The sequence below is a fragment of the Neolamprologus multifasciatus genome, chromosome 1, assembly GCF_963576455.1.
Source record: "Neolamprologus multifasciatus chromosome 1, fNeoMul1.2, whole genome shotgun sequence".
Lineage (NCBI taxonomy): Eukaryota > Metazoa > Chordata > Actinopteri > Cichliformes > Cichlidae > Neolamprologus > Neolamprologus multifasciatus.
The window spans coordinates 22,799,318-23,026,292 of NC_140439.1; the positions used below are offsets into that span (position 1 = coordinate 22,799,318).

Here is a 226,975-nt window from a genome sequence, read left to right on the forward strand (position 1 = left end):
TCTACATACTAAATATTTATGATGTTGGGTCTATAATTATTCTTTTTAACTAATGGCTTGTACTTGTAGTCTGTGTTTATGTTTATGATTGCAATTATTGCTTATTTGTTAAAACTTGCTTTTTGGTCTATTTACACCTATTTGTTCTTTCTCTATTCCTGTAAATTCCACTCTGAACTACTTTTTCTTTTACTTTAGGTTCTTAACTTAATGAAAACAACATATGTGCACAATATGGTGTAGTGAGTGAGTACAATACAATGACTACCATAGAAACCAATGCTTTTCGTATTAGGGAACCGAAAATACATACACACACAAACTGTGTGTGTACTAATAATTTCTATGTCACAGGGACCCATCAACATTCCTGAAAATGGATGTGATTAAATGCAGTGATCTGGAATTAAATTTAACCTGATATTTGATTTTCTTTGGAAGTACAAAACAGCAGAGCTGAAGCTGAAATTTTGTTTGTTTTGGAAACTATAAACACTGGTCACTATATTAGATACACTTTGCCTTTTGCCTTCAGAAGTGCTTCATGCAATATACTCAACAAGGTGCTGGAAACATTCCTCAGAGATTTCGGTCCATCCTGACATGACGGCATCACACAGTCATCACACAGTTGCTGCATATCCATGCTAATCTCCCTTTTTGCACAACATCCTAAAGCCTCAATTTCCTGTCCTTAGCTGACCTAAGTGGCCTCTAGCATGGTCTTCTGTTTCAAGTTGTGCATTCAGAAATGTTCTTCTGCTTATCTTGGTTGTAATGAGTGGTGTTTTTACTTACTGTTGCTTTCCTAACAGCTTAAAGCAATCTGGCCATTCACCTCTGACCTGTGAGGCATTTTCGCAAACAGATCTGCTGCTATATTTTCTCCTTTTTTTCTGTCTTTCTTTTTTTTTGCCCATTATTTGTAACCCCTAGAGATGGTTGTGTGGGAAAATCCCAGTACATAAGCAGGTTCTGAAATACTCAGACTAGCCCATCTGGCATCAACAACCATGTCGCATCCAAAGTCACTTAAATTACCTTTCTTCCCTATTCTGATGGTGTGTTTCAGCTGCTGAAGTTCAGTCACTTCTTTGTTATACCTGCATGCCTAAACGCACTGACTTGCTGCCATATGGTCGACTGATTTCATTTTTGCATTAACAAGCAATTGAATAGGTGTACCTAATGAAGAGGCTCAATAGTGTACATGCTTATTTTGAATTTTAATTCAATAATGATGAAATTGACTGGTTATTTAACATCAAAATAACATAATCACAAGAGATCTCTTGGATGACACTGTGTTAAAAACAGACATGATTCTCTGATAGAAATCACTGCAGATGCTCTACACAAGCCCCCCTGAAAACCACTATCACTCTATCCAAGATGCTTTAATTTAATCATACTGTACACACTTCCCTACCAATAATGACACCATATACCCAGTTTAACGCCTTGTCTGATACAATCATGGCCCACAGTGACCGACTGTGTGAAACACAGAACAAGAAGTAGATGAAGAAGAAGAATGAATGTCATTTCTTATTGGGAATCATTTGCTCATTTAATGGTAGCAGTTAATCCCTTCTCTTCCTGTCTTTTGTCATCATTAGTCACTGGGAAGATGTTTGCGTGTGTGGGGAAGGAGCAGTTGAGAGATTCCCTGACATATGTTGTCTAGATCCCTCTTTTAGTTTCAGATTGTGTCTTAGTTTCATCATTTCTAAGCCAGAGCCATAAACATTGTGTGTTCATAGTAAATGACCATTTTAGTAGTGGAGGTGTTCCCTCTGCTGTCACTGTGACAAAGTAAGTGGCAAGATTCATAGGTAGTTGCTTTTATAATGATTCAACAATTTTCAAACTCAATAACATGGTTAAGTGTTGTTTCACAAGAAGTGTATATGGATCCTTATGTCCTCATATGTTATTTGTTTTTAACCACTTCATCTTCACAATCATTTGCGGTTACTGTAGGTAAGCATTTTAAAATATATACATTCCTATTTCTTTTTCAGTTTCCAAAAAGAAATCATTATTTATACTAAATAATGACCAAGATTATTGTTTGTTGTTTGTTATTTCCCAACTGACATGCACTAGAGGTCAACTTATGTTTCAGTACAGTTTAGAGGCCTGGAAACTTACATGAGGTGGGTAATTCATCACAAACAGTAATTTTGCTTTTTTTTCTGGTATCAGATTGTGATACCAGAAACAAATGTCTGGTATCAGTTTACCATTTGTGTGTAGAATCAAGTCATAAACTGTACATAAAAGATGGAAGCGGCCTAGTCGGTTACTGGTTTGTGAATTCCCATTGGAAGTTTCAACTTTAGTGTTATTTCCTCCAGCATGTTGTTCTTTGGAGCCAGAAATAACCCTATTTAGATGACAGGGTGAAATGCTAAGTTATTAGCTAATACTAACAAGCTTGGTTAGCAAGCTGCATCCATAGACTGTTGAGGCATTCCTACAAATAAGTATGCACCAAAATTAAAACAACACAAAAAAATCCCCCAATGATATTATTTCTAAGATTATAATATTAAAAATAATCCAAAAGACACCAACAGTATAAACATATGGAAGAAGAAGAACTCCAGTTAGCAGAACTGAACAGCCACACGCTCCAAACTTGTAGCTTTGGCATAGTTAAGGTCATGAGGCTCATTACTTTGACCTTAGGATAAAGTTGCTGTTTTTTAATTTGTTCTTTTGTTTTTGTTTTTTATTGCAAGTAACCTACATTAATACAGAAACCCAACAATCATATGACTCCCTATGAGCAAGTGCTTTGGCAACAGTGGAAAGGAAAAACTCAGTTTTAACAGGAAGAGAGAACAAAGACATTCTTTGGAAAAGAGTCATAGATTCATAATAATTAATAATTAAATGCAGAGTGGTTTATAAATAGATAGTGAGTAAAAAAGGTGAGCGAAGAAGAAATACTCAGTGCCTCATGGGAAGCCCCCAGCAATCTAGACTTATTGCGGCATAACTAAGGGAGGGTTCAGTGTCACCTGATCCACCCCTAACCACATGCTTTGTCATAAAGGAAAGTTTTAAGTCTAATCTTAAAAGTAGAGAGGGTGACTGTCTCCAGTGATACTGTACTACGAGGTCTTCAACAGACGTTGTATGTGACAAGAACAATTTTAAATTCAATTCTGAATTTAACAAAGAGCTCGTGAAGAGAAGCTAGTATACTCTGCTCATAACAAACTACAGTAGTCTAGCCTTGAAGTAATAAATGCATGAACTAGTTTTTCAGTATCACTCTAACACAGGATGTTTCTAGTTTTAGAGATATTGCGCAAATGGAAGAAAGCAATCCTACATATTTGTTCAATATGCAGACTGAAGGAAATATCCTGGTCAAAAATTACTCCAAGATTCCTCACAGTGTTGCTGAAGGCCAAAATAAAGCGATTTAAAGCATCTGGTTAGAAACCATATTTCTAAGATTTTTAAGGCCCGAGTACAATAACCTCAGTTTTATCTTAATTTAGAAGCCAAAAATTAGAAGCCATCCAGGTCTTTAAGATATTCAAGCAGTTTGACTAATTGGTATGTGTCATCTGGCTTTAAGAATAGATAAAGCTGGGTTGAATAGAGGTGGAAATGTATGCTATCACTGCTAATAATACTGCCTAAGGGAAGCATGTATAATATAAACAGAACTGGTCCTGGCAAAGAACCCTGTGGAGCTCTTAACCTTAGCGTGGAATATTTGTTTTAAGTGAGCACAAGAGTTTTGGTAAACCACTTAACAAAGTTTACAGCAAACTGATTTAAAGCTTTAGTCACACAGGCAACCTGTCGGCAACCATCTAGTAACCACTAGTTGCTGGGCGAAAGTGTGGCCGTAACCAATTGATAAGTGGCTGCTGGAGGCTGGTAGAAGCTGTTTGCATGAAATTGGTTGCAAAGACATAAATGGTGCTGCACCGAAAACCTCCTTGTGATTGCTTTGATTCATAGCAGGTTGCTGCAGTTACTAATAGACCTTTTGCTTTCAAAGTAAAAGCTATGTCTCACTATTACAACCAAAGCATTTCAAAAGCTGCACTTTTTAAAATTTAACTATAGCTTGAAGAGTGACTAGCAAGTATTTGCAGACAAGTTAGTGTTTCCATGCAAACTTTGAGTGAATCACAAGGTAGCTTTTTGGCACAGCACCCTCTGTGGAGCTGATTTCAATTGGTGACAGCCAGGAACCTCCAGCTAATCAACTGGTCAGGGAAACTCATTTTCAGGGAAACCATTGTTACAGTGTTCCAGACCAGTCTCTAGGCCTGTGTGAGTAGGGCTTGAGTTCATACTAGTTATAAACTGTGAGTAGTTTGGACTACGTTTTTGTTCTCTACACTGGTAAGATTACCTCTCTTTCTATTTTCTCCATTTTGACAAACTGTCACTGAAATAGTGCTCCAAAAAATTAAGGAAATTCATTAAGTGCTTAGATTGTGCGTACTTTAGCTTGCAATACCAACCATTCCTGGACTACCAAGCATAGGGTAATAAAATGGAATCCCTGGTTTCATTACAGTATGCTTTGGGAATATGCTGGCATCATTTTAATACATATATCATTATTTCATGTAATTTCCTTGATCTGAACAACAGTACTTTCTCTACAGGTCATTTTTGTCAAAATAGAATAGTCCTTTTTAAACAACACATAAGTATGATTGTACACAAATGAATACAAATGTAGTTCAGTAAAAAAGGTTTTATTTGAAACACGGTCTACAAAAGGTTGAACTAAAGATCTATCATTTAAAAAGTCTGATAGTAAAACCTATCTTTCATTAAATGCCACTTTGCATCTAAAACTTTATGCAACTTTTATCAACTCAACACTTGATAAAATTTGGTTGTTTATTCAGCTGGTTGTCAAACAAGAAAGAAACTCAAAAAGTAAGAAAAAGATAGAATATCAAAAATAAAATTCAGTTTTGCAAACTAAATTGCTTTTATATATCAAACTGCTGCCATTTTGCAAAAAGACTTTGAATAGAAATCTTTATAGATACGAAAGATTTGTATCTATAAAGACTTGAGTTGTAGGAAATACAGTATTTGAACATGCATGAATATGCTACCTGTTCTCTTGAGTTGGATAATAAAAACATCTTACAAAAATGAATCAGACGTTAGGCAGAGTTATGCCCTGTATTTACACAAAAGTAAACATTACTTGTATAGAAAAATTTGTCAACTTTCTAATATGGAGCTTCAGCTTTAAAGTCTTACAGTCAAAGAAGAAATGTGCTCTTTCACGTTTGGCTCGCCAGCGTGTGTTAGAAAAGCAAAGAATGTTCTTCTTAAGTTCTGTATTCAGTTTAGAGCAAGCTGAAGAGCTCTTGTCAGGTATTACTGCTCACATCTTAGGCAGTGATTGGCATGTTGTCCCTGTAAGTTGTCCTTTGAGGAGCACTGTAGCTGCACAGATCCTGGTAGATGCGAGCCATCTGGTCAGTGGCCGCATCATCAGACATCTCTAGGTTTGGGTTGTTGCAATAAGGCTGGGCACGACGCATGTTCATTGTCTCAAGCACGTGCTGGCAGTTCACTGAAGTGATCTGCCATGAGGAGAAAAAAAACCCCAAAATATGATGTTTTTTGTTTTTTCTCAGAATAAAACCATAACTAGCTCTTGTTTAAAAACTATCGAGGCTCAAAAATAAAGTGATATTTCTAATGCTTTACTAGTCAGCACTCTGAGTGAGACATGTTATCATTTCACACGTCTTACCTGGACGATGATCAGTTTGTTTTTGGCACTGTTGTGATCATGCAACTCTTCTCCAAAACACAGAGTCACTGTTGGATCAGGAGCAGGAATCTGACCCTCCTGGTACAGCTGTAGAGCTGGAGCATATAAAACAAACGAACGGCTGTTTAGATAATCTTCGCAAATTATCAGTATCTAGTCTTACTTCCTTTAAGCGAAAGAAATAGAAAACAAAGCTGTATTTTTCTGTAAATCCAAAATATGGAACCAATATAGAGCCTCACCTTGAAGAAACCTTGCTGTATCAAAGATCTTGACAACAGCATCCCTGTCGAGTTTGCCAGGCATTGAGCCATATTGCGAGCCCACATCTCCCAATCCGCTCCAGAAGACACGGCTCTGGCACAGCCTTTTGATGTAGATGCCGTCTTGGTTTGCACGGACCAATACACCTCTCTCCAGGTGGCCCAGAAGCTTGCGCGTGACATAGCGCTGCCGTTCAAACTCAATGAGTTCAGCAGGAGGGAAATAAACACTCTGCATGCTGTCTGAACTGTAGAGGGCACCCCGACCCAGGGGATGTTGCGGAGAGATTCGGCATCCTTCAGGATGAGTCACCAGTGTGGAGTGCATCAGCTTTCCTCCATAGTAAAAACTGATCATCATTTGGCAGAGGGCTATAGAAGAAAACATTTGGTCAGATTCAGAAATGAAAACAAATACGTACAAATGTAACAAAAATATGGAAGCTGAAAGCTTGTTTACAAGTAGATGATATAAGGTCATGGATAACAATAAGCAAATACCTGAACTGAGACTGCTTGATGGCAAAGGTTCCTGATGCAGTGGGAAAGCTGTGAATTAGAGGAGGAAGAGGTGGGTTAAGGCCTTTTTTCAAGGCAGTGGACACAACCACAGTGTCATGTCTTTACTTTGCTGCGTCATCAGAAATGCCATTTCTCTATTACAATCTCACGAAGAAATAATCACAAGAGTCAGCAAAGTTTTACAGGATGTTAGTCAATTCTTCCATTGCAGAATTCAACAGTCAAGTAAATAACCTCCATTTAGCACCCACAAATGCAGAGACACTGAGTTTTCCGCTGGGGTTATTTTGTGAATAAATTCAAGCTTATGTCTCTCAAAAGTGGTGTCACAACAACAGTGTGATATATGAAGGCTGAGACAAAAGACCAAGTGACAAATTGCTGTGAATAGCTTCATTTAATCTAGCTGTGTGTTGCATTGTAAACTGGGTACAAAGTATAATCTTACCATTGACACTGCCCTGGGACCAATATTCTGGACTGGCTTGGATGCTACAACTTTCTTCCTGTAAAAGGACAATAATATAATAAGATGTTATCAAAAGCACCTTTGTACACAGCTGTGAAGAAGTGGGACGGTTTTCATGCTGAGTGTAACAAGCGTGAACCCCGTGAAGTGTGCGAAGTACTGCAGGAGACGGCACAGTGTGGTAAGAGGGAAAAAAAGTGACAAGAAAGCTAAGTGCATCTAAATATATGTGGGGGTGGGGTGGAATGAAAAAAAGATTTTAAAGTTAGACATCATCTCACCTCTTTAATGAGCTCTTCTAGCTCGGGGTTGCAGTCCATATCTGTGATCTCACCAGAGCTGGTGGTAGCTGTCACAGCCATCACTGAACTTTTGCCGTCTGTGGGTGAAAGAATAGTACACAATGAGTCGGTTCAAAGTGCATATACACTCTTTTAATTATTCACTGCTATAGGAACTACAGTCTATAATAAATATTTTGCTCTCAGTTCTAATCACAAATGAAAAAGTGATTTTGCTAACTGCTAGAGATAACAGAGTGTATTGTGAGATATGCCGTGTACTGTGAGATAACACAAACTCACGTTTTTGCTCTTCTTCTGGAACAATGCGGTACACTTTATAAGGCTCAGAAATATCAAGCTGTGACCTCTCAGTCACCTCCTCAAAGTCAGGGCTTTTATTCAGGGCGCAGCGAAGTCTGGTCTTCCATGTTGCAGGCTCAGCCTTGTCCCCCTCCTTATACTTGCCTTTAAACACAGCCCAGGCCTTGAGGATACAAAGAAAAGTATATGATTGTACTGGATTAAATCGTAAGACATGTACATCATTTTTGTAAACTCTTCTTGAGAAAGAAAGAAAAAAGAATAAATGAAAGAAAATCTAAGTTATATAGCTACACCACAATGCATTAAAATGTATCGACACTTCATAAGACAATAATTCTAAGTTAAAAATGCACAAAAAGGACAAAAAGAAAAAAAAGTGAAAAATTATTTTAATAGTCTAAATCACACAAAAGAATCAGACTTACAGTAAGAGGAGAAGTGTTGGACAGCTTTAAGAATCACACCAGTTCTGGTTTTAGCGCGCAAAAAAACAAAACAAAAAACAAAACAATCTTTAAATGGGGCAAAATGATACGAACCTTAAAAATGGATGCGTCTATTTCTTGGTTGTAATCCTGTTTTCCTGCGTGTTTCCATGGAATTCGGAACATAGTGCGGCTTTCATCCTCCCACAGGAGTCCAGAATACTGCGCACTTTGGATCTGCTCCATCAGCCACTGCTTCAGTCGCCGACCTCCCGTGTTTGACATCTTGATGGTGGAAACTCTCTTTTTAGATGGCGCGCTTATATCTATATGTGTAAAATGTCGCGTAAAGTTCGTTAAATAGTATACGTTAACTTTCTTTAAGATATTATGAAAATGTCTTATTCGAGCCGAAGCGTATAAAGCGCTATCGTCTTTTTAAAAAAGAGAGATTAAAATCAAAGGCACTTACAAATTGACAGGTAGATAAGCTCTTGGCACGGGGTTGTGATCTTGATAGAATGCGCACTGTCAGATTTAATCAAGTGAGCTCTCCGAAACGCATGCCTTTAAACTTTTTTGTGCCCCGTGTCATGAATGAATAAATCTGTGGTAGGATTTGACAACGCTGCCACACTCTGACCAATGACGAGTACTGACGCTTCAGTAAGACTGCCCATACCGGAAGACTTTTTCTTCTAACCGTGGGCATTTACAAGAAATGGCCTGACACAGACGATGGTTATAAAGTTACTGCCTACGCTAAAAGCTGCGTGGACGCGGCGCTATGAATAAACCCGTAAAGTCACAAGTTACCTTGTGCTTTGAGGGGATTTCTACTCTCCAGACCAAGGTACTATATCCCTTCTGCGCCCACTCATCCTCCGATGAGAAAGTTTAGAAGGTTGTGCAGGTAAAAGTGGTCAGCTGTCAGTGCGATGGTGAGGTGGACTGATTCCATGTGTCAGAGACACCTGGGAGATGTTACACTGTTAGCGTTATTTAAAATGATCGTGATTATATGTGAAATATTAAGCTCAAAACGGGGGACCGCAGCGTATTATTAAGACAAAACATTAACTATTATTTTTCCCAGTAAAAACATTTTCTGTTATTCTCTGTCCATCATGAAATCCCTGTGACATCATTTAGGGACTAGGGTGCCTGTTTATTACAGAAACTGACACTTACTGTCATATTTGAGCTAAGATTTCAAACAGAAACGTCAATCTGTTTCTCACTTTTATATGAACATAGGCTTATATGAATTTGTGTACACCAAAAATGTAGAATACAAAAAATAAAGTAGCAAGCTAATTAAATACTCGGTTCTTTGTGCACATGTAGAGTGATTTAAATAATTTCATCATCTGATAAAAAACAAGACTTGGGAGATGTAGTTGGGATTCAGTTATGGTAAAATGGTAAATGGCCGGTATTTGTATAGCGCTTTACACATCCAGTCATCCACCCATTCACACACACATTCACACACTGGTGATGGCAAGCTACATTGTAGCCACAGCCACCCTGGGGTGCACGGACAGTTCAATTCATTATACATGTCCTAACAGAAGGCTTCCAGTTAGCATTTTAATATTTTGCTGAACTGTAAGGTAGGTCTCTGGAAATCCTGTCAACAGTTAACCTGTCTGGACATGCCTATGTGATTACAAAAATCCCCCACCCTACTTGGTGTGTAAAGGAATATTAAGTAAATACACACTTTCAATGAGATACTGGTGTTTAGAGGAGGAAACTGGAAGCAACCCCACTGGCCCAGCAGGAACGAATTCCAAGGAAAGACTTACGCTTCACTTCTTGGAAGGCTGGCTTCATAATGTAATCCTTATTTTAGACTGATATTTGTTTCATTATGTAAAACAATGAAAACCTTAAGGAAAAAAATGAAACTCATTTCATTATTTTAACCATTCTAACGTTTTATCCTCAAATATCTCAAGCTAAATCTGCTTTTTATGCTTTACTATAAAGACAAAGACACACCGTTATCTTCATAGGGTGGATTTATTAACAATTGCATTTTTTCTCCATCACTGCATTTCATTATAAAACAAAACACCATAAATACACAATTAGGACAACAAACATTATCCACAAAACTATAAACAGAAATTCTTTAAAAATCTGTTTTGACACAGTAAAAAGATAACATCAGAGCTTCGGTAAAATCAGGAAGACTTTAACATTTGGACTACAGACATCCTGAATATGTAGTTATACTTTAAATTCAAATTCCCAAATTTAACCTGCTGTTAATAAACTTAAAGGAACATTTTGCCTTGTTTCCCATGTATTTTTAGGTGTCACTCATAGTGGTTTATTTGTAATGTCCACAGTGCGGTCTCCGTGTGTCAACCTACTTAAAAAGGTTTGGCTCTTCTTTAATCCTGTGTGCCTGGTGAGGGATAACTTAGTACCAGTCCTCTCAGCCCTGCAATGAATGCAATGAAGAAATAATTGCTGGGAACTGATAACAGTTTTCTTTTTAGCCTCACAATATTCTACTAGTTTATATAAAGATTTGTTTTGTTGTTTTGGTGTGGATTTCTGACACTAGATTTTGTAACAAATATTGGTACAAGTGGTGTGTACACAGCTTGGAATTTTCTCTACGATGAACCAAATGAAAGTGAAAGTGCTAACTATACTGAAAGAGCAGTATCCAACTATGTCAACATGAATACTGTAAATTACATAGGCAGTGATAAACTCATTGTTTTGTGATCTTTGTAGGTGGCTAGTACAATGATGTATGTTGCAGCTATTTATAGGTAGGATGAATGTAACAACAAATTTCATGCTGTCAAACCTACAAACACAAAAAGCAGTGCTGATTTGCAAACTTGTACGTATCAAATCAACCATCAGTTTAGTTTTAGATTTAACAGACTAGATATTTATATAACTATAGGCAAAATGTTCATTTAAGATGCCGTTAGTTGATTATGGCATTAAGGCTGCTGAGCTGAACATTGCAGGAGTCCATGTAGAAACAAAGGTCATCACTCATCATGGCTAAGGTGCTGAGGTGTTTAGAGTAAGGCGTCTGTGAGCACCAATACCCCTGTTTTGGTTGTAAGGGACTGTGGCAGGTACTGGTAGTGGTTATAGGTCTGTAGCACAATTCTAAATCAACCTCCATCTCTTCTTAAAAAACAGACGTGAATAAAGTAAAAGGTGCTCGATATTATCTTATGCTTTTAGAGTTGTATGAATACATGTAGGTTAGATATGACTGAGGGTTGATTTGGAAATGAGTACAGAATAGTGGGTACTGCCTATTTCCAGGCAGCAATGGGCACAAGTTTGGCATGACCAGACTTGTGTTTCAGCCGCTTCCTTCATCATCACCATCAGCATCAGCATTGGATCGCATAGATGGGTAGCCACTGACAGTTATCCAGCTGTGATCACCTCCCCTCTTCTGGCTCTGCTGTTGCTCTGTGTACTGGCTCAGCAGGGCAGCCACCTGCTCCTGGTCATTGAATGGACTGGGACGGAAACTTGACCGTAACCATACTCTGTACTGAAGATGAGAGGGGAAAGGAAAACAGTTAATTAAAATAACATTTTTTATGGTTAAGATCAAACTACATAATACAATTTTACATAACTCACTGCCATATATTTTATATACATGAAACAGGCAAATATTTCAAGCCTTATTTGTTTTATTTTTTTAATGACAATAATTCATAGCTTATAAAAATCAGAAATCCAGTATCTCAAATTAATAAAATTTTTCAAATTAAAAAAGAATTTACCATAAGAAATATCCAACTTCTGACAAGTACGTTCATTAATACACAAGACTTTACCACTAAATACTGCATCAGTGGAGTGTGGCATCGAAGCAATTAGCTTGTGGCACTGCTGAGGTGTTACTGAACACTTCGGCAGCGCCGCAAGCACGGCTTTAGCCTGTCTTTATTTTTGGTTCAGGTGTTTCTTGTCTTCCTCATAGTTTATCTGTGGGGTTAAGGTCAGACGTAATAGAGTTGGCTGGCCAGTCAAACATGGTAATGCCATGGTTACCAAACCATTTGGTAGCAGAGTCTTGATGCATGCTCAATCATCCATGTTCATCTGGAGCATTCGTCACTTAGATGAGTGACAAAATGTTTCTCCCACTAAAAACACTACATCTAGATGAATAGAATCAACTTTCTGGCATTTGGCATGAGACACTGTGGGCAGGTGATGAGTTCTGCTGGAAAAGGAAACCAGCATCACCATAAAGCTTGTCAGCAGATGTGTGCATGGAGTACTCTAAAAATCTGGTAGACAGCTGCACTGACTTTGACTGGACTAAGCACAAAAAGCACCAAAAGATAAAATGGCACCCCAAATCATCAGACTGTGGAAACTTCCCACTGGACTTCCAACACCTTGGATTCAGTGCCTCTGTGGTTTTTCTTCAGATTCTAGAACTTAAGTTCCCAAATAAACTTCTACTTTCACTTGAAAAGAGGATTTTGTCCCCCTGAGCAAAAGTCCAGTTCTTTTTCTCCTCAGCCACATAAGTCTCCTTTGATACTGTCTCTGATTCAGGATATGACTGATATTATGAATGTGACAGTTGTAGCTCCTTTGCCAAAGACTGTGCTTTGTTGGATCCTGATGCACTAACACCAGCCTCTGTCCACTCCTTGTGAAATTCACCCAATTTCTTGGCTCAACTTTACTCTCAAGGCTGTGGTCATCCCAGTTACTTTTCCTACCGCATTTTTCCCCCCCTCAGTCAGCTTACCATTAACATGCTTTCATGTAACACTCTGGGAACAGCAAGTTTTTTTTTTAACCAATGATTTCCTGTGGCTTGCCCTCCTTGGGGAGGGCGTTGATGATCATCTGGACAACTGTCAACTCAGCAGTCTTTCCCATGATTGTGGTTGCATGTATTGAACTAGACTGAGACATGCACAATATTTACACTGACTGAATAGTAATCTTCTGATTTTCATGAGCTTAAATCCATATCAACACAATTAAAACAGAAAAATTGCGATGTTTCACCATGTAATGAATTCAGGATATAGTAAACTTTACATTTTAAAATTAAGTTATTTGAAATAAAAAAAAAAAAACCCTTTTATAATATTACATTTTTTTTTTTAGATTTGCTAGTAGTGACTTTTTAGTATAACTGTATTCATACTGTAAGTTACAATAACAAATATATAACATAAATTGTCCTCCCCAAAATTCACAGATCTCCTTTAAACATAGTTGCCTCACACCACATCTACAGTGTCTTCAAACAGTACATTAGTCTGCTTAACATTGAGAAACAGGTGGATTATAAGCTATAAATACATATCCACCCAAGTTTCATTAGAGAACATGTCAAAAGAATAGTTTGAGTATTCATACCAAAAAGTTAAATTTACAGAAAGTAGTGCAAGTGCACTTGTTTCGTTTTTTTCATGGAAAATGCAACTCTCTTGTTCCTCTTTTTCTAAACCTACATGCAATTTGTGCAGCTTTGTGATCACATATATCTATATATAGATATATATCTATGTCACCAGAGATAAGAGTGTATTTTGAACCTTCTATGAAATATTTATATTATTTATATTTAAAGTATATTTTCATTTAATTTAAACTGTCTTATGTGTTTAAAAGGGAAGTGTGTGTGCTTGTGTGTGTATGTAAGTGAGAGCGCAAGAGAGAGTTGAATGAAAATTTGTGGCTGCACATTGATTAAAAAAAGTTTGTCGTTTCCTGATCCAATAACACTGAAGTGAACTCCTTCAAATGATTCTAGTTAGGGGTGGGCGATATATAGACTATATTCGATATATTGCAAGTTTTCCCATGTACGACGGTTAGAGTGGCTTTATCATAACCATCGAGTATAAATTTCCATGGCAATATTGAACTGTCTGCATGTAATTCACTGTGAGGTTTATTTTTCCCCCACATGCTGCAAATGCATCATTAATCAGCTCCTCCCAACCAAAAAATGTTCTACCTGGTACACATGCTCACCGCATGTGTGTTTATATACTACCAGGTAGCGAAAAATATGGCAACAGTGGGAATTTCAGAGGAGCGAGGGGATGAGACTCACTGTCATTTGTATTTCACAAGGAGGACGTTAAACAAAATGCAGTAATTTGCAAAATGTGCTGTAAAACTATTGCCGCAAAAGGTAGCGGTACCCCAAATTTTTCCCACCAGCTGAAAAGTCATTAATTGCAAAATGAACAATGTTTTAAAACTCTGCATGTCAATGTCTCCCTACACACCAAAGAAAATGTTAAATAAACCAGCTACGATACCTATGAATGTTCTTGGTCTAGGGTTGACCACAGAAAGAGTCTTACTGTGACAGTACTATCATATGTGAAAAACCTCTGTGATGGTTAAAAAATGGTTAAAATAAAACATTTCAATTCATCCAGATGTTTTTTGTATTCAAAGTTGGAAAAAAATATTGAATGGTTGATTTGAATGAGTATACCAGTGCAATTTCAGGCACTACATCCTTGAAAATAACACTTGTTTTTGGAGGTTATTTAAACATATCGTGATATATATATTGTGTATCGTGATATAACTTTAAAAAAAAAAAAAATCGCATTAGATTTTCCTCACATTGCCAAGGCCGAACTGTAGTACAGTTTATTGACTTTTCAGAGCTAGATATAAACACTAGAAGTCGCTAGAAGGGGTAGTTATCAATAAGTGTATTATATGCAGCAGAATTACTTTGCAGTAAACATTTAAACGTTTGTTTAATAAAAGGTCAAAAAGGGAGGTGCTGTAATGATGTCCAGGAATTATTCAATTATTTTGTGCAATACCTTACTCTTTAATGAAGTGAAAGTCTCCATCTTCCTAAAATTAGTACTGTCACACTCACCCTAAAAACCAAACAGAGCATGACTGACTCATAATGTTAACAGAACTGTAAAAAATAATAACAAATCACAGCAAAGATTTAAGATAAGCCATCAATAAACTCAGTCATATCCGAATCCTATGCAACACCTGCTCTTATCTGTCATTATACCATCTTGATAAAGAATATGAATCATGTCAGAAGTGTTTCACGTGGTGCACAAACTGAAAGTAGAAACTCATAAAATTGGTAGAAGCTCACCCAGTGAGGAATTGGTTCAAGTCATAACATTAGTAAATTCTGACAAGGTTCCAGTTTATTGCCCAACTTCACAATGAAGGCAACATGAAAGATCTGCACCTTTTTAAATTCATCATGCTACTCATAAGCAGATCGAACACCCACACAAACACGCTTTCCAATTGTCAGATTGTTCTTTTTGTAAATGGCAACTCAGTGATCCAGTTACAAGCGAGCATTTAGCTGGGTTACAATATTATGATCTGTAGCAAATTTATAGATAAATTTAAGGCTTTTTAGAGAAATTGAAATTTAAAAAGCCTGGAGCTTTTTTGCTTCATTCAGTTTCAGGAACTTGCTTTTCTAACCTTTGTTGAACTTTTACAGAATGTCTGCAGACTACAAAGCTTTAGTCCCTATGTATATTACACTGTATCTCACATGCACTGCAACCATGACCATTGATACACAATGTTGCTAGAGCTGTATTGAAGACATTGCTGAATTCAGATTCTTCACTTTCTATCTGAGACACATGTGGGAAAATCACAAATACACAAAACCTATTTCCCTTTAAATCCTCGAAGTCAATGCAAAGTCTACAAATAATGACCATTTTTTTCCAGTCATGTTATTTTGCAAGATGCTGACAGTAATGGTTAAACACGTGATGAGCAGTACCGAGCTAATGCAATCCCAGCAAACCCCCTACAGTTCCCCTTCTGTGTGCAACGACTACTTAAGTGCCAATGGAATGGAATCACACAGTTAGAGCTATCGCTAAATAAATTAAGTAAAATTATGCAAAATGTTTAAGCCAGTGTTTGAAATATTATATATAATTATATATATAATATATAAAATATTATATTATATTATTAATATATATAATAAATAAATTATTATTAAAACACTTTACAGTAACATTACCAATAAATTAGAAATGTATGGTTAATTAAACAAATTAGTTTTTACTATTAAACTAATGGTAGAAAGTTTGGGAACAACTGAAGTAATCTAAACTTATCTGGTTAATAACTGTTGTTTGAAACATGTTTTGGATAGTTATAATGTAAACATGCAACTGATACTTGGAATACTTGTTTTAAAGAATATACTGGCGGGTAGGGTGGCAGTGGTTTAAATCACAAAACTGTGAACCTGGAGACCACAGTTTGTGTCCTGTTTCATGAACTGTTTAATTTCATTTTCACTTTTGTTTACTTGGGCTTTGTCTTGCTTTTGGTTAGGCGTAGGCACCAAGATAAGTCAGGTTTACAAAAAGATGAGATTTTCTGTTAAATTCAAGTTAGGAGAAGGACCACTCTTAATGTTGCCAACAAGCATCCACCACATGGCTGAAGCTAAAGGAAACCATGGATATATTTGAGACTTGCTTTAAATACACGACCATACTTACCTGGAAATATTTTCTAGAACAGACCATACAATAGGAAGTTAAAATTCAGATTTAAAGGGGACCTATTATGGTAGTTTCCATTGCCATGTTTTTATTTCTGGACTATGTGGACTTTATCTGATTTTTTAAAAATGATTATCTTCTTCTAAACTTTGGTGCAGTTTCTTAGTTCCCACTGTATTTGGACAGTTGACTCAAAGGCTGGCGAAACAAGCCATCCTTAAGCTGCGAAAACAGAAAAAACCCATCTGAGAAATTGCTACAATATTAGGAGTGGCCAAATCTACAGTTTGGTAAATCCTGAAAAAGAAAGAAAGCACTAGTGAACTCAGACATCCACAGAAGACAACAGTAGTGGATGATCGCAGAATCATTTTCATGGTGAAGAGCAAACCAAGTGAACAACACTCTCCAGGAGGTAGGCGACATTCAAGTCCACCATAAAAAAATAAAAAAAGACTGCATGAAATTAAATACAGAGGGTTCACAGCAAGGTGCTAGCCACTCATAAGCCTCAAGAATAGAAAGGCTAGATTGAGAAAAAAAAAACCATCTAAAAAAGCCAGCGCAGTTCTGAAAAAAACATTCTTTGGACACATGAAACCAAGATCAACCTCTACTGGAATGATGGCAAGAAAAAAAAGGTATAGAGAACATTATAAGAACAGCTCATGATCCAAAGTATACCACATCATCTGTAAAACACGGCGGAAGCAGCATGATGGCTTGGGCATGCATAGCTGCCAGTGGCACTGGGACACTAGTGTTTACTGATGATGTCTGTGAAGGTTCTCAGTCATCCAGGTCATCATAATCTAAGGAGCTTGGAAAGAAAAGCGTCTGGACTTGTTGCTTGAAGATGTTTCACCTCTCATCTGAGAAGCTTCTTCAGTTCTAGGGTCAAAATGTGGAGAGTTCCAGATTTAAGCCCTACGGGAGTGTCCCCCCAAGAGGGACCTCTACCTAATCACACGACCCAAGGTGTGAAAATGAGTGTAGGTCATAATCAGCCAAGGTTTCGGGTGAGCTCATTGTGAAACCTAGCCCCACCCTATCATGTGATTTCCTGAGGTCAAATGGCCCAGGATGTGAGTGGGCATTAAGGTGTCTTATTGATGATGTGACACAGTACAGAAGCAGCTGAATTAATTTTGGGGGTGTTCAGTGACGTACTGTCTGCTCAAATCCAGCTAAATGCAGCCAAATTGATTGGGCGGCATTTCATAATACAATGACAAAGGACAATGACGCAAAACATACAGCCAAAGCAACCCAGGAGTTTATTAAAGCAAAGAAGTGGAATATTTTTGAATGGCCAAGTCAGTCACCTGATCTTAAGCACAATAAACATGCATTTCACTTGTTGTAGACTAAACTTTAGACAGAAAGGCCCACAAACAAACAGCAACTAAAAGACGCTGCAGTAAAGGCCTGGCAGAGCATTAAAAAGGAAGAAATCCAGCATCTGATGATGTCCATGAGTTCGAGACTTCAGGCTATCATTGCCAGCAAAGGGTTTTCAACCAAGTATTTGAAATGAACATTTCAATTTTAGTTTTTCAATTTCTCCAATTGCCCTTGAAATGAAGGGAGTGTGTTAAAAATGCTTTAGTTCCTCTTTTTTTTTTGTTCAAACCACCAAATTAAAGCTGAAAGTTTGCACTTCGACTGCATCTGAGTTGTTTTATTTAAAATTTATAGTGGTAAGTCCTTTAGTTGGTTACGAGAGGTGTAGAAGTGTGTCATGGGAATTAGGTCCTGGATCAATTTCAAGTTGTCCATAGAATCTACCAAACAAAGGCTCACAGCTCTGGACAGGGGCCATGGGAATAAATGGCATTTTCTCCCAAAACCTATCCAGGGTACACTCTCAGCTGCAAGTACAATAGTATGAGGGCAAATCCAGGCAGAGCTTAAAAGGAGCAATAGTGAAAGAACATCTTAGAGAGAAAGGTGTCACACAACACCAGCCTAAGAGCAGACCAAAGCAACCTTTCAGAACAAAAAACATTCAATAACAAGTCTCCAGAATGAAGACCTGAATAGGATCAGGACCTTACATCCAAACGTACTGGGTAAAGAAGCTAACTGCACTTCACAAAAGCCTGGCAAAAAACAAATAAGTGGGATGCTAACAGCAGGTGTTCATCCAGGTGTTCAGACTGGCTAAGACCAGGTAATCAAAGCACCATCTACTGGTTGATAGAGCAAAACATCAAGACTCTAAGAACAGTAGTCCAACCTGAGTATGGCTTGGAATGATGAGAAGAAAGTCTAAAACTCAGTAATCTACACATTGGAAGTACCTCCATGAAGTAAAAAAAAAAAAAGATGATCAGAAGCCAGCTCAATAGAGGGAATAAGATGTAAGATATTATAATACACATGCTTTATTGGTCATCAGCTACCCATCTGGAAGAATAAGCTGGCCACAGAAGGACATGGATGCCACTCATGATCGATGTGCAACTTGTTAAGAAACATTTAACTAAATATTAGTCTGGGTGTATGTATATATTTGAGCATGTATTTTTACTTTTGATCCTGTATGAATTAGACAAAATCTAAAATAACTTCAAACTTGTGCACCCACTTCTTGTTTTTTTAAAGTTACTGAAGATGTATGCTGCATAATGATTCCACCCAATTAAAACCCAAAATTATAATGACATTTATGCCCATGATGAGTGGATGTAAACTCAACAACAAACTTATGCATATATGTATTTATATATAAGAAAAAAGCAAGGTAATATCTGTAAGTGCATGAATCAAAACTAAAAACATTACAGGAATGTTTTTTTTAAATGTGTGATCACAGATTAGGTATTCTAAAAGTTAAAACAGCTATGCAAACCTGTGAAGCTGCTGGTGGCAAAAACAAAACAAAACACAAGCAACTTTTTAGAAAGGTGAGAAATGCAGAGATGATCCTCCTTGATGTGCAGCAGAGGAGCATTAGAAACCCTTGCTGTGAGTTCTGAACATAAGTTAGTACTAAGATGTGTTAGTGATCGAATCCAATATTAAGAACTTATGTACTATTTTAAAGACTGGATTACTCATTGACAAAATGAGTAATTGGCTTGTGTGTACAAAAGACCATTATTCCATTGTGATATTAAAATATTTGAGGGTTTGTAAACCATTGCATATAACAGAAGATGATCGTGTGTGCTGGTTTAGTTTTCCAGTTGTAAATCTCAGATCTGTCATTTCAAACGAATACTTCTTGTCCTCAACAAGAATTACAAGCAATTTTAAAAAAAAAGAAAGAATATAAATAGGTATGCATCAGTTGAACAGATTAACAGTTGCCAGACTCACCACAGACTGCCTGTGCTGTGTAATGGTGTATGTATCATATCCTGTGTGCATGTACGTGTGTGGGTCTGTATCACAAATAACAGAGCACAAGAGTTTCTACAGAATGCCAGTATACCACAAAGCTACTGCTAGAAAAAGCACTTTAAAATTTGACTTTAAGCTGAAACACTGAAGTAGTAAAAGGGAATTGGATGCATTCTGTAGGTAGTGTACAGTGTGTGTGCATTCATGTCTTCTCTGTTTCTTTGCATGTTTACCTCTGAGACTTGTGTAGTCTGGTACTCCTGCAGCTGCTGCTGGAAGCCATAGTTTGGCCCAACAAAGGAACGAACAGCTTTGACAGCAGACAGACACTCCTCCCAGCTATAGTGGGTGACAGTCATCAGGTAGGCCACTACCATGGTAGTGCTCCTTGATACACCTGCAAGGCTGCAAGAACACAAAGGACATTTGGCTTATTTGGTTCTTTTCATTACGCAGCTGGATGTTTAATACCTTACTTCCTACGGTTAACTGGTAAAAAAAATGGGACAGGCCACAAACCATCAGGAAAAAATGTCATGTTGACTGTGAAAGTACCTAAAAAAGACGGCTGATCTTTTCTGGTTTTGAGTAGGAAGCTGGCTGGATGTAAATACCTACCAGTGAACTAGACAAGATCCACCATTCAAGCGACATTCATGGATGAAGCTAATGCACTCTTTAAAATGCTGCAGTCTGGAAAGACATAAAAAAGCACAGTAAAGTTTTCTGAGTCAATATAGTATTGCTCATCAAACAGAAAACAACAGTTCACTTTTACTAAGGTCATAGTAACATTTAAGGAGTGTAAAGCTAAAAATGGAATACACATTATAGGATATGAAAAAGGCCACCTTGAACTGAAACTGTGTTAAAGGCCCAAACATTGTGGTTCCATACAGGTTGTTAAAACCATAATAATATACTAAGATTAGCTGTAGAAACTACAGATTACTCTCAGATTTAGAGATAAGTTCATAAATATGTGAGGTAGTTTTGACAGATTTATGTTATATCTCAGAAACAGGAGAACATACTGTGGTGTGTTTTTTTCCCCCTTCAGCTACTCCAAGCTGTCATGTGAGAAAGAGGTTGGGTATGCTCAAACAGAGAGTCTGTGGTCGACCAGAGCACAGACAGTAGGGACAGACAAGGGAAGTAAATGCCGTCATTTTGTCTTAACTGCAAAATTTGGTCTTTTTCCAGCGCTGGGTTACTCAGTGCGAACAGAATAACACCAAAAATACAGCAAATGCCATTTCATGGGTAAATTTAGAAAATAAATCACCACTAATTGTAAGATCGCAAAAAATCCACACAAAACATCTTCCAATATAAACCAGCATAATGCAATGCTATTGCTCCTTAAATATCCTCCTTATACACTGTCAGGAAACACTGCTGGTGTTTTGCATAATCAAGAATTGCATGGCTGATAGCGCTGTCTCCTGAGGAGCAGATGCTGGTTACTCAATAGCAGACAGGGTAACAGACTGGGGCTAAAATAGACTGTCACTTTACTTTTTTCCTCCTTCCTGAGATCCAAACTCTTCTTTAAAAGATGTCTCCTCAGCACTTTGTTCTGTCATCCTAGCACAGAAGTTTCCGGCAGTCTTGTTTAATATGCAGAAAACTAAGTTGTGACAAACAGTTACGGTTAAGTAGAACTGAATAGAAAATGACTGTGAGGAGAACACTGGAACAAAAATAGTCCTCTAGCAACAAAAAGCTGTTAGATTACTGTATGTTTAACATGCAAAATGAGCTTCTGCATTTCTATGGTGATTTTTAAAAATATAATTATATTAATATGCCTAAAACAACAACAACAACAACAACAACAAAAAATCATTTTTTTAAAAAGAGCTTCAAAGCACATCACGTTGATGCAAATGCAAAAGTTTACACCTTCATGCTCTATGCACACTAACAGACTTTCTCAGAGAAGGTTCAAAAAAAAGGGGAACCCCTGGCTCTCTACAAATATCTACATACATTGTTAGCAACTATATAAATAACATTTAATGCCATTTCAATTAAGCACTTGCTGTCTTGGGTGTGAATTCCTCATAGCATTCTCTGTCTTCAGTGTGAATTTCACAAAACACTGACATCACAAAATGCACAGAAGCTTAAATAGGTTTAATCTGCTTGCTAGCTGCTAGATACATTTATTGTTTTATGCTCCTTGTTGTCTGCTGCACGAATAACAATAAAAAGGGCTGTTTCTGCAGTCTGACCACAGTTTTGCTGTATTAGTATTATTTCTGTGATTTAGGACATAGGTCTAAGATTTGCTGTCACTTTAGTTTTCTTTTGTATAGTATGTGATGATTCCTAGCGAGGAAGTATCTAAACACATCAACCTTAATCCTTTTCTGCTGAACTGAAGCAATCATAGAGGTGAAGGTTTTTCAGAAAGCTTTAAACTTTTACAAAATCCATGTGAGACAGTTTCTGCTGTGTACCATCACCATGTAACAGAGGCCATCACATGTAATGACAGGGGCCCCTAGATCATGGCATGCATGGTGGGGCGGCAGTTGGCCTCACCCTCCCATCACTCAGACCAGTGATTGTGACAGAGGGGGTTTATTAAAGCCCTGGGTGGTCGATGCAAACAGCCAGATGTCACACTTAGGTTTCCTTCCTCTGCTGCCTGAGGGAAGGACGCTTGATTGCGACAGTGGAGGTCAGACATCTCCAGCCCAACAATCATCAACTTCCAACCAGCCACTAAACCTCAGTTCTCACTAAGTTACATTTGACTCAGTTCTACTTTTTTTACAAACTAAAGCAAATAAAGTTCCCTTCAAATCAAGGAGAGGTTGAATAACTGTGGAGCTCAAAGTAACGCTGAGATTTTTTGACCCAACAAGGTAAAGTCTTTGACATAATGTACTAGAGATTTATCAAATTCCTACTAATGTCCCACTTGTACCTATGCATGAACCCTGACTAACCACGTAGGGCACTAGTGCAGACATAACAACGTAATTCCTCTCCAACGCCAATAAAGACCTTAAAGTAAGCCATCAACCAGGGTCATATGACACTAAAGTTTAATGCTTAAACTCCAACTGAATAATGGCTCTTTACTGTCCCCTCAGTCCATGCTTCAAACTTAAAGCAACAAGGGATGTGTGAGGTCAAAGACTGCTATGACTAATGTGTCGTGTTAGCGGCAGCTCCCAGAGCAGCAACAAGTCAGACTCTGGATGAACAGTGACACATTAAACATACTTACTCATCTGTTATTTTTTCACTTAACCTTTCTCTCACAAGCACGTGAAAAAATAAAAACCCTCTTTTGCTCAGTCTTTAGGAACAGGATGAAATGAAGTGAATATTAAATAACTTTAACCTATCATTAGATGGCTGTAACTCCTATGTATGACTACTGTTTGAGTTACTGCTCTTCTCCTCTCCTATAAATAGTCTACTGCATACATTTTGAAATTTGCAAAGGAACCAAGACACACTAGAGGGTGAAAAAGAATCCACCAATGTTTTTAAACCTTCATGTACGCGTTTACTCACAGGTTCTGGCTGGAAGCATCAGCTGCATGAATGCAAAGGTATGTCATGTCCTGCAAAACATTAGTGAAAAATGTTAGGAGACAGGCAACTAAATATTGGACAAGTTGTGTAATACTAATAAAAAGACACTCAAGTGAATTAGTGACATGATGTGGTAGCATCTCAAAAACAAAGTGTCTTCAAAAGAAATTCAGCGCTTTGTGAAAGACTAAGAATAGTTTCCCAGATTACAATTTTAAGTATTTGAGATTTCATCACATATGGTGTATAATATTATTTAAAAAATGACATTATTATAAATTAAAAAGAAATTACTGGATGCAAAAACAAGCTTAAAACCAGTTAAAACCACAGTTGGCATGGAGCCCCAACAAGTTTGTTGTACATGTACAATGACAGCAAAGAGCTATTGCAATCTACTTTATTCTATGAAGAGGAGACAAGAGGGACTTTGTTGTTTATTATCACAGCACGTTTCAAACCCCAATGACCTTTGATGTCATAGGCAACATAGTAATGCTGAACAATATAAATTGTGTATTAACATAAGCTGCCAAAGCTTTCTGCATTTAAAATAAGCATGTCTTGAGTAGTACAAGCGTCTCTGTGTTCAACTGACTTTGATATTTTTGTGGCAGATTACAAAAAAATCTGCCATAACAATACAACAAAGGGGGCTCCAAACTGACAGAAGCTAAATTTATACGTAAAAAGAAATTATAGCAATGGGTGTCCTTAGTTTCTAAACGTTTACAGGTTTGTATTAAAATAGGAAGCAGCACGCACGGTAGTAAACACGTCCCTTTTCTGGAAGATATTGCTGGAATCAATTTCAAAATAAGCATACATTTATTTTTAATATTTCTTCTGTTTTATTTGTACAATTTTCAGTTAATATATATGAGGTATGGGGTTTTATTGAATTTTGTTTTTGTTTAGAAAACATTGTAACCTTTTGTCAGTCTGGTTGTACATCAATATCTAATGTGTTCCCCTGGTCTTGGTCAGTGTCCAACACTCAAAACAATGCATTTACAGTAAGCAGTGTGTGAAACCAGAGACAATGTGAAACTTACAGAGATATACTGCGGTGGTGAATATCGGTGTTCTAAATCATATTTCTCACACTTAACCTTTTTCTTTACCAGAGTAAAAAAAAGTTCACAGTTTTACACATCATAAGATTCTGTCTTTTAATACACATGAACCTCATAATTTATCTGTCAATCTCAGTCTCAAAACTTCAAAGCAATCCAACCATAACTCATCACCACCCCCAGATGGCTGAAAGCACAAATTACATTATTAACATTGCATGCATGACCTTAAAAAAAAAAAAAAAACCACCAGGTAAGATTTTCCACAGAAAGTAGCAGTTTTTAATCATAATACATCCAGAAATACTAACCATGATTTCCCACTAACCTCAAACACCGGTTTTGCATTGTTGTACACAGACAGGATGTGTGTGATGCCATTCTTAGATAAACTTTCTCTGTTTTCTGAATCTGTGACAAGGAGAGAGGGAAACATATCTCAACAGGTCCTTTGGTATGAATCTTACACAAACAATCATGACTTTGACCAGTTACAAGCAGCTACAGAAGCAGGTCTGTGAGTAGTTTGTTATTCTGCAACATTACTTAGTACAGATGGGCAAATGGTCACTTGTCCCTGTCATTTTAGCTATATTTAGCCATTATACTCTTACCGTCATCAAGGCAGCTAAAGTTAGAATGTTCCAAATGCCATATTAACTTGAGGAGGTTGCATCGGACTAGAGTGAAACACAAGGCTCTGGATTGTTATTTTAGTTTTTATGCCACACATTGTAGCAGTTTAATTTTCTTGTGGGCGACACTTTACAATATTACATTATTTTACTCTTTAAGCTACAAATATATGTGCTTAAAAGGGAGGGCTTATGTTAAAAATATGCTTTCACCTTTTCATATAGAAGATTAAGTTATGTTGAGTTAAAATTCCACTAATTAAACATTATTTGAGAATTAATGATAATATGTAAAGTGTGCTCAGAGCAAAATATTGTACTCTAATGCTACACCGAACACCTGGCCCAACTGGGCTTTCTATACTGTATGTAATTAAAGCAACAAATCTACATACATGTTTGTCTTACCTCTTATATTCCCAAGGTAGAGTCCATCAACAACCTGTGAAGGAGCAGTCACAGACATGTTGCACTTAGATGTTCATTACAATTCAGCTTCAAGAACCTCGCATGAAAAGAACAAATGTTCTGGTTCGAGCCAGATTGGATTTAAAGCTTAAGGCTTAAGATCCTACTGGAGCTACGAGCAAAGGAAACGTTCCTTATGGCCATACAAGGCTTGAAGCAATGATGCATGGTTATCTGAATGATGTGATGGATGGCAAACGGCCACTGAGTGTTACTGTACAGCTTTGGTACTATACCTATGGAACAATAGCTGTATGAAGGTAATGAAGTGCTGGATTGATTCTAATGAAGTATCTCACTACAGTACCTGAACACTGTTGTGGCAGTTCAAAATAGACGCAAATGACAATTTCAGTTTTAGGAAGAAATCAATATAAACAATCTTACTTTTTAATAAAAGCAACATGAGTTAGAGTTTTCTTTTTAGGAGGACCCTTTTAACTGTCAATTAACAATGACAGTGCAATATCACAGCATCAAAACATGACATGCAGACACAGACATTTAACATAAGGTTGTCAAACAACAGTATTATAGGTTAGAGTCTAGCACAGGAGCCCTGGCTTGGATTCAAATTTTGGTTTTTTTGACAGGGCAGAGCGTGTCACGTGATTGACTAGCGACCAGTGATTGGCGCCTGCGTTTACCAGAATCGCTTTGGACTTTTAACCATCAAAAACACCCCCAAACAGCATAATGACATGACATAAACAACAACAGCAAACCTACCTTATTCATTCCGTTGCCCATGGTATCCCTGGAACAGTCTGCGGTTAGCTAAAAGGCTTTAATGCGTTGAAGAGCTAGGATATGGACTTTGAATCCAAAATGCGAGGTTAGCCTGTGTGACTGGACTGACTCTTTAAGCGGTTAAATAACCTTCGCTTCAGACGCTACTTTTGCATATTTAACAGCATTATTAGATTAAACTGCTATAAAAACCACTTGTAATTGTGTTAGCTTTGACCTCGTTTCAGCCCCAACAACAGTTCCATCATGCTGTGTCGTCTTCCGGATTGTTTTGACGTGAAGTGGGTGCAGCTGCGGGTTCATCCGGCGTGTGACATCACAGCATGTTGCAGGCGACACAACAACTGTGCTTTCTCATCTTACACCTTCAGGGGGAAGCTAGAGATAAAGTCACAATCAGACCTAGTATACAGTATAAGATTTAAACGTAATTTTATGAGGAACACAGAAAACCCATAGTTATCCCTGCAATTTCGCCTCAGCCCCAGCTGGATTTGAACATTTTTCGTAATCTAACCCTGTGTGGTTGTTTAGTCTTTAATGTTAACCCTCTATGGTATGCTGATGCCTTAAGTCAGCAAATAACATTTTTGGTGATTATTATTATTTTTGTGACACAAGACACCTCCGTGTTTAGCTAATTAACGAGTAGATGAGGTTTTGATCTTTGATCTGGGGGTGGAGCAATCCTTTCCGGGGCCAAGACACAGCTTATAGTGCTAGCTGCTGCTAAGTATAATTTCATTTTTATGCATGTTTAAATTGAAATAAGTTTTTATGGCAGATTCTGATTTAATTTATTTACTAAAACACCATTTTTGGTCTGTTGCCTCAGAGCAGTATTGCGCAGTTAGGCCATTTTTCTTCGGGTAATAATGGTAAAACATTGGTTTTAAATTCTGGTCCTTGGGGCTACTTGTCCTCCAATAAAAGCACAGGATGTTTTCCGATTTTTTCTGTCAATGTGATGTTTGTAAAGATATGACACACATTTCCCTTACCTCACAAAAGTAATGAATATCCCATATTTCAACCAACCAAGACATACATCTTGTAAAAATTTTCATGCAAATTCCTCCACAACTTTTTCTGATTCTGATCAACTCCATCACAGCTCAGGCAGTAGAGCAGGCCACTTAGTTATTGGAAGGTTGGTGGTTTGACTCCAGTTTGCAATTCAAATATCCTTGGGCAACTAACCCCAAGCTGCTGTAAACGCGAGTGAATGTTGGAAAGCAGTTACATCGAACGATTGTGCTTGTGCAAATGGGTGAACAGAGTTGTCTAAAGCACTTGCTCAGATAGAGTAGAAAAGGGCTATGTAAGAACCAGTTCATTACACCCTTCGGTAGAAAAAGAAACAGCCAAATAGTTGCATCTTTTTTTCCTCAGAGGTACTGGAACAATATTCAGCAGTCCATAGACCAAAATGTACTTAAAATTCAGGATTATGGTTACAGAAAATAATGAACAAACATATATATATATATATATATATTAGATATATTTCAACCTTAAGAATAATTTTATATCTAGCTGCCATAGTTTGTACCTGATATGTAAAATCAGTGTTAATGAAGGAGTCATACAGTTGACACAGTTAATCAGAGGTTTTAAACAGTTTAACAATTTTTATTTTTATTATACACAACGACCTTAAGAGGAAGTGGTCTTCCAAAAATCACTGGTAAGGTGAGGTAATGTGGACATCTGATAAATACAGAAATATATGTATTTTTGTATCTTTGAGTTGGTCTGCCTGTATATAGAACTGTTATAGTCCTCTTGGTCTTTTACTTTTTCCACTGCTTGTTTTCGTAGTCCCAGTGGGCTGAGAAACCCTGCACTGGGCCTATTCTCATGTCCAGCATTCTCTGCAGCTCCTTCTCCTTGTACTCTGCCTCAAACGTATGTGGAACAGGTCCATACACTGGAAAGAAACAATAACAAATGAGTCAAGTGATGAGCCAGATTATACCGCAAAAAAATGTGTTCAATACTGCATTCTTTACTTAACCAACATGAAAACCTGAGGCAGCTGAACATCAGATATTACACAGGTTTCCTTGCATATAAGCAATATTTTTCATAATTACCATATTTCCTCTGCCAAAGCACAACCAGCCCAGTGAAGCCAATGAAGAAGAAGATTCCTCCAACCACAGACTTCCACTCTCCTGATCCCTGGTTCATCTCAGCGAAGCTCTGCTTGAAGCTGATGCGGTACACTGTAAAGTAGAAAAACAACTCTAGATTACATTTTTTAAGAATTTGGAAACACAAATACTCTTGGAATTTAACATTACACCACTCCCATTATTTAGCATGAATTTAAACAATTTAGTACTCCCTATCCTACATAATAGGAGTGGTGCAGTTATACATTACATCAGTATAAATGGGTGAACAAAACTATAGCGTTATTGAGTCCTACATGCAATCTTCTCCTCATTAGAGAGTGCAACCCAGGAGCCCTTCTCCTTCTCCTTCAGAGACTTCTGCTCTGCACTCAGGTTCTGCACATAACTGACGTCGGGGAGAGGGCTGTCACGCCTGTCAAAGTAGGCAGGGAGGGCATAGTCCTCAACCTTAGCAACACCTGCAGGGGAGACCACAGTAACTCATCAAATTACTTTCACACATAATCCCTCACTTCATGTCAATGCTTTTTTAAAAACATAACCTTATTTTAGTTACCGGGCTTATTCCAAGACCAGATTTGTTTTAATTTTGTTTTTACATTTCTGCTCTCAAACCCTGGATCTAGTTCACTGTAGTATTGTTTATCACTGTTTAGATGTACTGCCACTTGAAACTGCAGACAAAAACAAAACCCACACACACAAGATTGTGTGTGTGGGTTTCTGATTGTGAGCAGCGTTTAGTTTCTCATTTGACCTATAATAAAGTGCAACATTGCAGCAGCAACAGCACTCCTGAAAAGCCTGTTTTTTGTTAATAAAGTAAAACCCATTGTAATCTGTACTTAAAAAAATCATTTTATCTCTGTGTAATTTTGGCTGTAAAACTGGTGCATCTTCTTTAATCTATTGCCATAAACTTAAGGTGTCAGTTACCAGAGACAAGTTTTTTTTCTTCACACCAGCCAAGCTCCCATTACATATTAGAAATGTAGTATTACGGGAAGAACATGGATTCATTTTACAACACAAACAGCTTCATTTATTTTAAATGGTCAACTGAGGGTACATTTTAAACGTTTAGGTGTATATGAACAGAGATTTCAAAAGGTCAGTGGCACAAGCGGAGTCTATTGTTATACTGCCAGTCATAAATAGAACACATTCAATGCATTTCGTCTTATACCTACCATGTCCTCCACGGACACAGACAGATGTGGAAATGGCACGTTTGCCAATAAGGCTTAGGGCTCTGGTTGCCAGCATTCTGTGGAAAACGTCATATAAGAAAAATTAAGAAACCGTATTAAGCACTAATAAAGGTTAAATGACTTTACAATTGTTTCTGTCTTTTAATTTTTAAAGTAAACCCCGTTTCAATAGGAGATCGTGTACATACATAACAAAGAGTAGGCTGCACAGGGTCCATATTTACATCACAATCTTTTATAAGCTATTTATATACATAAAATCCTGACTCATTTTAAAATAAGTCAGTTACCATCCATATGGAAAATTTCCCTACATGAAATAATCGTCCAGGTTGATGGGCTTATTGTTAAGATTGCAAAATATTTGGTTTTACTACGACCGTCCGGCTAACCTGATGTTAGCATTAGCAACAAACACAAGGTCATAGCACCAGGGGATAAATATTCGTAGAAATACCAGATTCTCTGATGCGACCATGCAATATTCATCATTCTTCTATTGACTGAAACTACATTAATGCGTAATAACGGCAGATGACTGAAACATGTACTATCTTCACATCAAACCCGCCTTCAAAAATCTGATGCTACATGCTAATGACAGCTACCCGGAACATTAGTCAGTCCTCGCTCCTATCTGCTCCGACAAAGTCACTACTTATTTTGGTTAAAATAGGCGATTCTTCGCAAGCCGTTACTTTTTCCTAGGATGCACATGTCGCGGATGCTAAAATTATGTATATCTACGAAGGATAAGTAATTTATTATTGAGTTTAAAAAAATAAAATAGAACCATACCTCTTGTCTCTTTCTTGCTCCCGTCCGCCTACAGTCTGAAGGGAAGTGTGACTGGGAACGGAAAAACGTAAATTGTGCGTTTGACCGGATGGACTCTGATCTCGTTTTACGACAGTTCTGATTTACGGCACCACCGGTGCTACAGCAACGAGTGGAAGGTGGAAGTAAGATTAGCTTCTGTGACTGCACGCCGACTAATTTATCCAGCATAAAAGGACTGCTGTCATTTCGGATAATTGTAGAGCTTAATGAACTCACCACAAACTGTACTTCCGACATCATATCGTGGCAGTAAGTTAACTCCTGAGGTGTACATCTACTTTTCTCCGGGCATGTTAAGTAACGATAGCTAACGGTAGCAGGCAGCTGTCCCCCCTCCTTATTGTCTAACTTAGCCACTCTGGCAGCTTTAGTCTTTACTGAAATTCTGCCGACTTTCTTATAAAAATGCCCATTCAGCTGACAAGTCAGGCGTACTGTAAAATGCTTTTACATGCTGCCAAATATCCACACTGCGCCGTGAATGGATTGCTGGTGGCAGAAAAGAAGAAGGACAAAAAGAAAGACAGCCACAGTGAGCCAGTTCTGTGCGTGGACTGTGTGCCTCTGTTTCACGGTACTCTAGCTCTGGCACCAATGCTGGAAGTAGCCTTAACGCTGGTAAGTATTTGCATATAGAGTTGTGTAAAGAAAAAATTGCCCCAATTAAATAGAAAATGTAGGTTTTAATGTGATGATTTCATTTATTGAAGTAAACAAATCACTGAATTTCACTATCCACACCCAGGCCTGATTACTGTAGATCTGTTACAGCAAGAAATCACTTCACTTTTGTCTGTCATGTCTGTCTAAAAACAACTCAAAGTATTACATCTTTCTATGATCTAAAGGCACTCAGAAGAAAAAAAAAGTCACTAGTATATGCTGGCGTGGAAAGGTTGCACAGCAATTCTTATTGTCATTAGAATGATGAGAGCCATTATCAACCACTGGAGAAATCTTGGAACAGTGGTGAACCCTCTCAGGCTTGCTTCAGATAAGGTCAGAGTTCATGATTCACTGGCTGAAAATGGCATCCACTGGAGAGCTCTAAAGCAAAAACCATGAACCTGTTTACAACTGGCATGAAACTACCACAGAATTTCATAAGATGAACATCCTAACAACAATCAAACATGGTGGTAGTGTGATGGTCTGGGGTTGCTTTCGCTGTTTCAGGCCCCGGACAACTGGCTGCACTTGTAATTAGAACCATGAATTCTGCTGTACCAGAAAGTGCACTTGGGTTATACAGCAGGACAATAATGTGGAAAAAAAGGAGGAAGTCCAGCTCTTGAGTGATTTAAAAAAAAGTACATTCACAGAATGATAGTTTTGAGGTTACCTAGTCAAAATCTGCACTTACATTTTTAAGGGATGCTTTGGCATTCCTCCAGTTATCACTTGACTTAAGGTCTTGCTGCCAAGGGTGGCACAAGTAGTTATTGGGTTTAGGGGACAATAAATTTTTCACAGAGCCAGATAGGTTTGGGTAGCTTCATTTTACCCTGACTAATTATTGTATTTTGTATATACTCAGGGCATCTTTGTTTAATATTGTCTTTTGTTTGATGGCAATTTCTGGTTTAGACACTTGCCATCTAGTATGCCTTCTAAAAGGATTTTTTCTTTTGTTTTAAATGTTTTATTGTAGCAATCTGTTAGGTTGTGGTGCTTTTGAAGTATCCTGCTTTACTCTAAAATCCATTACTAATGTTGCGTCACTTTTATTTATGGTAGTGAGACTGGAAATAATATCAAATTAATGTCTGCAGCTCTGAAATAGTTATAAAGTTTCAGTCTAGCTCTATATCCATTTTCCTATGTTTAAAATAAATATACCTGACCTAAACTATGTTTCTGTTCTTATATGTCAACCTGATGGGCCCCTGCTCCAACTCCAGATTGACACTTGGTGTAAAGAAAATAATTATGTCATTGTCGGATATTATCAAGCCAACGAACGCACAAAGGATTCAAGGTAGAAACACTGGCGCCGTGCTGTTCCAGGGAAAAACAACCACTGAGAAACCATGCTGCATCCTGCTTTGGACCTCACTTTAATATATGCTTGATCTTTTCTCCTGCAGGCCCAACCAAGTTGCAGAGAAAGTGGCAGCCAGAATTTCTGAGAACTTCAGTGAAGCAGCAATTGTTATGGTAACTGTAAATTATTAAGGCTGATGCAACTGGGTTACACGTTATGTTTTTTTTCTTCTTTCTCCAAAGCAATTGCTACATCCATTGTTATAAATGCATCCTCTTCGGGTAGCAGCTGAGTTTTAGTTTAGTAAAAATGAACCAAAATCCTTAAATACACTTGTCAGCACAAGCCTCTATTTATGTCTCTATACAGTAATATATAATATTGTATAAATAGAGTGACTGATGTGGCTCTACAGGTTGAAAATAAAGCCTCAAAATTCTATCAGATATTTCAGTGAAATTCGCTATAATGACATTTATGATGATGTAGGAAAAAAAATGCTAAGCCCTTTATAGGTGATTGCAACTCACAGACAGCAGGATTTAATCCATGCAAACAAAGTGTAGCACATCTTTCATCCTTCTTTTCCAATGAGTTGCTATCACTGATGACGCACTGCCCAATTTGAAGTGCGAATCTATCGTCACAAGGTGCCAGCAGCAGCAGCGGCATTGTAAGGCAATAGCAGTGACACAGCAAATGTAAGCACAATGTCCTCGCATTTAATAAATGACAATGTTTCGGTCCTGTTGACCTTCAGCAAGAGTTGGGTTGTAATTTTATAGTTTAAAACGTATTAGCTGTAAGTGGGAGAGCGTGCGATGAGTTAGAATTGTTTCTGTGGAATTTTGTCACACATTTGGTTGTGCAAAGATTTTGAATTAGTACTTTACTTAAAAACTTAAAACAAAATACTTTCTACCCAGTGTGCTGCATCTTGAGTCGAGATTTTTTAACCAGCTGCTTAAAGCCAGCTGCTTTTCCACCATGTAACCATTTCTAGCCACTGTTTGCTCTACCTGTCATATGTAGTCCAACTGGCAAGTACTCCAGCAAGACTCTGTTGAGTCACCTTTAGCAGGAACAGTTTTCTTCCATATTTTGCAAAGCATTGTTTTGTTGGAGGTCATTGAAGTAGCTGCCTTTTTACTGAATCATTCAGTGTGACATGCAGCTCTCAGTCTCAGACGTGTCTGGGCGAAATAATTAGATGCATTATAAAATATATAACACTGTTTCTGAAAGACATTTTTCCTGGTCTGTTGCAGTTGTTGTTATTACCTAAAAGTTGCACCTAAATTCACAGTAAATTTTGCGTGTTTTCCTGCAGGTGGACAGCAGTAAGTTAACAATGAGCTGTTCCGAACCCATCGTCTTGATCTATGATCACCACGAAAACAAGTGGAAAAGCAGAGAAGTAACGGCGTAAGTGTTAAGAGCTATTTTAGTGTGAGATTTTAATCTTCCTCTGCAGACTATTTGTGCAGCTAACTCAGAGCTTCCAGCATACTTACAACTCCAAGTGTTCTCTCATTTACTTGGATTATTTAGACAAAGTACATTACACTGTAATTACATTGTAATTACCCTGTATTTTCAGTATTAATAGCTTGAATATGTAATTTTTCAAAAAACTGTTTTCCAGTGACTCCTTTGAGGACTGGAGCGAAGCACAGAAAATCACATCTGCCCTGCTGGTGGGTCGTTCCTATGAGAACTTGATTGATTTTGACAGTCACTTGGATGATCTGAGGAACGACTGGACCAACCCTGTTATTAACAAGTCTGTCCTGGATCTGTGCTAAGACCTTCAGTCGGGAGTACCCATGACACACACATGCACACATACACACACACATATGAACAACTATATTGCTGCCAATTCAGCATGCACACTGCTACTTGTGTAGCACAGGAGAATGAAAAAGCTGAACCTATAGTCTGCGTTCCATAAAAAGTCTCTCTCGCTGATGGGAACTTGTGGGGCGCTGGCCAGTTAGGCCAAATGTTTTAAGGGAAAGCACCATATGTGCGCTGTTGGCCCGTGTCTACCTTTTACAGGTTGATGCTGCAGTGATGAAAGCTTTTATGGGTTTTTATTTTTATGCAACTTTGGGTTTTTTTCCCCCTGCAATGGGTTTTGATATCCTGTTTTGTGTAAAAGTTTAGATTCTAGAGGTTTAAACCTATACATTTGCTTTTAGCCATACAGAGATCAAGTTCTAAATAAGTTCTAAATTATTAATTTTTAGGTAATGATTTTACAACTGATAGGATAAATGTGTGTTCTTTATTAAGTTTCTTGTTTATAAAAGATCTGAAGGAAAATTCACATATATAAGTGAAGTCTGAAAGTTTTAGATGACGCTGAACCAGAGATTTGGCCCATTCAAAAGCCCCAACTTTAATCTTTCCGTAGATGCATTTCTAGCGTGCATGCTTCTCGGTACTGCCACTAATGCGATGGAGAATGTCAGTCTGGATGATGCACATGTGCATTTTGGCTCTTGATTTATGATCTGGAAGACCGGCTCTATACTGAATCAGATCACAGGAATGTGTGAATTTTGTTTTGTGTGGATATCCATTCTAAGAACTAGATAAATTCTATGTTAACACTTAACTGATTATTCTAAAACCAAATATTAAAAAGTTAATATTTATTGTGAGCCTACAGAAACACCTTTTGTAATTGAGGTTAGAATTAATCAGTTAATTGTGTGGATAAAACATTTTCTACTGCAATTGTTTTGAGCTGAATGTTCAATGAAACTGATTTTTGAAAACATCTACATGTTTCTACAGGTCTCTTATTGCCTCTTATGTGTTAAACCTATTTAGCTGTGTCTTATACAGTTATTTGCAAAAGGACTGTTCAGCCATGCTAAGGTAAAGTGAAGCCTTACTGCTTCTATAGGCTTACAGAGTTGCATTTGAACAGACTACAAGTCTTCTGGAACAAAGTTCACTGGACACAAACACAGAAGACAAACTGAAAACACAAACAGCATATAAGCACAAACACCTCATACCAACAGTTGCGTAATGGAAGAGGGGTGATGATTTAGGCTTGTTTTGCAGCCACAGGACCTGGGCACCTTGGCAGTTACTGAACTGACCATGAAACCCTCTGTATCTGAGGCCATCTGTCTGAGAGCTTGATCAAAACTGGGTCAAGGAACAGGACAATAATCCAGCACAACAGCAAATCTGCAAGAAAACATCTGAAAAAGAAAAGAATCAAGATGTTGCAGTGGTCCAGTTAAAGTCCAGACCTCAACCTCATTGAAATGCTGTGGCTGGACCTTAGGAGAACTGTGCATAAACAAATATCCACAAACCTCAATGAACTGAAACAGCGTTACAAAAAACAATGGATCAAAGTTCCTCCACGCTGTGAGCAACTGATAAACTCATACACAAAGCAACCACTTCAAGTTATTGCTCTTAAGGTGATTCTACAAGCAGAGTCATGTGAAAGCTTTGTTTTTCACATGACTGCATCTCTGCCTTGACAATTAAAAAAAAAGAAGAAGCCTAAAATCACTTTTAGAATAATCACTGCCCAGCTTTGGGGGGTTTTGTATGGTTTAGCAGCAGCCTGTTGAATTAAGTTTTTTTAAATAGTTTTGTTCAAGAACAAAATACACAGAGTGCTTTACAGCACAGAATAAGATGCAAATAAAATGGTATATTAAAAAACAAAATAAAAGCAATCCTGGATATATGGGTCTTAAGTTTATTTTTAAAGATATCAATCAGTCCACAGACTTTAGATCCAGTGGAAGCGATTTCCATAACTTGGGAGCCACAATCACCTTTTGTCTTTAACCTGGACCAAGGTACAGCCAATAAACACTGTCGGCTAACCTCAGTGCTAGAGGTCATGAATGGTTGTAGTAGCTGCGGTTTTCCAATAATTTAGTGGTGCAAAGTTCATATTCGCACGTGTCTACAGATTATTTCATGCTTTGTGACCATTCTAATCTATAGCTTCAGTCTCCCATACTCTGCATAATGTAATTCTTGTAAAATGAAAACTAAATGACAGTGTGGCCGTATCTGTGAAGAACTCATGGAAGTTTTTAAACAAATGACACTGTATATTTTCCTAATATCCATATTCATTTTATGCTACTTTCTACTCCAGCATGTTAAGTGAGACAACAGAAATCTGACAGCAACTTACATTATTTTTAAATGTATAAAAAGCTAATAAAGTGGTCCCTACATTGACTAGTTACACCTTACATGCTACTTACACGCTGCCATATCAGCAAAAATAAATAAACAATAGTAATAAACAAAATAAAAAATGGAATTAAAACAGATGTTAGAGAGGTGAAAGTGGTTTAAATTGTGAATGTAGTATTCTAGTTTCAGTAAAGATAAGTACTTCTTCTATCAGTGCACGATAAATGAACTGAAACTAATTCTGTCTAACTACAGCATGGGTGCATTTCTGCAGAAATGCCTCAAGCACAGTCCACTGACAGGAAATATTTGAAGTGGATTTGAGAGCAGATGTTATTAAAATAAATGGTTTGGATTTATGAAGAAGTTTCATTGCTGTTTTAAATAATAGATTGTGGTGTCTTCTGTCACTTTTCTTTGTTCGTTTTATCTTGGCAAATTTATTTGAGATGTATGGTGTGAATGTTGTGAGACCGTTTGTACAACCCAGGAAGAATTCTTTGGATGGAGTTATTGATCCCGAAAGGGAAATTACTTCAGCAGCAGAAGGAATAAAAAGAAAAACAGTATAACAGACAAGAGAAACATTTTTAAAAACTACTACAGGAAAACACCAAAGGCCGTAAAACGTAAGACAGTGAAAAATTGCATGTAAAACTGTGATAAAAAATGAAATATGAATGAAATAGAAAACATAATAAGACTGAGGTTATGTAAAACAGAACTCTACAGAGTGGTAATGCAAAAATGGTTCTTTATGGCAACAAGGTTGAATAAGTCTGAAGGAGAATGAGCTCTAGTGTAGAAAGGAGCAGGTGTGATGGGTTGTCCATGATGTTCAGTGACCTCCTGTCTCTCACTGACCCAAATGCCTCCAGATATACTGATGATCCTAACGTCATCGCTGGCCTGGATGCTGGCACAGACCGGCAGAAGTTCTTCAACATCTTGCTGAACACACTGAAGGATCTGGACCTCAGAAAGTAATCAATTGATCCCCTTCTTGTACACAGCATCGCTGTAGGTTCTTCAGTACAGTCTGTCACTGAACACCAAGTATCTGTTGTTAGCTGTCCATTGATTCAGCCTCCTCACCCACGATTCTAATGGGTTCAGACCCAGTCACTGACAAAAACATCTAACTTTGTTCTCACATGTAAAAGCTCACTGCCACCTTTCTTGTTATTGCCTGGTGAATGCTGCCGTCTGGTGGAGTTTAGTTGTAACTGTTGTCATTGTCACATGACCCACTTCCTTCTTCCGGGCCAGACAAAGCTAAATTAAAATGTAAGGTATGGTCAGCTTCGTCACGGCCAGGCCCGCACCTTACACGTAAATTAACAATTTTAAAAATGCAATTAACACCGAGATTCGAGAAATTATACAGAAAAATAAAACAATAAAAATGTGACGTGCCGTAACACGGCACACAATAATGTTCACTTTTGCGATACTGCGCTTCCTGTTGATGACGTAGTTGTCTTTTTCTTGTCTTCATTGTCGGTTAATGCTGCCTTCAGCGCGGGAACGGTTTGTAGTGCAGTTCGAGTGGGACGGAAGTTTTTGAACACACACAAAAACCAAACAGATATGGATGCTTCGGAGGTCGAGTTCCTTGCGGAGAAAGAGATGGTGAAGATAATACCAAATTTCAGCCTAGATAAAGTCTTTTTAATCGGGGTAAGTGAGCTGTGTCTGTATTTAAGTAGCTGGTTTTTGACCAGATACTGAGACGTTGACAGTTACTGTAGCAATATTAGCTAAACCTTGGGCTAAGACCTTGTATTATATCACGACACACTCAGTTTAACCTCCTGAGACCCAGTAATTCATTTTTGTGCACTGTAGTACACATTTAGTTTTTGCTTGTACCTCTCATACTCTACTTGCCACTCTTCTAAGTCCTGATGTTTCTTAGAGAGGACAACAGTACCTTTAAAATGATATCACATGTGTGGGGGTGTGGCCTTGCCAATTGTCTTTTTCCCACCTTTTCAAAATGGCTGGCATGCCCACAAGCACATTTTATGGGAGAAAGAAAGGTAAGCATGATATTTACATTTAAAAAAAATTTTAAAATCAGATTTTGATTAATTTTCAAAAATAAGCATCTAGTAAATAATTTGAGGGTTTTTTAAGAATTAAGCTTATTTAGTTTCACAGAGGAAATGACTAATTTATTAATGTGTACTCTAGTGCACGTCGGGACTTTGTACTTATATTTATTTCACTTTTTCCTAGTAGACAACTCTTTGACAAAGGCAGAGAGAATTCTTAACAGAATAATTGAGGGAGATTCAAACGTAGATTTTTCAGAAGATGAGAGTCATGTGAGCCAGATAGGAGAGGGTGAGAACCCAGGAGGAGCCACACAAAGATTATCGAGATGCAGTGGCAGATGTAATAGAGAAAAACACAGAGCCACCTGAAATCTGTCGTCCTATCTGGTCCAAAACCAACATGTAGGAGAATCTGGAATTTTTGATTTTGAGTTAAAAATAAAATATGGGTAAAATGCAGAAATGTTTTCCAGTAAAGTAAAAAAAAACAAGAGTCGCAATTATAGCTGAATCCATGACACCTGATTGTTTCTACAAGATCACGTCTTTGCTGAAAGTTGTCAATGATCTCAATGTGCCAAAAGAACTCACAGTATCTGGAGTTCAAGCTCCTCTTGGCTGAGAAACCAGGGACAAACATGTGAACAAGACCTGAATAATACCAGTAATGAAGAGTTCTCTCCAAAAATCAAGAAAAGGAAGCCCCAACCAGATGAGAGTGTAACAAAATATGGTTCACTCCACTTGCCTGAAATGGTTAACAGTCCAAGGCATTTCAGTTGTAGAATGGTTGGGTGCAACAGTAAAACATATGTGAGATGTGGGAAGTGCCAAATGTTCCTTTGTGTCTCCAAATAAAAACATTACAGTACTTCCTCAGATATCATAAATGAATTGACTTTTGTGAAATAGAAAGCCCAGTGCAATCACTTGTTCCTGAACCAATGGCTTACAGCTAATGAAGTGTCAGTGACTTCTAAGTTGACCCATGATCTACATTTTTATGATATTGTTATATAAATAAGTTTTAATATCCTGCTTACAAAAATTTCAGTGGAGCATTTAATTTTCTTAAATAGCTCTTGAATTTTGTTAGTTTCACATTCGTGATCAATGAAGTCCCCTTGTGCACTGAAGTGCACATGTTGTAAAATTTAAATAAAATTAGTTAAAAACAATTTTGTTTTTGTAATGTGTTTTTTACCATCCCAACACTTGATTTATCTGAAAAAAATCAAAATCAAAGTACTTTTTTTCCCCTGGGTCTCAGGAGGTTAAAGCTGTATGGATGTATGGATGGATGGATGGATGGATGGATGGATGTAAGGATGTATGTATGTAAAGATGTATAGATGTAAAGATGTAAAGATGTTTCTGTTTGAGTGGATCACTTCACTCAGTAACTGATTAAAACACGCACAAAAAAGCCTCATCTCTCAAACTCCAGACTTTAACGAACTACCATCCAGTAAGATAAATAAGTCGCTCCAGCTAAAATAAAATATGTCTAAATATATTTCGAAAAAACTAAAGCTCCAATAATATTCGATACCGTATCTTTGGCCTTTCAAAAAGTACCCCGAACTATTACTGCTATATTGTACTGCAGTTTTTATTATCGATCAAGTAAATACAGGCTCTTTTTGTATTTTGTATTTTGTTTGATTGTTTGTTTGTTTGTTTGTTTGTTTTGGATTATTTTATTTTTTGGGAGACTTGGAATGTAACTGTGCCTGTATGTAAAACACTTTGGGTCAAATGTGTTATATAAACAAAGCAGACCTGACAGTCAACACATGAATGCGCGATTTTTGGAGCCACCATGAGAGTGTATGAGATTTTAGAGAGTTATTGTTCAATAATTCTCTAAAATCTCATACACTCTTATGGTGTTTTCCATTTTCCAAACCCCCCTTTTTTTTCTTTTTAAAAATTAAAAAAAAATAACAGCTAACAAGATCCCCCGCAGCATGATGTGAATTTAATGACAGTACACTGTACTGTCTCAAGCTCCCTTTGAGCGGACTCAGTGGTCTTTGAAAAAATAAATAAATAAATAAAAAAACAGCTTAAAAACTCATCTTTTAAACTTGCTTTTGGTTGATTTTTGTTTTTATGTTTTAACTTTCGCGAAGCACTTTGTGATTTTATCTTGAAAGGTGCTATATAAATAAACTTGTACTTACTTACTTTACTTACTAAAGTCATGGAATATTTTTTGGTATTTTTTACATAGCTGGCTGCACAAGAGAGCCTGTGTTATTCATCAAGCTCTCAGGATGGCTCGTTTGATGTAAATCAGACTGTAACTTGTAGTTGCTGCTGTTGGAAAGAGACATTGTTTATCTTCTAGCAATGTTTTTTATTAATCATGAAAGTGCACATGTGTATCTTTCCAACTTCACTGAAGTGGAGAATGCATTGTGCTGCATGATAAAATATATGTATTTGTGTTCTCAGGGAGATCTGGGTCCCTTCAACCCTGGACTACCTATTGATGTTCCCGTGTGGCTGGCTCTAAACCTAAAACAGAGACAGAAGTGTAGAATTATTCCTCCTGAGTGGATGGATGTTGGTAAAGTTCAAAGTTTTTCCTGATGCGGTCTTTGCAGGTGTTTGTTTCCAGGCATGAACTGACAGGATTACTTAAAAATGTTTCAGATCAGTTTCTTTCAGTATTTTGAGTATTTTTTCCTTCACATTATGAAATATGTAATCATTACTGGCCTACCATGTTAAGCCTAGACCTGCATTGCAATAACTTTGACATGTAAGTAGTGCTAAAATATTTACCTCCTACAACTATTTTTCCAAATTTGTATTAGATAAGTAAAAAAAAAAAAAAATGGGCACAAGAAATGCAGTAAGATTGTTCCCTTAGTTGTAAGAGGCAAATTATTCAGATTTTGTGTTATTACAAATGAAAAATGTGTAAAATATGTGTATGTCATTGTTGGTCTGTATGCTGTAAGAAATGCTGAAAAGAGTAAATTCATTGGTGGTTTTATTTGGAATATCTGTTTTACTTCTCCTACAAAAGTCAGCAGAAAAGAGAGGAATCTTGAAAATCTTTCAGCACTTTTGTGTGTCGCTGCAGTTTGCTGCTGTTGACATTTTTGCTTCACTGTGCAGAGAAACTGGAGGAGATGCGAGACCTTGAGAGAAAAGAGGATATGTTTACACCTGTTCCCAGTCCTTACTACATGGAGCTTACCAAGCTGCTACTAAACCAGTGAGTCATATACAATTAAGTAATCCACAGAAATACAGCCCTCAGTACTGTTGTGTGCTTGGTGTATGTGCCCCCTCCCCTTAAAAGAGAGGTTTCTGTGTTTCTGCAGCGCGTCTGACAACATTCCTAAAGCAGATGAGATCCGTACACTGGTCAAAGACATCTGGGATACTCGCATTGCCAAGCTCCGCTTGTCTGCTGACAGTTTCATCAGTCAGCAGGAAGCTTATGCCAAGGTAAAACTGATCACATGTAGAGTGTGTAGTATTCTCTGCTGTCACTTAACCATTGAGTTTTGAACATTTAATTGAGTTGAAAACAGATGCAAAGTAAGTAAAAATTCAACAGCATAATAACAGAATTACCAGTTCCACATAAAAGGACAGTGTGACATTTATTCATTATCCCTTCAAGTTGTGGACCCATTGCATATTGAGATCCTTTAGAAAAAGTGGCATCACCTTAAGTTCCCCCAGTTTAATTGGCTGTATATAAGCATTCAGTAAATGTTATCTATAGGTAATGTAGAATCTGATTTAAGTGTTCCATGATGTGTTTTCTTAACAGCTACACTCCCACTTTAGGTGTTTCAAAGTGCAAGTTTGTGTATCACACTGTCTTAAAAGTAAAGCTAATGTGGAAATGTCTTACACTTGCATTCTTTCTGATGACCTGCAGGGGGTGATTCATGTGGTTGAGGGCTGACAGTATAGAAGAAAAACCTTTTGGCTCCCTATGACCTCATGAAACACTTTACTGATGTGTTTATGGTCTCAAACACAAGTTTTAAGCCTTATAGGAACAGCATGATGGCTATTTTGATTCAACAGAAAGGACTGCCCCATCTGAAGACAGACGCTGTCTGCAGGCAGACTTGTAGTCTGTAGTAGCTTTTCATGTCCGGTTTCGCCATTATTAAGACGGCAACGGGGAAAACATTTGGCTTGAGGTTTCACATAGGGACTTCACAAATCAATGGGTGATGTCAGTTGAGAAAGTGCCCATCTTTTCTATACAGTCTATGGTATTACAGCAAATCAGTGATATGTAACTGTCAACATAAAAAAAAACAGTAATAAAAGATTCATTGGTTATGTTGCAATTGCTGACAATCCCATACCGCATATTAACAGTGACAAGTCACAATGAACTTTCACCTGTTCATTTGAGAATAACACTGTTACTCTGTGACACAGTAGGTAAGTGTCACAGAGTAACAGTGTTATTTTAAATCTTTGAATATACCTAATTCCTCTATCTGTCCACAGCTGGACAACCTTACTCTGATGGAGATCAACACCATACGAGCGTTTCTTCTTGATACTCTCAACTGTATGTACAAGCTACGGTCCAACTTGCAGTGAGGGGCAGCTCATAGACTACTGGTAAAAAAGCTCAAACACACACAAGGCTTGCTAAAAAGGGTTGGATTTAGCAAGACTGGGGTTAAACCTAACATTAAAGACAGTTTTCTGGAAAAGTGAAGAGATTTACTCAGCTATTTAAGTTATCATGTTGCTCTCCGGTCTGATTTGTGTGTATCTGCTGTTTGCAGTGAGTGTATCATTTGTGAATGTTGTCATTAGGTTTGAAAATGTATGTATGTGCATGTAAACAGTATATACATGTATACTTTTTTCCTCACAATTTTTAATCAGTCTTATTCTGATTTTTGATCTTGTTGTTGTGTTAGTGATTAAAAAAGATGTTTTCTGGTTTACTAGAATGAATGTGGTTTCTGTCAAACATTGGTAAACTAAACAATTCCTTCCTAAAATGTATTTAGGTGGGGAAAAAACCCACATTAAAAGGAATTCCACTCAACTCTTGTTGCATTTTATTCTAAAGATGGATAATATTGGTTGATATTGTTCTCACGATTGCACCGAAAATGAATCCGTTTCCTAATCTCCAGTGCAAAATGTCCAGCTGTTAAACCAGAACCCACAAAGAGACAAAGGTTGATATTTAACATTTTTGAAATATTTTATTTTCTTTTTTGTCTGAAATCACAGCCATATATTCATAAATACCTAATTACTACATTCAACAAAGAATATATTACATTACAATGAATTCAAACAAGTACATTTTAAAAACAGGATTTCACAGCATCTAGACATCCTCCACTGAGTAATGGGGCTATTGCATGAGCGTGCGTGGGTTGGAGACACGGGGAGGCTGAGCAAGAGAGGCTTACCACACTGCACCTTCCTCCCCAGCTCAATGGCAGCTTACCTCAGCATGCATGCTCCTTCACTTACAGATAGGTTACGCTGTTGGCTTTCTTCTTTGTAAAAAAAAAAAAAAAAAAAAAAATTGACTACACTCTGTATTCCTCTAAACTGGCTTACGTCTCATTTATATAAAAACAAAAATTGTCTTGTGACTCATTTGGATGAAAGAAACTTGGTATCTGTTTGTGACTTGTACATATTTGAAAGGTATGACATACAGTAGACACTTGGATGTAATATGCAAAGTCCCTGATCACTGATGTTATGTCATGTAATGTCTGTCCTGTAGACGGAAACTCATTCACATGCTCCCAAATTCTTGAGGCACTTGTAATAAAGTGTATGTAAGGGGGTAAGTTGTGCTTCAGTACTTTTTTTTAAAAAATAAATTAAATATTGGTACATTTTTAAAGTTTTTATTTGCAAATACTGAAATCCTTAACCCACTCACATCAAACATCCCACCACCACACCTTAACAAGTCAAACGATGACCTAGACACCTCATTTCACTGTGTCTGAGGTCTCCAAGTGCACATAGAACCATAAGGTGGAGACAAGATGAATTACAGGGTAGAAAGTCACTGTAATACGAGCCAAATCTCATTAGGAAGATGGGGGGCAGATGGAGGTTGTAAACAGATATCCAAGGTAAAGCAAACCTTTCTGATTTTACATGTACCAGGAGCTGCTCAGTTAAGCGTCCTGCCTGGTTTCTAGGACATCTTGGCAACTTTGTGGGGATGGAGAGCGTCCTAAAAATAGAGAAATGCAAAGAGTAGATGTTATGTCAAACATATTCAGCAGTATAAGATGGCCATTCTGGTTTGTATGTTTGGCTACCCAACTGCAACTAATAATTTACTATGCTATAGTTTTATCATTATTTTGGCACAATTTCGTCTCATGGCTGCTGACAGGGGCTTGATCTTGTAAGGCATACCGCAAACCGTCATATCGTGTGTTTGAGTTCAATGCTATGCGTCATACAAAGTAAAGTGAAGGTCCAAAAACAGGATAAAGCAAGATTTATCTGCTGGCTGTGTAAGAAAATGTCTTACAATAATCAAGAAAATCAAGTTTAAAAAAAAAAGTGGCTGTGGATCTGGTTTCTGCATGAGTACTTCACTAACTGGTCATGCCAGCAACAGTAAAGCTGACTGGGAGGAGCTGATGAAATGGGCATTAAAACAGAGACACACTGCTGTGAATGAAGGGGGAGTGGAGGGCATGAGCCACATCTCAGGACCTCTAAGTAAGCTTTGCTGAGCTCAGAGGCCAGATAAGGTGGCTGTGGCTGGGGTCTCAGCTGCGCAGTGCCGGGACAGAATAAGAGGAGTGCATCCTGCTTCCTCTCACTCTGCTAAATGTCTCAAAACAAGCTGTTCTAGCCAGCAGCAGTACAAACACTAAAAGCAAGGCTTTCTTTTTTTTTCAACCCAAAAAGCATAAACATATAAAATGGCAGGCTTTTTCTTTTAAAAGAACAATGATTAAAGTAATAAAAACATACAAAATTCTTTTTAAGTCTTCATATTATATACAATACAAGGCTTAAGCACCTTTTAAAATTCTTATTTTGAAATTTTCTATTTCGAAATAAAACATTTACTTAATTCTTTCCAAAAATGTGCATTTTCTAAGTTCTTCCCTAATTTGAACAGTTCTTTGTTGTAACACAGTACCACCAGGTAGTTCTTCAGCTTTTATTAAGTGCATTTCCAGTTCAAAAGCTCATGTGGCCACAAAATAAAAGGAAAAAAAAAGAAATCAGTCCCAAATGACCAAAGGTCTTCATTTGGAGATCTGGAGCTTTCAAGTCTTGTAACGACACCCCCCTCTGGGGGTAGCTGCTCCCTCATTGGCAGGATTGTCTGTGTAGCTGTGACGGTGAGGGATGCAGGGACTGAACAATAGCGCAGCAGGGACTGAAGAATGAAAAGCAGGTGTCATCTTGATCTTCAGGTTTTTCTGCCCCATACACTCACTGATCTTGGAGTTGGCTACATTGGCACACATTAGTGGCTTGTGGTGCAGTCCCTGTTGACCCATAATCCAAAGACTGCCTGTACTTCACTGAATGGTCCGGTCTCCTCTGCATTCTCCTATCTATCTATCCATCCATTCACTCCATTCATTCATTCATCGTATCTAGCCAGCCGTATTATCCTCCATGGAGCTATGAGGACCAGGCCATTAAAAATAAACTCTGGGTGTCAGTCTGAAAGGGGAGGAGGCTGGGGCCCAAGGGCTATCAAAATCAGCGTCATGGTCACCTCGGAGGGTAACCTTTATAATGGCCGGCTCTTGGCCAGTGTGTCTGTGGCAGCGTCAAACACTTCCTGAAGTGTTCCATTTCTGCTTGTAGCTTCTCTCTTTCCACTGCCAGCTTCTGTCTTTGGGACATCAGCTCCTAGGTAACCAAGGACATAAGAATATATATATATATTTTTTCTTTTTTTAATTCACAGTGATCTTCATGAGAAGGCAAACCTGTGCTATATATAACAATATTTACAAAGATAAGTGAAAAACAGAAAAGCAATAATATGAGTGTAATAAAGAAAAGCTGTCTGGATTCCAGTGATTAATCAGAAGAGGCCAATAGTGTAAAGTATAAGTTTTTACTTTGCTCTGCTATTTATGAAACCACTGATCTACGAAAATAAGTAAAGTTGTGCACCCACTCCTATTATACATGCTCATAATTTCTTAGCAGAGCGCCGCTGCTAAGTCACTTGCAGTTATGTAGTAAATATTTTGACTTCCTGGCCTCAGCTTAAGTGGCTCCGTATGCTTGTCTTACCCCCATGGTATGAGACAGCTGCTCAGCAGTTAGACTAAGGTTGTAGTTCTGAGCTTCTAGTCTTCGACACTGGCTCTGCAGTACTTGTCGCTCCAAAGTTTGCTCTGGATCAGAAAATGGAATAAGAGAAAATGAAGAAAAACAGGATTAGCAGAATTTGGACCATCTAAATAGATGCAGGATAATCTGCTGCAAATGCCTTCAGGCTCCTGCCTTCATTGTTAAAGGTCTTAAAATACACTAGTGGCAGGCTGTGAATGTGAGACTGGGAGTAATTAAAGATCAACTCAACCATTTTTCACTAATTTTCTTGCACAAATACTAAATACAAATTGAATTGTGTAAAATGAACAATGACTACTACCCTCTAGTGGTGACAGAATGCTACAACAACTTAAAATAGGATATACATTATACTCATAAGGAAGTGACACGGAAACACAGAACATTACAGAAATAATGTGACAACTCTTTCAAACTTCATAAATCATTATTTCATTATTATCACCTGTTTTATTTACTTTCCCCAAGCATATGCAGTGGCAATAAACCAGAAATGTGTGGTTGGCTTTAATATTCTTTATTTCTACTGTAGTTTTTCATCCAGAAATGCATTTATATGACATAATTTATTTATAGAGACTACAGATGTTGACTACAGTTAGTTACCTTACTTTCAGTGTTTTATTTTTGATATAAGTGATTGATTACCCAATGTGTTGTGGGTGTTTTTAAGCTTTTTGTGACTTTTTTTCATGACCTGCTGGAACAGCTGTCTGTGTTCCAGACATTCAGATTTACAAGTTTAAGCACTGTGTTTTTCTTTTTCTTCATTGAATATTAGCACTGTGTCTCTTTACATCTAGCAGGAGAATGCATAGTTGAGTGGGGTTCACAGAAGTGAATAGGAAAGTAGGGCCTCGCTGCAGGCAAATAGCTAAAAGGTGAAGGCAGAGCCAATTTGCATATTTGTAGATCACGCTCAATGTTGGAAAAAATGTATAGTTGGATCTAAGCCAAGTAATTCTGATTTAGGGGATAAATCAATGACGCATGCAAAATAATATGTATTTGTGCACAATCAGTAATCTCAGTATATATTCCAAAGAATAAAGAAAACCCCTAATCCCTCATAAAATTATACAATGATAATAACAGAGGGACTGTTAAAGCTGTTTATGTATGTAAAGTGATCTAATATCAGTCCATGTAATACAAATGGGCAGAGTTGTGAGATTTTCAAGCAGTAGTAAAACTGCTGCACAGGCACCTCAGCTACTTACCTTCCACATATTCCTGATAAGCTTCAAATATAGATTCAATCCCCTGCCACTTGAAAACTGAAGCCTCTTCTTCCTCCTCCTCGTCTTCCTCTTCAGAGTCCTCTGGACCAGACATGTCCTCCCTCATCCCCGATGCCTCCCTGTGCTGAGGCATCGAGAGGTGCTGCCCGTTGGGCTGAGGGTGAGAGTGCAAAAGTGGATGTGGAAATGACTGTGGAGTTGAGTGGGACTGTGAATGTGGCTGTGGTGGTCGGCCAGGAGGGCCCTGAAGCTCGGGAATGTTGTAGTGAACAGAGGACTCCTGGAGGTGGGATGACTCTGACACCCCTGCGGCTCCACCTAATGGACAAATGTTGAGGAGAAGAAAGAGATGTCACATTTCATCAATTTCATATTTTACACATAGGGATATTTTCCATCATTTCTTCATATTTGAAAAATTATGTTGGCCTGCTCTCCATGTATTCACCTTTCCAAAGATGCCTATTAGACCTTATTTTGAGCTGTTTACCTTTATGTTTCTGCAGAGTGGACTGTAGCACAGATTCGTGGAACTGCTGGGCAAATTCCTCTGGGGCGAAGTCCCGTGGTTGTGTGCGTCCATTGATGCTGTGATGACCTTCTTTAGCCTGCAGGGGGAGTGGGGGCCTCAAGCTGTTAAGCAGGCTGGAGCTCCTCTTTGAGATCGGTCCCTCACTGGGCCCCCGGGCCTTGTCTGGGTAGACAGCTGGAGAAGGGGGTGCCTTTGGTCTTAATGTGTCCCCAAGGGGTTTTGGATGCCCATTGGGGGATGTTGGGCAATGCGAGGAGGGGCTGCGTGGTCTGACACTGTGGTGCTCCTCTGGTTCAGAGGGAGGCTGGGAGAATGCAGGATCTGCAATCATTTAAACATATGTTAGTGCTGATGAGGTCAAGATCCACAATATTACAATGCAATGAGAAACTGTTGTTACTTTACATCTTCACATTCACGGCCCCAATTATAACCCCTCTTCATTTGCATTACACAGATTAGCACCACTTTAACATTACTTCAGGGATGACAAGTTGTGTGTGTTTATGTTCATTAGCACGTAACTTACTAGAGATCTGAGTTGGAGGACTTTTACACAGTGGATGTGGAGCATGTCTGATGGTATCCAAGGTCACAGTCTTTTCTTTAATTGCCTGTAGCAACTCCACTACCCTTTCATTATCTAAAACAGGAAAAAAAAACACATTTTGCATCAGTCCTAGTCTTATTTCCAATTTCACTCAGTAGCACTCATTTTGCCAAGTGTGATGTGTGTGTGTGTGTGTGTGTGTGTGTAAAAGGAGGTGGCCTGACAGTGTGGGAGGCATGGCATCTGTGATTAGGAAACAGTAAATGAAGAATAAATGAAGAGTATTAGACTAAGATCATTGTAAGCCTACTGCCGCCCCTCCCAATTCAGTCAGTGCATGGGTGTCTAATTTTGAAATTTAGGCACATTTTGGCCATGTAATAAGAACCCTGACATAAGTCAATTTCTGGAATGCATTGTTAAATATAATATATATGTTATGTTAAAAAATATGTTCAATACGATGCATTTAATATAGGTATATGGCACTGACAAGATCATTTCAACCCCTTATTTCCTTTGAGGCTTAAGTCAGCAAGCTACCTTGAGAGAAGGTAATGGAAGTAAAGCATTAATGAGATCAGGATGAACTGAAAATGACTAGTACTCTCTATTAGCTAAATGAGCATGCAATCAGTCTTCTTCACACTGCTGAAATGAGATGTCAAAGAGAAAAGATATGAATAATTGATGGAGGTGTTTGGTATGGTGCGTTAAAGGCACTGGGGGAGTTCTGTGCTGTACGAGTTACTAGCTAGATTGCCAAAGCATACAGATGTGTGCCCTGTTATTCCTTGATATAATGTTCAAACATTTGTCAGTGTCAGGGAAAAGTAGTCTGTATCTCCAATTTATGAAATTTTCTCATTGCAGGCAACAAGCATGGCCTCTTTCATACAGGAGATCTTTCCTTTTGCAATGAGGAAGCCACTCATGCACTGATGGGCAAGGTTAGCTCTTCCACCAACCACAAAAAAGCAAAACTAAAAGATGCACATTTAAAATAACCGCAGAACAGACTATATATATATATATATATATATATATATATATATATTTATATATATATATATATATATATATATATATATATATATATATATATATATATATATATATATATATATATATATATATATATATATATACACACACACACACACACACACCTGGAGGGTTAAAGCAAAAATGAGTAAGCGAATCAAAAGTGTAGAATGCTCTAATCTCTTTCTCACTAAAAATTGCCTTACCTTTTCTCTGCTGTACAGTCACATGGGACAGTCTAAACATGGTGAGGAATCGCTTCTTATCCTCCAACTCTGGCGCTCGGTCCATCTCCTCAGGGGTAAAACGTGTGCTGAGCTGAGGTGGAGGAGTGCGTTTTGATTGTGAGGCAGGTGGGGAGGGACTGTGCTCTCTGAGCATCCTCCTTCTCTTCCTTCTCTTCTGCTGCACCAGCTCATCTCGTCGGCCCATTGTGGTCAGGCCAAACACTCCCAGAAAGTCCAGTTTCTGTACAGAGATGAGAAAAACAATCATCTTACTGTGATGTTTCATCATGAGCGCTTGTGTGTTCTTCAATCATGCAAAGGTACAGAAAGCACATGTGTTGGAAAATCTTTTTACCTCTGTAGAGTCATCCAGTTTCAGTGGAGGCTGCTCAGCTACTCTCCTGAGGTGGGCTCTCACCTCTTCTTCATCACTCTCATCGTATGAGTCATCCAGCTCATAATAGTACCCTGCAGCAAACACAGAGGTCACCCCTGACACTCAACTCTTTAAATTCTCTAATAAGGATGTCAGTTCTATATCTATAAAAAAACAGAACTGATCTTTGATTTTCCAAGCAAGTTATACATCCCATCATAGTATCTGGGTAAGTACCTTTCTCCCTGGCTTCCTTTCTCCTCTTCTCCTCCAGGTCCAGCTTGCTGACAGGCCTCCGATGCTGCTGAAGAAACTCGTCATAGATCAGCTTCGCGTCTGGGACCATGCCCAATGAGGCTACCTGTCCCAGTCCCATTGTTGGCCCAGAAACCACTGCTTGTCCATGTCTACTATACCCTGGGTGACCCTGGAGGCTCTTTATTCCAGCATTGGTTTTCAGGCTTCCCTCCAGTTCATACTGGCTGGAGAGAGACATGGAAGCCCTCTGCTGGCTCAAAAATGAATGGGCGGATTTCTCTAAATCAGCAAGGTATGTGCTGGGCTCAGGCAGACCTGGGGGACCTCTCAAAGGAGGATATTTCTCCATTGCACCACCGTCTCTTCTTCGGGCTCCGTCTTCATATCTGGAGGGTCCTGGGGGCAGCCGACTGAGCTCATAGTGTCCCATCCCTGAGGGCTCATGGTTACGTCTCGACTCTGAGGCTGTGTCTATAAGAGATGCAGGGTTCCACAGGGTGGTAGGAGGCGGAGGGTGATGTTCACGCGGTGGCTGTGGAGGTTTGGGGGAGATGAGAGGTGGAGGGGCACCTAAGAGAGGGTTGAGTTCCCTGTTTCCTGGTTCATGATGATTAGGTATTGGTCTGCAGAGATACAACGGAACAGCAATTATTAATCTGTTATACATGCAGGGTAACACCCATATCTCTTCTAAAATTGAGAAATAGTGTTTCTGAATCATGCATGCTATGCAGGGACGCACAACATTTGCCCATATGCCCTGCCTACTTCCTTTCATCCATGTCAGTATGTCTGTGGATCTGCGTGTCTGTGCAAAGCAGTGTTATCAAGCCCAGACAGAGTAGCCCAGAGCAGAGTGAGAATGTGGCCAAGGCACACACACTGTCCTCCAGATATAGAGAGCTGTTTTTGATCTGGTAGGCCCTTGTAGTGAGGCATGCACACACAGGAAGAGAGCAGTATACTGAGGAAGAGGCCGGAGCAATGTTCTCCTAACAGGCTTCTGGAGAAGAGAAGAACTGACAGAGAGAGCTTAAGAAGAACAATGAATTATTAGAATAGGGGGGAGGAAATGGTAATGGCAGACGACTGATGGACACTGTCTCAAACTTCATTCCAAATCAAACCTGGCAGGAGCAGGCACTGCATGACCAGTCAAATTGTCTATGCCTCCTGTTTGTGTTTTCTTTTCTGTGTGTTTGTGTGTGTGTGTCACTGAGTAAATGTGTCTTATCTGCAATCTGCAGCCTGTCAGCTGTGATTCTGCGATTATACTGTAGGTAAGTTACCGATAGCAGACGTGTGTATCTTTCCGGTCCTACCAGCATGAACCACAACCTCACTTCTGAATCAAACACAATAACACACACAGAGGCACAGTAACAAATAAGGTCTGGGGCTTATGCTATGCAAGAGTGAGAGGATTAAAAAGTATTAGCCCTTGTGTATCTTAGCAGTTCCACTTGCTGGCTATTTGAACCCCCTACCCATTTCAACTCATGAAACAGCAGTCATCAGGATTCCTCTTCATAACCTACAACAATGCCTAAACAGTGCCTATTATTTTTCTACATGTCAGGCCTGGAAGGGAGCTTGGACAGATATAGAGTAGATGTGAAGCTTCTTACTCTTTTACAGTCCTGCCTGAAAACCAACTTCTAAGGCCTGCCAGCCTCCAAGACTTCAAAACCACAGGCACAACTGTCCCTATCAGACTAGCAGAGCCATCCAAAACCCCCCAGAAATAGTGAGCACATTGAAAGCATGCATTAATTTTGCTGTCAATCCCCCCCTCTCTCTATCAGATAACAGGAGAAAATAAATACTGCAACTACATGCTATGTTGTATGACATTTTTGCACAAATTGGCTGGACTGAAACAAGTTAAGCGTGCAGTCTCACCTGTGCGACTCCGTCCTGTGATCTGGAGTGTCACCTGGCCGACCCAAGTCCAGGTGCTGCTCCAGAACCTGCTGGCGGAATTCAGACACCTGGCACTGACGATCTTCTTTCTCCTGACGCAGCTTGCGTTGCCGTGCCATCCACCTCTCCTCCTCGTCTTTCCTCTGAGCAATCATTGAGGCTGCAAGCCCTGTTCCTGCAGTGCCAGGCCCCATGTAGATGCTGTGGCCTGAGATTAGACCATGATGTGATTGGACTATAGATGGATGGATTCCTGGTGGGACTGGTTTGGGAGCTGGAAGAGCGGGCTCTTTGGTTTTGTCTGTAGAGAAAGATTGGTATAAAAGAATTTAACATTTATGTTATAACAGATAATTACGTTCATGAAACAATTACTTCAAAAATTTATTTTGTGTATTTATTTGGTCTATAAAACAGCTTTGAAGAGTCAGAAATATCAGAGAGATATCCACTTTAAAGGTAAAAAGACTGTAGCTAATAGAGGCTAGGTGGGATGCACGGACACATACCAGCCCGATTAGGGGTTAGTCTTTCAGGCTTGGTTCGGTCCTCCTGTCCTCTCATGGCATGGAGCTCAGCCAGATAGTGGTTCTCCATGGCCTTGGATGCCTGCAGCTCTTTTTCCCTCAGTGCCCTCTCCTTCTGCCTCTCGAGTTCCTTCTCTCTTTCTCTCTCCTTCTCCCGTTCTCTCTCGCGCTCCCTCTCCCTTTCCCTTTCTCGTTGCCTCTCCCTCTCCGCCTCTTCCCGTTCCCTCTCCCTTTCTCGTTCTCTCTCCCGTTCCTTCTCTCTCTCAGCCTCTCGTTCCCTCTCTTTTTCACGCTCGCGTTCTCGTTCGCGTTCCCTCTCTCGTTGCCGCAGCTCATCCTCTAGCTGAAGCCTAAAAAAACAGAATGGAGAGAGAAACAAAAGAGGAAAGATGATGTGAGTGAAGACAACCCATGACCACAGCACACCACTTTGATATACCTCATATAAATAAATGTGACTGTATACAGCACTCATCAATTAAGCAGGCTTTACCTGTCAGACTGCAATGCCGACAATGAGGGGTGCGTGAAATCTCCAGGGTAGCGGATGCCTGGTAGATGCATGTGAACAGCAGAGGGGTGGATAGGAGGTAAAGCTCCCCCTGTTGGCAGTGGGTAGAAAGGTGACCTCAAAGCAGAGAGGCAGAACGGGTCATCCATCCTGAGAGATAAAAAGTGAGAGAGAGAGAGAAGAGAGGAAAAGAGGGAGTCAGTCAGTCTCCCTGTGTGATAGTGCAGTGTTCACTTTCATTAACCTGTGTGCCTCCATCTTCCAAAGAAGGAACATCACAGGCTTTTCCATCTTCCAAGGAAGTAACAGTATCTGTCAGATAACCTCAATCACAACACAGCATCCAGGAAGACAGTGTGATGTATGTTGATGCTGTGTGTTTGTGTATGTGTGTGGCATCCGCTGCTCAAGCCCTCATTAAATCCATTACAGCACAGTGTGTGATGGGTGCTGCAGTCCTGTGATCTGGCTTGGTTGACAGACCAGGAGCACACAGCCCAAAGCAAGCCTGGCTCTTTTCAACATACACACAGAGTGCACATGATCATACACAGTGTCCATGAAAAATTCAATTAATTTAACAAATATTCCACACTATATCTCTGACTGTTTTTGTTTCGTTAATAATCGTGCTGTTGCTTTTGTAAAGGATGCCGAAAAAAATCAATCAATAAAAATTTCAGAACAAGACCCTTTTCCAGATATATAAACAGGATTCTTTAATAATTTCTCACAAACCCACAGATGCTCTAGACATGAAGTAAAAAATTTAAAACCAAGCTGTTGCTCTCCTCCTCTCATAGCCTAGCTTGGGTAAAGACATGGAAAATGGGTTGTGCTCTTAACTGGTTGGCCTTGCACAGCTTCAAAACAGAAACATAAGAATGCTGTTTTTATTTTATTTTTATTTTTTTAACTTTCATTAGAACACTTCTAAAGTATGCAAATAATATTACTACAGCCTTTGGAGCAGTCATGTATATCTATTTTTAAATCAGCCTGTTAACCATTTTCTGATACAGCTGAGCCAGATATTTTCTAAGAGGGTTCTTAGCAACAGCCTGTCAGAAAATACAACCTGCACTCATATAGCTTTCATTTAAGACTGATCTGATCTTTTGCAAAGACTCCCAGTGCCCCCAGTGCTCAGTAGTAGAATGTACTTTTTAACAGACAATCTTATCTCGCTTCTGTTTGCAGACTTCCTTCCTTCTGTTGTGCTAGTCTTTTATCTGGAACTTCATTTTAATTTGTGCTCCCTGTCTTTTTTGCATCTCCCTTTAACTTCTTCACGCTTCATAAAAATCTTACTTCTAGTTAAATAAATACACACAAAAAAAACTAACAAAAAAACATAATTTTAACTCTGAGAGCTTGAAATCAAGGTCATTTATGCACTACTGCATTTACTGCTGAGCGGAACGAGCAGAACAAATATCTGCTTCAGTTGTATGTGCTGGTTTTGCACAGTTCACTCTCGGAGGAAATGGATGCCAAGTCAACAAATGCAGAGGCCTACCTGTATGAAGTGAAGGTTGAAGGGTGGGGCAGGTAGCTGTGGGAGTAGTAGGCAGCTGCAGTGGCAGGGTCTAGGCCCAAGGGCAAAGAGGGCATCCGGAGGGCATCCTCGGCTGTAGCATAAGGCCGAAAACCCCGGAGATACTCCTCTGGTACAGGACCAGGTGGCACTGCGTTAGGCAACTGTCTGGGCAGGCTGAAGGTAACAGAGGGAGTACAAGCACAAAACAAGAAAAATAAATATTGTGACTTCGATTTGTATGTGTTCGGTGTTGTGGAAATTCATTACATTTTTACCAAGAAACTATACAAATTCAAATTGCTTCCCAGCACCCATGTCAACAAGGCATGTGTGTTGCTGCTGTATTTTTAATACAGCCTTGAATGAACATGTACACTTTGCAAATCCATAAAAAATGTTAAAGCAGGGATCGACTCACTTAAGAGGTTGAAACCGTGACTCCTGCATGACAGCTCCCGGAGTGAGACCAAAGGCATAGGGGTTTCCCAGGAGGTGTGCAGGGACTGAGGGGCCACCCTTTTCCTGGGAGAGGGCTCCTTCTGCGCCCAGACGTTCCCTGCTGGCCCCATGAGGCCCTGCGTCAGCCTGCAGAGAGATACAGAGAGAATCTTAGTCATTGTTTGTGAGGACCTGTGACTGTTACGGTTGTCACTGCTCATGGAGCCCATCTTACGAGAAGACAGAACAGGGAAATAATAGGCCTGCTTGTGGTGAAGCAGCCTCCTCACTCTTGCTTCCTACCTCAGGCACTTTTGTACATTTTCTCACACATACCACCTCCCTGTAAAAATAGACAGCTCAACAAATCTCCAAGGAGGATATTTGGTAAAATGGATGAAGCAGGTAGACAGGGGTAACAAAAAAGCCTCACTGTTTTTGTCTCTAATTGTAAACAAGAGATGTCATCCTTATGATCGATGAGGATGTGGTAATGGTAGACAACAGCCGTGCTTCTAGAGATCTTAACTTTGATCTCAGCAAAGTGCGTGTATGCGCATCAGCGTGCGTGCAGAGCAACATCTACAGGGAAGACAACAAAGTCCAAAAAGCAACATCCCTCTGCCTCTGTTTCTCTTTCTTCTTTCTCGTTCACCTCCCTCCCTCCCTCTGGCAGCAAGCCTGGTCTCACTTATCCAATCCCACAACAAACACACACAGACACTCAGCAGGCACATACACCGTTTCAGAGCTACAAAGACATCCTGCTGTGGGAGTGGGAGTGCATTTTCAGAAGCTACAGTTTCCCTCTGACTACAAATGCAATTGGAGAAGTGAAAAACGCTACAACCCTTGTAAGTTGAACAAGAAAGGTGCTTATATATGAATATACAGGTAAGGAGGGTTTTCGTAGGACTGGTGGAACATTTATCTCTTGTTTCGCAAAATGGTACTAGAAGTTGGCAAGGGAACAACTAGAAAGAAGAAAAAGAGGGGAGAAAGCAAAGAGATTAAGCCATAAAGAAGGTGAACAAGAGGGGAAGGCAGTTCCTGCCCCACTAAATTAACCTCTGGGCTCCCTGGGATTAGAGAGAAACCTTACAGCAGTATGACCCTCTCTCTCACCACTGCCTCTGATAAAACAAATCCCATTTAGTGAGCCATTACCTCCACATCCTGTTCCACAACCACTGACCCAGACTGACACTGATGCGCTAACATCCAGTATTAAATGCCTCTAATGTTTAGACTCCCCACATAACCCTGTTTCTTAACCCCCACCCCCACTCCCCACAAAATCTTACTGTTTACTCCTTGTTATTTGTTGTGCTTCGCTAAACAGTGTGGCACTTGATTCTCTCAAAGCACCCATCTCTATAATCCCCCCCACTGCCATCGCCATGCTTTTCAAGCCTTATGAACACAGGGAGAGCTGGATGTTCCCCGCTGCTCCCAGCAGTCACCTGAAAAAGCACTTCACATATGTTAAAACTCTATCAGATAGTGACTTTGAAAGAAAATGCAGTTTCTGTTTGCTCTTTGCTCCACCTCATTCCTTTTCGCACAGCCTTGCTGTCCAACACTGCTGATTTGGGGCTGTCCCGAAAGCCCTTGTAACTCTTTCTCTTCTGAACCCACATTAACTTTAAGGTGCAATGTGTGTGTATTTCATCAACCCATCCGCTCTTCATTGTCATGAGCTCGAACTATCAGTGAGCAATAATTGTGAAAGAAAACCGTACATTGACAGTTAATTGATTTCTATCACTTGATTGATTGATGACAAGCGATCGGAATAGGATAAAACAGCCCAATCACTTTGAGTGACTGCATGAATATACTGGGCATTTATTTACGCATGCTCGTTACATGGTGTGGAGAGTCAGCAACCGTCTGAATCAGACAGTTGCTGCACCTTTCCTTCACTGTGTGTCCCCAGTACACAACCAGTACATTTTTGATGGCATACAATAAAAAAAGAAAAAGAACGCGCACACACACACACACACAGAATGAATTTAATTTATTTTCAAGACCTGACCAACGACTATCTGGTATTTTTCTGGTGATCAGTAGTTGATATTCTGCATTACACACAACTTGTGTGTCATGAGGCAATCACGGTTTTATAACCATGACTATGACTTAATAACTGTCAATTGGTGCAAGTCCCAGACATAGATTAACACAGAAATTGAATTAAGTGTTCCTTTCCAACAAAATTGTCTCATAAGACTATCAGACAAAGAAGCCTATAAAACAACAAATGCTGGTGCTGGACTGGTTTCAGCTTCTTCCTTTCACCATTTTCACTGTCACTGAAGGGCAACCAGTTATGCCAACAAGAGATGCTCGTGATTTTCACATTTTCAGATAGTCATTAAATAGATTTTAAATAATGATAATAATAGTGTACACTAGTGTTTTTTGTATTAAAATGTAAATTCTCCTTTATTTTACCAGTGTCTGATAGTATGTATTGCACTACTACCATCAGAAGGAAACACAACAACAACAACAACAACAATGCATTACGAATGCTAACATAACTAATACTAATATACCAGGATTGGTATAATGTATGGTGTTGAGAGATTAGTAGGCAAAGGGCAAACTTTGCCAGGTTAAGTTAGCATGCCAAAAAATTACTAAAACTATGCACAAAGATTCGTGACCGATGTGTATATGTAATATGTTTTTCTTGAAACGTCCATCTCAGCCACTTACATTTAAACTGATCAAAGCAATTTGGAAACCTGCATTCAGCCTATATCTGTCATGTACACACATTTTGAGATTGATATCTATTTGACTGTATATACATGTACACATGTATGGATTAATGTACGGATGCATGCCCACCTAAAAACATGTAGCTTCTACATATATCAGGGCCATGAAAAAAAACATGAACAACAAAGAGAAAACCTTCCATCCTATGAGAAAGGCACCTTATAGTCAACTCAGGCACCTACACATTCAAGCAGCCATCCCATTTTGACCTTTCACCTGCTAAAATACATGGCCTTCTATTCCTGCACTATTCTCCAGTAGCCTGTCATATACACACACCACTGTGCACAAATACAAGCACTCAAACTCAAAGACACATCCATTAACAGCCATCTTCCTCTGTGTGAGCCAGGCCCCTGTAACCCTCAGTGAGGGTGGGAGACCCCGCGCATTGTAGAGTGCTCGTTTACGCCTCTCAGATGGAGCCATGAATCCAAATTGCCAATTATAAAGCAATTACAGGCAGCAGCGGGAGCAGACTCCTGCAGTCATTAAAGCAAAATGCCAACGCACCAAGCCCTCCCTTCTTCACTGCCTTGCCTGTTACCCCCCTCTGAAAGACAGACTCATCTCTCAGCCTGAGAGACACTAAAATGCTCTTTTAAAGCAGTGAAAGCAGGACACATTAATTTGTACACACAGCAACAGACAAGTTTTCCCGGACATGCTGCATGGGTTTTCGGAACTTGATTGCTCCTTCTGTCTGTAACCGTTTGCGTGTGCGATTCAGTAACAGAAAGTTCCATTAAAGTCATCTTTGTTTTACAGGAAGATTTTGATAATATGTGTGTGTGTATCCTTAAGGATTCTCTGGCTCTGTGTGAGTTATGCGTGCTGGGTGAAGCGGCACCCTAACAATGACGGAGTGTCGCTTCACCCTGTTGCTGTCCCATAGCCAGTCACCCCTACCTCTTGTTCACATTACTTCCCTTAAATTGTGAGCAACAGGGAATTCTTACCGGTTTTCTTTTTCGTCTGTCCTTTTTAAAGTTTCTGTGCTAACAAAATTACAAAAATGGTGGCATCTCTACAAGGTCTTCCTGTGTGTCTGTCCCTTGCAGCTCTAACTGACCCTGTACTGCAAAAGGTTCATTTCATAAAAGCTATAGCTAGAGAGGGGGGAGGGTCAGGAGGGGTTTGCAAAAGAGAGGACAATGGTCTGAATGCTACCACACACTGCTGCCTGGCTGACCTCCTTATTCCCTCTTCACTATCCCCCTTCTGTTTGTCTCCAGGGAACTGTCAGCCGCTCAGAGAGTTTCCGCATGTTGCCGAGTGCTGTTCATAACCGTGCACTTGGCCTGAACTATTAGCCCTAAGCTGAGATAAGGCGGCTTAAAGTAAGGCCATAATCCATAATCCACTCCTTATCAAAGCAAGCAGCTCTCCCTCTTTCTCTCTTCCCCACTATGAGTGGGTGCCAGGTTGACAAGGAAGACGACGCACTTGACTGCTTAGGTGAAAGGGGTGAGGCCGGTGGAGAGGTTGAATGGTTATGGGAGGCTCAAGCCTGGGACTGTGGTTGGGCTGGTCTAAGGGCCAAGTTGGAGAGGGGGCGAAGGGGCACAGATGTTATCGGCCATTGAGGCTGTCACCTCGATGTCCCAGTGGCAGCTGGCAATGCTTAACGCACAAATCTATTAGTTGGTAGTGGGTGATGAGACGTTTATAGACAGGCCATCTATGTTACCCATGTACATATACAAAATACAAACGGCCACACTGAAGAAATATTTACCTGGCGCCCCTCGCTTCTCCATAGGCCGTTACTGGTTTTTGTTGGAGCAATGGTGACTACAGGTGGAGTGTTTGGCACAGTGTGGCCTGCTGGGGGTACCAGGACAGGACCAGGACCAAGAGGACCCCTCTTGGGTGTACTGACTGGAGAGCTGTGATTGGTGGCCGGTGAAGACACTGGTGGTGACTCACTGCTGATGGAGGATGCAGCTGGAGAAACAAAAAAAAAAGTAGGATCAGTCAAAGTCTGTAAGAAATAAGATGACACACTCCAGTTTTCCTCTATTGGTAAAAGATAAAATTAACATGATTCTGTAGCTCTTTCACAAGGGAATGAAAAAAGGGTTTGGAACGTTACAAAAGCAATGGATAACACACACACGTAAACACACACATATACACACCGAGGGCCAGATGGATAGCCCAAGGCCCCTATTATGAAGTGACAGTGATCAGGATGAGCAGCCTTGTGAGAGTCACACAGCCTTCACGTGCAGAACACACATTCACACACACTACAAGAATACAGCTTCAACAGCCATACTGTATGTATGTGGCGCTTGTAGCCAAAGACTGAAATCCCCCCGCCACACATATACATATAAACACACACACACACACATACACACACACGCACAGCAGGTGGTGAAAAGCTGGCCCAATGAGCTTCTCTGCTCCACTGTAGCTGTGCCACATTAACAAAGCCCTCCAGGGAAACCCTGTAGCGCAGGGTCACGGTCTGGTCACATGCCTTGCTTTCTACACATTTTGCTTTTTCTCCCTCAAGTTGCAAATCTTTCCTATGATACGGTCACATTTTTCTATATCCCTCCAACTCTACCTCCTCACCAGCAGGCTACAGCCTTTGTTGGGTCTTCCTTTTCTTTTCTTTTTTTGTTTTAAATGATACTCATGTTTTGCCCATTTAATCTTAATTTCTTCCCCTTTTCTACCAACATCCTCTTTCTCTTTGACAGGACAGTATTGCTGTATGTCTCTGCATTACGGAGTCAAAGTGGGTCAAAACCTCTCTATGGGACACACACTTTGGTGGTGTAAAAAAAGGAAAAAAAAGACTGCAACGATGAGCGCTCATGCCCGAGTGTTTTTGTGCATTAGACTGTTTACGTGCAGACATTTAAAATAAAAAGCAGCTGAAACCTCAGGCCAGTTTCAGGGCTGCTTCCTGTAACAAAAAAAAAAAAAAAAGCACATCTTTACTCAGCAGCCATTTCTTCCCTGCGTTGGTTTCCATGGCAACAAAACCTAACAGACAGCATCAGCTTACGGTAGGTGTGGTCAGGACACTGAGTGATTTTAAGTACTTAACTCTGACTAATACTAAATAATGGAAAGAATCGATAAATGCAGCGAGGTGACGTCAAGAGAAAAATCAGAGAATCTGATAAATCAAATCTGTGTGTGAGGGGAAGTGGTGGTAAGACTGGCAGTGTTGGGGTTTTTTGGGGGGAGGTAAAAAACAAACAAACAAGGTATGTAAGACCAGAAGATGGTTGACGATACGAGACGATGAAGTGAGACACGAAAGTGAAAAATTGATAGAAGATGGGGAGCGTTTGGGGGGAGAGAAAATAAAGTGAGTGTGCAAAAGGAGCGTGAGGTGAGGCGAGAAATAGTAGCAGAAAGGAAAGCAGAGAGATAAGGGGTGCAGATGGGTGTGTGGGTGGTGGGGCGGCTGCTGGGGGGGGGGCAGTCATATCTTGTCTGCACAATGGCAATTAGTGGCCTAATCCTCCCCCCTCACCTCGGAGAGCCATTACTCTACCCTGCAAGACAAGGCCAATCAATAGCAGCCCACTCAGCCAGGGGAACGGAGGTACACTTAATACAGCTCTAGTGTCACAGCCTATTCACTCATCACACGCTCACAACATGCATACACAAGGATGGGGAACAAATAAGGCTGGAGGAATGGAAGAGGTGAATGTGTGTGTGCGCGTGCACACGCACGGAAGGGGGAAGTTGGGGATGCTAAGCAACAGACCTATACTCCATCTATTTCGCTCACCCCCCCCATCTCCTCTTCCTCCTCCTTTTCCATGTAGAGGCAGAGCAGACCAGAGAAGAGGAGGGCAGACTAAATAAGAGAGCAGGAAGAGAGGCGCGTGAGGGTGAGGAGGAAATAAAAGAGACAAGTGCCTTCTACCAAACGGCTTCATTCTCTTCTTACAGCTTGCAGAATTGATGTGCTCTTCTAAGCGTCCTTCCGCGATGCATACGCACACTCGTATACAAAGACCACAAACAGCTATTATTCCTCTATCGTTCCCCCCTCCTTCTCTCTAACAACACCCCATGCAACCACCACCCACCTACCAACTTTTCGTACACCCTCCTTCGTTTTCCTTCTGTTCGTCAAACACAGTGCTTGCCAAGCAGACGTAAATCTGTCAGGCTCGATGCACAATTTTTATAAACACACAGTACTTGCAGTAAGCAATAGCAACTGGGGATGTCTACGAGAGGGGCTGCATGTTTAAATGTGTACCATTTTTAACCTCCCTCCTTCAATGTCCATATCAATGTGTGTGTGTGTGTGTGTGTGTGGGGGGGGGGGGGGTGTTCCCCACACCTTTTCCCCACATTACTATGGCCATATGATAGGAGGAAAAAAAAAATCAATATATGAGGTGTGTGACTGGCACTAACCTGGTTGTCATTCTACCTATACCGAGAGAAGATGGCCATACATGGTGACCCTGTAGGAAGCGAGAAGAGGCAGAGGGAGTAGGAGGAATAAAGCACAAGCTGTTTTCCCCAGGGTCTAAAACAGGCTCATCAGCTCTCAACCTTCACTTCATTAGCAGTACTGATTGTCACTTGCTCAGTGTATCGTGGTGTGTGTGGTGTGATGACGGGGTTGAATGGAGGGGGTTGCAGAAAAAGAAAAAGAGAAGCCGTAGGAGACGGTAGAGAAAGAAAGAGCAAGGAAAAGACAGAAAGGGAGAGAAAGCTGTCTTAGTCCCAAGCTGCCTGTGATTAATGTGAGGCTCCTTTCTCTATCGCCTCTTCTATTAACAGTCCCACTCTCCCAGACTGCCTCCACACTTGACCGCTCAAGCTGAGCTGCACTATCATGCACACACATACGATGCACCCAACAGAAGCAATGAACAAACGAAGTCGTAGTCAGAGGTGTTCCTGGGCAGACCAATGACCCAGTGAAAAAGTGCAGAAGTTTACTCCTCAGTATTCAACACAACACAAAAATCTTTCAGTGTTGCCAAAAGGCACCTACCAACCCTCTGCCGCCACCATCACCAGCAACACCCCTGTCAAGACAGCCAAACAGAATCTGCTCTCTTCCACCCACCCACACCTCATCCTCCACCCTCCTTCCTCCCAGCATGCATTACAACAACATCAGCACTTAATTAAACAGTCCATTTCACACCTGGTGTGCATAGCAGTGCCCAGCCAACCCTGCATCCATATGCCGCCTCACCAGCATGCACTAGCGCAAGCCTCAACACGTGCACTCTCACACACAAACACACGCATACACAAAAACATTGCACACACCTGCTACTACAGTCTTGGCCATGCACTGACAACACAACACAAAGCCTGTAATCTGCATCGCTGTGTTGGGGGAGGGGAGAGGCACACAGTGTGTATTGCTGTGCCAGGGAGAGAAAGGAAGACGGTACAAGATGGCGGATGGAAAAAAGAGGAGCTATCCTCTGTCCCTTCGGCTGACGGTGCAAACGGTACATTACGTTTAAATGCTGCTCCAAAATCAGGAGAGGTGTAAGGCTGCTGTGTATAGATAGAGTTATGAAGAAGGGGGACGCAAATAAGCTTGTTTGTAAGCGTTTCAGGGACAGTCACGGCCTGCAGTGTTTTGCCTTTGAGAAACACACACACACACACACTGAGCACAGCGAGGCTGAGCGAGCTCCAGGCAGGCTCCAGATGGAGAGGTCATAGACACACTGCCCCGCTGTCCCAGCATGCTCTGGGCTCCCAGAAACAAGGGAAGCCTCAGGCCACACACGCACACACACAGACGCACACACACATACAGATATACACAATATGACCGACACCCCAGGTTCTTCACAAATCTACTAATTACTTCCTATCCCTCTTTTATCCAGCCAGCTCATTCCAACTATCTTGTATACCTTTATTTTCCCTCTCTTCATGTTCTCTCCAGGCAGTGCACTACGGTTGGTATGGACACAGCCATGAAACTCTTGTGGTGTTTATGTGTCTATGAGTGAGTAAGAAGAAACAACAGAGAAGATTAAACCCAGGGCTGCCTAATTAATCAGATATCAGCAGGTCTGCCTCTTTGAGGCAGTGTGTTAACTGTGTCTGTGTGCATTTGTGAGCATATGTGTGTGTTTTCAAGCAAGTGTGCACTGGATGAGAGTGTGTCCTTTATGCTGCTCCGATACTCATTATCCATCACCTCCCCTCTTCAACGCAGCACTCAGTACACAGAGCTATTCATTATACTCGCCACAGACAAGTGACAATGTATGTGTCTGTGTGTGCGCGTGAATGGGTGTGTGGGTTTGTATATAAACAGCAGTCGTGCTCAGGGTCTTAAATCAGTTCAGCAGCCGGTGGCAGTGATACTTGTACTCAAATCTAACTAATTCCTTCAGACCCGAGGACACTGAGTCATGGCACCTTGTATATACTGCACTATTTACCTCACAGCATCAACAGAGGGTGAGTGAGAAAGAGAGGCTGAGTCAAAAGGTAATGAGAGGACAGCAGGCTGCAGCATGCAAAGAAATCACGAGGCTTGCACAGTTGAAAAGGCAACTGTTTGTATGTGTGGGGTGACTGGGTGTGTGCTCTGTATAAATACAGGCTCTGCAGACAGAGAAGGGGCTTGAGCTTCAGGGGGACTCGTGTCTCTCTGCCCACCCTGGAGATGGTGCTCCTAACACAGGCAGTCAGCCCTTATGCCTGATGGCTGACTCACTGACACGTCACATCCTACTTCAACGAGGAAACAGTCAGCAGGACTCAAAATAATAAAGGGGATTTCTTTTTTGTTCTTTTAATAAAAAGGTGGTGAAGAAGTTTTTATCAGACAGGATCTAGTATTTGTATGACATAGACAGAAGCTCTCTGTCTTGGCAGATTGTGAATTACAGATTGAAGTAGACACACTTTTTTTCACCTTTTAACACAACAAAAAAATAGAAACACACAAGAACTTGTATTTTTGCTTTCCCTGTGTACTCTACCAACTAAGAAAAGGGGGCCATGTGACAAAGATAAGGAGAAAGCTGCATTTATAAAAAGGAGTCCACAAAAAAAAATGAAAAGGCAGTGTTTGACAGAGCGAGAGAGAAAACTGTGACAAAGTAAAGGGGCTGGCATGCAGGGTGGAGGGAGTGAAGAGAGTTGATGGGAAAGAAGTACTGAGGGGGAGGTGAGGAGAGGTTGGGTCTGAGTGCTCTCTATGAGTGTAATAAATCGTCAGCAGGGCTCTGGGTCCCATACTGTAGTGGGCTGGGGAGCAAGGTGTCCAGGGACAGCCAGAAAGGAGGGGACCATCTGATTTAGGAGCCAGAGCAAGGGTGGACAGCTGGGGTAGCTGAGCCTCTCTGGAGCCAAGGCACAGAGCCACATATACACACACACACACACACACACACACACACACACACACACACACACACACACACACACACAAATAATGTCGTCCTATTGAGGTTCTCTTGTGTAGAATGTGGTTTATAACCTTATTTGTATGTTTACGTATGCACCGGTGACAATCGGGTACACATATTTAAGACATATTTGCATGGGTCTACGTAGTGGAGAGACTGGTTTTGCATAAAATGAAAAAACAAAACAAAGCCAGAAATCTACAAGCAAAAATCCACAAAAACATTTAAAATGAAACATCTGAAGAGTGAATTCTGGTTGGTTTACAGTTATTAACAAGCAACTAAACCACTTAGTGGTTATTTCACATTCATACAGCTCCAACAGAGCAATTCTAGTGAAGTTTCATGTGTAACCACTGACAAGGAAGTATGTATGACAGTGAGTTGGAGAGTCAAGACACACACAGTGACAAGCAGGCCCAAGTGTAGATGGATTCACATACAGCACATTAAGTGGGTCAGCTAGAGTGGGTCCCTTCATACCAGCCTCTGTGGGGACACCAACTAATTTAACCCTATGTGGATATCCTTACATTGCTAATAACAGTTGAACACAGCTATGCTGGTCTTGGAGTATACATGCATGCACAAATATGAGCACTTCTATAAACACACACACACACATATATATCTATATGTATATATGTGGACACAAAAAGGCTAAATATACAACCCACAGACAGCTTACAGTAGGTGCACAACACCAAGTCTAACAAGTATGGCTATGTGAAGCAAGATTAAGATATAAGACACTCCTGGGAACAGGGTTTGGTATTATCAAATTTTTTTCTGCTTATTTTCACTTTACAGTCTGACCTTAATACCCAAATTAGAAACTCTAACCTTAACGTTGTATGGGGACCTATTATGTAATTTCCTGAAATACTAGAGTTGATTTGCATGAATCATTGTTCAAAATGACCTGTAGTTTACTCACACTGGCTCTTGCTTCTGCCCCTCAGTTCACCTTCTGTCTGAGAAAAGCTCCTTTAGCTTCATGTCCTTTAAAAGCACCGTTTGTCTGATATGACCATATCGAGGCTACTCCAGCTCTAACAGTTAAACATCATTTTTCAAGTGAAAAACACAACAGGAAATGCTCACATTTAAATAAACACTATATATTGGTCTGTAAATTTACACTACTCAGATAGTGCATACAAAACTATTAAGATCTCCGTCAATAAAAATAATAATAATTCATTCTTTATGTGAAAGGAACTCTTCCTACAGCACTACAGATCAGATTTTAGATGAGAATTCAAAGTAACTGTCCAAATTTCAGTTCTGTGTAACATCCCTGTCATATGGGCCGGCTGGCTTTACCTCGCGGTTCTTCTGCCTGTTTTGCCAGTTTACGGAGGGCTGCAGCAAATCCCGAATGAGTTGACTGGGCAGCTGGGCTTCCATTGGCTACGATAGAGCCATTGAGAGGTGACGGGGTAAGAGGGCTGACCGTCGCCGTGGTACGGGTCGCCGTGGAGATCATTCCTAATGATGGTGACTTTGGCTCATGGCTCATGCCTACAAATGAAGAACAAAGGAAGAGAATGGAAAAGTATTAGGGACCAATACTGCATTTCCATTAAAGAATGAGAAAAAATTCAAGGCATGAGGATCTGTGTAAATAAAAATACAGCGTGTGGTGCTGGGTTTCTGTTTGTGACAGCTGGAGAGGATGGGGGATCGGTGGTGTGAGGGGTTGAGGAGCAGAGGGGCTTTGGCTGTATGGCATAGGGTCAGAGGTGAGAGGTTAGGAGGGCAGGTCACTCTTTGTTTTGCTCAAAGAGCTGCAGTTGACTGCATGTGTGCCAGAGGTCCACAGTCATAGAGTTTACATAGCTCCTCTACTGAGCATGCTCCAACATTACTACCTTTAAATAGAAATATCATATTTGTTTTTAAAAAAAAATCAGCACGAAAATATTCAGAGTGCCTTTTGGTTCCCTCACATAACCATCACTTAAGAAAATGTTTCTCACACTGACACTGAGCTTAATTGAAAAAAAACAAAACAAAACAAAAAAAACCCCTACTACCAATAAAAGAAAATGCTGCGTCGCAAAGAGAAACAGACTTAATATAAAAGTGAAATTGATGGCAGTCTGGGCTAGAAGAAGCTCTGATGGCTGAAGGGGTTAGAAAGGGTGAGGAGGGTTGAGAGGGTCTGTCCTTTCCTTCCTTCCTGTGTATGTGTGTGTTGAAAAGTGACACCATGTTGACAGCCCCACGGTCAGTGGAATCCCTAAATGCCAGAGCGGTGTCTGATACCCCTACGTGCTCAAGCAAAACACACATACACGCACGCACGGACACACAAAGGAAGGCTCGGAGGACAGTTTAGCTTCAGACTCGAATATCTTCTGTTACGCAAACAATAACATACACACAGTTGTTCTGAATTCTCCCTTAAAAACAACATTTAAAATGAACTTTCAATGAACATGATGACTAAGATCTGCTTACTAAAAAGTAGCAGTTTGGCAAGCAAGTTCAGATCTCAGTTTTCCGCAGAAGCCTAGCAGAGCCACAAAGGTACATTTTCACTTTTAAGTACTTTTTCTATATTTAAGCCTAGCATCCCCACTACTCGGGTAATTTTGGCCTCTGAAAACAAAAAAACGTTCTTGGAACAGTCCTGCGTTTAGTATAAAAAATCCAGGATTTGGTTGGGCAGAAACAGAAAAATTTGTAAACAATGGTGCAAATGCCCACGTTTGTTTACCGATTAGATCTTATCAGTCACAAAAATTCTGATTTTACAGCTCGCATTCATTTTAGGATTATATTTTACTCGTGTGGGTACTCCTGTCACTCTAAAATCAATTTACGCTCTTATACTTTTTTTGTTATTTTCAGTGGCTTTTATGCGTTTCATGTTTGCATCACACACACCTGTCCAGTGAATGGTCAATGTGATTTGCGGTTAGGTTAGTAAAGCTGAAGACCATTTCTGAAAGTGTGCACAACGGAGATTGTTTTCATTTTAAAAACACTGCTTTAAGTGAAAATGTATTATTGTGGATGTAGCCTGAGAGGGCTATAAAAAGATAATTTTCCCTTCTGAGAAGAGAGCAGAAGCAGAGCACCGTGTGTGTCTGCGTGTGTGTGTGTGTTTTCAAGTGGATACACACACAGTGGCAAGTCAGGCATGAGAGAGTGAATAGCATTCCCAACACCTCTCAAGTTGTCCTGCCTGTAACCTCCCAGTTACCCAGTGCACTTTCAATGAACCCAGCAAACAATTAATAATGGAATCACTAAAGTAACACACACAGAGCCTGGTGACAGACTGGCAAACAAGCAAAAGCACACACCAAGTTCAACTCCATTCCAGTAACGTGACTTAAGACAATAGCGTGCTACTCTTCCCTCCTTATTTAGGGAAAGTCCGACAAAGTCAGGAGGACATATTCAAGGAACTTTTTCTAAATGAGTAACTACAGAGACAGCAGCTTATGGTTGACTGTATCAACCACACATATAAACCACAGCACAAACAGAAACAAATGTGAGTAGCAGTGAAAGAAGAGACGAACAAGCACGCAGCCTGACAAATACACGCAGAGGCGCACATCCGGAGTTCTCGCAGCGGTTCAAGAACCCCCCTCACAGATAAAAAGTGTGATCGAAGCTTCTTACTGCACAAAGGAGTGGAGCCGCCTGGATCTCCCATGCCTGCATCTTCTCATTGAGCCCAGCCCAGTGCGCGCCGGTAACGAGCGCCAGGACACACACCATCTTACTGCTCCTTTCTCTCTCACTCACTCCTCGCTTATCTCTCTCGTCCTGCCCGTCCACTCGCTCCCTGCCTGCCCGGCTGCCTTCCTGTCTCACAAAGACCATGTAGAGCTTATCTAACAAAGCAACACACTACACACGCCGCCTCTCTCTCCCCTCCGTGCTCTCGCTCGTTCTCTCTCTCTCTAACTGAGAAAACAGAAATTCTTAGGCTAGCAGCTGCTGCGATGTCACATGACCTCACCCCCTCCCCACAGTCTCCCTCACTCCTCCTCCTCCACCCTTCTCAACCTATAATTCCTCAGCCATTTGTAGATAACAGACACAGGCATGCATGCCCTGCAAAGGCGAATTGGAGGAGGGGGAGGGGAGGGACGGAGGAGACAGAGGAGGAGGAGAAACAGGGAAGGGTGCTCAGCCGGTCATCACATCTGACCCTATTGCTGGCAAGCGTCATGAAGCGTGTGCGTGTGGGGTCGTGTATGCATATGCATGAATGGAGGGGGAGCAGGTAGGTGAAATATGCGAGGCTCCCTTTTTTTTTCTTAAGACAAATACAAAGAAGTTAGGAGAAAGAAAGAAAGAACATGCCCTGGCCTGTGTCAAGCCCTACAGCACAACACAGAAACTCTTTTGTAAATTATTAGCCTCAATTCAACTCAGTTCAATTTGCTTTATTCACACATTTCCACAACTGAAAATTCTGAAATTAAAGTGAAACTAAGACTATTTCAAAGCAAATACAAAAAGAAAATCATTCTTCTCCTTTTTACACGAATCTGTAACATTTCGCACAAATGAGGATGTCATGCCAAAAAAAAAAAAATGTATGCGCAATTTAACCTTTACCACACACACACACACACACACACACACACACACACACACACACACACACACACACACACACACACACACACACAGGGGTTCCTTTGAGTAAACACACAGTATGCCACAATTAAAAAGAGCTGTTATCAGGGTGGGGGAGCCTAATGTGTAATAGTGGTTGGGGTGGAGGACTCAGGAAAAGGGTAAAAGTGTGGGTTTGACTTCCCCTCTCTCTGTCCTGCTGTCATAGCAGGGGTGTGAATGACTTGTTTTAGTCATTTCCTCCTTCCGCCACTCGCTACTTTTCTCAGAACAGCAAAGGAGCAAGTGAGCGAGAGATACAATCTTTGGGTTAAAACAACATAGTGGCCAGCACTTCGCCAAATGCCACCTCCCAGAAATCCTCTCTGTTCCTCCAGAGAAGTTTGTCCCTTGTGAACACAGGACCACCACAGTCATCGCTGTTTCCGGCCTTCTCTTCCATTTTTTGTCTAAAACCACGAAGATCAACCAGCTGGTTCTGAACAACACATCCTATCAAAGATTGGTGGTGTGTGAGTGTGTGTGTGTGTGTGCTTATGCTTCTATGTTCTGAGTAATCTACCAGCAGTCATGAGTAGCATAACTCACAAGGAATCCTTTTCTCATGGTTTAAGTCTTGCTTTGTTGCATACACACACACACAATCTATCCCCCTATCAGTCTGCCCTCATTTCCTGTCACCACCATCTCTCATCCAGTAAAGTAAATACCCAGAAATGGAAAACAAACAGTGGCATTTTCTCAGTTAGCTTTCAACAACAAAACAGATGAACACCTATTACTTTAACGTACTAATGATTACAAATCATGCAAAAATCAGCGACAGTGTGATTATATTTCTTTCTAAACTGGGAAAACACAAGCCATGCACAAGCCGTGTAGGCTCTATTTTCAGACTAAGTGAAGATGAAGACTATGATCTAAGGAAAGCATGAGTAATGTCTCTTGAATTTCCAGATAAGTGGGCCTGCTGTCATTTCTTAACATCACTCAGTTACAACACACTTGCTCAGGGTGTGCAGTGTCAGGCCTTTCATTCTTCAAACAACCAGCAGATGGCATTGTCTAACAGTCAATCAGGGGAATCCTCTGTCAGTAAAACAGCGTATGTCACAGTCCTTTAATCCAGTAATACACAAAAGAAAATGGATACATTTTAATGATATCGTTGTGGATTAAGAGAAGGACAAACCAAGGTTACGGATGTTAACGCAACATTTACAGAGATATGAATAAATTAGATCTATTGACACTGGAGCAAACGCTGAGCATTTTTTCTGACAACCCAAGGGTTAAAGGAGTCTATTACACACCAAGCTTACTGATGCAATTAACCCTTTCTGTTACGCCCTAAGGGAAAACAAATGCAAAGCCCTGAAAAAGAATGTAGACTACAACAGGCTACATACAAACATGATTCTACGCACCCACAAAAACACACACACAGAACAGATTGACTGCTAAATGGCATACAGTAAACGCACTGTTTTAACACCCAGCTGGGAGAGAAGCAGATCACTAACTCCCATAGTCAAACAAACACACTGACACACACAGTTCCACCCTTTTGCTGGTTGGAATGCAGATTAGGCTTTCATGCGCACGCTCGCACACACGCGCACACACACAGGGAACGTAAATCCTCTTGGCTACTGTATGCCCTGGCCAGTGGAGAGATAATGCAGTGGCAGCTCTAGCGAGTGGTTAATCTTTAACCAGGAAGGGATTTGCCTATCAGCTTGTTAAAACTAGCAGTGCCGTGCTGCTGGCCCATCTATTTGATCCAGTCACCAACCTGTCTTGGCCAAGTCCAATACAGCACGGACTGAAACTGTACTGCCAACTGACACATGACAACTAGTGCGTTTCCACACTTTACTTCACTCAGGCAGCAGATGCCTCTTTTCTAGAGGCATGGTAAAGCACACTTCAGTCGTGCCACAATATTGTGGCTCTGTTTAGGAACAGAGCCAAACCGGTCAGTGTCTCTCTTAAAATGAGCAATAAAAATGTCATTACAATAAACCAGTTGGCTCAATGCATGTGGTCAGGCAGGCGACTGAAGCAGTTTCTAAAAGCCTTGCTGTGCTCAGCTTTGAATACTTCTGTAGCTCTAATGTAATATAGCTGTGTGGTCTGCTGTTGTGTTCCACTTCAACATTCCAGTTCTTATTTTTGTCTACAGCATGAACGCCGGTTTCTCATAATCTGTTCTTTGATGAACTACGATGTAGTATCAGAGCTATATTTGTCAATACAACGCAAACATTTACTCCCACTACTTCAAGGCTAAATGAATTCTAGCACAGTTTGTTCCCTGATTAGCAAAGGACATTTGATATTTGTTTGTTTTTTTTATCAACAGGCCAGTATTAAATATTTGAATAAGGAACAGTGAACAAGATGTTAATGGAATGCTTGAACTCCAAGTGACGTGCGTCTAGTTCAGTTTTTGCAGACGTGCCTCAATCATGTCATCAGCTAAGCGTCTCGCCCAAAAGTAAGAGGAAAATTGTTTTTTTCTCACATTACGGGCTCTAATCAGAGTTGCTCAGCAGAGTTAAAAACTGATGGCAATTCCCAGAGGGAAAGCATATATCAGCTAGACTGTCACACCTAAACTTCAGACAAAGTCGAGAAAATCAAGTTTCGACTTTGCCCAAAGATGGCCTCTTTCACAAACAGACAACAGGAAATAGTCTGCATCACTAGTGGAAATATATAGGTTTAGATAAGAGGTGGCGCCTGGGTAGAGACAAGGAGACAGGACACAGCGTGCCCACTCACTCATTGCGAGTTCTCCAAACAGTTACTTACTTGATTCTGTACTAGGAAGCTGGAAGAATTAAGTCCATGTAATACTTGACCCAAATTATTTGGAAAATTGTGTAACATATGTAACTCTTCTGGGTTATTACTACAAAGGTTCAGGGCTGCAGTGCACATGTGACCAAACCTTTAGCCTTAGCAGCTCAGACACTGACAGAGGAAGGATTTAGAGTCAATTTGATGAGTACATGTCATCGTGACTGGTTGACAGAAGCTCAAGGTAGCACAAGATGTGCTGACAGGAGGATGAAATAGATGACAGGAAGCTATGTAAGAAGTTTAACATGAAAGAAACTTCAGATTAAAGAGACAACGGAGACAAACTAGGGTTCACAAAACAGCAGCTAAGTAAGCTGCAATTAAGGTTAAACCAGCCTAGCTAAACAGGATGTAATATGAGCATAATATCTGCTACCACTGCAAAGTTATCATGTGCCTAAAGCTGGCCAAAAAAGACTGCATAGCAACAGGAAACATAACTCTATGGCTAACTAAATCTAAACTTTGAGTGATATACTGTTTATAAATGGTACTCATGTATCCATAAACAGCTAAGGTTGACCAACAAAAAGATGATCTTTAAGGTGCACAGGCAGCTATTCCAAAACGAAGAAAAGCCACTTGACCAAGGGCATAATATCAAAGGTAAATGCTCACAGATATTAGTCTGGATATTAACAGTGCAAACAGATGTATGTTTCATTCTCACTCGTGAACACACATTCACACATACACAGATTATCCAGGAGCACAGCAGGATAAACCTGCTCTGGTAGTTCCAAGTTTGTTTGACTTCTTAGATGAGATGTCATAGTCTACCCTCAGGCACGATACAGCGGACGTGTACGTGTGTTTCCATAGACACACACACCTACGAGTGCCATCTCTTTCACTCCATACCAAAGACAAAAACCTAATATCAGAGAAATCCTGAAACAGAAGCACTGTGGCTGCAGAGAAGCTGAATCAAAGGCGACAGTTCCACTGGAGAAAGATGGAAGAAGAAAAGGAAGACCAAGACAGAGGAAGAAAAAAATCACAGTGGTGGTGTAGGAGGAGGGGGGTGAGGTGAGGGTGGGGGGCTGAGCGAGAGATCAGTCAAGAAGCCGAAAGAGAGGGAGACAGCATTGCCTGTGTCTGAGCTGTCATTATACAGCAGGCCTCCATTATGGAGCTACAGCAGAGAACAGAGTACATCTCTCTCTGACCTGGCTTGCTCACATTGTCCTACACACACACACACACCTAAACACACAAGCACGCAGACACCACTGTGCAACAAGCAAAGAGAGCAGTCTTTCTGTCTTCTACGTTGTGTGGCTTTAAATGATACAGCTGTGTACGTGAACGTGCATGTGTGTGAACACCTTATTATTCATCCCTCACCTCCTACTTCTCTTCCTCTCGTACACTCACTGTTTTCACCCCACCCCCAACCTGCCTTCCAGCAGCCAGCAACAAAAACACAGAGATTTCAAAAGACCAGCCGGCATCTCTCTCCCTCTCTTCACCTTCTTCTCTTCAATTCTCCAACGCACACACAGCCACAGAAAAACCGTGTGTCCTCGGGGTAGGCACGAGCTGAGATGATTTTCTCTCCTCTCCTCCTCCCTGCATCCGACTTACCCACCCCAACAGTGCCATTTCCTCTGTCTGTTAATTACATAGCGGCTGTGGTAGGGGTGGCTGGGGTTGTGGTGGTGTGTGCGCGCGTGAGCGCATGTCATCTTGGGAGTGTGTAGTTGTGTTCTCGGAGACACCAGCGTGGGCGTATGACAGAACAGTCTGGTTACGCTTCACAATGCTGCTTAGAGAGTGTGAACACACACATGCAGAGATACACATTCAGCCACACAAACACGCACAAGAGCCTCCTGTCTGTGTTTCTGGCTCTTTGTGGTCGATGCCCCAGGAGTCAAGCTGCTGTCTGTATGGCTGTGCCCTCTGCAGCCTCTTGCTGAGGGGGACACAGCCTTGCTGCTCCCCTGATGAGAGGGCCTGCTTCAGCCCCAGCCCAGCTGTTCGTCAGAAAGCACGGAGGCTGTTAGCTCAGATATTACCATGTCCTGCCAACTCCCTCTTTTAATCAACCTCACCTGTTACAGAGACTGAAAAAGGGTGACAGATTGGCTCTGAAAAAGGGAGGGCGACATTACAAACGTTACAGATCTCCCACACATGAACTCAAAAACCAAAAGACAAAAATCTACCATGGAGCTTATCGTCTTTTCTGCACCTGTGTGTTTCTTTAGCGTACTTTTAGCCACATAAACTGATACGTACACAGGCACAGATGACACACACAATGCTGACAAATAAGCAGACAACCTATATATCCCACAAACCTGAATAAATTGTATTGTTCTGAACTGTGATACTCTCAGTGCTTGGGGACATCATTGCATGTAACATATTTTGGTTGTTATCATCATTCAGCTTGCTCCCTCCTCTCTCTTTCTCTCTTTATCTCCCTCCACAAGCCTCCTCAGGAGATGAGCACAGTTTTTTTTTTTTGCTGGATTCCCTACATACACTCCTCACTTCATCCGCTCTCCCTTTTCTATTCTCTCTGTGATGTACTCTTCTGGGTTGTGGTTGCCTAATTAGCACTGCAAGTGCTCTGCATGGGCCCTGACTCCCAAGCGGCACCACCGCACACACACAAGCAGACACACACAGAGACAGACATGCACACAGCACCCACTTGACTTTCCATAGCTGTTGCTGAGAGTTGGCCTGTTGTAATCTTGTAATTGGTATAATTGGTGTGTGTTCCCGGTCGTGCATGCGTGTCCAAATGTGTGGATGCTGCACGGTTTGACGAGTGAACCTCTCTTCTCTAGGCGAGCACGAAGAAGGCAAACCACTGTCACCATGGCCAAATCTTTGTGAGTAGCCACAAAAACAAGGCTTTGCCACAGAGCTGATACTTGTGGTGTCCTTGATTCTCTCAAGTACTTGACAAGTACACCATTTGCAGAACAGTCATTCATTTAAAAAGTGATTTTAATATTTCACAACGTTCGAGGGTCAGTCCAGATTAATCACAATGGCTCTTGCAGTGCTTAAAACTTCAAATAGAAATTTCTCAGTAATATTACAATGAATTTGAGCGTTGCTTGTTTATTAGCTGGACCAGCGAACTATGTGATTTAAGATTAGATCCACAAAGAATGCAAAAAGAATAAGAAGCGGTTCAAAGGTGCAAATGTTCATGACTTATCTAGTTAGCACAGGGAAAATCTAAGGATCTGTAAGATTAAAGCTAGAACAGTTACACAACCTTACAAACATTTAGTCAGTTGTTACTTGGTTATTCAACCAAAAGGAAAGCAGCTGACGACAATTATTTTGACAACTGATCACTCAATTTAGTCATGCAACACTTTGTCAGGTTCCAGTTTCTCAAATTAGTTTCTTTATCCTTTCTTATCTTTTTTCTTTATTTTTTTTAAATGTTTATAAATCTTTATAAATTGCATTATATTTTATTGTTTACATTTTTTATGATTTTTTTATAGTGTGCATGAGAAGAAATCGTTATTAGTCATAGAATTAAACAATTCAAGTATATTACACTTTCTGTTAAATGTAAACATCCGTTTGTGTTCTGTGTGCACATACAACGTACTTGCCATGGTACTGTGCAAATGTAACAAAAAACTGGATTGGCTTGCACCGATCCACAGATTTTGTGGTGCAGAATGTATTAAGAGGCAATGAAGTGTGCAGCGTGCTTGTGCAGGTGTTGAGTACATCGGCATGATCTTTCTCAATGGCTTACTCAACATTTAAGAGATTCACTTGCCATCCTAAAAGAATGACAAAACAGTTGATTGCCATAATGCATACATCCATGAGATTGAATAGACTGGGAAAACCATGCAGCGATGTACCCCCCCGTGTGTTTATGTTATCCGCTCGCTAAATTATTAGAAATTATGTCAATCGGTTGCAATGCAACGAGAAACGCATAAGGTTGATGTGATACTGAGATAAGAGACAACGCGTATGGAAGATGTGAAACCGAGATATAAACAAAAATACAGAAAGAACAGTTCCCAAAATGCATACGCTTTTAGTTATGCAAATATCACCCAGCTAAAACAAGTCTAGCTGGCAACTAGATTCTCTGTGAGAGCACGTTTAACACGGCAACTGTGGCCTCCACCAACACAGGCATGCAGTTCTGTCCATGAGCTTATTAAAACACTTGGCCGCAAAATTGCTTCACTTCTTCAGGCACATATCTGACCTTGTACTCATACACAATGAGGCATGCTACCAAACAGACACATACAATATGACAGTCAGCTGATATGGCAGATATCGCAGAAACAGAGGAAAAGACAGAAATGGAGGAAACAAGAGAGGCAAAGAGTCATGTTGAAGAGAGGTGGAAGCAGACACAGATAGAGGCAAAAAGAGATGATGATGTGATAGCAGAAGAAAAGGGCTTTGTTGAAGAGTAGCCCTTAGCACAAAGCTGTTTTTAGTGTGACTGGAGAAAGCACAAGACGGACAGACACGCTATGTGAATTGTGCTGAGGTACACACACCAAAAAAAAAAAAAGGTTAATGAAAGAGGCTCTACTTGGTGAGGGCAATAGTCAAGTATGGTCAGTATTGAGTGTGTGTATGATTCGCTTATCTACTGCTCTCACGTTGCCTGTGTTGTGTTTATTTGGCCCGTGCTTATCAGGCTCTGGGGTATGACAACGACAGCAGCAAACACGAGCTACACAAACATACGCATATAATCTAAAGAGGTGGTTTGGTCTGCTCAATGTAGCAAGAGCGGCTTGTGTGAATGAAAATGTTTTTTTTTAATCGTATGCCTCAGGCAATCAAATCCAAACTGAAGCTTCAGAATACAAAGTTGAGACTGTGACAAAGTTGTTGGAAATTACTCCACAGATGAACACTGCGCCCTGTTGTCTAAATGAAATCACGATGGCTACCAAAGCAGTACGTCTCCAATGCAGTTCAGGGAATGGCTCTCGAAGCATGGGACTCGACCACAATGGAGAGCAGTGTGACTCACCTTGCATCTATAAAGATTGCCCACACAGTCCTCATGTTCGAAAAAGAAACCCTGAAAAATGTGACACTAAACTGGGGAAAACAACGATTTAAGCTCCAATCAAGCCAAAGTGAATAAAAGTGTTTCCAGTTACGAGAAGTAAAATATGGTACGGTCAGAGAATATGTATAAAAGATTAAGTCAATAAAGTGAAGCCACTGGAGAAATGCTTTAAACCTACATTCATCCAATGCCCGGCACAAGAAATACTCCTCTGGTTGCAAACAAACAATACAGACTGTATAGAAGTCCATACTTCTAGATTGATTTATGACCTAGTTAAAGACTTTCCTAATGAATTTATAGTTCCAATTTCTACTTCCAAATCTTAATTAAAACAGCACAATGTTCACTGTGTGAGTTATGGTCCCATACAGAAAAATATAGAAGACAGAGAAGGATATGATTTAGGACAGGGGTCGGGAACCCTAGGCACGAAGGGTTAACTGATGGCACAACCATAGCTGGACTGGCCATCGGGCATACCGGGCATTTGCTCAGTGGGCCGATGGTGATTTTCCGTTTTTATGGGCCGGTGATTTTTTATTTTTATTTTTTGTAACGGTATAAATAATGAAAGGTGGTGGATTGGCCAGATGCTGGCCGGTGTGTAAAAAATAACTCAGTTGTTTGGTGGTGGCTATGGCAGAGCTTCCACAGATTCAGTGACATTAGCAAGTGGTGGAGGCCAGTAGGTGGATGAGGGAAAGGGGAAGCAGGAGGAGCAGAGACCCGAGGCGGCCGCCGGTCCGAGCGTCAGGTGAACTGAACTTCAGGTAAGAAGTAATGACCTGCAGTCTATCTGGTCAGATATAAACCAAGTTTAGGTGGAGTTTATTTTTGTTGTGCTGACTTTTTACAGTCAGTTACAACAACTCGTACTGCGTACTAGCTAGCATGATGGGTTTATACAGCTGGGTGGGTGCTTTGATGTTACTGATAGTGAACTTTATTTTATTCATAAAGTTGGTTAGTAGAGTTTCCAACCGTCCCGTAAAAAGACGAATCGTCCCGCATTCAGAGAAAATATTACGCGTTTCGATTGAGCTGAAAAGGAACACAGTTTGTCCCGGACTTCAGCTACAATGAAAAAAAAAAACACACAAAGCTGGAGTTATTCTGTCGTTACGCTGCACAGCTGTTTCTTCTTCTCTCATTCTCTCCCCCTCCCTCTCCTGTTGCTACTTCAATCATGAAACTGATCAATGATCAGCTGATCGGCTTTTCTCTCTTGTTTGTTTATCGCTCACTTTGCGCCAGAAAGAGGAAACCAGCAGATGTCGCGTTAAACAACAGCAGCACGTTTAAGCTTGATCAGCTGTTGTTAGAATTTATTTAATATTAATTCCTAGTATCAGCTGATGTTTGCTGGAGCCGCAGCTGTAAAAGCTGCTGGTCATGATATTTGTTTGGATATGTGGTGAGAGGGAAACATGAAGATGAAACCAGGAGATGTCCTTACTGAATCATCAGAGCTGAACAGGTGATGGAGAAACAGGTTTACCTTTTAGGTGACAAGAATGAGTTGAAGGGAAGTTATAAGGGAAGGAAGAAATACATGGATACATCTGTAGATTCGAGACAGAATTCACAATGTGTTTTTGGGACATTCGGGTGTATGGACCAATGTTTTATTTTCTGATCAAACCAGAAAGCTTTAATGAGCAGCTGGGTTTGTCTCGCATTAACTGGCTGAGTTAATGCCAGTTAATGCAACATCGAAGCAGCTGGAATCGATAGCTGTGCGTGTTCATGGAGCTTGCATTTTCACCTACTGGACATCACTACCTGACAAGTTTAACTGTCTTCAAAACATTGCAGAGGCCTTATTGACAGTATTTGGTTCTACATATCTGTGTGAGCAGATTTTCTCTCACAAAAAGCTGATAGCTATTTGCTGATAGCTGCCAACATCTGCAAACAAATAGAATTCTATAAAGTGGTTCTATATAGTATGTAACTGTTAATATAGAGCGTTATTAAATTTATTGCTGATACAATCATATGGCAGACTGACTTCTGAGGAAATTTTAGATGGCACTCATCATCAGAAAGGTTGCCTACTTCTGATTTAGGATATGGCTACACAGAGGTTGATAAATGGCCATCGTATGAGCATGCTGTGTCCTCTTTTTCTGAGATCTACTCACTCATTACACCCAGCTTTGAAAACAAATAAATAAATAAATGAAGTGTTCAAGTTGAGGCTTCAAAATGGGACTTCCCAAGCCAATGTGTAACATTGTGGCCATCTTTTAAACACAAACTATAGTTTCAGGTGCTGGTTTAGCTCAGTGCGTGCGCAGACAACCACAGGCCGAACGGCTGAGAGTGGCAGGCCCGGGTTCTAGTCTGACCCTTTACCGCATGTCTTCCCCCTTCTATCTCTGCCCCCGCTTTCCTGTCCTTTCTTCACTGTGCCTCTCAAATAAAGCTGAAAAAAGGCCAAACACAAGCTATAGTTTAACTTGAGGTAAAGATGTTTTAGGTGAAAAATGGTAAAAGGTTAGCTTGTGTGAGAGTGATAAAAATCCACTCTTACAGATGAATGTACCATACGGGACAACAATGCTCCGACGCTAATTTCCATCTTTAACAAATTATTCTGATCATGTAAACACAGGTACAATATACGTCCTACTAGTTTTTACCTCTGAAATCTCAGATCTACTTGGAATATTTTTTCAGCAATGTGAAGCGATCCTATGCAAGTAACCCTCATTACAAGGACTTGAGTCTACAAATTGAGGCCAAGACTCTCATTAAAACTCATCAGTGTAACAACTTTACATATTTAAATGCACTTATATCGGGTAGCTTTGACACTTCGTACAGCCTTCCTGATCTATTACTGGAGAATTATGCTACTGTTACTGAAGTCCTTTGTTTTTATGTAAAATTAACCATCTAGCCTCAAAATAATGTGGTGTGTCACAAGGCATGTGAGTGTGCCAGGCTGTATGACAAGGCCTTAATGTTTTTAAAAGCATGCACTAACCAACACACACATATCATACTGATAAAATTAAGCAATGTTTAACAGCAGTGCTGGGTGACAAGAAATGCATCTCTACACATGCTACAGAGCAGGTTTAGCTTGCTCTCATACACAGAGTAAACAAACACACACACGTAAAGTAATAAGTGGCTTTATTACTGGAAATGAGGAGGAAAATGTTGCAGGCCTGAGAAAAAAAAAAACGAGGACATCAGACACAGGAAGCTGTTGGCTCTCTGGCTCTATACTTTACTACTTCTTTCTACCTGTGCGACTGCTTGGTCCTTCACCCAACGTCCCATCTGTCTTCTCTTCAGATAAATACTTTATGACCTGTTTGTTCAGCTGTCTTCACTGGTCATCACATTTACAGCTTACATTTACTACGTTTTTTTTTAACACTCAATAGGAGATTCTTAGAAAGACAATCAAACACACAAACTCAATTCATCCCAAAGGGAAAAGCCATCAAACCAAGGTTAAACCTACAAAATCTAAGACATGCCCCATGAGAGTTCTAGCTAGGGATACAGAAGGGCAAAAACACAGAGAGGGAAAGACAGAGAAGGAAAGGAAACATGGCAGAGGGTATGTAGACAAAACAGAAAAAAAGCCCTCAATTTCCTAAACGTCCCTACACTTGTATTCTCTTCCATCACAGAGCCGGACCACAGACGAATCCAGCCCTGTCACACAAAGAGAGCGGTAAATGCACCCACAATTTCATACCACCTAAGGACATTGTTGTGATGCTAGTAAAAGCCAAGCCTCACCCAGTAAAACACATCCCATTCTCTATAATAGAGAACTATGTAAACCCATGCAAAGGCCTTTCTACAGTCTGTGCTATTCAAAGCTATCAATGTGGGCTGTTGATAAGAAAATGCAAAGTGGGTCACCTTTAACTCCAGGCTCCTTGTGTAAACAGTACAGGAAGCTGCTTGGGACTCTCCTAATCACTCTCTAAACAGAGCCAGGTGCTGTTGCCACAGACAAACTGTCACCAACACTCTGCTCAACACAGCTGCTGTCTAGCCCCCAGACACTCACAGCACTGCAGGCTACCACAGCATGACAAACAGCACAACGACACCTGAAAACATGCCAACCTCGTATAAGTGCTCTCGCAGCATAAAGCTTCAAGAACTTTTAAATGGCAGATTACAACTGAAAAAATTCTGTTCCTCAGAGCAAGATTTGCATAAGTAATCTCCTACTCTTATCATGTGCTGAACCATCAGAGACATGTAAGTCTGTGACAAGAGAGGATAAATCCAGCCAAAGTCAGCTAACTCACTTCTGCCAACAACACTATATTTGTTCCTCTTAGTATATATAATATCTTGCTAAGACTTAATTTTCACAAACTGTGGTAGACAAACAAAGAACACTTTTTAGTGTCTCAAAACATTACTGGGCAATTGAAAGGTTTCTGTTAGTCACTCCGAAAGGTAATGCTTCATTTAAAACAAGCAGAAAATAATCATTATCAGCAGGTGCTTGTTCGCTTAAACTAGGCCAGGCACGGTAGAGGTTTTCCTGATGAGAAAACAAATTGCATCACATAGAGAAGTTGCATTACAGTTAAACATAAGTAGGCAATTTAATACTCCTTGATGGTTGATGATCAAAAAAAAACAAAAACACTGTAGACAAGATCAGGCAGACAGGCAAAAACTGAATGCTATTAATGCAGAAAACTCAACTGCTATCACAACCAGCAGAGTGTTTCATAGGTGCAAAGTTATTATCTTAAGTCCACCGAACAAAAGAGCCATCACAATTGCATAGTTGTGGTAAAAACAACAGGTACATTCATGCAGCAACCAGGTTTTTATCCACCTTAAGTACGAAACAAAGCAAACTGCACCGCCCCACCTCCATCTAGTTTGTTAAGCAAAAAGGAGCTGAAAATGCTTTTCCAGTTTTCAGAAGTGCAGTCAGCAAATTATACATGAATACTAAAATACCAAAACTGTGCATCTGTGTCCTGCATGTCTGAAGACCCATTACAGTGACTTCTATGTAGTTTTTATCAATAATGTTGGATTATTAATTACAACCTGGTTAAATTTAGGTAACCCTAACCCTGCCCTCTCTATTAGCACTGACTGATCCTAACCCAGCAGCCTTGTGACATGATCACTGTTCTGTTTATATATACATATGTATATATGTATGCATGTATGTATGTATGTATGTATGTATGTATATTCGTGCTGTAGTGGGGAAAAAGAGACATGAATATAAAACCCCTAACAATTCTATCTGTGACATCACTACTTCAGGCCTTATTTTAAGAGCACACAATTTGCAGTCCCATTGTAATAACAGAGATCCCTACATAAATTAAAAGCAAGATTAGAAACTGCTTCTCCAGCTGAATGACAGGTTTTATAAGGTGGAGAAAACACAGGACATCATCCATTCTGCTCTCAATCTACATCCACATGAATGAGTTTCATTTTAAAATGAAAAAAAGCTCTATCCGAATGAACATGTTAGCATGAAAACATATACTGGAGTTGCCGCAAAGCAAATATGGCACGATGGGAAAGGAGTACCCGTGAAATAAAAATAAAATGGCACAGAGTGACCTAGCTAGATGGTTTTGGCTTAATTTATGTGTCTGATAATACCCATCAGGAAATGAAAGTAGCAGTTTGTGTCACTGGTTCCAACATTATTCCATTTAAGTGTAAATGTAAATTTAAATGTAGCCAAAGTTACTGTTTTTGAATTGAATTAAAACTTAATAATCTGTCTGTATCCTCAAGTTTTTACATCTAATAAACATTTGGTGATTACGAACAGTTAATTAAAAGACATATTGTGCTGAAAGGCATAACATCAGAGGGAGTGAGAGCTGAATCTGTGAAAGCAGTCTAATTTGGACTGGTTAAATGGCAGGTTGAGCATGTGTTCATGCGGAGGATTTCCTGTATGAAACACAAATTAGTGAAGTGGTGACACCGGCTATCATCAGAGGTAAAAGATGGCAGTTGTAGGCTCACGTTAACCGCACTTGAGGAGAACTCCTAAAAGCACCTGGCCTGCAACCACATATCTAGCATATGGCTTAATCTGGATCAATATCTTGACTAAATACACTGTGAATGACAACCGTAAGATACATTTAGATGATTTCTTTTGATAGGAGTGAAACTAACTCTATACATATAGTGTCTGTGATAACCAAAATACCTGGGATGACACCATTTCCTGTTCTATTCTAGTGCCAACTGATGTGCCCCGCTCATTTACTTTTAATAGTCCTACACTGTATTTTTTTTGCCCTTTACCCTACTGTAAGCCATTTCTGGCTCTATTCTGAGAAGCCGGACTGTTTCCCATGTCAGTTACAATAAGTAATGGATTAAACACCTCGGAGTTATGCCAAAAATGTCAGAACAACGTCATGACAGAGGGATAGCCATGTAGCAATGAATGACCTATCTCCACCACCAGTCAGCAGCTGTTAAAAAGAAAGCAGGAGGTCAGATTCCCTGCTCTTGCAGTTATGGCAAAGCTTATCAGCAGCAGCTAAAACACACAACAAGGCTCCTTCTGGCTACAGATAAACTCACCCCGCCGCACGGTGTGTGCAGTAAAGCCTGTTGCTTCACCGCTGTGTTTGCAGGCCGTGTTTTAAACCCAGGTTGTGTGACGAGACTAACGAGCGGTGTGTGCGTCTGTTTCAGTGTGTTCCCCACAGAAGAAAGAAAGAAAGAAAGTGAAGGAGCGCGTGGGATGTGGTTCAAGACGGTCCACCTGCCACGCGCACGCGTACAAACACGTACAGGGAGAGATCCTCCAACCAGACAGCACCAAATGGTCAAGATTCGTTAGCAGTCACATTTAGAGGAAATGCCCCGAGAAGCAACACAGAAAAGACAACAACTGCGAAGGAGCCAAACGAACTGAAGACTGCGGATTAACAACAAAGTAAATCCATCAATACAGTTTTAAACAGGCTAAAGAGTCCGTGTCAAAAGGGTCTAAAGTGAGCGTAAATGGCTTAACGCAGAAACCCCGAGCTATGCTTTAATGGGCTAATAACAACAGTGAACCGGTAACAATGTTACAAGAAGTTCATTTGAGGGGGTGGGGGGTCGGCCGCTTTTCTTTAGACCTTCGGGTAATCTGCATTTTAAAACACGATTATATTAAAGTCCTTAATAACAAGTGAGTAACGATATATAAATACTGAGCGATATTAAGGGCTAGATGGCCGCGTGAGCGCACCGGAGCGACTCATTTTCTTTCTCTTTCTGTTGCACTCACTCTCTCTTGTCTCTTTTTCACACATTAGTACGCACACACAAAAGCACGCGCGCGCGCACCAGCGAGGGCTACACACACACACACACATACACAAGGGCTCGGCACCGACCTTCGAAAAATAAAATGAAATAACTAGCACCCGTTTCCTCGATATAGTAACGACTTCCTCAACAAACCCTCGCCGTATGTTCGCTCGTATACACAAACAACCTCCAGGTTTGAAAACAGATTCACAAAAAAAAAATCACTCACCGCAAACAAGTATGGGCTATTCCAGTGTTTATAAATTGGTTTTAAAAAGGTTTTAAAAAAATCTCCTTCCGTTAGCGGTGAAAGCGTTGATCCATCCTCCGTCGAGAACAGAGACCGTGCACTTTTGTTGTCACGCAGGAAGCTCCGACGCCTAGCGAGGCCACAGCGACGGAGCACAGCAGAGCAGAGCGCCGGAGAGAGGAGGAGAGAGGCGGCCGGCTGCCGGGAGCCGAGAGGAGGAGCTTCCGCCCGGCGGGGGCCGGACCACAGGCACACAGAAAGACTGGCAAGGCGGAGGGGGGCGGGGGTAGAAGCACCTGCTCCCTCCCCGTCACGCCCCCAGTCAACAGGGCTGACCTCGCATAGTCATCCCAGAGGGACAAGAATGCACGTTAAAGTCTTCACCAGGATGTAAAGGGTTAGACTACTTCCTGATCAGTTAAAATTAAATTCGCACTAAGTTATCCTGTGATTTAAATTTCTGTTTCGTATGTACGCATGCGTATGTATACTAATATCTAATCTTAGTATTAGTACCTTGAATAGTATCTTACGAAATACACTGATACAAAATAGATCACTTAATTTAATCACATAGTCCAATAAAACAGATATCATTGCTCTTTTGTTTTGCTAATTACCACTACAGCATGACAGCACAGGGTACAGTACTCTTTTGCACACATCTCTGTTTCAAATCTCCATATTTTGTCTCCTTTTCTGTCTTCATTTATTTATTTGTACTATTTGTATTTATATGTTCTATTTTTATTGTATATTTTAATCGGCATCTGTGGGTGGACAGCAAAGAAAGAATTTCATTGCACAGAGAAATGCCTTTTCTCTTGTGACACATGACAATAAACACTTTAAATCTTGAATCTTGAAAGTAGGTAATTTAAAAATGAAAGTAATTCCAGCAAATGTCCACAAGGGGACAGCCGTCCACAAAAAGCACACAGAAGCCTTTGCTAAAAAAAAAAAGCCTTTACCCCCGTCTGGCTTATCAATGGTTTTACTGTGGATTAGATACCAGCGACTGCACAGGCTGTAAAATCAAAGCCAAACTTGTAAACAGTAAAGACAGGGTGTTCTCGCAATGCCAAGGATGAAACTGAGGATTAAGCAGGTGATGGCTGGGGAGGGGAGAGGTCTGAGGGCCTTTTGTACATTGTGGTGTACACTGCTAATTTAGGGATGCACTGGATCAAATGTAAGCTTAATTCCGTATAGCTCATTTGTGTGTACTATTAAACGGTAAAGCACAGCAGAAAAAAAGCACTACCCAACACGCATGGCGTGCTCTGTCAGGCAGCATAACCCTCCTCTATGAGTGAGCGCATTTGTGCACCACATGTCACGTCTTTCATCCAAGTGATAGTGTATCATTCGCCTCTACTTGACCTGTAAGAGAGAGTGAGAGAGCAGGTAGACAACAATGCCGCACAGAGACTTCAGCCTTTGATGTACCTCTTGTCTGTTCAGCTCAGTTCTGCAGACACTATAAGGATCTCCTTTTCTGTTTAATTAGTCAAATAGACATTTGGGCATTAAAATCTATTTGCTGACTCAAAATGTTCAGTCAATTAGTATTTTTTATGGTCTTTTTTCAATCACTAATCACATATTAGCTATTAGACTTTAGTAATTTACTGTGATTAGTCATTGTTAAAAACGAATGAGTCATTATTAGAAGATAATCTCTGGCATCACAGTATTTGAAATATTCATAAATATGTTTTGTTCTATAACAAGCATCAGTGTGACTGCATTAATCAGTGAGAGAACAAAAGGATAATCTAATACATTTGAAAAAAAAACAAAACAAAACCGTTTCTTAATTCCTTTAGTCACAGGCCAACCTATTAGAAGCATGCAGAGGCTCATTTTGATGCGCAGTTTAGGAAACTATGTGATTTTACATATACACGAGTTGGAAATGTAGCTTTTTTTTGTGCCTCTTTCCGACCCACCGCATATTAATACAAAGCTGCAGTATTTAGCACACAGTGTAATTAACTTGTGTCCAAAAGAGTGTGAAACCAACTTCAAAACGCCTGCGCCATGTAAAACCTCCACCAAGTGGTTAAACGTTTATGTTTTCATCCACAGTGTCGGGTGTACACGAATACTTTTCAACAAACACACATTTGCCTTTTCTTAATTGCTACATCTTTCTCAGCTGCAGGTGTACTGCCGTGTAACTATGGGAGTCTGCAGGGCATTTCTGTTCTCCTCCTCCTTTCCTCTTTCACCAGCCTTTCTTCTTAACCTCCTGCACCTTCCTCCTTTGATACTAAACATCCCCCATTCCTACCATCCCTCATTGATTTGACTACTTGCCAGTTCACATACTCGCTCCTAACATCGCCTCCTCCTCCTCCACTTCTTCATTTTCTCTACAGCCTTTACTCTCCTATGCATTACTTCTCCTGTTTCTCCTCTCTCTGGCTCCCCATTTTGCTTTTTCTCTCTTGCTCTCTCCGCCTCCCTCTCTCACTTGCTCTCTCAGCAGCAGACCTGGCCTTAGGCATCGTTAGCTTAATTTAATAAAGGGGCTTAAGCTTTTGAGAGGCTTTTGAAGGATCTGACTGCTGTTACATTCATTACAATCTATCAGCCACCAGAGACACAGCCTTGTTGCATGGCTGAGAAAGGGATCGAGTGTGTGTATGTGTGTATGTCTGTCTGTCTGTGTGTGCGTGTGTGTGTGTGTGTGTGTGTGTGAACATGTGTGTGTGTGTGTGAACATGTGTGAGTATGCCAGTAAGGTTGTAATAATATTTGCTGTAATTATTAGAGCTATGATGGAGTCACACACCTTGTGAACTCTCAATTCACTTTTGGTCTACATCGTAAAGTGCCTGCCTGTATGCATATGTTTGGTGGAGAGTGGTGTCTGGTCAAAGAGATGCCTACCACTACAAATGCATGCACGCTTTCCTTCCCTTCGGCATCTTAAAAAAATTAAAAAATCTTCACCTCCTTTTTGAACTCCCTCAGTCCTCTCAACGACAAACGCCACAGATTCCCCCCCACCTCCTACTTCACCTCCATCAAGCTGACGACAAGTGGCAGCTCTTTTAGACTTCACCATAGAAAAGACTTCTGCCACCCCTGTGGACATTGTGCCTGGGTCCCTTTTTTAAACACTGAGCTTAATATCCAGACTATACTAGGCTTTGCCTCCTACCTCCATCACCCACACAAAACCTTAGCAAAGCAGCGATCTCAGCAAGCACAAAGGATGCAGGAGAAAAAAAAATCATCAGGCTTTGCATATGTCTGTGCATGTACAGGCATATGTACATATGTGCCTGTGTGTGAGAGAGCGAGAGCTGGAGGGCATATGCTGTACCTCTGGGGTGTGTGTTCCACATTTTTCCAAACCAGATATTAAATTAAGGCGAGAGATGTAATTAACATGCAGATCAGATGCCACACTGAGGACAGAAGGGGTCCTCAGTCAGTGACATATTAGACAAGAAAGAGAGAGTGATGGATGGAATGACAGATAAAAAAGAGGGAGAAATACAACATGTCCCACATTATTTTCTTCAGTTACTGACCTGCTGTCAGTACTGCATCACCAGAAAAACAGAAAGAAAGTAGATAGCCGCAACTAATGATTAGTTGACCAAGTAAGTATTTTCTTCATTAACTGAATAACTGGTTGCTCTGTAACATCATTTCAACAATTTGCAAATTATTCGGCAATTATGTTTTTAGGCAAATCAATTAAGGGAGTAGAGATTTCAGTCATTTTACTTTTATTTATATGTAGATATACCATGTGTTGTACAATAATACAAGATAAAATTGAAGTTTTACTCCAAACAGTATATAATATTGTAAAAAAAAAAAAATAGAAAAGCACAGTATTAGATATTTCTTCTTCTTCCTCTAAATAAAAAAAAAATGCTTTCAGACCAACTTTCCGACAGCACAAATCTAAACTGGAATCAGTGCTGCAAAAATGTGGAAAAATAAACAACCAAATGAAATGCTGAGAATAACAATAACACAGGGGGAAAAATCTGCCATGTTGCGGTTAGAAAACTGTGACCTCATGCATTATACGTCACTTTATGTACTGTCCTGTCTTGAAGGTGAGGCAAATCTCTGTATATGGCACTCTCCATCACTACTGGGGTACATCTGAATGAAACCACAAGTAATACTGGCATAGAAGTAGTCCAATATGAAGCCAGTATGTGACTGAATAGTGCTTTAGAAACAACTAAAAAGCACAACTGATTTCTAATATGCCAGCAACATACAGAGTCTTATTAGTGATATAGACCCAGCTGTTTTTTGCTGACCTTGCCTAAACCAGACTCCAGTCTCGTAAAGTATTTCCACTCATGCATATAGTTTGGTCAATTATAAATGCAAGGGAAAGGCCGTCTTTAAGCCTGTGCATGCTAGAGAAGACTTTAATGAGATTAGGGGAGGGATGCACGGTCGTCTCTTTTACATTTGCTTTACATGGCTGTAAATATGCTGCTTATCTGCTCTGCCCCTTATCATACATACATGCAGGCAGTGTGCATGTATGCAGTTCCACAGGCTCACTCTTAGCACACAGTAGAGAAGACAGGGAAAAAATGAAAAACTAAGGAATACATTTCTATATGTTGAAGAGACGTCGATTCAAACAGGAAGTAGGGAGGTGGTGTGTGGAGCGAGCATGCTCTGCTGTGTTCCCTCCTCACTCCCCTTCTCTGTGGGTGTCTGTATGTGTGTGTGAGAGCAACAGGGGAGTGTGGTGAGGCCTATTAACAGACGAAGTGGTAATAGGCAGGGGGAGCCAGGATGTGTCTAAGCCACTGACCTGCCCATTAGCTCTCTCCACTCCGCTAAGCCCTCACATCGATCACCCAGCCACACATCATTGATCTGGAAAACCAGGCACGAGCGCACCACTCAGACATACCCTCCGTTTCTCCAGCCTCTCTTTTGTGGTGTGTGTGTGTGTATGAGGAAGAGAGACGGATGATGCGTCTGCATGTGTGGGAGGGGGTTGTAAATGTGTGTGACTTTCTACGTGTGCACTAACCCGTGTGCTCTTGTGTGGTTTATCTTTATGGATGTTAGACAAGCCCCCGGGTCTGGGTGGACATACACATTCAGAGACACCTTTCATTAAACATGCAAAAGGGCAAAGGAATTTAAAAGCCTGCTGTTATATCATTCTTCCAATTATTCAAATAGATTCCACCTTCCCACCCCTCTGCTGTGTATAATTAACAATGTACACTCCTCGATTAACCACACTGGCATAAGCTAATTGTCAGCTGTCATTCTGAATGTTGAGAGACAGACACCCTAAACCCCTACGCACACACCCACACAAACACAGACGAGCAAAAAAATTTATGACGTTCATAAATGTTCATACAATTGTGTGAATATGTATTTCTACACTTAGTACACCTCCATTTCTTGTTAAGTGGGATGCAGGTCCCGCTCTAAATGCAGCAGAAGTTAATAAGAGCTGAATGTTTATGGGTAATACCTCAGCTGCTAATTAGATCAAATTGTTCCCACCTCGCTGTTATTGTAGATATGAAACCTCTCTGCCTGTTCCTTTCAATTCAGCAGCAGACAGAGGTACAACAATATTTATTTTCTGATAAAGACACAAAGAAACCAAAAGAGAGGGATGAAGGCAAAGTACCAGGTTAAAGGCATTATCATTTTACTGAAGGGAATAGTAGAGGGGGAGGGGGTACAGAGGGAGGGCGGGAAGGAAATGAAACGGAGCATCCAAAGAGAAAGTGTGGAAAGGAAAGCGCTGGGATCAGTACAGATGGAGACATGCATGCATGTCAGGCAGCAGCAGATGTGCTCGTGTGTTTCGGAAGAAATAGCAAGAGGAAATAATAATTAATAAATAGGGAGATAGAAGAGGTGCACGGTGAAGAATTGTGTCTGAGCCGTTTTTACATATACAAACACAAACAAGTGTCTTGTAAATTTATGCAAATGCATTCTAACAGACAGCACAACAATCACTGGTACTATAGCGCCGTAGGTTGCCATACAAAAGACAAAAAACACAAAACATTGATATAGATGAATCAGCCTTTAGCTCAGAATACTTTACTCCAAGCTTTGAGGTGACACTCAGGTTGAAAGTAAGCTGTGATACCCCTTGTTTTTAGTTTGTACGGATTCAAACATAGGAATTATGTAAAGGAGTTTGACCCATTTGAATGAAAGAAAACTACGAGTGCTATGTCTAATTACAAATTATTTTGCGAATTGTGTATCATTTTTTAAATGCAACATAACCTACTAAAAGCTGGAATCTTTTTCTCATTATCCCCACCCTCTTCCATACACCCACCCCGCTCTCCTCTCACCCACCCCTGTAAACTTGTGCACCCTCAAACAGATGGCACAGGGATGATGAAAGCCAAACCAGTTATTTATCTAATTATGACTTACCACTTAACAGCATAATCTCCCCCTGCAATTGTGAGGTATTCAAATAGGGGTGATTAAGGGGGTTATGCAAATCTAAACAAAATGCCTGCAGTGGTGTTAGTATGAACAAACCAGCATGTCCACTTGAATGATCCTAATATAGACACGCTGCTAAGTTTTTAAGTGCTGTTTCTCAGATTGTTATGGTCAACGTGTCCACAAATGTACAGTATACCATGATATATGGAGCAGTAAATGTACAGGATATGAATAAACGGAGAGAGAGAGAGAGACAGAGAGATTTGGCAAAAGCCAGGGTGAATTCAAGCCCTTGCTAATAGGGTAATTGCATTGATTTCCATTTAGCTGCACTCTCTGATGTTATTTACAGCATTTAGCCCGGCAAACAAGCCCTCTCTCCTCTCTCTGCTCCGGGTTTGCTTTTAACCAGCTGTGACATGCTGTCAACCCCTTTTCCTCTGCCCTCTGTCCCCTTCACCCTTTTCACAACTGCCAAAAAGCCAAATACATTATTAGGCCATTAATACCAGTCATGCTTACTAGAGATGGACCGATCCGATATTACGTATCGGTATCGGTCCGATACTGACCCAAATTACTGGATCGGATATCGGTGAGAAATAAAAAATGTAATCCGATCCATTAAATATCAAAAAAGCACCTCACAAAACTTGCTACACGGCGTAACTCGGCTCATAACCGTAGCACGTCGCAGCAATATGCATCACGTGATAGAGAGGCTGTGTGTATTTGTAGCCTCACTAGCAAACCAGCATTTCATCTCCGAGGAAGTTATCCCAGAGAGAAGTAAAGCAAGTGTGTAAGTTCATCTCTGAATGTCTGTAAAGCATTCCCATGTTAAGCTTAACAACAGATATTAGGAGCGACTGCCTCTCTCTCTCTCCTTTTGCTACTTCAATCGTGAAACTGCTTAATGATCAGCTGATCGGCTTTTCTGTCGCGAGTCCGTCTCTCTTCTTAGTTTTTGGCCCACTTCTCACCAGAAAGAGGAAACCAGCGGCTGAACAACAGCAGCACGTTTAAGCTTGATAAGCTGTTGTTAGAATTTATTTAATATTACTTTCTACACCAGGATCCTTTTCTACGCAGCTGACGGCTGGTAACTGTGCAGGGGCGGATCTAGCAAAGTTTAGCCAGGGGGGCCGATAGGGCATGAACAGGGAAAAGGGGGCACAAAGACATACTTTTCTTTCTTATTCTCATTTAAAATGTCTAGCTTTTAATAAATAATTATCTGACTCTTACACCCAAAGTTTTAATCTGATGTAAAATCTATAGAAGTCCATTACTGTATATAGTAACTGTTAAGTCTAATATACCCTAGTAAGCTATAGTACCTTTTCCTTTGGGAAGATACCATCTGTGCAGTCTGCAATTCTGTTGAAGAAAGATGTTGAATCTATTTAATTATTCTTGAAAAATAATTTATTTCTGTGCATTTTTCCCCCTGCATCAAATTAAATTTGATTACATCGATTAAGCATCATGAGGTGGAGGGTGGTTTGTTTGTTTTTTGCTGGGAGTTTGCAACCCTATTAGTTAGGTTGCTTAATATTTCTGCTAAGTACTCTTTAAAATACCATAATAGGAAGGATTGAGTAGGTTTAAGTTTATTAGATTGATCAGTGTTGCTGAACTATGAAATATTTTGGGCGCAGTGTATTTTTTATTTTTATTTTTTTTACATACAGGTATAACAGAATAGTTTTAGTGTTGTTATTTATTTAAACTTGAGTATAAACTTATACAAAATGCAGCAAGATATTAAAAAAACGTTTTATTGATTAAAAAACACACTATATCGGATTCATATCGGTATCGGCAGATATCCAAATTCATGATATCGGTATCGGTATCGGACATAAAAAAGTGGTATCATGCCATCTCTAATGCTTACACATCCCTCCAGCCCCCTCCCTCCTTATTTATTCCAGTATTGCAGTTCCTCCCTCCCCCTCGCTTCTCCTCTCAGGCCTGCTGGCATGGCCGCTGAGCTGCTTTGAAGTGCCCGTGTTTATCCATTTGGTCTGAGATGTGGTTGTGTGTGGTGTGAGGTGGTCAGAGGGTTTTTTTTTTTTTACCAACCCCCTCGACGGACCAAATGTCAAGGTCTTCCAAGCGTTAAAGTCAAATCACGCTTTTCACTCAAGGTGTTCTGGAGGCTCCCATCACAGCTGAGATGCACCTCCTCATTGTGGTAATAGCTGGTGCAAGAAGTGTTTGTGCTTCTGTCCGATTTGTTCTCTGTATATTTGTTACAAGCATTGCTACCTGATGCTGAAGATCTGTTGTGCTAAAGTAAAAGAAAGTCTTGTTTTCATAATGCTAGTCAAAGCTGGATTCCTGTGCAGACTCTGGCATCGCTGTAAAACAAAATGCATGAGGAAATGTAAAAATGATAATGGGGCTTGTGCTGTGACAGATGGACGGATTCAAATTCGACAGCCTATAGGAGTCTGTCTTTTCTCACCTGTCTCATTTGTTTCACACAATAGACTTACTATATGAGGAAATGAGTGTGAGAAAAAGGGCTGGCACTTTATTAGCATGCAGCAGACAGAGCATTGTATTAGTGCTGTATTAATGTGGTGGTCACGTCTGGGACACAGACAGACTGCATTAAGCTCATCATCCCTCTTCTGCACACATCAAGGACTCAACCAAGACCTGCAAGCTACCAAAGTAGTTAAAGAGCAACAGGATTTGTGGAACATCTCCAGCCACTGATTTTTGTGCTTTAACAATGCGGGAGGATATGCGGTTGCTATGTTATTATAAGCATAATGTATATAAGAGTGTACTGTGCGTTCAAGGTGAACATATGTGTTCTGAATCTTGTATTTGTATAGTGCTTCCTCACATATGACTCACTTCATTCACTTCGAAGGACTGCGTAGGTGGCATAGTGGCTTCATATTAACACCACAGAAACACTAGTGTGCGTGCAATACATATATGTGAGTTCAGCATATGACATTAAAGCTTACCTAAAGCATACTGCAGTATCATCAGTTCCTGCACATTTTGTCATTCCCTTTCCCTGAACGTAGCAATGTTAGCAGGGTTGTAGCGCTCCAAGCCAAGTTCATCTGCATTCAATTTCACAAAGGCAGGAAAAGGCCAAGAAGACTACCAGCGGTCATCCACTGAATATGCTGTTTGCAGGTGTTGTAGCCTTTACTCAGTAAATTAAAGATGGTACAGTCAAAGGCAGAGGTAGTAAGATACATTTCTTTATGCTTGCTCTCTTTACTTGCTCTTTTACCACCTCTTATTATTTCACTGACTGTTGCAAGTCTATTAGCATCCACCATCCGGTCAGTGCAGCCATCTTTCATATCTACCAGTTCTCTTCCCTTGTGTCTCTCTTTGAGATTTTGAATTAGCTTAGATAATAAAGAGGAACAAAACAAAACAAAAAGATTATGCTTTATAAAGAGACACAAGGCCCATGGTGAAGCATCATGTGCCACTGCTCCAAGTCCTGCTATGACAGTGCTTTTACGAAGAAAACGGTGGTGTGAGAGCAAGTGAAAGTAAAGATCATTATTTTGCACTTTGTTTAGGTATGTTTTTCTCCCTTGCCTCCACTACTTTCTTTCTCCCTGGGGTTCAAACTGCAAAAGTGAGCACCCTACTATAAGACGATAAGGAAGGCTAAGGCGCTTGTATCCTTGCAGAACACACACACTCAGAGGGATAAGCTATGGACTAGTACGGATTCTTGATACACATAAACATGGAGAAGCAGACGTTACAAAGCACAAGCTCTCATCTCACTGCTAAGCAAGCAGGGAAAGGAGGGAGGGAAGATGAGGAGGGAATGAAAGGATTTAGTCTTCATCTGCGGATGAACATGCCATCTCCTCCTCCCTGTTAGCACAGATTCCCTTGCTTCCCTTTGCCTCTAATTGCCAATTCAGCCCTCCTTTCAGCTCTGTCAGTCTGCCCTCAAAACACCCACTGTCTTTGGACAACTGGGTTACTGATGACTGATACATGAAGTGTTTGGTAACACTTTACATTCCAAAGCAACATAAGCTATGGCTATGAACATTGGAAACACATTCTTTAAGCCAAGCACGCGCTTCGCACTCCTCCGACACACTTTCTTTGCATGCAGATGGTGTGTGTTTAAAGCCAGCAGGGCAAGGCCGCGCATGCAAGAGTATCTGCGATACGTGTGTAAATGTGCGAGCGTACTGGTCTGCCTATGTGAGTGCTTGACGTCTCACCTGGGGGACAAGAAATTAACACGAGCAAATTTTACAGCGTTCATTCCCGTTTTGCTGGTAACAAGACCATCTGCTAACCATACTGCCCCACACAGGGAGGGAAAAAGGAGAAGCGGGCTGCACTGAAATCACTCCCACAATCCCTTTCTCCCTCTCTGTCTCTCTCTCTCTCTCTTTTTAGCTGCATCCGATCCACACTCTCTCTAGCACGGTGAGGGGCAGAGATAACACCTCAAGGCCATGGTATTGCTGCCAGCCTTTAAACCGCTTCGTCTCCCTCTGCCCTGCTCTCTGTGGTTTTCTTGATGAAAGAGAGGAGGCAGATCAGAGGAAAACATGGCAGTCCAAACACTTGAGTCCACGGCCAAGGCTAAAACCAGAGCACAGAGTCACAGCCCCTTCACCATCCACTTACAGCACAGACTTGTGGACACCCATATATATGGGGAAAAAAACCCCACATGTGCATACACACACCTTTTATTTATTTATTTTTTGGGCACTTACGACATCCACAATACTGCATGACCGCACCAGCATGCACAGACATGAAATTCTTTGTGTGCACGTGTATGTGTGTATTAGGATAACAATGGGCTCCGGTGGGCTGTGATAAACCTTCTCTGACGGCGGCTTAATGAGGGCACTGCCTTTTGGCTCGTGCGTGTGTGTCAGTGTTGAGGAGCCAAAACACAAAGACCCTGATTAATAAACTCTTAAGTACACAGGAAACGCATATCAATTTCTCTTCTGTTCAGCAGGTTATACATGTCAAGTTTTTTGATTCACTAACATGAAAAATGAAAAAAAAAGTATCCCCTTGCTTTCCACTGCTCGCATTAGTACTGCTACTTTTTAGTAAAAACTCTCGGAAGTGTTTTGCTCACAGCCGATAATGACAGAGGAAAAGAGAGAGAGTGAGAGGAATACACTGATCTAATTAGCAGCTAGTTAGCAGCAAAACAGTTGAGTCCAATTAGGAGGTGTGTTGTAGCGCATGTAGTGAAGAGTTTAAATGCAATCCTGATTATCAACACTGTTTATTTGTTCTTCTACCGGGAGACTCACTTAGTGCATCTGACTGATAGATTTAGACAAACAGGGTAAAGAGAAGAGCGAGTGTTTATTTTAGATAGAGGTTGAGTTAAGCAACTCGGTGTGTGTGTGCATATGTGTATGCCCAAGGTTTGAAGGGTCGTAGAGTGAGTAAACATTTGTCCTTCTATGTATCCACCTGTGTGCTTGCATGCATGAGTCTCCATTGTGAGAGAGCACACTCGGAATCCCGTTATTATCCAAAATTTGAAGATACCATTTCCAGCAGCCCCAAACTCGGCTTTTACTGTCACATACCACAAACACACCCTGCCTCCCTTTCTCTCTTGCTCTCCCTCCCGTCCTTTTGGCAGAGTCTCCCCCTGCCGGCAGGTGCACACTCCGGTGGCAGCCAAAGTGCCAACCTGCCCTCCATATGCCCGCCTCCGCAGTGCCAGCTTACTCTTGCCACTCCCCACCAGGATTCAGCTGGCCAGCCCTCCCCAAATCTGTTCCCACTCCCCAACACTCACCCTCCCTTACAGCATCCACCCCTAGACATTCTTCAAACACACACACACACACACACACACACACACCTAACCTCCTCTTGTCTCGCACAAAGACATGAAGCACTTTTGGCAGCCTACTCACATTCACTTGTCTTATCTTTCCTTGTGCTTTATCTTCCCCCTTCAGCCCTTTTCTCACCTTACACTCTGCGTTACTCTGACCTTCATCTGCTCTACTCCCACCTCCTGAGCAACCCTTAGTTGTCGCGCTCTTTTTTGAGACCTCCCTTGACATAATGCCGAGAGACCGGAGCAGACACTCACAGAACAAGAAGCCAGGCCACATCAATCAGCGCAGGAGCGTATGACGACCGCGTGTCAGATCGATGCATCATCCTTCGACTGGTTGTACTCTGGGATTTATCGGGGAAACCAGCGTTGTAGGGCAAGTTTTACTCCTAGCAAGCTACTCTGGTTTGTACTGGGCTCAAGGCACCGACGCATGGTGTGAGTGTTTGAAACGGAGCATGTTTATATGTCTCCACTCACTTAGAACTGCTCACATAACCTTGTCTGACCGTTCAGCTTGTTCAGTTTTCCCTCAGGATGCGAAACAACCCCCATACCCTCTGACACCAAGCAACCAAATAAACACAAGTCAACGCATAAACACACAAACAGAGTGCCCAAAGAACTGGATGTGAGAGGATGAGCTATATCCCCCCCGCCCCTTTTATGTTGTCATCAAAAAGAAAAAAAAAAGGCATCATTTCTCAAACACATATTGTTCAGCCACATGGACAAACAACAGCGCAGTGTGTGAGATTTATACCCAGCTATAACTGCTGTGCTATTTATTTTGTGGACCCTGTAAGGCTTCTATAAACACAGAGTGATGGAGCGGTAATCCTGTGCCCTCTCCTCATTACTCCTCCTGCTGAGGAAGTCATCTGACCGGCCCCGAGCCATCTATTCAGGTCACAACCATCATCTATCATCCATCATCTAGTCTCTCCCAGTCTCTCTGTCGCATGCTCACTCACACACAATTCAGTGTGTGACGTTAGTTTTAATGTGGCATTTTAGACCCTGTCAGCGAGCACTTGCCCAATGCCAAACCACCTTATAAGAACCACAAAGAGCGAAGAACTGAGAAAGTGAGAGTAGCTACGGACAGGGACAAGAGAGGACAAACAAAGAAAGAAAAATGAAAGTGAGAAAGAGAGAGACCTTGCCTTGAGTTATCTCCCATCTTTAACGGGATGTGATGAGCTCTCGTCATTCTCTTAATCTATCTCCCATGATTCAATTCCATTTCCTGTGTGCCGAGAGGCTGGCAGCATGGCACCAATCAGACACACAAAGAAGCACACACTCACAAACACAATCTAAAAAGAAAAAAAAAACACTGCATGAAAAGCAGGAGGTTATTCATTCACTACAACATTTAATGTACCATACAGCACGTCCTGCTGATCCGGTGAGGTCACTGGCTGTTCATTCTTAACCCTTCCAACACTCACATATGGTGACACAGGCACGTACCCTGGACCCAAGAGATGAAAGGGGCACCGACACCCCGCCTAACACCTGGCTAAGAGGGAGGCAACTGAACAGCATATGCACAGAAAGCTGGTAGCAGATACTCATCTAAGAGGAAAGTGAGAAAAGACTATGTTGCAAACTACATCTAGAGAAAGTAGCTGTATGTCTATATAGGGAGGACAAATAACTGACACAACAAAGAGAAGGAGGAGGGGTTGGAATGGGCAAATTGCATTTTCTTCATTTCTTGCCATAAGTGAAGGGGTTGCTTTGATGGTTAAGCTCTGAAATCCCATCGGCTAATGATTGGAAAGCTGTCAGCTTAAAAGGCTGCCCTCACCCACCACAAGAAACACATACAATGATACACACAAATACACACTGCTCTACGGAGCTTCAGAGTAGAAAAATAGCAGTTTCTTTATTACCCTCTCTCTGGGTAGCACGGTTCCCTCTTTTCCCCTCCTCTTCCTCATAAATCTTAGCCTCACACACTCCTAATTACCACAGGAAGTGAGGGAGGATTACCCTGCTTCTCCCCTAACATCATCTATCTCCTGCTTTGTGCTTGTTCCTCCACCGACCATCCATTTATGGTGCAGTTAAAAGGGCAGGGAACATATGAGATCATTGACATTTGTCACCTCTCAGGTGTGAGTATATTTGTAACTGCGTAGCCGTGGAAAAGAGGCCGTTTGCGTTTATTCAAATCATTCAGTGAGAGGACCTGACTGCTCAGACTGGTGTAGCGAGCAGGTGGTCTGGCAGGGAGGAAGTGCGCAAGATGTAACCGAACCTTTACTGCACTGCAGAAGATAGTCATCTGGCAACCGATAGATCTTACCCACTGTCAGTCTGTCTGTTTATCTGTATGTGAGGAAGGTTATGCAACTTCGTGCATCACCCTTCTGATTTTATGGTAAAGTTTAGAAATACAGATTACATTTAAGCTATGAAAAGATCTGCATCACCAAAATAAGTTTTTTCAGAAAAAACTTTGGTTAGACATTTTATGTTGATTTTGATATCTGCTGTATATGTTCCAGAGGTTAAAGCAATAGATCATCAACTCTAACCTCTGGAGTCAGAGTTGTGTCCAGCACAGAGTTATAATGCTTGCTCTGTCAACAGTCATAAAGCGCTTGCACAAAAAGTCAAGTATGTGCTGCAGGTTAAAATCAATAAAAGGCTCTAACCTTAAAAAAAACCCCTCATACACTCTTCGACCTTCTTAGCACCATCTTTCTCTTCACACCTGCCTCCTTTAGTCAGTCTGTCTAGCTAACATGGTCTGGGTGAAGTGGCTAATGCAAAACACATTTTTTAGCCACCTGCCATTAGGTGGGAAGCTGTCAATACACGCACTTTATAACCTGTGCATGAAGATATAATTTGCTGAGTTGGATAAAAATAATTTTTATTAGTTGATTAGTCATAGTCTTCTCAAACTATCTTTGTCCAACTGGTTTTCTTAAATTCGTTTTTAAAAAAGCACAATATGGCTTGAACACCTGGATACAATTACTGTGCTCAATAATCCTAAAAGCTAGGTTTGAGTACTTTGCCAAGTGGTTTTTATTTCTTTATTTCACCAGATTTTATCAACACGCTGGGGTTGCAACCATTCAGGATACGTTATTGGAACTTAGTGATGTAGTCTGGATGAAAATGAAGGATGAGTTTGAGAATTGGAGCGTTTTGAAGGAGAGTAACAGACACTGAAAGTAGTGTGTGTGACAAGTCATTACAGAAGCCACCTGCTGCAGTGGTAACTACCACAAAGGCAGTTTGGAGCGCTGGGGCAGGTGTTTATATGTCTGTCTGTGGAAAGATCTTATCAACACTGTAACATCACAAGCACAAAAAATGCAGTCACATAACTTTACAAGGTGAGTAGTTCCCATTCAAATCCAGTCACAATTTGGTCTCTGCTTTCCTTTTCTCTCACAGACAACACAAATTAGGTTTGCTCGGATATTGCTTCCTCTGTCCTTGTAGTCCTTGTATTACTAGATCATAACAAATCAATTAGACAACTAGCCTCAATGAGAGCAGCATTAACCCCAAGTATTCCACACCCATTCTCAGTGCATTTTAGTAATTTCAGCAGTCAGATGGTGGGAGGTTTACAAGGCGCTCTCCACTCTGCTGCCTAAAGTTAAACTGAAATTCATCTGAGTGTTCCTAAGTGAAAATAAATACCATCTATGTGCCCATGTGTCACTGTGTAATGATGTGCATCCATGGGCGTCTGCACGCGTGTCTGTCTGTGTGAACCCAGCATCATCAGATGCAGGGAGGGTTTAATTAGAATTCTCTGTAGTCTAATTTGATTAGTGGAGGCAAAGGAAGATGAAGGAAATTAGAGATCAGCTATTTCTGCTGCTGGAATAATGTTTCAGGAAAGGCGTGACAGCACAGCCGCACACCCATGCACATGTACGCACATACATTCAACCGCAAAATATGAGTGTGTCTACTTATGGCCCTCGCATTCCGCTTGGGGGTCATTTCAGTTCACGGTGACTCAAAAGATCAGAGGTGAGTGTCCGCTGCTGTAGCCGAGTGTTTCGTAGGGACTCAGAGACCGACTGGATGTAGAAAACCTGTCAACGATATTCCTGGATGCACACGGTGCTGTAGAGAAAAAGCGTTTACCATCCCACTACTGCTTCTATATGTACAATCCACAGCCTCAGAGGAGCAGAACAAACAAATCCACACACAACACAAAGCATTACACAAACAGCATTGCATCTCCCTGGCGCCAAACTGACAAGACTACCGGAGAGCAAACTGACAGTAGTCCATAAATCATACTTGCAACTGTGATACCAGTGAAGCCCTCATTACCCCCCTGCACCTGTTAGTATAGCAAATGTCTGTTAGAAAAGTGTGTAAGGGTTTTGTGTGTATGTTCATGTCTGCCAATGCAGGCGAACTAAATTTCCTGTCGATATACTACAATAGAAAAAAAAAGGCTCCAGTATGAGGAAGGCATAGAAACAGTTCAGCATTTAGAGTTAAATGGATGTAATTTATAATTTTCACATCAGGCTATTTAATGAAGTCAACAGATCACTATTTTAGGACATTTTAAAACACAGCATTATACACCAACTTGTCGTGTTTGCACTTTAATTTTTAAACAAACAGAAGAGATGTTCCACCTTGGACTCTTTTAGCACATTTTAGCGGAGCGGTGAGTGAGATGGTGGGATGATGGATGATCTTTTAGCTGTTTGAATAAGGGGCTGGTTGAGGTTGTGCCACCGGTTGCAGCAGATGGCTGCCCCTCCCTGAGCCTTTTTTCCTGTTAAAAGGGAGTTTTTCCTTCCCACTGTCACCAAAGTGCTTGCTCACAGGGCGCATGTGATTTTTGCGTTTTTCTTTGTATGTGTTACAATATAAAGCACCTTGAGGCGACTGTTGTTGTGATTTGGCGCTGTATAAATAAAATTGAATTGAACTGAATGACGTGAGTACAGGTTCTCTGTAAAATACAAAAATGTGTGTGCATTTCTGGAGCTCCACAGACTCGGTAGCTGGTGGTGGCTTGTATCCAAAGAGAAGTGGAGGCCACAGGTGTGAAGGGTCAGGGTTTAACAACTCCCGGGTTTATGAGGAGGCTAACAGGGCAGCCGGAGAGACATGGCACCGCCGACCTTTACAGCCATGACCGGGACAGTACCACCTGCGGACTGGCGTGGAACAGATGCCACATCGAGAATGGGTCACAGCTTTTATAGCAAGGGCAGAGTGAGGGAGAGAGAGGAGCAGAGAGAAAGGGCGAGGGAGCTAGTAGTCCATCACCGTGACTGCTTTACTGCTGCTACTGCCATCTAATGACAGAGCTGTCAGAGCACATGGAGTGGGAGGAATGGAGCGATGGTTGGAGCGAGGAGCAAAGGGGGAGTAAAATAGATAAATGGGTACAATGATAGAGCGAACTGTGGGATAAAAGCACAGTGGGAGGAGGAGAAAGATGCAGAGAGATGGGTCACACTTGAGTTGACGCTAGCATAAAGGGAGAAAGATGCAGTGGGGAGATTTGTAGGAATTGATCAGAGGAGAAGGTCTCAGCTAGGAATAAAGAGAAGGAACATGCAAAGGTATTGTGGTTAATTGGATATAATGATTTCACTACTCCACAGATAATCTTCTAACACAGTATGGACCCCTCTGCTGGTTTTATCAATGAATGCTCTCCTGTGGCTTAGTTTACCAGTGTGTGATGTTGCGCACATATTCACAAGCAAATTCTCAATATGCACATTTACTCCGAAATCTACAGACGGCACTCTAGCCGAGTTTTTTTTTTTTTTTTTGAACAAGCACTTGGTAATCACCAGTGATTAGTCTACACTCTGATCTAGGGCTTAACACCCAGCATGGCTCCCACACATATTGATTCCCTCTGCGTGTGCATGTGTCTGAAAGAGAAGAGAAAGGCATTTTGTCCAGATTACCATGTTCTTCTGAAATTGATTTTCAAAGAGAGCCAGGGAGAACGGGAAGAGAAGAAGATCACAACAATTAAACTGGTTTATTACCAGATTTGTTTATCTGCGCATTTTGTTCTCCTCTAAAATAAATATCAGTTATCTTTTGGTGAACTGTGCATTTCAGTCTTTTTTTTGTACCCTTTCCTGACAAGTAGGCTGAATAACAAAGTGCAAAGTCTGAATGAATCCGTCTACCTCGGGAGGTTTCAAGTAGACTCTGACAGGATTAGCTCTCAACACAAAAACCTTGTCAGTCTGTGGCCTGTCATAACAAAACTTCAGCCTTTCTTGCTCTTTAACCTCACCCCACCTGCTTGCTTCTGTGGTTTGTGGTTTCAGCTTCACAGGTTGTTTTTATTGTCACAGGCACAGACTCTGCTGCCCATCCTGTTTTCTGTAACTCTTACACCTTTTGCCCCTGTTTCTCAGCATGTAACCCTCAGGGTAGAAGTACAGACACCACTGGGGGGGGGGGGGGGGGGGGGGAACAACAACAGAGGAAAGAGATACAGTGGATTTGTGCATGACAGTCAAGCTTATTAGACAAGATCGTTGGTTCAGTGACCAATATAGTTGACATGTGCTCACCAAAAAGATATAATGTTTAAATTGCTGGGTTTTAAAAACAGCAAGTATGGAGGACGATCATTAGAGGGTGACAGCTGTGAGAAGGCAAGATGGACATGTAGCTGGAAGAATAGATACCTGAGGAGAGTAAAAGTGGGACGGGGGTATAGTGACAAACAGCGACTATGACCCTCCTCCATTTTGAAGTGGTTGCTCCCTGGCTGTGCTCCACCTCGCCTGTGATGTAAATGCAACCCAAGTTCAAGTGCTTCTCCTTTGCACCTTTATCTCGACACCCCTCGCTGCTATTCTCTCTTAATACATTTCTTTCTCCACTTTCTCTGCCTTCTTCCCATCAATAACCACCCCCAACCCATTCCTCTTTATTTAACCCAACCTTTTTTGTTGTCAAATAATCATGGAGAACTAGCATGTGTCTGACATGGTCTCCAAGGCAACGGCGGTTAAGACGGGAAGGCAGGCAGGGGCTCATTTAGTGGCTGAATGAAAGAAGGGGGAAGAGAAGAAGCAACCCACAGAGCTAGGCGCGCACGCTTATGCACGCGCGCACACACACACACACACACACACACACACACACACACACACACACACACACACACACACACCTTACTAGCTTTGGCCACTGTCACAGCTAAGACCTGTGTCTCTAATCTCTCTCCCGTTGCAGGCTACATTGGTGTGGGAGGTTTAGGGATCACAAGAGCACACATGTGCACACACACACACAACGACACACACCAAGACACACATGCAGTAATGAAGAGTGAAGAAAGGGTCACAGATACCACTGGAAAAATAAGGGAAGAGGAGGACAAGGAGGATGAAGAGGGAAATAATGAAGATGACTGGGTGGTTAACGGGAGTCAGAGAGTCAAGCAGAAGAAGTCCTGAGGCATCAGAGAGGGAATGTGAGGAGATAAAGGAGGTTACCGCCAGCAACTCAATCCCTGTCTTCTTTTAAATGTCTCCTGATTTTGTCTCATCACATTCTGCAGATTTCCCCACAAACAGTCTCTCTCCGCTTGTTCTGGTTAATTCTTATATTGCTCAGTTTGATTCAAGCGTAAACTTGGAAAATAAAGAGCGCTCTGGTCAGAGGCTTTGACACATGTAGAAAAGTAGTGCATTGAGTCTTTTGTCCTCCTCTCTAACCCCTGACACAAACACCTCTCTGTGTTTCTTTCTGTCTTTATTTCTCACACAGCAGGCACTCTGTGGCCTTTACCAGCAAATATCCATTTCAAAACCAGTCGTCTGAAAAGAGAAGTAGGCTGGAAAGACACGGTGGAGATAGGCACATGCAGAAGGAGGCTAAAAAATAGATAAAAAGCTGTTAAAGCTCACAAATGACATCAGCCTATATTAAAGTACTTGGGTTTTGGTGTGCTTCTTCGCTATTCAAGAAAGAAAAGCATCTGTACCCTTAAAGAGGTAATCACAGGTACGACTTAAGTATTTTGGCTCTTATAAATTTGTAGTAACAAAAAACCTAACTGTTAATATTTGAAGTCCTCCGTGTTTCTGCGATATCAACACAAATAAAATGGTGCTTGAAACATAAAAAAACATAACATAATGAAATGTAAAATCATACAAAAGAAAGCAGTATACCCTCAACTAAACACTTCATTTGAAGTGCAGCACATTTTATGTCTGCGCTGTGGGTCACGTCCTTAAACTAATACACAATTAATACAAAAATGTGTATGGAAAAAACAGAAAGACTTAAGCGGTCGGTCATGGACTAACTGCACACTCTCCTGCTGACTAATGCACATAAATTATTTATCTCTAAGAAGTGTTGGTGAAGTGTACTCTGTTAAGCTGCAGGGAGACAACATCCACACACAGATGAAAGCACACATTAAACAGAAGACAAGCACCATTGTGCAGATTTAGGTTACGGTATAAAACTGAATTATAGCTAGATTTAGATTACAAAAAAGCTGTATAAAGAGCAAAAAGCATCTCTGAGTTGATGGAAGAGTACAGAGGTGTGTGGGTTTACAGTGTGTATGTCAAGCAATAAAGCAGGAGGCAAAGCCTTTAAATATTTATGAACACATGAATACATATGCAAAAGGAACAGAAAGAGAAAAGAAAACATTGCCTCTCTCAAGTTTTCTTCTCTACCATTCTACCTCAGTTTGTCATTCTCCTCTCTTCTCTCACTGCCCTCTCTTGGCTGTCCTCTCAACAATCAGTGCCCAGTGAGCCACGAGACGCACTTAAGCGCCGGCCGGCGGTAACCTCACGGCGCCCTAGTATTTTTTTCTCACACCCACCACGCGCACGCTCCTACAAAAACTGCAAACATGCACGTATGCATGTGAGCATACACGCGTATAAAAACCCTAAAAAGATAGACCACACGTACAAAACTATGCATTTGCTTCTCTACTCATTGTGTAGCTGAATAAAACAAAGCAGCCAGGTTAGTGTCCCGTTTACCTGCTGACTTCCACGATAAAGAGCTGAGAGGTTAGAGGAACAGAGTGCGAGCTGCTGTCACACAGCATTACCAGCCTTGGATCTCAGGTTCCAACCTCAGGATCAACAGCACAAAGACAAGTGTCTCCTCAGATGCACTCTAGAGCTAACCTCAAACCTCTAGAGCACTTTGTTACAGCACACAATTACACGCAGAGAGAATGACACACATGCACAACATGCCCACACAAATGTGCATTCAGAAAATGATTTAATAAACACACGCATTCATTTTCACACCACACATGAATGACATAAGCTTACCTGGCAAGTAGTAAAGTGGTGCTTTTAGTCCAAACATGGTTTCTGTTTAAGTGTCATGAAGCCACAGCAACTTGTTTCAAATGTGCAGGCAGCAGCCCTGTCCTGGATGACTTCAACAGAAGGGGACTGCGCCTTTGCAGCCACCCAGAAACGAGGCTCAGTGTGTGGTGAGGCTGGGCTGGGACTCAGCCTGTCATCCCTGCTTTCTGGTCCTCGCTAACCAAGCGTGAGGCTGGGACCGCCCAGCCAGCCAGGACACACACACATACACAAACACTCAGACAGCCACACAGATACACACAGACAGAGCGGTGCAAGGGTCAACCCCAGAGCACACCCGTGCTCTCGACCCCCTCACTCTTGCCCAAGATCCCAGGGGCAAAGGGTCACAACACTTGCTGTTCGTTTCTAAGCAGCAGCAGGAAACGCGCTTTCTCAATCTCTTTCTTACATGAGCACACACAAACAGACACGCACACACACCCGGCGAGTCGGGACAGCCGGAGAGAGAGATGTAAAGGCTAGCGGTCCAGTGTCAAGAAGAGGTGAAAAGAGGAAGGAGGGAGAATAAACTCAGGCTGGGTAAATCCTGCAGACAAGAGCAACGACTGATTCCTAGGACTGCCTTTTATCCCTCTATCCAAGAAAGATGATCAGAAGAGAGTCAGCTCTGCTTCCTCCGCTACTGCTGCCACTCTCTCTCTCTCGCTCTCTCATTTTCTCACCCTCCCCTCTCTCTCTCTCTCTCTTTCACTGCCGATACACAAGGAAAGAGGTGGAGGAGAGGAGGACAGAAGGAGGGCAGAATGAACTCCCTCCAGGCAACAAGACTGCCAGATAGCGAGGGAGTGTGTGTGTGTGTGTGTGTGTCAGTGTGAGGGGGTTGGTGGTGTTAGAGCAAAAGAAGAGCCTGAATAGGCAAGGGTACAGATGAGAAGGAAATACCAGCCAGTGCTGATGCTTCACCCGAGGAGGAGAATGGTCACAGTTCAATTTGGAGTTAGGGTGACAGCTGATTGGACAGCACCAGTGACAGCGAGAGGCCAACGACTATCAAGGGAGCATCTGTTCTCACTGTATCAGACAGTAGGAAAGCATCAACCCGTAGAGAGTGCAGAGTGTGTGTTGTGGGTCTTCAAGGGCAGCTCACAATAGAACAGCTACGTATTTGGAGGAGGAAAATATAAAAGATCCCCCGCCTCCATTCTCTCCTCTGAAAATGAGAGTCCTCGTCTCTGTCTGCAAGTGTGTGGGTGCATTTGTGTGTCCGTCTAGGAAACTTGGCTTGTGCAGTCTTCTGCACAGACTGCTCACCATGCTGCGCCGACAGCAGACTTTCCCCCTTTCTCTCTCACTGCCTCTCTCCTCATCATACACACACACATACACACATGTGAATAAACACACAAAACATGCTGTGTTATGCCCCCTGCTCCACACAAAAACCTGACCGAGATGGTGGCAATAGGGGTGAGGAGTTAACTATCTGCTGGGAAGCATCCATGCCAAACCATATCAGCCACAAAAACAGCAGGCGCAGGGGCAAAAGCAAGAAAGTAAGGAAAAAAATAAAGAAAGGGAAAAGATAGATGATTTTGAAATAGTCTACCACGAAATTTTGCCCCTGGGTTGCTCTTCAACCCATTCTATGAAAAAGAGAGGGAGGGAAGGCTGGCAGGAGTTTAGTGAAGAAAGAGAGAGGAGGCACACTGAGGGGTCCCATGCCTCCAGCAAGACTTGGAGGACACAGGAAAAGACAGCACACATCGAGAGAAGCAGCGGGAGTGTGAAAGCCATGCTCATAGGCAAATAGGCCAAATAATCACTAACAAGGACTGGTGACTGAAGGAAGAGGGAGAGACACAGAGGGACAGACTAATGTGAAAGGGGGAGTCTATAAATTGAGATGAGAAGTAAAGCAGATTTAAGTCTTTTAAGTAAGACTAGCACGATTGGTAGAATGTGTAACTTCTAACATAAAGGTGGATAAGTAAGTTCAGCATGTTGACATTTACGCACCCTTTATACTGTATTCCTTATGGTTAAGTGCGTCCGAATAACACGCATCATCTTTGCTGAGAGGCATCTGTGTGATTCTGTGTTGCAAAGGTGTGTGCGTGAGGCAGGTGTTGAAGTGTCTCACACCCTGTGAGAGAGGTTGGGAGGCGATGTGTCCCCCTGAGGGACAACACCACCTAGCCCGATGACACACTGGCAGACACAGAGACAGACAGAGAACTAAAAATACGATGCCCAATTTCCGCAACTTGGACCGCATGAAGATGAGGAGGACCGAAGGAGAACAAGAAGATTTGTTCGTTTTTCAAACAACAGAGGCTTGCTTCCAACAAGCCTTCTGAGACTTCAATTAAAACAACATCTTCTAACTTATGACTACAAATACATCTTTGAACAATATTGCTATGGGGAAATTTTTTTTTTACCAGTTATCCCAGGTTTTTTTTCATTGTTTCTTTTTAAGGGTGGCACCTTTGATGACATTTTTTTTCATTCTCCTAGTTTTACATTGCAGTAACTACTGAAGATCACTTCTTAAACCTCAAATGCTGTGTATGCTTCTGATTATGAAGATGCAGACTTTTTTCCATCATTTTTAGGATCTATTTTCGTCACCATTTGCAGCAGGAAACTTCAGGAAAACCACTTGAAGAAATTTGCTAAACTAAAGCAGCTTAAAAAAGTAGTTTAAACAACTTTGTTAAAAATAGCAATGATCAAATTCGCAATTGCATCCATCCATCTATTTTCTTCTGCTCATCCAGATCAGGGTCTGAGAGGAGCTGGAGCCTATCCCATCTGCTACATGGCAAGAGGCAGGGTACAACGTGGACAGGACGCTGTTTGTTTCAGGGGTAACACAGACCGAGAGACAACCATTCATGCACAAACTCACAACTACAGCAAACTTCAAATTACCAATTAACTGAACCCCTTGCAAGTCACTGGAGTGTTGGAACAAAACCAACATCAAAACCAAAGCCACCGCCTACATTCAAATCGAGGACCTTCTTGGAGTCATATATTATATCATATGGAATCATATCACAAAACATTTGCTACATGATGATTTTTCCTTTGGCTTAAATTTAGGAGGTTTACCCACAATAAAGCTGCTGCTTGAAGAATGCATAATGTGTGCACGACTTCATGGAATAAAAAGTAGTTGGGGATCTAAAACGGGAAGTTGTAACAAAAATAAGTAAATAAATAAAAATTTATTCATCAAAATTCACTGTAATTTTAATTTCAGTGGTATTTTCAGTTGAATTAAATACATAAAAATATAAAAATATAGTAGAGTGCTGTTGGAGGACAGCAACAGAGTCAAAAAAGTCACTAATCCAATATGTTGAAATCAAAGTCCTGACCTCAGGATAACAAAATATATGCTCAACTGCTTATTTCAATGTTATTGTCATTGTTGGCATGCAGGACTGGTGATTCAGATTATTCTCACGCAGAACATGCAGAGTGCTTGAAGGGACACATGCAATAAGTGTGCTACGATCTAAAAGTCATACCTCATGTTGGTTGACGCAGAAAAAAAATGGCAGTCGGTGATGTAAAAATTTCAAACGGCTGCAGCATGACAGTTTTTTCCCCAAAACAAACCCAAGAATTCCTTTTTGTTTAACAGGATCTTCTGTAACAAAGACATGAAACATCCCAAGTTTTAAATGCAAACTCAGATTGACCGTTTGCTCATTTAGGTTTTTTTTTTAACACTAGTAAAATGAGAAAAAGAGCAGTAACGTCACAGGTTACTGTGTTGAAATCAAATCATGTGGGTTACTGCAGAGATGAAAAGTGGGACTGACAGATAACGATAAAGAATCATGTGTCTGCTTTTTTATTTCGCTGCTCATTAAGGGACAGGCAGTGCTGGAGAACATCTATTGTCCTCTGTTATTCAACGTAGTGTAATGAGTCACAGTTGACAAGTGCACTGCAGAAGAAGAAACGTACATGGAGGCACACACACACACACACACACACACACACACCCTCTCTCTCTCACGCTCTCTCTCTCTGAAAGGGTATAAAAGCTCCCTGGGGACCAAGGCAGCATCTGAGACTGAAACACTGTGATCAAGAACTAACAGGGAGAGGGAAAGAACAAGAGAGGGGAAGAACAAAAACAAGTGAAAAGGGGGTTTAAAAAAGAATAAAATGAAAACGGCATGGATAGGAAGACACAGTCAGCTGACAAAGACGGGGATGAAAACAGGTAGAGAGACAAAGAGAGAGGAGAAGCGAGAGAGATTATATTCCTTAATTCTTTGGCTATGTTCAGAGAAAGCAAGACTGAGCTCAGTCACACATACTGTACACATACACACACATAAACCTGCCACACTCACTTCCTGTCAACCCACTATACTATTGTCTCCCCTACATCCCCCCCTTCAAAGACATAATCACTCTCTGAAGCATTGTGCCCAAGTGTGTGTCTGTGTGTGTGTGTGTGTGTGTGTGTGCGCATGTGTGTGAGTGCGCAAGTGTGAGCTGGTGAGAGAGGGTTGAACGTATGACTTCTTCCTCAGCAGGGAGTGCCAGGATAAGACATCACTATAATCTTTACCTACCCCGCACAGCCTCTGGAGTGCCAAATAGACTTGCAAAGATAAACACACACAAACATATACTGTGCATCCCGGTAACGCGCTGCACTCTGACGTGAATGCAAAAAGAGAAGATGTGGGATTCTCAAAGAGAAGAAAGAAATAATGCCTGTGTTGCACGCAACATCACAAGTGAGGATGTGCATTAAAAAAACAAAAGTGTCAGGGATTTTCAGAGCAAATTTAAAGCAATTCACCTTTTAAATGGGGGGAAAAAAACACTCTACATCTTCAATGGGTTCTTTGGAACATACTCATTATATGACTGAATACAAAAAAGGCACTAATTGCATGTGTGTAATAAAAGTCCTTTCCACTTTGCAAATCCTTCTTTACATGCGGCGACCGATAAGCATCACAAATGACAACCATGAAATTGAGCGTAAACATAATTCAAACCATGCAGTGATGCTGTTTCATTGAGTATCTCTCTATCGGTAAGGAGATTTCTAATAGTCTAATTGTGATAGGAGAAATGTTTGAAGTTATAGCATGGTGAGTAAAATCCTTCAGAGTGTGATCCTGCTTCTTGAAAATACACAATCTTAAAAATAATTTACCAAATATCGGATAAATAAAGTATTTATCATTTCATCTGTCAATGCCCTACAGAGCAACCGACATGAAGGGTGTGGCAAAATATCAATATAGGAGAACATTATACAAATTTCTCTTGTGGTGCAATTATCAAGACGTACATGCCAAGTACAGAATTCTTTATTGAAACATGGAGCTGCTACAAACAGATTCCCGCAACACTGAAGTACTGACCTACAAAAGACTCATGACTCCTTGTGGTGGTGCGGCAAACATGGCTGAAACTGCTGTGGTACGATGCCAAAAACTGAATTGTAGATGTGCAGTTATTTCCACGTAAAATACAGGTCTCCTAAGACCTTCTCTTACAAAATCAGTAATATAAATCAAACTATTAAATGCATGCATCGCTATTTTTAGTTGTTTTTTTAAACAACAGAACTAATATGGCTGTACAAGGGATGATAATTGTTTCCCGAAAGCCAATTTGTGTGATGTTTTTGAGTTTTTCAGGCTGAGGGGGAAAATATTTCCAACTTAGCGAAGCAGCTAAAAGACCGGCATCCAGATCTGTTAAAAAAATTCAAGTTGTGCAAGTTAAATTAACACTCACATCATCCGAAGTATTTTCCTTTTTAGATTATCCTGAAATGTAAATCACCAATTAATTTGGAGAACCTGGCACTGCCACTATGAAGTCCACTTGTTCCACAGGGCAAAATGTTTGCAATCCGTTTGCAAAGTGATGATGTGATGACCCCTGCTTCTGGGTCCAAACTACTCTGCGTTTATTAAGGCTGTTGTCTTTTTAACATGTTTTAATGCTTTGATTCTTGTTCTCTTTAATCTGAACAAGCCCTTAAAAAAGGCAGTGATCACTGTTTGCATCTCTTGGTTTTTATTACCACTATCCATTTTAAAACCTTACAATGTAGCTACAGCCCAGCCCGTGCATTGTGGACGGACTATCAAAGGTGTTCTCCTGACTGAAGTTTGGTTCGTTTACAGTATCCTGCCATGCGATTGCGTTTGTCCCTAACCATCAGGAATCCTGCTGTTAACTTTTACCAAATGGAAAAAAGTTAGCGTTCATCCTCCAGTCTCACTGTGCTAATGTGTATATGTTATGCTAACGATAGCTGTGTAGCTAGCCACCACGTGTATCATGATATCGTGTTTGTGGGTGGTGTTGCGTATTATGAGTTACTCTGCGAGTCCCATTTTTACCTTAAATGGCCTCCGTGAGCAGAAAAGAGTGAGGGAGCGATTTTATTTATTTGAAAAAAAGCAGCATAAGTGTGTCCGCATCAACTCTGATGCGAAATAATATCGTCACCCTTCTCTCACCCTTATCTGCTAAAACTCGCACTCGCGTCACCATTACGCGCTCCCATTTAACCTGACCTCGCACTGGTGATTAGAAGCCTGTGAAGTGTGTGAGCGTGTGTGCGCGTACATATTGGTCTTTGTGTGTGAGATGCTTCTCTCTGTATGCTAATCACAGCCTAGCGCTGAGAATTAATTTGCAAATGTGTCATTACCCATCAGGCTCAGCAGCAATAACCCTGCAATTACACAACTCTCACTTGGCCAGCTGAGCACCACACACACGTGCAGGCAAACTGATGTGTACACACACATAGGCATGGGTGCGGGGGCGCGCGCACACACAAGACTGGACTAAATGGATTCTGATTCTGGTGTTCTGGTGTACAGATGCAATATTCAGGAAATATTTCTACACAAATATATCTGCTTTGCTGCGGAGAGAAAAAAACATAAACAGTTCTGTAGGAGATGTAGGAGATATCCGGTGTGTTTAGAGTCTAATCACAGCTCCTCGCCTCGGTGTCAACAGGACAACAACCGAGGTCACCTGCGCACTTTTCACTCACTCCACATTAAAGAGAAGTGCGGCCTTGCTAAGAACTTCAACAGCATCGCTCAGAGCCTTCATATTACGGATACAGCAACATAAAAACATGCATGGGAGTGCATGATTTTGAACACTTACCTGTGAAGTAAGGCATCAGGATGAAAGGTGAAGTGTGCAGCGGCCATGAGGAGGAAGGCAGTTGACATGGAAAAGAAAGAATACAAAGCTGTGAGTACCTATGTGCCACATTTCAGGACGAAAATGCTTACCAATAGCTTCGTTTTTAAACATCTTTAAAGCGAATTACAAATTAAAGAAAATGCTGAATAAGAGATTGGTGAAACCACAATAATACACGTTTCTTTGCAGGGTTGGAGGTGCTCACTGAAAAGGCTTGTGGTATTAAAAATAGCCTGTGTATTCAGTATATCTTATTATCCCAAGCTGCTGCCTTACATTACGCATAGAGAGAAGTAGAAAGGGTCAGTGTCGGGTCCACCTCTGAAGCTGAGGAAAGACTGACACTGTTTACCATTCGAGCTGCTAGATGAGGTTTTAGGTTGTTAGCTCACAACAACGTTTTAACAACCGCACTCTGTTTCAAAGTTGAGGTCAAGCAAGGGTGACATTAAAACTAAATGTTTGCTCTGTCACTGGATGCAGACCATCTGCTCTTCAACTCTACTTTACACATCACATAACCTTGTATGGTTATAGCTCCACCATAAAGCTGCGTCTGCTACAAGAAACTAAGCTTCAATGGCCCACACGCTCACCTAAAGCACGCTACACTCCTGTCACAAATACTTCAACACTTTACGCACATTAGCTCTAGTGCTGACCCTGTTGCCCTGTGCTTCTGTGACACCAAAGGTGTTTAAATGTGGATGTATAACGTACGTGTCTTTCAACTCACCAAGACCTTGTCCACGATTTCCACAATCTAGTCTACACAAGAGACAAAACTAAGACTGAATACGTTTTATCAACAGAGAAATAGCAGTAATAATAATTTTAAAATGCTACAAAGATTCATGCATTTTCTAAGGTTATGCAGTCTGCCAGACAAAAGACAAGTAAAAAAACCTTAATATGGCAGAAACCTTCAAATCAAAAAGAGAAAAGAGAAGGTTTATTGGTTAAAATAACAGAATCACAGGTCACCATGCAACAACTGGTGATGTTTTACTGCTGCCAAATCTGCTTTTGTGAATTTTTTAAAAAAAAAGAAAAAGATGGTGAAGATAAACACTCGAATCTCCAGTTAATAAATAAATGTACTGGAGGCACTGCTAGCAAATAACAATGCAAGACTGAGTCTAGGTTGACCCTCTATTCTGGCAAAACTGATCAAACTGCTGCACAAATATCAGAACACTTTCAGTATTGACAACCAAGGCCTGGAGAGGTTCTTGTCAAGGCTCTCGTACTGGATAGTACGAGAGCCTTGAGCCAAAGGCAGCAGCAGCAGTAACTGACTGACTGCACAGAGCACATCTGGTCTGATTTGTGCTCAGGAGAATTTGCATTAATACTGTAACCAGCTACAAGGCTGCATATATGCTGCATATATGCTTCCAGATAAATGTTAGTTAAGGTATTGATATAAACATCAGCAAAATAACTGTCCAGGCAGAGGCAATCATCCAGTGGTCACATGTTACTTTAGAACAGAGATGTTTGCACTCTATAGCCACTGCACACACAGAAACCTGCCAGTTTTCGTTGTTGGAACAATAGCAATCAGATGAACACATTGCGTCATGCTCTTCTTTAGCTGACAGCTATCAGTGTTTGAAATTCCCTGCTTGGCCTTTGCTTCTCGATCTTTGTGATAGTGAACTGTTGCGGCTCAGCAAGCATCCAAATTTCTCACTAAATTCACAGATTTGCTTTTAGTGTCCAGAAAGCAGTAATGATAAAATCATTGATGGTGATATTATTCCCAAATCTCAGATGAGAGAAGTGGATTTACTTTTAAAATATTCCCACCTATTTTGACCAAAACCCAATTATACACTCACTTAGACCTACAAATTCACTGGAACCATTTGGAGGGAGCTGGCCTGAGCTGGCAAACTGATGTGCCGTCATATCATTTCCCTCCCACAATGCCTTGTGGCACACCTGCTTCCTAGCACAGACAACAGAAGCGTCCCTGTTCTCAGTCGAGGGAATGCATCGCGCCACACGTCTTTGCTCTGATGAGGCTTTTTATAGTCACTCAGCTCTCTTACCTGCATCCTCCAACTCTTCATCTGTCTCCATATCAAAGACATCAGATCTGCTGCCTCTCAGCAAGTCCCGTTTTTATTAGACAGAAGAGCAGAGAACCAGAGACAAAGTACTGAACTGGAGGAGAAGGAAGGAGGGGCGCTTTAAAAGTGCTGCTCATTTGATTAACAAATATGTGTTCACATGTGAGCTGTGTGTTCCTCTGTTTAATGTGTGTGTGCGTATGTGGGTGTGTGTCTGTGTAATCACCCGGGGGCAGGTGTATGGTATGCAAACGCAGCTGAGGAAGCCTAGAGAGCAGACACAGCAGGAGAATCCTGCTCTACAGCAACACCCGGAAAAAAGAAAAAAAAAAGCTGACAGGCTACGTATGCACATACACACAGATGCACATACACACAGATGCACACACACACAGATACACACACACACACACACACACAGATACACACATATGATTAGACACATACACGTTTACGTACATGTGCAGAAACAGGAATAGCACACACAATTCAATATACTTGATTTAATATTTAATTTTGTGCATGCATACACATGAGGCTGAGTCCACACACACACACTCGCGCACACACACAGAGCTGTTGGCGGTGTGTTTTTCGCTTGACTTGTGCTCTCCTGTGACATTTCCTCATTGGCTTGTTTGTCTCAATTATCCCTGCTTATTGGTTAACCCATTAACTTACACACAGGGAGGAGGAAAGGCGAGCGGGACCGAGAGAATAGGAGAAAGAGAGAGGGAGAGCTGGATTATGGCTTGACCTGCCTTAGGCGTGTTGTGCATCACACAACTGTATGAGGCCACAAACACGGGCCTGGCCGGGCGCCAAGCAAACACACAAGTTGTACATGTAACAGGCAACAGAGAGCAGCTGACGGGGCAGCAGAGAACCAGCACCGCAGGGCCTGTTGGAGGGCTGAACTGACCTTCTCCACTCACCATTGTGCTTTTGGATTTGGAACACACTACCTTACAACATGGTTTTTATCTTTGTGTGTGTGTGTGTGTGTGTGAGTTTTGTATTTGGTAAGCACATCATTAAAAGCGCCAATGTGTGTGCCCGTAATGTTTGTGTGTTGGACGACTGCCTGTGTGTTTGTATGTGTAGAAGGAGGTTGCCTTGCCCTGTGTCAGGCCTCTGCTGTGCTCAGTAAGTGAGGCGTGCTAATACTGCGTGTGCTCAGGTTTCACGCATCAGCACACAGTCGAAGAGACTTACCCGAGGTCACAGACTGTCAACCCCCCTCCACCCCCACCTTTTATTTTTACTTCTCCCTCCTTTGACTCAATCCTTCCTTTTCTCACACTAAATACTTTACCTTTAGCCAAGCTTCAGCACTCCTTTGGCTCTCCACCCCCCCCTCCCTCTCTCCCACTTTGCTATCAGTCCTCCCTTCCCGCTGCCTCTCCTCCCACCTCCTCTTCATCCCCAGAGAATTCCATCATGCTCAGTCTTTTAGTATCTTTCATGTCTTTTACCTGTCAACAGAGGAGAGAACGTGCGAGCCGCTCCCCAACAAAGGAAAAACACCCTCCTGTCATCTCAGAAAATGCTGCAGGGTGGAGGGGGCGCAGGGAGGAAGATCGACAGGGGGACAGAGGGAGGTAGATAGCACAGAAAGCAGAATCAAAAGGGAAATGTTGGGTCGAGGGAATAGAAATACGACGCAGAAGGAAGGAACTCGAGCCATTCCTGAGCAATTTAGCTGTGCAATCTAATATAGGAGAATGCCTAAAAAACACAATACCATCATGTCACTGAATATAACGCTCATTTTGCATGGTGAGCTCCTATCCTAATGATAAAGAGCAATTCATGCTACATGTGAACACAAGAACATAGACTTTTATGCATGACCTCCTCAGCTTCACACAGCTATAGTCTGTGAATCCTCAGGAGCTCAGTTCAGCTCCACCGCACTCCACAACAGTACCAGCAGCGCACATTCACACGGGATAAAACTATAAGCTGTGCAATCCAATAGGCACCTCACTCAATCTGTGACTGCCTCTCTATCCGATGCCCAGTGTGCGTGTGTGTGTGCATTTTGTGTGAGCGAATCCTTTGCTAGTACTAATCTGCTGGCACAGTCCCCGTCCCCATCGTTGCCCTCATCTCCGTATTATTCTGGGATTAGCTTGTGTGTTAGCCTAGCCGCAGCCCACAGCCCGAGCTGGGGAGAGGCAGCCATCTTAGAACAATGCCTATTGATGAAACACTAAGAGGCTTGATTGGATTAATCATCTCTCCCTCTCCCTTTTTTCTCTCTCCTCCTTTTCTAGTTGTCCCGCTTTGTTTCCACTCCTCTACTGTTTCCCTTCTTTACTTGTGCCTTTCCCTCCTTCTCTTCAAAGCACAATAACACCCAGATTTTGTTGTCTCTCCCTGGCGAGGAGATGACGCTGTTAACGCCCCCTTGCTGGATAACGAACACAAACAACAGGCTGGCGGTTTACGAGGGCACTTCAAGGTAAAAAGTAAACATCTAATTAAGAGGAGAATCAAATAGCTCCAAACTGCTTCTGTGTGGTAATACATTTTACATTACATTGCTTAAATAGCGAGGCCCTCCTTGATGAGAACAAAACACTGCCTATGATAATGAATGTTTGATTATAATTAAGAATATAATCGTAGGGAAAAGGTTGAGAAGAGAACTGTATGGAGGAGTCAGATGTTTCCTTTTTTTCTTTCCATGAAACACATGAGCAAGAGCTGCCAGAATGTGTGAGATATGACAGCAGCAGCAGCACAGAAAGAGAGAAATAGGGGTGAATCTCTACAGATTTGGCCTGTGTTTAGTTGGGGCACTCTACCAAGTGGCAGTCGCTAGCCTGGGCGGCCTTTGGCCTGCTGTCCCCACCAATCACATTCCAGCCCCAACTACGCCAGCGTGGACCCACAGCAACCCTCCAGCCTGGTGCCAAACGCCTGCGCGCAAACACACACAAAGGCGCACACCGGCAACCACAGCTCACGCAAACACTGCAGCCAACTCCATTTTCAAACATGGATAACAACTGAATTAACACTCTGTGATCCTCTGCCAAAGCAGAAGGATGCTCCTTTATATATTCAAACACACACTTGCACGCACGTTAACGCAAACAAGCACGCTTAACCACAAACACACACATAAGACACAGACACACACACGGGATACACAAGAGGCTGTTTGGGTGGAGTTATCTGCGTGTAGATTTTAAATGCATCTCACCCTTATGTCCCTTACGTCTCTCTCGTGTTCTCTCTGTGGCTCCGTTTTGCTCTCGCTGTGCCTTTTCTGCTTGGTGCAAAGATAAAAGCAAATTATAGTCTCATGCTGGTGTTGCTACGCTAAAGCCATTTAAACGGTGGCACCTCTGTTTTGTGCTTCAATGTCTGGAATGTAGAAATTGGGTTGAAAACAAGGCCGAGTCAGAGCGGAGAGGAGACGAGGGAAGGCAAGGCCGGTTTTATAATGCAGTTGGGTCATCTTTTGTTCTCTCTGACCCGATGCTCAAACCAGTCTAAAATGCTGCAATAATAATGATCAACATCAATGATAAATTACACCACCTTCTTCTCCTTTCCTCCTCCTTCCCCTTTTACTCCTCCGCATCTTATTCCTCTCCTGTTATTTGCTCAATCTGGGGGAGAAACTGAAATCCTCCCATCACAGTCGCAATCTGACCGCTTCTTTTCTTTCTTTATTCTGTTCCTCTTAAAGCCCTGTCTTCTTTGTTTTTATATGATGAATACAGTGGCATGGACTGCTAATGTTGCACAAAAATATGTAAAGATATGACCAAATACAGAGAGACACACAAGATCTGAGACTACGCTTATTTTTGAAGACACCTATTGTCACAGCTATGGGCATGTAAAGATGTTTTTCTCTGTTGAAAATCGCAGCAGGAAAACGATGGCAACCGGCTAAAAGAAAAAAAAATGGAAAGAGGCAATCACCTGATATCATGGCTATTCATCCTGCAGAGCAAAGAGCTGTTTGGTCTTCCACCAACACAAAGAGAAAAAGGCCGTCCAAGAATCCCTCCTTTCTCTTCCCTCTCTGTCTTTTTTTCCCACAGATTAATCTGTCCAACAGCCATATAAATCTCCGCACTCGCTGTGGAGAAATGCTCTGCGTGGATCATTTATGTATGACAGAAAAAGGAGATAAACCTTGGTAAACCTCTCCAAGACACTCAATGGAAAAAAAAAGTCCAAATCAAACTCAGCGTGTTTTTTAGGGCCTAAACTGACCTCATGTGACATGTACTTTTTTCCATTACCCACTAAAGTGTGAGTGCCGTGTTGGACGTGCTGCTTGTTAAAGCGTCACGATCATTTACGACTGAGGTCAACATCAATGTTTTTTTGCTTAAAGTCTGGAGGAGAGGCGGAGGAAGGGATCAAGGGAAGGGGGTTAAGGGTGGTGGGCTGTAACCATGGTGCTGCTGAGGTTGGTCACTGTGGGAACGGGCATTTTGCAGTGTTGAGGAAGCGGGGTGGGTTGGGGGCTTTCTCTGAATTTTCCTCTGTCAGAGTTCACACAAAATAACTCAAGAAAATACATTTGTTATCACATTAATAATAAATGCTGGCAAACAAGAACATACTGAACAGAAATGCTGGCTATTCTTTCAACTACCCTGCAGAGGCGCCGCACCCTATATAACACTTCTTGTAAAAAAAATCACTCCAATACTAGACACAACAAGTAAGATTAAGGCTGTAAGAAATATTTATTTTACTCTAAGCTAATGATTATCATGATTCTTTTAAAAAACAATGTTACAATTATTTTCATAAATATAGAAAAAGAAACTATCTTGAACCTTTTTAAAACATACTTTCATACCCTTTAGATTAACATGTGTTCTCATCACCTGGTATTCATAAAATAACAGCATATCCAATATTAATCGGTGCCTACCATATTCTATCTCTTCCAGGAACTGATTAACACTTCAACCCACAAGATGGAGATACCTCTATTTCACTTTTTTTTGGCAGTCTCTCCAAAGCGTGCATAAATCCTGCTGGAATGGAAAGGCCTGTGTCTCCTTGCAGAAACCTCTTCTATTAGATACAGCTGATGATCAGAGTTTTCCAAATGTATTATTTATTTCTTTTTAAAGGAGGAATTTGATCAAACAGACAGAGGCTCTTCTGTTTCGGGACAGTTATTGCAAAATTAGCGTCATCAATCTCACTGACTGCAATCCCTATTAACAGATCTGATCTGTGAATGTGTCTCTCCCAGCTGTCTGTACCATCCTACCAATCTTCCGATAATGAGCGGAAGCTGTGTGATTTAGATGCTATTTGTTTGCATAGATTGAACATAAGGTGTACTCGCGTGTGCGCGCATGATTGGTTTCCTGTCCCTGTCAGTAAACAAACCTGCTCAAACTGTCGAAGGGAAAGAGGCACTTTTAACAGTGACCAGTGCAGCAGGATTTACAGCACACTTACGATCACACCCTCAATTAAACCTACACAATAGTGTCTGTGTACGTGCGCGCGTGTCTGTGCTGAGTGGGATAATAACTACCGCACAGAATAGTGGGATGTGAAGTCTATGAGTAAGCACTGCAACACTTAGATTTCCCCTCTTGCCATGATGTCACTGAATTTATTACTTGCTCTTGCTTAAGACCATAGCCGCTGTAAATCACTCACATACACACTCTCACAAACACACACACACACGAGTTGCTGTCTGTGTAAGGATTATGATGAGGAGCGGCGCACATGGGGGCTGTGATGAAGGGGAAACAAACAGAGCGTGGAGATGGATGATGGATGGCTCCACTCATTCAATGAGCCAGTCTGAGATGAACATACACTTAGGCAATACATTGCCTGGTCTCGGCCTCCATCTTCCTGTCTCCTGTTCTGCGACAGATAACTCTGTGGCACCTTGATGTGCTGATAGTACCGCTGCAGACCAGCAACAGAAAGATGATTTCCAGGCTGATAGGTGGGCCGTTGAACAACAGCAGTAGTAGAGCCGTGAGTCATGGGCTGACACTACTAGCAGAGTGGTGACTCCCACTGAGTGGGGAATGGAGATAATAGAGGAGGGCCCACTCAAAGTTGAGCAGGGAGCAGTGTCAGGCGGGCTGGAGGTGACCAGAAGGGAGAGTAATTGCCTCACTGCGTTCAAGGTGCTTGAAATGATCTGTGACCCGTTCCAAGTGTGTGCACTTGAGGGAGGGGCGAGATACATATTGTGCGAGAGAGGCATAGGGCAAGAGAGAGAAATGACTGTTGCAAATGCCCATTTCCTGCTGCCGTGGGGTCACGCCTGAGCCAGGAAGTGTGGGTTGGAGTGGAAGGTGGAATAACGAAGGGATAATCTTGTCTGAGCTCCAGTGAGAGAGGGCAGGGGGCTTGTTATGAGAAAATGAAAGGGGAGAGGTGGAGGAAAGGAGTGCCACGGGCCATTAGAGACACCTCTGCTACACATAATAGCAGGTAGTGGAGAAAGGGCTGACTGCAAGCAGCTCAGTGGAGCTGAGGTAAGAGAGGGAAAGAGTAGGAGCAATGTGTTTCCTGTGCAAAAAAAAAAAAAAACTGCACTAAAACAAAGTTACACTTGCCCACACAACATGCCGTTTGTCAATCCAGGTATGCTGGCATACGCAAAGTAATGCTACCATTTTTGGTGATTATTGCCACACAAAGTTCATAATATATATAATTGCATTCTAAGTAATGACTATGATATATATGAGATGTGTTCACTTGTTACAGAAAAGCTCACACAATTGTGTCACGTAACTGTAACACAGATTGTTAAATGCAAAACCTCAAACAGTGTTGGAAAAAAAAACGTCCCCAGTGATTTCTAGACTTTGTATCTTAATATGAAAATGATATTCATTTCCACGGTGTTAAATATTACACCAGCCAGTTCCTGGTACTTAAGTTTAGTCTGCAGAACACTAAGAATCTGTTATCACCATGTGGACTTAGTGTCTGCCTCTCGTGCATTACTTTCTTTCTTTTTAATTATTTGTCTAATAAGTAGGTGGCAAAATTACAGGCTGAACAGAGAATATCACGAAGACATACAGATGGTATTGAGAAAAAAAAAGATATGACTAGATTGGAGTGAACTCTCAATTCTTAATTTTCTGGACTCTTATTTCCATCCTTTCTAACTCTTCTCATCTTCTCACTGCCCTGTGGCACAAACTGCCTAATCAGAAGGTATCTGCTTGGTTATGGCTTAAAAGCATAAAAAAGGGAGCGGGTCAGAGTTTTACACATGCTGCTGTGAACACAGACAGGTCCTCAGATTTTTTTCTTTTCCTTCTCTCCAACCTTGATGCTTCTCCCATTCATTCTCTTTATCCCTCACTGACTTACATGCTTCACTTCCTGTGCTGTATTCTCAACAGCATTTACTGAGCTAATTAACGGGGCAGAAGGTTGAGCACTGCTCAACTGAGACAACTCCTTCTCTTTGTCTCTTGCACATGTGGATAACTACATACAGAAAATAAGAACGTCTTATAAGAAGAGACAGGGTGTGGGGGAGAAACAGAAGGATAAATGAACTTCTGTGATAAACCATGTTGTTGATGTCGATGCTAGAATGCAAGAGCTGCCTGGGACTGCTTTTCTTTTCTCAAATTAAATGTTGTGGGAGACACTGGATGAGGCTCAGTATGTCTAAGAAAAAAAACCCTGCTGCCAAGAAGCCCCACAATGCAGATAAGCAAACGTGAAGTGACTAAATCAATGGCTGACTGAGTAAAAGGCACCTTCAGACTTTGGAAAAACAATGATTGCATGGCTTTATTGCATGCCACACAGTGCAAGAGGGATCTAATGAAATCTTGATCCGAATCTGTGAACAGACCATACGTGGTGAATCAAAGGGCTACAATGCAGCTGGTATCAGCTTGTGTCATCTGTGCTTCTCTTATTTATTAAAAACGCAGCTCTTGTGCTTCCCCCCTTTGTCTTATGGTTCTTGTTCCAAGTCAAGGAACACAACACATGATGATGCGGACCTATGTCAGATTTGCAAAGTGTAAATGAACACATCCTGCCCCCCAACATTTATTTATATTTATTATTTAAGTTTTTGCCCCCCAGCTGCTCTTCCTGTGTATTTTGCACATAACAGCAGAGACAGTTATGTGCAGAGACAGTTTAGTAGCCTCACATATAAGAAACAAGATTTTAAAAAAATCTCACAAAGTTAAAGCTACATGGAAGCCATTACGGTCACTGAGGAAAAGCTTATACATTAAGCACACATGCTCTGTTTCTGCCTCCCTACAGGCTCACACAGTGCAAGTTACAAAGTTACATGTCTTTCATTGCTGGGTTCATCCTCTGAAAAGTGGATGAGAGCAAGCTTTAATTTGATGATGGTAAATTGCAGAAAGAAGCACAGAGAGAGGAAGGGACAAAGAGAGCCCAGGAGGAAAACAGATGTACTGTAGATGCAGGAGAGCAAAAAGCACAGCTTTTATTCTGAGGCTGTGCTGAGAGAAATGTCACCTTATTATTAGAGTAGAAAGGCCATTCTCTGCTACCCGAGAAACACGACACTCAACGTATTTTTACAAAATGTGTGGGTCATTCAGTATGAGGGCATTTCAAGAGCGATGATTTCTCAGTCTATTATACCCAAGGCACTTTTTAATGAACTTTGGGGGAGTTTTTTTGGGATTTTAATTCTCCTGTTACAAAAATACATTACTGATTTTTTTTTAAAAAAATTTATGTTATTTAAAAAAATACAAAATATGCATTCAGCCAAATTGAATTGAATAAACAAATAAAGAGAGCAATAAATGAATCACATAAATAATAATAAACAAATAATCAGTGATATTAAATAACTGCTTAAAAAACAGTTTTTTCCTTTTTTTTTTTTTTTCTTTCTTAAGAATAAGCGTTGGTAGAGACCAAACTAGGGCTGTTGTCAGGTTTCAAGAAAGAAAGCTCCTGTGGAATTTCAAGTGTTCCCAGTGGATGTCAAATATGACATTTCTTTGCTTAAATTTGAGCTATAAGCACTTTAGAAAACACTGTTTTTATGAGACTGTTTTGGACTTTTTCTGCCCCTTAGTGGTCAAAAATCCATTAGCTTTTTTTCTTTCTTTTTAAATTGTCCTTGACTTGTATAAGGAACAGATAACACTTTAAACTAAAAGTGTACTCTGGTTTAGTAAAGCGAAGATTGTGTTTTAATTGCACCATTTTGTTCACATGTATTTAGGAGACCAAGATTTTAGATGCAAGAAAAAAAGAAGCTGCCCAGTGAGGTATAAATAAACTAATGTGTATGCAGGATCAGAACTTCATTCAACTTCAACTCCACAATCTCTGCGTTTATCAAATGTGTCCTTATTAAAAACTACTAATGCCATGTATTTAATGTTTTTATCTTCAACAATTTCTCGTTTTTAAATCAACTCACTTTTTTCCATCACGTGTTCTCCAAGAAAGTTCTCAAAAGTGTATGCAACAACAAAAAAGGAAAATGCAACATCATATCCACTCAGTGCTAGATTACAGACGGAGAAACCGAACTGAGAGACCAAGAAAATTCTTTATAAACAATCATTAGCTACAGATTCCAAGTCTCCATCCCCGGTTTATTTATTTTCTGCTTCCTAACTCAGCCTTCGTGCCTCGTTTCATTTGTACCTTTAAAACTCAAGCTGGACTGAGTCACTCGCTGCGTCTGCAAGTCGTCATGCTAAAATTCTTCCCGTTTTCTGTTTCTGCTCGGCTCATTCATGGTCAGTTTGGACACACATGCACAAACGACAAGCTGCTGTGTTTTCGTTATGCTTCTGGATGCGAACTCGGTTGAACAGAGACGCAGATAATAATGAGGAACTCGCCATGACAAATTCTGTTTGCAGAATAGCCCTGCACCAGTTGAGACTGGATACTGCGGCACGCTTTCTTTTGAGTGTGTGTGTGCTTTTTTTGTACGCAAACACAATATATCCACATAAAGAGCACAAGCTATATTAGCTGTGAGACCACTGAGCAATATGCATCCTGTACTGGATTCAGAATATGATATTTTGCTCAATTTGATATTCACTTTGAAAGAGACAGTCTTTTTTGTTTTGTTTTTTTTAAATCATTGCATCGATCAATAGAGTCTTCACAAAGAATGTATTTGTAGCAGGGACTGACCACACTTACTTGGTCGATAATTCAGGGAAAATTCTCTGTGCTGTTAAGAGTTTCCTGGTAGTGCTTCAGACAAATTCATTACCACCAAGAAAATTCAATGTTGTTAAATATTATAGGAAAGCTTTTGTAACATTTTTGGTGTTTTCTTTTTCTTTCAGAAATTTTTAATTTGGTGCAAACCTTGTCACACATCTTCAAATTACCACTGATGTGACTCGTGATAGTGATAGGGCAAACATTTTCAGGAAGACACTAAGCTAAAATGGATCATGAGATAACTTATTAACATGATAGACACAACAGATTTGTGTTTTCTTTTGCCAATATTTGGCTTTTTGTCTATTTGCTGTGTCAAAAACCAACATCCAGGTTGTGTCTGCTAATGTAAACCTGATGAATCAAAGCGGGTCACGATGTAAGTGTGTCATACATTATTCTCTGTCCCTCTTACTGAGTGACTCTCCCCTAGTTTACTTGAATCTTTGTTTGTCTTGCTACACCCCCCTCACTCTCTCCACATACAGGAGCCATATGGATGCTGGTGGTGCTGCAGGCGGAGCTGGGCATGGGAAGATTATTGATGTTTGCTCTTACAAAGCCAAGGTCTAGGCCATGAATTGCAAACTCCAGCCTCCACTGGCCCCAGACATTAGTGGCCTCAGATAAGACATGAAAGATAGCCTGCATTATAAGAAAAACAGCTTCACTGCATACTCTCCCAAGCCTCCTTGCTGAGGCATATAACACTCACACATAAAGCACAACACAGTCGCACATGTACACGTGCACAAAGCGCGATTACGAGCAGTGATTTGTAATCAGTCAAGGATGTGTTTGTGTTGCTGTCATGGTACTTTGTGTTTTAAATTGTGTCCAACTTTTGTGTGCCGATTTTAGATGATGTAAAAAAGGAAAAACATTGAGGTTGTAGATAAGAAAATCCTAACACAATCTGCAGGATGAGTATATACAGCTGTGACACACAAGAAAATCAAAGAAGAAATCAAATCACAAGAAATTCTGTGTCAGTGGGTTCAGTGTAGTGACTGGATCTGGATAACATCCTAATTCAAAACTAAGAGCAATGTTACAGGCCTCGAAAACACCAGCGCACCAGTCTGACCACACAGCACCATCCAATAAGCATTTCCTCTGACCTCTGCCCCAAACTGATCTAAGGGTCAGGGGGTCTTGCTCTGGTGACTGTCTGTAGCCTGCTGCCTCGACCTCTCAGGTCAAAAGAGTTCAAAGGTTAAGTTAAAGGCTCTAAAACCATTAGACATGTGGTCTAAAGCCCATTCATTACTATCTACAACCCTGAGACAACAACATGCTTTATTAGTATCTGACCCTTTGGCTTCCTGGCATGGAAACGCTGCCCTGCACCTGAACCATGAGCAGCCCAAGCAAAGTCTGACACTGCAAATGGGACTCTGAGAACAGCAGTAAAGGCAGAGGTCACAAGTGCATTACCAAACTTGATTTTTTTTAATGCATTTTTAAAATATTTGTGTTTTGGGGCTCTCCAGAGTTATACAACAAAATCATCAAGGCTGAGAAATTTAAATGAAAGAGAAGTGTAAGGCCAGAGGGTGACATAGAGACTGTGAAAAGGCCATTTTTGTTGAATCCATTGAAACAAGAAAAAAACTGACGTTTAAAGAGAAAGAGTTCATGCTTTACACCTCAAAGCTTCTGGTCAGCGTGTATGGACACGTGATGAATTCAGTTCAAATTCAGTTTGATTCCATTTTTATTTATATAGCGCCAGTTCACAGCAGCAGTTGTCTCAAAGCGCTTACCACACTGCTACATCTGAGATGATTTTTAACACTTTTCTTGTCACGACGATGTGTGAGCTCAGACCTGATTGTGGTTATAATGGGCTGAGGTGTCATCTAAGAGTGAGAAAGCATGTGCGCGGGTAAACCCTCAGTCTCCCCTCCCTTCCCTCCCGTGCCCAAATGCAAACTGACACACACCCTCACTCACACACATGATCTTGATCAACAGTGCCAAGCTCCTTCATTATTTAATCAGAACCACTCTTTGCAGTGGCTAAATTATTTAGCAAGTGTATGTTCACACAATCCCTCGCTGAAAGGTAGTACAAGGGTTTTCTAAAAACCCACTGCTCCCACACGCAGCAGCCATGAAGCACACTGCTTCTTGCCTTTAACTGTTCCTTTCTCTGTTATCTTTATGTCTCCTCCTGATCCCATGAGTAATACTTTTACAAACACAGCGAGATGATTTAGGAGACACTGGGTTAGCTAACTAATGTACCACATATTTCAATAACAGATTTGCTGAATAGAACAGAGGAGAGCAGTTTGTCTCCCTCCCGCTGTCCTCCTGGCATCTTCTGGGCTCATAGAGGCAAACACACAGTCAAAAGGACAGAGACACTAATTCAGGATGCAGATGGACAGGCAGACAGACAGATGGACCGAGGGAAGGACAGACAGATTTCCACAGGCTCTTGGAGGTAGTCTCACCCAGACTACAGGCCGTGTCTGCCCCAGTCTGACTATCTTTGCAGCACAAGCCCTTCCTGTGGTAGAGAGAGCTAGAGGTCCAAAGGACCAACTTGCTTCCTGCTCCTCCTGGCCTCACCTCCTCCCAAACTGCCAGGGCCCTCAAACCCCACATCTCATACACACACAGAGCAGAAGACACACTTGCACACGCCACACCCCCCGCCCACAAAGAAGGCCCTCCCTGCAGGAGCCCGCTGACTCTTCCAGGGACCAGACAGGTGGTAGGAGCAGAGCGGGCACGCGAATGCCAGCCCACTGCCAAGGGCTCTGTGCCAGTTGGCACACAGTTAACAGGCGCACTCCCTCAATGTAGAGCGCAGTACACACATGAAGATAACAGGCTGACACATATGCTTGCCTTAATGTACTTGTGAGGACCTTTCAAAACTTCCCTTTTAACCCGCAAACAATCTTGAAGAATTGATTACTTGCCAAAACCAGCTCAGTATCTTACAACTGATACCAACAGACAACTAAATGACTCAGACAGAAACACACACAAGCCATGATAAAGCCTCTCTCTCTATATATAAATAAATAAAGTAGCATAAAGTCATCCATACAGTCAACATATAATACGACATGTTAGAGTTTATTATCTGTTTAACAGATATGTAATATATCTATTATTGTTATAAGTAGCATTTCACCAACTGAGGATTTCATTTCAGTCATTTTTAAACAAAAATAATTTGTTGTATTTTTTTGATATTCTATTTTGTCAATGATTTATTGTATTTGACTTATTTAAAATGTGAAATTACATGCTCAAAGTAACTTTACAGCATATTTATTCCTATTCATATTTATTATGAGATGCTTAAATCGGGCCCGGTGATTCATTCAAACCAAAACTGCAGTGTAGAGGCGCAAGAGGTCGACTTCCAGCCATCATTTGAAAGGTGCAGTTTAAAAAGGTTTGCGATAGGCTGCAGCTAGGCTGTGAATATCTCGCTTAAAGTTAAAGTTAATCAAGGTCAAATAGTCTGAGGGAGAATAAAATGTACAGTTTACGAACTGAACATGAATATTTTTCCTTTTTTGAACACAAAGTGGTGGTACATTTATGTCCTCTCATTGCTTCAAAATTCACTGCCATGACAGAGATGGGAAAAAAAGATACATGAATAAAATTTAATTAGAAAATCCTAATTATTTGACATTGTAGATTACATTTAAAATATTATTTAGAGTAAGTATCAAGGTTAAATACACTTATCTGGGGTGATGGATTAGCTCACCAGGTTGACTAATTGACATAAGGCTAGTTCAGAGGCTTGGATTTGACTCCACCCCGAGTCGTTTCCTGTGTATCTACCACCTTTTCTTTCTACTCTTTGTTATCATTTCATAAGACTCTTCAAAATAGTTTAAAAAAACAGAATAGATGAAAACTAGAATCAAACCAATTATCTTGAATTGCTCTTTCAATATATATATTTTTAAATGTGGCAACTATATAAATGTGTTTCTTTTCAGAAATTTCTGTTCCAAAACTTTATTTCTTCCTTGACAAAACTGGCACAAAGTAGATAATTCAAAATCAGCTCTCTGTCTGGTGGCACAAATCTCGCACATACAGAGATGTGCATAGCCTCTCACACATGTCACTGGCAGATTTTGCAGCATGTGTGCTGATCGCCATATGCCAACTAAAAGAGAGGACTGATGTCTTCACTATCTCTGTATTAGACACCCACACTTTACGCCATCTCAATGAGCGCTGAATATTTTTCCTCCATTCCACAAAGCCCTTTTATAGGCAATTATATTCAAACACAGAAACATACTGCACCTCTGAAACAACCAACACCCGTTAAGAAAGCGGGAATTTCTGATCACCGCAGTATTTGTGCTTTGCCAACGCTCAAGGTGCACTTTGAAGCACAAAACATGTCATTGCATATAATATAGGTGTGTCTAAGCAGGCATTAGATTCATGCGAAGCCAGATAGAAACTGTAATAAAAATTCTACTGACTGTGAAAGAAGTCTCTAATTATAAACAGCCCTACTTTTTTATTCTACTCCAGCTGACAAACTGACAAGAACAATTGTCTTCCTCTCCCTCTTGAGACATTACACTTTGATAAAGAGAGTGTTATTCCTGCATGAGAGCAGAACATAAAGTGTCATAATATCATTCCTGAGCAATGAAAGATCTGACAAGACATCTACAGGAGGTTTTATGAGATGTAGGGAACTTGTTTTGTTACTTTATTAATTTATATGCTGCTTCCACACTGTTACAATGCAGCAGGGTGGAGAACCTACTGGGTTTCTGCCAGAAACATTTTTTTGTACTGTGATTCGCCCGGTCCAGGGGTGGTGGTGGTGCTACCATGAGAACATGTTTGCATGTAAAACATGGTGACAAAGAAGAATGCTCTTACAGATTAATTGTGATATACTCCAACAATCAGGCTGTTAAAGCTGCAGAGAATCCAGTAAGAAAGCAGTCAGATAGCAGTTATGTTAAAAACATTAGCAGTTTTTAACAGACACGACCCAGTGATCTCCTCCTTGTGCTTCTCTTAACTTCTTTCTAATTCTTCTCATGTCATTCTGCCTGCATGTATTCACTCCAGCAATGCTTGTATTTGGCTTTTTTCTACCCCTCTCCAATCAAGTTCCTTTGTTTTTTTAAATATAGATTAAAGTTACGTCAAGATTAGTCAAAGAAATGAAATACACTTTTAGATTCTTAGCCTACACTTAAACCATCCAGTTTGCATTTCCTGCACAAACGTGTACACACACACACACACACACACACAATTCAGTATTAAACATGTCGACATATGCCAGCAGGGGCAGAGCAGGCAGGGTAACGGTTACAAAACTAACACTGCTTAATGGCTTTCTATTCTGTGCTGTTTCAGTCAGGAGTGGTGTTCTCCTTTAGTGGTGTTCTTAGTCTTTGCTCCGTAAAACAGCCCCTTGTCCTTTCTCCATGCCCCCCCCCCCCCCCCCCCCCCCCATCCTTTTGCTCTTGAGAGAGGTCCTGTCCCGGGCCAGCAGAATTGTGGCCGACCTTTAACCCTTGCTCGCTAATTACAGTACCATGGCGACACTTCAAGTACTTTGTCGCCCCTAATGCTGCAAAAAGTGAGTGGATGTGCGCACACAAAGAACACACACACACTTGTCAGGAACCACATTCCAAAATGCAACAGCACACACACACACACACACGCACACACAAGCACATACAGCTACACAAACACATTGTTCCAGCTTGCTTGCTCTACAAAGTCATTTAATTGGGGCCCAATTCAATAGTGAATGGCAGGGATCCCTGTGACCCAGCCATTATAATAGGGGCCCATCCGACCCCTCCCTACCTGGTCTCTTCCTCATCATCACTCCTACTTAGCCACCAAATCCCAGTCTTCTCCCATCACCTTTCTCATTCTTTTTTTTTTCTCATTTTTGTTTGCAGAAGGCAGAAAAGACAATTAGGAAGCAGAACTATTCTCCCTCTTCCATCTAACAGCTAACAGAGCTTTTCCTCTCCTTCTAGGCAAGGACTACAATATATCCCCTTGCTGTCAGCAGACAGGCATTCTGACAGTTCTAGGCTCTAGTCTCCTCCTGCCCCAAGATATAAACGATGCCTTGCACCCTGTTCCTTCGAAGGATACGTAAACATGTTTTCATATCCACTTCTAGTAGAATTAAATATAATGCAAAGTCAGATACAAACATTCCTTTAGTATAATCCCAACAAAAAAGAAATTGTAAAAATGTGCATGTGCTTCATAGGTATATTTATACCCTTTTACTTTTACATAAAAAATAGTAATTAAACATGTTGGATGAGAAAATTGATAAAGTGGCCAGTTTAAAGATTAATCTACAGTATACTATATATTAAATATAATAAGACTTGTTTAGCATTCTATGAAATGGGAATGGAATTGGGAATTCATCCTTCAAGCCTGCTCCTTACTGAAAGATCACTGGAAACAACAGCAATAGCAAAATTTCATTAGCTCTGAGGTAGCGCAGGAGAAAAGGTTAACTGATTGCGACAATTCTGACAAACAACCTAAATTCATGTTCCCATATATCTTTGAAATGGCAATATAGCTTTATAGAGACACCCTCGCAAGAATGCACAATAGTTTGACCTTTGAACTTCAGCCCGGCTCCTCCTGTGAACAGAGCAACAACAGACAGCTGGCATCATGGCCACAACCTTTGTGTTAAATAGGAAAACAATGAAGCCACTGCCCTGTGGCCACCCACTTGGTGAAACAGTCTTTAGGGTCAGATGCACTCGCCAAAGGCAAAGACCAGTACGAAGATCCTGACTCCAGGGATCACAGGGTTTTTTTTTCTAGGGATGTGGAATGTCACCTCTCTGGTGGGTTAGGAAAGAGAACTGGTGTGGAAGTGAAGTGGTAGACTCACAGACTCAAACTCCTGGAGAGGATTGATCAGGATGAAAGGTACTTGGGAAGCCAACGGACAAGCACGTTGTAGTTACCTGTCTCTATGTAATATTATATGTTCCGCCTAACCTGCGAACACCCTAACAGCAACTGCAAAATGCTGCAGAACAAGAAGAAGGGATGCGTGCTTATACCCTGCTTACTTTCTTTCAAAGTGACCCAACTTGAGATAAGTGGGATAACATGTATGTACTGACAGATGAATGGGCTGACTGATAAAAGGAGGAAAAACAACAAGAAACAAACTAGAAAAAAAAGATTCATAAAAGATTTATTAGCTGCATGGCTTCATCTGTATTTATTGGTCTGAGGTTCTGCTCTTTTGTTTTTTTACTCATTGTCTACTTGAAAAGCATACAGAGTGTCACAGGCAGGATGATGCACAATGTTAAAGGAAAACTGGCTTGATGCATTTGTGTTTGTTTTGCATGTGTGTGTGTGTGTGTGTGTGCACGTGCTATGAGTGTCTAACAGGTTGAAGACTCTGGCTGCTCTTCTCTGGAACAATTTGGGAAACAAATGACATTTCCTCTCCAAAGGCAAGCGGGAGGCAGATTGATACTGCAGCCTGTTTGAAGAGCGGAAGGCACAATTATACAGGAAAGAAGAGAAGGTGATGTGTATGCACTACGGATGAGTGTAGGAGTAAATGGTGGATGAAAGACCCTATCACGGAGATCAATGCAATGGGGAAACAATATGGAGAGAGGGAAAAAAAGAGAGACGTACATACAAGGCAAAGAGCACACATTTTTACGGCGAAACAAAATAATTACCAGTGGTTATTACTGGTGAAAGAGATGATGGGTATGGGACTGAATTTGACTCATTTCTATGTTCTGTAGAATCAGTTCTAGATTCTGCACACTCCCTTTTGTGTACACGTGCAGGCAGGATTGTTAAGCTGGGAATTCCTCTCGATGCTGCACGATCTTGTGCGTGGCAAGCACAGCATTCATTACGTATGCGACTTCTCTTTACGTGGGTCAGTGTCACATACAAGCATCTACGTAGGCACTTCGGTGTGCACACACTAATGCAAATATAGATACACATATGCTAAGTGGCCTAAAGACACCTAAACCTTGAGTCGAATGCCAGGAATGCTGCATTAGGGGCTAAAACAGCCCTCTATGAATCTCCTCCTTTTTCTCTGTCTCTCTCTCACACACACACGCACAAAAACACACACACACACACACACACACACACACACACACACACACACACACACACACACACACACACACACACACACACACAGCCATAATGTTTCTTGAAAAAAAACCCCCAAAAACCAAAAGTGGTATCCACATGCAGGTCCCTCTCCTTTTCATTTTCAGATAAAAAGAAGAAGATAGAGAGGTTACCACAGAGATAGGGGCGGTAAAGTCATGTGTTTAATTTTTTTTAACATAAAAAAGGGGGCTGGTGAATGATTCATTTTTTAAAAGACGGCAAGGAAAGCGCAGACAGAACAAAGCAAGGAAAAAAGGCCACAGCCCTCATTTTTCTTTTACTCCACCCATTCTTGCTTTTTATCCTTTTGCTCTTTTTGCCTCCAATAACAGGAATATTACTCTCACCCACCTCTCTTTTATCTTTTGTTTGAGCATATCTGTCTCCTCCAAGCCTATATCCTGTGCTATCCGCTTTTCCCCGTCTTATCTGTGCAAATTCATGTTGTGCCGCTGTTCTCTTTATGTGCCTCGCATCACATCTCTCCGCTCTCTCTCTCTTCTTCTCAGTTTGACCCCACCTCTCAATGTTAGTGAATGTCCTCTTTCTCCTTCTCTATTGTGCTGACGGCAGTGCCAAAAGAGGCACACTATGTGTGTGTATGTCTGTGTGTGTGTGTCTGTGTTAGATGCTTCTCTGACCCTCTAATCAGTGCGAGGAGAAACAGAGGAGGACTTGTGCTGCCCAGCAGGGTCAGAGGGCGTGTAGAGTCAGCCATTACCCTCTTTCAGACACACACACATACACTCACACACACACACACACACAACACTTGGGCTTAACGCCCAGTGAGGCATCTGCCTCTGAACAGACAATCCTGTGTACAACAGCACAGCAAGAAATGCACCCACAGACACAAAATACACACACAGGAATAGATAGGAAAGACCGAGCTACTCTGTATCTGTGCACTCTTTGACTGCTCCAACCCCAGGTCACCTTATCAGCTGTGTCTCATCTATCACAGGCACAACTCTCACTCTCCACACACTCACATACACACCTACACGCATACACACACACCACACACCTCTTAGGAAGCAATTTTAGCTTGTGTCGACATGGCTCCAGTTCTTCCAGCTGACTGCTTCGGAGTACAGGGTAAAGATGCTGTGTAAACAACATCTAATATGACTCATCCACTTGTGAAGGAATCACTCATGATGTATGCACACACTCAAAGATACACACCTCACATAATTAAGAGGAAATTATTTATTTCCATAACCTTCTAATTAGTTAATGACTGAATCAACTGAATGGGTTCCAAAGCTATTGTTATCTTATAGCAGTTGTAGTTCCTACAGTCTCAAAATGACAAACAGGCTTACACACTTTCTCGTGCCAAACTGCCTGCTATTACAGACAGAATGGTAGAATTTCATATACAAATACTGGAGAAAAGACCTGGGCTTATATGGGCTGTTAATGAGTATATAATTCTATATTTGTCAAATAATGCCATTAAAAAGGCAACAATTAGCCCCAACACCTCAAGCCTGGTAGAGAGGTTCAATTTATTGGCAAGCAGTCAACTAATTGACACATGGGTTCCAGGAATCACTTGCCTGTCATAGAGGCCACAGTCCTAATTATGCAAATTGTACGCTTTGATACAATTTAAATTATATTAGGTAGAAAGATGAAAACCATGTTTTGCTGGGTTTTATATTTGTTTTCTAGATTTGGTAATTTTCTAGGAGTCTGTGGGGATCTACTCACCTTTGGAGCAGGCCTCAAGTGGCCGTTCCAGGAACTGCGGTTTTATCACTTCTGTGTTGGTTTTGAAGAATGCCAAAAGTCTGAAATTGTGATTAATGTGGTGAAAAGGTTAAACTGTCGCAGTTTCTAAGGACACTTGGGAATGAATGTAGGCACCATTATTGCTATTGGTAAGAACTGTGTTTTCCTTTTATGACAAGTTAAAATGTCTGCTGGTAAAAAAAAGTCTGCTGCTACTTCTAACAGAGAAATAAAAATAATACAAAAAACAATTGGGACTAATTTAGACCATCTTTGTGCATAAAAATATGTAGATTCTATACATTTAAATAAAAATAAAAAACACATTACTGGCTCTGGAGATCCCTGATTTGTCCTGCTTTAGTCAACGTCTATTATGGGTTGGCTACTTAATAAAAAAACATTCTTAAGTTTCAGTGCAAAGGGCTGTGACCTAAAACTGTACAGCGAAGTAGAATGCCAGATTTCCAACCAATTAATTACACTGAAGTTCACAGTTTTCTTCAGAGTAATGAGCTGGCAGCGGTTGAATGATATCAATTACGGTTGTCGTAATTGCCACCATCACCGTTGTCGTCATCATGCACTTTCATCACCAATATGTTCTCGTTGGAAATACAGTCATCGCCTTTGTTCGCCGTTTAATCCTTTCATCTCTCCTGTCCTCTGCTCTGCACTGTTGTCCTTTCCCTTCACCTCTTCTCTTTCCAGCACCCTCTCTTTCAAAATCATTCTACTCTCCTGCTCGGTGTGACGATCCCAAACTGTTCCCTATAGACCGAAAGAAAGGCCGGCTTAACATTGTAGCAGCTTGGCAACCAGGCACTAAAACAGGGGGGTGTAAAAAAAAAAAGAAAAAAAGAAGAAAGAAAAAAAAACACTGTGTTTTCCCTTGAGCCTCTTCTTCCCTCCATCTCTGACCCTCGTTTCTCTACCCTCTCTCTGTCTCTCTGATTCTCTTCTCTAAGCTGGCTGATGGTGGTGGGGTCGGGGACCCTGGCTGAGTGGAACTCATTACAGACTCCCTTCATTTCCATTCTGAGTGGGGCCTGTAGAGAGAGTGCGCACCAGGGCATTGAGGTGCACTCGCTCAGGGAACGGGGCGAACACATTGAGCAAGACTCCACTTATGAAGAGTGACGGGCAACAGAAACAGCCTTTAATACCCCACAGAGGAATAAGAAGGAGAGGGCGGGGAGGGAGAGGGGCAGGCTAGCACGCCAACCGCTGAGAGAGAAGCAAGGAGAGAGGGAGAGGCGGCAAGGAGAGAAAACAGCAAAGGAAGAAAATAGGAGGACGAGGCAGAGAGCAGGGCAAGCTGTGGGGCAGACACAACAAGAAGGCTTATTTAATAAACATGAGCTGGAGCCCAGTGCAATCGAGTGCTACAACGGAAAGCTTATGCAGATGAGAGGCGACCTAATGACTAAATGGAGTGGATGGAGAAAAGAAAAGAAAAGAGAGGAGGGAGAGATTAAAGAGGAAATGGAAGGCAGAGGCGAGGGAGTAGTGTTTAAGTGTCTGTGATGGAGTGTAAACAGAGGAGTTTCTCTGCTGTGTGGGGAAAGACTTTGTTAAACACAGAGAAGGAGGAGAACTGAAGGCAATACAGCTTTGCCCGTGATGCAGCTGTGCAGGTTAACATCAGACAATCAAGGGGATAATGAGGGTGCAGCTGGTATGGCCTTGTATAACCTCATCAGGAGAGGAAATGTTTAGATGAAAAGCGTTCATCTAAGCATTTTATTTGTTCTGCATTCTTCTGCGTGCACAATGTCTGCCGTTTGCCGCGATCAACACAAACGGGGGAAATTTGTAAAAAATTATAGAGCCGTATTTGTGCATCACTGAGTTCCATTACAGATGAGGGGCCCCCAAGCTTTAAACAAGGGAATGCTTTAGAGGCATATGCAAAGGAGTGCTTTTTGATAGTGTGTGTGTGCAGGAGAGATGGGTCCGGGCTTTTGGAGGAGGGAAAAAGCTGTTTACCTGGAACAGAGGATTATGGGACAACTCCCTGTGGCATGTTGAAAGCTGCGGGGGTCTGGGAGGGCTGGGCCTTAAATCAGTTTAGGAAACAGTCACACCTCTCTAAGTCCCTCACCGCCACTGTCTCCTCTTTTTTTAACTGTCTGTCTACCTCTGCCTTTCACGCACACACACTCACGCTTCATCACCCCAGAAATATTCATCCCTTCTCCATTTCCTTATTTTTTTTCTTACAAAATGTTTAAATCGCAGCTGGCTTCCCAAACGTAATCCAGACAGTATTTCATTTTCTCCCTGCAGAAGTTACTCTTTTTGCTCTTTTCCCAAATCGCAAAACAGATTCAAAATTGCAGTTTAGAAATAATTTCTAAAAAAGCATAAATGTCACACATAGTCAAATGAAAGAGAAGTTAAACTATAGAGGCAAAAGAAAATGGTAAGATATTTAATAAATTGAAGAATAAATGCTCTTAAATGAGAATATACCAGCACCAAATGATGGGATTTCTTTTCTGCCAAGTTCTTCCATTAACTGGAAGCAAGTATCTATGTGAAGGCACAGAGGGCTTTGTCTCCATCACATTAGTGACAGTTTTGCCCTGCATAGTATATTGAGAGACCATAGAAAATACTGCAGTGAGATCCGAGAAAGGAGGAGAGCTGTGGGTGGACGCCAGATAGAACACTCCTACTCTAAACTGGGACAGTCTGTTGGCAGCGCACAGGCTGCATGTGTGTGTAAGCATGTATTACAATTGTTTCTGCTCCCGTGTTATAAAATGTTTGCATTCCTCACTTTGTTTTCTTCCCGTCCAAAGAGTGTAGGTGGATGATACTTTGAGCGCGTGTGTCTATTTGTGTATTCTCACCATTGACGTGAGCTGGCAAGTGTGTGTCTCCCAGTGTGAGTGGGAGTGAGAGTGTATGTGCCACACTGAGTTTAATTAGCCTGCATGGTGCTAGCGGGGCTGTGGTCAGGCAGGGCTGTGGAGCAGTGAATGGGAGCAGGTGGCCTCTGCGACTTGAGCAAGTCAGGTCCAGTCTCTCGAGTGCCCCGCCACCGCCACCCCACCCACCCACGCAGCCCTGGCCTTGACTGATGGGGACAGAGGGCTTACCTGCATGCCTCACTGAGCCTCTCTAATCGCTAACATGCTGCCTTTTACCTGCCTGGCCTATTCGCCCCACAACAGGGAGGGTGAAGACTTTCTGTGAGATTCTCTGTCTTTTAAGCAACTCAAACAGAAAAAACAGGACCCGTCTATATTTCTACAGCAAGAAATCTGGAGAAAGACCAGGTCAAGAGCTGACAGAAACATTCAGAGAGAGAAAAAGAGAGAGAGGGGCGTAGGACAGTGAATGCCAAGTGGCAGCAGTGGCATGTCTCTACCACCTGTCCTGGGGAATATGAACCCCTCTCACTCCTCCTGTTCTCTCAATGTGGGATGACACTGGCTCCCTGTCTGCCTGTCTGGCTAACTGACTGTCAGCCTGTCCATCTATCCGTCTGACCGTCTGTCAGCCTCACTCCTAGTCAGTTAAGTTCGTCAGCTTGCCCGTTAGCCCATTAGTCTTGCCTCTGGCTGCTACCTGCTAAAACAGCTTGTGAGCACCACCTGTATTCATCCCTTCACCACTTTAATGTCCACCTCTATCCTTCTATTTGTGTCAATTGCTGCACCTCTTCTCATTATCCTCTTGGTTTTTTGCCATCATCTTTGCCGCCTCCCTCACTGTCTCCTCATTTCTTTCCTATTCCTTTGTTTCTTTCCTAGCAACTCTTCCATTATTTTTTCCACCCCTACCCCCTGGCTGCAGTTCAACCAAGCCAAGCACATTAATAAGCTTTAGCTATGCACAAGCTATCATGGCAACCAGTCATTTCAATTACAGCAACCACACGTGAACACCCCTGACACACATGCACACACACTAATATGTCCATGCACAGCGTGACGGAAATATTACCTCCAAAACACAAGGATATAAGAGCTTGTTTCATTCTCTGCCAGCTACATTAAACTTCAAACAGGTCTTCCTCCTTTTTAATATGCACACTCTGTAGTCTCTTAGACAGGAAATGACTTTTACAAAACATTGCAACTAGATTGAACAAACACTATGAAGACAGAGGTTATGCTGGGGGTAACATTTCCTGACACCTATCTTGGCAACAGGAAACATCTAGGACAGGCACCGCCAGCGTAGCCTAAAGACTCGGCTGGTGCGGGGTGTACAAATCTTCGTTTGAAAATGCACAAAGACACCAGAGAATGCATTCACAAGCACAAGTGTGCATAAGCAATCAGTCAAATGCATATATATACACACACTCGCTTACACATACGTGCACAGAGGACAGCAGAAACTCCTCCTGCCAGCCCTGCACCATCTGTCTCTCTGTCTGTGCTTCACAGCCGTGCCCAAACAGGGCCCCAGCAGAGCCAGTGTGAAATTAGCTGCCTTTGTGGGGCTTTGTCTGCTTGTGCATGTCTGTTTGGGTGTACCAGCACGCTTGGTTTAGATGCGTATTTTAGAACATATTTGCAGTCAGTCTGTCAAGAGGTAACCCATGTTGGATTTCAAAAGTGTGCATGCGTGTGTGTGTACATAAGAGAAGTGATGGCACTGAGAAAATCCACCGTATCATCTATGGACCGATTCCCTCGACCTCCGAGCAATCACACCGACTTGAGCCTCATACACTCCACCTACACAAGCCTGCAAGTGAGGTGGGTGTCTGTTTACATGCTATTGTCTGCTCAGGCAGTTCCTGCAAGCCTATCTTGGCCTGGTCTGCCATAACTGGCTCCCAGAGTGCTCTTTGATATCCACTCAGCGGTCTGACCTTTTATGACCTTTGACCTGATCTTGTAACCTCGGGCTTTTGAGAGCTCTGTCCTCTTCCTCTCTGCCTACTAATATGTGATAAATCATGTCTGCTCTGTCACTGTTCTGGATCCGTGTGCACGTACTCTCTCTCTTATCTCTCTCTCTCTCTCTCACACACACACACACACACACACACACACACACACACGCATCAATTATCCCACTGCCACATCATCACCTTACCCTGCTAACATTAATGAGTCCAGGGGTTAAAGGTTGTTGACATTCCTTTCACGCTCCTGTGTGAACACTATTGCATGCCCACCCCCACCACGCACACAGACAGACACAGGCCACAAAAAAGAGAGATTTGCTCACAGAGCTCTGTGGTAATGTGAAAAGCTGAAGTTGTGCTCCTGTATAGAGTTTCAGAGTTGAGAAAGTCTTGAGGCTGATTCAGTGTGTGGTCTGAGGCTTACACAGGGCAGTCTGGGCTGTTGCTAGCCAGACTGATGAAGAACGCTGCTGCCTTGTGACAGATAATCATTGTATTCTTCTCCACTGCAGAGTCTTGGCCAGGAGACAAACCGTCTGGCAAACAGACAGCTTTACGGCGCAGAGCTCAATCAAACTGTCTCCCTACCCAGCGGTAAATACACACACACACACACACACACACACACACACACACACACACACAAACACACATACCAGCAAGCCTCACATACAAACACACACGCATGGAAACCTAGAGCTAGCAGAGCCTAACCTAGATTGATAACACCAAGCAAATCAGTCTGTCGATTCCCAAAGACGGCTTACAGCTTTATCAACAGTGACATTTTGATTGTTGCATACTTTACTTACCTAATTAATTTAGAAGTGTTCTAATTCAAATGTCATTAACATTGTACACTGGTTGATTTCAGCCATTATTCCTTCATAGATGAGCAGTAAAGTAGGCAGTCATGACAAAAGGAAGACAGCCTCTGCTTCACTGTTCCAAGAGCCCTCTGCTGGATGGATGCGGTACACCACAAACCCTCGGTGCTTCACTGCTGTGTGTTTCAGCTGTAGAAAATTGTCAAACGTCAGAGTCAGATCTGATAGTCTTTGCTCTGCTGACATTCAGTCCTCTCCCCACAGAGAAGCACACTCCTTGCTATCAAGGCAAAAAGTGGTCAGGCCAGGCAACATGTACCGGGGATATAGTACAGTAACTGTGTGCAGTGATGTGAGGTGAGTCTAGCTTATTTGCTGCTTAGAAACAAGGAAATGGAAAAGAGCAGTCTATATGTTCAGAAAATTCTATGCATGCGTGCATATGTTTGTGTGTGTCAGCGAGAGTGAGAGCAAAGGGTGAGATCAAGCTTCTGTCTCAGTGCGCTGAGTACATTTTAAAGACATATGTGTGTGAGTGTGCAGTGCACCCAGACATATGTGCATGTCCTATAGTTTCCCCACTGCTTACTGACCCCTAACCCTCACTGCCATCGCTAGACCCTGCTACAATTGTCCCTTTGAGCCCCCTGTGGCCTCTGTGGCCCCCAAGGGGGGTGGTTTGCGTGCATGCGTGTGTGTGTGTGTGTGTGTGTATGTGTGTGCTGTTGAGCCAGAAGACCAGTCATGGCAGTCTGATCCTGAGCTGAGCTAACAGGATTAGAGGAGCCAGGGCTAAGAGGGGAGGAGCCCCTGCCGTCTCTGTCTCCTGGGGATCAGAAATGACACTCGGCCTCAGCAGATGCCCTTAGAGCTGCAGACGACTAACTCCCAATACAGATTCAAAGGTGGGAGTGAGGGAATAACAACAGACCTGCGTAGGCAGCTGCCACCTTGAATCCTCAGAACTGCCAAGAAAACCTTTAAAGTGAAAAAAAAAAGCACAGACAAATCTTTCTTCTTCTTGTCAAAACTCCCTTTAGGAAGGTACTTCTCTTAACTTTAGCTGCTCCCAATAGCCAGTGGTTTACTCCAAAAATAGTGCTCTTCCATTAAAGGGAAGCACTTTTTGTTAAAGGTTTGTAATACCTTTCAGCAATTGGTTAAAAGTAATTAAAACTTGCAGAGCTCATTGTGGGTGATTGATGCATTTGACGAGCTGAAACCAAATCAGACCACTTCAGACTAGTTTACATGTGGGTCTAATGATGGCTGGCTGAATCACATTGGGTTAATGAATTTAGGGAGTCTCTAATCAAATCTGTGTGATCTGGCAACAAGACTGACATGTGTGTGTGTGTGTGTGTGTGACTGTGTTTTTTTGTATGTGAGTGTTTATTGATAACGTGAGGAAATAAACCCATCTGGAGCCAGGCCGGGGAGAGAAATTCTTGCTGCATGCTTCTGATACAAAATAAAACGTGATGTCAGGGTTTTCCTAAGGTGCAATAATAAGCATGAAGACATCAAAGTGTGGGAGGAGAGAAAAGCAGAAAGAGGAAGAGTGAGAGAAATACGGGGACTCGTATGCATGTCTATGAGAGCGTGCGCATGCATTCATAATTGCACATCTGGCAACCCAAAGAGCAAGGTTCCACAGTGACCCTATTTAGCTCTCCGTAATATACTCACACTCTCATTACCACCCAGTTTACGTGTGTGTTTGTGTGTGTGAGTGTGCTTGTCTGCATGTGTGAGTTATTCTAGCTGCTTCTTCCATTATGCTGTGTTTAAACATGAGAGAGCTCTTTGAGACAAGAGAGAGCTGCGTGAGGGGATCAAACAGTCACACATACACACTCAGTCAAGCACAAACACGCACGCAGGCACACATCAGCGTGCTTATACATACACAATCTCAGACACACGCACACACACGGAGACGCAAAAATGCAATACACCCCCCACACTTCTCTGATTAATAAAGGTCAATTAGCAATTATAATTTCCATATTTAATCAGTCCCCTGTGGTGTTGCTCTGTGGCCTGAGCTTTGACAACTGGCTCTCTCCCGCTCTCTCGCTTTCTTTCTCCCTCTCTCTTTCATCTCTGCTGATGCTGCTCTCACTCCACCTCTCTTGCTTCATGTCACGCTCCTGCGCTCTCCCTATCTACGTCATTAACATCTGAGCACGAGCGCCCTGCTTTTCCACCTCATTGTATCCGAGCCCCTCCCTTCTTACCATGTCATCCCTACATCCTCCCATCCCCCCTTCTCTACTTTCTAACTCCATTCTCCCTCGCTTCCCCTCACTCTCTCTCTCTTTCTGTATCCTCCCTGCATCCTCCTCCCTCTCTCTATCTCTGATGAATGCATCCCCTCATTAATCTTGATGTTTTTCCTCTTGCTGTGTTCTTCCACAGGCCTTCAAACCTCTCGCTAATTGCAATTAATCACTGAGGGAAACAGATGCTGGGAACAAAGGCAACCTGGGGGGGGGGCGGCATGAGTCTGTACATGTGTTTATGTGTGTACGGCTATCAGCGTGCACATGTGTGTCCACAAATGTGTACAACAGGGCGGAGGTTCAATGAAGCTGTCAGTCAGTGTGCCACACAAAAGTTGGGTATCTGCAGGGTGCTGACATGAACCCTGGGCTGCGCGTGCTGGGGGTGTCAGGAAGAGTTCTCGTGTTTGCTTATATGCAGGTGATTTTTGTATGCTGTGCTGTACTTGCCTGACCCTGTCACAGCTCATCGTAATACCAGCCTAGCCTCCCTCTTTGGCATTGGCAATGAGAGCTCATAAAAAGATAAAAGCATGCATACGAGGACAAGAGGAAAGAAAAAAAAAACGAGGAAGAAAAGCATTTCCTTGCATTTGCCATTTGGCTAATAGCTGCTCTATCTACATTCCAGCTTGCATGATAAATGTGTGACAGTCATTGTTCCAGTACCGTTAATGATTTTATTTTAAAAATTAAGAAAACATGAAGATGACAGACCTACATGTTCCTTCCTACGTATGTGTGTTAGAATACGGTGATTACTAATGTTACTTTATTTCACATACAGAGAATAATCCCACTTTCTCTAGTTTCCTACCTCCTCCCCTTCTCTCCCCATGCCTCCTTCAGTTGTCTGTCATAGCTGTTCAGCCTTCTGCCTTAAGAATCTGCACAACCGCTCCCTAAGAATGCGCACAATGTTTTGGAGGAATAAAGCACACACAAATATACACGGGCATGCACAGAAACACTGTTCAGCTGAATCACAGACAAGAGAGTGAGGTTTAATGTGTGTGTGCGTGTGTGTGTTCATATGTAAGGTGCTATTATCCATCACTACAGTATCTGCATCACTTATCAGCCACAAGGAGGCTGAGAAAAAAAGGCTCCTGGAAAACACAAGCACTCAAAACAAAATGGAGAACAAATGAAAAGAAACCACAAGTTGTATATTCTGCTGGGTGCACGCATGCATTGATGCCAGCACACAAACACCTAAGCAGCGTAGTCTGAACTTACAACTACTCGAAGGAGATGTGAACGTCACAAAGACTCATCAAACAATCAGTGGGAGACGCTGTGAGGCTCGGCTGTGTTTTAACACAAGCCTGTTATGCTACAAATCCACTCCAGGACGCAGCAGAATGTCCAACACAAAAGACTCCAGATAACAGACTCCTGCTTTTCTTCTCCCTCATTGCTGGGAGAGGATCATTCTAAGTAGCTTTGAGCCTCTGCGTACGGGGGCATCAGAGGGACAATAATGAAATCAAGCTGATCTGATATATTCTCTCAGAATAACACAATACGGTGACCCCTACATAACCCCGAGCATGCACCATCACCCTCCAAATGCAAAAGATCTTGGTGATAGCAGGACCAAAAGGGGAGCAAGGGGAAGGAGGGGGTTAAATGGAGGGAAGGTAAATGAGGTAGTGTAAAGAGTGTAGCGCCTCATGAATTGTTAAAAAGACGTGAAGCAGGTGTTGTGGTAATACTCAAGGAGGTGTGGGCCTACCCCATGCACCCCTTCTCTCATTCTCATTCTGTCTTTCACACAGTCACATCAAGTCACAAATACAAAGAAGTATCTACTTGAGGCATAAACAAAAACGGGAAAGTGACAAATGTTATTTAAAAATGATCACACGGTGGGATGATGAAGACTGTTAATGTATACACAAGTGTCAATGAGTCACAGATAATGACAGCACAGTACACGTGGCTCAGGCCTAGCACCTCTGCTCTGCAGTAATTTCATTTGTCACTGCTGTTGCCACACTTCAAAGCCCAAAGCATATTGAGCTGTTTCTCATTCCCAGTAAAAGGTAGAGAGGGAGGAGATCTTCGAAGAAAGCCTGGAGAAAGCTCGATTAAGCGTCTACTGTTCTTTACCTGACAATACTATAACTTCAAGAAATGACAAAGCCTACTTCCCCAAACACACCAACCCCCTGCGCACACCGACATAGTCCCCTGACAGTTCCTTCCCAGCAGGCTCCACTCAGCCTTTATTCATTTTTTATACACACCTCCTGTGAGTCTATTGCTCGGCACGCAGCAATCGCTGCGCTTAACCCAATATGCTAGGTAACGCTCCCCGGAACGGTCGCTCCCTCCCCAGGATAAATTATTAACTTCCTCCACGTCCCGCCATTTATCACTGAGCCCCATCGAACAGAACAGGAGAACCATTGCTCATATCCATGGCAACAAGGGCCCATTTGTGCAGCAGTTGGATGCTGCTGATGATGAGGAGAGAGATGAGGAAGATGAAGCAAGAAGCCAAATAATACCTGCTTTTATCACGGTCTCTATTGGAAGCATGCAAGCCTGCTCTTCTTTTTTAGTTGATTTTTCTTTCGCCTCTACCTCTTTTTACAACCTCTGTGTGCAGCCCCTTGCCTCTTCCTCTGTGGCTCCTCTCGCCTTATTCACACTACCAGCCCTCTCCTCAAGTCTGAGATGGCAGCAGTATGGGTAATTAGATCAGAGCTTTTTCTTTTGTCTCCATGGAGATGAATCATACAGTCAGAGTGACAGTCTGAGCTTTAGTGCTACGCGGTAACCTAATCAGAATGTTTGAACCCTGGCCAGAGTGGCAACATAACCAAATAATAGCAAGATGAACCTGCAATGACCTGCATCCCAGCGCACAGCAGGGCACACAGACGGGGGTGATGAGCAGGTCTGGTTAAACACACCGGATCACATCCCGAGATGTGTTTGTGCGCATCAGAGTATGTGTGTGCGTGTGTGTGTCTATGTGCATGAGTGAGTGCCTGAGCTTGAGAGGCGTAGGCCCTCACAGGTGTCCTAATTCACGAGCAATCGCAACTCATGAATAATTAAACGCAAAATGCAAATGTGCTCCTTTGATCATTTACATTCATGTCTAACAGCATTAATTAATCAAACAAACCTTTTCTTTTCCCCCAGTGGAATAGTAGGGAAAAAACCCACCAGCAGTCAGAGCACAAAAACACTTAAACACATGTAGGCAGACAAATATACGAAAAAGAAAATCCACACAGTAAACAAGTTCACTAATCACACCATTTAGCCACATCTAAAGAAGCTAAAATTATGTATATTCAGTTTGTAGAGTGACTCAACCTTGTGCCAACCACTTGGTTAAGATGAGTAAGTATTCCTGCATGTAAACTGACTTTTATGATATCTCTTTTAGTAGCTACACCTGTATGCTAATGTGGTTCACACAAAAACACAATGCAATTTCAGCATAAGCTCTATGGTAAGCCATCACCTGATGTATTGCTGTGATAGTAAGTTAGATGCTACATCTAACTCACATGTCCTGCAGTACCAACTGCTCAAATATACACACGAGCATAGTCACCACCAACCTATAACTGCATGCACAAGCTCGCACAGCATGATACAATTCAAACAGAAAGAGAACTGAGACAGATTCTCATGTTTAAAGTACAAAATTCTGTTGTCAACAGTTGGCTCTAACGGATAACCTCACAACTGAACACAAGTACATGCACAGAAACCACAGCTGGCTGATCAGGATTTCATAGGCTTTTTGATATGCCCACTCTGTGAGATGGACCTTATAAACAGACTCTGTTCAGCTGACCTCTTGTTTATAGCAACAGTATCATACACAAATGAAAAACTCATAAAGCAAGAAACAGATCTCCCTCCCTCCTCTCTCCCATCTTTCCACATCCTGTCTCTCAGATTTTCTCAATTATTGGTCGTCTCCTTTGCTTAACCTCCACCCTCACCAAACCAACTCCTCTCTTTCGCTTAATAAGCCTGTTTGCATGCAGTGCACACTTTTAAACAAACACAGACTCTAATGCATACCTAGCCAGACTCCTATAACTCTCTGTTGGCACCGCTCCCCTCCTGTCGAACCCTTCTGTCATCAATTCCTGCTCAGTGATAGAGAGCGGTGCATCTGACTTATGGAGGATATCAATATCTCAGACATAAAATGGAGAAGGGAAGGATGGACACCTCAGGCTTCTTTTAGGATGCCTCGTAAAGCTAAATGATAGTTGAAGGGGATGAGAGACTGAAGGGAAGGTGGGGCAAGGGAGGAAAAGCGAGTGGTGGTTGTTAACGTTATGGCAGGAGAGGCGTAAATAAGGGAGATAGAAATTTACAGCGTGCGGGTGACGTTTGAGAGTGAGGTGTTTGTTGAGTGGTGACAGTAGTATTAACAAGGTTACAAAGGACTGAGTGGGTTCGCTTGCTGTTTGCATGTGTGTGTAATTGGCGATTTACGTTTGGGCACAGTTGACAGTGTGTATTATCCAATGGCTGATCTCACCAAGGGATTTATGTTAACAGCCAGCATTCGAAGTGTCTAACAGTAGGCTGTAAATAGCTGTCTGTCTCCAGTGACATTGCCAAAACATCCATAAACCTGTCACCTAGGACAGTTTCAGTCACATTCGACAGGAAAGGCCAAGCAGCCATTAAACTATCAGCTTACACTGAGAAGGCAGGTCTGCACGGTGGCGTTGGGGGGGTTGTGCTGCAAGCATTAATGAATCTACTAGAGCATTTAAAATAACTGCAAAATAGGTGTTTTACGAGGGTGGAGCATTGTGTGTATCTAAATATTAATAATATGGTTGAAATGGACAGGTTGACACTGGCTGGAGTTCTCTGCAGGCTGTTAACAGATACAGCACGCTGAACTATGGTTAGCCCTCTGACTCACACAGAAGTAACTGCACCAACACATATGTTTGATAAGTACACACACACACACACACACACACACACACACACACACACACACACACACACACACACACACACACACAAGCACGCACACAGAAGTGCTTCAGAGTGAGGTCAAGCAGACATTGTTGAACTAAGAAGAGGATCAATAGTGCTCTGAGTGTTTGTGCACCTCTTGCTTCCCTCCCACATTTTCTTTGCTCATTTGCGATCTTTCCACCTCTTTCTCTCTCTTCCTCTTGCTACCTTTATGCACATATACAATGCTACCAGTATAGCATGCATGCAGCAGAGCAGCAGCCATTACTGCACAGCAGGACATTTCCCATACTACTGCAATCCTCGCTATGCTCTCTTACAAATGACTGCTTTACCATCTCTGCTGTGTGGTATAACTGTCACCACTGCATGTGTGTCTGCATGTGTTTCTGGATGTGTCCCAGAGGCTGTGTTCATACTACTGTGGGAAATCTATGGCTGGTGACTCCAAATCACTGGCACCCTACTAGCAATAGCCTGGATGTGATAGGCAGATGAAAAGAGAACAAGGCAGTGACAGAACGACAAGCAGAGAAGAGGCAGAGAGAACATGTAAAGGACAAAATGCTTTCTTCCCTTGTTGGGAGCATCTCATTTTTTCTCATTAGGGGAACTCATCTGAGCTCAGAGGATAAAAGGAGGACTGATAGCCGGTCTTTCTCTTTTACTCCATCTCTCCTCTTTCTCTTTTTCTCCTACTGTGCACATGCCACCTAATTAATTACACCCTACCATTGCATTGCTACAACAACCACTGCCGTCTAATTAACAGCAAGCCTCAATCATGACCCCACTTCTAGGGTTCTGGATCTGTTTGTGTGCGTGAGGTAGAGAGGTGGAGGAGGAGTACTGTAAATGTGTGATACGCTGTAGGGAGGATGGAGAAAAACAGCAGGCAAAAGAGAGAGAGGGAGAGAAGGGTAGGTTGACTAAAATCTAAGATGAAGAAAGAAACAAATGGATGACACATAGCTTGCAAGAAGCGGTGGGAAGAGCTTAGTTAAGACAAACCATTAATGAGAAGACAACTATTTTAATATGACAGATGCTCAAAAGAAGAGAGCAGAGATGGGGCAAGATAGATGGCGCATCTCCTCCCCAGTCCCAGCTGGACTTTATCAAGCAGACTGGAGCCAGGGAGGTTGGTGGGGAGTTCCAACTGCGGCGCGTTTCACCCCGGATACGTCACTACCAATCCCCCTTGAGCCTGCATGAGCCTGGCCAGGCCTTGGTGCTGCTTAAGCCTGCCAGGCCAGGCTCCTCGGCTCCTACCGGCCCAAACACACTCATACTGATTTTATCAGAGAGAAGAATAGAGCGAGGCAGACACTCAACACACATCAGCTGTACAAGCTGCAAACCACATATGCTACATGTAACGTCCCTGTGGTTTAATGGTCTGCAAAAAGAGATGAAGAGAAAGACGAAGAGGGCGGCAGCTGTAATTTGCTTAGTGTATGTGAATCGATTAGAGTTAGGGTCGTATTATTCTTCTCCCACGTCACACACAAGAGAACTGAAGCCCAGTGGAGCAATCAAGGGCTTAAATGGAGTTATGCGCACGCACGCATGCACACACAAACACAAACTCACACCCTGGTTTCCCGAGTGTCTTTTAAATAGTTTATGCAGAACATGAGGCCATACGTATGGTAAATGAGAGGTGAAAAAAAAACCCACCCAGAAACTGATGAGGGGGGCCACACCGGATGTAAATTATAATAATGGGAAATAATGGGAAAATACAGTTAAATGTAGATAACCAACAGATAAAAATGACACCATAATTAATATTAAGGTGTCAACCTATATCCAGTGACTGCTTTATTAATAGTGTTAAAGCCATTTTGAAGAGCCAAGTAGAAGACTTTTCTTGTAATTACATCCAGACACATCTAGTGTTGCTCCCAAAAACGTTTGTGCCTCATATTACATCATAAAAAAGATCCATGGAGTTATTTCATACATGTTGCTTATTTCAGTTTATTATATAATAATTATATAATAATAATAATAATAATAATAATAATAATAATAATGCAATGAAAGCTAATATTAATTTTAAGAAATTTTTATGTTTATATAGTATTTATGTGAAAGAAACCTGGACAGGATAATTTAATATACTTTAGTCAAAAGGAAATGCTCATGAGAAAGCAGAGGTGGATATGATATTATCTTGTCAATAACATTTTGATAAATGCAAAATAATAAAATAACACAATATAATAAAGTCATATTAGATATTTAATCAAACTCACTTACATTACGTACATTACAGGTTTACATTTTTACTCTTGGGCACTATTATAAGACGAGTATACAGTCTTTCTTTATTTTCACGTGCACAGTCATATAAAGGCGAAAACGTGACACGTATATAATTTCACTAGAACAACATAAATGGAAGATATAGAGGAGGATAGGAGAGGGAGGAAGGAGAGAAAGTGAAACAGAATGTACTAGTAATGGGCCAACGGCAGAGAGGAGAGGCCATGTTCGCTGTCAGCCATTAACATGGCCAGGACTAAATTATTCACTGCACTCTGTCACCTTACACAAGCCTGGGCTAACACAGACTAAAGAGGGCTGTGTGCGTATGTGTGTGCATGTGGGTGTGTGTGTGTGTGCGTGTGAATGAACTGTGGCTGGTAGGAGGTGGAAGGGAAGGATTCCTTTAAAGAAGGGGCTCTGTAATGCCATCCTGTGGCTAGAAGAAGAAAGACTATGTACGAGCTTTTTCAATTAGAGGGAGCACACCTACACAAGCATTCGCAACCATACACCAGATCAAGAACACGCCTTTATGTTACTCTAAAAAATGTGCATGCAAATAATATACAAGTGCTAACCTTCTCTTGCCCTTTGAGTGTACGACAAGCACACGCAAATACATAAACATGCAAGCACAAACACCGCAAGCAAAAACATTTAAAAAAGACACGAAAGAACAGAGAACTGTTTTGTGTAGAGGAAGCTGATTTCCATATAGCCTGCTGGTTTACTAAGGAACAGGAGAGGGTGGTTAGGAAGAGCAGCTGGGCAAACAATACAACCTCACCTGGAGTCATTTATATGGATTGCTTGTGTGTCTGTGCCCGTTTGTGTGCGTTATGCCTATGTGTGTGAGGGTTTGTGTGTTTGGTTGTTATGTCGAGAGGGGTGTCTCCTGTTGCTGCTCTTCTTCATCATGTTCCTGAAAGTGCCGTTGGCAAGGAAACCGGGGAGAGAGAGAGCAAGCGCGAGACACATGAGAGACAAGTCAAGGAGCACAGTTTCGGGTAAGAGCAAGACAAAATGGGGAACAAAAGGACAAATGAGAGAGGAAAAATAAAAGCAGAAGATCATGGCAGAGAGTGCTGGTGGTTGTTGGAGCAGCGGGGCTAGAAGAAGATGGAGGAGGGAGTTACAGAGGGGAGCCAAAGAGCATGTGACAGTGCGACCCATGCCTCCCACTGACAAGCTTTATTACAGTCCCACCTGCCGAGAGACAGCAAAAAGCACTTAGTCTCAGCCAAGTCGCCTGACAGCAGAGGACAGTTCGAAAGGAGGGAAAGAGAGAGGGATCAGAGAGTGGGAAGAAAGGAAGGAGAGAGGCTAGAAGTGGAGACAGGAAGGCTGGATGGGAGGAAGGGATGATTAAAGTCATGGGGTTGCAAAAAGGGCGGGAGAGGAAAGGTGATATAAATAAAGGTGACACACAGAGAAAAAAAAAATCATGACAAAAGCACAAATAAAAATTAACTCAATATTGGTTTTAGATAACCACCACTGGCAAAAATACACTTTAATTAAATATTTTCATCTATAGAAAACATCCTCACTTTCACTTGTACCCACTGTAGATTAATTCCAGCAGTGTAGCTCTTTTGATGAGCTATTACATTGCTCGATTTTCTAATTTTCCCCCATGTTCTCGATAATGTCGGAGGGCACAGTGGTGCAAAGATGATTACTGTCACCTCGCAACATGAAACTTTTGGGTTTGACTCCACCGACTGGCTGCGGCTCCTCTGTATCCTCCCCCTGTGCCTGTGTGGTTACTCAGCTTCACCCGAGAGTTCAAAGACATGTTGAGTTAACTGGTGATCCTGGTAATAGGTGCAAATGTGATTGAGAATGGTTGTCTGTCTCTCCGTGTTAGGCTCGGTGACCTGTCTAGAGTGTACTTCCTCCTTTTTTTGCCCTATGACAGCTGGGATAGCCTCTACAAAGCTTGCTGCCAGTTTTTAGCACATCAGGCCTAATCATGCTTGAACACCTGCTTCCTTTCTCAATGTGAGGTCAAAGGTCAGAGTCTGGAAGTTTCTCACTAAGCTGTCTTTTTTCTTCTTTTTTTTCCTGAGCTGTCTTGAACGTTGCCTGATGGCTTCTACGCTGGGCCTCCACCTCACATTAGGTGGTCTCGGTGTGTAAATATAGCATATCTTAATACATCTAAATATATTTTTGCTCAAGCGCAAAAAAGGGAATCACAATGCACTGAGTTGACAAGCAGTACTGGAAACAGGTTTAGTTACTTGAAGTTAAAAAGCAACATTTTCAAAAACAACATAAATTTCTTAATTCTTTTACTCAATAACATGGGGTTTAAGCTTTTTGGATAAAAACTGGCAATGCATTTCAACATATTGTAATTGATGTAGTTTAAGATCATTTAAAAGCATTGCAGATCAAGCTTTACAAATCCTTTAAGACCAGCTGTGGTGAGTGGTATAATAGTAGAATATAGCAAGTGCCTGTACAAGAAAAAAGTTAAGCAAGGGACTTTCACCTTGGAGAGAAGGTGTTGAATCCCTTGTGGAGCCAAACGTTAGCCTATCTGTTGTGAGGCAGTCAGGAAAAGAGAGAGGGAGAGAAGAGAGCTGCAGAAGAGGGCATACTGGCAACAAGCTTGTTGCAGAAATAGTTGATGAAGACACTTCTTTATCACTCTTGACTGTGTCATTGTCATTGTGCAGAAAGAATGTCAGATTCCAAACATTGCCTCCCCAATGGTGTTAGGAGAGCAAGGTAGGTAAGAATATTGATATATGCAGTATGGAGCTAAATATCCACCCAGATATAACAATGCAATTTTAGATACTGCCATCATTTAGTGCATCAACTCACATCTAATAGAGCTCCAGCCTGATGATGTATCTGCTGATGAGCTATGGCCAAGTAATGACATGCTCCGCTGCCTGTGAATCTATAGGTCTCTTCCCTAAGTCTACACTTTCAGGCTCCCAGGCTCTGGTTGGAAAACCACAGTCACTAAATCAAACCCATCCGGAGGAAAGAGGAGAGAAAGTGAGAGAGCGATGGAAAGAAAGAGACGGTGAAAATGGGGAGAAAAGGGGGTCAACAGCCCGTTTCTCGGCCTTTTAGGGAAAGGAATGTGTTGGAAGGGGTACAAATCAACCAGGAGTGACTGCACAATAAGGTCAGTGTGACCAGAGGAGAATCCCGACACAAATGCTCGACTTGCACATATACACGCACAGGAGCAAACACATTAAACACACAAATGCAAACACAGTGAGTGATTGAGTCGGGGCATAAGCTCATGCCCACCATGCGAGTGGCTAATAACCATGGCATGTTGCCAAACCCACTGTCTCCTCACTAATTCCCCCATGCACGCCAGCACTGGCGCCACACACTGCAGAACAGGGCTCTGTTTCTCAAAAGTTCTATGATCATTACTGAATTACTCAGATACATGAATGAAAAAACAGGCACACACGCCATCCAGTTTGCAAGGCCAAGAAGAAAAGATAATGAAACAAACAATGAAAACACTGTGAATTAATATTTGTTTATTGAGACTGCCTGCTCTCACTTAACACACACACATGCACACACACATATCTCAATGCCCACTCTGATGGGCTGGAAAAAGAGGGCAGAGAAGTGGCACTTTGCCAAGCGTGGTGCTGCCAAGAGACTCAGTATACCCCAGTCTCCAGCGGCATTTTAAACACACACACACACACATACACACACACACACACACTTTCCCATCTGCTGTGCTTCATAGAAGCGGTGGCAAGCTTGTCACTGTCATTTGAAGTTGTCCCACCCTCCCATCCCCACAGAGGGGGACAAAAGAGAAGAAGAAAAGAGAGGGAGCCGAGGAGGGGGAGCAAGCAGTGGCATTCCTCCCCATGCTTCCTCTGTCACCCTCCAGTCGTCCTCTATTGAGCGCATTCCTTGCTACCACATCTTCAGCTCACCATCCTCTCCTTCCCCACCCCTCAGCGCCTCAGTCGTGTAACCTCTTTGCTCTCTTATTCCTTGCACTGCGCCTTACATACACATGCCGATCTGTCCACTGGACAAAAGACGGGGGAAAGTGCAGCTGTAATCATCTTCTTACAGCCGGCTTTGTTTAATGTTTGCATGTGTAGCTTACTGTGTTGTGGCATGACTGAGCAGTCAACCTGCTGTCTTCCCTAACACTCTTAATGTGGAATGTTAACCAGACACAACAAGCTCAGTCTTTCCAAGCAGATGCAAGTGGCCAAAGACTGTTAAGTACCCACCCTCGGTGCCCCAACCAGTACCCACACCCTACCTTCAGGAGTGTTCCATGCTCCCACTGTGGGTAATTGTGATTGTATTGAACTGGCCAAAAGCCAAATGCACTCAACTGCCAAGTCTGCCAAGTCCAGCTGTGCTGTTGCGATCAAACCACACTCACAGCTCATCTCATGGCAATCAGCATGCGTAATTCCCTTGTCAAAATATACATATGTACACAACAACATGAAGGCATATGTTTCTGAATGGATTTGTTGAGTGTGAAAAGGACAGAAGGCTGCTCTGACACAGTGGAACAGAGCAGAGTAAAGGCTAACAAAGGCAGGAATCAAAGACACTGTGAGACGGATAAATGCTCCAACAGTTGAGATAAAGAAGCGAATAGCACCACAGATTCCCACTCCATATACCCTTACTATTATATAGGCTATATAAGTCCTGCGTGTCACTCCCGCTATTAGAAATCTGTGCAGTTAGTTTAGCAGGAGGTTTACCTTTGTCCTTCCTCACCACTAATGATGTATTGACTGTGTAGTTGCTCTGAGTGGGTTGTGAAGTATTCATCAAATCAAGGGTCCACAAGCATGAAGCACATCATGGTCAGCCCAGTTTAAACCCTCTGTTTCCTTCCATATGAGGGTTCACTGCAATGGTTTTGAGCATTTGAAATGAAAAGTGTCTCCTTCTGAAATATTTCTGACATGATGTGACCGAGCAGAGAGTGCAGACTGCAGTGGACAGTAGGAACTGTCTCAGATCATCAGTCTATCGCTATAGCTTCCCTACGGTTGCTGCATGGGGACATTTAATGATTTAAACCCTACAGCCTTGTGATCATGACTGACTGTGTACCTCTTTATTCTGTGCGAACACGGAAAGCGTGTCTTGTGTCACGTTTCTGGCCCGAGAGAAGGAAATGGGCCGTGTCATGTCAGTGTGAGCTGCAGCGCAACACACATGATGAAGAGCGCTTAAATAACTCATGAAAACCCTGTTCTCATACCACAGTAGACCACAGGGAGGATCATTCAATGTTACGTGTGTGTCTGTAGATGTGAGGTCCCCCCCACCCCTTGTCATGACTGTTTAGCCAAGTGCCTTTGTGGTGGTGCTACAGTGTCTGTGTGTTTAGTTAGAAGGAGAGCTTTAGATGGTTTCTGTAAACGACAACAAGGCACTCGTGGCTAAACAGAAATAGCCGTGGAAAAAAGAAAGCGAGGTCTGAGCAGGAAAGAGCAAAAGAGAGAGAGCTGAAGAAAGCGACAGTGGAAAAGAGGAGGATGAGATAAGAAACGTACAAAACAGTGATGTTTAGTGTAAACATTTCCATAAATAAAAGAGAGAAGAAAAAGGGAATTTTAAATTCAGTTAAAAGGCAGTTTGGCTAAACTGATGAGAGGAGACAGCCAGCACTTTCCACATAAACACACTGAGCTCCAAACCCCTCTGTTGTGATGGCCTCCCTCAGGACATATAGTCACAATTTTTTTGTGGCTGTGCCTGCTTCATCATCTTCAACCTCCTTTTCTAGCATTACTTTAGCAGTCCCATCCTCTTAACCCTCAGGTCAAGCACCACTTAAATGCACTATAAAGGAGATGTGAACTGATGCAAAACATACAATTTCAATAGCTGATTAAAAAGTGTATTTGATTAATCTGTGTCAGGGGTTGCTGAGTGGATGAGAGAAGGAGGACCCAAACGCTGGACTCACAGGTAGGTAGGTGAAGGTGGGTGTTTATTGTCGATTCAGTGATCAAACAGAACAGAGGAAGGAAATGGCTGGCTGGCTGGCTGGACGAATGACTGACTGAAAGACTGAATGGCTGGCTGACTGAACGAAGGCGGAGACGACAACATAACATCAATGACACGACAGAGAACTGGTGAAACCGAGGAACTTAAATACACAGGTTGAATGATGACAATGATTGGAAACAGGTGAGTACAGGGCTGAACATAATCTGACTAATGACACAAGCTGACACGGGGAACAAACAGGAAGTGAAACAGGCAGTAGATAAATGGTGAACGTGAACTGAAAATACTGGGTCAACGACCCAGAAACCCTGACAGTAGCTGAAGCTGAGTCTGAGGCTGGCCCAGGCGAAGCAGAAGCTGAGGCTTGCCCAGGGGAAGCAGAAGCTGAGTCTGAGGCTGGACCAGGCGACGGCACGGGAGCCGGGGGTGACGGAGCCACAGCTTTAGGGCCAGCGGGCGCGGAAGCCCCTGGCTGGAGACAGGCAGGGCCAGCGGGCGTGGAGGCCCCTGGCTGGAGAGCAGGAGGGCTCACAGCTGGCTCTGGGTGCTGTGGCTGCAGGTCCGGGAACTGAACAGGGCGGTGGATGAGTGACTGAACTACAGAAGACTGGACAACAGACCGGACAGACTGGAGGACGGGCGACCGGGAGGCAGGAGGCGACTGGACAGGGGGCGACTGGACTGACTGGACTGACTGGGGGACTGGAGGGCAGGAGGAGACTGAACTACGGGGGACTGGAGGGCAGGAGGAGACTGAACTACGGGGGACTGGAGGGCAGGAGGAGACTGAACTACGGGGGACTGGAGGGCAGGAGGAGACTGAACTACAGGGGACTGGAGTGAAGGCTGAACAGCAGGTGAGTGGACTGAGTGGAGTGGAGGCTGAACAGCAGGTGGGACTGGAGCAGACTGGACTACAGGCTGGACTGGAGCAGGAGTGTGAACTGATTGGACTGAGGAGGCTAATGAATAAACAGAGGTTGGTGAGGCTAATGGCTGAGCTAATGACTGGGTTACTGAAGGGGACAGAGCTACAGCCTGGGCTAGTAAAGCTGGTGCCTGAGCAGGGGACAGGTCAGCTAATCTAACTAGGGACAGTGCGAGGGCGTGAAAGGCTGGGTCAGGAGGTGGAGGAAGTGGTGAAGTAGCAGGTGGACTGGTTAGCTCTTCCAAGCCTCCAGGGAGGTCAGGCTGGGTTGAGGCTGCCCTCAGCCTGGGCGCTGGGACAGGCACGGGAGGTAGCTGGACACCAGTCACCCCCACCCGGGAAACAAGAGCGGATGAGGAGGTAGACTGCGTCGCAGCTGCCTTCCTCCTAGGAGCTGGCACAGGTGTGGGTGTAGACTGGGCCCTAGCCATCTGAGGTGGTGAAACGGCTGAAGGGGAAGGCCGAATCTGGGCTGCCGTGCTGGTGGGAAATGGCTGAGTAATGGGTGTGTGCTACTGGCAGGTTTATCAGGGATTGGTCTGGTTTTTCTGCCACCACGATTTACAGTCTTTGCGGGAGCAGAGCAGAAAAAATCTTCCCAGTCTACATCATCCAGGAGGGAAACTCCCCATGAATCGGCGGTGAATCTGTTATTTGTTTTAAGTGAGGAGTCAGATGACGAGTGCGAAAAACAGTCACTGGAACTCACCACCGGGAGTTGTTGAAAATAGTCCAATTCCTGACGGCGTGTGCGCCGCTTTCTCCGGGAAGAGGAAGCGGGCGGGGTAAACAACTGAGCCTCTGGCGCGGGAACCTCCATTGAGCCGAGGTTGGAGGCATAGCCGCTGTGCCGTGGCGAAGTGAAAGGTCCGGCGAATGAGGCGGCGGGTGTATGAGCGAGGAGCGGAGCGGCGAGAGAGGGAGCGGCCGAAGCGCAGCGTGAAACGCCCACTCTCCGCGGCAAATGCTCCGGTATAGGCGAGGCAGCAGGTGGGGGAATGCGGCGTCTCCGAGGCCCGCCCAGAGCCAGGCGAGTCCCCTCGAAGACGTGCTCTCTCTCCGCGAAGAGCCGCTGTCTCTCCTTGAGCTTTTCCGCCCACAAGGAGAGCGCTGCCTCCTGCCGCTCAAAAAGGTCCGAGTCCGCTGGGTCCATAACGCGGGGTCGTGTCATTCTGTCAGGGGTTGCTGAGTGGATGAGAGAAGGAGGACCCAAACGCTGGACTCACAGGTAGGTAGGTGAAGGTGGGTGTTTATTGTCGATTCAGTGATCAAACAGAACAGAGGAAGGAAATGGCTGGCTGGCTAGCTGGACGAAGGCGGAGACGACAACATAACATCAATGACACGACAGAGAACTGGTGAAACCGAGGAACTTAAATACACAGGTTGAATGTTGACAATGATTGGAAACAGGTGAGTACAGGGCTGAACATAATCTGACTAATGACACAAGCTGACACGGGGAACAAACAGGAAGTGAAACAGGCAGTAGATAAATGGTGAACGTGAACTGAAAATACTGGGTTAACGACCCAGAAACCCTGACAATCTGGAAGTAAACTTTCAAGTTAATAACAAAAAAGGGCTTTGTAAAAAAAAGTTGGCTTTGTAGGTTTGCATTGCTGGTGATTAGGAGCAGCTGCTATAAAACAATGCACTCAAAGGATGGTGAAGAGATCAAATGCCGGGGACATTTGCAAAACAAACTGCAGGCAAATCATCTTCACGTCCCATAATCTCACTCGGCAGCTTGTATCGATAGATAGTTGTGATGTGACACGATGGAAAAGAAGCCGTTAATGTATGACGCTTGGTGATACGTATTCTTGGTATACGGATGAGGTGAAATGGGGCTGAAAAGTGTAAAAAAAAAAAAAAGGCAGAAGTATAAGAGTACATGGTGGGACAAGCACGAAGAGAGGAAGTCAAAAGTAATTTTTGTCACTTTTCGGTTAGAGTGTCAGAACTGCCAAAGATCTCATTTCATTCACTCCGGGGGTCTCACCACTTCCTGTGTTGCTACATAGCAGGGTCACACAGATACCTCACACAGGAAAAAGTAAGCACAGATAAGTTGCTTACCAAGTAAAGAGTATATATTTCGAGGGTGTGGTTCATTCTAGCTGTAGAGCGTTTACTACTGAACGTTCTGAGTGACAGACTCTCGAGTAGTTCTGGCCACAGGAGACACACAGAGACAAGATCAACAAATGCAATATTAAACATAATAGTCAGTCAGATAATACTGCTAATGGCTGGAGAATGGCAAAAGCAAATTCGATTGCACTGCTTTATAGTGCAGTAAGCTCTGTAAAATCACAGTAGTGTTAAGTGAAATGCTTTGAATCACAGATCCCTGGTGCGTAAAAGACAAATAAAAGGCTTCAGTGTTTTAAGCAAAACAGAAAAACAACAAAGAGAAGCAATAGTGATGAAAATAGGGAAGACGGAAGCATAAAACCAGTGGAACAAGTGGGTTTTGCAATACTCACTGGAAAGCTGACGGTCTGCTCTCTCTGCCTCCAAGGTCAGTGGCCGAGGAGGAGTGTAGTCACCTGTAGTTTGTGAGGGCCCCGAACCTGCGTCCACTTCCTTACTGGCTCCTGCTGCAGCCTCAATCACAGTACTACCCTGAAACATAGAAAGACTGTTAGGGTACCGAGGTATAAGAGGCGTTTATTAAGTCTAAATACATTTCCTAGAATAACCATCAACAACAACTCAGTTTAAAGATTCTCCTCCTGTGAAAGTCACAATATGAGAGGTGCTGTGGAAATGTTTGCAAAACATACTTGTTTGCACTTTATCAGGGCTAAAGCAGAAATACTGGTATTGTAATAAACTTTAAACAACAACAAGAGATTGATGGTGCAAATATAGCAATTAACTGCAGATCTATTTTGACTGCAAACATTTTTAGCTGCTGTCACAGCACTCAGATTTCTGCTATAAAAAGACAACAACCGAAGGGGGATGCAGCTCTGGGTGAAGAAATGTCCCTTCCCTGAAGTGACAGAGCTACAAAACAGAGAGACAGACAGACAGAATCAAAGAGCGAGACAGAGGGAGACTTTTCCTGACAGACCAAGTCTGTTTGTACGTGCTCTACTCTGCCCCCTTCCACAGCTGAAAGAGGAAAGATGGATGAGACATCAGCAGAGAGACAAGCTGACCATGAAAAGCAGAGGGAGAAGCAGAGGGTGGCTGTCAGCGAGGTGAGAGAGAAGAGTGGGAAAGACTTAAAAAAAAAAAAAAAGAAAAGAAAAAAAGACCGTGATGGCTCCCTCCATTGACGAGTAGCAGAGAGACAGGCAGGGGAGGTGCAGCACATCTTAAGACAAAAAGGCACCCTGGGCTTATGAAATATACATAGCTCTCAGCTGGAGACAGAGACACGGAGCGACAGAGCAGAGGAGGGCCCTGAAGACTGACGAGACTCCACTACCCCTCCTAAACACACACTGCTAAAAATAAAATACACAGACACATTCCTAATGACTTCTCATGAGGAGCCGGGGGGAGTAGTTAGAGTCTTTTTTTTCCTCCTTTATTTTAGTGTGTGTGCCCGCCTGACTGACTGCATGTATTCACAGACATTTGTTGATGTTTGTGAAACATCAAGGTGCGTCAATGCTTCCTCCTACAGTTACAAGTTGAGTGGGCAAACCCAAAACGGTAAATATGACACAACAAACTGACAAGTGCTTTGGCAGTTGGCCTGTATGTAAATTCGCATACTGGTCAGGGGATTTTTTGTTTTTGTGTTAGCTCAACCGCTTCTCTCAAATCTGCCCACGGGCCTTCTTTTCAGGCCCAGACAGCTGCCTGTGCCACACTAGCAGTTAAAAACCATTTAAAAAACACCTCACTTAACAATACATTCACCCTTTGTTCAAGCCAATGATTCACCTCTCCTACGCACTTTTGGTTATGGATATGCCACTGAGGTATTAGGATTCTCATCCCATTGTATTTCTGTGCACCTGTCTAACCAGCAAGAATGTCACTGGGTATTTTGACTTCTTTGCTTTATTATATGTTATCTTAGCCTCTTCATCAGGCATGTTGGGTATGCTTTAAGGCTCTACACACCTTAAAAGCAAAGTAAGGGGGAGGACAGTGCAGGCAAATAGTCATGTCTGAGCCCGTGGATTAACTCTACTCCAGACAACACACACAACAAACATGCTCACGTGTTTCCTAACCTTTTCTGCCTCTCACTCTCTTTCAACAGCCACTTTGGTGTCTTTTTTTCTTGTTTAAAAGGCACAAATAAATGGCTTATTTATGAACTCCCTAAAGTGGATGTAAAACTATAAAAAAAGAAAAGAGAAGGGCACAGAGAAGCAGCTAGCAGGGCATGAACTTTTATATCTAGTCAAGGACATAAGCCTACATAATTTAATTACTCAGATATTGTTTCTTTTTCTCATCCGCTAAACTGGATGGCAGGAAGCAGCACTTAAAAATCCAACCCTCAAAGAAAAAGCCAAGATAACAGGACTCATTGATGCTAATTTAGATGTTGGCATCAAAAAGCTCAGTTAGACCCAAAATATTGGGAAGCTATATATTTTCACAATGTCTTGGTGACACAACATAACCCTGTGACAGCAGCAGAAGTGCTTTCACACACAGCTATAAGCTAAGCAAAGTGTTACCTTCTCAATGACTAGCAAATAATGTAGCGATTCATGATTTGTTCTTAATCCGTTTAATGTGTTGGCATGCTGATATTTGTTAATACATATTAACTGCAAAGTGCAGCTAGGGCTAAGGAATTCTCTGTGACGCATGTCTTTGTTTGTTCCCAAGGTGTCACACAAATTGAAATGATAGCAGGAAATTTAAGAGGAAGACAATCGATTGCACATCCAACCTAACCCAAGCAAAAGCTCTTAATTTATTTTTACAAAAACTACCTCTTAGTGCCTCGCCAACTCCATCAATCACTAAAATAGTAAATCTGAATCACACATTTATGCTGCATTGCCAAAAATAAGAAAGAAAAATGTGCCCGCATAAATAAAACTGATCTAAAGCTATATAACCACTCTTTTATTTGAAGAGCTGTGCCTGAGTGTGCATGCACACTTATGTTGACATATGCTTTCTGAATAGACCAGAAATAGACCAAGGCCATTTAAGATGCAAAGCAGGAGTCAGGAGGTGAAATGAGAAAGATCTACAGAGGTAGTACTAATTGAGGTTAATTCCAGAGTTCAGCATTATCTCTCTAATAGGTAAGGAGGGTGTTAGTAATGGATGATGTCACAGGACATGGAGAGAGCCTGCCAGCACAAATCACATGCAGTGCGAAGTATAGTATGCCCTCCAAGGATCACAAGACATTAGTAGCTGAGAGCAGATCTTGATAGGCGGCTAAAGATAAACAGTCCAGAGGGTACGCAGGCTTACATGTAGAAAAGTGTGCATGCTTGTGTGCCTCTATTACTGTCTTAGAGAAAAAGGCTTTTCAGTCAAGAGAGCCACGACCTCTGTAGTTATCTGCCTGTCTTAACCTACATATCACCTGTCAGCTTCTAAACATCGTTGACATCCTCTTGCACGCATCCACTCACCGTGTTCTAGAGTCTGTATCACTTCTTCTAAGTGAGACGCAGGGAGTGATGAGGCAATGCATATGCACATCACTCAAAAAGACATTTAGCCTTTGATAATTACTCTCTGTCTCTCTCATCCACACTCACTGTGGCCTAACTCAGGCATCTTCGGCGAGAAGCACTTTAGTCACGTCCACACCATCAATACTTAAACCCTGCACAACATCTGCAGTTCAGCACCTTCCAGATTCATTAAGGAGGAGGACTGGGGGAGACCAAAAGGATACGTCAATAAGCAAAGCTGGTGTGCGCACATTTGTGTGTGTGTGTCACCAGGGTGCAGGGCCATCCTTAAGCACTGCTGACAGTCTAGACAGGAAATACACTTGAGGATGTCAATAAGTTAGTCAGCGGGAATGACGAGAGATCAATACTAACACAGGATGATGTCAGTGGCTGCAGATGAGATCACCTGAAGCATCAGGTATGAGGATCGACATTAGATGTGGCTTGATATAAAATTAATGGTATTATCACATAGTGTGGGTAAGAGAGAAAGTGGGTTTTCTTTTAATTACTCATGACATGCTGATCTACAAATACATGAGGATATAACTGATACTGAGTCCAGACTTTTGAAAGACTTTCAAGTAACTGAAGAAGCTTCTCGGATGAAACTCAAAGAAGTCCTGTCGCTTTTCTTTCCAAGCTCTTTAGAATAAAAACACAATTCCACTTATTGTCTTTATTACCCTGGCATTACCGGTTAAATCACAATTGTGTTGAATCGTTAAACTTTCTAGAGCAAAGGAAATATTTCATATGAAAATGCCACGGATTAAAACTTCAACATTTTTGGGAATCAACACCTTTAAGTTGCATAAAGCGATTCTCCCTTGAGATCTGTGAGAACGATGAGATGATGCTGATTTCACCCACGGGACATGACTGCTTTATATCACATTGCCTTTCTTGCCGTGGCGTTTGGTGTGAGTGCCTGCGTGTGTGCGCACGCCGCTCGATGTGTGTTTGCGTGTGTTCTCAGCTCTACTGACATTTCCTCAAACGTGGTTGACATTTCCAGGGGATTTGAAGACTTGATCCCTTCTGTGTTTGAAGAGCTGTGTGCTGCCCTCCTCACAGCACCGAAGGAAACGCTGCAGCAGAGCCAACAGCATGCCCTGCCTTCAGGGCTTTAGTCTACAGTATTTGGAGCGGCCCGTCCTCATTCACCCGTAGTGTGATCAGGAGAAGACCTGCACTATACATTGCCTGCCTTTTAGAGACGACTGGTTCACTGCTTGGTCTTTTCCTTAGTCTTGCTGTTTTCCCCTGAGGTGTGGAGTGTTTCTGCTTTTCTCAACTGAGGCAGAAAAGCTATAAGCAAAAGATATGAGAGAAGAAAGTAGATAGAGATAGTGTGGGAGGGAGTGAGAGGGAGAGAAAACAAGAATGTGTGATGGAGAGAGGGAGAGATCTGTTTCTCCTGCTACAGGCTGGTTAGTGGAGCGAACTGACACAGACTGACATCTCTCTTCCACGGAGACTGAGTTAAAAAGAGCTTGGCTACTCTTTGTCCATTACTCTCTCTCACTCTCTCTCTGTCTCCAGCTTTCCCACTTCTTACTCTTTCAGATGTCCAACCCTCTCTCTCTTTCTCCTTCTCTCTCTGACCACCCCGAGGCTCCCGTGTCTTGCTTTTTCTGCCTGGATGGACTGTGCAGCAGTCCTGTCCTAGCCTGGGGCTCAAATTACACCCTACCGCCCTGTGTTAGCCTCACGCACGCACGCACACACACACACACACGCACACACAAAATGCACAGAAGCCCATACGGTAGCCGTGAGGAGGCCCAGGGCCCAAACACAGGTCAGGGCTGGGTCAGTTAAAGGCAGATGGACAGCAAACCCAAATGAATTAAGCCTCACACCAAGTAAAATAAATTCATATTTGATAGTGTGTGTAAGTGTATTTAAACACTAATAAAAACATTGATCTTGTGGCATAATAAAAAATTGCCTGATATTCAAATAACCGTGAAATGAGAAGACGACTATGTCAAGACCACATGTCTTGCATGGTCAGTTCAAAGTCATCCTGTCATTACCACAAACCTGAAAACTGATGTTAGGTATGATCTTGGTCTCCTGTCCTCAGCAAACATCATAAATGCTCCTTAAGCACCAGACTAAATCAGCATTATGTCTTTAACCAAACCACATCTTTATGGCGCACAAATAAAGTAAAAGTAACTCCCCAGGACCATAAGATCCTGTAGGTCAGATGATTTGTGCGTGTGTGCTGATCTGACCTCACTATCTCCCTGCCCTTCAAATGTCAGTGATGTCATGATTGTAAAAGATGTGTTTCCTGATGGAGAGCGGAAGGGAAGCATTCAGTTGCTTCCTGGGTCTATTTGTCCCTAGGAGCAGGATGCAGGGGTACAAGTGACTCAATAACAATGTGTCACTTTATTGACTCCCATGTAGGATACACAGTATCACCCCCTTCAAGGCAAGTCATACTATACTGCAGAGCAGGGGAGCATTCAGATTTAGTGCTTATAGTACTGCATATATGGTACAGACAAAAGCATGTATAGTTTATTTTGCTCCTGCCTGTTACCCTTCATAGTTTATCTCCAAAATTCAAAGTCAAAGTTACAGTATCGTACTTCTATTTCAGTTATTTGAACTGAGGCTTAGAAAGGTTAAACCTGCAGTTAGGTCTCAAGCTGTGGGTTGAAAACAAACTAGATGGGTGTCAATAAATCAAGAGAAATGCTGCTTTACGGCAATGCAGTGTGTCCTTGAGTTAATGTATCAAATGCTACATGAATGCAATCCATTTTTCTTCAGCCTCAGTCACAATGCTCTAACAACAAAATATCATTCATATGCCAACATGCACATGCACACACCCAGCTGGGCATAATGCAGGACTGCATCCTTCTCTCAAATCTGTTGGGATCTCTAGCAGGAAGAGGGTAAGTGCTATTGATTGGCTTCTTCCTGCTTCAGTTGGCTGTCGGACTGAAAACAAGCTTGACCATTTGACAGTATACTTATTTTTTTTAAAGTGTAGCTTAACTACATACACACTTAACACACATGGAGCTCATATTTCCATTCATCTAGTACAGAATCAGAATCAGGTTCCTTGTGTTTACATGAAAACAAAGTACTTAAAATTATGTTAAAGTCTATTTTTAAGTGAAAGTGTGACAGAAAAAAAGCAGTTTGTAATCATTATATGAATAAATTTAATTAAGAAACCAGGCAATGGACTCATGATCATTATCTACATACGTTTTGGATCAGGCTGTTCTTTAAAATCACATCATGAAACTCATCTATACTGCAGTTGCCTGTTCTGCTTGTATACAGGTACCAAGAGAAGCCAGCACGAAGACAGGCACTTGGGTCAATATAAAACACTCCTCTGGGCAGCACTGTGACATTATGAATAGAAACCTTTGGTGTTCGATGGTATTTTGATATGAAGCAAAACAAAGCTGGAAGGATACAAATCAGACAGAGATTAAGTCTATAAAAAGACACTGATGGTGACAGATAGGCTGCTCACTGTGGCTTAAAAAATCAAAGGGAGGGTTGGAAACAGTGGTAAAGGGGTATGCACACATGTGGGTGGATGAATGACACTACTTAAAAAAAAAAAAAAACAGCCTACGTAAAGAAATTATCTACAAGTTATCATTGCACACTTCATTGACAGCAAGAAATTAACTGGTCTCTAAAACTAGCTTTCTAAAATAAACTAACTCTTTAGTTACATGTGCACAAGCACCTCAAATAAGATGTAAATAAAGCAAAAACCTTGTGAAAGGGAACCTTCATCTTCACAACTGACTCAGCTGGTCAAATGATATACTGTGCAACACTGGAAAATTTAAGTATAACAGTTATATTAAATTACATTTAAGGTGCAATTATGACTCAGAGAAACAGTCAGCACTTTCAGTAATGTTGTAAAATCAGTTTTACTCTGTTTTCAGTTAAGTGAAGTATGCAAGTTGTAAAAAAAAAAAAGAAAGAAAAGAACAAAACACAGTGATTCGATTTATCTACCCGTGATTTATCCCATCATATCTAAGGTTCAATATTAACCATGTTAGCATTTAAATGTCTTTTTTTTATGTGCAGTCTTTATTGCACCATTTACTGGGAAATGTGAATGGCTGGTGTCAGCCAAAAAAAACCACCCACTGCTGTGCTCATATATCTGTTGTCAGGCGCCAAGAAAATATATACAGTAGGTAATATATACAGCAGAGCACAGCAAAACAACTCTATTCTCCAGAGAGAGAAGAAAGTAGGGAGACAGCGAGAACAAGATAGAGAGAGATATACTGATAGAAGGAGAGAGAGAGAAACACAAAGGGCTGTTTTCTGCTGGGTGGGTAAAGTGTGTCCAGGGGGCAGCTGAGTGAGCACACACACAACACAAAGTCTGTCATTAGTTCCAGCTTTCTGCAGACACAACAAACCGTGTGTGTGTGTGTGTGTGTGTGTGTGTGTGTGTGCGTGCGTGCGTGCGTGCGTGCGTGCGTGCGTGCGTGTGTGTGTGCGCATATGACAGAGAGAAAGAGAGAAGGAAAGAGAGAGTGACAATGCATCCATGTGCGCCGCTGGGTATGTGTAAAGGTTTTGTGCATGTGTGTGGAGTTTTAGACATTGACAAAAGCCTGTGTTGTTGAGCTTGTCCTCTCTGATGTACTGCTCCTTCAGGATCACAGGCCTGTGCAGTCAATACTCGCTCTGCCTGGCTGTGCGGATGTGTGCGCGTTAGATTAGTCACAATCCTCCTTTCTCCTCTTTTCATTTTCTCCTCCCCTCTTCTCTCTCCATCCTCCTCTCAGTGTCTTCCTCTGACACTGCCACACACACTGCCTCCTATCTACCAGTTGCCACTATGCACCCATTCATCAGAGCCACGATTAGCGAGCGGAGGAATGTCATGTAGCTGCAGCCGACTTCTCACCCCAACCCTGACCTTTCAACTCTGGGTGACCCCTGACGACCCGGAGCAGGAGCAGCTGCTTTTACTCTGTGATGACATGCTCCATTAGGCCTGACACCTGCTGCTACACATATCAAATCACTGTGACAAACACACAGTCTTGCACACACTCACACATAGACATAGAAACACACACACACAGAAATACATACAATTTGTACACACAAAGATGCAAAAAAATGGGTGGTAGAAGCAAGATTCACAACAGTTACTTATGCACAGGCATACACAAACACAATGGCCTTTGCACATGCTAATGTAGAAAGGCGGCCCTCTTATGGGATTACACAGTCATTACAGAGAGGGGGTCATGAGGGGCACCTGTAGCTGAGCGGCTCCACAGTCTATTAGGATCCAGTGTGTGTGAAAAACAGAGAGAGAATAAAAGAGACCAAATATGTAGTATATAAATTGAGGTATAAGCAGGACTAGAGTAGTGTTATACAGCCAACACTAGCACCATTCAGTGGGCACTGTGCATATGTTCAGTGTGCAATAAGACCTTCTTTGTATGAGTGAGTGTTTCTGTGTGTGTGTGTGCGCGCGCGCCCATGTCTGTGTGTGGGCCCCAGGCCGACTCTGACAGCTCAGTGGTAGCCATCTGCTGGCAGTCACACCAGGAGAAAGCAACCGCAGCCAAACAATGGAGAGCAATGACAGGCCAGGATTTGTGGGTAGTTTTCTATATGTGTGTGTGCATGCATGCGTGTGTCGTGGAGTGTATTTTAGTGTGGTGTGCGCGCTTTCCCTTCAAAGATCCAAATGAGCCCCTCTCTATGAGCATGTGCAGAGGGGCGTGGCTGTTGTTGATAGGCTGTCTCTGTTACCAGGCGATAGATTAACAAGCCCAAATGGCCATCTGAGGAGGATAGATAGCATGGGCGAGTGTGGGCTCACTTCATCTGCCTAGTCTATGTTTATATGTCCGGCCAACCCTTTTCTCTTTAATCTCCTTTATCACTCCATATCCTTCTCTGTGTAAGATTGAAGTTCATACATAAAAAACCCACAAAAAATAAAATGTTAGGTGGATGTGCACGTACTGCATTTTGGTGCACACATGCACAATTTACTCGCACATAGCATCAAAGACTTTCTTTGTATATCCATCCAAAAAAAAACAAAAAAAAAAAAACGGTTTGTCTCTCTCTCTCTCCATCTGCAGGTAGAGTGTCATCATGAATGTAGACAGATGGTTTGGTGTTGGAAGGAAGCTGGCTCCCTGGATTTGACACAGCAGTCTGAGAGCAAGCATCATCCAGCTGGGTAGAGGCCTACACTGCCTTCTATAAAGAGCTTGCCAGGTGGCCAAGAAACAGGCTGCTGGGCTCCTGCAGCCACTACACGCATTACCCTGTAGTCACTATTCTGCTATTATATCACCAAACATGACACAGAGCTGTTTTTGACACAGACCAACAAATAAGTCAAGACCACAAGTCAGAAGCAGATAAACTGAAAAGCAAAACACCAACATGGAGGGGAGAAATGGCTGATTATGAAAAGAATCCTTCTCCCTGCACTCCATTTGACCAAGTGCACTGTCTGTGTTGTGTGTGTTGCTTTGGCCATCCATGCCGTTGGATGGCAGCACTTCAAAGGCAGCCATCAGCAAGTTCCTTCTCTTCCACCTCCCGCTGTTGCTAGTTTGTGTGTATGTTTGTCAATGTGTGCATGTGGAGCAGTGCCTCCTGTAGCTGGGGGCTACTGGTGATCACCACTACCGCAGCGAGGCTGGCATTGCATGCCCGCTGGCACACTAACAGGGCACACCTATTTACACAAACCCAGACTGAATGGCAGGCATTGTCTGGGTGAGAATGCAACACTTAAGCTTCTGATTAAGGCAGAACAAAACCCTGAGGGGCAAGAGTGGTGAATGCAGGGAGGGAGAGAGCCAGAGAGGGAGAGGGAACGAGATGAAGGGACGCAGGAAAGCGAGGCTCTATAAAGGGGGATCTCATCTACTGTAGCTGTGGGAAGGTGAGATATGAGGGGGAATTTGAGAGAGGAAATGAAAAGAAGGAGGCGAAAAAGGCGAGAGGGCAAGAATTGGCAGCCATGTAAGGGACTCAGAAAGGCAGGCATGGGAGAAGAAGAGGAGGTAGGTGAGGATGAAAAGCAGTGGTAGGAAGGGAACCAAGAGGGAGGCAGGGAGGAAAAGGGGTGGTGGGGGGATGAGCAGGGAGGCAGGCTTAGGAAGAGATAAAAAGACAACACAGAAGGAGCCAAGCAGTGAGGCAAAGAGGGAGAAGACAGAAGGAGCTGCTGTCGAGGTATCCTCACTGATAAGGATGAAGTGATGTTACCCTATAATAGCAATGAAAATAGACAGATAGCGCCCTCCAATGGTGCCCGTGCTCTAGTAATGCACTCTAAATCCTGCCCCCTCTTGTTCAGGGACTGTACTGCAAATAAACAAGAGTAGCCAATTCCAAATTTATTTAATGTGGTAACAGTCATTTAAGCTGCTTTCTAGTTGGTTCTCAAACTTGAATTTGACACTAAGGATGGGTGATTTAACAAAAAAAGATGTAATATTCACAGAAAGCATGTAAAGCTTCTTCATTCAAAACAGTTCAGACACACATGAAATTCTCTGTTTATGCGTGTGTGTGTGTGTGTGTGTGTGTGTGTATACAATTAGCAGCACCTTGGCAACGTATGGGCAAAAACATAATGCGTACGACAAGGGGTGAGCTACTCCCTGAATGTGTGTGTATCCTAGCAACAAGACAGACGTAGTAGCAGAGCAGTGAGCAGCTGGCAGCATGGGACACAGAGGCCATGACAGATTTAACATGATGTGCGCGTGCGTGTGTGTGTGTGCGTTTTACATTTAACAGCTGTTAAGAGATTTAGGTATGGCTGTTTGTGGACATGCTTAAACACTCACCACCACTGTGTCAGTTCGTCAACTGAAATATTATAAGAAAATAAACTCACATGATGGCAGTTCTTGTCCATCAAAGTAAGCATTAAACATGCAATTGTGTATCTATTTATGTACTGTAATTAGACAACTTTAGAACCCATTGATTAGTTAACCTGTGAGCATAACAGGCAATATTTTGGGGGTTCCTGTGTCGCCATCAATTAATTGCTGTTCTGTCTACCAGTCACTGTTTTAGGAATGCAGTTTTAAAAAATATATATATTATATTTTCTCAAATGAACTCCCTCCCCTTTCCATCATGCTTACTTGTATGGAATCAACACCTGGTCAAACCACAAAAGCTTGATGGATAAATTATCTCATCCCTTGTCTAAACATTTTCCATATATAGAATATATGCAGTGATTATTCTACAGACAACAGGAAATGGAAAACCCAGACTCTTTGCAGAAGTGAAATAGCCATGAAAATGTAATCTATTCTCTATGATGATTGATTAAATCCAATTTTGTAAGTATTTACCAAACAGAATGAAAGATATTTCACAAACTACGGTCTGTCTGTGGCAGCTGTTGTCCATGTGGATGTTTACGAAAAAAAAAAAGGAAAAATGCATGTCCATGAACATGCATCACTAGTTTAAATTTCATGACCTTTGCAAAATTACACAAGACTGTGTTGAAAAAGCAAATAAGCTATAAATAAACCAAAATAAACTGCCGTCTCCGCTCAAGGCTAACATTCCCATGGCCAAAATGTGGAAAAAATATTTTCAAAAATTGAAACTTACATCCTTCTTTAGAATTTACAATATGAAGGATCCTTGTTTACCCCCAAACTGCCTTTCCTACTGCCTGAAACATCAAAATCTGTTTACTGGTCTCAGAAGTAATACTTTGAAACACGTGATCTATCCAGACTTCTATAGGTCATCTATGCCTGAAGGTGCTGTGTCAAGGATACATGAGTCTCTACTAGCATGAGACAGAAATCTTAGAGCAAAACAAATCTGTCAGTAAAGACAGACGCACTTTCAGTTGTGAGTCTGGTGCTGTTAAAACAATGCACTACTAAAATCAGTAGAGTACTCTTTGGGTGTTTTTGTAGTGTTATTTATACTTTTCAACATAGTTTCCAATTAGAACATTCAGTATCTGAGCAAAACATGCTCATGGTTTGTTCATCTGTCTTTTTATATATCACATATAAAAACAGCGACTTCAAGGGTTTTATTTTATCTCACAGTCTTTTCACAGGGACATTTGTCCCTGTGCAGCCGATTACACAAGCATACACGCACTATCTGTAGTGCCAGCAGTCCTCAGGACCAGATGTGCACCAGCAACTGTGGAAGCTCTCCATGGTAAGGTGGTTTCCAAACCTCAGGCCAGTTGGAGGGCTCTGGCCTGGCAGAACTCTGTCTCCTCGGGCCTTACTGACTGCCAGCTTCTGCTCCACGGAGGAACGTCACCTAACAGCTAATCACCAAGTCTAAACTGCTTCTGCAGTGCAGAGCCAAACCACAATAAGGAGATAACACATTTCACTAACACTACTGCAATCATGTGGCCTCATACCATATGTCCCCATGTTCTCTGTCTTTCAATACTCAGCAGTGGGGTGAAAGAGTCAGCGGAGATTATTTACACACACCATTACATCGCCTCAAATTTGAACATTAATCTGAATGATGACACACATTTCCTTGCTACACAAACAGGCGTAAGGGATCCCAATCAGAAGAGAGTTTTATATAATATACGTCATATATACAAGTCATAATTAACATTTAAGATATCTAAACAGACTGTTGTATGTTTGTAATAAAGCAATGATGGCGGGGCAGATGGTGACGAAAGAAAATCATCAAAAAAAATTGGAGTGTTTTCTTTCTATTTGACTCTGTGCGGTACACTGCTGCTAACCCAATTACATTATTCTAACCCCTCCTTTCTCTGTTTTTCTCTGCAGGCGGTCTCAGGAAGTGTGATGTCTTTTAAAATGGCGCCTGCTTCATGTGTTTTATGTTTCCTCATAAAAAAAAGCTTCCTTTAAACCCTTTGCTCACCAGTGTTCTCACTATGATAGGATGTCAAGTAAGCAATAGTGGGAATCACGACACAGAGCTAGGAAGAAAGAAAGACCGATTTCAGGAGGTTTGCCTTGCCACATTTTTATGTCTTTGATTTTCTTTAAATAATTCCAGTAATGATTTCCATATCCTGAAGGATTTAATTTAAACTGTGAGGTTGAAAAAGTTTGATGAAAAGCATAAAAAATATAGCCTGGCAATTCTTTTGTGCATTTTTTTTCCTTTCCTATCATGTTATTTATCATACGACCCATTGGACGGAGTGCTATTCTTAGATACAGAACCACTGCTTTAGAATTAAGATGTCCTATTATAACAGCTGCAAGCACACATTCCTGGTCATTACTGACTGTGTTCTTGGGTGTTGTTTTTTATCATGCATATCCCAATTTTTGTAAGCTGGGCAAGGCATGAGTCTGCCAGGTCAGTCTCTATAGGTATCTTTATAATGAATCGATGCTGGAGCAAAGGATTCCCACAATACTCTCCTACCTGAGGAAGACTGCTGCAAGAATTGGAAAAGATGAGACATTCTGCAGAAAGGTTTAGGGGGGAAAAAATGGGTTCTGTGTCTGCATTTAAATTATGTAATTCCTTTACATTACATCCTTCTGTTGGTATTCCAGGGCTGAAGCAGTGCATTTTCTTCAGCAGGGACATTTATGAGAACCTTGAAGCAAGTTAAGAGCACCAAGTCAAGGTTATAGAGTTGTGTTTACTTCACTATTTGAGCAATGACCAATATGTCAAGCAGTCTCACCTTATTTTGGGAGTTTTGAGAAAATACTTGCCCCTGTGATAAGTTTTGAGAGTTTAAAATCCTAAATCGCAATAAGATGCAATGAGCTCTTAGTCAAGGTGAACATTATGAATTGTATTACGAGTAACATAATTCTGAATGTCTGATACCTGTGGCAAAATGGCACACCAGCAAAGAGGTTTTGAGACTCAATGATACACTGAGGTGCTTAGTGGTTATGCTTAGGGTTCAATCACACAGCACTAGAAGCTGGTGAGCAACCGTCTGGCAACCACTGGGTATATGGAAAACAAACAAACAAATAAATAAATAAAATAAAAAGCACATATTCCCCAACTGGTTGAGAGGCATTGCTGGATGTTCCTGGAAGTCACTGTGAAATCAGCTGCTAAAGCCCCATTACCACAGGCCTGGAAATAAGCTGGCAGCCCCCGGTAGGAAACCAATACTACCAAACGTGTATATTCCTTGTCCGTTTGGCAAGTATTGCTGGTGGTTGCTGACAGTCACCAGCATGAAATTGGTCAGAAAGAGGTACACAGTGCTGCAGTGATAACCTCCTTGCTTCGTTCACTCAAAAATTTGTTGTGGTTGCCAGCAGTTTGCTGACTTAACTGCAACTACACCTAAACTACTCACAAAGCAGTAGAGAATCTGCAAGAAGTGCAACACCAACTGGAAATGAAGACCATTTGCCTTCAAAGTAAAGGTAATGCCTTACCACTGCAGCCTACACATTTCAAAAACAAAAGGTTATCCCTTTCCAGTTTGCATGGCACTATTTAAAGATTCACTACAGCTTGGCGAACAAATGGCAAAGGTCTACAGATAAGACAGCATCTTCCATGCAACTGCAGCAATCTGCTAGTAACCAAAGCAAGACTTTTGTCCAGCACCCTTGTTGTGACCAATTTCACCTTTCAACAGGCAGGAACCTCTAGCATCCAGTTTCCAACTGTTCAGGGAATACACATTTTTCCCCAGTGATCAGAGTTTGCCAGGGGGTCACTGACCAGTCTCTAGGACTGTGTGACTGAGACTTTAGAAAGGATATTGCAAACACATTAAGCTGGACCAAAGAACCTCAAACCTGATATCAAATAATTTCTGATCTACTAAGGATATCCTTAACGCCCAATGATGTTTTTATTTTTTTATCTTATAATAACTGTTATAGAGAAGCGTTGTTTTTAGTTTGTAGATTTTTTTCATGAAAGTGACAGTGTGACAGCAGGGAAGTGAGCACAAAAATATCCTCAGCACATCTTCAGTGACACACACTTACACAGACACACTCAAAGCTGGCTCATAAGCATGCCTCAAGAGTCAGACCACAACCGAACCATAAAACATCCCAACCACACGCACAGACACTCACACAGACTTCAAGACTCTGTACATTGCTGCACTGCTTCCATCTCAGTCCTTAATGCTTCCCCCACCCCCTCCTTCTCCTCAGTCATTTTTTTATCAATTCTCCTGTTTTGCCCACTTGGTCCATTAGAGTGTTTTAAGGCCACATTAATAGCCTCACAGCACAGCCCATGCCACCATCATATCGCGAGATAGCACTTCCCAGTCAGCTCTCTCCATTTCTTTTTCTCCATCCTCTCTTCGTCCGCGGGCTAAAACAATCGATCACTTCAAACTCCTTGTAGTCCTTTCTGAATCAATGTCTCGTTAAGAACTGGAAGGGGCTGTAATAGTGTGCTCTTGTAAGTGTGTGAACATGTGTGATCAGTGTGGCAGAAAATGAAAAAGTCTGCCAGAAGGAAACAAAGAGAAAGAGAGTTTGGTACCATAAAAATGAATCTCACAGTGCTGTTCATCCTGGGACACCAACTATTAAAATAAGCTGTGATCTACTTCCTGGGGGACAGGAAATCATAGAGGTTGGGCACCCTGGAAACTAATGTGGATGGGTCAGCAATAGAGAGAGAGAGAGAGGGGTATAGGAAGGAGACAGCGTGTGTGCATGTGTGTGTGTAAGACTGTGTGAGAGAAATGAGCCAAACCTCACCGCTAACTTGGCCAGGGCTTCTGGAGCCAGAGAGAAAGCCTTGCTAACCACAAACTCTCTGTCTCCCTGTCTCTCTCACATACACACCCTTGTTGAAAGTGTCTAACTGTTTGAATACGTCATTTCAAAACATGGGTTACTGGCCAGGACAGCGAGGGAAGTAGCTTGTGAAAGAAAGAAGGCTATATATGAAGAAAAACTGCAGTGGCTGGGACAAAGTGAGCAGAGAACAATGCCTTAATTCATTTTGATCCTGAGAAAAAACAAACACGAAACATATTCTCCCGCTACAGTTGTGTGATCCTCTCACATCTCCTGCCCTCACCACTCCACTGTATTTAAATTCCTGTTGCTGCAGCTCATTATATTTCCCAAATGCACTAGAGTAGGTGGTTGCATTGCTGCACTTAGAGTCAATAGCGGGACTGCAGAGCCATGAAAATGAATAAGGATAGAGGCTCTTCACACAATGTCACTGTGTAAAAAGGCCTGGGAGTGCTAATCTACAGCATGGCTGCTCTTGGCCCATTTATATTTCACACTGACACTACATTAGCTGCCCCTGGATGAGTACAGAGTCTGCAAACTCGGCTCTGCCTTACCCACAGACAGTGCCGAGAAGTAACTAATTACATATGAAATTTAATTTCACACTAAGTATATCCATAAACAGTTACAGATGCAGGAAAAAAATGTAATCAAATTACTGTTATTCTTCAAAATGTTGGGTGATTTTAAAAAGGGTAAATATGAAAGTATTCCCTTCAATAAACGAATATACATCTTTCTGCGGTGCAGGAATGCTGTTGGGTCAGCAAAGCAGTTGGTACATATGAGTCCAACACTATTAAAAACAGGACGGCCTACAGGGACCTGTCTCTAGACAGGCTTCATTCAATAAGCAGTATGTGATCAAATTTTGAGTATTGATTTTGTGACCAGCAGTCCATGCCAAGGTGGATTGCCATGTCATAAGGTAAGAATCTGTTCTGTGCTGGATATTCAATAAATGTCTTTAATACAGCGCTATATTAAGTTTGGTTAAGAGTGCTGAAAACGCTGTCAGCATTAAAATGTTTCACGTCAAACCCAAGCTTAGAGAAAAATTTTAATATTACAGTTACAATACTTGTAACTACAATAAATACAATACAAACTAGTTAATAGTAATGAGTAACTAGTAACATTTTTCACAGATAAATAAGAATTTATTTCAATGTTAAAGTGAAGAAAAAAGTACTAAAATGAGAAACTTGCTCCAAATTAAAATGCCACAACTTCAATGGGATTCTGACAACGAAAGATAAATGTAGGCTACAGAAAAGGGCAAAAAGAAGCGGCGGGTGTAAGAAGACGGCTTATTTATGGAAAAGACGTAATAATACTGTGTAGTACAAAGGTTTCTCACCTCAAACAGGTTAATCTGTCACCTCAGGCAACCCTGTCTGAACGCCTGGACATCTGACAGTGCATACAAACACACTAAGGCATAATCAGACACACACACCTCTGTCTGTGTCGACACAAGCTTGTAGGTAGGTTGAGAAGTGTTGTGCATGCAGGTTCTCTTTGGCATTTTTTCTTTTTTGTTTGTTTTAATTATTTTTTCCTCATAATAGAGGTTTAGGAAAAGCTACACAGAGTTGTTTGTGTGTTTGTGTGTGTGTGTGTGTGTGTGTGAGACAGACTGTGTGCGACAGAGTGTGCTAGCAGGCAGAGACAAAAGGAGCATATGGCAGCAGCAGCCGAGGCTGTAAATTAAACATAGAGGAAGATTAGATAATGAATGTGTGCTCTGAGACAAAGAGACAACAGTAAGCCAGAGGCGGAGCAGACCGCTCCAGCACCAGAACTGTATGTGTGTATATGTCGTTAAACACATAATAAATGCGTGGAGCAAACAAATAAGGTGACCGACTGGCATGAAATCATTACAAAGAAATAAAAAGACAAAAGAAATGAGAAACACGGGGACGGGGGGTTGTATATAAAACCTTGACCAGTCACACGTGTGAGGGACAGCGCAAGAAACTGGACCCTTCCTCTCTAAATTACACAGTCTAATGCATGCTCAAGCATACAGAAAGAGTCATATGACATATCAACTCTGAAAGTTAACACTACTTTCAATAACAGAGTAAACAAATATAGTTCTTATTTTTCTGTTTTCTGAAGAATATCATTTTGCTAGAACAAATCACGTATCTTCAGCAACGCAAACTTTACAGTGTTCCCTTCATTCGCCCAGTGATATGCAAAACACATTCAAAGGCAGAGAGCATGAAGCTATTTTTGCCTGACAAATGACACTTCAACATGAAGGTCGTAAACTGGCAAACCTCTCTACCTGCTGATTTAGGAAAAATAAAACATTAAGAGTATTCTGTACTACTGTAGATTAAACTACTCAGTAGTATATAAAATATATAAAGAAGTTTTAACCTAACCACACACAGGAAAAAAAAATGCGGAACGGAAGTATATTTATAACAATAAATAAACATGTTTAGCTCAGAGCCACTATAGTCAATAGAGTGTTATTTTTATATCCAGAAAATTTAGTGGTGTAGCTCCGCTCTGGGACCTCCCCACTCTTTTGTATGAGTGAAAAGCATACAGTGGGATGAGTGTACCTCCATGCCCTTCTGTGTACATACATGCAAAGCCAGAGGCAGAGGAAATCAGCAGAAAGACCCCAGCACAGAACATAGCTGATATCAGAGAAAACAAATATGACTTTGGTTAAGTCAGATACTGGATGAAAGGAGGAGATGAGCTAGAGGCAGGATGCAAAATGGCTTGCAGATGTGCACCACCTGTAGGCCACTGATAGCTGATCTGCCAGGACTGAGCTTGAATTTGTGGCTTGCTTGAAGGGATGTAATGCTCAGTTATGTTATTTTGAAGTTTACTGTACATTTTAGAGTTATCTTATATTTACTTCAATCATATTTTCAACGCAAGACTTTAATATAAAATTAAAATATTTAAAGTTTTAATAATTCAATTCAGTATTTTTGTCAGTCTAACATGTATATATCTATACACAATCATCACAGAGTATGTAAGTACAGAATATATGTCTGTACCATGTCTCGGCCTTAACGCGTGGGCTAATCTGAGCAACACTTTGCACAAACATCAGCACACATACAGCAATTATTAACATCTATGTGCTTTTCAAAAACATTTATTATAAATCTCCAATTCTTCTGATTCTCATATTCTTTGTCCCTTTGCAAATGCAGTGTTATGTTCTCTGCATTTCGTTCATGTGTCATGTTCAATGTATGCTGTCTGTACATAACTCAACAGTTACAAAAATTTGTGTCCTTTGTGTCCCACTAAATTTGGAATGAAAGATTTGAGAAAGCACTACAGTCCTGGAAAAAAATCCCATAGAATAGGTTTTTGCTAATTACTATAATATTTATGTTATATAGAGATAGATTTTTAAGATTTTTAAGAATCTATTTTTATTTAATTTATAATTTTTATTTTATTCTATTCTATTGTGTACAGTATCTTATTGATATCTTATTCTAGTGGTTTTTCTCCAATTTTTCTATGCAACTTTGCACTGTCCACTGCTGTAACAAAACAAATTTCCCACGCGTGGGACTAATAAAGGTTATCTTATCTTATCTTAACCACATAACTAAAATGCTGGATGATCACAACTCTGTGGTTCAACTCTGTGGTAGTACCCTGTGATTCCTATTATTAAATGTCTGACATGGGATTAGAAACTGAATCTGTACCATATTAACTGTGTCCATATTCTTATCACCTAGGCATGCACGTTTACACACTTCAAACATCTTGAACGCCCACACACATACACAGACTAAACTTCTGCAAGCCTCTATCTTGCTCTGTGTGTGTGTGTGTGGGGGGGGGGGGGGGGGGAATGGGGTGGAGGGATAGAGGGAGTATGGTTTAGGGTAATCTGTCACTGTCTCATTACTGGGCCACATAAAGCAGGGAGGTGGGGTGTGGGGTGTAATGCAATAACAAAAAAATAAATAAAAGAAGGAAAAGAGAATCAGAAGAGAGGGAGGGAAGACGAGGAGGGGACCAGGTTACCCTAATTCAATAATGGATATCGGCTGGATGCAGATGAAACTGATGTGCACCTCAGTTGAGTAACTTTAGTAATTAGTTGTATCTCAGACCAGAAGCAGCAACTAGGAAACAAATGTACATCACCTTAAACTGATTTAAAATGTGAAATACTTCTCAGCCTTTAAATTCTTTAGAGCAGCGGTCCCCAACCTTTTTTGCGCCACGGACCGGTTTATGCCCAACAATATTTTCATGGACCGGCCTTTAAGGTGTCCATGTACCAGTACCGAAAAAAAGAAAATTTATTCATAACATACGTGAAAAGACCAAGGAAAACCTAGTAAACGATAACAAAATAACGCTCAAAACCGATAAAAACCCTGAAAACTATACATTTCACACCTGAGCCTCAACTCTCGCAGCCCGGTACCAAACGACTCACGGACCGGTACCGGTCCGAGGCCCGGGGTTTGGGGGACCGCTGCTTTAGAGCTTTCAGAAATGCTAGCAGCTGCCTTGGGGATCAAAACTTACTATTTTCTTTTACATATCTGGCATGCAGGAAATGCATACCCACAATGAAGAGGCCTTGCAACATGGTGAAACTACAAACTTGTATTTGTATAAATATGTAATACATACATTCCTGAGTTGTGAGCACAAGCGTGAATAGTGATAACGTTTCTGTGTGTTGTCCTCTGGAAAGAGTGCGTCAATAGTAAGCCCTTGATATTAATATCCCTCAGACTTATAGATACTAGAACATTAGCAGGCCCTTATATTTCTTCGTACAGCTAGTAGATGATACTATTTCTCCGCTAGTTACATATCTTTTTAATCTTTCTACACTTTGTTAGGGAGCTTGAAATTCGTCTTAGTGAACAACTAAAAGACTTCCTTTTTATAAATCATCAGGTTTCAGGGAAAATTACAAAATATCTTTAGCAGCCTTAAAAATATAATGTCTTTGCTTGTTTTCATTATGTAACATGCAACACTGTGCAATCCTTTTTACTGATTTAGTCAAAGGCTTTGACACAGGCTTCGCAGGAAGAACATTGTTGAAAGGTTTCAAAATTATTCAGGTGCAGGTAGAAGGAGTCGCATATAGCTTCCCCAGAGTAACTAAAGGAGTGCCCCAGGGTTGCATTCTAGGACCACTGCTATTTGTTGCATTTATCTTGGTCATAACATGATAATATAAGCAAGCTTTCATTTTCAAGCAAACAGTATGGTGAGGATTTGATCATGTTCTCCTACTCCTAACCAGGCACTCCGTTAGCTACAATCAATGTTTAATACAGTGCACCTAGTGTGTGATTTAAAATTTGCTTTAAATGCGCATAAATTAAACTGAAAATGTTCCCAAACAAAATAAAAACCACTGAACCTCTCACATATCAATACAGTTCAGGACTCTGCGATCGAGTTAATATCTATTTGTAAGCACTTGGAAATTATAATTGATGACTCTCCCTCTTTTATACCTCACATTCAGTAGCTGGTGAGAAAATTTAAAAACATGCCCTCTAAGGAGATCCCTTCTCAAGCATTTTAACCCCCTCTCACAACTTGCCTCAGGTGACCTCAACAGCTCATATAATGGTGGGGTGGGGCAGTGCTTTACAGAGGTTTCAAATCTTGGCCCTGGTGACAGCAATGACCCATGCTGTTTTTCAACTCATGGCTCATCTGATGACTCAAATGATTAATAGTAGGTCACGAACCCCAAAACTGTCCCCCACTAGAGGTTAAATACCTGGGATTTTCCATCAGTTGTTTTAGAATTGAAGAAGCCTGGATGAGAGGCAAAACGATCCTAAAGTCCAGTTGCTGTCTTTTCAAGCACTATTGTCTACCATGACGTGAATGACTGAGAATCTGCACAAATGTAAGTGCCAGGCCAGGATCTTGTAAAAAGAGATTTTTAATATCAAGAGTCATATTTTAATAATAAATAAATGTATAAATGAAAATCTTTACACTGTATGTGTGTGCGCACACACACACACAGATTGCTTTGACTACACCCACATGTACCACCGCTGCCTGGAAGGCTAACAGGGGGGAATCATAATCACACACACAGGAGATAAAGGTGATCTGTTGGAGCCATAATGAGGGAACACTGTTGTTGTGAGCCAGTCACTGCAGCTCTGATTACAGGCCGGTGTTCAGTTTCTATACTAGGAGTAAACACATGACAGTAAGCACACACACACACGCACAGGTTGGTATAGTGTAGATGAAAACACAGCCAGAATGTGAGTGCCTTCATGTGTGAAGGTTTAGTAGGCTGAAGCCCAACACACACCACTTTCCCTGCTTACCGTCTGTCTCTTCAAAAGACAAAGCATGGCCTTTACTGCCCCCAGCTCATTAGCTGCACCAGAGATAGAGATAAACAGCACATGCAAAGACATTGATAGGTTGTGTTTTTTCACTGATGCTACGGACACCTTAGCAGTTTAGTGGCATTTGGCAGTGGTCAGAAAAGGATCGTCTTCTTGCTGATATATACACACATAGCAAGAAACTTATTTCTCTATAACCTATGATTCGTTGCAAAACTATTAAAAAACTATATTGCTAACATTTCCCCTCTTGTAGCAGAATCCACTGTGGTACTGTAAGTGAACTAAAGTATGCCCTTTTTACTGCCTGTTGGTAGATTTGCAGAGCATTCAGCCTGCCACCAGGGATTAGCTCAATTCTCCACTCAATCTCACAAGTGCACACACTATATGAGGGGATCTACTTATGTCTGTGACTGGATGTGCATTTGTTTGTATTAATGTGTGTGTTTGTGTATACACTCAAGGGTGATATTAGTTAATCATAGCCTTCACTCAGCATAAATAAAGACCAATTACTGTGGATCCCTATGGGCCCTTCGCTATTAGCACACTAAAAACCCTAAAGAGTGTTGCCCCATAGCTAATACAGCCTTGGTGTAGCAGTCAGCCTTCTGAATCATGATGATAAGCAGAGGGTAACAGAAGGACAATAATTACAGGATCACAACTACTGGGGCTGGATTAGACATGCATGCAGCAGGGAAGATCAGTAAGTACTCAAAAGAATAATGATAAACATCATGAAAAGTATACCTTTTTGATAAGTGCTAAGCTTTATTTATAACTGACTTTACATTAATAACCAAAAGAAGAAGAAATTGGGTTTCTGCCAGTGATAAAAAAAATGAGATGGGATTCTGGTTGATAGTAAAAGAGGGCTACTTCTACATATTGAGTTGTCCATTCATTTATGTGTCACTGCATGTATCATACTGTTACATAATGAAATGGGCTTCATATCAATCATTAGTTCAAAAAGTTATAAGACCTTAAACGGTGTTAAACCGTCTTATCTTAGACACAGAAAATACTGCCATGCATGAACAGGGATTGCTGCAGTTCTGCCAAATAATTAAACTGAGGTTGTTTTATTTCAAGAAAATAAAAACTAAATTATGTGAGATGCCACAAGCCAGAGTCCAAAAGATCAAAGTGCATAGAACTGCAAACTTGCAGTTAAGTTTTTGTTATAATAATTAAGTAGTTTTATTTTCTCTGCAATGGCACGACAGAAATATTTAAAACACATCTGTCCAAAGTAATGGACTAAGCTGGAAGGCATTGCATATGGCACACCCTGTAACATCAAAATCTGCTGATAAGTGGAAACTTCACCCTTTTGCCCATTCTGTCAAATTTTGCACTGTGATCTTTAGCAAGATTTAAAATAAAATAAAATAAAAAGATGAACTAAACCACTGGGTCCAGAGTGCCACTGTGAATTTATCTTTCCTTTGACTTAATGTATACATGTGGACAAGTGAAACAGCAGCCACAGAGACATGTGATCCACAGCACGTGCACAAATGCAAAAATACACACACAAATATAGTGGACCCTTGCTGGCAGCCACTCATCACCCGGAGAGGCCAACCTAATTTGGAGGACAGGCTCCTCTTTGCCTGCTGGGGAGGCAGCAGGGATTATGAGCCTTTATACACACTAATCTAGTTTAGCCACGCTGGGAGAGGGAATCTGTGTATCTCTCTCTCTGTGTGTCTGTGTGTGTGTGTGTGTGTGTGTGTGTGTGTGTGTGTGTGTGTGTGTGTGTGTGTGTGTGTGCACGCGTTTGGGGGTGGGGTGGGTGGGGGGTGCAATAGAGACAGTAAAACAGGAATATACATCACTGGAGTGCAGAAGCACGTATGTATGTGCAGTATGTGAATTCTTCGATATTAGTGCGTGTATGTGTGTGTGTGTGTGTGTGTGTGTGGCAACCTTGTCTGTGTGAGCAGAGATAGGGAAGCTCTCAAACTGGTTAGAGATGTGGCTTAGCCTTTTGTCCTTTGACAGGTGCTGGCAGAAACTACATAGGAAGAAAAGCGCACACATACAAACAGAGCTAAGAGTGATGCGCAAGCAAGAACACACATCTTGGCATAATCAAAGCTACAAGCCATATGTAAGGCTCGATGTTAGTGTGTGCAATAGCAAGAGATTCGGGACAAAAGCGTCCTGTCTCTGTTAAAATCAAGACCGGGAGGTTGGAGGTTAAACAGGCTGAAGGAAACCATCTGCAAACCCAGGTGTGGCTGAACTGGACAGACAGCTGGCTTAAACACACATACACACACACTCAAGTGGAGCACAATGCTGACAGGACAATTTCAAAACCTGCCTGGCATGTGTTAGCTCACTGTTTAAAATGTGTGCATCTTAACAGAGTCACGTGTTGTTGGCTTCCTGGCTGAGTCAAGTTGGTCAGAGAGGCCAGTACATTATGTTGCCTCTGTGTGTTGTCAATGAAACATGGGCATGAAAGCGAATTGGTTTGAAGCACCGATGCAGTCCAAATTGCAAAACACGGGGAGACAGATCTCACGGCCAAACCAGAGCTCAGGCCACACTGGGAATCACAGAGGAAGACTTTAAGGGAGAGAAAGAGAGAGAGAGAGGAAGGAAACCAAAGAGCTAGGCTAGAGTGATAGAGGATTAGGAGAGAGAGAAAAGAGAGTTAGGACCACAGACTGTACAAGCTTACAGTGTGTATGAGCTCTGGTTTGAGTAATTACAGACTTGCCTGGTGTGTGGAGCCGAGAGTCTACCACAACACAGCCCGAGTGATGACACCATACACCACACACACATATGCAAACACATATGCAAGCGCACACACACACGCACATGCACACACACACACACACACACACACACACACACACACACACACACACACACACACACACACAGTAATTACCATACAAAGCATTTAAACAGCTGCTCCATATCCCCACTCTTCAGAAACCACACATACATTCATGCACAGTTTCCTAGCCACCCTAGAACTATTGCACTGTTGCACAAGGAAGCTTATTTACACACACACACACACACACACACACACAGACATGCACACACACACGTACACAAATGGATATGCAAATGTAAACAGACAAACACACACACAAGCCCGGGCAATTACTTTTAGCCTGCTTTGACTAGAGAACAAATGCTTAGGTCTACACCCTGGCTGCATACCTACTGGTGTCTCCATATTTTCATTAATTGGAGATCTCCATCTCTGCATTTGCCTAGCAATAAAATGCTCCTGAATGGAGCAATCACACCATCTGGTGGCTTTCAACATTATTACACATCCACAAAAAAGCTGTCAAAAACTACTTTCTTGAAAGACAAACATTAATGATATGGAGCTGTAGCTAAAGATAGGAGAATTCCACTGAGGACAAACTAAAAATGACTCATGAAATGCACACCTTGTCCTTAAGACAAGATGTCTCCAGAAGTAGGAAGCCAAAACAGGTTATCTGGCCTGACCTCGGTCTCTTTGAACAGATCAAGCAACAATAGCAGACGCCATTGGTCTTGATTTCTGGAATTGGCAACAATGTCCCGATTTACTCTTTAACTGGAATGTCTGTCTGCTGTGTGGCACTTCCTGACAGGAAGTACATACAGTACAGACATGGGGAAAGAGACACAGATGGAGAGACGGGGGGACAGGGGACGGGGGGGGGGGGGGGGGGGGGGGGAATCCTGTACAGTCCAATACATGATAAAATAGCATCATTAAAATAGCATTTTGATCTCTGGCTCCTTCAAATGTCAAAGCATCCTTGATAAGACACTGAACCTGAATTGGGAGGCGAGGACCTTGGACAGCAGCTCTGCCATCATTAGTGAGTTCAAAAGAACCTCCATTGTGAAAAGGCTCTATTTAAATGTACACCTTTTACAATGTAGGGTTCTTAATCTTACATTTATTCTCTTTTTATTCCATAATATAGCTTTTACTGTACAAATAAAACCCTCTATTTCTTGCAGAGAGTTTGCTTCTATTATAGACACATACAATATGTGTTTACATTAAATTTGGTGTCATGGTCTTGCTTTTATTAGTACAATAGCCATGCACAGAAACAGGGACACTGTGTTAAGTGGAGACAGACTGACGAGTCATGATGGGCTCTTCCTCCTCTTTTCTTACTTGTACTCCCTTGCATGTGACCTTCTCTGTCTCTCACGCTGTATGTTTCTTCACTCCTTTCTCCTTCTCTCCTAACTCCAAACCTTATTTTTTTTTTGCCATTTTTCTCCTTCTTGTGTTCTTAACCTTTTTATAACCTTTACCTCTACCCAAATCCCCCCAGTCTCACCCCTAATCATCTCCCTTCTCTCATTCTCACACACTTATCTCCCTGTGTGAGTTATTACACTTCTTTTCCTCTTATCTGCCCTATCTACCATTTGCTATAGAAAGACATTTCCTCCTGGATGACAAACAGAACCGATATACAACATACAAGGGGATTAGTGTAGAGCAGTACATGATGTGAAGACCCTCAAAAGTCACCTCTGAACTTGTTAAGGTAAAAGATTTGTGGCAGAGAGGGAGTGAATGAGGAGGGAAAGGAGAAGGTCAGGGTTAAACAGAGAGACAGAGAAAGAGCGAGGGGAGGGGGAGGATAAAGGAAAAGAGCAGATCAAGGCATGAGAGCTTTGTGCTCCCTCTCTTGGCAAGACTCGGTGGTTGTGTTGCTCTGTGTGTAAGCGTTGTCTGTGTACAGCGAGTGTGCGGGCGCATACACACACATGCCTCTGCTCCTGGCAGACTCAGACTAGGCATTAAAATTATTGGTGCCGCCAGCGTGCTGCGGCCCCCGCTGAAAAGGAGGGAGGTGAGCAGGGAGGGCAGGAGGGAGGGAGGGATAGAGTCACCAAGTGCTAATCAGACCCATGTGTGTGTGGCCAGTGCTGCTCTGAACAGCTGTTCCCATGCTGAGGACCTGGCCACCACGCACACACAAACACACACGCGCACATTTCCTATAAAGCCATACAGGTATAATTCATTTATAGTTAGTACATATACCACCAAGGCAAGTGTGAATGTTTATATCAAATATATAACAGATTTTTGAAAATAATGATGGTTAAAGAATAGTGAGGAGGGACCGAGGCATAATGCACTTGTGTCTTTTATTCAAATTACTATTGTTCTAAACTGAACTTTTAACCTAACCACATCCCTTTTTAGTCTGCTTTTTACAAAGTTTTGGATATTCTGAGAGAAAACAGATACTACGTGTCAGGGGGGGGAAAGCAAAATAGAATATGAAAAGACAGTGAAAGGGCTATGGAAGTGGCATGTCCCCCCCTCCCCTCCTCCACCTGGGGGACAACAGGAAGAGTCAAAGAGTAGAGAGAGGAAGTGCTGTTATTTATTCTGTCAATGTAGAGAGGAAGAGACCCCCACTTAACAACCCTACAGCTGGCAGACACCAACGCAAAACACACACTGTCACACACAATCTACAATAAAGAGGACCGTGATCCATCTTACTTTCCGTGTTTAGATTAGCCCTTGCAGCTTTAATAATTGGATCTTTAGTCTGCAACAGAGCTCTGTGAAGCAGATAAGCATGCTGCAGAAAGAGGATATCTTTGTGAGTGTAATGAGGCAGAGCTATCACGTGCCCTGCAAAATTAGTGTGTTTGTGGTGGGCAGGGAATGTCAGGAATCACCCAAGAAGGATGCAGGGTCCATACGGTCAACTCTCACTGCATACATTTGGCTTTCTCCTTTTCTCTCACTCTTATAAGTACTCAGGGCTATAGCTATAGATGGCGTGTGTATTTGTGGTGCGTGCACAGAGCAAAAGATGCAGCTGAGATAATGATAAAAGAATCCAGAGCCGGTGAAGTTCATTAACATCCAAAGGAAGAAAAATAAAGCCTTTACCCAAAGTCACAGGCTGTCTGTGTGTGAGAGAGGTGAAAGAGTTAGTGGTCAATATGTGCCACCTTGTAGTTTTTAGAAGTCGGGCTCACATGTGTGTGTTTCTGTCTGCCAATCCCAAGCAAGACAGAACTCCTCATTTCACAACAGTCTCTAGAAACTGTTTGTAACACAAAACACGGTGGTAGCCAATCAGGGAACAGCACTCAGCTGATGACAGAGATTTCACAGGACATGAGTAATCTGAGTATTTAGACCAGCCAAGTATTTGTGTGCGTGCTAGAATGCAGGTGTGTAAACTAAGTGCAGATTCCCAGCGGTGACAATTCTGCTCTGCATTAAAAAACAGCACACACACACACATAGATACATAAAAAGTGAGTTACAGTGGCACCAATAAAGACAATAAGATGTGAATCAGCAGACGGAGCGTGTATAAGTTTGCAAATGACTCATCGATAGCTTTGGTGTTACTTTGAAGGACAGAGAGTCAGTGTAAAATTGGAGACAGGGACACAATTGTTGTGGAGCCTGAGCAAAACCACACAAATATGCTGTATTATGCACAAAAGCAAAGCTTTCGCACACAAATGCCAGACAGATGAAAAAGGGAGCAAGATGTCCAGTGTAGCCAGATGATGGAGAGAGAGAGAGAGAGAGAGAGAGAGAGAGAGAGAGAGTGTGGTGTTATGAGTGAGATGAGTAAATCCAGACTCCATCATCAAACAGATGTTAAATCACAGATGTGATTCTGTCACTGTAAACACACATTTTTTGCTCAAGAAAACTGATATCGCTCATGTTCATCTGTTTAAATGCTCTGCAATCTTATACAGTTCCTCAGCTGGTGCTCCCCACAAAAGAAAATTCAACAGGCTGAGATTCACCTCGGAGGAAAGAGGAGAAATAAGTGGTGGTGGTCGGGGTCCTGTGTTTAAAGGGTAAGGGTTGATGCTGTCGTAAAGACACACAAGATGAAAAGTACAGACACTATACCAACCAAGAGACACGTTTGACAGAGTTAAATAAGTGAAAGTGAATTTATATTAGAGTGAATGTAGAGTGAACTAACAGGAGTGTGAGGGGAAAAATCACTGACTGTGACACTGATGTGTCAAGTACACCTCTTCACTTCCATCTGCAGCAGCTTAGAGTTACTTACAGGTGCAGTAATGATACATTACTGGTTTCATTTACAGGGCAGTGAGTAACACTCCACACACACCTTTACTGTAACGATCAGCAACTCAGTCCTCACAATGAACACGCCCCCCACCCCCCCAAAAAGACATCAAATTTTCTACTCATGTGGGGGACAGTGAAAAATAAATCGTTTTGCACAGTGTTGAAATGTCAAGTGACCGACCAGCTGGGATCCGGTTCCTGTACAGTAAAAGTTTCAGTGTCTTTGTAGCTCCCGACACCTTCTGTCCTGTAAGGAACGATGGATACAATAAAAAAAAAAAAAAAACTCACTCAAAACAGCCCGCAGCACCTGGACCCGGCACCATCCCCGCTTTAAAATAAGCAGCAAAGAGCTATTTAAACAGGGCCAGGTTACAGCCCCTCATAAAACAAATACACACAGGAATAATTGTATCAACACAGCAACCCAGCAGGGTAAGAAAAAAAAGTTTCTCTGTGGGGGGTACTAGGACGCTATCCTGAAGAGTAGTTAGGTGGTGTTGAGGGGTGGTGTGTGGAAACGGGTGGGATGGAAGAGGAAAAAAAGGGAGGGGGGGGGGGAGGAAAAAAAACAGGTCCCACAGAGCTACCGTGCAGGCGCCAGCAAAGACAGCGAGGGTGGAAAGGAGGGGTGGAGAGAGGAAAGGAGGGGGAGAAAGACCCTGGTGAAACTCTCAACAGATGCGTGAAGCCCTTGTCAGCATTCCTGCTAGGTAACGCAAGGTCAGGAGCAAGCAGGAAGACAATATGAGGACTATTTGGGCTCCCTGAGCGCCAGATGTGTTTTAATAAGACGGCTGCCCTCCTAGCTAATAAGGTCAGCCTCTGGCTCCAGCCAGACGAGCAAACAAGTAGACTCTTGGCAGGAATTCAGCTCCAGCTTGGCACAGCCTCCCTCCCTGCTTCCTGCCTCGCTCTCTCACTCATTCACTCACTCTCTCTCACAAGCTCTGAGAGATGGATGGAAGCCGACTCTCTCTCTCTCTCTCTCTCTCTCTCTCTCTCTTTCTGTGCGGGTCTGCATGACTCATTCCGTTTCATACACCCGCCTTTTATTAGATACTTCCTTTTTTTCTCTGAGGGAAGAGGGAGAACTACTGCCTAAAAACTGGAGCCTTTGAGAACATCTGTGCTTGAATCATGCACTGAACACACGCACACCCACACACATAAGGCCGCATAAACACACACACTCAAACAAGTATAAACACACGATTTATACCAGTTCACCTACTGAGTCGTTCACACTGACTACCTTTTACAACCAAAAATTTAAAAAAAGAAGCAATTTGCCTAATTCTGATACATAAGTAATGAGAAGCTAAAATTAGTTATAAAAATAAACAGCGGACCAATAAATCTGACTCCTCCAGAGGGGAAAATAAAGACGCGGCACCGGCGCCAGAAAAGATTGGCTTGCTCTGCACTGAAAGGGAGACAGAGAAGGTGAAGAATGGGGAGGTGGAGGAGGAAGATTTAGAGTTTAGAATGAAAATGAAGGAGGGAAAAAAAACGAAGATATAAAGATCCAGAGCCAGAATGAGGAGTGCTGGCAGCTTGGGTGGAGGTGTAAGCAAGCTGCTGCCACTTCATGGAGCGCAAAAAGAAGCTCATCTCAAAGTGAAGGGCAAAATATTCAACAAGTAAAGCAGTAGGAGAAAAAGCAACGGAGGGAACAAAGTGGAAACTTTCAAAAGTAACAACACAAACAAAGTGTTGAGTAATTTAACTTTGATTAAACACAAACAGAAATCTGAATGTAAGAAATGATTGCACATTAACTGCTCTATACGACAGCCTCCTAGCTCTCTATTATGCACTAAGGTCAAGTTGACATCATCTTGGCCTCACACAAAAATCACCCCATCAAAGGCAGACCCTCTCGTAATGGTGCCTGCAGTTTTCAAATATTTACCTCAAGGCTGAGCCACACAATGCCACACACAGGGGAAAATCTGCTCCTGCATACACATCGTACCCCCACTCTCACCTATATGTCCTAGTGACACACACCAGGTGGACACACGATAAGCTAGCAGATTAATGGAAATCGTGCAAAAAATGTTAACACATTTTTTTACTGACAGAGTGATTGACTCTAAAAAAAGCTGATTGTTTCAGTGTATTGTCATGCTGAGGGACACTTTTAATTCAAGACAGACTCTACAATAATACATACAGAGAAAAGCCCAACAATCATATGTCCCCTATGAGCAAGCACTTTGGCGACAGTGGAAAGGAAAAAAAACTCCCTTTTAACAGGAAGAAACCTCTGTCAGAACCAGCGCATGGAGGGGTGGCCATCTGCCATGACTGCTTGGGGTAAGAGAAGGAAGACAGGATAAGACTTTGATACGAGGAGTTTCACATTTAACCTATTTCTCGAGATGAGCAACGACAAATATACACTTGGTAATCTTCACAAAGAAATTATTGTAATTATAATTTGGTTGTGTCAAACGGCGCTGTAACAAATTAAGCGAAACATGTGAATTCACATTTTATGGCTCGTCTATTCTATTACCAATAAGTGAGGCTGGTGTACCTTCATAAAACAGGAAACACCTCATAATGTAGTGAATAAATATGCAGCATATGCCAATTTGCAATCTTCTGCAGTTAGAACCTGTATTGTTTTCACAAGGAAAAGATTAGCTTCATATCACGAGTCCTCCGCTGTGGTCATGTGTCCTGTTTGTCCATTTGTCTGTGTTTATTGGACATGAGGTTGAGGAGAAGACGACCATCCATCACTGGGTTAGAAAAGGTTTCTGTTCCAGGGGTTAGACCTTCCTGTGTTAAAGCCCGCAGACAGGGAACATTTGGCTAGGTGTAATTCGATATGACCTCATCACAGTGAGTTTGAGGTTACAAGGTCAGCAGGCCTTATCATTCAGCAGCAGGCCCTGTTTCTGCTACACACAGATCCCCACAAGTCACTGACTCAGACCCACACACATGTACAAACACATATGTCTGTGTTCCCACGGTTGCAGCAGGTCTAATGGTTGATGTATAGCAGCTTGTAAAGCGGGATTGTCAGTGGGCTTTAACAGCCTATCACAGAGATCCAACAGGACCACAGCCATGCATGTAGGCCCAGACCACTGACCGGCTCAGCAACACTCCATAAAAGCAACTCTGAGTCCAGGCATACTTACTGAGCCAAGTACAGGAAAACAACAGAGAGAAAAAAATAGCTTTGATCTGTACTGACAGATACTCAAGATTCATTCAAAATGCTCCCATGGTCGTGAACATAAACTGGAAAGCTCATACTCTTTTTCATACACAATTGCAACCTTATCCAGCCCTACCCACACCTATGATAGTATTTTTAAAACTGTACCTTTATCGCTGCGTTTTCATTTTTTTTTCCACAAAAAGTTAAAGGTCATTGAAAACGTAGCTTTGGGAAAAGCTTTCCAACTACAAATGTTTGCAGTGTAAACATATAGACGGGAAGGTTTTATCTGTTATTTACTGCTTCTCATTGGCCAACTTGACTTTGGATTAAAGTTACATCTCTGCCTGTTTGTTTGATTCTTGCTCTTAACAGCATGCTTCAATTTTGTTTTGTGCTTGTGTGGAGGAAACAAATTTTGGAGAACAAAGAAGGGACAAAGGAAAAAAAATATGCTTGTGCACGTTTGAACTAGACCTCATACACAACTCTGGATACTCTGACACCTGTGGAGCTGTGCATCGTGGGAGCTCATTCAAGGCCTGCACTGAGTCCAACACTGAGGACACATGTTTCACATTGAGCTAAAGTCAAACAGCATCTGATCACTGTTCAGCCAGCGTCAGTCTGTCTGAGGCTCTGGTCTGCAGAAATTGCTGTGCTTATTGCTCTCATCAGGCAGACCAACAGGTGGACAACAACTGGCTCACAGAGAAGCCCACCTGGTCTGGATCCAACAGAGTATGTTATATACACAAAATAGCGAGGACATGAATAATAAAACAAACTATCTTTAAAAGATGCAGAATCCACTTGAAAAACACTAGAGTTTTGCTTACATCACACCACATTCATATATTTCATTTACGTGTCTGGAGGGGATCTATGAGTAATTCACTGTTCCTGTTTGTGCACCAAACCCCCAATGCCTGCCTCCTATAGTGCATTGGATAAAAGCAATTCATTCAAGGTGCTTTATACTGTAAGGTAAAGATCCTACAATAATAAATCAATTAAAAAGAAAGAAATGCAAAAAGGATTTAGTGTCAGCATGTGCCAGTCAAACTGGCCTAATGAAATTTTAGAATAAAGACATAATAAATAAACTCCCCTTCAGTATATGTCCAAGTTACAATGCTGATTTTAAAAATATATGCCACACGAAGGCAATGAGTCTGATAAGAGGCACCTCTGTGTCAAGTGAGTATAATCTTGACAGATAAATATTCATTAGCAGGTTGCTAATCTACCTGACCTGTGACCTGCTGTGACCTCACTCTCCTCTGAGGGTATCAAGGAGCACAGCTGTGGGAAGATACGGTGCATACAGAGACTTTGATCTTTATTACTCGTCTCCTCCTTTTGTCCTTCCTGCTCGATATGACCTGTTCATATTTGAGTGGGTTTTAAAATCAAATGCCTGCAGTAGCACACAAAAATGTTATGTGTTGGCTGTAGTAGCACTTGAGGGCACCAGTATGTCATTTTAAGTTATAGATAACATCAGTGAGTCAGTTTGTGTGTTATAACAATTTGGTATGCTAATCAACTGGAAAGCACTTTGGTGAAAAATGACTTGAAAACGAGCCCCCACTGTAGCGAGAACTACCACACAAGTGGTTTTAACTCCTTTGGCAGGTGTTTATATGGGTCTCTCTGTGGAGGGATATTGTCAACATGCAGGATACAGTTGCAAAGTTTTACCAGAGATGCATGTGCTCTGAGAACTCATTGCTGGTACAGCTGGCGTCCCCTTGCAAGTCTGTATTTTAAGCATCATTTCATTTTAAAGTAATGATCTAAAAGCATATTAAATTGATTCCCCTGTTCACAGCTGCATGTTTATTTGTTGTAATCTGAAGAGACATAGATTAAAGAGTCACAAATGAGCTGAAAGACATGTTTTATAACCATTAAAGCCAGAAACATCAAATAAGTGCCAGAAAATTCTAAGTGTGTTTATTGATCACTCTGACAACTTTTTATAAATAATGAATTAAATATATTCAATATATTTGCTTAAAGTGTATTGTGCAGATTATCTGGGGGGGGGGGGGGGGATCACATTGATGATGTAGAAATCTCAAAAACTCAAATAGGACACATTAGATATTAAGGGTTTAATAGCTGGGTGGTGTTGTCATTTTTATTATTATTATTATTTATTTATTTATTTTACATATTGTTCAGATAAAATAAAACAGTTGCAAATATTTCTCTGCTCTTTTACAGAGTAAGACTAGCAGCTCTCCTGGCATTTGGACATATTAATTATCACCTTTTCTTAGCAGAGGACTTCGTACTTCTCTATAATTTGTACCAATTATGAAACCCATAATACAAGACAACACACAACTGTTCTGCATGTAGAATAACACCACCAGGAATGCAAACATATGATTGTTATCCTTAACAAACTCTGCAGGCTTACACGGCACAGATAGCATTCAGCTGTGTCTCTGACCTGAAGGCACAACAGGCAGCGAGAATGACTTATGTTTAGAGGAAATAAAGCTCTGAGCCAAATCTCAACGACCCCGACAGCTTCACACAATTAGTCATACATACATATACACATTACTCATACTTATGCACTCACAAGGCTCACCCTCCCTCCACAGTTTGTGTGTATGCATGACTTCAATAGCCACCTTCTTCATACTCTCGCTGAACTGGAGAAGGTTACAGGTTACAGACCATATGAGAATGCAACAAAGAGAACAGAAACACTTCAGTTCAACAGATGTGTATATATAATCAAAGAAACCAAATAATTATATGGTCCACAAAAGCAAAGTAAAAAGATATTATCATCCTAAAAAGGAAAATAAATGGATAGAATAAAAATATGTATTTTTCTGCGAAAATGTAAAAAAAAAATTATTTTTAAGACAGAAAAAGGTATAGAATAATGCTGATGAAACAAATAAGCACTTAGCAGATGTCACAAATCTACAGAAATCCTGACAGTGTGACAAACAGTCTAGAGTTTGGTCTAGTTCGTAATGGTCTAGAGCAGCGGTCCCCAACCCCCGGGCCATGGACCTGTTCCGGTCCATGAGTCGTTTGGTACCGGGCTTAAGAGTTGAGGCTCAGGTGTGAAATTTATAGTTTTCAGGGTTTTTATCGTTATTTTTAATTGGGTTTTTTTGTTAACTCTGCTTCCCTGGGTATTTCCAAGTGTGTTATGAATAAATCATATTATTTTGGTACTGGTACTGGTTTTATTTTGTTGTATTTATCCGATATCTTAAAGGCCGGTCCGTGAAAATATTGTCGGACATAAAATGGTTGGGGACAGCTGGTCTAGAGTTAATCTTTAAGATCCACAAATAAGTAAATGTAGAGATATAATAGATATTATATAATTATGATTTTTATGCCCTACTAAAACACTACCCTACCAAGCCCTAAACACTGCCCTACCAAGACACTATACATAAAGTATGTACAAACATAAGCAAAACAACATACATGCAAATCAACCTAACTGAAGTTCACTAAATAGGTCACTTGGTAAAATGGTAAGTAGGAAGTCAATTAACTTCTTTTTTTTTTAGAAATGTAGTCAACATTTCTTACTGGATGAAAACTAATGTCTGCTGCCTGATGTAACTATAATGTCCTTAGACCTTTGTCACTAAACTGTGTCTAAAAGAGAAGTATGATTGACAGGGGAAAGTAAAGGACCAGAGGCAGATAAAGTAGAAAAAGTGATGCTGATGTGTGGACAGTGAGGTCATCAGTTATCACCTTGGTGACCTGAAGTGATGCGAGAGAACTTGTCATCACCTTTGCAAGCAGACACGAAGCGCTTGAACGAGAGAGACAGAAGAAAAGCCCATGTGTGGAAATCTTAAAATGAAAAAAAAAAAAATCCAACTGGACCTCATAAATCATCTACACATGGTATAGTGTGTAGCTCTGCATATGCGCCTCTGTTGGTGTTTATGCTCCAGAGATCCATCTCTCTTCTACATGCAAAGTTTCAGTCATATGGTTGTGTTCAGAAGATCACCACCAGAATGGACACCTCTTCAGTCTTGAATGCCCCCTCCTGAGGTGTGAGCTCATGTCTGCACCAGGGATGTTGCCAAAAGAGCACAGAAGCACGCACAACATAGAGCCTGTGTGTGTGTGTGTGTGTGTGTATGTGTGTGTGTGAGTATGTGTATAAATGTGCATATGTATGTAAGCATGTGTGTAAAACAGATGGGAGGAAAGAGAGAAATTAGAGAGGGGTAAAAGAAGAGTAGCGACAGAAAGTCTGCAAGAGCATGTGTGTTTCTGTGTGTGTGTGTTGGACTGAGGGGGCTGTGAGGGGTAAGAGGCGGCGGGAGGGGGAGGGGGGGTAGAAAAGGGAGAGGGGGAGTGGTGTGGTTAGGCATCCAGAGTCAGTGAACATTTTTCTGGCAAGCTTTCTCTATGCTCCTGGCTGCTTGCCCGGCTCTGAAGCAAACTTAAACAAACTCCTGTTGCAGCCATCTGCTGGGCCCGCGGGATAAATCACAGCACTGCTCCGCTCTGTACTGCTCAGCCGCACCACTATCAGGTTACTGTGTTAGCGGCCTCACACACACACACGCGTGCGCACACACAGGCACACACTCACTGACTGTTAGGCATGCAGGAACACATTACAGTTCTCCCTCTCATCCACACATACACACACGGAGACACACGGAGACACACCGAGTAACGCGTCAGCCTGGAGCCAGGGCCTGCCATGGGGCTCACACCACCAGGAGAAGCCAGCAACATGTGGCCCTGCTAATACCACAGGGAGAGATGAAGAGGAGGACGGAGGTGGGGAGAAAAACAAAGAGTGTGTGAGTGTGTGTGTGTGTGGGGGGGGGGGGGGGGGGGGAGTAGATGAATGAGGTGAAGGGGATGAGGGAGAGAAGGAGAAAGATGGATAGAGGACACAGCTGGAAGAACAAGAATAAGGAAAAAGAAAGGGGAAAAAAGACAACCTTTGACACCCAAGTCAAGCCAAGTGCAATTTTATAGCCCCCTGTAGAAGAGGGGAACATGAATACACCTAGTACCCCTCTGCCTCTGTGAGCTTTCATAACAAGTTAAGCCTTTTATAATGGCGGCTATCTGAGGATGATGGTTTCCACATCATACTCGTCACAACGCTTATGGTAAAGGTTTCTCTAACGTTATACTTGCCCTCTTTTCCAATAGTTTGTGTTATGGCTCCTCTTAAGAAATATTCTGACTCAATAGCATTGTCAATAAATCCTGACATGAGACTGTAATGATGGAGCTACACATGAAGAGGTTTTCAGATCATTTGACAGCTCAAATCTTCTTTGTTGGCTTACCACTCTGGCTCCTTCGCTGTGGCCTTGAAAGTAAGCTCTGCACATCAACCATGACTAGCACATCGCTCCACATCGCACACAACTCTTGACCATGTGGGATATGCCACTGACCGAGCTGGCAGGTTGCATGTTAGGATAATACTAGCCTCGCAGCCTTGGATTAGGTTAGATATGCTTTCAGTAAGTCATAGACATGACCAGCAGTGGTAAACTGCCACGTGAAACCTATATTAATAACATGTCAACAGTGCAAATGGCATGCTTGAAAGAGATAGCGGGCAAAAAGTAACAAATAAATAATGACAGGCCTTCTGGAAGTGTCTGTGGTATCTATCTGTCAGACAGATGCAGAAACTGTATCAGTTTATTTCTGACTCATAGCCTGGTCACGTCAGTGTGGGGAAAATTCACCCATGGAAACTATTCACAAAGTCTTCTGACTATGCCTGTGTGTTTGCGTGTGTCCATGCATGTGTGTTTGTGTTTCTGTGACTGTCCACTTAACGGTATGTTAAGTAAAGGTAGGTGGAAGTTTATATCACCTTTCCTTGTTTGCATGATGCTCTGGATAACTAAAGGTAACTCAACCTCAATCCAAACTAAAGGTCAAATGTAGCCACCGTCCTAAGTAAGTTTTTTTTAAACAGGCGCTGCCTAAAATTGCAGCAGTAATTGTGCGATCACTTCAACATTACTACTTTGATGTACAGTGTAGAGATCAGATAATACTAAATGTGGCAAGGCTAGTCTGTATAGTCTGGATTCTTCCAGACACGCAAAAGTCTCTGGCTTCATGGGAGGCTCAGTCCAAAGCTCCCTCTCTGTCTTCTTCTTCCCAGCTGTCCTGAAGCTGGCAGGACAAACTGAGTATGTGTGAGACCAGGTGGCTGAGCGGCATGTGTGGGGGTGCTGGTGAAGGAGGTCACGGCCAGCACTTGGGGATGCTTGCAGGAGGAGGGAGTAATATAAGAAGGGAATGTCATCCTCAGCCAAAATACGCTCCCAGAAGATCACCAGTAATGTTAATCTTTATCTCTTCATTGGTCGGCTGACAGAAAGAGGTGAAGCGATCTGGCAATTGGTTGGTCAGAGGCGGGAGTTAGAGCCCCTTCTTGCTGAGCAGAGGGGAAGAGGGTGTGTAGTATATTTAGTCCACTCTTTAGTCTCCAGCTGACATCTTCAGTTGTCCTGACAGCAGGGTAAGGTTGAATCTTCTCTCTCTCTCTCTTCACCCCATTAAAAATATCAGCAGGGCAGCAGGGCAAGAGCAAAGTGGGAAATGAAGGGGAAGAGCCAAAGAATGAAAAATCACATTTAGGCGGATCTTCACCAACACTTGGGAGGTCTAAAAGACCAAGACTAATGACTAGCACTTAATAGCAATGAATAATATCCAGTCAACTGAGAGTGCAAGTTACATGTTGAATGTCTGGCAAGGAAATAGGTCTGCTATTAGCTACTGTGTTGTCTCACACACACACACACACACACACACACACACACACACACACACACACAAGTTGCATCCAGGTGCAAAACCACACACACGAACACATACACACACAGAGTGCACACTTGCACAGCTGTGGCACAATCCAGCTGCCTTTGCCAACACAAGAGCGAACACCTGCCATTGCTCCCAACCACCTGGTAGACACACGTGTGCGCAAAGACATGCATTCACACATGCTTGCAGCTGTTCAGTATGTAAATGATCAGAAACATTACTCTTTGTGTATATGTAAGTGTTAGTCTGTGATTGTGGGTGAATGTATGCCATGGTTAGAGTGCAGCTGGTAGAGAGGGTTGAGCTATAGTTGCATTGCACTGTCCTCTATAATTACCACAGTCAAACCAGGTTTACTACTGTATCGTGCCCATATCTAAGTCTGGCACAGGGCGACTACCTTTATAGCCTAACCACTCTTAAACATTGCAACGCCATGCAAGCAACACAGAAGAATTTACAAAAAAGGCCCATGTGAAGTGGAGGAGCAATAAATGACAAACAGATTTACCGTATTTACACATTTGAACAAGCCTTAAAATGTCATACAAAAAAGAAACAAACAGCTTTATTAGGTTGAAAAAAAAAGAAAAAAAAAGAAATACAGGTGCCAAAATTCGACAAAAAAAATGGCTTAAATGGGTTAAACAGAAACAATCCCAATTATTTAATCACGTGTTCTCACACAACTTTTATACAAAAGTAACAGTCGCATCACTTGAGGCAATTTATTCCTCTGGAGTTTTAAAAGATTTATGGAACGCTTTGTACTTCCAATGATTTATAAACAGATTCTGGTGAGTGAAATCAGCAGCTTTCCCCCTTAAGCTGATCTAAAACATATTTAAGGCTTTAACAGAGACATCTTTAGGGGAGCATGTTTTGTCGATTGACATTTGTATGTAACAAATGAGAAAATCATTAACACTAATACAACTTTAAATACATCTGTGCATGGAATTTAATGATCATGTCGTACACTCCACAGACTCAATATGGCAAAGTGATCAAGATACGCTCAACAATGAAGCAGAAGCAAAATTCCCACATACCTGATCATAGCTGAGAAAAGCACACAAGCTTATGTTGACACTGTACATCCACTTTGGTGACTTAATTTCCAACGTCCTATTGTCTAGTCCACTTTATTCCTGCATTAGTTTTGATAAGTACAACTGATAATTCATTTTTAAACCAATCCCATTTGGTACACAGATGGGGCTACCAGCTTATACTTTCATGTATATGATCAACAGGAATGACAAAGTAGCTCCACATCCTCTAATCTTTACTGTTGATCTTGCTAAAGGTTCCCAGTTGTATTGTAACTCACATAGTGTCTTAACTGATTACCAGTATTTTGAGCCTCTGCAGCAGCACTGCTTTCTTTCCATCTCTTTGCGTTTCCTAAACTCAAATCAAACTGCATAAAAACAACTTTACTCATGTGAAAAACCTTCTTCTCTGAGAGCAATGTCAACATGAAACAGTGAAAAAAATAATTTACATTCAATTTTCTCAATAACTATAATCGAAGTTTAAATGACTATAATCAGGGCTTGTTAAAGTAAGCACAACCATTAGGCTAACAAGTGACAGAATATATTTAAAGGTGCATAAAAAATAGAAAGGCTTTCCGAAATGGATTGCTCACAAAATTGGTCTACAACTCATCTAGACTGCGATTTGGATGAAGCTCAGACAACATTTATATATAGTAGTCCATGCAGAAATCCTTGCGATTACAAAAGGTCCAAAAACATTTGCTCTTAGAGGTGTATAGGTTTGTGATTTCGTGGATGAGACATAAAAGGTAAGACATGAAACACTGGAATACCTCAATCTCATCTACTCCATGTATGATCTGATCTGTCCAGTTATGGGCAAGAATGCAGCACTGGGTAAAGGCTAGCGGGAAGAGACTGAGTAAAGCTTTGAAAGCTAAATCCAAATCCACCTCCAGCAGCTTTGAAATTAAGCCTCTCAAATCCCATAGGATCCCAGGTGAAACGCAAGGCTGTCTGTCAAACTGCACTGCTAGCGGAGGACAGAACCACAGCTGCAGAAACTTTACACAATCCACGCAACATGACTGGTTTTAAACAAACACATGCACACTCAAAGACACTTTGTTCCACACAGGCAAGGACTGTGTAAAACACTCTGCAGTTGGCGTGCTGTAATATTTCCTTTCATGAAGACATTTTAAGAATCCCTTTTTTCCGATTTTCTTCTGGCTGCAATTTAAATCCAATTAACCCGCTCACCTTCTCTCAGCCTCCAATTCTTCTTTTTTCAAATACTTCCAATAATTCATCCACAGTGAACATCAAATCTAAATTTAATGTTGGAGTCACTTCTTTCATTGAGCTATAAATCTTCCCTGGTGAAACTGTCGAGATGCTGATGTGTTTTTACCGTGACAGTGAGAATTTAAAATTCTTTTTTTCTTTTCCTTTTTTTAAGCCAATACTTTCTGTAAACACACTGTAAACAACAGAAGCACCTTAAATAACACACTACTGCGTACACACAAAGCAATTGAGTGATTTGAGATGTAGAAATCTGTCTCTGCCCTCGGAGCGGATCACCAATAACAATCCACCCGAAACAGCCTCCAGCATACCGCCACTCAAATATAAACATCATGTGGATACCCTGACAAACAGATTGATCATGCAGATTTTATCAGTGTGTCTAGCTAGCTATTATTTTATTTGCTGTGTCAATCCTTTATGTCATTGTACAAACACTAGACACACCAATAGTTGCAGGGAGACAGTGGGTTTAGCTAAAAGCCTCACATTTTGAGAGCTACACCATCTGTGGGAGGACACCCTGTTCTTCTTCTTCTTCTTCAAGATGAAGATGGTACTTTATGACTTCATGGCTGCATGTTTGCAGTTGTTGCCAAGCAGACTGATCAAATGTGCAGTTATTGTGTGATTTGGAAAGGAAAACTACTGTCACCGTCTACTTGATTCATTTTGTAGATTCACAATATACATTCGAGTAATTAAATACATGTAAGATAAACAAACGTAAAGAAAACTGAAGGTGCAATTTAATGCATCATTTGGACATCAATATGACTATAAGGAAGAGAGCTGCACTTAACTGATCCATCAAGCAACTACTTAAAAACACACACATTTGTATGTATAGCCACTGATTCACAACAGCAGTTATCACAACAAACCATCAGGTAACAGATTACTCGTCCTTTAATCTGCCTTCTATGTCTTGAAGTGCAAAATTCTGCTCTCTATGGAAACAGAGAGCTTACAGGTACATTTAAAATTGTGCTGTTTGGCTTCAATCACAAAAATTTGTGTATGTAGAAAAAGAGCAGCATTTTTAATAAAAAACAAAATGCACCTTGTTGATTTTTAGCATGCATTAGTAAATATACTGTCTTGCTGTTGTGCGGTCTTATAAAGTGTTTTGCTTCTGTTTTTCAGTCTAGTCTATGCGCTGCACATAATAAGAGCACACTGCAACACAGCACAGTTTAACAGCGCTACAAACTAACTCATTCAAAATTGACCAGAGCTGAAAAAACACTCATCTGAAACAGTTTAATCGGAAAACAAACATTATGGCTTTCTTCTTTCCCCCCTAATAAACAGTGTAAAAAAATAGTTGTGGAGTAACACTGGGGAAAACGCAGTTTGAAAAATCTGTTTGCGATAGAGGGTTATATACTTGCAATCAGTTTAAGATTTATATTTTGAAAAAGAAAAAGTGTTTGTCCAGGCATTTCCTAAACCACTGAATAAAACTGTAAACCGTTTGCGAAATGCAACTCAGCGGACATCTGTCTCACTGAGTGCGAGTGGAAGATCTGCTGACCAGCTGCCCCTCCCCAGTCGCAGGCTGGAAGTCTATCCTTATGCACCTGTCAAAGGTTAACATGTTGGACCTGTCAAAGGTCGTGTCCAACATACTAATTAAACACACAGTAGCACAACACAGAGCATGATAGCGACCCATTACTTATGTTTGTCAGTATATCTGCATATAACATTCTGGCTCTTATTTCATGTGTTAATCTGTATCTCGCAAAACAAGCAAATATATATTTCAACATTCTGACACTTCATATTGCGGTTATAAGTATGAATATATGTATAACAATAGAATAGAATAGAATAGAATAGTGTTTATATTTATACAGCCCCTTTTACCAAACACTGCACTAAGGGGAACCAGATGGGCACTCCCTCCTGACAGCCGAAATCCCTGCGATGACAGATCCTCTCAAGCATACAGCATGACACTAGAGGACAAAGCACCTGTTCCCCCTGCGGCTCTCTTGCACAGCCCCTTGCCCACAGAAACACTGGCACTTTCTCAGCCATGAGGTCATTGCCTCACACAGGCCAAAAACGGCTGTGCCACCTGCAAACATCCCAATTCAGAATGATCACCCAAACCTCTGCTCACGCTGCCACTGTTCTCATGTAACCAACCTTATGATCCACTAGCCTTAGTGGAGAGAAAACCCTGCCCCATAATTACACTATATCACACTATATATATCTGGAGTATCCCCTCTCATGTGACTGTTATGAGCTCATCTAGCTCACATGTGAATGCTTAGACAAAAAGAATAAAGATTTAACTTTGGATTTAGCAAAAGGCAGTATGGACTCTGCAGCACAACTTTATCACTCACAATTCGAGTGCCTACCAATATGATCCAAGTCCAACTTTTATCCCCTCAATTAAACAACAAAGCTGTTAATAACACATTTCTATAGACACACGTCTGAACTCCAGATGTTTAACTAACCATGGCGGGATTTTCCAAGCATCATCTGGGTTACTAATGACACATCTTTCTTTACAGCATATGACTCAAAATTTCATTATGCACTTGCATGTTAGTTCAGGATAATCAAGTGCATTAGATTGTTTGATTGTTTTCTTTTTTTTGTGACACCAATGCTAACTGTCACCTAGCACTTCTTTACAGAGAAGAGGGAGCTATTAGATAGACAGCTCCAATCCGCAACCTGATGTGAGGTTGCGGAGTGTGAATAGCATCCACAGATGTTCTTCACATGTCCTGTGTGGTCAGTGTGTCAGTGCTTGTTTGCAAGACAGATCTGTTCATGGAGCCAGCTGGCTGTCTCCTCAGCTCTTCATTAACACGTCACTATCCTTGATTGACCCACACTGGTCCCCTATAAAACCACACGGTCAGAAAATTTGCTGTTGATCATCTGGTAAAATTACATTTTGCTATCATTTTGTGGACCACTTATGCAAAGAGTTTATTGCATCGAAATTACTTCTTACGATACAAGGTTATTTGTCATAAAACCAGCAGATTAATGCACAGTAGCTTTACACAGAAAACGCTGCCAGATCACCCTAATATGGGAAGAATCTGGGTAAAAATGTCACAACGCATGAATGAATGCAGGTCTGGGAAAGTACCAGCTTGGTTTGTACAGTGCGCTTTGAGTGCTTAGGTAGAATAGACGCACGCTATATAAGAACCAGTCCATTTACCATTTACATTGCTACCTACTTTAGCGAAGATCATTGCCAATATCTGCGTATACATTTACTGTAAATATGAATAGGTAGAGCAATTAAACAAATCAAATTAAAAAGAGAAAGATGTTAATGCACAATTTCTTTACCTCACTCTATTTATTTATTTTTTAGTATCAAAATTGATTAATAAAAGTAAAACTGAACTTTAATTGTACAAATTCCTGTTGGTGACAGACTGGTAATCCACTTCTAAAGCTGGTGAAGGAAATTAAGTATATACATAAAATACCACAAACCTGATTAGAAGTGCTGGCTTATTTTTTCTTCATAAATCTCTTGAGAATTTTTGCTATTATTGCCCTAATCTTTACATTAAATTCCTTCAAAATGCTCCTGAGTGAATGAGCTCAAATCAAAATAAACTATTCAGGTAAGACCCACTTAGTCATGTTTTAACAAAAAAAAAGAAAAAGAAAGAAAAAGCAAATACAGGACTGCTTTTGTCACCATAGCTTTCCTCTGTTCTTTATAGAAGTAAAATATCTGAGTGCTTCAAGTCTCCACTTACTGAGACATTCACACAAAACTACTGTTGTTCCCAATGCAGAGTACATTATTGCACTAAACTTCAAGGACTTTCAGTGATATTAATTTATTTAACATAATTAGTTCCCTGCAGTTCTTTATCATCCCTTTTAATTTGACTCAGAGGTTGCATTAGGACAAACACAGTTTGCACTGACAGCTCAAATCCCAGCATACTCAAGTCGATCCAAATCCCAGCATACTGGGTTTTGGAATGAACAGAGCAGAATTTAAAACAGTAGGAAAAAAAGAATATGACTGTGCCGTCTCTCAAACAGCTTTTTTCTCCTTCTTACCTTGTGTCTAGACTGTGGCGGCGTTGATTCTTGTTCTTTCCTCTCCCCATCTGAGGCTCCGGGCTCCAGCCTAGCCCTGTCCTGCTGCATGCTCTGTCCCACCTGCACCATTGCCTTACATTCCTTACATGAGCCAATCACCAACCTCCTGCCATCATCCACAAGGAGCATGCGTGTGCTGCGAGGTGCATATAAGAACACAGGTAGTCTGGCCACAGTAACAGCGCACAGCCTACCTTGCCTGCGCTGCTCCTGCCTGCAGAAGAAGCACACAAAAACCTCACAGCTGTACTGACGTGCCCAGGGTGAACTGGGTGGTTGGGGGTTGGCACTGGATGAGCTAGAGGTAGAAGGGGTGGGCTGACCTAGACCTTTGCTCTCGTGCTGGGCCCACTGAGCATGCAGGTCATGGTAGCAAAGCTTACAGGCTGACACCAGACCTGTGGCATCAACTGGCTTGGCATGGGGTGCAGGAGGATGGACGGTGAGAAATGGAAAGAAAGGCTCCCTCTCACCACAGCGACCAGGCGGGTTAACATGTAGCTGGTACTCTCCTCCTGCACACAGCTCAGCTCCACACAGGTAGCACACTGACATGGAGGTGCTGGGATGTGAAGCCACCCCTGTTTGAGGGTGGGCTGATCCAGAGACATCGATAGACATGGCAGCATGGTACCTGACAAGGAATGAGCTGACAGAGGTGATGAGGTCTTCACTGAGGCTAAGTCGATACGCACTCCAGATCTCCTCCAGGATAAAATGGCACTGTGGACAGCAGTGCACACGGCCGTCCCTCACTCCCTGTGCATTAGGGGGGCAAGGCAACATATTAATGAAAGGAAAGTACATCACACCACGGGATTTGCCAACCCCTGCCTGTGCATATGCTACTCTCATGTCTCCTCCACACTCCTGTCCACAAAGGAAGCAGGCCTCGTGGGAAGCCTTAGGTTCAGGTATGCATTCCATGGGCCCTGAGGATTTTCCCTCCTGCTGACGAAACTGGGAAGAATGAAGTCCAGTTGTGGTCTGGTTGAGGGGGACTACATACAAACGCTGAAGGACAGGCACATCAGCCAGCTGAAAGCTCTGCCACTGCTGCAAGAGAGAGGTGTGACAGCTGCCACAGACAAAGGTTATACCTGCTGGACTAATAGGTATTGCATTATGGGGTGGGGAGTGAAGCCACAAGAAGGGAAAGAAGGGCTCACCCTGTGCCCTCTCTTGTTTCTGAACACTGACTTTAAAACGTCCATCATGTCTGAGCCCAGCGCCACAGATGTAGCACACACACTCTTCTGGACTGGAGTTTGCAGTGTGGTGTGGTTGATCTGCAACAGGTCTACGTTGTGTTCTGCAGTCTGTTTTGCGGTCATACGATTCCCTGTCGCCATCGCTTGTAATGTTAATCTCATCTTCAGAGTTGTCAGAGTTATTCTCCCTGGGAGGAGCCGTGTGACATTTAGAGATGACAGCAGCGGTGACAGCAGAAGACGCAGAAGTGCTGAAGTTCTCCTCGCCTTTTCCCTGGTACAGCAGCGATGGATGCTTGGAAGGAGCACAGCTGCTGTCGGCTACACGCTGGATCTGATGCGACTCCACATGTCTGACATTCTCCTCCTCCAGCCACCGCCTGTTGCGCATAATGACCCCGTTGTCTTGCACAGGTGTGTCAGAGACCGAGCTGTCATAGCATCGCCGGGGGAATCTCTCCTGGGACTTTGCCAAAGATTCTGGTGATTGACAGATATTGTTCATAATTTTAGAACTGCGCCTCGCCGTCAGAGCACTCTCCGCTTTTGGCGATCCCTGCGCCCTATAAACACCCACCGGGTAACGCACTGCCCGCTGTGTATCTGGGCTGTTTTTAATACCGATGCCATTGTTCTTCCTGCTGCTGTCTCTGGGCGATTTTCCAGATGCCCTCACAAACTTGTCTTTGCCCACACCGACTCTGTAGGCAAAATCCATCTCCTGATCTGAAATGTTCTCGTTTTCTGAAAAAGAAGAAAAATCAGACTCTGCGCCCCCGTCGTAGTTTTGGCTACTGACACTGATCCTCCTCTCCAAATCATAGGAGATGTTCCACTCCTGTGGGACCCGACGAGAGTCGCACTGGTACGGACGTTTCAGCCAGTACATGCGCTTCTCAATGGGTGTCCTGCTCCGCTCGAAAGAGTTCCACTGCTCCGTTAGAAAGCAGTGACATACAGCGCACACCAGTACATGACCATCTGGGCTCACTTCACACGCACCCGGGGCTGGCTCCTGATTTTGGAGAAACGGGAAAAAGGGGACCCTCTCTTTTTGATATGCCACTTGTAACCTTAATTCCTTCCCCGGTGTAACTCCGCTTCCACATATAAAACAGTGAACAAGTCCCCCCAATCCATTCCGATCAGTCCCGGAAATGTTACCGGGCAATGTGCTGTCTTCACCGGGCATAGCTGCAGCCATGAGTCGGTGTTTCCGAGATAAGGGTGCCAATTCCTGGTCACGGGGGGAGTTCATTGTTTCACAACATGTAAGGCTAAGCTACATGGCATAACGTCAACAACACACTCATATTCGTGATGCACACTTGTGCCCAAGTCAGGGAAACCATGCAGTCAATTTCTGTTCAAGTTACTCACTGAGTGATAAGATAGATGATAGTCCATTGAAACGACAGCGTGCGGCAACCGCAGAAAACCGTTAACTCTATTTTTCAAGCAAAACATCCATAAAACATCCCAGTAGTCCTTGTTATCTGAAGACTGTAGTCCACATTATTGCACTCGGCGTCCGTGGGTATGACAGAAGAACAACTTGGAATCACTGTCCGCCTCTCCTGCAAACTTTCCTGCCTGCGCCATGTAACTTTGGCTGCTAACTCGCTCACACTGTACACAGCGCCATCCTCAATTCATGGGACCCGCTTCGACACCCCAAAGGAAACCTCCACCCCCTGTCAGCCCCAGTAATAATTTTACAGAGAGCACACATTCCTTCAGTAGCTGCCGATGCATCAAAGTACTGACAATGCACAGGATGTCCACAGTTTACAGGGGGCGTGCATCAGCCCGACGATCAGGCTCCTCCGTGGATCACCTGTGAGCAAAACCTCAAAAATCCATTAGGGAAACGGTGTAGGATAAACTTTCCATGAACACTTTTTTCCATGCACAAAGGTGAAATTTTTTTTTTCCAAAAGCAGACTTTTGTTAATTTAATTACGCATAGATATTTATGGATTTTTTTAAAAGAATATTTATTTTAATGTATTCGAATTAATAGATTAAGATAATGTATAAATCTGATTTTCCAGAAACGTGGTCTGTTTACATATATCAACAAATTAGTGGAAATTAATTCCCAGTAAGTTTTTAGTGTAATTTAGAATTTAGACTACATTATTTGGTGATTTTTAATGTTTGTTTACTGGGTGGAATGAAACGTAGGAGAGGTATACAGTTATTCTTTTATGACAAATATGCAAGCACTTATGCTTTCATATCAAAATGATTCTGAACTCCTAGACTACAATTAATAATAATAATAATAATAATAATAATAATAGTGGTAGTAGCAGCAGCAGCAGTACTAATGACACTTTATTAATATAGCACCTTTACAAAAAAGAGTTTAAAGGATGCTTTGACAGAAGTGGGAAGGCAGAATATTCAAAGGGTAGATTCACACAGAAAGCAGATATAAAAGTCAACACACACACAGAAAGATCAGAAAATATAAATAAATTTGTGAAAGACTGGAGTCAGTCCCCTAAAAGAGGTGATAATGAGGGCTGTGAAACAAAATTGACCTCCCTCTAAGATACGCCCATTCTTCCCTTTGCTGACCTTTGGCATTTTACACAACAAGACTGGGCAGCAGGACAAGTCCAGCAATAAGACCACAACAGTAAGCAAAAACAATTATGACTGTCTGTCCCATTGTGTGCTGCCCCTGGGCTCATCTGCTGTTCAGTGATCCACTGATGTCAGAGAGTCAGGGGCTACCACTTTCTGCTTCTGCACTTCTCCATTGTCTGCTCCACTATCATGTCATTATCGCTACTGTGCCACCTGAAGAAAACTGTATCCTCCTCAGTCTTTTAAGAAATCTCAGAAAAATGTGATTGATCATGCACACAGAGATGAGCACAGTTTAAGAATGGAGTAAACCAAAGAAGGTGCTCTGATTTATTGCTGCTTTGCATTTAAATCCATACTCTAGTTACTCTTTTCTGGCTTAAAGTTATTCCTAACACATACTCAAACACTAGTAGCTTGTAGTCAACATAGATTTACAATACTGCCTTGTACCGTCAGGCTTTGGTACTGCATCATCTGGGAAATCCCCCTGCCCAGCCAGTTAGAGGCTCATGCAAGAAAATCATAGATGAGCAGAAGAAAAACACTGTGGGGTTATAAGAGGAGCAAAGGAATGCAGATTGCAAGTGATTTGAATGAAATCCTCTTGTTGAGTAGTGTAGGGCCTCCAGGAGGTTTGTCAGAAGAAGGTGATGACAGAAGTGGGGGGAGGGCACAGACACTACGTTTTGTGCATGTGAGTGTGCACAGAGGGAGGGGACACCTGCCAATGTGCTTTAAAATGCATAAAATTTTGTTTTGTTCTTGGTCTATGTTTTTGATTTCTATACTTTATTTTTAAAAAAAGAAAAAAAAGAAAAAAAAAGAGATTTTTGAATGTGTCTGTTTGGATGCATTACTTCAATGTCCTGCATGTGCCTGTGCTTTAATGGGCATATGGGAGGCATTATTTTACTGTTATACCACAGGACTCCACAGTTCACCAGTGAGACCTTCTGGAAATTAGACATATCAATAAGAGGCAAATAGGAAACGGATTACTATTACCTTTATCTACCATCAAAATGGGAGAACTCTGCAAGAAAGTTCTGTTTCAAAGCCTAAAAAGAATTTAAATAGCAAAACTCATATAACCTGCTGACTGTGGGTCATTTTCAGCTGGACAGTGGTTGTAACCTACAGCACTTGCAATGCTTGAGTCTAATATAACAAAACCTCTGTGATTTAATTTCTCTCGAAGTTTGCTTGTTTTACACTAAACATCCCCAAATCAACTGTATGTTTTTTTTCTTAACAAGAAAAGTAGTGCCATCTAACACCTTCCTCAGGTCTCTCTTTATCACTTTATACCCACCAGTAGGAAATCTTCTACTTTTCATACCTGCTCTTTCTATCAAAGCCTATTTGTCCATGTCATAATGCTCAGCTACACCTACACAGATGTTTTCTCTTATTTTGACTGATTAGGCCTCTCCCACAGGACTTGCTGGACTCAAACCGACTGAGTCTGATTGACACCCCTGACTCTTTTTGTAACTTTAGTCACATAGCTCAGTCCTCTTTCCTCTCTCTGTGCCTCTCTTTTTAAAATAGTGTTCTGCTGTCAATTTGGGGGCTGTTCACAAAAGATGTGCATTTTTCCAAAATATTTTTACGCTGGTTTATATCAGACACTTGTAATATTTGTGTTTGCTGAGAATAACTGGTTACCACTTAAGTCTTGTTACATTAGAGCCCAATAAACTACCCAAGTCTAAACCCCCTTCCATTTATATTTTGCCTAATTTATTAATTCCATTATTATCACTTGAAAAAAAAAAAAAATTTTGTAGTGTTTTTGTCAGCTTCAACATTTACTTCTTTTTTTTTCAAAGTAAAGGTTTAAAAGTAGCAGATACCTTTTGACACCAGAAATAACAGCCACGCTTAGCTTCCAGCCACAGCTCTGTATCCTGCCAGGCAGGAAGTGAGGGTGTACATGCCATTACAGCGAGGCAGCACATAAAGTGAATCAAGCCAAAGAGTCACAAGTTCAGTTGCTTGATGGAGAGTCACAACAGCGAATGCACTCCCCCGATATCTGCTCCCTTATAGTGTCATCGTCATTGTTTGCAGTGTTAATAGGGGAAAAAACAACAAAATAACATTGTGGGATTTTAAGGTTGTGAGGTAGTTCAAGGCTGGAGTTTTCACAGTAGACAATATTAGAATGTAACAAGACGCATCTCAAATTCTCAAATTGGTGAAAAAGGTTTCCTTATCTGATTTAACTCCTTTATCAGCAGTCATGAGGCATTTCAGGCATTCACAGAGGAGACAGAGACAGAGAAGGGCAGAGGCCTGGACTTTTTCCTTTTTGTTTGCTTATTGATTTGTTTCTGCAGGATCTCTTCCCTCTCTCCAAGGTCAGGGGTGTAGCTAAGGAATGTGTTTCTTCTGAGCAAGAAGATTTAATGTCCAGCTCACACAGCGTGGACTGGACCACTGCTCATTCACTTATTTGGATTAAGTCAGATGAGCTCTTCCCTCTGCTTTTCAAGCTCAAATACAGTTCACTTACATTCTTTTAATAGTATTATTTTATGATCCTTAACTTAGCCTTTTCTTCACTCATCTCAAGCTGCATTTTCTTCATTCCTCAGTCCACTCCAAACTGAGTTTTGTGCAAATGCAAAAATTGAGATTAATGATAGTCATGTGATATGACGGTGATGTTCAGGTCAGGAAGCTTCTACTTTCCCTTGTAGTGAACCCCATCACAGATGCAGTTGACCTCTCCCCTCTTTCCCACAGAGGCATAGCCGGGCTGGAGCCTGAGTACATGTGTGTATGTGTGTGTCCTCAGTGGCACAAAGATGACCTACACCACTTTCACCTGTACTTGTCAGTCAGTCTTGAGGCCCCACCCTGAGGCTCTACACCCCTCCCAGTGCAGACTGAAAAGTCATGACATACCAGCAATGAACATTCCTCCCTTCTCAGGTCACTGAGACGCAACAGATGAAGACTCTTCAAGGAGAAGAAGAAGAGAACATTTGGGGAGGAAAGAAGAAGTAATGAGAAGAGCCAGAAGGCTAAAAGACAGAGCAGAGGGAAAACATAGGGAAGGAGAGGTGATAAGTGACCCCGGTGTTTTGCTGTGATCCACGTGGAATTGGAGAGCCTAGAACACCTGTTCTCTGTGGCAGATGTTATCCAGAGCTCTCTCACTGTGTGTCTCTAGGTTACTACAAGTGACTGCTGGAAATACATTGAGCAATCGTAGAGAGACACGTTTGAATAGCTGGTTTACTTATATTTCTATAACCTTGAAGCTGGGGTGGTTTCAAAGTTTTCAGGGTACAGTTTAAGGATGTAGAGAAAAAAACAAAAAACAAACACACACACATATGCTAACACGCTCTATCAATCTCTCTAGCAGCAGAAGCCTTCCAATCTCATGCCCCTCCCTACTACTATTCCTCTCTGGCACATCACCATCTTTTGACTGAGCAGCGGCAGCTAATAACCAAAAAAGAAATAATGATGAGGATGAAAACACAGGACATCAGGGGCAAGAGGAAAGGCCAGCCGAATCCGGGGATGGTGCTGCTCGTAAAGAGACGCCTGGAATAATGGGAAAGGAATGTGGTGTAACGACTCCCTTGGGTCCGGCCCAGCCGAAGGGTTTCTGGCCCAGTAACAACAAATGAGAATGCTTGAGGCTTGCAGGGTGCACACATAAGGGCTTTAACAGCACCCTGCAGTACACACACACACACTTATAGGCCTGCACATGCACATTGATCTACACAAACACACGCACAGCCCCCCACCCCCACCCCCCCCCCCCCCTTCCTGTGCCGACCTACTGGAGTCGGCTGTTGTTGTTGGCTGCTTGCCGCCTTCGGAAGAAGCGCGCCCTCATCCTCTTGCTTCTTTCCTTTTCTTCACTCTTTCTTTTCCTCTTTCGTTCTCTCTCTCTCTCTTGCTGCCAGTGAAATGCTGATGACATGACATCTTCAGCAAAGTCCCTGGAAAAAGTGATTACCGCCCACCCTCACCCATATCAAATAATCCTATTTCTTGTCTGCAATCCCGCCTTTCAGTTCATTCACCACTCAATATCCACCTCAGTGCCTCCTTCTTACTCCATCACCTTTCTGTCTTCATATGTTCCCGTGCAGCTGACCTTGCACGTGTGGGTGTACATGCATCTTTCTCTTGGCGTTAGCAGTCAGCTCACTTATCTATTGCCCCCAAAGTGGAGCCTATTATTTCAACCCCTGGCAAACAGATTTACACACATTAACTTTCAGCTGTCAAGAACTAGTATTTCCTTTTAGGTTCTGCTCTTTACCCCATGTGATCGCAGTGCAGGAAAGCCCCTTTGCTCCTGTTCATTTTGCTTCAGTGAGTAGAGGTGCTATCTGATACATGAGGTGCCTGACATACACACAGCTTGTATAAAGAGTCTTTAATTCCTTCCTCGCAGACACACACATGTACATGTGAACACACACACACACAGGATCTCCTCTCACGCCTTGGCTGAATTCCTGGGTGTGTTGGTCACGCGAGGAGCAGCGTCAATGCTGAGGCGCAGCCAGCATGATGAAAAGTTCAGAAAGGAGAGCGGATGGAAGCAGACTGGACTGCCTCCATCCGCTCTCCTTTCTCCTCCATCCAACCCATCCGCCCGCTAGAGCTATCTTTATATTCAGTTCTTGACTCACCCATTTGCCCTCCTTATCAGCAGCATTGTGAATTTCTTGTTTCCCCAAACAGAGGTGCATTTTAATTGTAAAACTGTTTATAATTGCAGGAATGATAAAAGTTATTTTATTTCTTGGATATACAATGACTCACGCATTTACAGTGTAAGAGTATTTCTCATTATTGAGAAGTTGTTGGGGATTATCCTGTATTTCTGTTTTAGATTATTATCAGTGTGGAGCTATGACAATTTGTAACATCTATTTTGATCCATTAATGAATTCCAAAAACTTGGATGAGCCTCACCCTTATATCTACAATGTTAACACTATCTCAAAGAGTCACTTTTCTGTGACAATTCATTGTGGTTATTGCTCTTTATTAAACTATCTATTACATGTAATAAGATCATAAATTTTTTTTTGCTGCTGTTGCATAGTGCAGCATCTAAATGCATGTGTGCACAACACTGACACTTGTTCGTCTGAAAATAAAATGTTTCTGCTTTAGTTTTCCTAACAAGTTGAGTTACCCTTTTCCATTTTTATGCGTAGCCATCGAAAGCAGAAAAATCAAGTGATCAGTGGTTTGCATTTCCAAAGAGCAATTATTTTCTTCTCCCATGCTCATCTCATGCTCTCCACCATGACAACTGCTTTCACAATCCCCCCTCAGAGCCATGCCGGGCCAAGGGCCAGAGTCATGAGGAGAGAAAGAGCCTCTTTTCTTCTTCTGTCTTTCTTTCTCTCTGAAAACACATTCCATCGCTTTGAAAATGCAGTCCTGAGTAGTCTCTTTTCTCAGGATACTCTTTCCCCCCACCATGCATATGGTCCCATCATATACATTAGGCAGTGGAGCCAGTATACTGCCTGAGGAAGGAGAAACACAAGAGAATAAAAAGCCTATTTACTTTTACAGATTAAAAACCATTTACAGAGAGATGACAACCATTCAGAGTATTATTACGTTTTTTTTCTATTAAATTACTTTCTTAATTTAATCTTTCTCATCTTTCACTGCATTCATTTTCTCTGTTGGTAATAGTGCTTCATTTTCATAACAGTGCTCTCTTGTCTACTATTATAGATTTGTGTGACTGATTTTTTTTTTATTGCAATGACATAACATGTGAAGACATCACCCATTTGCACCACTAGATGTCTCTCATTTTGCAAAACATTGGACGGTGTGCTGGGCTGCTATTCGCTCTTGAGTTGTGTACTGTAATATTGTTAGAATACCTTTGGCATCTGGGCTTTGGTTGCATCTGCTACATACAGGAATTTGTAATTGGGTTTTTTTCTGCTATGTCTGTGAGGATGTCTGTGGTATAAATCATATCTGTGATTATGCACAATGTCTAAGCGAGTATCTGTTTCTGCAAACATGAGGAAGTGTGTGTGTGTGTGGCACTGTTCACCACAGATGTGCTGTGCAGGTAGTCACATTAGTCTCCTGTGTGCTAAACTGCAGTCATGGGGAGGTCACTTCCAATAGCTCACAGACAATTTCTATTTGTACATAAGAATGAAAACACACAGAAAACGCACATTAAGTTTTCACTTTATATACGGATGTAAGTTTGTCTCCAAGTTCTCAGGAGTGTGTGTAATTGAGCACATGTGTGTTCGTCATGATGCCTCACCTCAGCTCTCCCACAGCTTCCCAGCAGCTTCCCGAGGATGAAAGCGAGTGAAACCCCAGACTAGTGGGGCTCCACAGCCAATTAGGATTGTTTGTTTAGCCAGCCACGGCCGCCTAACAGAACAGGAGCGTACAGCCAGCCACACAGCCCTGCAGGGTAAACCTCTCCTCTCTCTTTCCCCCTCATTTTTCCACTTCTCTAAACTCCAGCGATTCCATCTTCTCTCTTCACTTTCCACCCATTGTCCCTTTTTCTCCAACTTCCATCACCCTTCAGTTAGATTCAGCCTTTCCAAGTCATTAGGTGATAATAGTGACCAGGTTTGTGTTTGTCACTGCTTCTAATCCATTCCTTATATCCCACACATAAATGTTCACATATATTTAATCATTGGTTATTTTCTCTCTCCAGCTCTCTGATACATAGCCTCTGGTAACATAATATTCCAGCTGTGGCAAAGCCTGTCATACATTGTTGCATTTCCCAGCAGTTCAAAATCTACACTTATCCATTCTTAAATTGCTGGACTCAGATCGTGACAGTACTGTGGTTTCTTCTCGTCTGAGTTTTACTGATTTCTGACCAGCGCAATCCCTCCAGCCTTTTGTTGGATATTTTCATTGTGGAAAACTGCCTCAGTGAGTTATCACTGTACAGGATTTTGCATGCATATTGGTGCTAATCATGACAGGACTTTTCATAGAGGACAATGCCAAAATCAAACCTGGTGGGGAGATTTCACAACATGCCTGGATTCACGCACACACATGTATATCAGACATTCACCATTTACATCTCCCTCCAGAATTCTAATGTCTCTTTACACCAACCATCTTCCAGCCACATTTTTCCTTCTGTGGTTCAATTTCCAATGAGATTTAAAGGGGAGGTGGTAGCCATCAACTAGTATCCCCCGCCTCATCCATCACTGTGATCGGAAACCTACATCTTCTCCCTTCCCTACCTATTCTGATCTGGACCAACATCTGTCATCTACTTCTACTGCACCTTTTCCCTCCTTTTCTCATTAGGCCTAACATCCCATGATGGATCAGCTCACTGGCAGATGCCTGAGGGGGGCTTTAGTGTTTGCACACCATGGTGTGTGTCGGTGGTAGACAGAGGAGAAATGCAATGGCTATGCAGAGAGATGGAGTTTTAGGTTACTACTGAGATACATCTAGACTGTCTAAGTTAGATTCTCAGCACAATGGTAGTTTTTCACTGGATTAGCCACTATAGTTAAACATGTGCACTCAAGTATAAAGTGCATTTGAGGATTAATTGGTTTTCATGGGGGAAAAATGTCAGTGTATATTTCTCAGTGGAGTCCTCTTTAACTTTCCTCAGACTAAAAAAAATCATGTTTTTTTCTTTTTTGTTTGTTTTTTTATGAACATATATGATCACACATCCAAATGTGCACACACACACCTATATGCATGCGGTGCATACATACTGTAAATACAAGCACGCATACATATACGACTTTTGAGGTTTGTGCTTCCAGCAAAGCAAACATTTTAAAAGGATCTTTGTATACCTCTGCACACTCTTGCTGTGCAAGTGAAAAGGTGGGGAAGTACCTGTTTACACACTCAGTAACCCAATCACTGTGTCACACAGGCACCGAAGGGCCAAAAGGTCTGTATGCCCCTCACTCAGCAATAAGTTAACTTGAGAGAATTCCCTTTGAGATCATAGAGCAGATAAATGACACTCTCACATAAGAAGGTCAGCATGTGACCGGACAAAAGCAACTTCCCACATTCACTATATTGAATTACTTTTGGAGTGAGAGCTGGCAATGCACATCTGACTTCACCAGCAAGTAAAGATAAGTTGCAGACAGAGTTTAAGAGGGTTTGCCTCTGTTAGCTTACTCATAGAGCATTTCAGAGTGGGAATAAAGGTCTGTTCACTGACTCGTTCCACATGGGTGCCTGTGGTTTGGCCTGTCGTGACCACAGTGCCTGGGTGCAGGCATATGTCTGTATGCGTGTGTGTGTGTGTGTGTGTGTGTGTGTGTGTGTGTGTGTGTAGGTGTTCGTGTGTATGTTATCTAACCATTCCTCAAACTTTCAATCAACATGGAGAACCAAAGATCATGGAAACCAAAAGCTGAATGATATCATTTTACAAGACCTGACAGCACTTCTATGAGTAAACATGGGGTGCTGAGAATTAGTCAGAGACAGAGCTGACTAATTTCTTTGCATTCCTTGCATGGGTGTACCTGGACCACATGAACTCAGAACCTGTTGTGCCAGGAGGAGAAAATGAACTTTTAAATTATTTATTTGTCCAGCAATTGTGATTGTTTCTTTTATATTTTTTTATCAGGGTTTTAAGTAACAGGCAAAAAAAATAATACATGCTCAATCCACTGTGCAAACAAGGTGTGGAACAGCATCTTAAAGGGGTTATGTTAAAAACGGCATTTTAAACCACTCTTTTCAGGTTGTTATTAACAAATGAGCACGCTCATAACTGAACCAAGATATTAGTTTCCCCTTAAACAAAAATACACAAAAGGGAAGAGAAATACAGAAAGTTCAGGCCCAATTTGTGTGTAGAAACAAAGCTTTTGTCATGTTTAGGGAAGTGCCGCCCGTTGGATTTGTTAACAGACAAGTGAAATCAGCATTTTTAGACTGTTTTAAGAGTGTAAATTCCGCTAAATAAAAGACTTAAAGATCTTAAAATCAGTTCATATATATATATAAAAATAAACATTTTGGAGATCTGTACATTACTTCTATTGGTAATAGCGAGTAAAGCGTGGGCATAAACTAGTACTAATGGATATGTAATCATTTTCAGGGAATCTTGCAACTCATTTTTTTCTTTATCTAACTTTGCTAACACAAAATAATTCAATCAACAGAACATTTATTTAATGACGGCCCCGTTATTTTTCAGTCTCCCATTGGAAACAACATCAAGAAACAAACAAAACAGAAAAACTGTCTAGCCTGTGTCTAGCACATTACAGCTCTTCTCTCGCAGTTTGTGCGTCTCTAACTCACTGTCAGGTTGGCTGATCTGTTGCTGGCCTGCAGACTGGCAGGGCTATTGTTTTAATTTCCCTTCCATTAAGCACAGCCCTGAGAGAAAATAGAGGAAAAGTAGGAGAGGAGACTGGAGGGGAGGGGTAGGCAACCATCTTGGGAGGATCTGTTGCTACTAGACAGCGTGTTTATCATAACAGCTGCTGTCCACAGGGGAAACTTGGCAGGCAACATCAAAGGCTCATTCATAGCCCACCTCTACCATCTGACACACATACACAGCCATGCGTGCAGGCACTTACGCACACACACACTCGCATGCTATCCATTGTACACAACATACTGAAAGAAAACAAATAAATAAATCAACTAATAAAAAAGTTGAATTCTCAGGTTAAAGGAAGTTATGTTCCAGCGCTGATTACCTAAGCTGTTAGCTCTCGGCAGTGAGGTCTGTTTTTACGATTGTTCTGGTTTTCGTGTAAATGAATTAAAGTTCCATTTGAGTGGCGCCCCTTGTATATGCCAACACATTCTTCAGATCGAGAGCTGAGCTGGCCTCGCTTCAACACATCTCTCTCACAGACTCCCTTTAATAGGCAGCAGCCCCTAGAATCCCTCCGCAAAACACAGAGAGAGCGAGAGAGAAGGGGGGAGGGAGGAGGGAGGGAGCCAATAAGAGCATTTTTATGCATCACTTTTACCAGACTCCTCAAAGGCTCACAGGCTGAGGTTACAGTTTATATCCTTGTTAAGTGTCCCACTGCTCAGGAAAACCCCAATCCTGCCACTCTGCTGCCATCGTGAGACCAAAAGCACTAACTACAAAAATTGCAGTGGACACGCTTCTTTTTTCTTCATACACACCTTTCAAATCACTTTTAATATTAGCCAAACAATTGCTCTGGCTTTGAATATCGAAATAAAGTGATGTTAGTATATGAAATTTATTGTAGCTCCTATCACAAGTATGGAAGTTAACTTCTGCGTGTTACCAGATATGGAAAGCTGGTTACCGAAACATTCTAATTTAAACATTATTATGAATAAAATCACTTTTACAAAATACAAATAAAAGTTTTAATTTAAAATTATTTGTCAGACAAAGTGGAAACTGAAACATTGGATAAATGGATAAACAGACATACAGTGCCAAACAAATATGTTAGACCACCACCCACAGCTGCTCTAAATTACTGGTAATTACCAAAATAATTCAAAAAAATTGTAATGGTTGATCCACTAGTCCATGCATGCTCTTTCTTAAAAATGATTTTTTATGACAGTTTTGAATAGTTTTCTTGACAAGTGGACTAATACATTTGTAAAGCACTGTATGTTGACATACACAGGTATATTTCTTATATTAACTGTTGTGCACAACCTGTGTAATATGTGATGATTGAAAGTTTTAAGATTGGGCAGTTATTCACATAACTCAGATGGCTGAACATGTTTACAGGCATTAGTCACAAACCTTTTATAAGACAACCCTTTTATTAAATTTTGTGATTGCAGATACAGTATAGATGACATTTTGACTTGTGACAGAAGAGAATGGTGCAGATGTTACTTACATATATATATATATATATATATATATATATATATATATATATATATATATATATATATATATATATATATATATATATATATCTTACTGCTTACTAAAACCATAGATTTTTGAATAATCTAGATTTATATTTATGTACAAAGGATATAGTGACAGAAAAAAACAAGCCTGTGCAGTTTCCATCATTTTTTAGCCCATTAGAGTGACAGTCATTTCCTAGAGACCCATGATACCCATAACTATAACCACTGCCACAGAATACTTCAACTGACGTGTAAAAAAAAATTGCATGTCATTACAATATAAACAATGAAACCACAGACACACATATTGTGCTTTTCTTATCTAAATGTTAATGAGTATGCAGTTACCCACATCCAGCAGATCATTGCGTCTGTGTCGTAAGCGTTTATATATGGAGAGAGAAAAAATATGAAAAATCAATTTACCCTAATAGTAGTATTACTGCAAGTAAATGCACCAGGTACAGCTGTCTGTATAGGTTATGGTGTTTATTGGTCTATGGTGTCAAATGTCAAATCACAAAATTATTCTATGACTTCTTTTACGTTCTTTGATGAATGAATTCATGATTAATTAAAATCTGAGGTGATTTGTGCTTCTGAGTAGGATTCCTCTTACCGGGTGAGGTGTTTGGGGCATGCTGAAACATCTCATCTCACCTCCTTGTAGGCCATGTGGTAGGCCTAGGACAGGCTGGATAGTATGTCTTTAACTGGGATAGTAATACCTTGGTGGCCTGTCAGAAGAGCAGGAAGAGGTGGCTGGGTAGAAGGAAGTCTGGATGGATGAATGGATGGATGGATGGATGGATGGATGGATGGATGGATGGATGGATGGATGGATGGATGGATGGATGGATGGATGGATGGATGGATGGATGGATGGATGGATGGATGGCCAATTGGTGACCAGTGAATCTGAACAGCTACCTCCTGTTGGTGTCAGCTCTGTACCAATACTATAGACTGTATAAAAGAAAGTAATATGAAAGTGTGCTAAACCAGCATTCATGGTGGCCACCAATGATCCTCTGACTTGAAAGACTTCCCCGATGAGTTTATAGGCTCAGTTGCTCATTTCAGCTCATTTCAGCTCATTTCATATAAAACATTAAGTCCAATTTTCAAATTTCTTTATTCTATGTTTCAGAAAAGGTGATTATCCAGGGTATTCCCACGCGCTAATGATGAATTATTAACCTTATGCATGCAATTGCAAGTCATCTTCTCCTTTCATTCGGCACATTTGATTTCAAAATGCCTAGATGGTGATGGTAAAAAGGTTTATCTCAAGTCTTCAAAACAAGATTTCAAAAAAATAATGGGTGTTGTCACAGTAGCTGCGACCATATTTTATATTGTCTATGGCCGATACTAAGTCACCCACCAGGGTTTTTACATGTATCCATGTATACATGCAAATATATCACATCTCTAAATTGCCTTCATAAAGACCTTTGAGAATTGTTTCCCAAACCAGCACACGCAAACACACACACATAACACACCTTGTTAGTCTATCAGGATCTATGTGTGCGTTTTTATCATTGAGGTGAAATGTGCTTCTGGAGAATCCCACTGCAGTGGGAATTAAAACAAATGCATCTTTCAGCGGAATCACATAATGAAAACTATACAGTTATCTTCTGCTCATGTCACAAGAGGTTTCACCTCTGGTTTAGAGTGTAATAATCTAATAAGGTCACAATGGCTTTTGTGTTTGAGTCTATTATTGTCTGCTTTGAATGAAGGACATGCATTTTTATTTTAAGCCTACAGCAATTAATGGCTTGCTCTGTGGGATTTTCTGTGTCATAAGGGATGTTGCATTGTTCATTTGCCGGCCTGACTGCCTGTCTTTCTATCTGTCTGCAGTATGTTGTGCTGTTATACCCTCTTCTTCTGGATCCCTCCCTTATGCCCCTGAGGTTATCCAGCTGAAACAACACAGAGCAGGGGATACTTAAGAGCCCTGCTCTATCCTCTCTCACATGGCACCGCCAAAACCCTAAACCCTCCCCTCATCTCCTGCCAAAACCTCTTCCTCGTGGCACAAAATGTCAGCTGCATTTGACAGCTGCCGCAGTGAATTAGCCGTGAACGTCATTGTTTAAATCAGTATTTGTACTCTACAGGGGAAAGGGACAGCAACACACCTGTTAACACACGTTTGAATGTTTTTCATCAGAATAGGATCTTATCTTTGATGAGGTAGCAAGTCACCATGGCAACTATGGAGTCTTTGGAGGGGTGAAAGCAAAAGACAGAAGGGTGTATATGAAGTGACAGATAAGTAAATAACAGAGCACCATTGCGCTGAGGGGCACACTTCAGCATGTTGGTATGGCTATGTTAATTAGAAAATCACAGCATGCTTCTCTGATGAGAAGAGCTGTATTAGTCTAAACACAGCTATGACAGCCTGAATGCGATCAGGCTTCACACTTTGTGGTGATAATAGTCAGGCTCAGGCAACGCACATGCACACAGACAGTCACAATAACATGAAAATAGCACAGGAAAAAAAAACAGATGGTGTGGAGTGGAGTGTGAGAGGGGGAAAGAATACAGTCGTTCAGACAGATGGAAGCACTGATGCTGTTTCTGATGAATGGGCTCCAGAGACCCAGAGACAGGGACAGTCACCTGAGCTGCCAGCAGCTTCATATTCTGGGCTTTGTTCTCTTTAATCTTCTAACCTGTAGCTCATCTGAAAAGACTGGCAGGGAGGATTTACACCAAACACAAAAAGATCTGACAGTGTGTAAGACTACCAGGTTGTGCTGTGGTTTTTTGCAATAGCCACAGCATTGTTAGACCATTATTACTCATAAGTCATTTAAGTCATCAATACTGAAGCCTTTAGAAGGAAGCGGATTATGATCTGCATCCCAAAAACACTGCATGGATAAGTATCATGTATTCCTAAACTGAATGACCCTGAAGACCCTGAGACACTAATTACGAACGCATTTGTTTTAACACTTTTGCACAGCAGATGGCAGCAGAGGGTGTTTATCAGTCCTCAGAAAAAGTCACCATATGCAGTATCAGTGCACACATGCAGAAGAGCATGTTTTGGTTCGCCACACAGGAATATTTTCTTCTACACGTGTGCACGTGCTTCTAAAAAAAATCATCTTTCACATGTACAAGCAGGCTTATAATGTAATAATTCTATTTTCATCAACTGTATTACTCTACAGTGTTTACATGATACATCAAAATGAACTTCAGTGTCAAATGCAGTAAATGCAGGAAATGCATTTAAAGGTGCAGAAACAGGTAGAAGTGATACAAAGATTAAACTAGCAACGTGGTTAAACTACAATGATACTAAACTTACACCCACACTTCACATATAAGTGAGTGGAGCGAGCGTTTGTATCAGTAGTAAATGCTAAGGATCAGAGGCAAACGAAGACTACAGCACATCCAGTCACACGTTTGCACCATGTGACCTGCCAGTGCTTGTAGACTCAAAGAGACATAAGAAAGAGCTTTGGGATGGAAGCCAGACACACAGAGAGGTGTAAGAGAGTGCACCAACATAATTATTTCATGAGACCTGTTGTGAGTCTACTGCACCCAAAGGCAACAGGGCTTGCAGAGATCTAGCCACTAGGGTGAAAATGATATGATTCTGGTTACCATAGGAATGGACATACAGAGAAAGGGCAACCTAAATATAAGCACAGTAATGAGCTATGTATGCATGCACAAACTCACTGTATTTTCGTGTTCGCGCATGGCTGCTGCTTCATGCTTAATAAATCTCAACTCTGAAGGACCCATCTGCATGAAGAGATGCCCGCGAACAAGCCAACAAATATTTGTACGGACAGCAGTCACGTTTTGCTGAATCACTCACATGCCCAGTCCTGCTTCTAATAAGCAGACTGGGTTTCTATTTGGGAATTAGGGTGGGGGTGGCAGTCAGTGACATCATTCCCCGTGACAAAGTGCCTGTGGCATCT

At 41.8% G+C, this 226,975-nt stretch overlaps 6 protein-coding genes across 10 annotated transcripts; 2 read left to right on the forward strand and 4 right to left on the reverse strand.

Moving 5' to 3' along the window:
- Positions 1 to 4,726: 4,726 nt before the first annotated feature.
- Positions 4,727 to 8,719, reverse strand: irf8 (interferon regulatory factor 8). Its single transcript, XM_085168077.1, has 9 exons — positions 8,548 to 8,719; positions 8,190 to 8,401; positions 7,627 to 7,810; positions 7,324 to 7,421; positions 7,022 to 7,079; positions 6,553 to 6,600; positions 6,031 to 6,423; positions 5,768 to 5,883; positions 4,727 to 5,594 (listed from the first exon to the last, which is right to left on the reverse strand). Exons 2-9 carry the CDS (start codon positions 8,358 to 8,360, stop codon positions 5,400 to 5,402), a joined length of 1,263 nt encoding a protein of 420 aa, XP_085024203.1. The 5' UTR covers positions 8,361 to 8,401; positions 8,548 to 8,719; the 3' UTR covers positions 4,727 to 5,399.
- A 1,365-nt stretch (positions 8,720 to 10,084) lies between these two features.
- dusp22a (dual specificity phosphatase 22a) lies at positions 10,085 to 26,834 on the reverse strand. Its single transcript, XM_085168087.1, has 7 exons — positions 26,427 to 26,834; positions 25,638 to 25,671; positions 24,923 to 25,005; positions 23,498 to 23,547; positions 20,579 to 20,653; positions 20,194 to 20,365; positions 10,085 to 11,625 (listed from the first exon to the last, which is right to left on the reverse strand). The coding sequence occupies exons 1-7, from the start codon at positions 26,445 to 26,447 to the stop codon at positions 11,428 to 11,430; spliced, it is 633 nt and encodes a 210-aa protein (XP_085024213.1). The 5' UTR covers positions 26,448 to 26,834; the 3' UTR covers positions 10,085 to 11,427.
- A 1,224-nt stretch (positions 26,835 to 28,058) lies between these two features.
- Positions 28,059 to 30,730, reverse strand: cox4i1 (cytochrome c oxidase subunit 4I1). Its single transcript, XM_085168116.1, has 5 exons — positions 30,598 to 30,730; positions 29,779 to 29,855; positions 28,882 to 29,046; positions 28,544 to 28,675; positions 28,059 to 28,377 (listed from the first exon to the last, which is right to left on the reverse strand). The coding sequence occupies exons 2-5, from the start codon at positions 29,852 to 29,854 to the stop codon at positions 28,241 to 28,243; spliced, it is 510 nt and encodes a 169-aa protein (XP_085024242.1). The 5' UTR covers position 29,855; positions 30,598 to 30,730; the 3' UTR covers positions 28,059 to 28,240.
- A 5-nt stretch (positions 30,731 to 30,735) lies between these two features.
- Positions 30,736 to 35,411, forward strand: emc8 (ER membrane protein complex subunit 8). Its single transcript, XM_085168097.1, has 5 exons — positions 30,736 to 31,257; positions 32,541 to 32,617; positions 32,727 to 32,796; positions 33,954 to 34,048; positions 34,269 to 35,411. Exons 1-5 carry the CDS (start codon positions 31,045 to 31,047, stop codon positions 34,426 to 34,428), a joined length of 615 nt encoding a protein of 204 aa, XP_085024223.1. The 5' UTR covers positions 30,736 to 31,044; the 3' UTR covers positions 34,429 to 35,411.
- Positions 35,412 to 38,306: 2,895 nt separating this feature from the next.
- gins2 (GINS complex subunit 2) lies at positions 38,307 to 46,115 on the forward strand. The gene is made up of 5 exons (XM_085168107.1): positions 38,307 to 38,497; positions 41,338 to 41,452; positions 42,010 to 42,109; positions 42,219 to 42,345; positions 43,378 to 46,115. The coding sequence occupies exons 1-5, from the start codon at positions 38,408 to 38,410 to the stop codon at positions 43,471 to 43,473; spliced, it is 528 nt and encodes a 175-aa protein (XP_085024233.1). The 5' UTR covers positions 38,307 to 38,407; the 3' UTR covers positions 43,474 to 46,115.
- gse1b (Gse1 coiled-coil protein b) lies at positions 44,409 to 211,292 on the reverse strand. 5 transcript variants are annotated; one of them, XM_085168036.1, is made up of 17 exons: positions 208,234 to 211,292; positions 162,416 to 162,554; positions 67,898 to 68,095; positions 60,913 to 61,121; positions 56,362 to 56,528; positions 55,923 to 56,117; positions 54,386 to 54,553; positions 53,875 to 54,242; positions 53,345 to 53,666; positions 51,422 to 52,065; positions 51,164 to 51,276; positions 50,788 to 51,049; positions 49,517 to 49,630; positions 48,946 to 49,308; positions 48,435 to 48,773; positions 47,152 to 47,255; positions 44,409 to 46,758 (listed from the first exon to the last, which is right to left on the reverse strand). In XM_085168036.1, the coding sequence occupies exons 1-17, from the start codon at positions 210,742 to 210,744 to the stop codon at positions 46,618 to 46,620; spliced, it is 6,357 nt and encodes a 2,118-aa protein (XP_085024162.1). In that variant the 5' UTR covers positions 210,745 to 211,292; the 3' UTR covers positions 44,409 to 46,617. The 5 variants fall into 5 exon arrangements, with proteins under 5 accessions (XP_085024162.1, XP_085024184.1, XP_085024170.1 ...); XM_085168058.1 differs by lacking the exons at positions 162,416 to 162,554; positions 208,234 to 211,292 and adding an exon at positions 117,573 to 118,845; XM_085168044.1 differs by lacking the exons at positions 162,416 to 162,554; positions 208,234 to 211,292 and adding an exon at positions 108,280 to 110,698.
- Positions 211,293 to 226,975: the final 15,683 nt, after the last annotated feature.

Coding starts and splice junctions, on each gene's coding strand:
- cox4i1 (XM_085168116.1), bottom strand. CDS start 29,854: ATGCTGGCAACCAGAGCCCTAAGCCTTATTGGCAAACGTGCCATTTCC. Junction 29,047..29,778: donor CTGTGTCCGTGGAGGACATG/GTAGGTATAAGA, acceptor TCTCCCCTGCAG/GTGTTGCTAAGGTTGAGGAC. Junction 28,676..28,881: donor TAATGAGGAGAAGATTGCAT/GTAGGACTCAAT, acceptor TCTACTTTACAG/TGTACCGCATCAGCTTCAAG.
- emc8 (XM_085168097.1), top strand. CDS start 31,045: ATGCCCATTCAGCTGACAAGTCAGGCGTACTGTAAAATGCTTTTACAT. Junction 31,258..32,540: donor TGGAAGTAGCCTTAACGCTG/GTAAGTATTTGC, acceptor CTCCAACTCCAG/ATTGACACTTGGTGTAAAGA. Junction 34,049..34,268: donor AAAAGCAGAGAAGTAACGGC/GTAAGTGTTAAG, acceptor ACTGTTTTCCAG/TGACTCCTTTGAGGACTGGA.
- irf8 (XM_085168077.1), bottom strand. CDS start 8,360: ATGTCAAACACGGGAGGTCGGCGACTGAAGCAGTGGCTGATGGAGCAG. Junction 6,601..7,021: donor GTCCCAGGGCAGTGTCAATG/GTAAGATTATAC, acceptor TCTAATTCACAG/CTTTCCCACTGCATCAGGAA. Junction 5,884..6,030: donor TACAGCAAGGTTTCTTCAAG/GTGAGGCTCTAT, acceptor TATATGCTCCAG/CTCTACAGCTGTACCAGGAG.
- gins2 (XM_085168107.1), top strand. CDS start 38,408: ATGGATGCTTCGGAGGTCGAGTTCCTTGCGGAGAAAGAGATGGTGAAG. Junction 41,453..42,009: donor TCCTGAGTGGATGGATGTTG/GTAAAGTTCAAA, acceptor TTCACTGTGCAG/AGAAACTGGAGGAGATGCGA. Junction 42,346..43,377: donor AGCAGGAAGCTTATGCCAAG/GTAAAACTGATC, acceptor ATCTGTCCACAG/CTGGACAACCTTACTCTGAT.
- gse1b (XM_085168036.1), bottom strand. CDS start 210,744: ATGAACTCCCCCCGTGACCAGGAATTGGCACCCTTATCTCGGAAACAC. Junction 54,243..54,385: donor TCGGCATTGCAGTCTGACAG/GTAAAGCCTGCT, acceptor CTGTTTTTTTAG/GCTTCAGCTAGAGGATGAGC. Junction 49,309..49,516: donor TCCTCCAACTCAGATCTCTA/GTAAGTTACGTG, acceptor AAATGATTGCAG/ATCCTGCATTCTCCCAGCCT.
- dusp22a (XM_085168087.1), bottom strand. CDS start 26,447: ATGGGCAACGGAATGAATAAG. Junction 20,366..20,578: donor GGATCTTGTCTAGTTCACTG/GTAGGTATTTAC, acceptor GTGTTCTTGCAG/CCTTGCAGGTGTATCAAGGA. Junction 11,626..20,193: donor AGACTACACAAGTCTCAGAG/GTAAACATGCAA, acceptor TCTCATCTTCAG/TACAGAGTATGGTTACGGTC.